Source organism: Podarcis filfolensis (genome assembly GCF_964270895.1).
Source record: "Podarcis filfolensis genome assembly, chromosome: 12".
Taxonomy (NCBI): Eukaryota; Metazoa; Chordata; class Lepidosauria; order Squamata; family Lacertidae; genus Podarcis; species Podarcis filfolensis.
Genome location: NC_139614.1, coordinates 32564823 through 32811663, shown reverse-complemented (window position 1 = coordinate 32811663; position 246841 = coordinate 32564823). Strand labels below are relative to the sequence as shown.

At 39.8% G+C, this 246841-nt stretch overlaps 1 protein-coding gene across 6 annotated transcripts; it reads left to right on the top strand.

Annotated features, from left to right (window-relative positions):
• The first annotated feature begins 13455 nt into the window (after positions 1–13455).
• On the top strand, positions 13456–237387 carry CDK14 (cyclin dependent kinase 14). 6 transcript variants are annotated; one of them, XM_083578781.1, is made up of 15 exons: positions 13456–14616; positions 23476–23507; positions 85216–85461; positions 92424–92518; positions 94897–94976; positions 104241–104335; positions 116730–116792; positions 131776–131899; positions 141424–141544; positions 152415–152508; positions 159948–160011; positions 168975–169023; positions 185127–185266; positions 191248–191394; positions 232971–237387. In XM_083578781.1, exons 1-14 carry the CDS (start codon positions 14517–14519, stop codon positions 191361–191363), a joined length of 1419 nt encoding a protein of 472 aa, XP_083434907.1. In that variant the 5' UTR covers positions 13456–14516; the 3' UTR covers positions 191364–191394; positions 232971–237387. The 6 variants fall into 6 exon arrangements, with proteins under 6 accessions (XP_083434907.1, XP_083434908.1, XP_083434909.1 ...); XM_083578782.1 differs by lacking the exons at positions 13456–14616; positions 23476–23507 and adding an exon at positions 70384–70825; XM_083578783.1 differs by lacking the exons at positions 13456–14616; positions 23476–23507 and adding an exon at positions 71284–71402.
• The last annotated feature ends 9454 nt before the right edge of the window (positions 237388–246841 follow it).

The following is a 246841-nucleotide window of genomic DNA, read 5'->3' as shown; positions in this document are numbered from 1 at the left end:
GTTTTCTGTTTCCTTTTAAGCAGCTACTCTCTCTAGGACTATCAAATTGTGCATGGATACTGTGGGATTTTTTTGTTCAAAATTTACTTTTGTAGATATCTGAAGCTAGATTTTTATGATTTCCCAGGGTGTTTGTTGCAGCAAAAATAATGAGTCTTCAGAATCTTAAAAACCTGCTATGGTCCATGAAAGCTTGTACCATAATAAATTCATTTTTAAGGTGCCACAAGAGTTTGCTGTAGATTTGAACACTACTTGGAGCAATTTATTAGATTGTGACATGCAAATAATTTTGATATAATAAACTATATAGCATATACATTAATAATATACTTCCATGTCACTGTGCAGCAGCCTGTTTAAGCAAAGCAAGACCTCATTGCTCTGGTTTGTCAATGGCTTTTGAATTCAGATATGCTTGACAACCCACAACATAGGCTGGTTTGCAAACCAGCCTTGAACCATTGATTTGGGCCCTTGTGACTCATGCTATGTGAGATCATATAGGTTTGGAATTGAAAACAAATGGATTTGGCTTGTCATCTGAATGCAGACATAAAGGCTGAGTAATGAGTTTTCGTTGGAAATCCCTTGTGAAAGTAGGTTGAATGCAATGGAAAGTTTTCTTGCCCTTTTCCAATGGTGTCTGACATGACGGCTGATCCTCTTAACCATCACAACCATCCTGCAAGGTAAGAGGTTACAAGAGTGCAGTGATCTAGTGACCGAGCAGGGACTTCAGATTAGGTCTCCCTACTTAAAGCTGATGTCCATTATCTCACACTTATTCTATTTTCCCTTGAGACATTCTCTTTCATAATAGAGTGCCTTTTATATTTGCTCCTTTGTAGTTCACACATTTTCCAATTCAGTGTTTATGAAATACGAAGGCTGCAATCCTCAGTATACTTACCTGAAAACAGTGTGAGTGGCTTCTTGGTAAACCAAATGGGGACACTGCACTGAAAGTACTACTGTGATGATTCTCCCTTCCCCCATTCATCTCGTAGCACATAGAAATACAAAATCATGTTGCTCATCCTTCCAACTCGGCATTGTAAAAATATTTACTTTTAGGAAAGATCTTCATGTGAGCAATAAATTTGTTTTTCCAACAGTAACTTCAGAAAAGCCAGCATAGAAGCATTCAAAGTCCTGCTATTAATATTCTGAAAAACAGTTAATATGGTGGAACAAGGGCGCAGGACAATTTTGAATCAGTGTTAATAGTGCCTGCAAGTAGATTGTCCATGAATGGTTCTTTCTGAAAAATAAGCCATATAATGAGGAGCTCATGTGTGTAAGCTGTGGTTGCATAAGCTGTTGTTGCCTGGGGAAAGAGGGGGACTTGGAAAACCCAAAGTCAGACAAAAATAGCATGTGTAATTTTGGATATAGACACAGATTTGCCTCTTAATTTTGTCATCTACTGAGATCTAGCAGCTAGATTTATTCTACATAGATGAATGAAGTGGGAAATATCAAAACATTGGTCATTTTTAAAACTTTCCAAAAAACCCCAAAAACCTTCAAATTTGCAAGCAACTCATTGAACATTAACCATGTAGGGCAGTTTTACAGCCCTGTCATGATCCTAGAGAGATGTCTGCTGTTTGCATCAATGCAAACTGGGCTAAGATCTGATCCTTGCCCAGCATCAACTTTGCATTATTCCTAACAACTTAGAGACAGGTAGAAAGGAGACCAACCACTTTAATACATACCACTGTATCAGTTAAGCTGCCCACTAATCAATTCTAGCTCTCCTAGCAATTGCACAAAGAAAGCAGCAATCTAGAGTTGTCTTTACTGCAGACGAACACAAGCAAATCCAGTTGCATTATTTCCCTTCTGTTGATGCATGCCAGACTATAGGAGGAATTGCAAGGTAAGAGTAAGCTCATGGTTTTGGTGGAGGTAGTAAGTTTTTGCCCAACGTGTCACTGCACGATACTGTTCTATCCCTTAGCCCAGAAGTGGAAAACCTGTGGCCTTCCAGATACTGGATTCCAACTCCCATCAATCCCAGCCAGCATAACAAATGGTCAGGGATAATGAAAGTTATAATCCAGTAATATCTGGAGGGCTGCAAGTTTCCAGGAGGGCAAATACCAATATTTACACTGAACGACTAAATTCATCAGAAACTTACATTATACATGTGTTTTTTGTTATTGTTAGGTAGCAGCTTAAGTCACCAAGTTGGAATGTATTAAAAGGTCTACCTACCATCTAGTCTACCTGCTTGCTGTGACTGCAGACTATTCAGTGGCCTGCAGACCTGCATACCCTTAACTGCAGAGCACAGATCACTCCATATATATTAAGTGAAGCTTCATGTTGCAAGGCAAAGGTTGCTTGCTAGCCTTTCTTTCTAACTTGGAGGAAATAACACTGCTACCCTGAATAATGTACTAAAGTGCTGGAGTGGAAAGAGGCACAATTCTTGACATTTGATAACATCTATTTGTGGCAATCTCAGCAGCTCAAAGGAAGGGGAGAAACATTTTCAAGCTCCTACCAGAGTTTGGGTGGGGGAATACTATGTCCTCCTTGGTCCCAGCGATCCCCAGCTGTGGGGCTAGAATAGAAACTACAATATGTTGTTGAGGAGAAGCCCTTGTGGAGTTTGCCCCCCCCCATCACTGTGAGGGTGGCAGCAGGGTGTTTTGCCTCAAGTGCTGAAACACCTTGGACAGCCCCTGATTTCAAGTTCCTCATTAAAGATATTCTAATTTTTCTAGACTTCTTATTTGGAGCTTGTCGTCTGTCACATTTAGGTCCGAACAAATTTATTTGTACAGTGGTACCTCGGGTTAAGAACTTAATTTGTTCTGGAGGTCTGTTCTTAACCTGAAACTTCTTAACCTGAGGTACCACTTTAGCTAATGGGGCCTCTCGCTGCCACGGCGCCACTGGCATGCGCTTTCTTTTCTCATCCTGAGGTAAAGCTCTTAACCCAAGGTACTATGTCTGGGTTAGCGGAGTCTGTAACCAGAAGCGTCTGTAACCTGAGCTATCACTGTATGCCTTTTGTAGAATAAATCCTTTTTTAAATTCCATGTTTTGCCTGCCCAGAAATTGAGTTATCAGTCTTTATTACTTTTTCATTCTCAGCTTGACTGGGGGGGATGCCTATAAATAGACAAGCAACTGGTCTTCCACGATCACTGATTACAATCCTGATCACAGTGCCTCATCTCCATCTATTGCAGGGCAGGCCCAAGACATTTTGGCACCTGAGGCAAACCAAAAAATGATGCCCCCACCACCAGGGAAGAAGGGGTGAAGATCTCCATCAGAAATAAGGGGGGGGGATAAAGATCTGCATAAGGCTCTCTAGAGGGTCAGTAAAGCTCTCCAGCAGGAACAAGTGGGGGAATCAAATCAACCTCACCCAATGGTTGAAATGGGAATCAAAGGCAATCATGGAGGGGAAAGGGGCCCACTCTGAATCATGTTGGCAGGTGCAGAGCCCAGGAAACCCTAGAGGGCAGCGTCTGTTGTTTCCTCCCTCAGGTGTGGAAAGAGACAAGCAGCACCTATTTACAGAGAGGTGGTTGCCTTACCTTGCCTCGAGTGGGTGAACCCTGATCTGTTGTATACACCTGATGCCTTTTTGTCCCATTTTTAGAACAAATCTAGACATCAGACACGCTTATGGGCACGAAAGTGCAAGTGAGTTCCACTTTCTTTCTCCACACTTGGTTTAAAATATCTGGAGCTAGGCCAGGTCATCTCTCTCTGTAGGGATATGGGCTTGCACTCCACTGTGGAGTTATCAAACCAATATTCCCACAAAGGAAGGGGTGTGGCCTCAATGCTGGACATTCAAAACAAAGGTAGGAATTGCAAGTTCCTCCTACCCCTTGTTTCATACACTTTGGCCCTGCATGGAACATTAATTTTCTAAGCATCGAGTAACCAACAGATTGGTGGTGTATTCATCATGTGAGTTGTTTTTTGTTTGTTTGTTTTAAATGATAATCTTCCCCTAAGATCAGGGCCGGCCCAATACATTATGCTCAGGATGCTGATACCGCTGCTCAGTTCTGCATAACAGAAGCTGATTAGACTGCCAGTTGAACTTTGCTTCAGTGCTAGGGATGTGATTACATCCTCCGTGAACACCTGGGAGAGCATACCTGATTAGAGGGCCCAGGAGGGGCCATATGGCGACAGTGAAGCCTGGCTGGGGGCTCAGGAGGAAGAGCCAGGAGTTGCTACAGCTGCCCAAGGTGGGTGCTGCACTGTCTAATGGTAGGACTGGCCTAGCCTAAGAACAATAACAGTGAACCTCATTGAAAAACGTACCCAAGTGCTCTCGCTCTTTTCCTAGAACAAATAAAACTCTCTGCCGGTGACACAGATGGTCTGTGAGTCGTTTAGGAGGCAAACGTTGGCAGGCTGATAAGATCAGAAAAATGTGCTGCAATCTGGAACAAATTGTAAATTAAAAAAAAAATCTAAGTTAAGGTCAGAGAAACTGCTTTCAAAAATGTTGTGATGGTAGCGTCTTACACCTATCACAACCCACCATATATTTTATCAATGAACTGCGAGAGGTGTTGTAACAATATATCTCACATTATGCAATTGTTTCTGTGGTCTCCTAAGAGGATCCAAAGCTCAGTGAGGAGCCAGAGCTCAGACCACATGTTTGGTATGCAGAAGGTCTCAGGTTCAATTTCCAGCATCCTCCAGGTAGGACTTGAAAGAGGCCTGTCTGAAACCCTGAAGAGCCACTTTCAGCCATTGGTAATGCTGAGCCAGATAGATTTGAGTTGGTATCAGGCATCTTCCGGTATGGTTCCAAGTCTTCCACGAAATTAAGTACCGTTAGCAATAAATCCTGATGTGGTACTTCTGGGTATCATTCTTGATGAGCTCCAGCCAAGCAGCATTTTTTGCATAAATATTTAGCTATGTGAGTCTTTGGCCGGTCAGTGCAGCTTGTTCAGGACTTGTGCAGCCCTGAAAAATAAACCCATGGCTGCTTGGTATTTATAAGCATGGGACTTTGTAACTGTGGGAAATTTGCTCATCAAGTTCAGTTTTCCAAGGGTTGGGCCAGACCGAAAACTTTCTGAGTCAAATGGCACCATTTTGTTTGTTTCCTTTTCAATAAATATCACTTGGTGTTGCAAGTTAATTATACATATTTTTTAATTGATCTGTACTACTGCTCTGTCTTCTGAGATTTGTTTTTCTTTATTGTCTTAAATGAAAAAAGTTAACTGCTTGACATGTAGCTGTATGTATTTTGGAATACATGAAATTTTTCTGTGTCTATTTTATAAGTATGTAAGAAATAAGAATGTAAAATGGAATGCCAAACTAGACTCCCTTCTGCGGCTCTGTGATGTCTTGTTGCCACAGTAATAGAAATGACAGCTTTTAAAAACACAACAAAAAATTCTGACCTAGAGAGCTACAAATAGGTCCACAATTTTTGGATTTCATTTAGTAGTGATGATCATCAGTAAGACTTAAGACCAGACTTACTGTTCTTCAGATTCACAGTCTTGGAAAGCTTCTAGATCCATCACAGTGCAAGCAATTGTAACTATCTTCCGTGGTTGAGCTACCTCCTCACAGACCAAGGGTTATTGACTATTGTTAGTTTCAGGTGGGATTCAATCACATACCAGTGAGTTCAAGCTGTGCAATTGTAGCTGAGTAGGAGGTCTTGCACAGGAAACTCACTTCCCCCAAAGATTGGACTTTTGCGATAAGGAAAGTGACTGACAAATGCAGCAGGAAATGTTGGGTAACACTTGCTTTGATACAGTGTCATCTAACCTCCCTGCAAACAAATCAGGATAACTGCACGATAAACAGGTTGTCTGAAAGCACTCCCAGTTCAGGCAGTGTAAGCCATTATGTATTCCTTACATTTTCATCCTGCCATTCCCCTAAATTGCTCAGTATGGCATAGGTTTCTGCCCCGTCACCACTCTTGTAGCTTCACAAGCACACTGTGAGGTAGGTTGGGCTGAGAGAGTGTGACTGGTCCAAAGTCACCCAGTGAACTTCACACATGAATGGGGATTTCTAGCAGTGTCTCCCTAAGTCATAGCTCAACAGTATAGCCGTCAGGCCCATGAGGCGGGGCGGGGAGGCGGGCAGCTGGGTACACTTGCCCCAGGCCTCAGAGGGCAAAGCCTGCCAGATTTATGTTGTCATGCCAATAACAAGACTCCTGCCCCAGGCTTCAGATGACGTGGTATGTGGGTGTGGGTGTGTGTAGTTACACACATATTGGGCGTGCCTAAAACAGTCACTGCTTGTAGAACATTATATTGTACATGGGTTCCAGCATCCACATTGGTCCTGTTTAAAGGTGCCAAACCTGTCCTTTACAACTCTGCATCTCCATAGCGGTGGACACTTTTCTTGCATGCAGCGACAATCTTTAATAAAAGCTGCTTGTTGCAATCAATTTTACACCACCTGTGCACAAAATATAATAAACACAGCAGGCAGGGAGATAATTATAGCGGCTGCCTGATGCTTGTGGTCCTTGGTTTCCCTTGAGGTACATAAAACTCTGAACCTGATTATTTCCAAAAAGTGCTGTAAGTACTTTTGCAGGGTAGAGGGTGATAGACTGGGATTTAGTGATTAGTGGATTTTTAATTTGTTTTGGTACACCGTGTTATGTTTTGCCTTTACTCATTTTGTTGGGTGTTTTAAAAGTGCTCTGATCGTTCCTCAGCTCTCGGAATAGTCAAGCAAAGGTCATGTTTTCTTTTTATGGCACAAGAATAGTCACTGGCTGCCTGGGATTTTTGCAGAAATACTCATTTTATAGAATTTTTGCTTGTCGGAGACATAGTAGATGATACTGAAATTTAATTTAAGCTTTGATCTGCTGCAAATATATATATACTGTGCTTATTTACTTGGCACTGCCTTTGAGATTACATAGCCTTTGCAGAAAGACGTGATGTGAAAACCTTATAGGAGGGAATTAAAGAGTGTAATCCACATGGAGGATCTCCTGCTCTTAGAAGTTAACAGCCTACATATTGTGCATTACAATGGGGCTTGCAAAAGAGAATGTCCTGGTGGATATGCTCAAAGTAATTGCATTTCTTTTATCTGTTTGATTAAAATGTTTAAACAGGAGTGAGGAACCTCTGGTCCAGGACACATGTGGCTTCCCAGACCTCTCTACATGGCCTAAGGCCATATCCTGAGAACATTTGGCTGTCTCTTAGCACAGACCCAGGTCATTGAACCTGAGCTTCCACAGCCTCCAACCCATGGGTAGGCAAACTAAGGCCCAGGGGCTGGATCTGGCCCAATCGCCTTCTCAATCTGGCCTGCGGACGGTCCAGGAATCAGTGTGTTTTTACATGAGTAGAATGTGTCCTTTTATTTAAAATGGGTTATTTGTGGGGCACAGGAATTCGTTATTTTTTTCTTTTCTTTTTTTCAAAATATAGTCTGGCCCATCATAAGGTCTGAGGGACAGTGGACCGGCCCCCTGCTGAAAAAGTTTGCTGACCCCTGTTTTAATGTGTTGTAAACTGCTTGGAATTTTTAAATTAAAAATATAAAGTGGTATAGAAATGTAAATGATAATGATAATGATAATGATAATTATAATGATGATGATGATAATAATAATAATAATAATAATAATAATAGTAGTAGTAGTAGTAATAATACCTCTCACTTGCTCTGCTCTGCACCCTCCTTGAGAGTTTGCCAGGCTTGAATGAGAACTTGAATTGGAACAACACCTCTTCTTTGCCTCAGTGGACAGATGTGGACATCTGCGGGAGCCTCTGACTTTGTAGCTTCCTGTACAGAGGTAAGAGACAAACTCGCTGCTCCACTCATTTTTGCATCTGGACATGTGGTGCCAGAGGGAAGGCAGCCCCAGTGCTGCCTTAAACTAATACAAAGGCAGTGTACAATAGAACAATTCCAAATGAAATAGCGATTCAGAAAGAATTGAATGTGGATCCAAATGAATGATTTCCAGAGAATGCATTCTGTTTGGTAAATGGGCCTCCGTGTAGCTCATAATATATAATGAGCACACACAATCAATGTCAACTTATACACAATGTCATCCGTGCAATAAACTCCACAACTTGACTCCTGTAAAGTACAGAGTCTTACAACGTGTTATTATTTAATTGGGTGCAACTATAAAACGTAAACATATCTAACAACAACAGCTTCCTGAAAGGTTTGGGGGGTGGAGAATTACCTGAGCATTACCCATGTTTTGTTTTGGCTAAGGTGCTAGTAGGAGCAGGCTCCAATGGACTGATCTGGCTGTCCTCCAATGGAACAGAGCACAGTCACATTGGGATGAGTTTTCCTGAGCACAGGGAAGTAGCATGTCCTGTGTAAGGGTGCTAGAACTCGTCATGAATGCCTCCTTGTTCTCTTATAATGGCAATGGTGCCCACCTGAGAGGTGCTGCCAGAACTGAGTTCCAGCTGAAAAAAAGCCCTGCTCATAAGACAGATCAGCATTAATACTGTATCCCTATATTGCAGATAATGGGTTGAAACTGAGTAGTGGCTGTTTTTAGGGCCACCTGTGAGTGCTTGGCTTATATTTTTAACTGAGTGCTTGTAACTGACTGTCCTTTCATAAAATCACTTTCCAATGACTATACTTCTCTTTGTATAATCAAACAAACATGTTGTATTAAACGGTATAGGGCTTGGTGAGGGTGAGACTGATAGGGACTAGTAACTTAGTTTTACACAAATCAGTCACTGGGACATTCCTGAATATTCACTGCCTCCTGTGCTAGTGAAAGAGCTTCAGCCGCCGTCTAATTCTCAAGCTGAACAGTCTGAACTTTTCAAGGTGAGCAAACTGGCATAAACGTATTTTCCTTGGCTACGGGAGAGATTTATGAAGCGTTTACACTGAGCTGTCAGGTGGAGTCCTGACAAGGTTATGCCTTCCTGATCAGGTGCTATTCTTGGCAACTCTTCCCTTCTACAAAGGATATTTCAGGGAGCCCTCATTGAACAGTCACTCATCCTGAGTACAACTGCATTCCTAATGTAATATCTTCGAGCATTAGACTCAAAGCACTTGAATATGATGAATAAATATTTAATTCTATTTATGCTACTAACTTATGCACAAGAGACGCAGTCTATATATTTGAGCAGAATCAGAATGTAGCTTTAGTACATTGCTTTGAAAATAGCGAGACCTGCATCTTTTTCTTGGCTAAGGAAATAGAATATCTAGTTTCTTGCTTGGAAATGTTTTTCCAAAGAGGCCAGGAGATAGGGTGGCCAATTTTTCTACTTTACAGGGGGCGGGGGCGAATCCTCTGTTTTCAGGAGTCCTCCATTCAAAGGGCTGTCTGATCCAAGACCCAAATAAGAGAGAGCAGAAGCCTTGAAGCGGCCCATCAACAGTTAGCTTCTGGAATGAGCACACAAGCCACTAGTGCAGTCTTCCCCACTATGGTGACATGTGCTTTATTTCTATTTAAGCAATAGTAGTTGTTTCCAAATAAGCACCTGAATGCACACATTAGCATATGCTAATTTTATTCGAATTTGCACTCATTTTGTGGTGATGCGTTTCCTCTCTTGAGCCAATGCCTAAGTGACCATTGTGAGGGCTGCCTTTGAATCTCACCACAACATGGGCAACAGGACAGTATCCCGCACCCTACCAGAGGTCTTGGCACACACTGTTTTGTCTTCCAACTCCTCGTGCTTTTCCCACCCACCAGCATCCGCCACCTGAAACATCCACACCTCACTCTACCAAACAGCAGGGCGGTGTTGCAGTGACAATGCTGCATATATGTTGAGGATTTAACTGTGTTTTTGATTGTTGCATTTTCATTTGTTCTTGTATATTGATATATGCTTGTACATATATTGCAAATCCCTTAGAGAAGATCAGTGCGAGGTGGTTGTTGTTGTTGTTATTATTATTATTATTATTATTATTATTATTATTATTAATCTATTTGCATTTCATTGCCAACAGCTACACTGAATTGTTATGCACCATGTGGTACCAAATAGCTTTTAAAAATCTCCCACCTCTGGGCTGACCTTTTCCTAGATCTAGTCAGGCCTCTCCTAGGAGTCTTAGTGTATTCTGAAGAGGGTCCTGTGTTCTTGCTATGCTTGATAGGCTCTTCATTTTCAGAATGAGTCAGCTTGACACAGTGGCAGGGCCTGACCTCAAGGTTTGCGCCAGGAGAATTCTTCCCCGAAAGTCAGTCAAGGAGATGCTGATGTTAACAGACAGGAGGATTTTTGCAATTCTCCTTTCTCTGTTCCTCAAGTATATACAGTACTTGGAAGTTGCACTGGGCATAGAGCTTGTAGCTAATTGTCTGTCCCTTGCTATAGTATAAAAAAAACCCTTTCCTTGTGAACACATTGCTTTGGGGAATGCATGAATGCTGGTCTCTTTTAGCACAGTTTGAATGTACTGTATAGACACTGACGGATTTCCACATCTCATCAAATCTATAAGCGAGATGGATAAATTTTAAGATGCGTGGGGGGAGGGTTGATTGACATCAACCCTTGTGATGCCAATTTATTGTAATATACAGATAAGACCATAGGATCCAACTCCTAGGGGTTGAGGTCCCTTTGCCCCCCCCCAGTAAAATGTGTGCCCCCCCCAAAGTTGATGGTCATTGCCATTCAAATGGTGTGTGTATGTGCACCTTGACTTGTTTATGTGGGGTGGTGCTTACCTGCCCCCCCCAATATTTTATTCAAGTTCGCACCCCTGGATAAAACATTTAATAAATCTTAGATTGCTTATGAAGTTGCAATGCTGAAATTTTCAGAAAGTAGATAAAATTAAGGCTTCTTGTCAAAGGAGACATTCCAGGTGTGTTGATTACATGACCCTGACAGTCACAAGCCAAAGTTAGTCATGGGATGACAATTGTGCCCCCATGCTGATTCCTGCTAGTCTAACAGCCAAGTAGTAAGTGTCAGAATCAGTGTAGCTGGGGTAGGCAAACCCCCCCCAAACAATTGCTATACAAAATCTGGGCATCCTCTTCCTGGGTATCTCCTACCTACCCCTGCCCACAGCTCAGCACAACATTTCTGGTTTAATGCTAAACCACAACTATGGCAAGAGAAGACTGGTCAGCAAAACCGTGCAAGCACAAAAAGCTAAATCACAATAAACTAGGAAGCTACATTGTCAATCATTTGGGTTCTGCATTCATGCAGCCAACTTATTGCTCTGTAAACTGATTCCCCTAACATTCAGACAGATTTTGGGGTGATTTTGACAGGGCTGATCCAGGATATTTTGCTCATTGGGACAAAGGACAGCTCCTTCCTCCCACACCACCTAATTTGCATATAGAAGCCAAACAAGTTGGTAGTTTATTTCATTTATTTAGACAATCTCTTTACCACTTGCTAACTAAAAATTATTTCTAAGTGGTGTACTGCAAACTAAAACAATTTCACAAAAATACACAATAAAACCATTAATACAAATTACTAATATACATCTATGTTGCTATATCTTCCCCATCCTTCTCCCACAGTAAAGGTAAAAAGTTCATAAAATGATAGCCTTAGTGTCCATACAGCTTTGGGTTTTGTTTTCTCTGCAGGTATTATCATAAAGCAAGATAAGGCTGCTCTGTTTCAGTGGCATTTGGCCATTGTGGGTTATATTAATAGCATACAATTCAATCACTCACTGTGAAACTTTAGAACAGGCTGGAGATATCAGTATATTGAGCATGTACTGTGTGGACTCCTATAAGGCCTTAAAAGTCAGCTGCTTTTCTCAACACTGTCCAACCTTGGGAGAGCTTGTGCTGCAAACCACACTATGAGGCAAAATGCTACAGTGTCCTCTTTTTGACCTGGTGTAGGAATCTTAAGTCTTCATTATGGAGACACTCCTGACATTTACAGCGTCTGTGCCAGCGCTATAGATAACAGAGGCAGTAAACCAGTTCTGTTCCATGTTACTGTTCCAGATGCAGCTTCTGAGTCCCACTGACCTTACCTGGCCAGCGGTGATCCTGCTGTGTCGCCCAAGCCTGAATCTGGGAAAATAGGAAGCTAAGATCATAAAAACATACCCTCCAACATGTATCTGATGAAAATAGGGACATACTAGACAATAATAATAATAATAATAATAATAATAATAATAATAATACCCTGCCCAACTGACTGGGTTGCCTCGGTCTCTCTGTGCAGCTTCCAACATATATAAAAACACAATAAAACATTAAACATTAAAGATTTTAAAAATTCCCTGTACAAAAAAACAAGAAGGTAAATAAGAAGTGGGAATTTCGAAGTTTTTTCTCCAGAGCTGATGTTGGGGGCACATGGAAAGTTGCAGAGAGAAGAGAGGAAGGGAAAATCCTACCCCACAAATCTAATTCTGTGCTGCTCAGGCACAAACACTGTTGGATACAGCCTACAGCAATTTGAAAAACAAACTCATTTTATTGTTACTTTATATTGAAAATTGCTAGATAATATATGTGTGTGTGACCTATTCCACAGGGGGGCGGGGAAAGAGGTGAGGGGAAGGAACCAGATGAAGTACCCTCACTGGAGGAAAGATGGTATAAAAATGTAATTAATGACATCTCAGTCTGCAGGGTGGTCTGAGGTAAGCCACTGTTTATTTAGCATTAGCCCCTCATACAAATATAGATACAAAATGGGAACCGCAACAAAATGTTGCAGTGAGGATTGGCCTGTTCCAGCCTGCCAGCTAGGCTCTCTCCAAATATATTCCATTCCCCTTCACCCAAGTTTTCCATTCCTCTGTCTTTCTCCCTGCTTTTGTACCCTGTGCTAGACAGATAGAGCCAAATGGTTAAAATACAATTTGTACTGCCAGCTAAACACATGCAGCAAAGGCGAACACATTTCCCCTAGTGCAGGATACCCTCTAGATTAATTCACCTTGGCCAACTGATGTGTTAAAATTCAACACTACCTGTGTACACTTTGCCTTTTATAAGTCTTTGTTAAGCTGTTATTGCAGAAACACTTGACCCAGTGTCATGTGGACACCATAAAGCAGAAGAGGAAGTCAACTGCTTGTGCACTCATCTGTTCTGAAAAGCAAGGAGGACTTTTTGCAGTGACATGCCAGTTTCGGCAGAAGTTGCTGGTGCAAAAGGCCAGCCCCCACAAACTGACAGCGCTTGCTGGACCACCTATCTGCTTATATATTTCACCCTACTTTTCACTCCCTGAAAATTAAAGGCCTAATTAAATCTGTTGGGCTCGAGCATCCTTTCCCAACCTTGGGTTCTTAGCTGTTGTTGGACTACAACTCCCATCATCCACAGCCAGCAGTGGTCAGGGACGATTGGAGTTGCAGTACCTCTGGGAACCCCAAGTTGGGAAAGGCTGTCCTAGAGAGCATCCTTTCCCACCCAACTTCCATCAGCCCCAGCTAGCACAGTCAGGGATGGTAGGAGTTGCCGTCGAAAACATCTGGAGGGGAATAAGTCAAAGAAGGCGGTACTGGGGGAGGAGAGTCCTCCTCTCGCCAAATTTGGCGGGGCTTCTCTTGAGAGTAAACTTGCTTAAGGATTGCGCTGCGGGGGGGGGGGGGGGGCGCGTTTTGACTTCAAGAAGCCGCCAAGTTTCCCGCGCGCTGTTTCCTCGGGAGCAAAAGTTCCCGCCTTATATATCAAGTGAGCCTCGCGCAGGGAACGGGGCTGGTTCGGGGCCTGACGACTGAGAGAGAGAGAGAAAGAAAAGAAAAGGAGCCCAATTGCATTGTGAGGGAAAGAAAGAGAATAGAACACTAGCGAGGGAGAGGAAGAAAACTCCCCGACGAGCCGGCGTCCCTCGCTCGGGCCAATGAGCGGCGCGCGGAGCGGGGAGCGGGGAGCGTGGGCGGGGCGCGGGCGGCCTCCGCCTCCAGGGGAGAGAGCGAGGGCGGCCGGGAGGGAGAGAGTTGTTCTTCGGGCCGCGGCTGGAGGAGCAGCTGCTCGGCTGAGGGGCGGCAGCAGCAGCAGCCTCCCTTTTTCTGGCCGCAGTCCCTGACAGGGCTTTGCTCCTCCTCGGCGCATTACTCCTTCCCTCCTCCTCCTGCTTTTCTCTCGTACCCTCCCCATTCCTGGGGTCTCTTTCTTCCCCGCAGATATAACCCCCCCCCCCGCCCTCGCCTCCTTTCTCCACCCCTCATTGTCTCGGGGAGCGCGTCGCCCAATTCCTCGAAGGGGCGGGCGGGAGAAACTTGGCTATGGGTGAGGACGGCGAAGTAGCGGCGGCCCCGGCGCTTGCTGCGTCTCGGGGCGCCTTCGCGTAAAAAGAGCGAGAGGGCGCAGCGCTTCCCCTGCTCAGCCGGACGAAGCGGGGCTTTCCCTGGGGCGCGTTGTGCGCGTGCAGAGCAGCACCGGCAAGCCGCCTCCTTTCGGGCTGAGGTTGCCTCTTCTTGCCCTGCTCCCGGGCGGGCGCTGGGTGACTTTCTCGCCGCCCCCTTCTCCTCCTCCTCCTCCTCTTTCTGCGCTCTCCCAGCGGAGCCAGATGTGCGACCTGCTCGACTCGCAGCCGCCGCCCGCCGAGAAGAAGCTCAGCAGGATGAAAAAGTTGCGGCGAACTTTGTCGGAGAGTTTCGGCCGAATCGGTGGGTGAGAGCGAGCGAGTTAAGCCGGGGGATGTCGGTGGGTTAGGCTCGCTCAGCTGCGCGTAGGGCGTCTATCATCATTATTTTTGCGAGCCTTCCCGGCTGCGAGGGGCGGCATTGCTTACGTCAACGTTTTCCTTTTTTTAAGGGAAATTCTCTTATTCCGAATAGGATTTCTCGCAAGAAAAGGGAAACGTTGACAGCTATGCTTAAGCCTCGCTTGCTCCTCCTTGGGTGCCCTTGCCCCGCGAGGAAGCGCTGGGGGGGGGGGGAGAGCTATTATTCTGGGTCGCTTTATGCGGATGAAGTCCTCTTTTTCTCTCTTGACGCCCCTCCCGCTTTCAGTTTTTTGTGCAACATCTGGTCGAATACGCAAAAGTTGCTGCTAGATCAGATTCATTTCCCCCACCCCACCCCCGGCCCCAAACCCAGATAACTGTCTCAATTAGAAGTGATTCCCAATTCAATGTATTTGGGCTAAGAGCCCTAAAATTTATTTATTTTTTAAAACGTCGAGTGTTAATGCTGGACACGCAACAAAACTTACTCTGTGTTGAGTATATTTTACATCGTAGGTTCGATGTTCGTGTATTGGAGATAATTTAAGATTAGTTATTCCTTTGCAATCCTGAACTAAGTTCTCTTTCGTTTAGTCAAGAGTGGTTAAAAGGTGGCGCCCCTAATTCCTCCCCTTCACAAAAGTGCATTGAAAGTGGAGTAGTGATTTTTAATTCTATGCTAATTACTGACTGTGCTGGACTTGGGAGTAGAAGTTACTCTGTATTAACTGGACCCATGCATTCAAACAGCCTTTAGTTATGGATTTGAGTGTTATGCTTGGGGGGAGGGGAATAAATAGTATCTCGTACGTGTGCCTGATGAACCACTTAATGCACTGCATCAGCTTTTGCCAACCTGGTGCCCTCCAGATGTTTTGGCCTTCGACTCCCATCAGCCCTGGCATGGCAGCTGAGCCTGGTGGGAGTTGTAAATCCAAAACATTTGAAGGACTTCAGGTCTAGTGCAGGTTGCATTACACGTGCCTGAGGTTTGCACTGAAAAAAATGTGAATGAGACAAATGTGTATCATAGTAGCATACATTCATTGCTGCTTTGATTGACTGCAGCTGTCAAGTACATATATCATGGCAAACATGGATTTGATGTATGAGATGACCCAGTTAGAACATGCCCATTATGTTGTAGAAAGAGTCAGAGTAATGTGGGTCCGAATGGTTTATAACTTGAAACTACTCATATTGTGTGTAGCCTGGCTGGACCTTTCAGAGGCACCCTCCTCTCCTAATACGAGAAGGAATGAGTCACAAACGTAAGCTAATCATCCCCCAAAAAAGAAGGTAACAAAGTGTGCAATGAATGAGCAGCAGTATTTGGAAATTATTTTGAGGGGTAACCTCTTTTGTGGCGGGGGGGGCGCCTCCTACATATCCACTGTTAATATTGTTGTAATAGCAAAAGGAACCTCTCTATTTTATTAGGTGCTGTTCTGTAATTAAAAACCAAAGTGGGACATGCAATGCCACTTAATTACATAGTTTCTGCTGGTGGAGTATAAATAAGTGGGAGCTTAGTTTTCCAGATGGCTTAGCTGTAAGGGAGGCCGTTGTTGGGATTGTGAATTAGCCGAATTGTCGGGTTCTGGTCCAACTTACGGATGCAAAGTTATTTCCTTTTCCTTTAAATCTTTGCTTAATACTGTTATGAATCTACAGTGCTGCTGGCTTGCTGACTCACAAAGGACTTGCAGGCTGACACACCATTGTGAGAGCCACACATATTTTAATTTCTGTTCTTGCATCTCCCAGCCAGATTGCCAATTGGAAGTGACATAGGAATAGAAAAACGATGCCCTGTCTTCTAAACTATTCCGTTCGTTTCTGTTATCTTAAATCTTGTGACCACTGTTTTACTTCACTCAGCCCCGCCTGCCACAGAGTTCTTAGTCATTTTTTCGGTATTTCTTGCTTTGTCCTGAATATCCTTTGTAGAGTACAGAGTGTGATAGTGTGTACAAAGGGAGGGGGGGTAAGGCTCTATGCTTGTGCAAGACACTTTACAGCCCTGTCTTGAACAATTCCAAGAACTCTCCCTAAGTGGGTGAAGTCCCATTAATTCTCAAAGTGTGTGCTGTATAGGATCGCAGCACAAACCCTCAAATTCTGAGCACATTTCTCTGAGAAAATTCCCCGGAACTCGGTGGGTGCTTGCTTCCAAGTCAGCTTAGGAGATGGGAGCCTCAGGCCTTAGGGAGCACCCTGTCTACAGCCATACGCTCCTTAGCGGTCCTGCATTGTTCCCTTCTTGAGTGCTTTTGCCAGGGTGCAATGTGAGGCTGATAATGCCTCTTGCTTCCCTGGATGTGGACGACAGAGACGACTGTGTGTGTGTAAAAACCAGCCTGTTAGAATTTTCATTCATTGCCTCTGACCACTACTGCCCCATTGGCTGCCTAGAAAGGAATGCAGCCTGCAGGGCTCCCCACCTCTGTTCAGAACCCGCCGTCCTCATTACTTATGGCTTTACTTTATTGTTAAAAAAACAAGCTGGATAACTTAACAGGGTGATCATCTGAGAAAGTTTGCTCTGAAAGGGAGACACTCCCAATTCAGTGTGCTGTCAGCCTGATAGGGAAGCGTCTGGGATCATTCAGCAGTGTCAGAAATGAAATGTAATAAATGAGGAAGGGCTGTAGGCAGGAGTGGATTTAGGGCTGTGCAAGTGGTGTGCATGCGCTGGGCGCTCAGTCTGTGCACTGGGCTTTGGGGAGGAAGTGTGAGGCTCTGATAGGGTCCCAGAGTCCTCCTGCCTCTTTCCCAGAGCCTATGTAGTGCTTTCCAAGCTTTGAGAAGGAGGTAGGAAGGTTTTAAAGGTAAAGGGACCCCTGACCATTAGGTCCAGTCGTGACCGACTCTGGGGTTGTTTTAGGACCTTCCCAAAATCAGAGAGGTCTAGAGGAAATGGAAACTGGTGCTTTAGTTGTTGTTTTTGATGCACTTTTAAAAAATAAGTTGGGGTAAACAAACAGGAAGGGTGTTTCTCGGTTTCAGGTGAGATGACTACTGATAGCTTTTGAGAAATCCCAGTCTATCATTTTCTACATGCTCCTCCTACTTATATTTATATTAAAGTATTTACTTGCTGCCCACATCCATATTTCTGATGTCACTAAATAGTTCTGGGGCTTGGGGTTTTGTTTTGTTTTTTTGGCCGCCCGCCTTCTTGCCTGAAATGAAATCCTAGTTACAGCTTCTTTATGCATAGGCTAACATTTTCCTGTAAAATTAATTCCACTTTGCCCTATTGGCAAATGCTGAACTTAAAAAAGTATGTCTTGACAGTATAAATGGTTTGCTAGTCATTGCAAGCAGCAGTGACTTAGAAAAGGGGTGTAAAAGGATGTCTGATAGAAATATGCAGTAAGCGTCTGTTGGGATTACTTGGTGTGTATGTAATTCCTTCGAATTAAGGTAAAATATAAGCCAAACTCATATTACCTGACAACTCTGAATGCTTCAAATATTACCTTGTTTGGAATGGCACAAGGACTTGAGACCCCTTTGTTGAAGCTACAAAGTTAGATTAGCCATAGCAAGGAAGGATTTATTATTATTATTTTTTGGTAGAGGGTGAATAATGCAGTTTGAGATAACAAACGTGTAATGTACAAAACTTCATCTGAGGCTTTTTGCAGATCTGGCACAAAACAGATAATTTGGATCCTGTTTTTCTCTGTGTGTTTGGCAAGTTAGCTTTCACACATTCCCAATATCCCTTGCTGTTCTGCGGCTTGCTATCCACACTCTGGGGAGACCTTGAAAAGATTGTGTCTAGGCTGCATTTTTCTGTTCCTCCCCAATCACTTCTCCCTCCTTCAGTGATGTCCATTCAGAATGGCAGGGCAGGAGGGCCAACAGAGCAAAGTCAAGCCCAGTGACAGGCAGAGCTAACTATTTCTGATTTTGCTTCTGTCCTCTTCTCCAAAGGCAACACAGGGGCTAGGGAAGAGGAAGCTGGCAGCCAGTTTAGCCACCTTAACTGGTTGTTAGTAAGAAGGCAGGAAAGGGGGGTGGGATGTTTGAGACTTGTGGGGCAATGCTCTTTTTGCTCTAATGGAACCGGACACCACTGCCTCTGCCGTCCTCTGCCTTTTCCCATTCTGGGCATGTGTTCAAATATTTCTGAACCTGAGTACATATACATATACATACATATACATATACATATACATATACATATACATATACATATATTTTCTGGGAAGAGTGCAGGAGAAAATATTTATCAACCTTATCCAGCTAGTTACTGTGTTTCACAATAGGCAAGAAGGAAAAGCTTGTGGATTTTTGGGGGAGAGTTTAGAGAGCAATATCAATTTTCTTTTTTGTTGTTTTGCTTTTAATGTTGTCTTGTGTAAAGCTGCTGCTGCTGACGACACACACACATATAAAAGCCAAATGTAAGTGCAGTGGTTATAGTCTCCCAGGTAATCCCCCACATTTGCTTCGTGGTGTCCTTGAGCGAATAACTTCTCCAAACTGGGCACGAGGCAGTCAGTGGTATTGCATTTATTTGGTTCAGTGCTACCCAGAAACAAAAAGTTCAGAGTTGTGCTTGGGTGAGGAGAGAGCGGAGATAGGGTTTGGTGACAAGCAACCCACTGAAATGGTAGACTGTTGACCCCACAAAATGTGCTCATGTCTGCAGGATTGACTGGCTATGTACAATGGCTATATTTACTTATCAGATTTTCCACGGTAAGAGGAAATCCCGATTAGGCCCACATGTGGACATGAGCAATGCTAGTTTCAGGATAAACTCCTGCCTAGATCCCAGATATTGTGTTAGAATCCCTGATTTGTAGCAGTTCCTTAATTCTGAAGGGGCGGGCGGATTTGAGGCTATTTCTTGAATGTATTTGGTGCACCTATCCAGATGGATGATTTGGTTACACCTGCCCTTAAATTTGTTTTAGGTGCTTTATTGCGAAGCATTTGAGAACCAGAAACCCTTGTGGATCTACTGCAAATCATCTAGCAATCTGCTAGTAGATTCTGATCTACCTTCTGCTCACCCTTTTATGCAGTTCTTAATCGCTTGATTGCATGAGTGCACTGGAAATAAAAGTAGGCTGTAACTCTTAAGTTGTGACCACTGCATTGTGTTTAGGAGTGAGGTCCATTCATTAATTATAAGAAGTTGAGAAGAGTGCAGACCTTGTAGGCCAGTGCTGTATCTTGTTTCCCACATTGGCCCAGCCAGAGATCCCCAAGAAGCCACAGGCAAGACCTAAAGCCCTCTCAGGCTGTAGCTGGTATTTATTGCCTTTAATCCTGGAAATGCCATTTATCTGTCATGGCTAATAGCCATAGATAGGCCTGTTCTGCCTTTTTAAAGTCAGTGACCGATGGCTATTGCCCTATCTTGTTCCAGTGACTTCCATAAACGAATTGTGCATTGCGCCTGTCTGTCACCTGAATATTATTCCTGATTCAGTTTCGTTGGTGGCTAGCCTACAGTTCCTATATTACTGGATAATGAAAGAAAAAATATATTTAAAAAAGCAACACTATTCCCTCCCTCTCTAGTTATCTTTTTTTCTCAAGTAGAGATAGGCAGCCTGTGGCTTTTGAGGCATAAGTGACCTTGGGGGTAATTTCTTGCATTCCTTTGCTTAGTTTGCAAAGGTGGAAAATACATTGTTAGCAGGGAGGATATAAAAATGGGATTAGGAATGGGAGACAAAGGCAGAAAAATGCAGAGATAACAAAACTCACTTTTGACTCTGGTTCTTACCCTCTACTAGTATGATCCCTCCATATTCTGAGGAAATGCAGCTCATGAAAGGTTGCCCCAGGCACACTATAGACACCAATGCTGCAATCCTAATTCCTGGGAGTAAGGTTAGGATCGCACTGTAAAGGCACCCAACTACATCACTGGTTGTTTTCAGAAGTAACTCTTCTGAAAGCTTGAACATCACTTTCTTGGGCTCCTAACAAAACCCATGGAAGCTGTTTTAAGAGCATTCTGAGTAACTGCCCTACGTAAATTCTAAATTTACCAAATGGAATTAATTGCAGACTTCACATTCTGCTTGCACTGGGAAATTTAAGCATTTTAGGATTTGATCCAACTTTTGTGCCAGTTTGTGTCACAATCTATTTAAATATAAGCCTGTCTTCAAGGAATTCGGAGCAGCTTGTGCATAGTTCTCAGGTACGTAGTTTCCACCCAGCAATTTACAAGGCTAAACCTGCTTGGTTTCGTTAGCAGAATTGCATCACATGTTATTGGACTGGAACACTTTGCTAAGTTTGCATGGAGGTCACATTTTAAGGATGATGATGTTTGGCATGGTCTTGCCTGGGGTTTGAGGGCTGATGTTCAAAATCACCCAGTGATTAAAAATGCCACTTTGCCGGGTGGGTAGTGAACACATGGTAGGTAGTGCGATTGCCCCTTCTGCATGGTTGTGCTAGGATGGAGATGTGCGGTCGTGCTTAGTAGCATTAATGCAGAAGGATAGACAGCTGCTAGAGATAGACAACAGAAGATCTGTTATCCCCTTATGAACTTGCTAATATTTTTTAGATCTTCTTCAGAGGCCCTAGGTGGGTGGCAATCGGGTGCAGGGCCTCTTCTGTGGTAGCTCTGTCTCTCCAGAGGTGTCTGCCTGCGGCTTGCTCCTCTGCATTTTAGGAGCTGGTTGAAACCCATCTAACTGCATTGCTATTGCTGCTGCTTTTTAATGCAGCTTTTTGATTTATGTTTGTTTACTTCTCTTAAGACTGTGAGTTGTCCTGGGTGCATATGTGGAGAGGCAACATGTAAATGTTTTGAATAAATGCACCCTAAAAGCTTAAGTGTGTACATAAAAATATTTGTGTTTAAGGAACTCTTTATCTTTTGTTATGTGTGTGTGTTAAAGATCATGTATTTTGGTAGGAAGCTGGGGTGAGGGGTGAGCCAAGAGTGCAGGAGTTAGTTTAAAACTCAAGAATTTGGCTAGAAGTTCAATCAGCAAGGTGGTAACAGCTATCTTGTAAAAGCTGAGCATTTTTCTTTTGTATGCTAGTAACTTTGTTTGCTACCATCTCATTCAGCTGCTGCAAGTTAGATGTTGAGCTACAGCTGTTCTCATTTTCTCTCCTGTTTCACTCCCGTTGTCTGGGTGTTTAAACATAATGTGATTTTCTCACTCCTTGGTGATAAGAGTCTCTAAGCTGCCTTTCTGTGGAAAAAGCTATAACGTATAGCTTGAACTGCAGAAAAAAAGATGCATTTTGATGATTTTATTGTTAAACTGTGAGCAGAATTGTCCATTTGGTCTAATGTTTTAGCTACCTAGCTGCAAGTGCTAGTTATCATACTACTACTACTACTACTACTACTACTACTACTACTAAAATTTGTCAATGTTAAGTTTGCAAATGGTCATATATGCCTTTTTAGCTATACTTTTGACATTATTTTTTTTTAAATAGAAAATTAAAAGTTAGGGTGGCCCATCCTTTACCTGCTGAGATGGAAGGAGCAAAGCAATGCAATGTGCTCATGCATGCATGACTCCACATTACCCCCCCCCCCGTTGCACCTCGTACCTGGGACCTGGAAATGAATCCTCCATATGTAGTCATCTTCTGTGGAATGTTCCTTCAGCCACAACATAATCTAGGGATCTTCATCTGACAGCAGATGCATCTGGTGGCTTTCCATTTACAGGGCACTACCACAGAAAAGGCCCTGCCTCTGGTCGCCTGAAGTCCAACATTCTATAATGCCTCAAAGTCCTTGTCCCTGATACAAGTTAATGGGTATATTCATATAGATCAGGCATGGCCAAACTTGGCCCTCCAGCTGTTTTGGGACTACAATTCCCATCATCCCTGACCACTGGTCCTGTTAGCTAGGGATGATGGGAGCTGTAGTTCCCAAACAGCTGGAGGGCCAAGTTTGGCCATGTCTGAAGATGAAGGCAGGCTTTCACTTATCCATTAGGCAGCTACCCATTCTTCTTCCCTGTTAATAATTTTGAACCATTTATGAGTGGGCCATAAATATGGGTGTAACTTAGACTTCACCATCTTGGTGTCCTCCATATGTTTTGGGCTTCAGCTCTCATCAGCCCTAGGCCATCTCCTCTGCATTTTAGTTGCCCAACTCCATGTGGATAGAAAGAGATGGAGATAAGTTATGGGGAAGTGTGGCAATACATTAAGCAAGGTATGTTATTGTGTAATTGTTGATTTCGTACAGATGGAATACATTATAAGTAAACAATGGATGGCAAGGTGTCCACAATAGGCTTATTGAACAATCAACTTCTGCCATTTCACTTGCAAGCTCCCGTAGGTGTGCTTAAATGAAAGCAGAAACGTGCAGATTCAAGTCCTGCTGAGCTAGAGGAGACAACTGAATGTTGTATTATAACTTATTAAAGGATTTTTTTTTTCATGCTTGCTATGCAGTTCTACTAACCTATGAACATTTCGATTTTTTGAGTAAAGTGTTATGCAAGTAAATACTCAATATACAACAGGGGCAGGGCAGTCCTTTTTTGTCAAGGGCTCCGTTCCTTTGGAGGTGATCTGTTGTGAGGTGCAAACAGGCAGTGGCAGGGGCTGGAGACAAAAGTGGGCAGAACCTTCTCTTTCTTTCTGTCCTCCTTTCTTCTATTTCCTATTATTCCTTGCTCCCTATATGAAACAGGGCCTGTAGATCAGAGGTTGCCTACTTGTGAAATGCAGATAAATTTCGCCCCGTCCCTGGCTCTTTGCTACTGATTGAAATACAGTGCAGATAACCAGTTTTCTTTTCTTTTCTTTTTTTTTTTTGCAGCCTTGAAGAAAGATGACAACGGCTTTGATGAGGTAGGTGAAATATTTCAGGCTGTTTTATTTTACTACTAAAAGTTGCAGTCGTTTACTTCACTGTCTTTCATTTCCCTTCTCTTCAGATGTAGTTTCTGACAAAAGACACTGAGATGAGTACTGGATTCCAAACAGGAATGTTTATATATTTTGCCTTCAAATGAGAAAAGCCTAGTCCAACCTTTGCCAACCTGCGTGGCCTCCAGGCGTGTTGGATTGCTGCTCACATCAACTGCAGCCAGCTGATGAGAGCTTCAGTCCAAAGCACCTAGGGCTTACCTGTTTGGCCAAGGTTGGCCTAGTGGTTCTTGTTGAAAACTAACATGAGATGTGCATGTATATATATCTCCATCTCCAATTTCTCCATGTTTGTTTATTTACAACATTTTCATGCTTCCTATCAACCAAGTCCTCTGGGTGGTTTACAGAAGTTATGAATTGGTAAAATACAGAACCGCAATCAAATAACATCAGGACAAATGTAATTTATATTCCAAACTTTGCTATTCCGCCTCTAAACTTCCCAAGGAGTTTACCTCACTTGCCAGTACAAGTTTGGATCACCAAAAGATAGTTGCATATGAGTAGAGTGTCCCAAGTATTACCTTTCGATTATGCATTTGTTTGGATCATCTGTTCATATGCATGGTCTTGTATCCTCCTTTTATGAAAATGAGCAGGGATTCTTAATTTACAAATCTATATGTTTTGCTATGAGTTCCATTTATTTTTGTTACATTTATATCCTGCCTTTCCTCTGAGGAGCTGAAGGCAACACACATGGTCCCCCCCCCCTCCATTTTATACTCAAAACAACCCTGTGAGGCAGAGAGGAGAGAGAGAGAGAGGCTGGCACAAGACCAACATGTGACCTTTGTAGCCAAGTAGGGATTTGAACCCACATCTTTCCAGCTATAGCCAAACTCTCTAACCCCACTAAAGAGAGCGAATGCTATTAACGGGGAAAGACTTATGTTGTGAACTGTCCTGAGATTTAGAGCACTATACCAATTTAATGGGGACGTGGGTGATGCTGTGGGTTAAACCACAGAGCCTAGGACTTTCCGATCAGAAGGTTGGCGGTTCGAATCCCTGTGACGGAGTAAGCTCTCGTTGTTCGGTCCCAGCTCCTGTCAACCTAGCAGTTTGAAAGCACGTCAAAGTGCAAGTAGATAAATAGGTACTGTTCCGGCGGGAAGGTAAACAGCGTTTCTGTGCGCTGCTCTGGTTCGCCAGAAGTGGCTTAGTCATGCTGGCCACATGACCCGGAAGCTGTCTGCGGACAAACGCCGGCTCCCTTGGCCAATAAAGCGAGATGAGCGCCGCAACCCCAGAGTCAGTCACGACTGGACCTAATGGTCAGGGGTCCCTTTACCTTTACCGTACCAATTTAATAATTTATTTATTTTTTAAAAACCAACACATACCTCTGGTGCTTAAAAGCTTACATGACTGCCCATGTATGACCTGGCCATGCTCAATATTCATTTACAAGGCCCTTAATAAGATAGGTCCAGGATATATTGAGGACCAAATGATCCCTTATATCACTGCCCAATCACTGAGTTCCTTGGGCCAGTCTTGGATGCATAAATCGTAACAACTAGAAGCCATGCATAAAATGCTGTGAGCCCAAGACTGTGCGACTCCCTCTCAACTGAGATCAGACAGGGGCAGTTCTTGATGAACTTGAGATGCCATGACACAGGCTTTAAAAAAAATATCATTGCAGCAGGCATAGTAAGGTTGCATTCATGTGTGTGTGTGTGTTTTATGATTATTTTGCTGTTTTATACTGTATGGTTTGCTTTATGTACACTGCTTAGAAATGCTAACTAGTAAGTGGTATATGAATGCCCTAATTAATTAAATAGAAAACCAGAAGTCCAGTCCAAAATGAACAGGTTGGCAAGGAGAACTTGCAGTTGACTGGTACTGTGTTGGTTTGGAGAATGCCTCCATTTATCAGTTGATATTTCTTCTCCAGAAGAAAATTCACAGCAAGGCTCAAAAGTGCTGTTGGTGAATCTGATAACTTGACCTCCTCAAAAATCTGGTCCTACAGGGCGTTGAACCCTTTCACTTTTCCTAATATTGTTCCTGATGAAATGGTTGGTGACCAGTGGATAATGGGCCCAAGACTAGGTTTGCAGAACTGCAAGAATCGTTTTAGGCAAGGAAATCTTGACTCTCTGTCTGATTTAGGACTTTAAAATCTGAGCATCTGAGCTTTGAGAGTGATGGAAAGTGAAAGTATGTGGGCATGGCTGATGTGAATGTGAAATACAAAGAAATGGAATATGGAACTCTGGAAATGAAACGTACCCAAAGATTAGGAAGTCAGTGAGTCTCTTGCTCGCTGAGCTTGTGGGTCTGGACATGTAGCTTCCCAGAAAGCACCAGAAATGGTATCTGAGCACAAGCACTATAATTGTTTTGTTAAAAGCCTAGCTCATAAATCCTACAAATAAGCTTGTATCATACTGTTCTTTTTTATTGTATTAAAATACTTGCTCTCTCTCTCTCTCCACTGTGTTCTTTGTTTCCCCTCTTTTGAGGAGACTAGATAATTTCAAACAAAACTGACAGGATGTTAGAATTACTTAAAATTTCACAATACAGGAAGAAAATATTAAAACACTTCATCAACTTCTTGTCTCAGACGGAATCTTATATTTTGAAATAAACAAAAGGTTTCGGAATCTTTTTGTGATTTTTTTTTTAATTTTTAAGAATGCACTTGACACATTTAGTAGATGTTTTCTTAGGCATGCGTTGCCAGAGTCTGTAATGCTAATTGTGTAAATAAGAGCTTCTAAAAGCTCTGTTGCTCCTACAAGTGAAGTGGAAGATAATGAGAGGAAGGAAGCGCTTTAGGTGATATTTAACCTCTGTCCTCTCTCACAAAATCCGCGGTAAAACGAAAGCCTCTTAATTTGTTCATGATTGTATATGGGCAGGGGTGTGGAACCTTGGACTGTGACACCAATTCAGTCTCCCATAGTTCTTTGTTTGGCCCTTGGCATTCTCCCCAGGTCACCCCTGTCACTCACCCTCCTCTGCATCCTCCTCCAAGTTCTTTTGCATGTCTGGAACGTGTTCTTGGACTGTGATTGGGCCTTTCTACTTGCCTGGATGTGGATATATGTGCAGGGGCAGGGATGTAGGTGCCTCTGCGTGGTTGGAATACAGCCTATTGTCCAAGGGTAAGTTGCCCACTATGGGACGTGGGTGGCGCTGTGGGTTAAACCACAGAGCCTAGGACTTGTCAATCAGAAGGTCGGCGGTTCGAATCCCCGCAACGGGGTGAGCTCCCATTGTTGGTCCCAGCTCCTGCCAACCTAGCAGTTCGAAAGCACGTCAAAGTGCAAGTAGATAAATAGGTACCGCTCCAGCGGGAAGGTAAACGGCGTTTCCGTGTGCTGCTCTGTGTTCGCCAGAAGCGGTTTAGTCATGCTGGCCACATGACCCGGAAGCTGTCTGCGGACAAACACCGGCTCCCTCGGCCAATAAAGCAAGATGAGTGCCACAACCCCAGAGTCGGTCACGTCTGGACCTAATGGTCAGGGGTCTCTTTGCCTTTTTAAGTTGCCCACTCACTTCTGCACCTGGACCCACCTACCCTGGCATACTGCCCCTGACAGGTTGTCCACAAGGGAATGCAGCCCTTGGATTGAAAAAGGGTTTCCCATCTCTGACATCTGGTATTTATTTAATGATAGTAGTAATTCGCTCCCCCAAAGTGCTTTTGAGTGTTCAAAGGGCTTCGCATGGATTATTCTAGCAATCCTAGTAAAGTGTGAGGTGGGGGTTGGCCTTGTGCCCATTTTGTGGAATTTTGAGGAAGACCGAGGCTGAAAGAAACAGTCACTTGGTCAAGGTCACCTAGTAAGTTCATTGTTAAGGTGAGATTTGAACTGGCTCTTGCTGCTCCATTCACCTCTTGCACCATTATGGTATTCTGCCAGTGCGTTGGCGTCTGTTTTTGTATTTCAATGGTGTGGGTTCAGGGCATACAGGTTATGTAAGATTGGCAGCCTTGTGCCCTGTGGAAGCTGTGTAGGGTTGCTGGATCGTGCGGCAGATGATTTCAATCTGCATAGCTGTGGGTTGTCTGAGAAACTGCTTAAGATAAGTGCCAACTCTTGATAGATTATTTGGCTAAAATGGAGTGGACTGTGTGTAGAGCATAATTACTTCTCTGGTTTCTTGACATCTTCCTTTCTTGCTAATGGGTTGTATTGGAGTGGAATCTCAAACAGCTGCTTTGAATGGGGCATGCATTACAGGCTAAGGGAGGGCAAATTATGTCCCCGTCTTCCCTGCCGCCCATCAACAATAAAGCAGGCAAGGCACTAAAAGTTTTTATCTGCCAGAAGATTCTGGGAACTGTCTTTTACTTATTCTGTTCCATCTCAGGTTTATTTTGCTTTGTTTTCAAAGTGGGGTCAGGAGAACCAGTCGCAGAGACTGGCTGACCTTTGTGATGGGGGGCGGCAGCGAAATAGCTGATCTCTTAACCTCTTCAGTGGAAGGCAAGATGGGCAGCAATGAACTTTTTTGCTGTTTCTTTGCTTTATATAGTAAGCTATTGATTTTTACACACAAACAATGCTTCATCGGTGAAAAGGAGGTCGTTCTTCTGCCCCTGTGCACCAGGATGCCGATGTAGAGATTGAGTGTGTGGGGAGGGAATCAGTGAAGTGCAAAGGGATCTGATATGAATAGGAAGCACAGATTTTAGTGCAGTGTGTAGGAAATATAAAAAAGAATGATAAATGGGCCTGCGGGGAATGGGGGACAGTGTTAAAAACACAGAGGATAGTTCTGAGCAATTCAGCTGTCTAGGTTCTCTGGAAGTGATATGTTTGGAGTGTATAGAATTTGTCTTCCATGCATGCAAGTTTGCTATCTTGAGGGCAGGAGTGGAGTTAGTACACATGGTCTGCAGGAAGTAGGAAGTGCATAGCTTACAGGTTCCTGCAGGGCTTTAAACTTATTATTATTATTATTTTATTATTTATTAAAAAAAGGATTTCTGAACAGGTAACCGGCTTCTAATGGTAACAGATTATATCACACTTCCTGGAAATAATGTATTGACAGGATGTGTTGGGAGGTGATGTGCACTTTGAAGTAGTTGGTAGAAAGACAAGTTCATAGAAGTAACTTATTTTACAGTCAGTTAAATGACTTGAAGTTACTGCAATGACTTCTCACCTGATTCTGAGAGGCTAGGTAGTATAGAAGCTTGAAAAATAAATGTCCACTTGTGCCATGAAAATACCTGTTTACTTTAATGGATGCTCCGTTTATGAATAGTTTTTAAACAACCAACCAATGGGTGGGGTTTCTATAGACACAGATAAATCAGACCCCACATACTGGGAATGGTATACAGTTGTACCTTGGTTGACAAACGCCTTGCGACTCAAACGTCTTGGCTCCCGAACGCCACAAACCCGGAAGTGAGTGTTCCGATTTGCGAATGTTCTTTGGAACCCGAACGTCTGATGCGGCTTCCGATTGAGTGCAGGAGCTTCCTGCAGCCAGTCAGAAGCTGCGCTATGGTTTTCGAACATTTTGGAGGTCAAATGGACTTCCGGAACAGACTCTGTTCGTCAACCAAGGTATGACTGTATAGTGGTTGACTTTTGTTCTGTCACTGTGGCCACACCCACCACTGGAATGCAGGCCCCTCCGGAAGGTTTCCTAAGAGTAAATGTGCTTCTCAGGCTGAAAAGCGTTCCTGATTTACTTGTATTTACAAATGCTGCTCTCTGGTGTGGTTTGCTGTTCAGCTTAGAACTGTCTTACTAGGCTTCACTATCTCTGATTGTTTCACTATCGCAACTACCTCTGTGGGCAGAAGTAATTGCTGTTGTTCATGTTTTACAGGGTTGGAACGGAGACTGAGAGAGTGATTGCCCAAGACTGCTGAAAGGGATGTGGTGTAGCATTTGAATTTCTGAGCTCAGAAATGTGTGTCTGGCTCTCTTGATGTTGTTATATACTTACTGATCTTCAGTGTATGCCTTGACTGTTCACGTTCGCTGATAAATAATATATTCAGTTACGGAAAACAAAGGTAGGAGGTGGTAGAATACTGCAGTAAATTTAGCAGCTGTGATAGCACTGTTTGCTCTGCAGTTAACAGGTTTTTGCATGACTTGCTGGAATCCAGATTGCATTACAGTATTTGCGTTGTCCTGGGATTGGATTCCAGTAGCTGCAGCATTCCATGGTATGGCAGCTAGGTTCTTGGTGCTGATGTCTGAAGTGCTTAGGATACATATTTGGAAGCAAATCCCACTGGAACGTTTGACAGAACCAGGTTCAAACTGTGCTCTAAAATGCAATCTCATTCAAACCTACTATTGAGTAAATGTTGGACTAAAACTACATTTAAATCAAGCAGCCTTTCTTCATAATAGTGTAAGGATTGTCTTGAAATCTTGCTGTATACTCTTAGTCAGAAGAAATATAATTCTTTTCTAATGAAGATTGAACGTTCTTCAGACAGAGTTGCCAGAGTTGAAGACTGGGAGATAAACTGGGATCCTCCTGACTTACCTTTGGAACGTCTTCCCACAGAGAGCACGGTCTTTGCTAACCTGATGCCCTCTAGATGTTTTGGATTACAACTCCCATCAGTTGTGCTGGTTGGGGCTGATGGAAGTTGTAGGCCAAAATATCTGGGCGATGGGAACACAGAAATAGCAGATATAAAGCCATTGTCTTAGAAGCAACGTCTTATCAATAGCTGCTAGTCATGATGGCTCTAAAACATCTGGCTTTCAGAGGCAGTCTTGTATACCCCTCAGCACTTGTTGTGTTGCTTAGAAACTATGGGAGAGGGCCATAGTCATCATGTCCTGCTGTACTGGGATCTTTCCAACAGGGCAGTTAGTGGTGGGTTGTCCTGTAGAGTGAAAGAGATCTTTGCCTGAGCCGCCCTCTCTCCTCTTATGGTACTGTTGAAACAGTGAAGGGCCACAAAAGCCTGTTGACTCTGTCTCAACATGTTTTGTCATTCTCTTGGAATACAGGCAGACAGAGAAGAGACATCCATGTTTTCCTGGTCTGAGCAGATGGTCAGATAAAGACTGTTCTATTTCTCCTTCCCCAACCTGGTGTGGTACTTTCCAGGAGCAGATAACAGAATGGATGTATTTTCTCCAAAATACTAAGTGCGGTGAAACCTGACTCCCAATTGTTCCCAAGCAGAAGTTTTATCAAAATAACGTGGATCTGTTTAGGCAAAACATCACAAGGTTTTCTTCTGTCTTGTGTAAAGCAAAGGCAAGAACAGAACGAAATGTCAATAGAAACCAACTCCATCATGGGAAAATGCACGGCAGATGTTGAAATGGTTTCTAAAATGTTGTAAAGTTAACAATATAGTGGAAAATCTTAAGGACTGTGGAAATGCTAGCAAGAAATAAGCTGCTTTCCTATTGGGATGAAGCATGGTGACCTTTTCCTTGTTTGATCAGCTGGGTTGTGTGCATATTTCTGCATGGGAAGCTAAAATGGTATCAGAGTTGCAGATGTGTCTCTGTCCCCGCCCAGTGATTTAGTGACCTCTAATAGATTCACTTGAGAAAACTCTTGGGAGTCTTCAATAGGGACCTTTTATACGCTTTTTGAAAATTGAATTTAGTCACATTTCTTCCTGTTGGCTGTGCAGTCAGGGATGCATACCAAAGGGACCACAACTTTGCATAGGATTACTTTTCCCTGCAGTTTCTCTTAAGTCCCAGGACAGGGCTTCTCAAACTCTGGTCTGTCTGCCACCTCTGGTCGGCTAAGCTTCATTCAGATGGTCTGCGGTGCCTGGGGAGAACCAGCGGGAGCCATGCTTCAAATAGTCATATTTGTAATTGTATTTTTATTGCTTCTTTTTGTTCTTATATTGTGTTTTAAGATGGAGATCTGTGGAATTCAGATTGCAATACAATAAAACACAATATAATAAATAAAGTAAGCGATAAAAATACAATTAAAAATGACAGCATCTTGCACAGCATAAGCTAACTCTTCTTTCTGAAGAGGTGAGACTTGTATAAAACAAGTTGTGGGGGGGAAAATATTTTCAGCAGAACTCAATTGGCAGTCACTTTTTTTCAGTGAGGTCACTTGCCTCATGAAGAACAGCTTGGTTCTTGTGTGGTTTCCTGGCATCAACTGTAGGCAGGCAGCAGAGGCCTGTAGAAGCTTCATCTGGTTGGAGGCTTGGAACTTCTTGATCTAACCACTAGGGCAAAATCCTTTAGTGAAAACAGATGTGGATTGATATATTTTATTTTTTAATGGCTGAGTTAACACGTGTTAAACCCTAGTTAATGTTTAACTATGGTTTAATGCAACTAACATCTTGCAGTGCAGACTAGCAGTACGTATGCTAGTGTGCACTGTTTAATAGTCCCTGTTTTGCTTCTCCACTCCAGACTTTGCCAGGAGCAACACAGCCTTGGCTTGTCGTGTCATCTGTACCCAAGCTCATGCTTCCAAACAAACCATGAACAGTAGCCAGTATTTGATCTTGGCTTGCTTCTAATGATTTGTTTTAGGGAACGGCATTACAATCATGTGTACTAGCATGCTGCTCCTTTGCATTAAACTATAGATAAACCATTAACATTAAAGCATGCATTAAAGCGACATTCAAACACATCCACTGGATGCATTTAATATGGCGGTTTGGTACTCTGTATCTGGGTGCATAAAAAGCAAAGACAGCTGTGTTGGCCCATAGGAAATGACCAACCAAAATATAATAAAACAGCAAGGTTTTGAGTTCCTCAGAACTGTTCTTCAGGCTAAACATGCAAAGCAGTGGGTGGTGAGGGCGAAAAACAAAAGAAGCAGAACATCATCGTGGTTGTATGTTGCAGCCATGAGGTCTGTGTTAACACATTATCTCAAGATGGAAATTGCAGATGGAGGCAGTTTGCCTAGAAAACTGTTGGCATAAGAAATGGCTGTCAAAGCTAGGCCTATCTCAATATTTAATTCTAAAGATCCTTGTATTTTGACCTCCACCCCCCAAAATTCCAGAATCAAGCTTTGTACAGTCTGGCTGCCTTAACATTCATTTGGAAAGAATAAATGGCAAAAGCTACAAAACGAGCTTTCTTAGGTCAGTCCAGCTCTTCTCCATGCTCTCCCCCCACCACCTGGCAAATACTCCTTAGGGTCTTTGGGAGGCTGTGTTGCAGTAAGACCTCTGATATTTGCCGATACCATATTTGCTTTCTTATTAAAGCAAATTCCACTGGCTTCAGCCTCATCGCAAATCCTCACAGCTCAAAGTATTAATCAGGATATGATAGCTGAAGGTAGCCAAATATTTTTGGACAGGCTGTGATCTCTTTCTGGCTAGATCATGCACTTTGTTCAAACTGTACCATACTAAATTGTCTCAGCAGCATAGCTGCTAAAACCAGAACAAAACGGATAACAATTGCCATGTGTGGAAAATTATTAAGGATCCTTCCTCAGTTATGGCTGAATACCGGTGAAAATTCATTATGGTCTATAATAGGGATGTATCTGGTAGTTAAATCTCAGACTGACCATATTGGTAAAACCAATTGTAAACTTTTATTTTTTTGTGGTGGTAGTTTTCCCTGAGGCAAACTGATTATTTGTATTAGGAGCTTCACAACAGGCATACAGTTGTACCTTAGAAGTCGAATGGGATCTGTTCCGGAAGTCCGTTCGACTTCCAAAACATTCAGAAACCAAAGCGTGGCTTCTGATTGGCTGCAGGAAGCCAATCGGAAGCAGCAGAAGCCCTGTCGGACATTCAGCTTCCAAAAATAGTTCGCAAACCAGAACACTCACTTCCGGGTTTGCGGCGTTTGGGAGCCAAAACCATCTGATAACTAAGCTGTTCGAAAACTAAGGTATGACTGTCTTGCAATATGGTAACTGTTGGAAATTTTATTAGGGTGCAGCAAAAGTTTCTTCAGAAGTAGTACCATGGCTACCTCTTTCGAGGCAGTTGGAACCACCACTCCTCTTCATGTAACGCACACATAGAACCTCCTATACTCCTTTGGCAGAGTCTAATTAAGGTGTGTGTTAAACAAATGGAGGCTGCACATCTCAAAATCCTCTCTCAATTCCTCAGGCTGTAATACCTGGAATTCTTCTGGAATACATAGGAATACCATGACCAAGTTGTAGCATCCAAGTTAAGCATTTTCGGCATTTGCCATCATATCTCACAATGATTTATTTTTATATGCATTATATTGCTAGCTGTTTCTTTCCTTATAGAAATCACTTTAGGAACTGAGACCACTACTGGGGGGGGGGCGGAGTTGTGCTTCAGTTGTTGTTGTTTAGTCGTTTCCGACTCTTCTTTTTTTTAAAAAAATAATATTTATTAAAGTTTCAAAAGAGTTACAAGAGTTACAAAAATGAAATAATGAAAAAAGAAAAAAGAAAGAAACAAAAAATACAAAATACAGAAAAATAGAAACAATTAAAAACAAATCAGTCTTTCCATGTCTTGTCTTTCATTTACTTATTTCCCTGACCTCCTCACACCTCCCTTTTTTGTATTCTAGTTCAATAGTTGTTTCAGCAAATCCTTACCATTTTTGCTTGTATCTTAATAATTTATCTTAATATATTGTAACTTTACATTCTCACCTGTTAACAATCCATTTTTACATACCCCTTTGTAGCATCACTGCTAAAACCACATAACTTCATTCCAGCATCCTTCTAACATTCCTTAATTTTACAGTGTTTCTGTAAATATTCTTTAAATTTCTTCCAATCTTCTTCTACCGACTCTTCTCCCTGGTCTCGGATTCTGCCAGTCATTTCCGCCAGTTCCATGTATTCCATCAACTTCATCTGCCAGTCGTTTCCGACTCTTCGTGACCCCCTGGACCAGAGCACGCCAGGCACCTCCCGCAGTTTGGTCAGGCTCATGTTTGTAGCTTCGAGAACACTATCCAACCATCTTGTCCTCTGTCGTCCCCTTCTCCTTGTGCCCTCCATCTTTCCCAACATCAGGGTCTTTTCCAGGGAGTCTTCTCTTCTCATGAGGTGGCCAAAGTATTGGAGCCTCAACTTCACGATCTGTCCTTCCAGTGAGCACTCAGGGCTGATTTCCTTAAGAATGGATAGGTTTGATCTTCTTGCAGTGTGCTTCAGTTAGCATACCACCATTCCTTCCACCCCGAAATCCGCATAGTTCAGTTAGTTTCCTTTATGTGCTGCTATGATTTGGTTCAATAAGGAGCACCCCAGGGAAGTTGGTGGTAATCACACAAAGTGTATGACCTTCCTCAAAGCTCTAGAAATACCAAATGTTCCCTTCCTTTGAAATTAAAAATCTGCCTTGTTGGCTGTTGTGTTGATCTTAACGGCTGTGTGCAGTTTTCATGCTAGCTCATGCAAAAAAGGAAAAGTTTCTACTGCCAAACATTGGAGCTGGTGAAATTAGATTTCTGGGGCTCCAGATTTCAGTAATCCCCTTATGGTGGGATGGAAAGAGGCAGTGCTTGCTTATGCTTAGAGAAGGAAATAAACACGGATGCTTTTTCATAAAAGCTATTTAATCAAATCTGCCTTTGTGCTGTGAGTTCATTAAAATGTTTTGGTGCATCTTTAGATAGGAGAACTTCAAAGGCAAAATCCAATTTCTACTGCTTTACCTTTTCAGAATAATAATAATAATAATAATAATAATAATAATAATGCTGCCAGCAGTTTCAATTATGTTTAACCTCTTGCTAGCAACACCAGGGCTGATTGTAGCGGACGCATTTGCAAACAAAGGAAACCGCCTGCGCAGTTGTGACCTTGTTTGGAAATGGATGACCATGTAAAATTGGAGCAGTGTTTTAAAAACAGTTGCAATTAGCAGTTCTTAATGCGATGCTCCCTGACCTGGATTGCAAATGGACTTAAAACTTTGCTGAAAACCATTATCCTAAACAAGGCAGGTATAGTCTACAACTTGCGTGATTCCTCCCATGGCCCCCCTTTCTTCATTCTAATGGACAAGTTGCAAGGCTTCATTTTGCTTTGAGCTGTAGCCGCCTCATATGTACATTATAATGTCCTTAATATGATTGCTGCACTATTACCTAGCTGAGCTCTCATTTTCTTCCTTTAATGAGCTTGGAATATCTCTCTGCAGTAATCTAAATTTTACACAATTGTTGTAAACGTAAGTAGCAAAAGCTTTGCTGTATGGATTCTGGACTGTCAAAATCATAATTTGAACAGTTGAAATATGGGGGGAGGGGAATAAAAGTTCCATAGCCTTAATTTTAATGCAAATTGACAGAACATTGCAGGGTCCTCTGGAGTGTTCATTTTTGCATATACGGTACATTTTATAATAGCATGAGGACATCTAGGCTGACCAGCTGGGAGGCACGGTATGTGTTAACCAGTTTTTCTGCAGAGGAAAATGTATAACCTGAAATGCTACCTATACCTCCCCCCACAACTTTGGTATTTGGGGTGCTGCCATGTATTTTCCTCAAGGGAAATGCAAAACTCTTGCCCTTGACTTTGCATTGAAGTTCACCTTGGTCTCTCAAGTCAGGTTGATAAAATTATCTGTGCTTGATCCTTTCAGATTCACAATTTAATCTGATTTCTGAAGTTAATGTAATCAGGTAGCATATAAAGTAGTGCTTTCAAAAGCTTGCTGGGTCTGGTAGCAGTTAATTCCAGGAGGTAATATTTTAATGTGGTGCTAAATTCACAGCTGCTTTCTTGAGCTTTTATTTTAAACTTTGTTTTTAAGTAAAAAAAAGCAGCTTGCAATGTTGGATGTTGAGGACAGCCCTGTTAATTGTGAACTGCTTTCTGAAAAGAGCTCAAGTTGATAACTGGTGCTAGTCTTTTAACTCACAAACTAGCTACAGAGATGGGCAAAGTTAAGCATTTCATAGTCTAGCTGCTTAGTAAGAGTTAAGCATGTACTTACCTATCTCCCACTGAAATAAAAGGGACTTATAACTGCTTGGCTTCATTGATGGTCTGCCACATAAATTTAGTAGTACACTTTTCATTCAGAATTACAAAGCAGTTAACAATAAAATATCTCTGCTATAAGATATAATGTTCACATTACACTATAGGCATAATGCTTACACCTAACTCTACATTGTTTGGGAATAAGTTAAAAAGCACAGGTCCCTATGTTGTTCCTTGGGAGACTCCACTTTTCCTACAGTACTTCTCTTGATTTGGAGAACTGCCCATTTATTCCTACTCTTTGCTTCCTGCAACCAATTCCTGTTGCATGAGAATACCTTTCCTCTGATTGCTAAACTTTCTCAGGAGTCTTTGGTGAGGTATTTTGTTGAAAGCTTTGTGAAAGTCCAGGTACATTATGTCAGCCAGATCACCTCTAACATGCTTGTCGACAATCTCAAATAAAAAGTTTGTGAGACAGTACTTAATAATAATAATAATAATAATAATAATAATAATAAATTTATTTATATCCCACCCTCCCCAGCCAAAGCCTGGCTCAGAGCGGCTAACAAACAGTAAAAATAACAGTTTACATAAAATCACAATTAATTGAAATACATTCTAAAATCAATTCATTCTAAAATCAATTCATTCTAAAATCAATTCAGAGTCAAATTAATGGCAACCATTGGGCTAGAGTTCTATGAGGATTACAAAAGGAGGGGGGTCAGACTGTGCCTTGGCCAAAGGCCTGGTGAAACAGCTCTGCCTTGCAGGCCCTGCAGAAAGATGTCAAGTCCCACAGGGCCTTCTAGTCTCTTGTGACAGCGTTTCACCAGATCGGGGCACGGCCAAAAAAGCCCTGGCTCTGGTTGAGGCCAGCCTAACCTCCATGTGGCCTGGGATCTCCAAGATGTTTTTATTTGAAGACCGTAAGGTCCTCTGTGGGACATACCAGGAGAGGCGGTCCTGTAGGTATGAGGGTCCTAGGCCGTATAGGGCTTTAAAGGTTAAAACCAGCACCTTAAACCTGATCCTGTACTCCACCGGGAGCCAGTGCAGCTGGTATAGCACCGGGTGAATGTGATCCCACGGCAAGGACCCCGTAAGGAGTCTCGCCACGGCATTCTGCACCCTCTGGAGTTTCTGGGTCAGTCTCAAGGGCAGCCCCACGTAGAGTGAGTTACTGTTGCTGACTCTGCTTCAGTATGGCTTGTTCTTCGGTATGCTTGGTTATTTTATCTTTAACAATACTTTCCACCAGTTTTCTGGGGACAGTTAACTGGCCTGTAATTTCCAGTATCCACCCTGGATCTCTTTTTTTAAAGAATTGGTGTTACATTGGCTACTTTCCAGTCTTCAGGCCTTTGAAGCAGATCTGGGGGAGAAGTTACATATTTTTCTTAGAAGTTGAAACATTTCACATTTGAATTCATTGAGATGCCACACACCCGAATATTTCTTCACATGATTTTTTCTTGGAACATCAATAATGGGATTGCTTCTTCCACCACAACTGAGGCAGCAGGCTATATTAGGGGGCCCAGGACAGGCTGTGTAACAACAGACAACTGGGCGTAGCATCTGCTGAACGATGCATCTGCCTAATTTTTGGACTAGCCCCGTACTTAACTCTATCTGGTGGGTACCTGTCTTTGCTAATCACAAGATTGCCTTGCAACTCCTCCCACTCCTGGAATCAGGAGCCTGAGAATTGGGCACAGCTGTAGGTAACTATATTCTGCTCTCCCCCTTTAATAATTGTGCCAATGGTACGGGGCAAAAGATGGCAACCAATCAAGTCCTTAGTGCCAGCTTCCTTATTGCCATCTTCCACATAAGTCCAAAGGAAGTTCTTGCAACAACTCTAACCCTTTGCTTTGTGGTTTAAATAATAATAATGGGGGTTAGATCAGGTCAATAGTATTCAAGTTGGTTTGATATGCAGATGATATTTCTGTGATATTTACTCAACTGGAACAATGTTTTTCTGAACTGATATCACTTAAGTTGGATATTGTGTTAGACTGAGTTACAGCATAGTACATTAGAGCGGATCATTTTTTAATATCAACAATGATTCTAGGAACCATTTATCTAATATAAGTGGAATTGTGTGGCGTTATATACTAGTTTGGGTATCTGGATCCAACAAGATTTAGAATCTCATTGAACATAACCAAATTGTACTGTATAGTTTGATACAGGTTGACATAGCAGGTTGGTCAAATCTTGATTAGGTAGAGTAGCAGCAGTTAAGGTGAAAATACTGTCTAAAATGTTGTTTGTTCATTAATATGCTACTTTCCATTGAAGCTGTATTTAGTAGCCAATTACAGAAGCGAATTTTGAAAAATGTCTGGATGAGTAAGCTTCCAAGAGTGGCTGTTATATTATAATGCAGTGAAATTAGCTTCGTATGAGTGGTGCTATTCTGATAAGAGGGCAGAACAGGAATATTAATATGTGGGTTTGTCTTAAACTAATTATTACAGTTTCAAAAAAGCTACAAAGAATTGAAGATCCTGTTATATTACCTTTAATGATTTCGTATGGATATAAACGTTATATTCCTCCATTGGTGTCAGTATTTCATTATTAGCAAACATAGTTCTTCGTGAGCAACTTGGATGACCTCACAGTATGGAAACAAACATTGTCAAATTTGATTATTGGCAACATAAAAGGAAAACTTTAAAAAGACAACTTGCCAGTGGCAGTTGGGCTCTACATAGGCTGAGTATCAGTTATTCAAATGTGTCACTCTCCTCATGCTGATTTCTTTCATACCTTTTGTCCCTAAGGATTATCAGATAGGTATTTTAAAATTTCAATTTACAGAATATTGGTTTTCTTTGGATCCCAGAATTATTTTGTTAGGATATTTAAAAGAAGTAGTAGAAAGTAGATTTATAGTTAAAACCTGCAAATGTTTAAAATATATTTACTCCACAAATCTCAGACAGGCTCAGATTGGTTTGGAAAACAGCTATATTAGCAATATCAACATGTGTTTTTTACTAAAGATCACTTCATATTTCAGATGCTGCTATAAGAGGGATATCTTTCTATTAACTTCTAGAACAAGAAATTTCAAAGTAACACACAATGATAATTTACAGCATACACTTTATTTTTATATCTGTAATAAATTTATATTGTTCCCATATCATGTTTATTTATTCAGTGTCTAAATATCCAAAAGTTGACTTTCCTTCTGGTCTTTCATATTACATTTTATATTCTGTTTGAAATCTTGTACTTCTGTATTTTTAAGCCCTCCTTAAAAGGATACATTATTAAAAACAAGAAGCATGTGTCCCAGTCCTGCATGGAGCACTGATCAAATGAGAATTTAACCATGTCCCAAATGCAGTAGCTGGAGGCCTTAAGATGAATCAAGCATTAGTTTTTTTTCTCGTAATGCGTAGTTGTATAGTAATAACGGATCACAGGTACACTATAAATGTGTGTATTATAAATATTCATGTTGAGTATTACCAGTCGAAAAGCTGATATTAGTTTCTGAGCGTCCTATTTCAAGCAGACCTCCACTGTTCTTTAAAAAAAACATTTAGTACAAACAGGTTGCTGGGCATTCTTAATTGTATAAACTCATGTTTAGATGTTAAAATGTGCTGTGCCTAATTTAACAATGAAGACGTTCCTTTGATGTAGCCATTACCACTCCATTTTCCTAAACCTAATATGATCTCAGTGCGAAACACTGCGTTTTTTCATCAAAAGATTAGAGCTTATTACTTCCCATTAGCTTGTTTATCCCAGAATTTGTGGTCCCCCATTCTTTGCTGTGAATGAATATTCTGTAGGTCTTTCAAATCTTTTAGATGAGCCACACCATTTTTGATAATTGCTGGTCAGTCTTCAATATTCCATTCTTGGTCAAGCATGTGATGGCTTCTGAGCTCCAGGATGAGACAGATTACCGGTATATGGATCCATTTCAGTCTGGCTTCCGACCCAGGCATATGATGGAAACAGCTTTGGGTGCCTTGGTGGATGCCGGGAGCTACACAGAGGGGAGTATGTCCCTCTTGATTCTGCTGGAGCTCTCAGCAGCTTTTGATACTATTGACTACGGAATCCTTCTGGGCTGCCTTAATAGGATGGGATTTGGAGTTACTGCTTAAAACTGTCTCTGGTCCTTCTTGGAGGGGCAAGCCAAGAAGGTTGTACTGGGGGAGTGCTGTTTGATTCCCAGACTGTTGACCTGCAGTATCCGTCAGGGAACTGCCCTTTCCCCCATGCTATTTAATTTACATGAGAGATGTTGTCCAGAGATTAGTGTTTGGTGCCACCAGTATGCAGATGACACTTAACTCCACTTTCATATAAATCTATGGAAGCTGTTTTGATGCTAAATCAGTGTCTGGTGCCAGCAATGAACTGGATAAAGGTAAGCAAATAGAAGCTTAATCCAGAGAAGATGGTGCCTCTGTTTGGGGAATGACCAAAGACACTACTGCAGATGATCTCAGTGATTAAACTGGAATATAAGGGTTCAGGCAATCACTGAGATATCCGGGGCCCAAGATCTGCAGCATAGCTTGTGTATCCCTTCTGGTTTAGGCAGTATGGACTTAGCATGTTTGGCTGACTTAAAATCAGGCAAATGGCCTTCCCTGTCTCTGTGGTCCTACCAGACAATCTGTGTGTTAATTAAAGCAAAGCTTAGTCCTTACACTATACAGGAACTTCATGTAGTGTTTTGCTTTGTTTTTGTGTGTGTAGGTGTGTGTGGCTGACTTTGATTTTTGATACTAATCAGAATTCATGGTGAACTTCCACACATTAGCCCTTCGCCTATGTTTTTTTTGTCTACCCACTCTCCTTTCCGACTAGTTAATTCAAGCGTTGCTCTTGATGAAGAAAAACGACCTGTTTTCTTTTAAGGTTGATACAGTTGGGGTGAATGTCTGTTTCTTCCTTGAAACGAACTAGCTTGGAATCCAATGGCAAACACTGAATATTATTCTTAACAAATCTGGTAGGTGAACATCATTCTGCTCTCTGTGTGTTTTTTTTTAAATAAAGAGTAGTAAATAGGGATCCATGAACTGTGTATGATGTATTTCATGCAATATTGAAATCAGGAACAAAGCCTTTGCTGATCTTAATAGAGTTAGATTGCACCTTTAGGGTACAACTCCCCCCCACCTCCTTTTATATAGAATATAATTAAATGTAGCTCACTCTGCCTGGAAGCTGCCCAAAAGCTCTGAAGAGGAGCTTTAAAAATCTGGTAGATGCATCTGTTGAGTAATCTGTGTATATGAGTGTTGTGCAGATAGATGGTGCTAATGTGTATGAGATTAGAACTGTGTGCTGGAAGTACAATGGAGATCTGTCACCCAGTAGCTCAGTGTATTTTAAAATAAATTATTTATGGGTTTAAATGTTCCTCAGCAATCTTGTGCTTAAAAAGCTTTCCAGCTGTAGCTGCCTCTCTCTCTTTGATTAACAAGTCTTTTCTCCCCATAAGCAACCACATTAGTTTGGTGCTAGCAAGGACGGATTATAAAAGTACAGCTCTCTTTTCTTCTTTTCTGCAGTGTTTGTCAAGAGTGTTTGAAAGAGTGATGTAAGTAGGAGCTATACAAATTGCAGAAAGTTTGAAACAGGATATGCTGTTGGCATAAAACAGTGTAATGCTTTGTATTGCTTATTTCCTTTTTAGCTTGCTTTTTTTACTCGACTGTCAAAGCAATGATAGATAAGCATGCCTGAGAAAATATTAATAAATCTGAGACAAGGTGTGTTTTATATATATACACATGAGAAACTTGTGGAATACTAGTAATCCTAAATGGACTTGCTTTGCATTGTGCTTAGTCAAAACTTGACACAGCTTACACATGTGCAAAGGCTTGAGATGCTAGATTGGCGATCCCACGACATGGGTCAGGAATGAAGGAATTGGTGCGTAGTCTGACGATCAGAGGTTTAAGCAGGACTCCTTTCTATCACCTTCAGCAGATGCAATGGTTGTGGTTGTTCCTATAGAAGGGTAACCTGGCCACATACATGTCTGCACTATTCTGATGAGTTGTTTGGAGGTGCCGCCTTTAGGCTGCCCAAAAAAATAGTTCAGAATCTGGCTTTCTCTTAACTTCTGAGCAAAACTTTAAATTTTGGGGGTAAGCTCACTTTGGGAAATGCTGTGTTTCTGGGCATTTCGATAGACCCTTTCTTCAGATGCTCACCTAGTCCAGTGTAAGATTTGTTGGTCAAAGGAACGGGGCTGCCTTGGTGTTGGCACCCTTGTTATGCAATTTCTTCTTTCCCAAGCGGGTTCATTGCAGTATTGGGAGCTCTGCAAAGTTGGCTCTATTCCAGTGAGTTTTGGCTGCCTAAGTTCTTCAGAATTTAACAAGATTTTCATTGGACGTGTTTGCTTCTGTTACGGATTGTTAACTGTTGTGTGATGTCCTGTTCTGATTTTACTACCTAGTGTATTATCGATCTTGCATTGCATGCTACTCCAAGGGTTTGTTTGAGCTGTGCTGGCAGATTGCAGAAATAAAACTTAAATAGTGTGAGGCTACACACTGGATACCGTGTGATCTAACCAGACATGTTGACAGCTATAAAATGCTAGGTTAGGTTTTTATTTACAAAATTGAACCTTCTTGCAGAGAGAGAAATCTCCCCATTCTCAAGCAATCAATTACCTGGAGTTTTGTGTCTTGTAAAAAAACCCAAACAACAGTGGCACAAGTGAGTCCAGGAGGGAGGGAATAAAAAGTTGTCTAAACCTTTTCCATTGGGTTGTGTTGCAGCTCAGATCACCCTTCCCAGACTGGCTCCCCCTGCTCCAACTAAGTGTGAGCACGTGAACTGCAAAAGAGGCAGAGGGGGGAGGCTTAAGCTGCGTTTTGCCACCCTTATTTGCAGTATGCCCATGCTGATTCTGCCAGTGGGGGACAGAGGAATACATGGAACTCTAATGTGCAGCTTCAGCCTATATCTAATCATACCTAGGTGTTTTCCAAGTTAGTTGCTTTATTTTATATTAAAACATTATGCTGTGCATTATAGTGCCTTAATGCCCAACAGAGCATTCATTTTGGGGTGGGATTTCCCACCAACACCATCAAATCAGTTAAACTGAATTGTTCAGATATCATTCCCTGGTCCCATTTGTTTTGGTACTGACTGAAGTATCTCTTGAATGCAAATAGGTAAAGGTAAAGGGACCCCTGACCATTAGGTCCAGTTGTGGCCGACTCTGGGGTTGTGGCACTCATCTTGCTTTATTGGCTGAGGGAGCCGGCGTACAGCTTCCGGGTCATGTGGCCAGCATGACTAAGCTGCTTCTGGCGAACCAGAGCAGCACACGGAAACGGCGTTTACCTTCCCGCTGGAGTGGTACCTATTTATCTACTTGCACTTTGACGTGCTTCCGAACTGCTAGGTTGGCAGGAGCAGGGACCGAGCAACGGGAGCTCACCCCGTTGCGGGGATTCGAACCGTCAACCTTCTGATTGGCAAGTCCTAGGCTCTGTGGTTTAACCCACAGCGCCACCCGCGTCCCTTGAATCCAAATAGGAGAGAGTAAAATGTTTCTCCTCCAATGCACACACCCTTGTGGAACTGCAGCGACTGGGCACACTTTCCCCGAGACTTACTAAAGTGACTGATCCTTCAGTCTTCCCCTTTTAAAGCATTCTGATAGTTCCCATACTTATCCTTATAGTGCTAATGGGAGTGGGTGGTGCTGTGGTCTAAACCACTGAGCCTCTTGGGTTTGCTGATCAGAAGGTCGGCAGTTCGAATCCACACTACGGGATGAGCTTCCATTGCTCTATGCCAGCTTCTGCCAGCCTAGCAGTTTGAAAGCATGCCAGTGCAAGTAGATAAATAGGTACCGCTGTGGTAAGAAGCTAAATGGTGTTTCTTTGTGCTCTGGTTTCTGTCACAGTGTTCCATTGCGCCAGAAGTGATTTAGTGATTCTGGCCACATGAACCGGAAAGTTGTCTGTGGACAAATGCTGGCTCCCTCAGCCTGAAGCGATGTGAGCGTCGCTATTCCATAGTCTTAACTGTCCAGGAGTCCATTACCTACATTTTAGCTTATAGTGCTATACTTTAAGGTCCCTTCCAGATGACCTGTTTGTTGAATGAGCATTTATTCTGCTTTGTTTGTGTAGAGGCTAGGCGACTTAATTATTTCTTTAGTTAACAAAATTTATATGCCACTTGGTTGTAACAAAACCAAAGTGGCTTACAGGAAATATTAAAAAAATATATAAATAACAGTTAAAAACAAGCAGTGACGATGCTGATTGCTTGTTGAGCATTTATTCCAGTTTGCTTGAGGGGAGGTTATACAATGTTGCATTGTTGTACTACAGTTTGATCTGTCACTTTCTTTATGGCAAAAAGTTCAGGGTTTCTTTAGGAGCGGGGAGCACTATACTGTATGCTGACATATATATTTTTAGTGGCATCCATATCATATAGGTTGTAGTTGCAGCAGGGCTTAGGTCAACAAGAGATGTGCATTTACTACATGGAAAGAAAAGTGACTCAGTGTGAAATGTGCCATTGCTCCCTATGGTGGTCCACATGAGATGCTTAGTTTTTCTTACATTGAGACTATTTCTATAAAGTGCTTCTTATTCTATGCAAATATAAATCAACATGTCTAGAGAGAGAAGCTCCTATAATGCAGAAGAACATGTGCCACTTTATTAACATGCTTGAGTGCAGTACAGCTGTGTGGCAACATGTGGCAAGGGACTTGCATAGCTTTTGTGATATAATGTCATTTGGCAGCAGAACTCTAAAGGGAAGAACTTTTCTCGACAGCAAATCCAGGCATTACAAAAATAATCAAACATGCAGGTAGGAAAAAAATGACATTTGTACATTTCTGACAAGTAACACATGTGAAATGTGTAATTTAGTATTAAGGTACTGGAACATTTTATGTGTATTAATATAAGCATTGTTTTACCTTTGAACTTTTACTTTATCTTAGTTGCCAGCTAGCTAGTATTTGTTGGCAAGCAGGGTGGCTGAAAGCAAACACCACTTTCCTTGCATGTTAAGTTCCTCACTTTACAGTCGTAGTAAAGCTGTTGAATAAGATTCAGTCATCTACTTGAAGTGGATAATGCCACACATTGAAAACCTGTAGTTACCACAGCAGGGTTCACTTTTTGGACCCAGGGCACCAGTTGAAAAATGGCTGCCATGGGGGGGGGGAGCATGGCAGAACACAGAGTGCAGTGCAGTTATTGCTGTTCCCTGACCCATACAGTCTTGAACCTTTCATAGGAAATCAGCTATGTCTATTTCTGGTGGTGGAGCAATTGTTATTTCTCCCACTCGCACACAGTAGTACTGCTGCTCTGTAATAACAGGGAGCATTTCCTTGTACTAGGAATATTATTATTATTATTATTATTATTATTATTATTATTATTATTAATTTAAGAATTCCACACCACAGAGACTCTCTTTCACACATTCATACACTTATTGTGCACATTCAGATTGCAGTGGTACCTTAGGTTAAGTACTTAATTCGCTCCGGAGGTCCGTTCTTAACCTGAAACTGTTCTTAACCTGAAGCACCACTTTAGCTAATGGGGCCTCCTGCTGCTGCTGCGCCGCCGGAGCACAATTTCTGTTCTCATCCTGAAGCAAAGTTCTTAACCCGAGGTACTATTTCTGGGTTAGTGGAGTCTGTAACCTGAAGTGTATGTAACCTGAAGCGTATGTATCCCGAGGTACCACTGTACAGGTACACATGCATCTCTCAATCATTCATGTGCACACTTCACATTTACCCTTCTCTCTCACACACAAATCCACAGACCGCATATTCACACACCCCCTCTCTTACTCAGACACCTACATCCACCCACCATGTACAGCTCTCCCTCTCTTCCCATGGCTTGGTGCGGGGAGGGGAGTAAAGCCCTGAAGGGACAGAGTAAGTGGTTTGTTTGTTTTTAAACTATTTTTTTATTGTTTGCTTTAGATGTAGAAAATCGAACATGAGAAAGAAAATCCAAGCCCCCTCCCCCCCTACAATTGTGGTCATCCTGAGAACATCTTATTGTTTATCCCAATAGTGTCTGAATGCTCAGCAGGCAGAAGCCATGTCCCTTTATTGCAACATATGTAATAAAATTTGACCAAATGGCCTAAAAGTTGTCTACAGTGTGTTCATTCCTTTTCCGGAGCGAAGTTTGTGGGTTAGTTCCCCCCCCCCCCAATTAAAGCCAGATTCTATATCTGGGCAGTCCATTCCACCATGAGATTTGTAACTCTGGTTTCTCCAGTGTTTAGCTGTTGTCAGCCTAGCTGCTACCATTAGATAAATGATGAGGTCCTTAGAGAGAGCAAAGTTTCAGTTTCTGAGTTGAAAATAGAAATGAGAGCAAGCTTAGGGTAGGGCAGAAGTTGCTGCTTGGTAATTTGTTCAATTTCTTGAAGTTAAACCTGAGGGCAAGAACACTGAACAAAAAATTGAGAAACTTAAGGGGGCGGGGAAATGAAATCTGAGGGTTATACTGTAGTTCATCCTGGGAGCACCAAATAAAGCCATAGCATCTGTGGGTGTCAGAATGGCAAACCCCATACTCAATAATAATAATAATAATAATAATAATAATAATAATAATAAATTTATTATTTGTACCCCGCCCATCTGGCTGGGTTTCCCCAGCCACTCTGGGTGGCTTCCACAAAGACCAAAAATATACTAATATTGTCATACATTAAAAACTTCCCTGAACAGGGCTGCAATTACTGGTTTAATCATTACAATTTAATTTTACTTACAATTCTTTCTTAATATCTTGTTTCTTTTTTGAACTCAATGAAAGATCAACCACAGAATCAGGAGATAGCCAGTTGTGCTGCTGGGGGTTCCAGGGATCTTTCCCCCAAATGACCTTGCAAATCTCCAGTGGCCTCCAATCCTGGCCAAGGTTATTCACATGCATGGGGACTTTTGTGGCACAGTCATCTCATGACGACTGCACCAGAATGCCTGAAGGCCTTGTTTTTTTCCCTTTGTGTTTTCTTATGGACTAAACCGCTCGTTGCTTTGAGCTCAGGAAATAAGGGCTGTAAGAATTTTAATTAGAAACGTACACACATGTAGCTAGGTTTGTGAGGACTGTGCCGCATGAGGGCCTCAGGGACTGAGCTGGCTGCAGTATATGTAGTGTGAAAAGGTACTTCACTTGTACACCTGTCTCGTAGTGGAGGACGTTCTTTGTTCAGTATCAAAAGAGAGAATCTCTGTCTTTGTCACTTGCCCTTACAAATGACTCTTTGGCAAGCATGCTGCACTAATTCTCATATTGTTGAACTGTGTCTGTTATTTTCCCCCTCTGTATTTTGTGGGTTGTGTGCTTATTGAGACCTTATGCCTGCCAGTATTTTCCTAAATGAGATTATGTGATTTATATGTTGATGGGCATTTTTAACAGGCTGTGATTGTGTAATAAGACTCATCGTCATTGGGGGGGTCTAATGAAAATGAGTTAATCTCTTGTTTGCCCTTTCGTATTCAGACAATCAGACACTTGCTGCTTTTACGGTGTATTTCAATGGTGCTGATTGTGCCATAATAAGTGCCCCATCTATGTCTTAAGCACAATGTGAAATTAGGGCATTTTAAGTAGTCTTGACTCTTCCCCGCCCCCCTATTTGCATGCCATTTGGCACTATAAAAGACAGGGTAGTGGTGTTCCATGTGTTCAGTAAAATATGGGAAAATAGGTGCTAAATTGTGGCAGTTGGACTGATACAATCTCTGTCATTGATGAACAATGTGTGTGAAGAAGGCACCCATGGTGTCTGGCTTCCTTCGTGGCTTATTGGAAGCTGAGGACTGTTCAGAGCTGACATAAATAATTATTCCTCTCCGGGCTTCTCCATGCAAAGGTTTTGGAAGCATCAGCTAGTATAGCTGCAGGAGTTCATAATTACGGGAGTGAAAACAGTTGGTTATTGTGAGTGTGTTGTGCCAGTTTCCAGTGGTGTTCTCCAACTACCAATTTTCTTCTCTGCATGTGTGTGTTTAGCAATGTTAGCTTTAGTGTGTCAAAGCAGAGCTGGACCAAAGCAGGCAATATCATTTAGATAAGTATAAAATGCAAGATGTTGAGAACCAGCCCTTGAGGGAATGTTTTGCTCAAGAACCAATATTATCTTATCTAGCTTGTTTCAAACCTTGCTTGTGAAGCAAGGACATAGATGTACCCATTTGCAACCTGTTTTTTTTTTTTTTTTAGGTTTGCTGTCTTCCCAATTAAGTGGGCTGCACAGTTTCATCAGCAAGATTTATTTTAAAAAATGTTTGTCAGTTACAGCAAGGATGTACCATGCCCCTAATGGTAAACCAATAATCTGGGTTTGACCCTGAAAACGCTAATGGGTTGACAGGTTTACACGAAAGATAATCTTGAGATATTGCTCGCCTTCCTATCCAGTCTTTGATCCTCCATTGGTGATTAGGAATGGATTGTTTGCCTTAGAACTCTTTATTTACTGCTACAACTCAAAAAAGCTTTCAAAATATTTTGTGCGTAAACTTTTTGCAGGGCTGATGTTGACAGAGTGTCTCAGGGTAATGCTCTGGGTGTTTAGTAGGCAGAATTTTTCCCCCTATGTGCCAGCTGTGTGATGGAGAGCAGCTGCTGTGCGAGGGCAAAGACATCTGCAAAACTTGCAAGCTGGCAAGAAATGTAAGGAATCTCCTGCTTTTGAACTTGTTAGGAGCTGCACCTCTGAACCTGGGTTATTGTTTGATTAGGCAATAATGTAGCTACATCAACAGTTGCTGATGAGTACAGCCGTTGCATTTCATAGTATTCATGTTGGTGTGTTAAGTGAATTCGGTAAAGCAGAAAAAAATCATACTACTGATTTCAGCGTTTTCAGTACTGCTTGTCTGCTGGATATATGGCAGAGAGGAATGTTTTCAATTTTGAGAACCCCCCTCAGACAGAATATATTAAGTAGGTCATATAAAATGCTTTGTTGCTAATTTTGTTTACATTTTGTGATCCTTCCGGATGAGAATTTAATGTATTGTTGTTCAGCGTTTGGTAAATTATTGCTAGAAAATCAGTTAAACCAAACTTCCTGTTTCCATTTGTTACATAATTAAAATTGAAATGTACACATATATGAAAATAAGGAGACTTCTAAAGAGAGCACTTGTGACCTTGGCCTGCTTGACTTGACTACTTCCATTTTGCAGCTGTCCAAACTCCATTTTGGGAGCCCAGGATAACAAATGTCAGTCTGGGTGGGTATGTGTTGTTTCCTTCTGGGTAGTCTCGTATGCAATTCCATTGGGGGGTCTGTCACATCTCTTTCTTTGGCCAGGATATTTTGGAAAGTTACATATTCTGAGTGGAGTACATTTCTTTTCTGGGATTCTCAATTTAAATATTAGCAAGTTGATCGCAATGCATGGTATTTCTAATCTGACCAGTTCTAATTGCTTCCATGCCTTAAACCAGATGTGGAAGTTTCCTTTCTTCAAAAACACAGCCACGTAGAATGGTATTTTCCTTCCCCCTGGGGGAAGATCAGTGGGTTTGGCAGGGAAACAGTTGCTGCTTTCCAACACTGTCATGCACTAGGTGTGTGAACAGGTCAATGGGAACAGAACTGCAGCACATCCATTTTACAAATTCATTATATGTTAATGTTTTAAAGATAATGAAATGTTAAATATTACATTGTTAATGGGTCTACATCCTATCAGTGTTTAGCAATCTATGTCAGGCATAGGCAAACTCGGCCCTCCAGATGTTTTGGGCCTACAACTCCCATCATCCCTAGCTAACAGGACCAGTGGTCAGGGATGATGGGAACTGTAGTCCCAAAACATCTGGAGGGCCGAGTTTGCCTGTGCCTTAACTAGGTCTTTAGCAACATTAAATATTCCTAGATGCAAGAGAGCATTTTCAACAGCCATGTTCAGTGCTTTGCCATCAGCAGTTATAGAAGGTCAATTTAATTGGCATTCTTGGACCTTTAGAGTTGTCTTTGTGAAAGTGGCTCAGTTGAAAAGCTAGCCAATGTTCCACTATGCCGTAATTTTTATAGGAGTGCAAGATTCCATTTTATTAGCCCCGTGCTTTTTTTTTTTTACATTTGGTTAACTCCAATGAAAACCATGTCTAAATTTTAATAGTAGTTTTCAATGTAGCCAAGTTCCTCACTACAGCCATCAAAACTAGGTCACAATTCTCAAATGGAAGAACTGAGTCAAAATTTAACTATTTCATTTTAAAAGGCACAGTTTGCATACATGCATATTGTCTTTCCCCTCTAACACCGCAGTATTTGAAGTGTATGGCCTGTATACCACATAAACTGAAACCGATCAATAAGTAGATGCACGTGCTTCGTGGCTAGCAAGCATCACCACTAAATGATTGTTACTGTCCTAGATCAGGTATGGGGAACTCCTGGCCTTCCAGGAGATGATGGGTCGGGGATGATGGGAGTTGTAGTTCAGCAACACTTGGTGGGACAAAGTTGCCTCCTCCCCACCAGCACAAGACTATTCTGTTACCTATATGTTTGCTCTTACTATTAAATTAAATTAAAAGTTTCTCTCCTTCTTTCATAACACTAGTAAGCTTAGAACTCTGGGGCATTCAGTGGAGCTGAATGTTGGAAGGTTCAGGACAGACAAAATAAAATATTTCTTCACCCAGTACAGCTGCAGAAACTGCTCCCCCACTAGAGGCAGCTTTGACTATCAGGTTGTATGGTTTTAAGGAGGATTAGGCAAATTGATGAAGGATAAAGCTTTTAGCAGATACTGAGTAAGATGGTTACATTCTGCCTCCACTGACAGAGTATGCTTCTGTTGTGCTCAGGTCCGGCTTTTTGGCTTCCCACAGACACCTGGTGATATCAGGATTCTGGACTAGATGTGCTTGCCCCACGAGAGGTCTGGAGGGTGGCAACATGAGAATGGGCTTTTTCTTCAGGGGCTCCCTGTTTGTGGAATGCTTTCCCCAAGGAGGTTCAGCTGGCATCTTCATTATACACCTTTAGGTGCCAGCCTTTGAATGATTGACATCCAGTGCCCTTAAAAATGTGTTGGGGAGGGGGGTATTATTGGCTTGTTATTGTTTTTATTATGTATTATGTATTTTTATATTGCGATTTTATGTTGTGAACCGCCCTGAGATCTGTGGGTAAAGGGCAGTATACAAAATTTAATAATAATAATGGGCCATTGGTCTGGTCCACCAGGCTGTTACTCTCATGAACATTTTCAGTACTGAGTGTAGTTTGCAGGAAACAATAGTTACCTGACTAGGATAATGCAGCCATACGCAAATATAGCACAATGCAGATAGGGATGCCCAATAAAGATGATTTAGGATCATGCATATTTAACATTTCAGACACTGTCTATGATTTTTAAGGGGTTTCAAACAATATGTTGTTATAGTAGGAGATATTCTCTTGCCTGTGAGTGTACATAGCATCAGTTTAAAAAATTGTCCAGGTCAGTGCAGATGATCTTGTTCAGGTGTTGGGTTCAGGTGGGAGCAGTAGTCTTTCCTTTTGCTTCTGTGTTGGTCGCTACATTATGTATGTCTAAGAAAACATCTGGAGGTTCAAGGATTCTCCATTGCTGACTCATAGAAGGAACTTAAATGTGGAAATCTGAAACCTTATTGATAATTCTGTATCAAGCTGCGAGAAAATGCATATATTTGTTCCTTTATTTTATCATTTGAATATGTGCTCTGTGTCTTCTTTTATAATACTAGCAGGTTTTTTCCCCATCCGTAATATCTAAAAGGTTATCAAGTTTTGGACTCATGTCTGAAACTGGGGATTTCTTAAAGCTTGTTTACATTCCCCCTCCTTTTTCTTTAGAAAGAGCCTCTTCTGCTATTCTGTATCCAGCATTGCCTATCTCCCTGATAAAATTAGAGGGAGGATTGTCTGCGTAGGATTGAGGTGGTTAATTTCAGCTGTGCACTGTCCTGTTAAGTGGTTCTTACAGAGAGAAAGAATGTCACTGCTTGTCTTTTAGGGAGAAAGTGTTAATGTCCTTGTTGTTTTGTATGCCATCTGGAAGTGAAATTGATTTTCATTTGTCTTGCTGGTTCTGGTGAAGGGAAGAAATAATTGCACTACCTAATTCATCCTGTGTCTGGCAGATGCTTGAAGTGTTCCAAGTACCAGAACTGGGTTTTGCCGCTAGTATCCTTGATAAATTGCACCAAATCCTAATCTAGATTTTGTTGACCCATGTCTTGTTTGTAGTTGATTTTTTAAAGCTAAAGTAGTGGGTTGTGGCCTTTGGTCTAGACTCAGAGAGCAGTAGTTGTAAATCTCTGGTTCTGCCTTGGAAATCTTGTTCCTTCTCCTGTAAGGATATTACAAAACAAGTGCAGCAAACCCATCAAATGCAGCCGGGCACTTGCCATGTTCACGTAAGATGCAGTTTCTCTATCCAATGTGATTCTGTGTTAAAGAGAAGCCCCCTGATGTATTCATCAACATTGTCTTAATGAGCTACTTATACTTTAATATATTTATGATTCATGGTATCAAAAGCTCCTCTGCATTCTTTGCACTTGCCTTTGAAAATTCATTCTGAGTTCAATATAGTAACAAATAAAGTAAGCAGAATATTTTGAGACTTATACAGTGGACCCTTGCGTTACATACCGCTCTGGATACATAATCTTCAGGTTGCGAAAGCGGCAAACCTGAAAGTGTATTCTTCTGGGTTTCACTGCTTGCGCATGTGCAGAAGCGGCGCCTCTGGTTACAGACCGCTGAAACGAATTAAATTCATAACCAGAGGGTCCACTGTACCATCTTTAGAAGATACACTTTCTTGTTCCATAGCCACTGGCTACCCAGATCTGCAGTGCTATTCTGCTGGGCTCTACCATCATAAGCACATCACTATTTGGAGCCTTCCGTGCAGGCAGAATGTTACTGCCTGAGGAATGTCTCATCCTAGTCATCTGATTATGTTCATTGAATCAGTTTATACATGAACTGAGAATTGATTTAATAGTCATTCATGTTATGCTGTGTTCTACTTAGAAAAAAGGTGCCTTTTTCTACATACTCCAATGAGATCAGTATATAAATAAATTTATACATATAAAACATTGAATTTGCCCTGGTGCATTATATTGATCCAAAATGAAGCAATAAGGAAAGGAATAATAATCTCCCATGTTATGAGGTAGCTGAAACCCTGGGGTTATACAACATGGATTTCTGTTTTGCTTTGGCTCAAAAAGATGCTGTAGCATTCTGCAAATCTATATTTGGAGTATTAATCATCTTCTCTAATGCAAGTAGTTCTTTGTGACTGAAGGCAGTTGGTCGAAAGTCCCTTCATGCCACAAAGCCACAGTAACTTAAATTGATCACTACTGAGAACAGTCTCTTTTGTTGATCAAGTATAGCGTAGTATTTTTGGTATTTCCCCTCTGGAAGAAACAAAGGAAGAGATAAAGCAAACACATTTGCCGGTCTCAGAAGAAATACGCTGCCTATTGCTGAACAATATTCTGAGTTGCACAAGGTGTTTAGCAACTAGGCCTTGAAAAGCTAGTAGTGGGCCTTTCGTTTTACATATTGGAGATGGGAATTAAGAGAAGACAAATGAGAATTATTTTTTTGATACAGACGCGGACACTGGGATGCAATCTAGAGTGCTTCTTTAGACACGTCTGAAGGTTTGTATGTGCCCAGTGGGATTTTCTTTTTTAAAAAACCCTTTCCCTCATAAACGGAAAGCTACCATGTTGTGTCACACACTTGCTTTTGAAGCTTCCTTCATTGTCAAAAGTGGCTTGCTGTTTAGCCTGGGGGGCTACTTGAGAAACATGAGCACAAAGGGCCCTAGGAAGTGAAGACCTAGTTTCCTTTATGTCTGTGTTGGAATCCACAGTCCTTTGCCTGCAACCAGTAAGGTCAGTGTAGCACAGGCTATGTTGATTTGCGTATATTCGCTCTTCAGAAGGCTGTGGGAATATATTTACATTCTACTCTTTTGAGACTTTTTATTGGGTAAATACATTAAATCCTACTCCCAAACCTGCCATTCCTTAAAGGTCTGCCATTGCACTTTGTCCTTATGATGTATTTTCCGTTCACCAGGGACCCGTTGGCACTTTTTGAGGTTGCGTTTAATGTTTTCGAAGGCGAGGTAGGAAAAATCTCTCGACTGCCATACCTTGAGCAACTTCACAGTTGATTAACGGAGCAGAAAATGGTGCCGTTTGGAACCTGAAATTCCTTTTACTTGCCACCATGTACATTAATCTATTGATCTTTCTGCCCTATTTAATTTTATCATATAAAATAAGGGACGTAAGAAGAGCCCCATGGAGCAGACCAAAGGCGTACGAGAGCCAGTGTGGTGTAGTGGTTAAGAGCGATAGACTCGTAATCTGGGGAACCGGGTTCGTGTCTCCGCTCCTCCACATGCACCTGCTGGGTGACCTTGGGCTAGTCACACTTCTTTGAAGTCTCTCAGCCCCACTCACCTCACAGAGTGTTTGTTGTGGGGGAGGAAGGGAAAGGAGAATATTAGCCGCTTTGAGACTCCTTCGGGTAGTGATAAAGTGGGATATCAAATCCAAACTCCTCCTCCTCTTCTTCATCCTACCTGGTCATCTTCATTCTCTGGTATTTTTCTTTTCTTTTTTTGCTATTTTCAAAACATGTTACCAAACATAGCATAAATATAAACTACAGTAGTAAAAACGCATCTTCAAATTTACAGCAGATAAACTAGCTTTCAGTTTATCTCCTCCTCCTCCTCCTCCTCCTCCTCCTCCTCCTCCTCCTCCTCTTCTTCTTCTTCTTCTTCTTCTTCTTCTTCTTCTTCTTCTTCTTCTAGCATCTTGTTTCCACAGTGGCCCACTGGATGCTTATGGGAAGTTTACAAAGAGAAAGTGAGCACATAGAACTTTGTGGTCCCAGGCACAGGTGAGCCCAAGGTCACCGGGGTGTGGGAAGCAGCAGTAAATACATGATAACATGTTGGGATAGGAATAGCCACAACTTTATTGATTACAGATGTCAGTAGGCTTTGGCATAAGTGTTGGGTATGTATCCTGAATCAACCATCCTGATTGCTGGTTGATTATTTCTTCAGGAGCAACCCTGGGTTACGGATCACCCTGTGATGCACATCAAAGATGGGCGATCCCTCCAGAGGTTCTCTAGGGCAAGAGACATTCCAAGCTGTAATGTAATCTTCTGCATGCAAATCAGAAGCTACTCTCCCAGTCCTGTAAGGGGCTCAGGAAGGTTGCTCATTCGACTTCTCCCACCCCAGTTTTCCTTGCCCAATTAGCAGCATTCTGTAGTGCCTGGTGACAACTGAGCATGCTCAGTCTTCATTGGACTGTTTCTTTGGGTTATGCTTTCTACTTCCCCAACCCTCAGCAATTTCCCCCATGCATGCTGGCTCCTCTTGTTTTCCAGCGGTCCCATTTTGACTCTTGAGAGTTCATTTTGAGGTGATTTAGCTGTAAGTCATTAATGTGTGGGAAACTATGTTCCTTTTACCCATGTTGTTGTGCTGCAATTTCATTATATATTTCAGTAGCATGAATCATATACGCTGTTACTGGGGGCTTAATGGATTCTGGAATGACTTCATTATAAGGATGCCATACAGAAAAGATGTATATTACCACCTGTCAAATTTCAGTGACTGAGTTATATCTAACAAAACATGATTTTGTATATTAAAGGTGTAAAACAAAAACGTCTTTGAACATTTCCCTCGTCTGTGAATTAATAATTCACTGAAGTCTGCCAGAGTGACACGTTCTGACAAAGAACAGCAATATTGTGCCAAATCCTGAATGACCAACTATGCTTTGAGCAAATATCCTGTTTATATGAAAGTATATTAATCAGGTGAGGATTAAAAAGACGTGCTTCTGTGTGTAACTTACTCCTAGGGCGGGGATAAATGATAAAACTTTCCACCCCAGGGCCCACCTGAGAAGGCTAAAAATTACTCAGGCCTGGCTTCCGGTTCCTGTCCCCACGCCATGGCGACAGCTCTCTCAAAATTGGAGAGACGCACAGGCTGAAAAAAGGGGAAGGGGTTTAACTACCCCCTATAAACCTCTTGGGGTACGGGAGATACAGGCAACCCGCCGTCTCCTCAATGGCTCTGCTCCTCACTGATCAGCACGGGGATGGGCAGAGGCACTGGGTGCTACACATTTCGCCAGATGCAACCCCCCCCCCATCGCCATTGGATGTGGAGGTTCTCCTTATAATTGGGTTTTAATTGGCATTAAGAATAGGCACGTACTGGAGGAGATGGACATTATAACTGCAAACAATCAACTGCATGGAACTGAGGTTTGAAATTGGGAGAAGATTCTATCTTGTGCTGGAGGTGGTTGGAGGAGAGCGGGGGCTCTCTGCTATATTTTATGGAAGTTTCTACATTAATGATTCGGCAACCCTCTCCTAATATAGAATTTTAAGATATACAAGTGAGGATGGTTTGATATATGATGTAACATTGAGATTTAAAAGAAGATGTAAAGCTGTGTGTAGCTTGAAAGGAGTAAAGCGGGGGAGGGGAGCCTGGTTGTTTTGTTTGGGTGTTGCTGGGAGTTAGAGCCTACCCCCCCCCCAAAAGACTGAAAGAGGTCATGGAGATGTTGATATATAACCTATTTTTTTTTTTTTAAATTTAATTAAAAAAAAAAGCAGCGAAAGGAAAGTGGCGTGAGGGCTTTTTGTATGTTGGAAGAGGAATGGCACTGCCTTTTGTCTCCCTTTCTAGCAGGAGGAAGAAAGGGCAAATCTCTGGAACTTGTTGATCGGTTTGGAACTGCTTGAGCATTATGGGATGGAGCTGAGCTGGAGAAAGAATAGGGTTTAACCTTGAAGCTGCAGCTCTGTCCCAACCAGGCTGAAACACAACAACAGTGGGAGTAAGGAGATAGATAGCCCCAAATGCCGCAGGAAAAAGGAAAACGTCAGAGAGACATGTAAGGCCGTGAGACCAACAACTGACGTTTGGATGTCACACAGGATGAAAAGGGAAAAAGCTATAGGTTCCTTACTTGAAGTCTTTTTTTGAAAGTTAAATAATACAATAACACGAATAGAAAGCATTAAGACTGCAGCTGTTAATTACCGTATTGGCCTGAATATAAGCCTCACTTTCCCCCAAAATTCCGTTAAAAAGTTAAAAGTGCAGCTTATATTTGTGACCTTATGGTATGCAGCCAGGAGCGCAGGGCAAACAGCGTCAGGAGTGCGTCAAAGCGGTGTCCGCCCCGTGCGTAGTCCCCCGTCCTCTCCCCCAAGGCTGGGAAGGGACACAGTGCACCACCCCCGCCAAGTATGCAGCCAGTAGCAGCGAGGAATGGAGCGGCTTATATTCGGGCGTTTTTTCTTTTTCCTCCTCCAATTTTAAAGGTGTGGCTTATATTTGGGCCAATACGGTATGTGATAATTTTGAAATTGGCAGCCATTGCAGTCAGGGGCAGGTTCGATGTAATAAGCTCAAGCTATCTTGCCCCAGTGAGCAAGCTGGCCACTAGATTCTGCACCAGCTGAAGTTTCCGAACAGTCTTCAGAGGCAGCCTTCAAATTGCTGTAATTTAACTTAGAAGTTAACAGAGCATAGACAACAGAAGTTAGGCTATTCCTGTCCGGATAGGGACACAGCTGGGCCACAGGGCAAAGCTATGGGAAGGCACTCTGTGCCACCGAGGCCACCTGAGCCTTAAGTGACAGCAAAGGATGCAGAAACACCCCAAAAGGGACAAAGCTTTGTGTTTTCTTTGCACTCAGCTTGGAAACCAAGTGGACTACCACATCAGAAGCTCTCTTATACTGAACTAGACCATGGGTCCATAGGGTTCAGTATTGTTTACACCGATGGACTGTGGCTCCACAGGGTTTCAGGTAAGAGTCTGCCCATGTGGTCTACCAACAGGAATGTGCATCTTTTCAGGAAATGACCTGTCCCCTTCCTGCACAAACCTTTATTTGCAGCCTCCATAAGAAGAGTGCGGTGTTTGAACCTGCTGTTATCACAGCTGCTTTCTTTCGAAACATTCGTTGCTGAGAGTAATTTAGCTGTATCACTTACCTGTGGCGCAGTTCCTGTTGTTGTTTTAATATGTGTTTTATGCTTTGAAGAGCATGTCTCAAGCAAAAGCATTTGCCTTTAAAAAGAATTACATCTCCTTGCTGAAAAGAAGTTGTTCTATATTAAAGTGATGCCGTAGTTTTTAATAGGATGGTACATTCAGTATTTCTGCCCAATGTTGATCACATCAGCTTCCTTGTACACCTTTGTACAATGAAGTATTCAGTAGGTGATCCACCCTTTTCATTGCCTTTTCATATCCTAATTAAATAGAACAACAGTTTCTTTTGAGGGTAGACGTATTTAGTGCTTATGCAACAAATACTTGCAATAAAGTGATATCGCTCATAATGTAGTTTAGTTTCCTTGAGGACTCAAAAGCTTGTTTCACAAAACCCTTAAAAACTTGCGCTTAACTATTTTTCTTCCTACAAACATGGAAGACACAAAGGACAGACTGCATAATGTCAGTCTGTTGTGCTTTACCAAAGTGCCATTGTTGATTCTTGTGTACCTCCTACCAGAAGCACCAGGTTGCCCCCAAGATTGAGGGGACCCGGTGCACGACGTGTGCGTGTGTGTGTATGATGTCACGTGCATTGTGTGCATGTGATGTTGCTTCGTCTGGAGGAGGCTGAGTGCTCTGGATGAACCAGCCAATGAACCTCTGAGGTGTGCTGTTCACTGTTCACTGCCCCCCTCAATATTGAGGGGAGGTTGCCCCCCTTCCAACAAATATTGAGGGTACCGAGGTGTCTTCGGCCCCCTAGAGTTGGCATGCCTGCCTCCTCCAAAAATTAAAGAGAAAAATATATTTTTCTTACTATTTGGGTCAAGCAATAACCAGCTTTCTCCAGAATCTAGATGCTCCTAGACTATTCATCGTTCTCCTGCATTTATTTATTAATTTAAACATATATGGAACTTAGCACAGGTTATACGGAAGTTGTGTTGTATTATATATTACATTGTAAATACTTTATTTATTTACATTCTAAGGTGTATGGGGTGTTAGGTGAGAGGTAGTGCCTCTGGTGGGGACGACAACGCGTGTGCTCCTTCTGGGGTAGTTTATCCACTTTTGGTCCCGATCCTGCGCTCAGTTCTTACCTGTGGCCCCTAGAAGCTGTCAGCATGCGACAGCAGTCACACCCCAGGAATGGCTAAATTAGGTGAGGGTAGCTGATAGCTCTCCAGTCCTTGGTGAGTTAGGGACTGCCTTGCATGCAAAGACAGGCTCTGGCTGCTTGAGTGGTCAAGACCAATGGTGGGTCCAACAGTCAAGAAGGTGGATTCTCTACATGCTGTAGAGGGAAGTGAGGGGCAGATGGGGCTCATCAAACTGGGAAGGTAGCAGAAGGAAAACTCTGATCCTAAGCCTCTGCTGTAATGCGGAACATCTTCAGGAGAAAAGGCTGAGGAGTAAACCCTACACAGATCTGGAGTAGAGTCCCGAAGACGTTTGGATGGCACCTTGTATGCCTCCTTTGGCAATTCCTGTAGCCAAGCTGGTGCCAAATATATTCCTCTGCTTTCCTTTGGGCTACATCAGCGAGGTCGAGAGGGGGGTATTCTCATCTGGGCAGCCTAGGACCTCCATATACACCGCCCAGGCTTGCTCCTTGAGGGAGGTTACTGCAGTGCTACTAATGCAGGAGTTTGACCCTTGTAAGCGCACTCCGTTGTCTCCATTGCCAACAACATTCCAAGGTGGTGTGCATGAGTTTGCCTTTCCATTTTTCCGCTTTGTGCCTCATGTTATACCTTTCTTTTGAGTAGGTAGAGCTTAGAGGTACGTGGGGATTTCAAATATGGTCCCTCCCCAGTTATACTCTAACATTTTAACCACGACGCCATGCAGACTTAGTGTCTTTTGAAAAACCTTAACTCTGCACAAGTGTCTATAACAGAAAGAACATATTTAATAACGCAGTTAGCTGTGGAACTTCCCCTCTGCAGTTCCTAGAGCTCTCTCTGGGGGAATGTTGCAAGTTTTTCAAAGCTTTTAATATTCCTATTCTTTTGTACCAGCTTCCAAAACTTGCATTTTAGTTTCTGCTCAGAGCATTGAACCTTCTGGGCATATGACACCCAAGTGTGTACATACCATCAGGTTCACCTACAGAATGCTTACAGACTGTATGTGTAAGACCTGTCCTTCAGATGACCTGTTTTATGTTCCATATACCAGTGTAAAAACTGCTGCTGAGATTTCTATACCTTTTTTTGTATTACGTTGCCGTTGAACATCTTTATACACCTTTCTTTGGTGCTGTGTGGCTATAAATACAGCCTAGTCTTTGAATTTCTTTGAAAGAATCTGTATGCTGTGTGGGATCTAATCTCAAAGGTGCTAGTGTCTTTGCTTCAAACCTTTTCCTTTCTGCTAGGTTTCTCTGTGTTATATCCTGGGATGTTCAAAATGGCCTTCTGCATTAATTGAATTTGATTGTTTTGGATTCAAAGTTCTTTTCATTATCCACATTCTGAAAAGAAGCAAGTTTTACAGTTTGCGGTAACAGATACTGCTTCTTTTTTGTTTTCTTTGCTGGGTGTTTTTTCGGAACTCTTTTTTCGGAAGTTGGTACCAGGGGCCAAGCCCTCTCCCCACCCTCTATATTTTTGGGGTGGGGGGGATGGAGGTCCCCCAGGGTCCCAAAAGCGCAGAGCTGAAGCTGGGGGACTGAATGCAACATGCATACGCCCCAACATTCTGCTGATTAAAAATTGGGACAGGGGCCTTGCCTCTGTTTCCCTGGAAGCTTCTGCCTGGCTTAGTGAGGGAGGCGTGATACACATGTCAGGACCCCCCTCCCCACAATATTCCTTGCAAGCTGGCGCCTATGGTTGGTACCCTGTCTTGTGCCCCAGAGTTTGGAAGAACTGCAAGTAAGTTTCAGCTGCAGTTGAAAAGGCAAACAATTACCGTATTTTTCCGTGTATAAGACTAGGTCCCCCCCCCTAAAAAATAATGTCAAAAATTTGGGGGCGTCTTATACACGGATACATCTTCCTCCATTTCTTAAATCAGAGCCTCCCAAAATAGGGGGCGTCTTATAGACAGAAAAATACGGCACTTAAAGGTGTTTAGTGCTATGCAGACCCTGAGGCTCTAAAGAAGGGTAAATTATGTGTAAACTACTCTTAAGCAAACAAGCAAGCAAGCAAGCAAACAAACAAACAAACTCTAATGTCACCACCAGATTACAAGACCAGAAAAAGCTGTAAGGACCAAGACTAATTCTGGAATTAATGTAAATTCTGAGCATTCATGTTACGTGTTTTAACTGTGGAGCATAACTTTGAAAAAAAATGATATTTTAAATAAAAAATTTAACAAAGAGAGGAAAAAGAGAGAGAGGGAGAGTAAGGGGGACCACACCCATTAGCTTACATTAAAAATGCAATAGCCAAATCTTAATTTAAACCTGGAAGTACATGAATATCAAGGTGTTTTTTTTTTTTGGTTTTTTTTTTTGCCAATGCAAAGTTGATATAGATAACCTCAGACCAAAAATAAAATATAACGGGGCATGCCTTGGTTGACTCTTTCTAGACTATAGTTCTGTCTTCAGTAACATGTCTAAAATAGTGAGGGTTTGAGGGAATATTTAAAAGAAACGAGGATAGAAAATTAGGTGTGCTGAAATAATCGTTTTAGGAACGACACATTTGGCCTCCCCCCCCCCATCTAGTGACACTTTTTGCATCTGTATTTGCCAGCAGCTTTACTATGAGTGGTCAGAAGCAGCATATAATGTGGTGCAGCAGCGCTAGTAAAGGTAAAGGGACCCCTGACCATTAGGTCCAGTCATGGACGACTCTGGGGTTGTGGCGCTCATCTCGCTTTATTGGCCGAGGGAGCCGGCGTCATGTGGGGAGCATGACTAAGCTGCTTCTGGCAAACCAGAGCAGTGCACGGAAACGCCGTTTACCTTCCCGCCAGAGAGGTACCTATTTATCTACTTGCACTTTGACGTGCTTTCAAATTGCTAGGTTGGCAGGAGCAGGGACCGAGCAACAGGAGCTCACCACGTCGCGGGGATTCGAACCACCGACCTTCTGATCGGCAAGCCCTAGCCTCTGTGGTTTAGCCCATAGTGCCACCCACGTCCCATGGCAGCGCTCCTATTACTTATTACGTTTATGTCCCACCTTCCCTCCAAGGAGCTCGATGTGTGGCATACATAATTCTCTTCCAATTTTATCCTCATAACAACCCTTTGAGGTAGGTTAGGTTGAGAGACCCAAGTCCACCCAGTGAGTTTTATGGCTATGTTGGGATTTGAACCCCTTGTCTCCCAGGTCCTAGTTGAATGCTCTAACCACTACACCACACTGGCTCTTTTGAGAGAGAGTGGCAGTCTTCCTTACAGCACAAGCTTAGGTTTTCCTGTAAAGAGTCTCTTGCACTGCATTGCCCTTAGTTAAGTGGCCTTGCTTTTTAAAACTTGTATTTAAATATCAGTGTGGGCTTTACAAGTGTTTGGTTAATTTTTTCAGCATGTAAATGTACTGCCCAGCTGTAAACAATAATAAAGACCAGCATTTTCTGTGTCACAACTACTACATCAAGATGTTTTCCAATTGCTAAAATGACTAAATAATCAAAATATGACCAACTATGGTGCCACCAATTTAAAAAGCATAGCTGCCTTACAGTAAAGTGCATAAATATAAGAATAATGTACACTACTAGCCTCATTTTTTTTTAAAAAAGGAAACCTTGCATTATTATTCATTATTCCATCTCAAGCTTTAAAATAAGAGCATTTTTCTAGTGTAGAAATTGAATGATCCCACGTTTTGTTAGGACGATTAAAAACTCATATTGGTTTTAACTTATTTTAATTTCCTATTTCTTTATCTCTCCTTTCCAAAAAAGGACAGGGACTTCTGTTCAAATAAATAACATGCGCAAGGATGGTGAACGATGTGAACAGGGTGTTCTAATCTATGTGTACACAAATAACAGGGCGTGTTGAGTGTGAGATAAAGAACTAAAAAATTGTATCTTCTCTTGCGCTGTGTATAAATAAGGTTTTTTTGACAGTAGTCCTGAATCTAAGAAAATTTATGCCTCTCTGTTTTCTTATCAGTGGATTGCTCATTTAGCCAGACACTAAGAAACGAAATGGTTCACTGCCCAGGAATGGAAAGTGGGCATCTGAATTAAGTCTGGAGAATAGAAAGCTGCAAATAGGCTGAACAGTTAAGTGTCAGTATGAAAGGGGGCTTACAGCATGAAACGTGGTTAATGCAGTATTCCACAGGGGATGGCAATTTTGCCTTGATTATTCTTGTCCAGTAATCAAATGAAGGGAGCAGCTTAAAATGAGCCTAATAAAAAACAAGAGGAAAGTTACAGATAATATTAGTTTTTACCTAGACAGGCTGTTCCGTACACCCATCTTTTTCTCTCTTACAAACGCAAACCTCATGAAGATGTCTACATAATTAGGAGCCCTGTGCAGGTGAATAGGGAATGTAAACATGAGTAACTTGTGGGCTTCCCTTTGGCATAAGTGTGGCCACTACGAGAGCAGAATGCTGGAGTCAGTGCACCTTTTGCCTGATTCTGAGAGCCTATGTTGCCTATCAAATAAAAAAGTCATTTTTTATCTTACTTTATTTACATAGAGCTTAGACAATACAATACCTACAATACTTACAATACAAAAAATTACATATATGCAAACCCAACATAAACACCCCGTGCATGTTTGGCTTTGAACTCTTCTCATTGTGTTTTTTTGTAATTTGTTAATTTGTACGCATTTCATTTTTGTTATTTTCTCTGTTATCAAGATTCATTCTACAGTCATACCTCATGTTACATCTGCTTCATGTTACGTTCTCTCAGGCTACTTCCCGTGGCGATCTGGAAGTATCGGAAAGGGTTACTTTCGGGTTTCGCGCATACACTTCCACCACATGTGTACGAAGGTGCCTATCCCATTTTTACACCTCCAACATAGCTTCATAGGATTTCATAGATAACTGCTGGAATTTGTTAGGGGGTTTTTTTAAGGCAACAACTTTTAGAGCAGTGTCTGTGTTGGCCAATGGGTCCTCACTGCAGCGTTCCTAGTCATTAATTTAGACAAGTCTCCATTCCTCAGCTCCACAATCAGGGGCTTTGCATTCCATTTCACCACTTGAGGAAGTGCCGTTTTTCCCTTCTGCTGCTTCTTCTACCATCACCTACCTGCTCCTGTGACCGTTTGCCCTGCCTCATTTGCCAGTAGCAGAGAAGCAGCACTGCCATTGGTGCCAATTTTCAGAAAGACTACACATATTTTGAGTGATATCTCCGAAAGGGGGGCTTCTGCCATCTGAAGCGGTAGCCTCATCCTGCCTAATTGGCTAGGCTGGCTCTGCCTGTAATATAGGGATGTTAGTATTGATTGGTCTTACATGTCAAAATTGTTCGGTTGATGGTCTGGTTCACAGGTCATGCCGAGTCCAATGTATGGCTTAGTGCAAATATGTGGACACCTTGAAAACAGCCCCCTGCTGTTTTGCTTCTCCTGGGCCCTTTCTGTTGCTCATAAAACAGTGACTAAAACAGTATAAAATAATCAAGACTAGCAAAGGCAGTGTGATTAACAATTAGTATTTATTACTGAAACATGAAGCATTATAATCAGCTTAATATGGGTGGTTATGCTTAAATGAAAATGCATTTTTCTTGCAAAGATGGCATCACATGTAGTTCTGACTTCTGTAAGTCTACACCTTTTTGCAATGTGAGAATGGTTGCTCCATGGAATATGTGCCATTTATGAGGAGAAAGAATAATCCTGATTTTAAGGAACTTAAAAGTATGCTGCAAACATGCATAAAGCATTTTGTTTCATTTGATGTGTTTTTTTAAAAGGATAGGAAACAGCTGGTGTGAAAACCAGGGCTTTGATGTACGCTTTTAGTGTGGGGAATTATGAAATTGAGAAACGTCATTAAAAGATGGGTACATTCAATGCAGACGAAGCTTAAGGTGTAAATGAACCTCTCTCTTTTATTGTGTCAAGTTTCTATTCATTTGTGTTTGGTCTTTATTCTTTTCTGCTGTTGAAGTGATGTGACTGCTTTAGAACTTGGAGGCCCTTGAATTTAGTCCCTGCATGAGGCCAGCAGAAAGCTAGATATAATTTGAAGAATAAAAGTCCAGTAAGATGAGCTTTTGTTAGTAGCAAATGTATTGATGCATAGTGAGAGCGGGGTGGGGGTGGGGGAGAGACACTCTTTAGTCTAAAACTGTGTAGGATTGTTATGAGAAGAACACTTTTGAAAGTAAAGATAACGGCAATAAAACAGATGCACGTATTTGTGAAGTTGCTACTAGTAAAAATGTGTATGGCAGATGAAACATAACCTGCAGATTTTGGAATTATTAGTTAACACATTCAGTTTGCAACCTTATGAACAGGGAGACTCGGGGATGGCAATATGCAAAATTCATCATGCGAAAGGCTGGGCTGGATGAATCCCAAGCCGGAATTAAGATTGCCGGAAGAAATATCAACTACCTCAGATATGCAGATGACACAACCTTGATGGCAGAAAGTGAGGAGGAATTAAAGAACCTTTTAATGAGGGTGAAAGAGGAGAGCGCAAAATTTAGTCTGAAGCTCAACATCAAAAAAACGAAGATCATGGCCACTGGGCCCATCACCTCCTGGCAAATAGAAGGGAAAGAAATGGAGGCAGTGAGGAAAGAAATGGAGGCACCTTCTTGGGCTTCATGATCACTGCAGATGGTGACAGCACTCACGAAATTAAAAGACGCCTGCTTCTTGGGAGAAAAGCAATGACAAACCTAGACAGCATCTTAAAAAGCAGAGACATTACCTTGCCAACAAAGGTCCGTATAGTTAAAGCCATGGTTTTCCCAGTAGTGATGTATGGAAGCGAGAGCTGGACCATAAAGAAGGCTGGTCGCCGAAGAATTGATGCTTTTGAATTATGGTGCTGGAGGAGACTCTTGAGAATCCCGTGGACTGCAAGAAGATCAAACCTCTCTATTCTTAAGGAAATCAGCCCTGAGTGCTCACTGGAAGGACAGATCGTGAAGCTGAGGTTCCAATACTTTGGCCACCTCATGGGAAGAGAAGACTCCCTGGAAAAGACCCTGATGTTGGGAAAGATGGAGGGCACAAGGAGAAGGGGACAACAGAGGACAAGATGGTTGGACAGTGTTCTCGAAGCTACCAGCATGAGTTTGACCAAACTGCGGGAGGCAGTGGAAGACAGGAGTGCCTGGTGTTCTCTGGTCCATGGGGTCACAAAGAGTTGGACACGACTAAACGACTAAACAACAACAACAACAACAACAATGCATGGTTGCATCCAGCCAGTTTATACTGTGTTTGTAACTTAAGCTGCCTGATAATTTGCCCCTTTCCCTGCCACATATATATCCAGGCCTGTGTTGAGAGATGGACAGTCTCTACCCACCTTTGTTCTGAAAATCCCCAAGTTCAACTGGTTTCCAGCCTTGGTCTTCCATTAAAGTTCATCAAGGGTTTACTGAGGTGGGGTCTTGACACAGTGAATAATCTAAAATAAATCTTAACTAAAATAATCAGCACTCAAAGGCAGCAACATTAATCTTTTAATATTTGTGTTGAACTAGGGCGACTAAATTCTTCAAAAACAATGTATATATGTATTTCTTATCCTTTTGTGAAAGAGGTTCTCACATGATCAAGAATTTCCATGTGTAATTGATCCAACTCCTCCGCAAATCTAATACAGGTGGATTGGTAAGGATTTGTGTAGCCCTTGTTTTTCTTATAAAGTCAAACCTGGGAACTCAAACGTAATCCATTCTGGAAGACCGATCGACTTCTGAAATGTTTGAGTTCTGAGGCGAGGCTTCCGATTGACTGACAGCTAGGTGTTTGCATAGCGGAAGCTGCGTCGGACGTTCAAGTTCTGAGGAATGTTCTAAAACCAAAACACTTACTTCTGCGTTTTTGGTGTTTGGGAACTGAAACATTCAGCAATGGAGTCATTCGAGTTCCAAGGTTTGACTGTATTCTTTCTATTGAAAGATAAAAAGTAATGTGTATATAATTGTAAGTGCACAGAGTAAAAGAACTGGGGCGGGGGAGATAGCCCTTGTTATGGCCCAGATGCCATTCCCTCACATTTATTTCTTTTAAAGAAAGATTCTGAAAATAGCTCTTTGAAAATAAAGTGAAAATACAAGCTTGACCTAGTCAGTGGAAGTTTCCAACCATCTACTGAATAATAAGTGAGACTTATTACTTTGGTTTTTGACTGGTGGAGTCTTAAGGGCCAATGACTCCTCATGTGTCTGCAAAATCAAAATGCAGCTAAATAAGGATTTGCTTAACTGAAGGACATGAAATTTCTTCATCTATTTCTGCTAATCTATTTCTGAATAAATAACTCTTTCTTAATTCTCCTGGCTCTTAAAGTCAAGTCATAAGCAGTGTTAGAAACTCAGATATATAACCTAGTCACCAAATGGCTCCTTAAACCTGGGTTACGATTGCCACAATGGAATGTCTAGGTGCCTTTTTTGCAATTAAATTCATTATTATTATTATTATTATTATTATACTGCTTTTTATGTTGAAGGAAAAAAATCTGAAAGCAGTTTGCAACACATTAAAACATCAAGTAAAACAATCCAGAAGAAAACAAATTCAAGTTTCAAGAAAAATATTTTAGATCCTGCTCTTAGTGTCATTTTGCTTTCCCCATATTTATTTACCTACTTAATGTATATAGCTGCCCCATAGGAAGCCAGTGTGCTGTAGTGGTTAGGGTGTCAGACTAGGACCTGGGAGATCAGTGTTCAAAATCCCTTTGGATGATGATATTGAGGTGCCGCTCATCAAATTTTAGCAAACGGGGGTGGGGGGGTAGCCAATGCTAGTGAAGACAGAATCAGGAAAACCTTAATAGATTGGAGAACTAGGCCCAAACTAACAAAATGCATTTCAACATTGACAAATTTAAGGTTCTATATTTAGGAAGGCAGGAAGAACCAGATGCACAAAGAAGAAGAAGAAGAGTTTGGATTTGATATCCCGCCTTTCACTCCCTTTAAGGAGTTTCAAAGCGGCTAACATTCTCCTTTCCCTTCCTCCCCCACAACAAACACTCTGTGAGGTGAGTGGGGCTGAGAGACTTCAAAGAAGTGTGACTGGCCCAAGGTCACCCAGCAGCTGCATGTGGAGGAGCGGAGACGCGAACCCGGTTCCCCAGATTAGGAGTCTACCGCTCTTAACCACTACACCACACTGGGGGACATCAGGCTTGCCAGTGGTAGGTGTGAAAGGGAGCTAAGATCACAAGCTTAACATGAGTCAGTAGTGTGATGCAGCAACAAAAAACAGCTAATGCTATTCTAGGCTGCATCAGCAGAAGTATAGTGTCCAGATCAAGGAAAGTAATAGTACCATTCTATTCTGCTTTGGTCAGACCACACCTGGAGTACTGTGTCCAGTTCTGGGCACCTCCATTTAAGAAGCATGTTGACAAGTTGGAATGTGTGCAGAGGAAGGCGACCAAGATGATCAAGGGTCTGGAAACCAAGTCTTATGAGAAACGATTTGAGGGAGCTGGGTATGTTTAGCCTGGGAAAGAGGAAGTAGCCATCGTCGAATATCTAATAGGCTCTCGCAAGCTTGTTTTCTCCTGCTCCAGAGGGCAGGATCCAAACCAGTGGACTCAAGTTACAAGAAAGGAGATTTAGACTAAACTTTCTGAGTGCAAGAGCTGTTCAACAGTTCATCAGACTCCGACTCCTATGAGAGGAGGTGGACTCTCTCCCCCTGGGGGTTTTTAAGAAGAGGTTGGATGGCCATCTGTCTTGAATGCTTTAGTTGAGGTTCCTGAATTGCAGGGGATTGGATTAGATGACTCTAGAAGTCACTTCTAACTCTGCAATTCTGTGATTCTGGTTTATAACCTAATAACTCTGTTTTTCTAGGTAAATTAGTTCATAGTGCACTTCCCTTTGAGCAGTCTCTTTCACTGGATCTTACTAGGCTTTGCAGGATAAATGCTCTTGGATCAAAAGCAGAGCTCTTTTGAGGGCCTCGGCAAATAATCCTTGCAGCTGAGTTGTTAGATTGTTTAGATGTAAGGTGTTGCTGGCATAATGTTGATGGAACTGAATGCACAGTTGTAAACTAGACCAACTTCCCCCAACCTGATGTCCTCCATATGTTTTTTGAACCCCCTTCAGCCCCGGCCGGAATGGCCAATGATCAGGGATTGTGGGAATTGATATCCAAAACATCTGGAGAGCATCTGACTAGGGAAGAGTGAGTTAGACATGTATATTGTTCAGCCTTATTGATGGCAATAATTCAATCACTTAAACATTCTGGTGTCATTGGATTTGTTATGAGGATTAGTGAGGGCATTAATTCCCCATTAATTAAAGCTGTGGGGAAGAGCCTAAATTCTCTCTCTTTAAAATGGCCAGGCTTTAATTAACCTTGTGAAGTAGTTTCATACGACAAAGTTGAGGCACTGTGAACAAATGCCATCATATGCACTTCTTCCTCCTTCTCCCCCTCACACTTGGCAATTTTATTTTATTTTTGATGCTAGGGAATAACTGAATTGACCATAATTCATTGTATCATGTAATTATCCTTCCCCACTGCCAGCTTCTTATAAGTTGTACATACATTGGCCTCAGTTCCTTAATCTACTGAAGCTCTTCCAAGGTGTACTTTTACATGCCTACCCCCCAAAAAATCCATGATGCTGCAAACCACCTAGACTGCATGTGCATAGTTACATTGGCTGCAATACTGCTGCAGAGCCTGAGTAGAGTGCCTTCCCGGGAAACTCCACAGGCAAGTCCATCACATTTTCTTTAAAAAAGCAGCAACCAAAAACCTTCCTTCCCCTATCCGTGTGCTGTTGATGGCATTTAGACGGTGAAATCTCCTTCCTTGATGATCATCAGCACCTTCCACGCAGCAACTCTGCAGAGAATATCCTTCCTTGAGGGATTTCTTTGTTTTTCTGCTTATAATTTCCCCCTTTCTTAGCTGTAGTACAGCCGCACCATTTCAGCTTGCTAGTGCAGAAAGATGTTGTGAATTCAGTTGCTGAGAATGAGGCTGGCCTGCCTGCAAACACTAATTCTCCTAGAGGCATGCTAAAGAGTCGTAGGTGAATCTAACCCGATCCTTTCTACAACAAAACGGTAAGGCTGTGTTTGTTTTTAAATAAGAGATGAATTGAATTCCTGTCGTCTTACTAAACCTGAGCCCCTCGTTTATCGCATGCTTGCAACTTGAGCAGGATTCATTCTGGATGCATGCTGGGCTTCCTATTTTCTTTTAAATCCTTTAAACGCAGACTGGTGGTAAATGTTACAGCTATCTCAGAATCACTCATGAGACTATACGCTCTCCTGAGATGCTTGGGAGGGGGTGGAAATTTTCACCTTTCTCTGTGGAAATAGGTGGGGAAGGTTTTAAGAGCTGTGCTTCTTTCTTGCTACAGCCCTTTCTCTCTCCTAGGCTGTTTTATTAAGAGTATAAAGAAGATGCTATGCACAATTTTACTCGTATATGCTTGGCTGAGTGCCCTCCGGGATGAGTGGATGAAGGACGTGACCAATCACTTTTCCATCACTGCAAACAAGTCTGTGTCATGCTGGACCTAGACGGAATAAATGGCTTCTGTAAATTAGAGGTTTTCCTTAATGTGGAAGGGAAGGAAGGCGTGTACTTTGCTGAAATGAACCTTTACGGAAATACCAAAACAGTGTGACTGAGGTCAGCGGATTTTTTGGGGGGGCACATTACCTGTGTGTTGGCTCTGTATCAATGTTCTAAGATATTTTAAATGGCTGGATGACAGCACTGGCAGCAGTTTTTGATCTGTGGAATAATTTAGCATGTAGGTAAGCTTGAGCAGGAGCATGCTACTACGTTAAAAGAGAAACATTTTAAAACCCAGCAATGATCAGTATAAAACAGTCAGCATGCAAAGCACGCATGAACACGGTAATAGACTAGCAAATGTGTAACAGCATGAGATGAGCCATGAACTTCATTTTATCTGATCTGTGGTGGACCTGCCTCTCATATCGTTCTCCCATATCCATGCTAGAGTTGATTCCATTGAGTAAATTAGAGGAGCTGTGCTGGCATTGAGATATATTAAAGGAACCACAGATTTAAATTCATTATTTTTTCATTGAAATGTCAAACTGAGTTTGGTCTCTTTTGACATGAAGAACACTTTCTAAATATGTGATATATTAGGAGGTGATGGGTACTACTACCTGTAGGAGCAGGGTGATGGATTTAGAGCCATATATAATAATGTAGCAACATATTAATGCTTACTTGTTCCATAGATGTCTAGCAGATATATCTCTTGATTCTCCCTGCACCTTGGCATTAGCTAGTAGAAACTCCTATTGAAATCAGTAATACTTTCTCCCAAGGAATATATAGGATCATAGATAATAAATATATCTGTAGGAGCTTTTCTCATAGAAGAGGAAATTCAGACCTGTGTGAAATGTATTGCAAATGTGTTTTTTCCTTAAATGTGAGTGACAGGGAGCTGCCTTATTTCAACATACTTAAGCCACAAATTTACATTTTGATAGGAATGGAACCTCTGTTTTCACTTTGGACAGGAAGGCTAATCTCATGAATTTGTGGCAGAATAATTACTTCTGCTATATCTGGGTTCTGAGTGATAATTTTATTTGCTTATGGTACAAGATGTCTGTGCATGCATAACATCTACTTCAAGTTTCCTTAAGATTTCAGCCGACACTATCTATTTGCATTTACTTTCATTCATTTAAATGTGGCTTTTGGATGTTTTAACACCTGCCTTTTTATAATCAGTATTTTAAAAACTGAAAGTACTTGTAGAATGGTGGATATTGCATCTTGACAATAGAGATGGTTAGATGAATCTTCAAGGTTTTCTTGGTTTCCTGAATTATCATGGCCGATCTTAATACGCACTTGCAGAGAATAAAAACAGAATTTCATTTGCCTGAAACATTATTGATAAATGACAGTTCTGTGAATAATGATCATGCACGAAGAAAAGGTGAAACTTGATATTGCTATCCCCACCAAAAGTTCCCACACTTACTTAACGGAAATATTCTATTGGAGGGGCTGTCCAGAATGCTCATCACAAGTTTTCTATAGGCTGTCTAGATGTGTTCTCTTATGCAGCTATAAAAGAACTAGTGGGCTCTGATTGCTGCTAGGGTGATTTGCTTTGGTTTGTAAAACCAGGTTCAGATCCCTTTTCAGCCACAAGACTCATGGGTTGGTCATAGGCAAATCAGTGGCATGTTGCAGAAATATACATAAGTTGAGATTTAGGTAATAGGGCATGTGCTGTGTGATCATGCATGCTGTGATTTCAGAGTCTAAGCACTCAAAGGAGATTTAGAAGCATCTGTGTTTAGTTTTGCCCAGGAGAGTCAGGAGGAATTCATGCGCAATGGGAAACAGTGCGTGCAACCTCAAGACCTCATCCCTGTCTCCAAACTGTAGTTTTATCATATGTATGCACCAGTGTGGGGTCCTTCGCCAGCAGCCTAACCTACCTGGTAAGACTAAGATGTCAATTTGAGCTCCTGAAGGCAGAATAGGATACAAATGGAAATTTAAATTCTTCCACGTTGTCAAAAGGTAACACTGAACATAAATTTGGTGTATCTCATCTGGGCCGTAGCAACATTAAAAAACAAAACAACTATTATCTGGCTCTCGGTCAAGCTGCAGTTCTTCAGGTCCCTCTAATCTTTGTTCTGTTGAAATCAAGACCCTCAAGACAACTCTCTTATCCAGCTAGGAGAAGATGGTTAAAGGAAGTGAATGACATTATTCAGTGACATTATTAATTCTTTTAGAAAAGAGATGGTTGACCTGTTATAATTGCACTGAAGACAACATGGGGAATGTGCACCATTGCAGATTCAATAAAGGCTGGAAGTATTCAGTTTGTTAATGAGAACTGGATTTCTTACAACTTCCTGGAGGCTGTGTATATTGGATAAATTTGTAACCTATGCAATACAAGTTCTTTTGACTTGAAAAGCAGTATTTATTTTCACCTTCCTTGACATTTGGAAATGAGACCTATCAACAAAGGGTGTTTGTATATTTATTGTGTAGCTTTCCAAGCATTGGTTTCCACCAATGTTTTCAAGCAGGAATAACCAGTAATTTAATGGGGTTTTTTAAAAATGAAGTGCATAGAATTGTGCTTGAAAGCAGGTTCAGTAGTTCCTTCCATTCCATGAGAAAGTAATGCTTTTCTTAGACCTCCTGTAGTCCAGAAAATTGATAGTGCATTGAAAAGATTTTTTTTATTGTTCTGCAGTACAAATACTCATGCTACTCAACCTGTGTTTGACTGAAGTATAGCAACAGTGATTCATGGCATGTCAGTGGATTCCAACTCTCACAGGTAGCAGATTACCACTTTCAAAGAGAACCTTTTTGCTGAGTGCCAGCTGGCACTGCAGTTTCTGCATGGTGTGTAGCTCTCAACACATTTTGCCCTTTGCTAACCAATTGCGATGTGTGAGTAGTTTCATCATCCTGATTCTAGGTCAACAGAGCATGCACATGTGCGAGCACATACACAACACACACACACACACACTCCTGCTGTTACATATATATGTAACTCCTACAATTAAAGGGAGGGGGGAAGCTCTTACTGAACATGGTGAGCATATATTCATTTTCAGGTCACACTTTTAAAGTGCATATTCTATCATACTGTTAAAAATGAAATGTAAGTATCTTGTTGACAAATTCTTGGATAGTTTTTCTTAACCTACATTACAAAGAAATGAAACTAATTATCTGGTTCTCATTTAACATGTCAAAGTTCCTTCCTTCTATTTCTGTTGCTTTTTAATTGCAATATACCCTCAAAACCAGCTGTTCCAAACATTCATTGCATTAAAATCAGAGTGAAGATTTGCCTGTAGACTTCATATTAGAAATGTACCCTATTGTGATGTGCTACATAACAGAAACCTGAGCTACTGCAGTTCCTTTGAGAAAACATAGCCAGAATCAGTTGACATTGTTCTATGTTCTATGATTGTGCAAGAGTTAAGAAAAATAACAGCCTCCTAAAACTTAGACGCTTGTGCTCAAATATTTAAACATATGGATGATCCAACTGTTGGGCTCTTTCCTAGGAATATGAAGTAGTATTCCAGCTGCTTGCTTCCAATTCCAAAAATTCACAAATTCTGATTCTCCAAGTATTTAGGTGGATCTCCTCTGTCATTATCTCCCCACCCATTTCCCATTAGGAAGCTCTCTTCATAGTTGCTTTTTGCAATATGCTTCTCTCAGGAATGTGTAAGCATTTATACTCCTCTGGCATTGATCATGCCTACAAAATATAAACATAATGCTGACCTGTCTAAAGAAGAATGAGGATTGCCAATAGTACTTCAAATGACACCCTTATATTGAAAGAACTGTGTAAATGATCAATTCTTTAAAGTGTGTTGTGCCAGCATGTTGTACCTGAGAATTTCTAGCTACTTGGCAGCTCATATTTAGGTGAAAGAATTAATAACTTTGCACATTAGGTTTTCAGCACAGCTGTTCTGACTAGTTGTGGTCATTCATCCGCTACCATGGTAGAATATTACAACTCCTAGATAGGATGCAGTTCTACCCAACAATATAAAACCCCAATAGTTTTTGAGCAGCTGGGCAGACAGCTGCCTTTCTTACAGCAGATGCAATACCCAGTTGATGCAAAACCCGGATTCTTGCTGTGGGGAACACACACACACACACACACACACACACACACACACGTTTAACAAATGAATGAGCTTGATATCTTGCAAGATGGTGTATGAGTTGAGCTGTGAACTTGTGCTGGCTGCAACTCAAGATACTCGACCTCTGAAGCAAATTTAGGTGCTGCTGCTGTCATCCTCCTGTTAAATTTCTGCTCGTAATACTGATGTGTCATCACGAAGTGTGAGGTAGCACTGCCACGAAGCCCCATTCCAAGCACTTCCTCTCTTTTTAGATATAGGCACCGACCATTTCCCACAGTTTCCATTCCTAGCCCCCGAATGTGCCAGTGGAGTGTGCATAAACATTCCTCGCCCTGTTCTGCCCTATTCCACCCCCATTTTACCCTGCCCCCATTTTGCCTCCTGTTCTGCCCCTGTTCTTTCCTCTTCTGGGCCCAAAAGGACTTGTGCATTGGTGATTTGAACATGCCTGAAATGGTTGCTGCCTCTATATAAACTGCCTACCCTGGCTGGCAGTGATTCCCTAAGCTCTTTGGCAGTGGTCTTTTCCAATATGGCTACCTTAATTGTTATAATGGAAATGGCAGGGAAGAACTTGGGACCTTCTACATGTAAAGCATTTGCTCTGCATAGAGTGCCATGTGTTGACACAGCGAACTACTTCATGTTGTTTTGCTACTCGATAGATGTTTCCTGTGAAAGGGATTATTGTCTCAGTAAATCAGTCAAGTGTGCCTTGTAGGAAACTTATCCTAAACAACAAGTGAGAAAAAGGCTTTGCTGGGTTGCAGACACAGCAGAACTGCTCCAGATGGGGACAGAACGTGCACTTCTTCTGCTTAGTTCTCCCTTTCTATGATCGGTGCTCATTTCTTGCTATGTATGATGGTGCCTGTCTATAACAGCTGGCTTTGAAAGTCTGTTCAGTGTGACATTGAAGCTGCTGTTGTTGCTGCTGTGCCCTGTGAGCTCTAGGTGTGGTCTCCGTTCTGAGCAGGATAAAAGGCACAAGTTCCTCGCTTTATTTTATTTAAAATAATTTCTTAACAGTTCTTCATCAAAAGTTTCCAGGGCGTATTAATTGTGAGACTTGTGCCACCTGCATTTTGTTCATTTCTGTGCTTGTTTTATAGCCCTAGTATACCAAGAAGCCAGCCAAGCTCTTGCAATGCAGGAGAGGATGCTTGGGGGTGTGGATGATTGTGTCTAAGGCATTTTCTATCTCTCCGTTACAAAGTGAAACCAGAAGCCGGGACCATCAGCCATGTCAGCAGGGAAATCCTCAAGAGCATTCAGGAATCCATTGGTTTCTTTAAGCCTTATGGGGCAGGCTTAATGGGCCCACCATCCCTGTAGAGAGAGAGAGATCTACTTCCAGTCCAAACCTCACCAATAAGAGATCTGATCACAACAACAGGGTTACTGATGAGATTCCCATTTTCAGACCACCAACTTCTCAAGTGGTCAGAAATACAGTGGTACCTCGGGTTAAGTACTTAATTTATTCTGGAGGTCCGTTCTTAACCTGAAACTGTTCTTAACCTGAAGCACCACTTTAGCTAATGGGGCCTCCTGCTGCTGCCGTGCCACCGGAACACAATTTCTTTTCTTATCCTGAAAGCAAAGTTCTTAACCTGAGGTAATATTTCTAGGTTAGCAGAGTCTGTAACCTGAAGTGTATGTAACCTGAAGCGTATGCAACTCGAGGTACCACTGTATTAGCAAATGGTATTTTGATGGCCTCATAGTGGTCATGTGGTGAGGAAGTCCTGACTGCCTCTTTCCAAGTGAATATTGAAGCCCCCAATAACCAACATCCTTGATTGTCCAGCAAACACCACAGCCAGCTCAATTGCCATCTATCTTACCTTACTGGATAATCTCACTTTCAAATCCGGCCACTTATTAAGTGCATGTGAACAGGGGGTGAGTTAGGTTTCCTTCAGTTCTGCTCCATTCTGCAGTTCTCTTCTATTTGTCTTTGGGCAAGAAAAGAGAACTTTGGAATGGTGATAACTGAATTTGTGTACTTTACTCCCTGCGCATTTTCTCACTCATAATTTTTTTTGTGTGTAAAAGCTGCTCATCAGACAGCTAAGGTTCTTCCTTCATTAATTAGCTGTTTTACAAGAGTGCCCCAGAATAAAAATTAAAAATGCTTCGTCTGAGAGGTCATGACTTTCTCCATGACCTCAAAATTCAGCACAATGCAATAATTTCCTATTTACATGAATTCATCACTGTGAATAGCATTAATTCCAACAACTAAAATAGGCTGGATAGACCAATGCCTTGCCAAGCTTAAAATAATTTCCTGTATTCATCACTGCAGCATATCTATTACTAAAAAGCGGTTGGAAGCAAGCAAAAATAAAGTTGTGTATAACAACTGGCCTGTGAGCGGCATATTGTAATAAAGGATATTGGAGATGAGGAAGTCTGCTTTTTGGTACACATTAGTTGAAGGTATGCATTTAATTTGGCTTTGGTTCTTTTAAGTTTTGATGATGACAGTAAAGAACAGGAAACTAAAGAGTGAAGAGCATACAAGTCAAAGTAAAAAAATCATTTCGCTTGGCCTTATACAAGGAATTAAACTACTGTGAATTATATTTTCTGAACATTATATTTGGTTAAATGCAGCACCTACTGCAAAGGCATGCAAGGAATTGAATTACACAAATTTAAAATACTAGCTATTCTAGGCTGCATCAACAGAAGTATAGTGTCCAGTTTAAGGGAAGCAATAGTCCCACTCTATTATGCAGCAGCTCCCTCCCACCAGAAGCCAAGGTTATCTAGAGCACTGGTTCAGAGGATCCTGCCTGCTGCTACAGGTCCTCAACCTGTGGAGTGTTTGGTTCATCCTCTGAGGACTCCACCTCTGTTGCTAGGTCAGGGCTAGGCATGACAGGTGATGATGATAAATACTGGAGTATAAATTCTAAACTTTTTTAAAAGTTACAAAAAAATCAGTCTGGTTTTAAGGTAACTTTGGATATCATATTAACACTGTTTCCAAAGATGACGTTTTTGGTTGGAGTGGCAGCTGAGTGCTAGCATTGGTGGCTTACCATTAAAAGGTTGTATCCAACCAAGTTATACTTGGAGTAGACCCATTGAAATTAATGAACCTAAGTTACTCATGTCCATTAATTTCAGTTTGTGTACTCAGAATATGACTAACATTGGATACAGCACATCAACTCTTTATTTCACAGTTAGAGCTTTCGGACTCCCAATGTATTATAGGATATAATTTTACAAGAAAACAACAAATCTCTAGTGCTAATTATGAAGTGTGTCAGGAGTATGATATTTCTTATGGGCTTGCCTTGTCTATGGACTGTGAAACAGCTAAATTTATTATTAGGATCAATTTTGGTTCACTACCCAGCCATTCATTTTGCTCTTCTTTCTCTCCCTCTCCTGGAAAAAAAATATGTTTGCTGATACCCTTTCTTGAAATGAAATTATGCTTTCTTCGCAACAGCCTTTAGGCAGCAGCTTTTTCATCTTTCTTTTGTGCTACTTCCAGCAGACATTTGAAAGCAGGAAGATTGCATAAAGATGAGTTAAAAGCCAGTGTGTTTAAGCAATCATATTGCTGTCTCCATTGTCCCAAGGCAGCAGGCCAATTCTTGAGTACGTAAAGTAGGAGAAGGATGGCCGGCTTTGAACCTGTCTAGGACCCAAAGAAAAAATTAGACACTGGGGTGGTTGTCTTGAAAGTAGGTCACAACCTTGCAAATACTATAAATCTTCCTACTGCTGGCAGCTACACTAAACTACATATTATTAATGGAAGTTGGATGAAAGCATTAACAGGAGTAGAGGCTTGGGTTTAAACTGCAAAAAAAGCCCGAGAACACTAGGATCTTTTTAAACAACAACAGTCTACCTTTAAAGACCAACGATAATCAGGATTCCTGTCTGTCATGACACTGATATCTCTGCTTTTCTGTCTGCTCCATTTAATTTGTAGCCAGAAGGCCTGCTCCCCAAATACGAGGACAAAACAGTAACACCATATTGTGTGTTGTGTCATCATTACCCACAGGAACTTAAAAACTTTTTTTCTTCTTGATTTAGGGAGCCTCTTATGATAGTTCAATAATTCCTCCATTGCAATTGTTCCTCCATTGCAAGATTTAGATCTTGGATTCTTTTCTATTAGAAAAACCTAACCAAGTTTGGTTAGTTTTCTTTTAATGGCTCAATACTTGCTGAAATGAATCAATAGTATTACACCTTCCTGCCTGAAAATATGTTCAGATAAAGTCTGAGTTTTGAAACACTGCCCTGCCAAAAGAGGGTCTGATAGGTTACTTGAAATTGATGGTTTTGAGAAAGATGGGTGGGGGGAAATGGTCATGCTCTTAATTCATTATTCTTGTAAAATAATGCATATAATCAAACCACCCGTTGCATCACAGGCATTTCCCATTTGTTTAGTCTATCTGTGAATGTGGCTGTGCATTGGCCTCCCGTGCTACATTCAGTATTGATGCAGTGTTACAGAAATCTGCCCAGGCACTCAAGATAATGAAACTGTACAGACACACACACACACACACACACACACACACACACACACACACACAGTGTGTGATGGGGAAGGGTTGTTACCCACTGGTAGAGCATCTGCTCTGCATGTGAAAGGCCATAGGTTCAATCCCTGGCATCTCCAGGTATGGCTAGGTGTGAAAGTTAGTTCGGGTAGATGATACTGAGCTGCATAGACCAGTGATCTGACAGAGTATAAGGCAGCTTCTTATGTTCTTTCAGCTGATTGTGCTTGAGCTTCTGCACCAAGGTAATTTACAGGCAGTGCCTGCAGAAGATAATGGCAAACCAGAGGAGTGTTTGCTTGCAAGAGATCTGCAGTTTATAGTTCAGAAAGTAAAGAAGCGTCTAGGTAGCCTATGCCTCTTATCTTGTGTTCAGGCATAGGCTGCTAAGGAATACATTCACTATCAGTGTTCCTACCATGGTACAGTGGTACCTCATGTTACAGACACTTCAGGTTACAGACTCCGTTAACCCAGAAATAGTACCTTGGGTTAAGAAGTTTGCTTCAGGATGAGAACAGAAATCGCGCGGCGGCGTGGCAGCTCTGAGGCCCCATCAGCTAAAGTGGTACCTCAGGTTAAGAACGGACCTCCAGAACGAATTAAGTTCTTAACCCAAGGTACCACTGTACTTAAATGACACTACACTTTCTGGAAAAGGGTTCGTTCATGTGCTCCATCTCTACTTCAGATATCAGCATATTCCTTTCAGAGTTTTAACTTTTTGACATTTAATTTCTTCGGTAGTTGTTACAGCCGTTGCTCTGCATGGAATTTGAACTGAAGGCAACCTTAATGCAATGTGTGAATGCTGCAGAGAATTGTTTGGTTTCTATGGAGATAATTCTCTCTCCTTAAAATGTAATGGTCTATCAATACATTTGCTGGGAATGCAGAGACATGCTTCAAATGCCAGGAGTACAGTGAATCACCCACTATTTATTAGAGGGCTGAAAGCATCTACTGTAGTTCCATTTGGGTTGAAGCATTGCCAAAACTTGTACAAGATATTACCTGGGAGGCCCTGGGCTCTTGAGACCTGGTTCATATCTGTAGGCATAACGACTTATCAGGGAATACTGAAGTCTGGTCTATATAGCATGGGGTGGTAGAATATTTATTTATTTAGTTTATGTTTATTATTATTAATAGGATGACTATTTTAGACTGTAGTGGAGAATCACATGTTTCATTGTTCCTTTCCCAAGCAAAATTTCCCTGTAATTAGAAAACTGGCACCACTAGGAAATGGTCTGTGATAAAAAACTTGCTCTGGTATCTCTTTTCCTTGAAGAGGCTTCTATATTCATTAAAAATAAAAAAATAAAAATAAAATAAAAGCCCTATGGGATCAAACAAAATGTATGTTTACTCCGGGAAGATTTCTCATTGTTGTTACCCACCAGTTTATATACAGAGGCATATTATAATCTGCCCTGGGAACCTGTTGAATGGTGGGATACAAATCCTTAAGGAAATAATATTGCTTCCAGCTAGAGGTCCCTTGTTTTGTGATGACCAGTGGTTCCCAAGTCTCATGTCTGTCTGTAGCTTTACATACCATCTTGTTGTGCTGCATGGACAGCTGGCAGTTGAATGTCTGAATTTACAGTATTGCATTTGTAATGCATTTAAGAAATGATAATGTGGACATATCACTCACCCACCTTTAATCTTTAGAGCATAGAATTTAGCCCTGAATTGCTTCATCCTAGAAGCCGAATAAGATGTCATATGCACTTTATTAGCTCTACTTCTGAACAACTCACTCAAAGGTTTTGCAAAAGATAACACTTTGCCCTTTGAAAGTAGGCAAGATAATGTCATGTGAAAAGCTCAAAAATGGAATGCGTCATTCCTCAAATATTTTGTTTGTTCCAGACATCAGAAAAAGAATCATCTTTTTATACACGCTAGTCTTGTGACCATTTAATTTATTTGTTTTTCCAGTTCAGTTATAAAATACAGTATTGGGCTAGTTGCCCAATCCATAGTTCTTCATGCAAACACAGTAGTGTTTGCAGAGCTGTATAAATGGTTGTTGCCATACATCTGTCTTGAGAGAGAACGGAAAAATGTGCCATCTTGGGTAAAGCCAAACCATCAGAGAGTTGCAGCACCTGCTATAGCTGTAGAGACCAGTATGAGAGAGACATGTTTTCTTGCAGCTTGGGCAGATGAAGGGTGTCCAGATTCACTATTAAAGATGCACCATGGTGTTTCTTCTCTCTGCCTCTGTTAAATGAATTCTTATACTCTTTCACTCTTCCTGATAGGGTATCATATGTGATTTCCATGAATGCAGCATCAAGACAAGCAGCCTGCCATTGTGAAGCGGAGATCTCTGTATTGAGACTCTCCTTGTACGGATCTTGACGGCAATGAATTTTGCACACCTGCAACAGACTTTTGTGTTTGCTTTCCTGTTCTCAGGTCGGCGCTCTCTTGCCCAAGGGTTGTTGGTTATGGTTTGCCATTTATACAGTTAGGCATTTATTTATTTCAGTGGATATTCTTAAATTATTGAATAACTTCATTCAGATGTTTCTGTAGAGTGGTGGTGAGACTTGGTTTAGACTTTGTCTTAATACAAAATGTTTTTTTTTTAATAAAATAATAGTTGCAATCAATATTGGATCATGGCTGCATTTTGCATGCAAGGAGATAACCTCTTGCCTAGCATATCTCATCTTAAACTGTTGCTTTTGCTGAGCCAGATAAAATCGATGGTAGGAGGTATTTTACAAAGTTATTTTCAATGTGAGGGAAGATGAATTCTCTAGAGTAAATTACAATCAGGATTCAGTGCACGGCTAATCATGGCAACCTTCTGTGTACTGCCTTTATCTGTTTTAAAGTATCTAACAATTAAGTTACATTTGCAACATAAATATTATAGCTCTCCATCTCATTTTGCATATATGCAAAAGGAGTAACAGCATCTGTGAAGCTGGAGGATATTATGCACATAATGTGTATATATAATCTTGCCTTTGTTATCAAATATCAATATTTGATATTTGGGTCATAGTGGCAGGTTATAGTGACAGCAAAAACCTTACCTGTGCAATATAATAATTGATTTAGGTAGTCAGGGCAAGTAATTTTTGACTCTGCTCTTGCATCAACTACCATAACTGATGCAGAGTGATATGCGCCATGAAATTGTAGCATTCAGATTTAATGATTAGATCTTCTAGCCATTCTGGTTGTAGAATTGTGTAAGGGCCTACCACATGCATCTTGGAGTTCATTGGATCATACATATTATTTAATTGTGTCTTTGAATTCAGTTTTTATACTAGAGGCATTGTCTGGAAAGAAGTCCTTTTAGTGTTATTTTCTATCTCTCTTGCTTTTTTGCAGAATTGTATTTCAAAGTAAGCTAGTCTTACTGTTTAAACTATTTTGAATTTGAAATGTTCATTGGTATACAGATCCATTGATTTCCTGTTACACTGCAAAGGAAGCCTTTTTGGTGAGATATAGTCTTACTATTTTGGGGAAGCATTTTATGCTTGTATTATGGATCTATAATAGTCTGCACTTCCTGGGCTTCCTCCAGTGATGAGCACCACAGGTGATGGCAATACCATTTTCAAGGACTTGCTTAACACATTTAGGCTTTAGAAGGTAGCTAATTGCTCTGAATCCATAAGTTAATAAAATACTTAGTTCACAAACAACTGAAAAGTAATAGCTGTTGACTTGGTCGTTCCTTTGAATGTATTGGCTTTGGAGATCATCTCACAAATGTGAAGAACAACCTGGAGATTATTTTTGCAATTCCATTTTTAAAGTATTTCATTTAATGCACAAATAAAAATGCATACTTGTGTGCTTTGGAACCGGCTCCTCATCTTCCTTTTAGGAGCTCCTACCCAGATATACAAGGAGATTACATCAGTTCTCCTTTCTGATAATTGCAAATCTAAGAGTTGCCTCTACTTCTGTGGAGTACTATTTGGAAACTTGAGAGGTTTAGAACAACCACTCTGTGCCTAGCATATTACATTTGAATAAAGTCTGCTGTCTGAGAACAATTGAAATAAATTGGATTTGAAGTAATAAAATCAGGATTTCCATTTTGAGGAATAATGTGCTTTTAGAAAGTGTTTATACCACTAGAAGGCAACACTTGGAAGTGAATTATCCCAAGGCTAGATAGGGATTCTTTTGTGCTTCAACAACAAAAAATGGTGTTGGCCCACCATTTTGTCAATACTCACTTCCCAATGAAAATAATAATTTTGTGAATAAACTACATAGTTCATGGTCTTGGGATTGGATCACAAGACTTAAGGAGGTAACAAAATTCATGCTGACTGCTGGAAAAGTAAAGACCTGAGAAATGTTATGCATTTTTGAACTACGGAATGTTGCCTCCACTGGTTCAGGGCTAGGGTATGGTTTTACCAATTGGATTTTCCAAGTCTTATACTAATTCAGCTATATACACATTGTTCTATGAAACAATTATGTAAGGCATGCTACAGTAAGATAACTTAAATTGACATAATTTATTTAATTTGGCCTCATCTAATTTTAAACAAATGGAAATCAATATTTTGCAGCAGGTATCAGTGACTGGGCAGTAAGACTTAGTGATCTGGCATTTAAGCTGATAAAGTTTACATAAAGCTTTTACCAAGACTTCCAAATCTGTACTTTCCCCTTTAATTATTATTATTAATTTATTTATATTCTTCTGCTGTTTATTTTTATTTAAATACAACAGTGTAATTTGTGCCTTTTCAGAATTAATAAGTATATTCAATGTTTCAGAATAGATGGCACTTGAATACTTATTATTATTTAATTATAAAACACTAAGGAGTCAAAGTAAATGTTACTTGGTGAAACATGATTAAAGGTGGGAAGAGTGTTCAGGAAGGATTTGCAGGTAAGAGGGAGGATGCTTAATTTCTCCTATGCCCACTCATTCTTGCCAGCATACTTCTTCAGTTTGTACCTTAACTGGGTTCTCTTCTATTATTAGAGCGTAGCTGAAAACCTTTCAATAATTTATATGGGAGAATTGGAGGGTTGGAGATGGTTAACCATGACCCATCTGCCTGCTGCTTTTTTTGTACCATATGCATCTCATGTCCATGTACAACTGGAGCTGGAAACACAGTCTACCCCCACCCTCTGGTAATGGTTTGTTTGGTCCTGAGCAATGGTACCTTATCAAGTTATTTAATAGATATTTTTCCTTTCCTCCCTTAGATATGTGTCACAAAGATGTCTACACGGAATTGCCAAGGAATGGATTCTGTGATCAAGCCCTTGGACACAATTCCAGAAGACAAAAAAGTCAGAGTTCAAAGGACACAGAGCACTTTTGATCCATTTGAAAAGCCAAATAATCAAGTGAAGAGGGTCCATTCAGAGAACAATGCCTGTATTAACTTCAAGACTTCATCCACTGGGAAAGAATCTCCTAAAATCAGACGACATTCCAGTCCTAGCTCTGTAAGTCCAGACATGCCATATTTATCTCAACTAAATTCTCCATCCAAGTTCCAAATGTTTTGGTGCTTTTAATAGCAATGTCACTTAAAGCGGTATGCTGAGATTGTGTGTATTTTTAAAAGAGCCATATCGCTCTGTTTTCATTATGTGCAATTTTAGTCTTGGATAAACATGATCCAGATTGGTTCAGTATCATTATATTGTTTTCCATTGAATCAGCTGTGTTCTCAGAAGGTTGTTGTCCTTGTTTTACCATCCTCTGAAACCGTTATGAATTCTATCCGTCTAACATAAAAAGTAAATTGTTTGTTAATACTAGGAAACATCTAGTTTGAGGTGTTTCTTGTTAGTTTAGAAGATTAATAGAGATTTTTTATTAATTACTATATTTACCACATTTCAATTTTGGAGGGTGGCAGGCTAGTTTATTTTAAAACTGTGCGCTACCTTTTCATCAGAAATATTTCAGAACAAAATTAAAATTAAAAACTTAGTATTCTTATCAGAAGCTGGAAATTTTGTTTGGGGAACACTGGATTGGCAACACTGAACCTTTGTCAAACAGTGCATTATGACCGAGCAAACATTTCTCAAATCACAATACTTTGTGAAATCACGAAGCAGACAAAGCTCTCAGAACATGTTATGCTTTCCCCATGTGGTGTATTATCTTTTTAAAGTAGTGATAAATGAAATGTCATCCTTGCTTATGACTGGTGTGCCAGCAGTTGTCCCTGAGGTGTCCTGCCAAATTATTGTGTATGAAAATGACATTTTATTTCCCACTATTGCATAAATCTCTAGTAATGTGACCTTTGAGGTAAAGAATACAAATTCCAGAAAAATTAAAATGGTATCTATTTATTTACAGGTTACTAGTCAGTTAATAATAGAATATTTTCATTTTCTCGCTGAAAGAAAAAAGTGTTTAAGGTTGACTAGTATCACTAGAGACTTTTCAGAGAGTTGTTTCTGAGCCACGTTGGATAAAGGTGCCTTCACTCTCTTGCCTACATAGACTTTCTGTCTAGAAGAGACATCATTTTACAAATGTCCTTAGTGTTTATTCCAGACATCACAATGTTACTGTGATATGCAAGATAGCTTGTATTTTGCACACAGTCAAAGCCAAATAGGTGATCCCATGTACTTAACTCTTCAGTTGACCAGCTGTAAAAAAGCTTGCATGAATAGAACACAAAAGGTTGAATTTATTTGTCCTTTACTTTCAGATTTTCTTTTTATTGCTGTGAAATTAGTTCTCTTGAGGACATAAGATCTTCAGTATTGATACTGAAATTCTTCTACAGAGGCCCTGTGAGCGTGTTTATTGCTCCATGGATAATTTTATATTGAGATTTAATATCCTGTGGACATGTCATATCCCTAGGCACAATTTCAGAACTAGATATTTTAAGCATAACATTAGCATCCTGTTACTTTATGAAAAATGAATATGAATCTAAGAGCATGTGCAAATATAACCAGTAGAAGTATTTTTTTTTCACAACAAAGCATTGTTTTTCCAAACTAGGAGAGGGTAAAACCCATAAGTGGCAACTGCATTTACACAAAGTAAAACTGATGGAATTTTACTGACTTTTTGTACGCCCAAAGTGATGTGATAGTCTTATTTTTTTAATTCATGTTGAATGATGGAGGGTGGATTTTAATTAGTTTGACTGACAATGCAGTACCAGGAAATTGTATTCTGAATTAATATGTGGGAAGGGAAGTTGGCAATGTCTCTGTAGGACTAGGCTCCCCACTCGCTAGTCAGTGTATGTAACCAAGAAATGATCTGTATGTTGCACTAGCTATAGAGATACCAATCCAATCTACCAAAGTTCCAATGCTCTTTTTTAGTGCTGTGACAAAAATTTCTCTTGCATTTTTTTGACCATTCACCATTAGTTAATGAGAAAAAAATATTATTAATGGGAAGAGAAAGTTTCAGCGAAATTATCCAGAAGTTATCTGGGCCTAAGGGAAACCTGTTTCTTCATAGGGAGTCCAGCCCCATCCAGAACGGATACTCCCCAACTCCTGGACATGTCAGTCATTCTTCCAAAGAGTATTTGACAGTTTTCAGATGTGGGGGGTTATTGTGTTGGTTTTACTAGTCGTAATACTTTAAGCGTATCTAATTATGTGTGTGTGTCTGATTGGACAGACTAAAAGTAAATATTTAGGCTTTAAAGGTGGGACTTTGCTGTAAGGGCCTCTGTGCAGGACCAGAAAACCCGTTAACAAGGCTCATATTTTTATTTGTAATTAAAAGAAATAGTAGTTTGTAATTATTTTGTATTACTTGTTACAGCCTTCTTAGCTGGAAAACTTTATGTATTTGTATCTCTAACTTTGGACACTGACATTTATCTGAGAATTTTGCAGGCAAACTAGGTTTCTTCGACCACTGGGGAAACTGACTAATTTCTCATAAGGCTGTATGGAAAATACTTAAGATGTAGACAAAAGATTAATTGAAGAGAAATTAATGGTGCCATTTTTGGAATCTAAGCAGGAATGCCTTCCCCTTGAACTTTGGAGGCTGCTGAAAGATATCCATGTCAGAAGGCAGAGGGATTCAATGTTATTTTCAGTCAGATTCTTTTGTCAAATAAATTTTTATTAGTTTTCCAATATTTTCAGTCACATTCTTGCCTGTGATAGAGAACAGCCTCTGCTTGCATGGCTCCTCCCTCTTTCAAATTTGGAACTGTTTTTAAAATATCTTACTGCTAAACAAACAAGCTTTTCCTACCCCCAACCCACTCATTTTATGATCTCCCTGGCTGTTAAGTTATTTTCTGAAGTGAAAGGTAAAGAGATGGGGCACTTCTTTAAAAGGCTTATTATGTACTCTAATTTTAGAGTAGAAAATAAATTATACTGTTAGTTGTAGAGATGCACGGGCACTTAAATGTTGCCTTTGTTGACAAAATAAATAGGAGCGGAGGCCCAGATCTTTGCAATTGTCCTTTGTGAACTTTACCCAGTGAAGGAAGCCATTTAAAAACATTTATAAATGTTTTTAATGATACGTAAATAAAATTAAATGTGCATTTAAGCTGACGCAAGGCACATGTGGGGTTTGGGGTTTGTTTGTTTTTTAATTCATTGTTTTTAAAAAGGCTTCCTGAGGTGGTGTTATTTTACCCTCTTAAGGTGTTCTAATCTGTTCTTTGAAAAGCTTAAAAACACCCCAGAGGCTGTTTCTGAGGTAAAGTGCATAGGTGTGGGGGGAGGGGAGTTTACACACAAGTGTTGTCTCCTTTGTGATGGGAAACACCCCTCATGAATTCTCAGGACATGAAGCCCCCCCTCAGCCCTTCTGTTTCAGAAGAGGTATGTGATTCAAGGGCAGGGGAATCATCCACCATCTTGAGTTCTGTAGCAGAGGGACCAGATGCCATTTTCAGCGAGGTGTCTGAACCCTCTGTTGGAAAACCTGAGGAATGCAGTAAAGAAATCAGCGTAAGTCTAGAATACATAAATAAGACCCAGGCTTTTCCTGGTCATTTGAAGTAACTGCTGTTCTTTCGTCCTTTAATTCAAATTACAACCACTCATTCAGAAGCCTTGCATATCCTACAAGCATGGATTGAGATATTTGGGGGGGGTGTAATAATTTTTGCACCCTCTACAGCCACCTTTAAAAAATGAGAGTTGATCAAATCTTGCATGTGTCTCCTTCTGGGTTCTTCATAACAGTATACGGTGCTTTGTAGAAGGGCTACGCTTCCGTTGTCTTACCAAGTATATTGGGTGCTGAATAGTGAATTCCACAGGTCCTTAGGCCTGTTTTCCTATTTATATATATGTACCTGTCTGAAAAAGTTGCATCAGGGATTTCTTTTTTTTTTTCTGTATTGAATAATGTGAAGATCAAAACAGGGATTGCTTGATAAATAATCTATACAAATGGTCAAACATATACAAATGGTCATTGGAATTAAGTAGTTAATTAATCAGTTAACAGTTTAAAAAGTTTGAGAAACTTTTGACTAACTGGTTAACATTTTCAGCTGTCAACTTTTTGACGTATACTAGCGAAAAATTACAAGCAAAGTATTTGGTTGAAAATTAAAATCTGGCTTTCACAGAATTTTCCTTTCACGGTCGTTTTCTAGCGCTCTGGAACAACATTGTTATTTTCAAACTCTAATACTTGTTTATGAGAAAGGTAATGATGTTTGTTTTTATGAGATACCATGAGATTCCATGAGATTCAAGCTGGTGTTTCAGGGCAGCCAATAGTAGAGAAAAAAGCAGAACAGGAGTGGGAGCCATTTCTGCTACTAAATTGTTAGCTCCCATAAAATATTTGAGCAAATAAAGCAGACTTAATTTTCAAATGTATAAACCTCTGATTTATGCCAGTGGAATTTCGTGATAAAGATTATTTCAGAATTCTGGACATTTTGGAGTAGTGCTACGTTTCCTGAGATTAGTCATCATTGCAAAGGAAAATACACGCATAGTGGTATTTGTTGAAATAAATGTGTGTTTTAAGAAATGTTTCCTAAAATACCCCTTTGCATGCTATAAAAGTGCTCTTTTTAGAGTTGATCTGCCAGTGAAAATTGATCCTTAAAAAAATGTACTGTGTCCTTCTGGTACAGGCAGCCTAGTCCTCAAAAGCATCTCCTGCCCCTAGTGATTCTGTGCCTTAATGGAAAAGAAACCCACTCACTGCATTTGGAAAAATATAATGTTGTTGGGCAAATTCAACATGCTTCATGCATTACTCGTGAATCAGCTTAACTTTTAGCTAGTTATTCTCTTTTTAGAACTTTCAGCTAGTTGAAAGTAGCAATTCTTAATTTACAGGTTAACTGAAATTAATCTAGGGAGTAACCATTGAGGAACCTTGTTATCTTTGGTTCATATTTAAATCCTGGATTATGAGTACCAGATGAGATGATCATGCTGTAACAAACATTTCTGTTATTAAAACTAAAGGGCTAAATGTCATTAGCCACAAATGACATAGTGACTACCAGGTAACCTTGTGCCTGTTCACAGGGTTGCCACTGGCTCTCAAATCCAGCATTGAGACTCACAGTGTTCAGTAGCTAATTGGCATGTGGAACAGGACCTCAAAGAAAAATATTGAGTACTTTTTCAGTATTCTGTAGCTGTTGCTAACAGTCACTGTATTTCTTAGAACTAGTCTAATATGAGTAATTTCAGTGATAGACAAATAATAAATATTTAGTTGAACAAGCCAGCGTGCTTAGCAATTGGCCAGAGTTATTTGTAAACCAGACTATCTATTTCATATACAGTGCTAAGCCAGGATTATTTGAAATGTATCCCAGGACAGAAAATAATGTAAAATGTACAAAAATGTTATGTTTTTATCTCCTCAAAAGGACATGTAAAGTGAGAGGGATAGTAGGGAGACCCAAAGGCTAATTTTAGATGCATGGGGTGGTGTATTCATCTAGTCAGTTAAGAGGAAAAGACAATCATATCAAAAGTCCAATGTTTCATGATGTTTTTCTTTGACAATCGGGAGTTGCTATATTGGTTAAGATTATGTTTTACTTTAAAAGGGTGAGGCCAAGAGGGAGAAGTATGGTTTGAAGATGAAAGCAAGCAGACTAGGAGTTCACCGGCAACCAGTGCCCAAGCGCCCACAGAAACCGAGATTTGGCCCTGGTTTTTATGCCCACATCTTTCTAGCCTGGCAAGCAAAATGTATTATTGCAGTAGAAGAACACATTACAGTCCTTCAAAAGCACTTCAGGAGAGTGCAGAGCAGGGCTGCTAAACCTTAGGAAGGAAATATGGCCTAGGGCAAAGTAGAGTGGCTTGGACCATAGGTTCCCTTCCCCAACTTGTCGAGAAACATTTGAAATAAATGTTTAGAAATCAATCCATGCTCAAAAACTTGGCTTTGATTCCCCGCCCCGTTAAATGTATCAAAGCTTTTTGCAATGTTCTGGTTGCCTTGAGAACGAAGGACTTCATTGTTATATGCCAAGGACAATGATGTTGAATAAGTTCCATCTAAATATGAGCACTCCAGATTATCAATGCCGATTTTAACAGTATCACTGGAGATATTGGAAAGTGTTAGTTCATACAGTATGAAATTTGGATTTGCTGCCTACTGAGCAAGTTTATAGCATTTACATATACATTGCTAAATGGCTTGTGACCCAACTATCCGATGGAGTGCTTGTCCCTGTACCAGCTAACCCATACATAGAGGTCAGCGGAGTGGGCCCTAGTCAGTGATCTATCAACAGGGATGGGTTTCTGTAGTGGTGCCTGATTGTGGTATTCCCTTCCCCTGGTGGAGTGGTTGGTTTCTTATTTTGTTGGGCTTCTGGCGCCAGATAAAAACACATCTGTCATCAAGACCTTTGGAGGAGCTGATTAGACTACTCAGGGCCTGGAGTACAGGGATTATTGTGTCTGCTGATGTGCTTCTGTTTGTTTCCCTTTTTTCACATTTTGGTTTTACTGTTTGAAATGGTTAATTTATTTGTATTTTATAATTGTAAAGTGGGACACACCTAGATGAACAGTGGTTTAGAAGTTCAATTAATAATAAAAAAATAACCTAACCTACTTTGGTTAGGCTGTCTAGTGAATAAAGCATGCTCAATTGGACATCTTGGTACAGCTGTTCGTTAATCTCATCTTTACAGAAATTCTGCAACAAATCCAAATTTCATTCTTCTGCATGGGCTAAGTCTTTCTGACAACTCCACTGATATAGGAATACTGTTGAAATAGGCAGTGACCATCTGGAGTGCTGAGTGATATTTAAATGGATATCGTTAGACATTGCCCTTGGTACCTGACAATGTCAGGCATTAAATATCCAAAGTATAATCTCATTAGTTTTGGTAATAACAGTTGTTCTTCATAGGGTTGGCTCAACACAGTTAATGGTAGTGTGTGAGTGCTGAAAATTTTATCTCTCCGTTTCTTTTCTTACTTAGCCAACAAGTCCCAAGTTTGGAAAAGCAGACTCTTATGAAAAACTGGAAAAACTGGGAGAAGGCTCATATGCCACAGTATATAAAGGGAAAAGCAAGTAAGTACATTTTTATCATGTACATTTACGTACTTGTGATGCAGACCAGATGCTTCATAAACAATCCCACTATTTTTAAATAAAATATATTGTGAGGTAGGAGTAGCAGGTAACCATTTTGAATTGTTTTTTAGCTTGAACTTTAAATCTAGTGTTTTTAGTATGTAGAGAGAATGAAGAAGAGTATTCGATACAAGCCTCTTCCCATTTCCCATTATTGTTGTGCTAAGTGTAGGATATTACTAAGTGCAGTAATGCCAAATGAACAATATTGGCAGGCCTGTGACCTACAGTTATGTTTTGGAAGAAAATGATTTTAGTTTTTTGAACCATTTATATAACACTTTCAGTTCCAGTTGTGTTGTAGTATTGGTTTCTGGCTGCAGCCCATTATTTTTCATAACTAAGAGGTTATACACAAAGTAAATTTTCAAGAGAAAAGCCAATTATTGGAAAAGTTTTATGTTAACATTATTTTATCATAGTGAGGTGTTAGGTGTACATCTGCCCATGTATGTTATGTATATATATACATATGTGGGCCCATTTCATGCAGCTGTTTGCCCACCCACTGAAAAAGAAGGAAAACTTTGTAAAAAAATGTGTCTGCACATGTCCAACTATCGGCACGTAGGGCATGCCTCAGCCTTACTTGGTGTGTGTTCTCATCTGCTTGCTTGAAATGAGACCACATGCTAAATTGCAACATGCCTTTCCAAAGCCTTTCAGACCCATAAAACATAAAGGGAGGAAGCACTGCTCCAGCATGTTTTTTACATATGGCTTCTCTTGTCAGCCTGAAGTCAATAAAGAAACAGCATGGTTCTTTCCTTTTTAAATAAAAGGTTGCAAGTCAGCGTAAGCCTTTCCTCAGCTGAAGCTGGTGGAGTTGGAGAAGTGAAGGTCCTAGACAAGAATATATGGGGACAGAGACTGGTTGTGGGGAAACAGAGGAGGAAGGCCATGGAAGTTAAGGATGAAGAATATGTGTTTCATTTGACAGGAAGCCAGCATTGGGGCCTTTGGGAAAAGCATTGTCTGGTCTGAATTAATAGGGCGATGAAAGCTTTTTGTATCAGAGTTCTAGATAGAAGTAAGAAGACAAGAACAGACATAAGAGGAAAATATTGTAGTAATCAGGGTGGGTGATGTAACATTTCAACTATACACATCTTTTGTCTTGATTATATTAATTAGTCCAAAAGATTATAAGAACTGTTATTCTTCTCAGGTTCTTTCCACTAAAGTGGCCCTACAAACAATGGCTGTTTAATAATCAAATGCTCAAGAGGTACGCATCAAGTAAACTAGTCTGGATGGTGTCTGCTTATTAAACTTCTGTCCCACCCTCCCGAAGGAGCCGAGGGTGGCAATCAAGGCAACAGAACAAAGCAATTGAAAATCAAGGAATCTAAAACATTTTTTAAAAAATTAAGAACATCCAAAAACATGGAAAAAACTATTGGGAAATACTGATCAGATTACATTCCAAATAAATGTACAAGCAGATTTTAATAGGCTGTGTAGTTCATTTTCAGCATCTCAAATTATCCTTTACTGGCTGTAAGGAAATACTGTGATAGCCACATCTGCACGTTTCACAAGGCATGAGGGGATTTAGAATTGCATCAGTAGAAACAGCTGGAAAAGCAAAATCATACCAATATTGCTTTTAACTGAATCAGTTTTTTTTCAACCACCTGAAAACCTGATTGAATTCACCCCACATCCCCCAAAGGTATTTTAAAAATCTTAACAAAATTATTAGGTCAGCTCTTAATTCATAATGATAGGTCATATAAATAATAACAAAGGTCAGTCCTCAAGTTATCCATGATCAATTGAATCTTGAAGCCTCTCTCAAATTACAGCAAAATTGTTCTATCCAAAAAGCTATGGAGAGGTGAATCATAGAGCAGAGATACTCAGTGTTGTGAAGTAACCCAAAATTATTTAGAACTTATCAATTGCAACTCACATAAACATTGACCACTGGGAGCAAGCATGTCAGCACATTTCACCAAAAAATAACAAAAACTGCTTATAAGGGCACCTGCAAATTTTGCTTCATAAATTTCTTTTTCTGAGGACTAGATAGACCTACAATTTAAAAAATGAAAGCTCAATGTGGGGCGAATGAAGGTCATTAGTTAATTACTCTAACTGTGTAAAGCATTTTATTTTAATGCTATAATTTGGGATAAATACCTGAGATAAAGATTTGATAAGTTGAATATTTCAAAGCTGCTAGTATTTTGCTTTTATGGGTGGCAGAAGTTGGACCAGAGAAATAGGATGTTCTGTACATAGAAAAACCTATTATTGAAATGTGCTAAACCTAATTTTGTTTGTGTAATGTTTTGTTTGCATTACTCCAGGGTAAATGGAAAGTTGGTGGCGCTAAAGGTGATTAGACTTCAAGAGGAGGAAGGCACTCCGTTTACAGCCATCAGGGAAGGTACACTTGTTTCTTTATTTACCGCTCTTGGTTTTCTCTTCCTCCTTTGTAATTGCAACATACATCTTTTCAGCTTCTTGTTGCGGGAGAACCTTGGGTTTCTCAAATTATATGGTTATGTTTCTTGTAGGAGGAGGATTGCTACTTAAAAACCAAAAGCACCCTGTTGTGTGGGAGTTGACATGAAATAAAACAAATCTGTGCTTCTTTATTGCTAGCTTATATAAGAACTGGTATCAGGTGTACATGACAGTATGTATGCATTTGCGGAGGTGCAGAAATGCCAGTGGGAGTTCACATTGTTGGTTAAGAGAACTGCTTGCTGTGAAGTAGCACCCTAACTGAGAATAAATTTCACTTGGCTGCAGTCCATTAATAATAGCTCATATGTTAAGTCACACAAAAGTACTGGAAAATATATAGAAGTGCAAGTTTCAAGAAGCAACCTCTGAAGTAGTGTGTATTGCTAGTTAGAAGATTAAAATGTGTGTTTAGAGGGTTTTACCATACATGTTCAGGACATGTGTCTCTAACCATGTCTATAAGATACATCTCTGTGCTTGGGAAGTAAGTCCTTCTAGAACAGGAACACTTGAGGGAATTTAGCTCAAATGTTGCTTCAGGGTAGGGGTGGGGAACCTTTTTGGTGCCTTTTTGGAGCACTTTGAAGTCCTGACTTTGAGATTGAAAGTACCATGTGTGCCTGAATCAGCAGGCTTCAAGCTTTACCGTCTATCAGCTAAAGCCTACTTTCTACATTCATTGGATGCATGAGGGTTGTGCACCCAATCTGGCAGGCTTTGGTTCTGCTGCTGAACATTTTGGCACAATAAGCAAATATTGTACCTTAAAAATAGATTTATGTGTTGTGTTCTGAATCAGCAACATTCCTTCTAGGGCTCAATTTTCAGTCTGATTTGCATAGTCAGTTTGATAGCTTAATAGAAGTAGTAGTCATTTTTTGAATAGTAGGGTGCTCCACTAGTAAGATTACCGGTATGTCTGTAAATTAAGATATATTAAAAAGGACTTACTGCTTGGTGGCTTCCAGGACAGACATAATGTTCAGGATGTCAACATTGATTTAGTGTTCTTTTTTGACCCAAAGATTTTTTTCAGCTCAATTTCAGCTGAACGCTGTCTTAATTCTGACCAGCATTTTTTTCTGGTGGAATTCTAATTTGCACCCCCACTTTTTTTTTTTAAAAAAAACATACATACTTGTGAATACTCTTGTATAGGATGAGCTGTAAATTGCTTTGAGTTCATGTGGACATACTCCCAAGTAAGTGGATATAAAATATATCCACTTATAAAAATGTATATAAAAATGTAGCCTTAAATGGCTTCAGTAGATATATTTTGTTTTACAACCCTAGAAGTTCAGCCTCTTTAGGGCTTTTGTATACTAAAAGCTACGTATCAGTATTTGTTTCCCACACTTGCTTTACAAGCTTTCTGACTCTTTCTCGTCAAAGTTCAGACAGCAAAAAAGTTGCTGCAGGCTAAATAGCTATAGTTCAAGAAACTTTTCATGTTGTCTGACAAAAAAACCCAACAGCACTTGTAAGCTGAAGCTTTGAGTGGAGAATAAGAAAAACTTATGAAAAATTGCCCACTCAGAATTTCAGTGCCATCATTAGCATGATGATACAAATCTCATGGAAGAGTAGGGATACTAAAATAATCTTTTTCTTTTTCATCAAAATTTTAATCAGCTTCCTCATACTTTTAGGATTCTTTTCCCAACCTATTTGCCATAATCTCTTCAGAGACAAAATGCAGAATTAAAAAATGCAGTACATGACAATTATCTGTGTTCTTGTAAAAATGCTTCTTTCTCAGCCTTAGATAATTCAAAACTGAATTCCACATTTTATAAACTCTGGGTAGAAAACACACCAAGCATAACCTGCAAATTTCCAAAATATCCCTTCTAAGAACATAAATAATTAATCACCAGTCAAAGAGGTTCATACATATTAACATGCTAAAAATCTAAATACATTTCCTGGGATACTATTAGAGTGTTCAATAGATATATTCTGTCACCAATGCGACACAAATGTCAATCACAATGAGGATAAATGATGGGGATGCAGATGAAAATAGTTTGTTGAAATTGTATCTGTTACTTAATAGCAATTATTTGTTTCAAAAGGCAGTCACAGCTTAAAATAAGATGGAGTTGCATAAAATTAAATACAACTTAGCTATTTACCTTTGTTCAAACATAAAACTGGTGGGTGTTGCTTTTGGATGGCTTCATAGTTAGGCTTGGAATTACTGCCTTTTTGCTTTTTCCATTAAAAGTTTGCACCACTATATAACTAGATCCAAACATCTATAGTTTTAACCTTTTTATTCAGATGTATTGTTCATCCCCATGATTGGTGCAATTTATTCTAGATGAACACATCATCATCATCATCATCATCATTATTATTATTATTATTATTATTATTATTATTAAAAACACATTAAAATGTAGCCACCTTGAGGTGGACAGTGGTTAAGAAAGTTCAAACAGTGATCTGGATGAGGGCTCTACCTCAGTAAGGCAGTTAGAACCAGTTGCCACCTCACTAAGTGTCCAGGGAGTGAGGTTCCTATGGTAGCCAAGGAGCTGGCTAGCCAATCAACATAGGTGACCAGATCAAAGGTGGAGGGTGTCAGAAGATTGGACTCGAGTCCCATCTCAAAGGACTTGTCATTGCAAGTGTGAACAGACCCAGCCCCTGCTGTAGGAGCACTTGCTTGCAAGCTCAATCAGAAAGGGCATATCACATATTCGGACAATGTCTTTGCTTAAGCCAATCCATGTATCCTAGATTCTGCCTTTTGAACGTGTCACATGTGTTTTGAGCTGATGCAGAGATTGCATGTTGAATTAGTAAAAAAAAAAAACTTCCAGGATTTCTTGAAAGGAGATTCTGAATCTTTTGTCCAAGGATGTGAGCCAGGACATCTGCTAAGAGTCTTACCCATAGTGTGAGAACGTTGTTGTTTAGTATTTTAAAAAATCACAAACATTGCCTAGAAAAAAATGGTTGCTTTCTGGTTCATTTTTCAAACTTCAGATTTTGTCTTCTGTGTATTCTCCAAGTTTGTTATCTTTAGTGTTGTCTTTTCTTAGGCTTCTATTTTATTTATCAAAGCTTTGGCAGAACTTAAAATTAGTTATCTTTTTTTTCATGGATTTTGAGTTGTGTAGTTGCTTTATTCTGTTGAACTCTTGTATTAAAGAATTTTGTGAGCTGCCTTAGAGGCATTGGTTAAGCAGAAGGGCAGGACAGAATTTTTAATGCCTCCGCAAGCCTCATTTCTGATTTTGGAGTCTAGGTGGGAGGAAATGGGAATTGGTCATAGCGCGTTGGGAAATTGAACAGTCTACTCTCCCTCACCCAGACCCACTGTTGCTCTGAAACACACCTCTTGAGCTTCATATGTAATTGGAAAAGAACAGAGTTAAACAAATAGGTGGTCACATGTAGTATGACAAACCGCCGCCCCCATATACCTCAGTTCTCGAACGGAATCTGTTCTGGAAGTCCGTTCCGAAAATGTTTGAAAACCAAGGCACAACTTCCGATTGGCTGCAGGAGCTTCCTGCACTCAATTGGGATACACGTAAGCTGTGTTGGATGTTTGGCTTCCAAAAAATCTTCACAAACCGGACCACTTCCGGGTTTGTGGAGTTCGGGAGCCAGGGCGTTCGAGTCACAGGGCGTTCGAGAACCAAGGTACAACTGTGTGTGTACACACACACACACACACTGCTTCCTGCCAGCTTTTGAAAGGTGTCTATCCTCCTTTTAAGGGTTAAAGATACCTATTTTACTCTTGCATCTTGCCCCGATTAAGGTAGTGTCACTAAAGCTGAAGCATCCAAAGTGTGTTGCACTTTGACCCCAATTGAATAAATACAAATCCATCTTTTCACAACTTTCACCCTACCCCTTGATGCATGACAGGCTTCTTCCCCCTCCCCCACTCGAAGTGCTTATTTTTGAGGGTTTTAAGGCATTTAAAGGTATTCTCAAATCTTTATTCAGTTATATAAGGCAGTGATTTAGAATGTTTTGAAGCGGGATTTGCCTAGACTTACTCAGACGTTTGGAACTGATGTCAACTAACTCCACCTACTGAGTCCTGCTTTCCCCTTCCACAACAATATTACGTCTATCAATCAATATTTCATTAATCAATTCTTAAGCATTAAATAACAAATATATATATAATTTTTATTGATAATTAAAAATAATTTTTGAACAGAATTAACTATTACATAGAGCCTGATTCTTAAAGGGGGCAACACATTAATGGTGTTTATTATTCGCTTATATAGAGCATTTTTATCCCACTCTTCAACAAAAGGACTCACGAGAGTGATGTATATATAATTATTTACAACAAGACAGCCTCTGTCCAGGATGGGAAGGAAGAGGACAATAGAAAACTTAGTTGCCAGTTTTTGAAGTAAAATACTGTACTTCTTATAATAACCATCTGGAACGGAAAATATTCAGGAACTGGAGCAGCTCTAAGGAGTTGGTCTTTCAGTAGAATTGATGGAATGGTCCTGTTCCCATATATCCCATAACTGCAGCCAAATTGAATGGCAGTCCCCCTCAAATAATAATATGGTTAATGATAATAATGTTGTAGTACTGGAAGGGATGCAAAACAAACATTGCTCAGGAATTGCCTTTGGCTTGCTTTTGGCATATTCAGCCCTTTTGCCTTCTACACTTCACATGTTATTTGGCATTCAATGTTCCTAAAGTGTAGGTAACCTCCAGAATATAGACTTAGCTATAATAGCATAATCCTTATTGAGTGATAATGATTCCTTCAGAAGCACAGAGAAAATTGGTATTCAGCTTAGTTTTACTCAGAGTAGATTTACTCAATTGAAATTAAGAAGAATAAATTAGTTCCATTAATTTTGGTGGGTCTGCTTGGTTGAATACCACCCAATATGTTAGTGTAATACTGTCTTTGGAATGATTGCATGAACCTGGGTAATCCAAACTTGATGCAAGACTAATTTGTTTCCTCTAACCAAGCTCCTAATTCTTGTTACAGTTTTATGTGTAATGTGCTGTGACCTTACTGTCAAACTGCATTCATTAAGATGAAGAAGATAAGCTTTTGAAGTTGTATGAGCTTTGATTTGATGATAAGATGTGCAGTGCAAAAGTGGGAAATGCTTTCTCTAAAAGGACAGCTGGGGTAGAGGGGAAAATTTGGATTTTTGCCAGACTATCTTTCCATAGTTTCATTACTTTTGCAAGTGAATATTGACTTGGCTATTATTGACAATTATAACTGCAACATGTGTTGGGGGGGGGGGAGCAAGGGAGAACATGTGAACCTCCCACTTAGAGTGATGCTTAGTATGGAGAAATTGACTTCTTGCCTTTTGCTGTAACTTCTTTATTCCTCTGTTTCTTCTAGCTATCCTAACATCTAATAGCTGAAATTGTACAATATTGAAATAAACAACAACTTATCATCCTATAGAAACATGCATCTAGATTCTAGACAAACAATAAGGGCATTCATCCCAACGTTAGATTCTTGCATCATATGCTAGAATGCTTGCTCAAAACTCTTTGGGAATTGAATTAAAATGAAGCCATCTGTTTATCTTTACATTTGCTGCAAGAACAAAAACGCCATGTCAGATTAGCATTACATAACAAGTTTGCTAATGGGGTGTACGTGTGTGTGCTGTTTTTAAACTTTGTTAAAAATAATTTATCCAGTAATATTGTATTTTACATAGCGTAGCTGTGCCTATTAAGTTGGTTTCTGTACTGCTTGTGCTTTCTAGTTTATTTCACTCTTGTTTTTTATGTCATGGAAAATATCTACTTCTTCTACCTGTCAGCTGCAGCAGCTACCTCTGACAGAAAACTCTTGCTAAATCAGCTCATTTATGGCTTCAAAACCTAATGGGTTTGTCTCTTGAATGATTTGTGTTGAAGTTTTTCACTTGGTTTCTGAACCAGAATACCATTGGCTTGTTGTTGTTTTTGATGTAGTGAAGTTAAGAAGTAGAGCAGTGGGTCGTCAGCATATTCCTGCCAACATTCTCCAAAACTCTGACCCCACTCAGGAGCTTCATGTAGATATTAAACAGCATAGAGGATTAAATCAAACCCTGAGGAAAGCAGCATTGAAGTCTCCATGGGGCTGAAGTGAACACCCCAAGCATCACTCTCAGGAAACGATAACCCAAGTAGAACCAGAATCACTGCAAAGTAGTTCCAGCCACCCCCAACACTTCAGAAGGGTGAAGTGGAAGTACTGGTAACCATAGGAGAAAGTGATCCTGTTCTCTTGGGGTTCGCTATAGAAGAGATAAGGGGAAGCTGAGTGTAGTCAGACATGCGCTCTAGACTTTAAGAAGGTTGATTTCAAAAAGCTTAAGGAGCTACTGGGTGAGATTACATGGTTAGAAATACTCAAAGAAAAAGGAGTCCGAGTTGGATGGGAATTTCTTAAAGGTGAAATATTTAAGGCACAAATGCAGACAATTCCAACAAGAAAGACCTCTAGTATGAGAGTTCCCTTAGCCTAAGAACTGATATGTCCCTGACTGAAATGTCCTGTCCATGATAGACTCAACTAGGTAGCCCTTGACAAGCCTCTGTCTCATAGCTTCACCCCATCCTCAACCGCAATGTGGATATAATAATACTGACTTGCTTGCCTATATGGAATACAGATTACACAATAATATGCTTAGAATAATTTGAAGCACTATATAAATGCTTCATTTGCATTTGTATTGATGTTGGGTTCTTTTTATAGTTGTAATCTTTTGTGTGTGGCTAGCACTGAGTTTATATGGTGGAGGGCTTCCCTGAACTAATATAGATACCTAAAGTGATGAGGACAGATAATAAAATATCAGGGGAAAGAAAGCCAGTAGACAGGCATCAGAGTGTGGTGTGCTCAGTATGTTTAAGTTTTAATGACCTGTTTGAGGTTTTAGAGAGAAAATAACGATCACCAAGAAGAGGTAAGGGCCTGAGGTGATACTTTAACAGTGAAGAATAGAAAACCCATAAATAGGAAAGGATGCAGTTATGTTAAGCCTGTTGCCTGCTTTCTATTGAACATTTGCTGGATTGATTTTATTGTACATCATTAGACATACAGTTTGAAGTGGGGTGTGCGTGTGTGCATGCGTGTGTGCGTTCTTTCATGTATATGTATGGTTGGCATCCGTCTGTATCAGCAGACAATGGAAGACTGTGCCTTTGGGGGTGAAGTCAAACCGCTGGAGAGTTACAGCTCCTGCTGTGGCTGTAGAGATTGATAAGGGAAAGATATGTTTTGTTGTATCAGAGGCAGATGAAAACATCTGGTTGTGCTGGTGTGTGTGTGTTTCATAAATACACACACACACACACACACACACCTCTCACTTCAAACTATATTATTAATCCATCCCTCAGTGTGAGACCTCGTGGAAATAATATATAGGAACATAGGAAGCTGCCTTAGACCATTGGCCCAGCTAGCTCAGTATCTGCTGCACTGACTGGCATATGAAAGCAGCAATGACCGCTCCCCGCTTAAAACGGGGGGCGCCCTTTGCGTGGACGCGCACAGCCCCTAGATCTGGAGCAGCTCCAACAGCATAGGCTTGGTTTGCCTTCCCTCAGGTGGGATAACTAGAGGTCTCCGCCTACCTCAGTCAGTTGTCCAATCCCACCTGGGGGAAGCGTTGCCAAGGAGACCAGGCCAGGTAGGGGAGGGATTACTTACCCACACAATAGAGGGAGGATCTTACCTGGGAATCCTCACTTGGCTCCAGAGCTTCTCCCACCCTACCCACCCTCAGTTAATGTCTTATTTGCAGGTTAACTTTTCTTCACAGGTATGCGGGCGCTGCTACGTTAAGGTCGCTGTTAAAGGGCCGGAAAGGAATTTCCCTGCATTGGCAGGTTTCGCCTTTCCTGTAGCAAAACGTCACAACTTTGGCGGTATCAGGCCTTAGGCGGAATCCTTTAGTCCATCTTCCTCTTTGCGGCGGCGATACCAGGGTTCCCCGTTAAAGGGGTTTCTGAAGGGAGGCTTTGACCGTACGCCGAAAGGTCGTCATTGCTCTCCCCTGCGGCAGCGGCGTAACAGGGGCGGCTATCTCTGCTTGAACATATGTTCTCCAGAGCCGGCCCATCCCCCCCCCCCACTGGATAACCCTGATGCTCCCTAGGTCCCCGGCTGGGGACTGGGGAGGGAGAACGCCCAATGCCTGAGCCAAGGTCTACCCACATTTGAAATTTAATAAAGTTGTGGCCAATTTAATCCCATAGCACGTTGTCATGAGTCGTTATTCCACATGACAGGGGGGACCGCGTGGGATCTGGGGACTCCGCCTGTCCACGCAAAAGCATTTCCCCCCTTCCCCTTCCCCTTCCCCTTCCCCTTTATATAGATGTTGTTTCTATCTTGGGCTAGGGGACAAAGTATATAAAGGAACAAAAACCAGAAAAGTATTACTTGGATATGACTGTACAGTTGCACATTATTGTCTTTGGATATACATTTATATTATGAGGGATGTTGTTCGTTTTCTGATGTTTGTGTGAGTTGACAAGTTACCACTGGCATTTTGGCTTCTGTAGTGACACATGGCTTGTCATGTCACATTGGTTAAATATACCATATCTTAGGAATATTAAATGTGCACATTAAATATGCATTACAGTGTGAGCATTAAATATAGATTACAGAGAAAAATAAAATATGTGCAAAACCTTTTACAGGTTTAATAGGAAAAGGTTTTTCTGTTACTTTTCCACAGACTTAATATAATTTTCATATGAAGTGACTGATTTGGATAATCCAGTGTTAAAACACTGAATACAGTACTTGCATTCTTAAGGGTTAATGTAGCAAACTGAATCAACTGATGGTATGCAGGGCAGATAATATTACATTAACATGTTAAACTTGTTCTGATAATACACATTAAGTTATTTGAAAAAATTATTCACACAGGAGAAAAAAGCTAGAAAGAACATTTTCCCTTTTTTATACTTTACTCATGGGGTAGGGAGGAAGGTGAAATGCAATGAACTCTATAATTCTGTGTGGGTTCAGGTGAAATAAGTATAGGTTGTATGTGGAGACAGATTATGCATCATTCAGAGCACCTACAAAATATTACTAGTATTGAAGTCATTTTTGGGTGACTTTATTGGTTAACTATATTTTCTTTTAATTGTGCCTTTTTTCTTTCAGCTTCTCTTTTGAAGGGCCTAAAACATTCTAATATTGTGCTGCTTCATGATATTATTCACACAAAGGAGACATTGACACTGGTATTTGAGTTTGTGGTAAGTTAACATTTTTATGTACTGTGATCTAAACCAGGGCCTCAAAAAGCAAAATGGGTGCCATTTAGTTAAAAAATACCCAGATTATTTAAATAATAGTCCCTTGCTGCCCATTGAGAGAGACTAGAATATAATCTAGTGTGTTGAGTGTGGAAATCTGTGAGCCTGTCTAAATCTTGCTCCCAGTCCATCATTAAGTTTGGTTGGCTAGGATGTGGACCAGACCTTTTTAAGATCTAATTTTCAGTTCAGTTGGATAAAACAGACAGAAATATTATAACAGACAAAAATTCAAAAATGAAAAACAAAACTATAAAATTGGCACATAAAATGAGTAGCTGCATATGACTTAAAATAACAAAGTACAAGTTCAGACTTACTAACTTTATCAGATCATCAAGTATAGTTCCAGATTTGCCAGGCTTGTCTTGAAAATGATACTAGCTATTGCTTTTGATTGTTTGCAAACATTGTATACATGAATATCACTTCGGTGTATGTTATGAATTGTGTTAGGGCCCATGAGAAGCCAAAAGGCAAGATGTAAATATTTTAAGTAAACTGTTACAGAAGTATTGACAGTAGCAGACATTATTGTAATACTGATTCTTCAGTAATTTTTGATAAGTGATAGCTTGCCAAATGATTATAGACCATTTTTATTTGAGCTTATTGGGCTCATGGCTATTGTAAGACTTAAAAGGGGATGGGAGGGAAGCAGTATACAGGATTAAATTCTCCCCAAGTGACTTTTGTTTCACCTGGCAGTTTGTATTTTAGTAAGCAGTGTCAGAAAAAGTCTGAGGAATGTAATTTATTCTTCATAGCATATACTCTCTAACTTGCATTTCAGCTATTAATTAAAACTTCCATTTGCACAATGTAATGATCTAATTTTGTGTGGGAAATTGCTTTGTGAAGTCTTGGATCTGAACTCCTAATTAATCATTCTGCGTTTTCCTAAGACAAACATATGGTATTTGTGTAGAACCACTTCAGCATTTAACTGGTGTATTGTAGAATGTACAGTCACAATTAACCCCAAATTTCTACAAATTGAGTTCAGGATATTATAAGAAGCAAATGAATCTCAAATAGGGTTGGTTTTTCGATAGTATGTTATGAAAAGTCCATTTACCTTGCCTATTTACATATAAATGATACATTTTAATAATACGGTTATTTCTCTGTAAAACAACTGGTGCAGAACAGTTGCAAGAATGACACTGGAGACATTGACATAGCTAAATGCTTTTGTCTAATGTATAAATAAATGGGAATTTTACTGTTACTTAATTTCAAACTGAGTAACCAATGACAAGTCATAGCTTTTAATCTTATGTAACAGTAAACACAATTTGCATAACTTTTAAATGAATAAAATGTCTTGCCTTATGTCACTGTATATCTATTGGACAGCCAAAAAGTAATAATAATTGCAGAATTATCCATTGGTGCAATGCAAATGCCTCTTGCTGGCTTCCATCCTTTGCTCATGTTTTGCTGGTAGAACAGTGAGCCTTCATTTTCTCTAGAAAAGTACATACACTAGAAGCCCTGGGTAGGCAGAAGGATGAAGAGGCAACATTTCTCTGAGACAGGAGCATTCAAAAAAGCATTTTCTGTAGCAAAGACACGTTCATGACTACAACATCCCTTTGCATATGGCCTTTCTGCCTGTAATCAAAGGGGGAGACAAGCTGAGCTATACCAGGAAAAATTGATGCCTCTTTTTCTCCCTTACTGATTTCTCTTCCCTGATTTTTGGCCTCCCTGAACTATCCTTTAACTGGAAAACTGTAGTGACAAATAAAAAAGAAATGTAAAATTTCCCTACATGCTGATATAACTTATGCGAGGAAACAAACAAAAAACCCTGACTATATCTCCCCATCCTCTGTAAAGCTTTTTTGAATTATAGTACTTAAAATGTTTTAGCCAGGATCCTGAACAAAAACGATCTACTTAAATTTCACTGAAGACAATGGGCTAGTTTGCATGTTGGCATTATGAGTTACTTTTGGGTTTACATGTTACCCATCCCCCATTCTCTTGTGCTGTCACTGACTTCTGATTTTATGACAAATCACAGTTTGCTGTTGGACCTGGGGAAGACAAATTATAGTTTTTGTAAACTAGCCTTGTAAGAAAGGCCACAAATACTAGGAAAACAATAAAAAAGGATGGAGTAGAAATAAAGGAAATTATTATACAAAGCATTTTGGACCACTCTGGTCCTTTATCAGGGAAAGCTACAATTTAAAAATATATATAATTACAAAATGAATATGATATAAACGCTTCATAAAACAATACGTTAACACCATGAAGCATTCCAAAAACAAGTTTAGAAAAAATACACCTGTCAAATAAAAGTATGAATGTTTAAAAAATTTTAAGTTCTCATGGATTAATATTTTGAAAATGTAATAAATACTTGTATATACAAGTTACGAAGATGGGTTACTTAGTTAGATATATAGAAGTTCAGTATTTTGTGGTACCATCTCCTCTTTCATTGTACTATACCAACAACTGAAATCAGATTTATCTTTCAACCCATCCTGCTTTCAAACAGCTGTGTCTTAGGATTAGTTCTTAGAAGACACACAAAACAGTGTGTTGCTTTGAATCATTTGGAGAGGCAGTCCTTAGATAATTTGGCAAAGAATACAATTGCTACTAAACCGGCAGACAAAGTTGGGCCATCGTGCTGGCATTTTGGATTATGAAAAAGCAGCGATAAGGATACAAATATTACAGTTCACATGATAAGAATCCTGTTCACTATATACAATGAGAAATTAGATTTCTGTTGGAAGAAGGTTTTGCCTCAAGTTATTTAATTCAGAGAGAACACGATTCTCTGTAGAACAAGGACCCCCTACACTGCACCGTTCTATATACTTCTTAATACCTGCTGCACAGGAGACCTGTAGTTTCAGGATGCAATTCAATTTTAGAACCACTTTCTAAGAATGGAAGATTCTTTTTGGCTCCTTTTGTGGTCCAGTTGAAATCCTATACAGTATTAGAGATTTCATGGATTTAATAATAAACTTGGAAAATTTGAAATAATCAACTCAAATTATCTGTTAGGCGAAGGGGATCGAAGGGGATCGAGATACGGATATGCTCGTACCCCTTCCAATCTGCGCCCCATCCCGAGGGACGAAGGTAGGGTGAGCAAGGATTACTCACCTCTGTCACTGGTGTTGTGCAATGCCAGGTCTATAGGCAACAAAACCGCCACCCTGCGAGATTTCTTCATCTCGCAGGGGGTTGACCTGGCTTGTGTGACGGAGACCTGGGTGCGTGAAGGGGAAACTGTTACCTTACGAGAGATGGTGCCCCCAGGTTTCTCCGTCCTCCACCAGTCGCGGACTGTGGGCCGGGGGGGAGGGGTGGCATTATTAATCCGGGAAGATTGTTCTTTCAGGGCTCTACCATCGCCATTGATCCCTGTCATTGAATGTGTTGGCCTAGTGTGGGGCTCCGAGGTGAGCTTGGCTGTCTGGCTGGTGTACCGGCCACCTTGCGCACCAGCAGCCACCCTGTCAGGCCTGCTGGAGGCGGTGGCCGGCTGGGCCTTGGAGTTCCCTAACCTATTGGTATTGGGGGACTTCAACATTCATGCTGATGTCACTCCCTCCTCACAGGCTCTGGACCTGGTGTCTTCCATGGCGACACTAGGGTTCTCCCAGTTTGTTTCGGGCCCCACACATCAAGCAGGCCGCACGCTGGATTTGACCTTTGGCGTCAGTATAGATGTGATCATGTCTCCTTCGATGAAGGTGCCATGGTCTGATCACTACGCTCTGAAAGCCAGGATTGATTTTCTGCCCCCACCCTGCTTAGGTGGCGAGCCAATTTGGGCTCACCCACAGAGGCTGATGGACCCTGATAGATTCCGTCAGGCCTTGCGGGACCTTGCTCCCCCTGGCGACTCATTGACTGAGCTTGTTGAGGGCTGGAATATCCAGCTTCTAGCAGCCATCGATGAGATCGCACCTAGGCGCCCTCTGCGACCCCGCAGAAACCGAGCTCCCTGGTTTACCGAGGAGCTTCGAAAAATGAAGCGGGACCTCAGATGGCTAGAGCGAGTATGGCAGGGTGCCCGTGACGGAGCCTCAAGAACATCTTATAGGGTTTTTATGAAAACCTACGAGATGGCAGTGAAGGCCGCTAAGAAGTCCTACTTCTCGGCCTCCATTGCCTCCGCTAGCTCTCGCCCGGCACAATTATTTAGTATAATTAGGTCTTTAACGTCCCTTGAAGGACAGCCAAATTTAAATAACAATTTGACACACAGCTGTGAGGCATTTGCAAGCTTTTTTGCGGAGAAGGTCCTGTTGTTCCGCCATGACCTCCCTGCCAATTTGGATACAATAAAGGAACTGGAGGCCCCTTGACTGTCCTCGGGTCCAGTATTGGACCACTTTGACTAGATATCCCCAGCCGATGTGGACAGACTACTCCGAGCTGGAAAGCCCACCACCTGTCCTCTCGACCTGTGCCCGTCTTGGCTGATTAGAGCGTGTCCAAATGAGGTGCGGGCCCCCCTGGGTGATATCATCAATTTGTCCCTTGGCACCGGGATATTCCCAGGGGAACTGAAGGAGGCAGTAGTGCGTCCGCTCTTAAAGAAAACATCATTAGATCCCTTAGATCTATCCAATTACCGCCCTGTTTCGAATCTTCCATTCCTGGGTAAGGTGATTGAGAGAGCGGTTGCTGAACAGCTTAGTAGGTTTCTGGATGAAACATCGGCTCTCGATCCATTCCAGTCCGGCTTCCGCGCTGGTCATGGGACCGAGACGGCTCTGGTCGCCCTAACAGATGATCTCCGCAGGCAGCTGGATCGAGGCGGGTCGGGGCTGCTGATTCTTCTAGACCTGTCAGCAGCCTTCGACATGGTCGATCACGAACTCCTGGACCACCGCCTTGCCGACGTGGGGATCCAGGGCACAGTCCTTCAATGGCTGCGCTCGTTTCTCTCTGGTTGGGGACAGAGGGTGGTGCTTGGGGGGGAATTGTCATCGCGCCACTCCTTGGTGTGTGGAGTGCCTCAGGGTGCGATTCTCTCCCCGATGCTTTTTAACATCTTTATGCGCCCCCTCGCCCAGCTTGTTCGGAGTTTTGGGCTGGGTTGCCATCAGTATGCCGATGACACCCAACTCTATCTGTTGATGGATGGCCATCCTGTCTCGGCCCCAGACACACTGACCAGATGTCTGGAAGCTGTGGCTGGATGGTTACGTGGGAGCCGGTTGAAGTTAAATCCTTCGAAGACAGAGGTCCTCTGGCTGGGACGGGGCGATATGGGATTGAGGGGGCAACTCCCATCTCTTGTGGGGGTGCAATTAGTGCCATCATCGTCCATTAAGAGTTTGGGTGTAATCTTCGATACCTCCCTCTCTATGGAGGCGCAGATTACAGCTATAACAAAGGCGGCATCTTTTCATCTCCGCCAAGCTAAGCAGTTGGCTCCTTATCTCTCTCGCCCTGACCTAGCCACTGTGATCCACGCGACGGTCACCTCCAGACTGGATTATTGTAATTCGCTCTACGTGGGGCTGCCCTTGAGACTGACCTAGAAACTCCAGCGGGTGCAGAATGCCGCGGCGAGACTCCTTATGGGGTCTTCGCTGCGAGATCATATTCATCCGGTACTATACCAGCTGCACTGGCTCCCGGTGGAGTACAGGATCAGGTTTAAGGTGCTGGTTTTAACCTTTAAAGCCCTATACGGCCTAGGACCCTCGTACCTACGGGACCGCCTCTCCTGGTATGTCCCACAGAGAAATTTACGGTCTGCAAATAAAAACATCCTGAAGATCCCAGGCCACAGAGAGGTTAGGCTGGCCTCAACTAGAGCCAGGGTTTCTCGGCCGCGGCTCCAATCTGGTGGAACGCTCTGTCACAAGAGACTAGGGCCCTGCGGGACCTGACATCTTTCCGCAGGGCCTGCAAGACAAAGCTGTTCCACCAGGCCTTTGGTCAGGGCGCAGCCTGACCCCCTCCTCTGGCAATCTGCACAGAATTTTGCTTAATGGTTGCCATCAATTTGATTTTAATTAATTTTATAATGAAATGTTTTTAGAATGTTGGATTATTTTGATTGTTGTTGGCCGCCCTGGGCCCAGCTTCGGCTGGGGAGGGCGGGATATAAATAAAATTTATTATTAATTATTATTATTATTATTATTATTATTATTATTTATTATAGTGACTTTGGATGTTGCTGCATTGTAATGAGGATGAGGATGAGGATGATTTTATTGTTTATATGGCACTCACCTGACTGGGTTGCCACAGCCACTATGGGCGGCTTCCAACAAATTATAAAACCACAGTAAAACATCAAATATTAAAAACTTCCCTATATAGGGCTGTCTTCAGATGTCTTCTAAAAGTCAGATAGTTGTTATTTCCTTGACATCTGATGGAAGGGCATTCCACAGGGCGGACGTGACTAATGAGAATGATCTCAGAGCTGGATCTCAGTGTCTGGGCTGAACATTAGGGGTGGAAACGTTCCTTCAGATACACAGTTTTACCAAAAGAGAAAGCAATGTAGAGCAAAATAAATTTACTACCCCATTATATTGTAGCCCTTACAGAATTAGTTCTCTCTAGAAATTGCTTGCCTTCCATCAGAAATATTACTGACAGGAGTCAGGCACATACCCAGTTCGAAAGGTGTACCCAGGGGTGTGTGTGTGTGTGTGTGTGTGTGTGTGTGTGTGTGTGCAAATATCACACCTCTCCACTCTGACCCTGAGTGGCTATTAGCCCATTTGCACATGCCCCAGACCACTCCTTCACACAGTGGAGGTTGAGGCACGCCGGCTCCTCTGGGTTCCTCAGCAGACGAATCCAGTTGCTGGCATGGGCCATGACAGCAGCCTGCAGGGGCCCCTCACCAGTCTGCCAGCGGCACTAATAGAAGTGTGAGTTCACCACCCACCAGCTGGGCTCTGAGGGAAGAAAGACTGAGAGAGTGGGTAAAAGTTGCAAGGGGAGGAAAAAGGATGGAAGGGGAGGAAGAAGGCAGAAGGGAAAGCAGCGAGCGGAGGGAGGAAAGAAGGCAGGCAGGCAGACGGATTGACAGAGGAGAAAGAGGATGAGGGCTTCCAATGGCCGTGATGGAAGTCACTGGCAGAGTGTGAAAGGCAACAAAAAGCAAGTTTCTGGTCTCTCCTGACTTTGGAGGTGCTGATACATCTCCTTGCCAAGGGTGCAAGGAAACCTAGGTACGCCTCTGCAGGGATTAGGCCTAGGGCTGTCCATTGCAGCAGAACTGACTAATATGTAAGTGGGACAATTGAGAAAAATAAGGAAGTGGGCTTAGAGGGGACAGTACAGAAACGAGTTTTTTATATCACCTTTTTCATACCTCAGAAGCATACCTTGTAAAAAGATTTGACAAGTTTTTCAAAATTTGTAGCATAAGGCAATGTAAGCAGGGATGATGTAGTGATATTTTGAGCTTCAATATCGACCCACGGGTGAGGTAGAAAGGCATCAAAGTAAGATGATAAATATGGAATTCCCCACCTTCCCATTTTAGATGATAAGAATGAAGAAGCGATCTGGCACTTTCGGCTTGAAAAACTAGTTTGTTAAAAAGCTGTTACCAGGAGGCAAGCATTTTTCATAGGCTTGAAAGAGGAAGGACCTGAAAGAGAAACAGGAGTCTCATTCTAAATGAGATAAGTAGACTAGTTCTATGTGCAGTGTTACTATAGGACAATCTGAGGATGGAGTTAGCACAACTTATAGTGTGTTAGCTTTGGAATCAACCCAGGGACTTTCAGCAATATGAGCCAATGCAGTTATACAAAGAATAATTTTCGCACCAGTTGTGGCATAGTTGTACTATACATGTATAAGATTCATAGAATTGTAGAGGGTCATCTAGTTCAACCTCCTGCAATGCAGAAATCTCAAGTAAAGCATCCATAACAGATGGCCATCCAACCTCTGCATGGAATCATAGAAATATATGAAGTGGGGGATATGGAAGGAATGGAATGGCAAACTTTGGTGTCACTTTTCTGCATAGAATAGTTCAGACATTTTGGTCAGCACGAAGTCAGACATGCCCTTAATGGCTCTGTCACTTGATTTAATATCCTATTCTAGTGGGACTGAAGCTAACAGGCAACATAGCAAGATGGACTTGCCCCACAATGGATGCTGCTGCAATTCTATGTGCAAATGTTTTATGTGATATTTTGGCTATATATAGTTAAAAGGATCTGGGTAGAAGTATCATAATGCAAACAGATGGCTCAATGTTCATTCATTTATCAGTGTCATTTTTTGATGGATGAGAATGCCATTCTCTTATTGTCCATGTAATGGCAAAGATTCAGATAAGAGAATGATTGTCTCTTCTTGAACTTAATTCTGTTTTGGGGCTATTTGCTGGGAAAGAGGATATCCTTGTGCCCCTGAAACATGAAAATTTGAGACAGAAATCTGTCATCATTATGGGAAACTTTACAGGCCAAGGTCTTTCATTCTCTCTCTGGCTGTCTAACCCATTCCATTATAAAATACAGACTAGAGAACATCAGAGATAAAACATTTTATCTCCCCTTTCCCACCCATTACTCTTGGCTTCCTGAGTTAAAATAACATTTCTGTTCATCTTCTGTATGGAGGGATAGCAAAAATTCTAGGAATTATCCTTCATTTTCAGAGAATTATGTGGTTGGTCATGATTAAGGGCAGCAAGGAAGCTGATAGGACCAACCAAAGCTTCCTAGGATAGAGGTTACATCCCCAAAGAAAGGATGTTCAAAGAGCAGTGTTGACATTCAGTCCTCTAAACCTTGCTGTAACCGTTTCTGAGGACAACCTGCTGTCTTCTCAGTAGTGCTCCACATTCACAAATTGCTAAATTTCTTAGGGTCTTATTGTGGATGACTCTAAAAAAGCAGGACTGGCTATGGTCTGTGCCTGAATGGGAAACTGACTTGAGCTGAGGTGATGAAAGAAAGGTGAAATGCAACTATAACAAATAACTTAGCATTTTGTGTTCCTTGCTTCTGTAATTTAAAGGCAAACTTCATTAGCTAGAATTATTTTAAAAGCTTTAAAATGTTTCATATTTTGCGTTCATATAAATGGTACAAGTAGATAACACTGATATTCTTGTAAAAGAGTGGAAAGGTCAGTACCAAAATGCATGAATATTGACTTCAATCACATGCACATTTTGAGGAGAATAAGCACCCTTGAATTCAGAAAGACTTGACTTGTTAAACAAATTTAGTATAAGTTTCTATAACTATTGTGTCATTCAAATGTGTATATTTCCAAGTACATAAAAGTAATAGATAAAACAGAATAACAAGAAAGCAATCTTTAAAAAGCAAGAAAATGATGGTTATGAATGACAATTTAAAGGGTAAGAATGGAAGGCTTTTTTAAAAAAAAACCTGTGGAATTAACATATTTAGTAGAACAAAGAATGCTAGGGACTTTCACACTGACATACCCTTACTTGTGAACTTTGGACAGGTTTATACATGTTGCTAAATTATAATTTAGCATTACAAGAATGAACTAATTGTATAAATACAATAATATGGATGCTTATTTCTAGTGAATAAAATCTAAAATCTAAGTGTTTACTGAGTGATCATTTTAATACTATGATGAAGCCATATCACATCAGGGCTGAGCCAAAATTGATTTCAATCCATGCAAGGATGATGCTAAAATGTTACTGGTTAATTTAAAACACCATAATTGGTTACTTTAATATTTTATGTTAATTTTAATTATTACTTTAAATTGCAATTTATTTCATAAATGAGAATGACTACAAATAATCCTAAAAATGTTGGATTCTGTCTTGTTATATTTCTACTTAGAGTAACTTCTTTGTAGAGTATGGTTGCATGCAATTGTTGCAAACATGTTACTTCAGCTATATCTTTTATTGTTCTTTGCATTGTATTGTCTGCTTAAGAATTTCTTAGTGACAATAGGGAAACTATTCTTGTCAGAAGAACCTCCGGAGCGTAACTAATGTGTGCAATCTCTTTAGCAGAAAAGAATGGCTTGCAACAGTCTTGCTGCCTCAGTGAAACAATACATTCTGTCTGCTGCATGATGTCATTGCCAGAAGCTAAATAGTACAGTTTTTGTTTTAATGGAAGAGCTCTTTCACATTGCTGGTTTGACATGATGGGAATGTGGTTGGAAATGCTTCCTGTTCATTCACAGGCCCCAGGCTGTCCATGCATTTCAGCTTCAGAAATGACAGCTGAAACCAATTAGGTACAACTATGGGACAGCTAAGTCACATGTAGATTTATCATTGCTGCGAAAGAGAGGAGGAGTGAAGAATATTTCATTGAAAATATAAGTGGCTAATTAATAGTGAATGATTACTGAGTAAGGAGGAGGCTGGGTATGAGCTCCTTTTGTGAGATTTGTCCCTGAAGTAATGAAATCTAGCTATCTATTTATCCAAATATCTCTCCCTCTCCCCTGCCCCTTTTTCTAAAGAGAGACATGTTTGTTTTTTATTGCAACTGTTGAAGCTATACTCAATGATATATTCATTAATTAATTAATTATAAATAAGCATTTTAAGTATAGAGATATAGTGTCATCTAAAGGGAATTTTAGAAAATGGGTTTCAAACTTTACATCCCCATGAACTTTTGGGGGCTGGAACTATACAATGTGGAGAACGTGTGGCTACTGTGAAAAGCAGAGAATCTATATCACCTCTTCATCCATCTCCATTGACAAAACAAAACAAATCCTGCTCCACTTAATTTGCTATAGTTTACAAGGGCAAGACAATAGTTATGCTGCATTATGCTATGTATTTTATTGTCATACTTGGACCATTATCTGGTAAAGTTTGGATTGGTGGCAATAATTATTGACACCCCCCAAGGGCGGAGGACCTGTTTGAATTGCCCACCCTTGGAGACTGGTGGAACCCAATGGCTTCTAAAATGTCCTGGGGCATTTTCCAGTAGAGAAAACTGTTGAAGCCCTAGTCTCACTATGTAATGGTGTGATGAAATGGGCTGTTGACACAATCACACCCAAACATTCTCTCTAGCATTGTAGAGCCCAAGTGGCTCCTTGGTATTCTGGGAAGTATGGGTTATGAAGCAAGCTGATAAAGATAAGCTGTGGGTGATAGGCGAGGGTGTGAGTGAGGTATAAAAGTGTAGGGGAAGGGCAGTTGGCAAAGAGGTGGGTGAGCAGGCAAACAGGGAAGGAGCCTCTAGTCAGTAATATCAGCAAGTAATGATACGAACCAGGAAAATATATTGGGTGGCTTTGTAAAGGAAACAAAACATTCTTTTGACCAATGAAACTGAAACCCAAACATGTCGGGCAGCATGGTGATAGATGTAGAATAATTAACTTGGTTTTTATTGAACGAGCAGATGAAGGTACTAAACTTCCTTTCAGTGTTTAGGCACTATTGCACAACTTACACAGAATCTCTATGAACGACATAGGTTTCTCTAGAATGGCAGTTGTTAAATCATTTCTCTTTGGAAGCAACTTCATTTATATTTAACATTAAGTAGAGCTTCTTATGCTGGCTTTAATAGCACATATATTTTTCTAGTAGAATGTAGGTTTGCAAATTTCATTCTGCATTCCAACTACTATAGGCATATCTTTCCTTTTATGGTTTTAATGTATGAACAATTTCTACTGCAGACAGGAATGTGTGACATACAAGACTACAGAGAATTATGTGGTTTTGACCTCCTGTTTGAACACACATTTCACTGCAGTGCATTTAGAAATGTAAATAAGGAAATAGAGGTTTTTATAACTACAACATTGTTTTAATAGAGACTGCAGTGAATGAAAAAATAATATTACAACAAGATAGTGATGAGTATGTACATAGAATAATATAATGGTAGAGTTGGAAGGGACCACAAGGATCATCTTGTCCGTCCCCCTGCATTGCAGGATCTTTTGCCCCATGTGGGCCTTGAACCATTTGGGATGCTTCTAGTCTGCTGTAACTGTAATTAACTTTCAACACTGGAGCAGACCTATCTAGCCTATCTAGTCCAGCATCCTGTTCACACAGTGGCCACCTGGATGCCTGTGGGAAACCCTCAAGCACAACCTGAGCACAAGACCGCTCTCCCCTCCTGTGGTTTCCAGATAGAAAATGAGCTGCATTTTAGAGTTTTATAAGCAATATTATTAGCTATATAACGAGATGGAACCTGAAGGTCATGTTAGCATAGCATGTATTCCCCTTATTTGCTGCATCTGGTGGAAATAGTGGGTTTTGAGTAGAAAATTTGTTACATTTCTGTAGCAATAGGAGTAATTAATACCTCCTTCTTCCCTTTCTTGGATTTATCTTTTCAAGCACACAGATTTATGTCAGTACATGGACAAACATCCTGGAGGACTTCATCCAGACAATGTGAAGGTAGGATACCACTTTCCAAATAAGCATTATTATATTAGGATTGTTTGTGGTAAGAAATGTTACAGTGATAATGCAAGCAGACTTGTGATTGAAGAAAGTAAACTGGCCCTTTAAAAATATTGCTTTTACTGCTGCTTGTAAGCTGGATGTTAGCAGGCACAGCTGACATTAGTTTTTGTTATTTGGATATGAGCTGGAAACTTGATCTGGCTACCTACTGGGAAATCAGCCAAATTATTTCAGCGTAAAGTAGAATCCAGTTAGTCAATCGTCTTAGAGACCACCCAGGTAATATTTGTTCAGCGGCCTTGCTTTTTGATTATTTTCATCAGTGAAATAATCATAAACACACTGTATCATAGAATATATACTTCAAATTGTTAAATTTAGGATTGTGATTTATTTCTCTATGTTAGGGTCCATGTACGTTTTGTAAGAATGAGAAAAGGCTGTGGTCCTAACAGATTGATTGCATTATATAGATGTATTCAAATTTAAATAAAAAGAAAGTGTGTATGTGTTGTAATGCCCCAGGATTAATTTCTGGTTCTGCAACACAATACTTGTGGGATTTCTGGAGGCAATCAAGTGAGTTCGTGCATGTGGAAACATTAACACTGGAATATAACCCTTGTGAGAACATTCAGCATTATTCTGCAGAAATCTGTGATCCTGCTCCAGCTTATATCCCTGAATGTTACATTTATTTATTTTATTTGAGAAATTTGTACTCTGCCTTTCACTGAAGAGACCCAGGGTGATGAACAGTAACACTACAGTCACAATAAACAATAAAACTTGTAAAACAAAATCAATCATATAATTAAGGATAAATAACACCACAAAAGCAAAAATAGGGTATCATGATGCAATACATTCCTCTCCGAAAGCTTGGACCAAAATGTGCATCTTTGCTTGTCATGAAATGTAAACAGCGTGACACACCTCAAAGGGGAGTTTTCCCCCAGAGCTGCAGGGCCAGTACAGAAGAAAACTCCCTTCTGGGCTCCGGATCACCAAGATGACTTCCTCTGCAAAACCTAACATGGAAGCATTAACATGGATATCTTAAACTGGATAATCAAGTTTTAAAATGTGTACGTGCACTTGAAGGATCACTGTGAGTGTCAGATCCTTACACAAGAGTTTTCAGGTGTCTGGCATCTCTCAATACAACCAAGACATTCTACCAAAAAAAGTTTGCATTGCCTAAGAAATAAGTGTTGATGTGGATGCACAAGATCTTGCCTATTTTACTTTATTTTATTCCTTGTTTGTCATTGTACCACCCAGGGGAGGTAACAATAAATGTTTCAAAATAAACATTGTGCACTCCTTGTTAAAGGCCTCAAGTTGTTGTTTTTCGTAGACCTTCAGAAGAGGCACTAGAAATTTATACTGATACTTTTAGTGTATTCAAGCAACACATTTTCACTTCTAGTTTGGCTACTTTGAAGATTTGTATAACCATGTCTATTTATTTTTGTGTAAAAATAAACAACGTGTTTTTTTCTTTTGGCTTTGTGTAGTAAGAACGCTGAATACACAGAAACATAAACTTCCTTTATTAGTAGCCTTAGTGTCTCGGGGAAACCTCTGTTCTAATTAGGAATCCATTTTTATTTCTCGTTTTCCATCTGAAAGTAATGGATTCCTCTAGGGTATACTTGCAGAAAAATAATTGCAGGTGAAATTTCCTTCTGACATAACTGCCTTTCATCACATGTCTGCTGTAATAACTGAAACGATTCTGAGTTGTTTGCTCTTTGTATATCAATCTAATATATATAGTAATAATAATAAGCATTTAAAAATACTGTAGCTTAAAAAAATTGTGCTAGTTTTCTTGGTGTTCATTTTTAATAACCTCAAAACCATAACATAAATTGTTATGGGACAGATTGGAGTTTGGTTGATGCTTTGTTATACTATGCATTATAATACCATGATGGGACATGGGTGGCGCTGTGGGTAAAAGCCTCAGTGCCTAGGGCTTGCCGATCGAAAGGTCGGCGGTTCGAATCCCCGCGGCGGGGTGCGCTCCCGTTGCTCAGTCCCAGCGCCTGCCAACCTAGCAGTTCGAAAGCACCCCGGGTGCAAGTAGATAAATAGGGACCGCTTACTGGTGGGAAGGTAAACGGCGTTTCCGTGTGCTGCGCTGGCTCGCCAGATGCAGCTTTGTCACGCTGGCCACGTGACCCGGAAGTGTCTCCGGACAGCGCTGGCCCCCGGCCTCTTAAGTGAGATGGGCGCACAACCCTAGAGTCTGTCAAGACTGGCCCGTACGGGCAGGGGTACCTTTACCTTTACCTTTATAATACCATGATACACTGTAAAAACAAACAAAAAAGGGATAATAAATAAATAAATTGCTGGGTTGTACAATATACACATACTCCAATTATTACCATTTAGGTTGTGTCACCGTAGGTGTATAATAATGAAATATCTGGGCCTAGTTGAGACGTAATGGGAAAGCATGTTTCCTGCTATGTGAATAAGCACACCTTTCACACACCTGAGAAGCATCTGCTTCCATTCTTAATCAGTTCTCTTCATGGTCTGCAGTTGGGAAAAGCTTCTAATACCCTTCTGTCCTAAGATTAAAAGAGGTGAGACTGTGGTTTCCTGTTACCTCTAAACTAGGCCAGTGTGTGTATATGTAGATAAGATTTTTACTAGTTTTTTTGAATCATTCTTTGGGCATTTCCTTTCCAAACCAAAAGCACAATTACATCATAAGAAAAGATTAAGACATCTTTGTAGAAGTGTTCCAAATGCTAGTTCCATGTTGGAAGGTAGAATGTGCATTCATGAGTGGCTACAATTAAAGAGTTCAGTTATGGAATTTTTAAATTTTTTTTTGAAAGGTAAGACTTTCAACTTCTTGGTCAAGAAAAGCAGAAGCAGCATTTCAACCAGCACAGAATCCATTTGAGGGAATTTCAGCTTTCCCCTTGACTTAGGAATGGTATCGCTGTGAAACTCTTGAGGGCTGTTGGAACCTTACTTCCTAATGCATATCCATATATCTATATCTATTGAGATAGATATAAATACATAGATATAGATATATTGCTTCCTAATATTGATCTATATATCTGTGCTGCAGCTAAGAATTGGCTAGATAGTTCATGTCAATATTTATTCATAAAACTTTTTCTATTTCTAGGATAATAGGGAAATTGCAATGAAGTTGTGAAATTTTACATAAAAAGCTTTTTTATTTGGTGAATGTTATCAAAATTCTAAAGTCCCACATGTTTCTCTGTCATGAACATTATCCTTTAACTACGTTGCCTAAGTAATATCTGTTCTTGAAAAATGGATAAGTTAATGACCAATTTGGAAATTAACAACCAGAGTGAAAGCCTTAGGGTATTTGCCATCTTATAAATATTTATATTTTTATAGGCATAAGTAATTATGCTTGAAATTACCCAAAAGCAATGAGGGGAAATTACCCAAAAGCAATGAGTGTTCAGAACAAGCGAGTAATTCATTAACATTTATTATACATCATTTTCATTTAAATAAAAAGAAGTATTTTAATATGCCTGTGTAAATACATGTGGAGTATAATCTTTCTGAGCAGCAGTTTTTCAATGTATCCTGCAATTCAAATTAATGCATTAATGGAGGTTTTACTAATATACCTGCTTGTTTTATTGTATCAAGAGTTACTCTCGCCCCCTTTGTTTAGAATGTGTATGTTTTCCTTCCTGAAATCTCCCTAAGGTATATTCATGCATAACACTGCCAAGATGATTGACACATAGCAGCACGATATGTATTGCTCTTCATATTTTCGGAGCCATAGAAGAAAAAAGAAAGTAATTGTCCTGCATAAAAAGGAATTTGGAGAATATTTAATACGCTATATACTGGGTATGCTATATACTGTGTGTGTGTCTTACAGTGCATGTGTAGACAGTAAAATAAACAGATGTTATTCTATACTGGTGTAACACATACAGTTTAACCTGTGTTTATTAATAGACTTTTAAAATCAGATCACTTTGAATGCATGCAGGTGAAATTCTTACATCAGCAGCACACTTTTTCAGACCTACATCAATGAACAGGATTGAGCAGAAATCTAGGATCCATTCTGGAAATATTCATGATTCTATATGATTTCTTTATAATTTTATCCATTTACACACCTTTGAAATGTCTGCTTTTGTCTCAGAAGGTGTGATGTCTGTGGCGCATGGCTGGGTTTTTCCATTAATTACAGTGGATATACTAAACAGGATTATTTGGCATTTAATGTAGTTGATAAGTTGCAGTTTTCCATTACTCTTTAGAGGGTAAGCAGGTGCAGAAAAGGGTAGGATAATGTTATGCTAAATTAAGGCTGTCTCTTTCAGATGGCATTGAGAATCGATTTTTTAAAATAAGCTTTTCTGGTGATCAGTCATCAACTAAATCATCATGATTTTACACTGATTATTTTATCTCTTCCACTTAGACATTAATGAACTATGCATGATCATTAAATAAAAATGCTTCCCCCTAAGTTTTTAAGCATAACTACCTGAATAATCCTTACAGTATATTTCCATAACTGAACCCTCATCCCTCATGATGCATATACTGTATATATGCAAGGTTTTTTAAAAAGAAAGGCGATCAAGAATTGTCTGTGCAAGTTTTTTTCCTTTAACATTTTCATTAAATTTTGAAAGAGCCATTGATTGTGATGATGTGTGAAGGAGCCTTTTAACCTCATTGATCAAGGAGGACAGTTTCTTCCTTCTATTAACATTATGCTAGCAGATCAGGAAGGTGTATTATTTTGCTCAGTTAATTAATCATACTTGTCAGAACATCAGCATTGTGAAGGAAACGGGAAAGATTGATAAGCACAGTAAATAAAGGTATAAATGTGTACTTTTCGAAATATAAATATCTTAGTGGTGTGGTCTTACTGTAGGATGTTTCCATATGGAAAAGTCCTGAAAGGAATTGGTTGGAAGGAAGCCTTTTTTGTGAAAGCAAGTGTGATATATGTCCCTTGTAAGAATGTAGTTATGCTATAGAGTTCAAAATCTGGAAATCATGTCTTTAGCAAATTCTGCCCCTGAAATGTCCACTATCTTAGAAGGCCCAAAATCCTGTTGTTCTGAGGGTTGTTATTAACATATTTCATGTCCTTTCAAAGGCTAATTGGGCTGTAAGAATAGGTTTTCCTTAAGACAAACTAAAATGCACCCTGGTCAAGTAGGGATCTGCACCTAGGTCTCTTCAGGGATGTGGTGGTAAGCTAGCTTTGTCATTGGAGATCACCACCACCACCACCACCAACATTTGACACTTGGGCTAAAAATCAGTTTTTAGAAGTTGTCTATCAGAATTTGTCTTTTTATTTTTCTTTCCTTTTTTGGTGAAATTTGGAAATGCCATCCAGCAGTTATAATTCTAGTCTTACTTCTGTGTTTGAAGGCATGTCATCCTCTTTTGGGGTATTACAGCAGCTCCACTGCTCTCTTGGCATCTGTAGGTCTAGATGTCGCTGCTAGAATGTGAGCCAATGAAGTCAAATGTGACTGTTGGTTTTTCTGGGCAATTGTCCACTTATAAATATATGTTGAATTTGATAGCATGGTGGTCACTGTTCTGAGTCTGTTCAGCAAAACTTTCATCCTGCACTGGGTCCCGGGTACCACTAAAGATTAAGCCCAGGGTCACTCTACTTAGTTCTATGACCATCTGTTTTAGGATATGGTTTTTTTTGGGGGGACGTAAGGGTTTATGTATATAGTGTTTAAGGTGACCACTTAACCAATCACCAAAAAGAGGACAAAATATTATAGATCTGAAAAACAAAACAGACATGCTTGTTTATATGTATAGATGCACATTTAAAATTACTGTGTGCTTGCTCAGTCTTCTGTCTAGGTGCTAACTGTTAAAGGGCAACTTCAAGATCCTCTGCTCTCTCTACTTATCATTCATTATTTTTAAACTTAACTTTAACTTTATAATTTATTTTACTGAAGCTGTTACATAGAGGATTCTTTCAAAGGCAAGCCTGTCCCTAATGGTGTTCCATATTATATTTACAATTTCAGTGCTCAAACTATTTCCAGTGGCACACTTTAAAATATTAACCCACCTCCACATTTCAGTTTTCCATTTTCTGTCACCTTTCTTATGTACGCACTTACTGTGAGTATAATAATTAAGTCTCAAAATTGTTGGAAATCTCTAAAGTCATAAACTGGAGAATTTTGTAGTTTGTAGTCTGAAAGAGTGGAAAGAACCTTAGTTCTTGCTGAGAGAGCTGATACGTCTTTATTGGAGAAATTGTTGGTTTTAATGTGTTTGCCCTTACATTTTAATCATTGCTAACACATTGATATCACACTCCATAAACCTCTAAATTGATTTGACCTTCCAATGGCACCATCGCTCCCAGGCCTCATTATTGGAAAGCAGTACCTCAGTTAAAGTGCGATTGTCAAGGCAAAACAGCAAAAGCATGCTTTTTGCATGGCCATCAAGTGTGGTGTTTCAGTACTTTAGATTGTTTTACAGATTAACTAAACAGTTTGATTGCACTTCAAAATGCATCAAAGCTAACGTTATGTGAATCTGTTTTTTATTTTCCCCATGATATATATCTGTTCAGCTAGACCTTTGGAGGCAATTACTTTCATTAATGTTATAAAGTTTTTAGTTTTTTCCGCAAGCTGTATTTTATTAATGAATGGTTTAAATATGGTATATTGTTGTTCAATGTTGAATGTATATGTTGAAAAGCATTATAAGATCACTATGTGTGTGATATTTGGTAGTCTAGAAATTTTGTCAATAAGACTTCCGGAGGCGGCGCGACCGGTAATGGCTGCCTTCTCCGAGTAAGGAGAAGGGAGCTCCGCTGTAAACGGGTCGTCCGCTACGGCGAAGCGGAGACCCATTCAGGAAAACCACAGGTGGCAGAAGCCTGTGGTCTCGGGACCCGGCGGGCGCCAGAAGCAGCCCCCAAAACGCTGAAGGGACCCCGTAAGGGGCTCCGGATCGCGGAGGGGGTAGCGGCGCTGTGGGTCGTTGCGCAAACAGCGAAGTGAAGCCGCGTTGCTGTTGCCGGTCAGCGCTGTCCTTTCTTCCTGCAACTTTTCTGAACTTTGGAAACTACAACCCGTGAGTAAATTTGGACATTGAAAACTTTCTGAAACTTTTGTCAACTTTCTGAAACTTTTTGAGAACTTTATGAAACTTTTAAAACTTTTTTAAAAAAAAAGTTGAAATCTGGCTGAAAACGGAGTGAGGATAAGCAGGAAGCCCATCTCCCGCTATACTGAACTTTAAGCAAAGAGCAGGAGGAGTGGAGACAAAAAGTTATGCGTTAACCAAATGCTGGCACCCTGTTAAAGCAGTTTTCTGAGTGAAAGACTTTGAGCTATTGACTTTTGCTGGTCATATTCGGGGTGCATTGATATCCTTCTTCTGTGGCACCAGTGGATTATAAAATAAATAAGAATCTCTGGTGCTGGAGCTGCCTGGATGAGCACCAGTTTGCAACTTTGGATACATTGAATTCAGGTTTTGAAACATTCTGAGTTGGAACTGGATACTTTGAAACTGTTGCAGTCAAGGCACTGTAAGAAACACTGTTTTGCTTTAAGTTTTACTCTGCTAAAAATAATACATTGTGGAGGCGATAGACATGGATTTAAATTTATAAGTTTAACTTGGATTTGATCTTTTCCCTGAAGACGTATTAAGCTCCCTCTAGAGGATTTTGGACTTACAGCAGTGACTTTGTTTTACTTTCCCTTTCCCGGCCTCTGTTTGACTATTGTATCTGGGACTCTGCTTTCTCATGGGAACAACTTGGATTGACCTTGGATTACAGATAACTTTGGAATGAGTGGCGCAAGGAGAAGAGGAAGGACTAAACAAACAACTCTAACTTTATCTGCAGCCTCACAGCGTAGATCTTCTGTGCCGGCCTTGCCTTCCACTTTGCCTCCAGACATAGAGGCGGCCTCCCTAATACAGGCAGGGGAGGGTGAGACAGAGGAGCTGCACCTGGGAGATATGGCTTCAGGGACAAGTAGCTCTGTCTTGGAGAAAATTTTGGAGAAACTGGAGGCTCTGGACAAGAAGGCTGATTTGCATACAGCTAAAATTGAACAGAACACAGAAAGCTTGAATAAGCTGACTGGACAAGTTGCACAGAATGCCCAGTCTATTGGAGAATTAAAGGAGGCTGTAGGTGAAAATCGTAAACTGGCTGAAGATACTAGTCAAAGATTGGAAGAACTTGAGAAAGAAGTAAGACCACTCAGCAAACAAGTTGGAGAACATCAGATTTACTTTTTGATGACAGAACTGCGAAACAGGGAGACCAACTTGAGGATACGGTCAATACCAGAGGTGGAAGAAGATAATTTTATTGAATTTCTAACTAAGGAATTTGCCAAGTTTTGGAAGTTAGAGGAAAAAGACTTTAAAATTGTATCTGCTTTCAGGCTTGGCAGAGTCAGAAGGACAGAGAAGCCCAGAGATTGTTTGATAACACTGAGATCAAAGGAGGAAAGGGACAAGATTTTGGGCCTGCACTACGAAAAGTCACTAGACATTTTGGGCAAGAGAATTGAAATCTACAAGGACATTCCTAAGCAGTTGCTGGACCTTAGATCTAACTACACGGAATTGGCAAGACTGTTGAGAAGCAACGTAATTATCTTCAGGTGGGAGTTTCCACAAGGATTATCCTTTACCTACAGAGGGAGAAAGATCAAAATCAAAACAGTGGAAGATAGAGACAAGTTTTTGGGAGCACACGGAGAAGACCTCCACAAAGGACTTGGATTGCCAGCGCCAGAACTTCCAGGGGAGCCCGCCCCCTCGGATCCTCAAGGACCGGAGAACAAGGTACCACCCCAGAAAGAATAACCAGACCTATCCAGGATGTCTCTGCAGCTTTTGAGCTGGAACATAAATGGCTGTAACAGTCCCGAAAAAAGGTCTAAAATTTTTCATATTTTAAAAAAGGAACAATTGGACATTATATGCTTACAAGAAACACATGTGATTAGGCTCCATAGAAAGGTGTTAATAAATAAAAGGCTTGGTCAAGAATTTATATCATCGGATACAGTTAAAAAGAGAGGTGTAGTGATCTATGCAAAAGAGAGCCTTTCACCAAAATTTCTCTTTAAAGATGAAAGTGGAAGAATCCTCGCAATAGAAGTACAGTATCAAGGAGAAAAAATTTTGATATTAGGAATTTATGCTCCAAATGAAGGAAAATCGGATTTTTATAAGAAGTTGCACGAGACCATGCTGGATTATCTGGATTACAACAACGTCATCATGATGGGGGACATGAACGGGGTCGTATCAACAAATATGGATAAGTCACAGAACCAGAACATTACTAAAGAGGGAAGACTACCTAAGACCTTTTTTGAAATGACTGACAATATGGACTGGGTTGACATCTGGAGAGTTAGAAACCCCCTGGGAAGAGAAGGAACATTCTTTTCTGAAGCTCAACTGACTTGGACACGAATCGACCAAATATGGATAACTAGAAGTCTGGCACCTAAGGTGAGGAAGGTGGAAATCTGCCCCAAAACATGCTCCGACCATAACGCCTTGAGAATGGATATGACATTGATCCCAATCGGCTCCTTTAGATGGAAGATGAATGATGGCCTGTTTAGAGACCAAAGAATTGTAAAGAAGGCCCAAAAAACCTTAAAGGACTATTTTGAGATTAATTTGAACACTACGGTGGAAAAAAGAACTATCTGGGATGCAAGTAAAGCTGTGATGAGAGGGTTCTTGATTCAACAGAATTCCTTAAAGAAAAGACTGCAAAATGAAAAGAAAGATAAAATTCTGGAAAGTATCAAAGAGTTGGAGAAGAAGTTAAGATCTAACCCGAAGTCCCAACCGATTCTGAGAGAAATTAAACTTTATCAGGCGCAATATTCCAAGCTGATAAATCAGGAAATAGAATGGAAGATTAAAACAATGAAACAAAAAACTTTTGAATCGGCAAATAAATGTGGGAAACTGCTAGCTTGGCAGTTGAAAAGGAGACAAAGATTAAATACAGTAACAAACTTAGAGGTTGAAGGAAGGAACATTCAGAACCCGGGAGAGATTAGAAAGTGCTTCCAGAGGTATTTTAAAAAGTTATATACTCAAGGGCCACAAGATGAAATAGAGATTACACAATTTTTGGAGAGAAATGGATTAGCAAAGCTGTCAGAAGAAAATAGAACAATTTTAAATGGCAAAATAACACGACAAGAGATTGAACAGGCCATCCTGAGTCTGAAACAGGGCAAATCACCAGGGCCAGATGGACTGACCTCTAACTACTATAAGACATTGAAGGATTATTTGATACAACCTTTGTTGGAGGTCAGTAATGAAATAATGGAGGGGAAGAAGGCGCCTGAATCGTGGAAAGAAGCATTTATCACATTGATTCCAAAGTCAGAAACTGAAAAGACACAACTCAAGAATTACCGTCCCATCTCCCTTTTAAATGTGGATTACAAAATATTTGCAGATGTTTTGGCACGAAGATTTAAGAAAGTTTTAAGTGAGATAATCCATAAAGACCAGGCAGGCTTTCTCCCGGGCAGACATATGTTTACTAACACAAGGAACATCATAGACATATTGGAACTTTTACAAACAAACATAAACACTAAAGCAGTTTTAATTTTTATAGACGCGGAGAAAGCCTTTGACAACATATCTTGGAAATTTATGAAGGGGAATTTAAAAGAAATGGGAGTGGGACGGGGGTTTGAGAACGGGATTGAGGCAATATATTCAGAACAAAAGGCTAAACTGATAGTTAACAATGTGGTTACAGAAGAGTTTAAAATTGAAAAAGGTACACGACAAGGCTGCCCGATTTCCCCATTACTGTTTATTTCGGTTCTGGAAGTGCTCCTGAATATGATTAGGGGGGACCGGTTGGTGGAAGGGATTCAGGTCGGAGCGAAACAATATAAACTTAAAGCTTTTGCAGATGACCTAGTTCTGACATTACAGGAGCCGGAGTCTAGTTTGAAAAGAGTACTACAACTGATTCAAAACTTTGGTCGAGTGGCAGGATTTAAGTTAAATAAGCAAAAAACTAAAGTTTTGGGGAAAAACGTGACAGATATTGAGTTGGAACAGCTTCAGAAAGAGACAGAACTAAATGTGGTTAAAAAAGTTAAATACCTAGGGGTAAACATAACAGCAAAAAATCTGAGTTTATTTAAAGATAATTATGAAAAATGTTGGTCAGAGATTAAGAGAGACTTGGATAGTTGGTCAAGACTAAAACTTTCTTTGTTAGGCCGAATAGCTGCCATCAAGATGAATGTATTGCCAAAAATGTTATTTTTGTTTCAGACACTGCAGATTGTAGACAAGACAGAGTGCTTCCGGAAGTGGCAGAAAGATATTTCTAAATTTGTCTGGCAGGGCAAAAAGCCCAGAATCAAATTTAAAATATTAACAGATGCGAAAGAAAGAGGGGGCTTTGCCCTGCCAGATTTAAAGTTGTATTATGAAGCTGCAGCTTTCTGCTGGTTAAAAGATTGGTTACTTCTTGAAGATACGGATGTCTTGGATTTGGAAGGTTTTAATAATGCGTTTGGATGGCATGCATATTTATGGTATGATAAAGCTAAGATAAATAAGGCCTTCAAGAACCATATTGTCAGAAAATCAGTTTTTAATGTCTGGACAAAATATAAAGACTTACTGGAGAATAAAACTCCGAGGTGGCTGTCACCCCTGGAGGCTAAGGCTCGGAAAAGAGCCAATATGGAGGCCAACTGGCCAAAATATTGGGAGATAATAGAAAAGGATGGTGACAACTGGAAATTGCAGAGTTTAGAAAAGATGAGAGACAAAGTGCGAGACTGGTTACACTATGCTCAGATTAAAGAAGTGTTTAAAAATGACAAAAAGCTAGGATTCCAAGTGGAAAAGTCAAAGTTAGAAACTGAACTGTTAGAACCTAAGACTAAGGTACTTTCAAGAATGTATAACTTGCTGCTGAAATGGAACACACATGACGAAATGGTAAAATCAACAATGATAAAATGGGCGCAGGATATTGGGTATAATATTATGTTTGAAGATTGGGAAAGGTTGTGGACCTCTGGGCTGAACTTCACTGCATGTAATGCGTTGAAGGAAAATGTGATGAAAATGATGTATAGATGGTACATGACCCCTGTTAAACTGGCTAAAATATACCATTCGTCTGATAGCAAATGTTGGAAATGTAAGGAAAATGAAGGAACATTTTTTCACCTCTGGTGGACCTGCCCTAGAGTGAAGGCCTTTTGGGAGAAGATATATAATGAATTAAAAAAGGTGTTTAAATACACCTTTACTAAGAAATCAGAGGCCTTTCTCCTGGGTATTGTCGGCCAGAGTGTGTTAAAAAAGGACAGAACATTCTTTTTGTACGCAACAACAGCAGCAAGAATATTAATTGCCAAGAATTGGAAAACTCAGGAGCTACCCACTGTGGAAGAATGGCAGATGCAACTGATGGACTATATGCAATTAGCCGAGATGACCGGCAGAATTCGAGACCAGGGAGAAGAAAGGATGGAAGAAGACTGGAGGAAATTTAAGATTTATTTACAAAAATATTGTAATTTGGCTGAGTGCTGAATTGGATGCCAGTGCAGACAATTGTCTACCATTAAATTAGATTTAAGGCTGAATTATATGTCAAACCAAATTAAGATTATTAATTAAGATGAGTTAAATGATAATTTGTTTGAAATTAATTTAATGATGATGTAAGTGTATGCGGGAGGTGTGGGGGAGTCCCATGTAACAATTGAGAGATGTTAAATGGACAATGATAAGTGGTGCTTATCTAATATATGCTTTATTTGAAAACTTCAATAAATATATTATAAAAAAAAAATAGAAATTTTGTCAATAAATATAAAAGCAAGTAGGCTTCTATATGTGTAGCATCTCTTCCAATGTTGTCTGAATTGTCTGTGTGTTTCCCTTTTTGGAACTCTTTTGACCATCCTTTCCCTTACCAGTGGGACATCCTGATTATTTTCAGAGTTTCCCATAAAATTGTTTTGGAGGCATCCTAAGCCACTTTGTCATTGCTCTAAATACCAAACTTACTGGCAATTCGAACCTCACTTTGTCCAGGCATACCAGCGGTGCCTTACTTGAGTTCAACTCAACATTTATAAGATTTCTCATTGATGATCACACAGAAACAAGGCCACTTCACTAAATGAAGAACTGGAATTTGGCAACAACATAATATTCTCACAATATTGAAGTTAACATACAAGGTACAAGGTATACAGCGGTGTATTCTAACATAACATTGTACAATATTTGTTCTATATAAATAGTATTCCACCAAACAGGAAGTTTTGTTGATTTGTCTTTACTGTGTGGCTTGCCATTTTTTCAGACTGATGACTTGAAATAAAAAAACCTAGGTGTGACATAATTGAAATTTTACAACTTTGCTTCAGTACTGCAGAGCACTTCACATATGCACTCCTGCGCAGGTGGAGTAGGTTTTTAGTGGATATGGTTAAGCTGCTTTGTGGGGAAAGTTCCTCGAAAAGTGATCTATGTATAAATAAATATGGCCTATTATGTTCTCAGTTAAAATAAACTTTGATGATTCCTAGGATCCCGAGCAACCTCCCTGTACTGGGAGGTGAGAAAGCTATTTTTATAATGTATAATCTAAAATTTAAGATTTATACTAGCCAGCTTCATTTCATTGTTTAAAAATACAATGTGTCAAAAATGCCATCTGAAGCGTTATTTTTTCCTAATTTATTTCTGTACTTGTTACCCTTGTATTTCCTCAGTTTCTTTCAGAAATTAACAATATACTATCATGTGAACAGGCAGAGAGGAAAGGACATTTAATTAAATATTCAGCTTCAGTAACATGACATTTCTGTACTTTCATGTTGCCCTTTGGTTTATTCAGTAATCATATTCCATAAATTCATACAGGTGCTGTGTTGATAGCTAATTAGGAACTACTTCATGCCGGTATATTGATTCTGAGATTTTTTAATGGTATAATATTCCTACACAAACAAGAGGACATCACTGTTTGCAAATAGCTTAACGGCTGGGTGAAGTAAAATGTTTGTGTTATGTCTATGATATATTGCAATTATCTTGTCATGTAATAATAACCTTACGACTGTTTTTACAAAAGATTTGCTACTGAAGAGTAGCCTTAATATCTGGCATGCTGAGGTGAAATCAGTAAAAAGAAACTCACAATTTTGCCAGCATGCAAACCTAGTATTTGATGTAGTCCTCTGACAAGTGACTTTCATATGAGATTTGAAATTATAAGAAAATACAAAGTGCACAGTGAGTTCCTGTATATATTAGCATACTGAGAACATATCTAATCCCACAGTTAGCCTATCTTTAGAAGTATTGTGAATAAGTTAAAATTCCCTCTTTGGTCACATTTTGAGTTTTTGAAAATAAACTCTTGTATCAAATATTTGAGAATAAAAGCCTTTGGGATTTATATATTTTTGATATCCTATTTCCACTACTTTCATATATATTTTTTGTCCCAGCACTGTGTTCTTCTCCTTTCCTCTTCTCCATATGCTGTTGTTTTCTTTAATTAGTGAAGATACACATCTGTCTTCAGGCTACCACCTAATCTCTAAGGCCATATGGGTAAACAGAATATAATTGTGGCTTTATAGGGATTGACTCTACTGTTTGTAGTTATTGTTAAGGATTGTTAAAGCAGGTGAATAGAGTTGGATGCAGGGAAATGGATGTTTCTTACCTCTACATATTAAACATTGCTTAAAAATAAATTCTGGTATTTTAAAATCACACCTGTAGCAAAGCTGCCAAGGAAGTGTTTTACCCTGCTTTTTTTGTGAAGGAAGCCAGTGCTCTGCATGGAAGTATTAATAAAGACAATGTTTTTCCCCCTCTCTTTCAGTTATTTTTATTTCAATTGCTGCGAGGACTTTCGTACATCCACCAGCGTTACATTTTGCACAGGGACCTGAAACCCCAAAATCTTCTGATCAGTGACACTGGGGAGTTGAAGCTGGCAGATTTTGGTAGGAAAGCTATTAATTAAAAGATTGTCTTATAATGATGTGGGAAGTGTTTCAGCTGTCTTACTCTTAGTCACAAGCTGACTCTGGACACAGTGATGATTGATAAAATAAAATTCATAGAAATACTTCATATCCTGCTGAATGACAAGAGTATGGAAAGAAGTAACCTGTCTCAGTACTAGCTAGAAAGTTTGAAATCCTACAGTTTACAGCTGAGTACAGTCTTTCTTATTAGCATGGTATTTAACTTGAAGGAAATTATTTGTTATTGCAAGTAAGTAATATTTTCTCCATACAGTTATGGGTTCAGGAAGACACTGAAGCATTTTATGCATATTTAGGATGTTTCTTGGTCGCTTCTTAATTGAAAGACTAGTCTCCAGCAGCATACTTTCATGCTGTCAATGGAGTGTTGAGTCTTCCCATTATTATTCTACATTGTGTTTAATGAAAATCTGTAGTTAGACTTGGGTAGAAAAGAGAAGATAAATGTTTTTAATTGAAGTTATATTATTTCCTTATACTGTATCACAATATTTTGAAATTGAATACAAGATGAGTTGACTTTTTTAGTGAAAACTATAATAAAAATTTAAACTACCAGATAAAGCTATATAGGGTCATGATCCCACATTGCCATAATGAGAAATAGTAAAGCAAATCTGTCTCTTCAGAAGTATTAATATTACAAAGTTATATGCAAAGTTGCTCTTCCACCAAAGACATCAAATGATTTTGCTGCTCTTGGAATATATTGCTCTCATGTTTCTATTTTCTTAGAAGGTTGTTGCACAAGGATTATTGTGAAGCTATTATCCTTATTATGCACACAAGAAATAGAAATGTAAATGTAGCTGGTTGATTTCAGCAGATAGGATGTCAGTAAAGAACCTGCTTTTCTTCTGGAGAAGGCTTATTTTTTCAGAGTAATAAATACAAAATCACTAAAGACCTTTCAAACCTGAAGAGAAGGCCTTCAGATCTGGTACCACAAGTTTATAAAAGTCAACAGTGCAACTCACAGTTTTAATTCAGTATCCCAGGGACACTTCATCTCCTCTGAGCTAAAAAAAAAATCATACTCAGAGCTTAGACCTTTGGAAAACCATTGTTTTTGTATTAAAAAATTACAAAATTCTCATGTTTGCTGGCATATTGTGTTGTAGCTGATGGATTTGTAAATATAGATAATAATCTCCCACCAAAGAAAAAGTTCAGGGCTGTGTTTACTACCATACAGCAGCACTCTAAAATATCATTTATGAAGGTGAATCTATTTATCAAAGACAATGAAAATACAGATGGGATTTTTAATAAAATTAAAAATTGAAGAAAGCATGAGAAAAATTGAAGGCCACGTTTGGTGTGCTTTTTGGAAATAATTGTTTCACAAAGGAGAGCAGTCGTGTGTGTGTAGAATCCCATCACTGATCTACCACCAAAGTCCTGTGGGATAGGGTGGAAGATTCTGGAAGTGGCCTTTTCCTCTCTCCCTGCCCTCACTGAAGTGTTTTTATTTTCCCTGCTACTACTATGCCATCTTCAATGATGGAGTTGTTCAGAGCCATTTGGGGAGATATGTCTGGAAAACAAAGGGACTTGGGAGCCTGCAACCTGCAGCTTCCTCTGAGGTGTCACCAACATGTCCCATATCTGGGCCCATCACCAGCAGAGCACCTCTGGCTGACCAGTGATTGGTAGACCTTTCCAGCACCTCAGCAAGGAAAGCTCCAGTGGTGAGCCTCCCTGCCCACCCACACAGTGGGATGTTGGCAACTTCCATTGGCCATAGCATGATATACATAGAAATAATGGCTAATGCAATAAAATCTACTCAACACAACTTCCATTGGCCATTCATCTGCCCTTCCCAGAAGATTAGGATTGCTTGGTAAGAAAAGTGGTATTTTTTCCTTTTTATTACAAGGCGCTGTGGGTTAAACCACAGAGCCTAGGACTTGCTGATCAGAAGGTTGGCGGTTTGAATCCCCGTGACGGGGTGAGCTCCCGTTGCTCAGTCCCTGCTCCTGCCAACCTAGCAGTTCGAAAGCACGTCAAAGTGCAAGTAGATAAATAGGTACCGCTCCGGTGGGAAGGTAAACAGCGTTTCCGTGCACTGCTCTGGTTCGCCAGAAGCGGCTTCGTCATGCTGGCCACATGAGCCGGAAGCTGTACGCCAACTCCCTTGGCCAATAAAGCAAGATGAGCACCGCAACCCCAGAGTCGGCCACGACTGGACCTAGTGGTCAGGGGTCCCTTTATCTTTACCTTTAAGTTGAAATTCTAAAGGTTTTTAAAATATGGCACGAGTTCTCCCTGTTACAGTTAAATGAGAAGTAAATTGAGCTGATTTGGGTGTGAATTTGATATACTTTATCTATTTCCCAAAGCAAAGCTAATGTGCTGGCTGTAGCCAGCAAATAAAACTAATATTTTAAGTTAACTAATCGCACAGTGAAACTTGAACTGCAGAGCTAACTGCCTTTGACCTTTCTTCACATTTTTTTACTTGATTGTTTATAGATTTAAAGTCTCCAGTGCTTTTGCATAAGGTTGCTATTTTGGATCGTAGAGCAGATTGAGAATTATAAACTTTTTAGAGATCTTTTGTTGGAATGGGGGCATGATGGAATGTTGCAATAAAGGAAGTGGCTCATTTTTGTTTCAGTACAGTGTATTTAAAATTATGCTGAGTAAGAGGAGAATGTAAAATGCAACATGTATCCATGAAGGTAGTGGTTTTTAAAAAATAGATTACAGCATTCTTGATCCTAACAAGCTACATGACTAGTAACTTTGCAGTAAATATTTATATAAAATATGGTGTTTTCTTATGAAGCAATTTTAACAAGCCACCCTAACTGCTTTTCTAGTAGAAGTATGCATCTAATTCCAGTCACATCTGGCCATAAGTTTCATGTGGTGACAATATTTGTTTATTCATTCATATAAAATCTTCTGTCCTACCCTTTTGGTGCCTTTGTGCCACTCAAGGTGAGCTGCAATAATATAAAATCACAGTGCAATAAAAATATATTAAACTATAAAGAATCAAGCAATAAAAATACATAAAATACACACCAGGTAAAACACACATCAAAGTCAAGTTAAAAGCAGCAGCCGCAGGTAAAAATGACCTTAACTGGTTAAAGCTGGCCAAAATAAAATAATAAATTAATGCACCATTAGCAAACTATTCCCATTCCCCCAAAAACATAAAAAACACTCCTGTTGCAATATGTCAGTGTACTTAAGAATTCCACTGGGCAAGGGTGTAGGAAGAAGGAAGTTGGACTTGGCTGTCCTGGCACAAAATGATTGTTTTATTGATGTGTGTCTATGAGTGTTTGTGGCTGAAGTGAGCCAAAACACGAGGGCGGCTTACATTTTCCATTGTTTATTTAGATTAATAGATTGGCTGGCTGGTATTTCTTGAGCCTGGCAATTCCCAGTTGTTCTTTCTCCTCCAGACATGTCATGTAGAGGAACAGCAACTTGTCATGCTGATAGAATTCTGATGAAAAGAAATACAGATGAGAAGGAAAAAGAGGTTGAAGTTCTGGAAGCCAAACCTGCATTTTGGATTTGTGCAGTTATTGTTGAGCACAGATGCCTGCTGTGTAGGCGCTACTTGTAACTGGTACTTTATTTTATTTTGTAAAAGATGGTTGTACTAGTTATTTTAGGCCTTGGCTGCAATCTCAGTAGCAGTTTGTGGCTGCAAATAATATACAGGCACTTGAAAAACAGGCTCTACAAAGCAGAAGTACATCAGTGAGAAACTGGGACTGTGCCCAAAGAATATTGTTGGCCTCGCTGTAATAGCTAGAAAGGGTAGAGTTTTAACATTGCCACAGATAATTTAAGCTCTGCATTTAAGAGATTTTTCTACAGTCTTCATGCTCTGCTAGTTTTCCTTTAGCCTTTTGAACTGGGATTATTTAGCAGCATCACCTTTAACCCTCAGTCAGACTTCCAGGTATGAATACAACTTGAGAAGATTTCGTAAAGTTCTTCAAACATTTCTACTGAGATGAGGAACTTGGACAGGAAGCTGTGTTAACAAAATGCCTATCTTGTATTAAGGATTGATTGATTGATTGATTGATTGATTGATTGATTGATTGCTGAAGGTGGTAAGCATGGTTCTTCTCTCCATTTCATCCTCACAACAACTCTGTGAGCTAGGTTGGGCTAAGAGATGGTGACTGGCACAAGGTCACCCAGTGAGTTTCATGGCTGAGTGGGGATTCGAACCCTGGTCTCCCAGGTCATAGTCCAGCACTCTAACTGTTACATAATAATTCTTATATTGTATATCGCATGAGCACCTTTTCTACTTCTGTTCTTCAGATAGTAGTAATCAAGGATCAAAACGTACACTGTGCCTTAAAATTGCAAACTAGTTCTGCTTTGAACTCCGCACAGGAAAGACAATGGCCTAACCTTTTTAAAGTCAAATATCACATTCACAGCTTTCCCCTGTAATTTTTCCTTTTTAATGAGAAATATGTTTCCTAAATGTTACAATGTTGATTCTTGTTACCTGATGTATTGCTCATTTTCCATATTAAGACTAAAATGGCCTTGAGTATTTCATTGCATTAGTAAAGGCCCTCTGGGGAACTAATGAACTATTACTTGATTTATTTTAGTCCAATTGTTCCCAGACTTTCACTCCAGTTGGTTATGGTCCTATGTATTTAAATAATTAGCTTCTGGCCCATATGCATTCTCCTTATTTTTTTGCCTATAATTCCTTTTGTTGCATACCCAGTTATGCTGTTACTCAACTATTTGCAATTCAGAGTTGTCTTTAAATTATTTGTTATCACTCTGAAATACTAATCAGAATGTATTAGTGCATCACACTCACATATTTGTTGCGTAATTAGCAGAAGTTATCTTCATAGAGAATATTTACATGGTAACAAAGTTAGGTTCATTAAATGAAAAACTAGAAACAGGAAAGCAAAGTGAAAATCAGCCAGCTGTTAAATTGTATACATATACAATTTCATGATGATTCCAGTTTTACAATAACATTGATAGGATATTAGTATTGCTGAGGAAGAGCGGCTTTTTAGTATTAAACTCTGTACTATAATGTGTGGTTTATATTTGAAGGACAGAATTGTTATTTAGTGGAGTTTTCAAATATGGCCTCCAGAGCAAAATGTTGGCAGAACATATTTAAAGTATAAGAGGTGTTTTATTTTTGTTTTTTAAAAAGTATGGTGCTATTGTGAATAAAATGCATGCATTTTCTTAATAAAAAATCAAAATCACTGATTTTTAGCTTCTAATTAGTAATGGGGAAATAGGCTGAAACACCTTGGGTTGCCCCTGCAAGCAGGAAATCTCTAACCATCGTCTCCATTTAGTCTGAGCAGGAAAAGTAGCAGATTTAGAACAAGCTGGGATCCAAAATCATGGTTTGAAGATTCTAGTGTCTTCCAAAGCTGGTAACCATAGTTCTAGTTTCTGCTAAACTGGCATTAGAGGCTTCCTGGTTTGATTTCTCTTGCTGCAAAGGCGTGTCATGCATGGATTAAGTCCCATTAATATCTTAGTTTATAGAGCTGAGATAAGATTGTCAGAACATTGCCACTGTAAACTTGGGCATGTGGAACATGGGTTTTTTGTCTGAGTTTCTTCTGGCCTTGTGGTCAGTCTAATAAAGGCCACTTTATTTGGCAAGTCTGCATGTTACTCCACTCAAATTATGAATTAGTGAATTTTTGGAATTTTGAAACTCCTGAAAGATTATTCTTCTGACCTGTATCAATATAGCCCCCCTAATCAGCTGTCAATACAGTTATCATATTCAGGCTATGCATGCTTGTATAATATAATAATTTCTTTTCTTACATCAGTGTAACATACTTTTACAGAGAGTATGTTACAGCCTCTTCTGAGTATTTAGGAATATAAGTCATTTGAGAAATACAGATGTGCGGTCTTTTCTAATCCTGTGTCTTCATACAGAATGAGCCATTTGAAACATTTAAGTAATCAGAATTTTAAAACTGCAGTTGTGTACATCATGAGGGTGGAAGGAGATACCACTTGACTTTTGAATCACTAGGAAATCTGGATATTAGAGATGAAATATTTTACTGAGTGTTGTGCCCTTTCCTGTAACATGCATCGATTGCAGCATGAATATTTGAAAATTAGTACACAAAGGTGGATGGCAAGCATTCGTAATTGATTAATTCTGAATAATGAGTATCCCTTGCATTCTGTGCTTACATTCATTAGCACAGAATAGAATCACTATTCAACATGTAAAGTTATGTTGAAGGTGTGGAGAATAGCACACATGCTTTTAACTGCATTATTTATGTTCACAAAGGACTGTTTAAAGTGATTAAGAAGAATTTAATTGGCATTAAATTATCTTGGGTATGCATTGTATGTAGAATTTATTGCATGGCAGAAGTACACAAAGCAAAACATAAACAGCACAGCTGCTTCACCTATAACTTTATCAGTTTTGTGTTGTGTTAATGATAGCCATGGCTATTAGGTGATGTGCCTTGATTTCTGACAACTGGCTCATGGTTGTCTTCTTACTGTAGAGAATTGACATGGGCAGGATGCTGTTTTGGTGACTTTTTTTTAATCTGGCAAAAAGAGCAAGATCTGAAATTCACCTTACTGGATTGTCATGAAACTATCCCTATAGATCTTCAGGCCAAAACAGAATAAGTAATAATATTCAAATATTATATGCTTACCTGGCTATCTTTCCCATTACCTTTTTACTTTATGTTCGCTTCATAAAAGTTATAATGATCGCTAATACAAGCAGCACTGACTTTTGGAAGAGCATGTGGCTTCCTGTAGTGTAACCATGGAAACAGACAAGGAATCCTTAAACAAAGTGATCACACATGCTGTGCTAATTAATCCTGTCCTACAGCTTTTCCTCAGCTGGAGGAAGCAGTTAGATAAATTTTGCATGAGTTAGCATGTTTGGATGTACAAACAATATGAAATATGTTGCCATGTCTAGGTTATCATTCAAAAGATGGGGAAAACCAACAATGCTGTAACTTGTCATTCATTTGTAACTTGTGCTGTGCCCCAGAAGATGTGGGGTTTTAAAAAGATTTCTGAGAGGAATAGTGTATCTAAAAGGCTAAACTGCCAGTGTTTGATGTTCTGCATAACTGCTGAAGGATGCACAATTATTTTAAACATGTAGGCCCAACCTTATTATTATTAAACATGTTGCAAATGAAATAGAAGAAAAGCTTACAGTATTAAAATATAGAATCAATAAAGTAAAGTTAATTGATAGCATGAAACTGATAAAACAAGAAAAAGAAACAAAGCATAATCAGTTCTTTAGAATTCAGAACATCCCAAAGTCACATTGTATCTTTTGAAGAATTTTTTGACATTTGGGGAATCACATTTGCTGCAAAGGTATTTTGTCTTTGTCCTGTTTGTTTTGACCTCAGGAAGGGTGTCAGCTTAGACATTAAGGTGTATCCCCACATTCTATCTATCCATTGATTAATGCTAGCTGTTTCCTGAGACCTTTAGTTATTTGCATGCAATATTCTGGTGGCAGCTGCTAGATAGGAAAATAATTCTATGCAGTTTTTTATTAATTCATCCATATAATTTAATAGGCTCAGCCTTTATAACTGCCGAGAAGTTACGCCTTTCTAGAATATTTCATGCTCAGTTCATCCTACCTGGTCATCTGCATGCTCTGGTATTTTTCTTTTTTCTTTTTGCTATTTTCAAAACATGTTACCAAACATAGCATAAATATAAACTGCAGGAGTAAAAACCCATCTTCAAATTTACAGCAGATAAACTAGCTTTCGTTTTTTTCTAAACAGAATTCATATTCATCAACTGGTTCCATAAGCCTGTGCCTCCTCTCTTACTCTGAGAAAATAACTTTTGAATTTTCATTACGAACCACACAACACACTAAGGAGAGCATGGCAGCAAAAAGGACTGGTGAGGTGCAAAGCTACTGGGATTTCGCCACTGGGATTCTGCATGCACACGCTTTTTGGTTTAGCATGTCATGTGAACAGGCCATTCTCTCTCCATCCCTTAAACTGTGGTGGCTTTTAATTTTTGTCACAATTTTTAACCATATTCTATCAAATTCTAAATCTGTACCAATGCCTTCTTGTAATATAAAAGAGCAGTCACAGAATCCAATCAAATATTGATTCCTGTAATAATTTGTATAATCTTGATCACTCTTTGCCAACTATTAAAGATCCTTTAACTTAAGATGCCAGGTATTGAACCTCGAACCCCTTGCATGCAGGTATTTTAATTATCACAATGCTTTTGAAATTATAGTGGCTGTGCTGCTGTTAAAATACATCTGAGCCTAGTAAATACCTTTTGAAGAGAATCACAATGACCTGGGTTGCACATCATGCTAAACCAAACCACGCTCCTGTGCCACACTGAGCTAAGCCATAATTTTACATAACATGCTGTCCAAACCCAGGCTTGTGGTTTAGCTTTCTCCAGACTAACCACAAACTATAACCAAGGTTTGTTCTGTGGCTGCAGCTTGTGGTTTGTCCAGAAGAGCTAAACCACAACCCTGGGTTCAGATTGCACACTAAGCCAAACTATGACTTATCTCAGTGTGACATAGCAGCAAAACAACCAAGGAAGAATTAAGCACTGGGATCTCTTCTGTGCTATGTCATGATTTGGCTTAGTGTGAAACAGGTCTATGTGAGCTGGGGGGGATTACTTCAGTTTACTTCCAAGCTGATAGTTACTCAGCCACCTCTGTTTACTATTAGAATAAATGATTTTAGAAGGAATGATGTTGCTCTTCTCAGATATGCCTAGAGTGGAATTTTAGCTTCACAAGTCCTATGAGGTAGATTTTGCTGCAGTATAGTGACTTGCTGTTCTGTTTGTTTCACAGTTGAAAAGGAATTTGAATTATTTCATCCAAGACCAGCAGTCTTACTCTTAGCACAGAGCAGTATGTTAAATGTTCAAGGTTAAGGGCAGATGGCATATATTTTTTCTAGCAGTATGCAGATATACAGCATGTGCCTGAAGCTTTAAATGTTACTCAGTGTATAAGCTATTTAGCTCTCTGTTTAATCCACTAGTTGTCTTGAGTTACACAGGTTATGTTCCCTGCTCTAAATGCTAACATTTAAGGATTCATCTCTGAGTTTTTTATTAAATAGTTTTTAAAAATTGTGCCTAATACTTTCTCTTTTTAAACATGAAAAACTAGATCCTAAAAAACAACAACATGACAGCCCTATAATAACTGAAACAATAATGCAGTCACTTCATATTTCATGATCTGTAGCATTGTTTTGTGATGTGTTGAATGATAGAAATGGATATGTTTTTTCTCTGATTAACTTAACACATGGCCAGAAGAAACACAATCTACTTTTTCAAGTAGACTCATATTACACATACCTTTTAAAGATCTAACGTGACCTTTATTTCTTTATATGCTGATTTTCTTTGTTGTGCTTGTACTTGCTCTTTAGGACTTGCAAGAGCCAAATCTGTCCCTAGTCATACGTACTCTAATGAAGTGGTTACCCTGTGGTACAGACCTCCAGATGTCCTCTTAGGCTCAACAGAATATTCCACCTGCCTTGATATGTGGTAAGAATACAGCGCGTTTACAGGATCCATATGTTCTAACTTGCTGTGACTTCGATTTGTTAGACACACAGTGGGCTTGATGAGCAAAGATTGCAATCTTGTTCATGCTGACCAAGGGATAAGTCCCATTGAACTCAGTGGAACTTATTTTGGAGTACATGTGCATAGGAGTTCTCTGTAAGATAAAGCAGTACATTGTTTGTAGACTAAAGTTTCCAGATACTGTTTCTGTAAGAAACCTCTATGCTCTCTCACCAATGGTTAATTATCGTATCTTAGTCTCATACTTCAACCAAAAAAGACTCTCAGATGGACTTACAGTTAAAAACAATAAACAAATTAGATAATCCCTGCCCTCAGGTTTACAATCTAAAAGATGTAGCACAAAAGGAAAAAAAGACTGGGTAAACTCAGGTACCGGTTCTTAGAGTTAGAAACTTCTATACTACTGTCTTGGATGGGAGCAATTTGGGTAGCTTGACTGAGTAACTCCTGCTAGGTGGCAGATGAAGAAGTAGCCAAATACAGCTGCTGTCTTACAGATGGGATAAGCCTGCTCATCTTCGTTTCCTCCACTCCTGCCCAATGGAATGGCTGCTGTCAGGTCAGGTTGCAGTTGAGAAGGAGCCAGTTAGCTGATATCATAGCAGAATGAATGGAATAGCCTTGCTTCCCTTCTCCTTTATTGGTGTATATGTTTATAAGTAGTCACAGATTTCAGACAGGTAATCTGACTGCTTTTAGTTTTCCTTTACATCTTTTTAAAAAACTGATTTTCTGGATAATTTTGCAGCACAACAAATACTTGAAGGGAATTAGACAGAATACATGTAATCGAAGATCCAGTTACATTGGCAGGGCCAGCCCAATACATTTTTCTGCCTGAGGAAAAAGACAAAATGGTGCCTGCCTCATCCCACATATAGAAGCTGACCAGACTGGCAGATTAATCTTATTTCAGCATTGAAGGCAGTAGTCTAGCTCTGTCCTCCAGCGCTTTGCTGCCACTCCTTGTCCCACACCACTGCCACCTGAGACAAGTTTCTCACTCTGCCTAATGACAGGGCCTAAACATTGGTACACAGTTGTGTAAAAACAATGAGCATTAAGAGAAAACAGTGTTACCTGGGACATTGAGCATATCATCAAGCAAAAACAATGCCCATTTCTAATATTTCAACTGTACAGGAATTTTTTTTTAGTAAGTATGTAGTATGGGAATTAGTTGCACTTTGCCTCCACCGGCAGCTTCTCTGTTGGAAGGAAGGAGGATTTTGGTTACACTGCCTAGCACTGGAGTGCTATCTTCTGTTCCTTCCTGATGACAGATGCTGCATCAGCTCTGTTTTCATGTGTGACTAGAGGGAAAAGGCAAAGGTCATGCTTATCTACCCTGTGGCCAGGATCCTCCAGTGGCTTGGTTGTAGAGTAGCAGTGCCTCTCACTTTTTTCTGTAATTCAACAAAGCAAGGCATAATACCCCTTCCACCACTGGCTGAATGAAGCAGTGGCCCTTACCTGTTGAAAGAAAGGCTGAAGCATAAAGGGCAGACTTATTGCAACAGCAGTAGATCTCTCCCCCCCCCCCGCCCATGTATAATGTAAAAGTAGAATTTAACAGCAAAAGGGACTCATGAATGAGGGCTACTGAAGCCTGGTGTGCTACTGAAGCCTACTATAAGTTACCACCTGTGTCCAGGCACTCTTATCAGAGCTGAGCATGCTTCTGGTATTCGAAGCTCATCTGAAAATAAAGGTGACTGGAAAGATAGAGTTCTGTACTCCTAAATGGCACATCTTGGTGTTAAAACTCCCCTCCCCCGTGCTTTCTACATAGATAGAGTCATGGATAGCATTTGCTGCCATCACATCTAGTTTGTCTCTAATTTTTTTGCTGCTAGGAGTAGGGGGCTGTGTGTGATCCCTGGGTTCCTTAGGAGGAAGGTTAAGGATATAAATTTAATAAATAATAATTTTGAAAATTCATATTAATGGATGTGTAAATTCTGATTTTATACTCAGGAAGAAGATGCTCTTTTGGGATGGTGTGGAAGATATTAAGGATTTAATTTGACTGTGTAGCATTATTCAGATAAAAATGATCATCAAATTAAAATTTTATTATATAAATGCAAAGGTCATGGTTCTGACAGGAATGCAGCAGTAATTTTGAAACATTAATAGAGATGCTCTAATTTAGTACAGAATTGATGTCTTTCTAATACCAAATGGAGACTTCCCCTTCAACTGCTATGTATTACTATTGCCAAGGTGAAAACTGGTCCTAGCAGGGGAACACAAAAATAATGTATTTAATAACGGTCATGAAATATTGATGTTCCCTGATGTAGGACCTTTAACACAAGTCAAAAAGATATATAAAGGGTGCTTTTCAATACGAATGCTTTGTTCCAGATGAAAAATGAGGCAGTACCGATTGCATCTATCAAATATATGAATCCAATAAAATGACAAATAATTCATCTTCTGGAAAATACTGAGCAAATCACAAGCTGAGGTTGCAGTGAAGAGCAGACAGATCAAATAGCTGACAGATGAAAAGTCTTCCTTTTCTGAGTGTCTTTGTTGATATGCAGAGTAAAAGTATTATGCTGTGTTCATCTAATGTTAGCACCCAGATCTGAAACACTTCATGGACGTGTTCATTGATTTCAACAGAATCTATTATATTGGATTCTGGAGATTATACTAATGCTACAAGTACTTCATATTTGTTGTCATAAATGTATATTGTTCCACATATAGATTGCCAAGTATACATTGTGTATTGGATGAGTTTCACTTTATGCTTGGAGAATAACTGATATACCTCAGTTGGGAAATTTCTTATTGTGTCAGACTGGCTAGTGGACCTAGGCCCAGGTCATACCTTTCCTGTAGCATGTGACTACCCCCTCTAATTAGAGTTTTCTACTTTGAAAGCTTCAAGATATAGGGCACTGTACGGCTGTAAGATGTTATTTGTGAGGCACCTTCCATTGTGCCAGTGGTCTTAAGTTTTGCAAGACATTAGGTTCATTTCAGCTTTGTGATTATCTGTGTCGTTTGTTACAAAAAAGCCATACAGCCTTACACACTTTATAACTACTGTCTGGTGAACACCACAACTAGGTTGGCTCCTAGCAGAGCTTCAAATTGTGCTTCTCAAATGGCATCATTGTGCAACATGGAAAATTCATTTGGGGAATTGGGTGACTGCTATTCCAAACAAAAGGTCAAAAGTCCCAAGGCCAAGCCCCAAGGCTTTATAAGTAAATTCCTGAATGATTTTAGTTTCTGATTGCTGTTAAACGTTTAATATACCATCTTTATAAGTGTGTGTTTGACTAATAACTTTTAACTAATGGTTACCTAATCATCTAAATTTTCCATCTGAACTATCTGTCTGTGAAGAATGACGCCAGCTTTGGCTAATGCCATAGGAGAGTGATTCCCAACTGGTGGTCTGCAGATCCCAGGGGTTCCATGTAACTCAACCAGGGGGTTCACAGCACCATTCAGACAAAAAAACTACCATAGAGATATCAAAAGTAGGGGGTCTATGGCTTGGCCTTTGTAAAACAGAGGGGCCACAGTACTTTGCTAATTGGGAACAACTGCTGGGCACTTGTACAAACAAAGTATCAGATTAAAGCAAATTTTGCTCCTCACCAATAAGATAGACAATAAAAGACAAAAGCCCCGAGGGAAAGGTATGCTAATGCCTTTGAAACCTCTATAGCTTTGTGTAAGAGCTTTTGGTTGTACAGTGGTACCTTGGGTTACATACGCTTCAGGTTACATACGCTTCAGGTTACAGACTCTGCTAACCCAGAAATAGTACCTCGGGTTAAGAACTTTGCTTCAGGATGAGAACAGAAATCGTGCTGCGGCGGCGCGGCAGCAGTGGGAGGCCCCATTAGCTAAAGTGGTGCTTCAGGTTAAGAACAGTCTCAGGTTAAGAACGGACCTCCGGAACGAATTAAGTTCTTAACCTGAGGTACCACTATACCCATTTCTGGTCATTCTCAGATTAGACCAACTGAAATTAATGGACATGATTAATTTAGGTCCCTTAATTTCAGCGGATCTACTCTGCATAGAACTCAGTTAGATACAACCCTTTGGTTTGAAATTGATTGGAATTCTTACTTTATTTAAAATATTTATAACCCATTCTTCATCAGAATGTGGTATTGGAAAATCAAAAGATTTTAAAATAATTTCCAATCCAACCTGTAACACAGTAAAAGAGCAAATAAAATAACCATAGAGTCAAAAGCAGGAGGAGCATCAAGCTTATGACAGATGATTCAAGTCCCCATAAAGGCCTGTTGAAATAGCCCTTTAACAGACGCTGAAACTCATTAAGAGTTTGTGCCAATCATATATAGAGTGGCAGGATATTCTGCATGTGGTGCCATCACAGAATAGACCCTTTAGCTTATTGCTGCATAATAAATGTCCTTAGGCTGCAGAACAACCAAGTGGGTTTCAGCTGCTGAATATGAAACTTGGCCAAATGTATACAGAAGAAAAGAAGCTCCTCCACGGATCTAGCTTTGTAAGTCTTTACTAACACCCTGAATATGGCTTGGGAGCAGATTGGTAGCCAGTTCTATCAGATTCAGAGTGACATGATTCCAAAGAGCCAACCTAGTCAGCAGTCAAAGCTGCTGCATTTAGCACTGACTGAAGCTTTTGAAACAGCATCAATGACATCCCTACATAGAATACATTACAAAACTCCAGTAAGAATATTAAAATTTGACCGGGGTTGTGTTGGTGTTGTATGTACAGTGGTACCTCTGGTTAAGTACTTAATTCATTCCAGAGATCCGTTCTTAACCTGAAACTGTTCTTAACCTGCCGGAGCACGATTTCTGTTCTCATCCTGAAGCAAAGTTCTTAACCTGAAGCACTATTTCTGGGTTAGCGGAGTCTGTAACCTGAAGCGTATGTAACCTGGAGCGTATGTAACCCGAGGTACCACTGTATGTCCATTTATAAGGGAGGGAAATGGTGAAGGGATCAAATTTACATTGTACATTTTCATATTGCAAACATGCAAATGATAATGTGGGGGAGGAAGTGACAGTACAATGCCTATAGAAAGACAGGGCTATTTTCTGTTGGTGGGAAGAAGTTTAGCTAGTAAGGGAATAAACCAAACTGCAGAAAATTGCACAACATTGCTACCTAGTTCTTGGGTGGCTGGGGTTATGTGAATCGTAATGTGAGTTGCTTGTATAATATGATCACTTGTATGGAAGTTTTGATAGGGAAAGAAAGCATGTCCCCCCCTCACATATTTATGCAGATCTCGGCTGGTTTTGCATAAAAAGAAAAAAAAAGTTGTCAGCTATTAGATTACAGTGACACTGTTGGATTACAGTGAAATGCTTCTAGTTATATGTCTTGATGAGTTGAAAAGGAGGCATAGGGACAAGTATTGAAAAGTAATACAAATATTAACTACTGGGCAGTTTCTGGGAAGCAGGTGGCAGTGGCTGTAAGCTATTTATGCACTTCATTTGTCAATGGAGGGCATTGGGAGAGTAACCAAAAACTAATGATTCATGTACAGTATTAACATTCTCCACTTTTCTCTGCAAATAGCCACTGGCAATTTTGATAATATTAATGAAGACATACATGCATTAGTGGTTGTGGCTAGCAGTAGGAATCAATGGGGAATGTTCTGCAATTTACTACTGTCAGCATGTAGAGTGGTAATATGCTGGATGAATTGTGTGACATAAGACAGCATCAAGCATTGCTGTAGGCACAGTATTCCCCCCCCCCCTTTGTTCAGGCAATTAGTATATTTTATTTAGCATAATCTCAGGTGTAACATTTGAAAACTTGGATGTTTTATGTCAACAAATCCTGATGTTTTAATACTTTGAGGCTAAAAGGCATTGGTGGGAACTAATACTTGATCTCAATCCCCCCCCCTTTTTTTACCTCTACTAGCACTTTCCTTCCTACAATCCTGAGCACATGCCATGTTTCCAAGCTGGCATTTGTGACAAGGGTTGCTCTGTCTGGTTTCTGTCTTGCCTTCTCTGTCCCGTGGTAAGAAGATAGAGTGTGATATGGGAAAGACATGTTTTGTTGCAGCTGGGGCAGATGCACCATGGTGTTTCTCTTCTCTGCGCTCCTCCCAAAAGTCATTCTTCCTTTGGTCATTGGTTTGGATATGGGACTACGCATAAAGATGCACTTATATACACAGCTGCATTCAATTCAATTCCCTGTCATGTTTGTTGGCTCTTGAAAGTGCCAGCACCGCATATCCCCAAAATTAGTTTAACACAGAAATATGTGTTAGTAATAATGGATATTTGCAAAACTTGCAAAAAAAAATTAAGTATTTCTGGTAAACAGTCAGTTAAGGAATTTATACTTGGGAAATTACTTCTTAGTCCAAAAACTAATATTTGAGCTGAGGAGATTTCTCTTTACCTTCAGTACTCACCCTAAAGAATTGCTAATCCATAAGAGGTCAGGATTTTATGATAACTATCAAGCTATTCTTAATTAAACTTCTGGAAAGATGCTGACACTGAACTCTTATCAGCTGTAATCAGCTGAATTAACTTTCAGCAGAATGATCTTCTGAGATTAGGTTGAGGCATTTTATCTCAAGAAGCATCCTTTGTTCCAACATTTTGGATGGACAATTAATCCTGTTTTATTGAAGAACATTTTCTTCAGCCTATGAAGAAACCAGTCTCTGGTTTTTCTTCAGATCGTATAAATCTTTCGCCTTCTACTATGACCTGAGAATATATTAAGGCTTTTTTTAAAAAAAAGTATTTGGAATGTAAGATTGCTTAGAGTTGTATCTTTATCCTGAAGCAAACCTTTAGAGAATTAAAGGTTTCCAAACAAGTGGCTTAATAGCTTTGAGTAGTGACTGTTGGGAGAGAACGCACTGTAGTCCATAGGATTTCCATCTAACTTAGCACAAGACCTGTCTATCTCAGGGCAGAATTGAAGGACCTTACCTTGGACCTTAGAGACACACTGGGGATGCTGCTTGTGAACTGCCAATCAACTTCCTTAACTGAGCTGCCTGAGGTTGTCTTAAGCATGGTGCTTGAGCTTCTCTGGATTTGTAGAACGGTTTTCTGGGAACCTCCTTGCAATGAAATTGTTTGGGAGAAAGTTAGATAGATGATGGAGGAAGACTCACAACAAATTCGGTCAAATACGGGCTAGAGGCCACTTTCAGATCTACTCTCACCTGCAGCTGCTTATTCAGTGCCTTGAATTTCTTTTCAGTTTGTACAACTTGACAGTGTAAACAGGATTCTTAAATCAGTGAAGTTGTCCATATATGTGCACTTTTGGTTGTAGCCAACTAAAGTCTACTCAGTTTAGACCCATTGAAATTAATGAACTAAAGTTACTTATGTCCATTATTTCAGTGAGTGAACTCTGAATATGACTGGCATTGGATACAACTCAATTCATGTTGGCTTAGAAGGCAGTGGGAGGTGGAATGACTGATTTGGTGGAAATTGTCAACTCTTTTTGTTGCAAGAGTTCTCGTCTATTCTGCCAAAAACAGTGGAGTTCAGTAACCCACATCTTTCCAAGCCCTATCTGACAGTTTAATGGTCAGGTTTTATTTTTTAAACTTTCCATTGCTTACTGATCGCTCACCACTCTCCCCAACCCTGATTAACTTCAGGGGCCTTGGAAGGATGATTCAAGGTCCATTTGTCACAGCCAGTGGTTAGGGATGGTGGAAGTTGTGGTCCAATAATGTCTGGAGGGGACAGCGTAACTACTCCTGCTTTAAATCTTTTGTGCCAAAGTTTCCCAACACCCCCTGCTTTAAAAAAAAAACCAACAACCACTGGAGGATTTTAGAGAGTAAAATTTCATAGAAGCTAAAGTCTTTCCTCTTGTTGTTGCATCACATGACATCTTTTCTGAAACAATTTACATAAGCGTTGTTAGTAGAGAGTGCATCCTGTTGTCCAGTAGTTCCACAATCAAAATTCTCATTTAAACACCGTCCATTGTGTTGATGTTAGTTTCAGTTCCATCATTGCTGTGGTAAATGCAAGGCTTCTAGAAAATTAAGAGGAACAGTGGAACCACAGTATTAAGATAGTATGACCATATGTTCCCACCAGCACATGTAATAGGCTTAGTTATGCTTGCTGTCATGAGAGAGCAAGGCACACATTTCTGCATCATATGGTTGTCACTCCAGCTTCAGTTGTTTTGTTGTTTTGTTTTTAAGGCAAGGGTTCTATTACATTCTGCCAAGAAACAGTATTAAGATAGCTGCTTGTGATGTTAGTTTGAGGTTAATTCAACAACAACAACAAAAACATTGGGCAATAGCATGTTTTAAGAGCCTGAGGAGACTGCTTTCTGGCAAGTCAGGAAGATGCAGGCAGCTATAGACAGATTTGGCACACCTCGTTTCAGGTTGCCCAGTTGTAAGGCCTTTTTGCGGGGAGATAAGTATCAAAACTTGGTTCTGGACCACTCTTTGTATGTAGGAGACACCAGTGCTATAATAGGCTATATACCTGTCAATGGAGGTTGTCAGAAGAGGAGAAAAGGTGATCCTCAAGACCACGTTAACAGCATAATGAACAATCCTCCAAAATTAGGAGATTTCCCCCCTTCCACTGTATTACATTGTTGGGCTTTTAGATTTTTATTTACTGCTATTTTTTTGTAAAGCCCCCTTGTGAAACACCAGTGATTTACTTCCAGCCAATATAGACAACACTGAAGTAGATGAGACAATGACAAGGCAACTTTCTATGTAAAGTTATTTGCCCTCTTTTAGTAAATCTTATATTTGATCATTGATCATTTGAACACAGCCTGTAATGTCTGACCAGGCCCTAGGACAGGATTGGAGAACCTATGGCACTCAAGATGGTGTTGGATGTCAGCTCCAGTCAGTGTCACTAATGGTCAAGGGTGATGGGAGTTGTAATCCAGCAACAACTGGAGAACAATAGGTTCTCTACCCCTACTTTAACAACTACTTATCTTTGGCTCATTATTCAAGAAATTTGCAATCTGAATTTACGTTTTCAAGAATTGCCATTTTACGAAGAGTCAGTTTACTAAATGATTCACACACAAAAAACCACCTTTACATTTCTCTATCAATGAAGTTTACCATTTGACATTCATAGATATTTAGAAGTTCCTAGGATCACTCTAATATTTAAAATGAATTAAATGGCCAGTGTTGGGATGCATGAACAGAATTTGAACCACCTGCTTTCAAGATACCTATGCCTGCAAGATGTCTGTCTGTCTGTCTGTCTGTCTGTCTGTCTGTCTGTCTGTCTCTCTCTCTCTCTCTCTCTCATATATGAATACATTATTAAATCACAGTTTTAAATATTGTCTGTGTTTGACAAAGATACATTGGGTTTAATGAAGCATTTACCAAAGTAGGTGACGAATGGCAGCTTCATCAATTCAATTCCTTCCATATGCCCTAGCCAGTTAAGGAGAATAATGTCAATCCCATTTTTTAAGCACAAGGAACGTAACTAGGGATTAGTTGTGTGCTCTTTGTCATACTTTAACAATATGCTTCTTTTCAGTCTCAGATATCTTAAACAATCTTTTTTAAGACTGCAGTTGATGAAACTAGATTGTGCACTAAAATTTAGCTATATATTCTAACTGGGTTAAAAAACAAGTCACCTATATTACTAAATGAGTTTTAATTAAAGGGCTCTTTGCCAAATGTGACTTATAAATATTCAGTTAGGATCTCTTAATTAATGAAAGCAGATTGCATGTTTTAAAGAGATGGTGTTTCACTACTTTGGCACACTTAAAATGTGTTACTTTCCAAGTATATCATTGCCATTTGAAAATACTTTTGAGAATTATTTTCATTCTAGCAATTAGGTCATGAACTATTCAAATGTTGTTGGAGTACTGATATGCATATTTACTTTTGGTTGTAATGATACATATTCAGCCCACATGGAGATGTAGAAAAACTTTTAGCTGAGGCATATGTTATCCAAATGTCGAACCCTATTGTGTAAGAACATCAATGCTTAGGTGAAATCAGGAACAGTACAATAAAACACAACACAATGCTGCTGTTATAGGTAAATAAAGTTGTGGTCAAGGATAAATATGATGGCATACACAGCAGTAATAAACATGCTGCCTCTTTTGTTGCTTTTGCTTTCATTATTTGCAAAGAGGGCGTCAGAAACTATAATACTCAGTGGTAAATATCTTTACTGTTCAGTGGTAAAACAGAACATGCAGAGTGTTCTGTATAGTCAGAAGGAACCATCTGGTTTGTTCAGAACTAAAACTGTGGCTGGTATCTAAAGCAATGTTTTAGACATAGCCAGTGAAATTCTGACTTAGGTGTAAAAAGCAAAAGAAAAACCACTTCATACACAAACAGCTTTGAAACAGTTTGCCATGTGACATGAAAGGCTATTTGAGAAGCACCAGCACAAACCCTTTGGGCACATGTAACTGGTTGAGCAGTTCTTTGAATCATGTCCTAGGCCCTATTAGGGATTTCCTGTTTATATGCTGTGCATGTGCTGCAGGGTGACTGCATTTCATTTTATTTAAGATGTTACAAACCATGGGGTGTTTCTGCCATTGTGCAATCATACAAACCCCCAGAACAGCTTTTAAATTTTGCAATTCACACTCAAACAAACTGTTTTCAAAGAGACAGTTCTGAGTCAGTGTCAGACATTCAATGTAATCTGTCTTGCATCTTTTTGCAGCAAGGAAAAAATCTCTTGAAAACCAATGTACAGGCTGTGTACCAGTTTCTAATATGATATTTCCCCCCAAAAAATATTTTAAACTTTTTTCTTTCCAGGGGAGTTGGTTGTATCTTCGTCGAAATGATTCAAGGTGTTGCTGCTTTTCCAGGAATGAAAGACATTCAAGATCAACTTGAAAGAATATTTCTGGTAAATCTCCTTCCCACTTCCCCTGCATTTGATTATTGCATGCTGACAACTGCCTCCTCTACCCAAATATAAATAGCAGGAACCTTATATAAACCACACTGAAATGAATGGAGTTTCCATGGTGGAAGTGGCTGGAGCATTATGTCAGAATCCCTTGAAATCCAGAGTTTGTTTAAATTAGTCAGCCACTTCAAACAAAAATACTGTCAATAATTATCTAGCTAGATACATTGTGTGCATCATTAGAATTATCCATTTGACAGTTACTGAAAACGGGACTACTCTGCTTAAAAAGGATTACTTCCTTCCCCCATTATTTAGTGAATTGTGTACATGAAGTTGGTTAATCATTTTTGAAATACCTGTAGGTGTTTGGGTGATATCCGAAGAGCCAAATGTTTGCCTCTTTCCTTACTTGTTTGTGTTTTGCTTGTCGGAGGCAGAAGTCATTTTGGGCAGAAATGGAGAGAGAGAGAGAGAGATTAGACAAATCAGAGAGAAGGAAAGATTGGATAAATTAGTTTCCCCTTTGTTTGGCTTTTGCTGATTTGCCACAGCACTTTGGGGCAGAAACCAGGGAGGGAAAGAGCATGGACAAATCACAGATTCTAAATGTTTCCATGGGAAATAATGGAAATCATCAGCTCATTGTGAGAATGCTTGCCTAACAATTCCTGGGTACGCATTGTGTGGAACCTGTGTGTACAAAGGTAGTTGTTTAAGATAACCAATACAAATTAATTCCTTGACAGTGAGACCATACACAGCTGTAGAGGCTGAACCAATAGCTGCATTTCCCCTGAATTCTGAACATTACCAGCAATAATTATTTTTCCAAAAACTTGAGTTCAGACCATTATAATTTTGGTGACACTACTTGCCCCCTAGGGATAGCTCTGTATACTAAAACAGTGGTTCTCAAGCTTTTCCTTTTTTATCTACTGTGGTTCTCAATGAACTACTTTTGATCAACACATCAGAGCATAACTCATATTTTAATAACATTTCTTAAGCATTTGCATGGTTGTCAAAACCAGTACTGTGTTATAAAAACCACAGGCTAAGAAACCCCCTTCAACTGGAAAACTAGTTGACTGTACCAGCGTCATATTTTGAAACTCAGAATATGAGTTTCTGAGGGATCTAAGGGATCTGAGCCAGACCCTTGTTAGAATGGTCAGTAATCAGACTGTGATCAAAATGGTCTCCATTTCCATTATCAGAAGAAGAAAAATCAAATACGGAGCCAAAGTAAAGATATTCTCAACTGTTCCATAGCCTTTCCATAGGCCACCTGCATAGAGTTCATGGACCAAATGTCTGTACAGTGGTACCCCGGGTTACATATGATTCAGGTTACAGACGCTTCAGGTTACAGACTCCGCTAACCCATAAATAGTACCTCGGGTTAAGAACTTTGTTTCAGGATAAGAACAGAAATCGTGCTCCGGTGGCGTGGCGGCAGTGGGAGGCCCCATTAGCTAAAGTGGTGCTTCAGGTTAAGAACAGTTTCAGGTTAAGACTGGACCTCCGGTACGAATTAAGTAACACTCTCTCCCCTTAGTGTCGTGAATCTGGTGGAGGAAAACCTCAGTGAGGATGTAGTCTCTAGGATAAAATTTTAGAACCATAGACATAGCCAGTAGAGAAGGACTAAACGAAATAGAACTGTTCATAAATAACTTGGGAGTATGTATAAAATGTAAAAATAAAATAAGACCTAAGATGTATACGTATGCAGCATTTACGCTATGGTAATTGGCTGCAGTCTATTTGATCTTAGCATGATACAAAGCATTATGCTAAGTGTTACTCATATCTTCATTTCCTTTATTGCGCCACCAACTGTTCTTTTTTCTCTTGTTACCTGGAACAAGTGACTATCTCTATTAAAACTGTACATGCTAGTAAAGAGTTTTACGAATAAATGTTACATTATTTGCTTAACTTCAACAGAGCTATAGCAACTTAGCTATTACTGCAGGTTTTCAAAATCTTGAAGGCAAGAAAGCTTACCTTAATACATGTTTATTTGGAGAGAACAAATGAAAATTACTCAATAGATTCCCAGTGCTCACTGCAAATCAGTATATTTTTCTTATGAGTTGTCAGTTTAGAAATATTCTTATGAATACAATAAATTCAAAAAACCATGACTAATCATGGAAGAATTAAAAAGGTCACCTACTAGTCTTCCCGAGAGTGTTAATGATTTATGATTATATCCAAGCAATCATTTCAGAGAAAAATATATATTACATTGTTCCTAATGCTGAATAGGAATATGGCAAGACTTTGTTCATTTTGTCAGCGGTAAGTAGTGATGGGCATTTTAAACCCAATTTGATGTGTTGTTTGTTCATTTTGATATTTTCAAGGTGAGTATTCAATAAAAGCACAGGTATCTTTCAGGAGTTCTCTCCCAAGTTTTTAATCTTGGCATATCTCTTCACTTGTTGGCATCTGTCTGTCTTGGAAGACAATGGAAGAGTGTGCCTTTGTAGGTAAAGTCAAACTGCTAGAGAGTTATAGCACCTGCTGTGACTGTAGAGACAGATGCAGGAGAGGCATCCTTTATTGCAGGTGGGGCACATGAAGGCATCTGGTTTTGCTGCAACATACATATTTAGTTTCTTCAATTTCTGTACTGCTTTTCTTTCAAGAAGCTAAACTCCAGATTTCATGGTTCCTTCCCATTTTATCCTCACTGAAACCCTGTGAGATAGATTAGTCTGATTGAAGGTTAATGGCCCAAGGTTTCCAGTGACTTCCATGACTAAGATGGGAAGTGACCAGGCTCTTCCCAGCCCTATCCAATAGTCCCTCTGGCATCACTGCACAGCATAGGTGTTTCATGTATGAACATTATCACATTGCTGTCCTAGGTTTGGTTGCTATAGCACATATAATGAATGTGATTAATTGATTCAGTCATGTAGCACAATATTGGGTATAAATTAAATGTAGATTTTTTGCAGCTGACGTGCATTTCAGTGATTAAAGGCTTAATAGTGACTGTCTTCTGTTTTGTCTTTTTTGTAGTTAGTTTACAACTAACTTCATTTATTAAATGTACTCCACAGATCCTCAATGAGTTAACATTACCTGCAGTTCTGCGTAATTTTCCCTTCTATGCAGAACAAAATGTACTCTTAATACATTTTCTAGAAGGCACTACTACATTGCTAGAAGTATGCCTTTCTGTGTTTTATAGTCCTGAAACTGTGCTTAAAACCTTACCAGTTTTCATGTGGTTCAGTGGTTCACTTTATGAAAAAATTAACAACTGGGCATATTACCAAAGTGCATATTTTATAGACCATGGCATTGGAAATGGAGCCTACTGGATTTTCTGTTCCCTTGTTATCTTGTATTAGACAAATGAATGTTTAATTATGAAGATAGAATTCCATATTAATAGAAATCTGAAATAAAAATGACCCACCATCAAGCCTGCTTATACGCAACCATTAACAGGCAGGGCTTGAAAGACTTTAAGTATCTTATTACAGCCCATCATTCTTACTGTTCTATTTCTCTCACACATATGAAAATAAGAGACAATTTTGATGACTGAAAATAAAAAGCGTACATTATAGTAATATTTGCAGTAATAGAATTTCATCCATAGAAATAATACCTGCCCTAGACAAAATGCAGACACGAACATTGTAAAGACTTACTAACATACCGTAATTAATCAGATGGGCAGAAATGTCATGATTTTTGCTGCTGTTTTATATACCCTATTCATTAGTTCTACAGATGTATACAAATAATGCAGATTAGTTATCATGGATCCTTATGAAGTCATTTTTATAATTGATAGATTCTTTGTGGTGTCTCAGTTGGGTGCATTTGTTTTTGTTAGTGTGTGTGTATTGCCAAATACCCAAGTGGGACCTTTGTAGATGTGCATTCTCTGGAATGCTATGCTGTAATTGTCTAGTCTGCCTGCCCCATAATCGCAACATACTAGAATATATTTCTTGGCCTTAAATTCATTTTCTCTTCCTTCATGAATGTAAAGAATATCAAAGAGCCTGATTTATTATCTCTTATGGAAACTAATGCTTATAGTGGCAGAAATGTTCATGCATTTTCTCTCGAATATTGAGCTTGACAATAAGCTATCATATTGTGCCTTGCAAAGAGGGTTGATGAGGCATAGACAGAATTGTCACTCAAAATACTGAGTCAACATACATAATATATGCTGCTAGTAGTTACATCTGTCTCTTTTGCCTTTTTAAGCTTTTCATATAAGCCAAGAATTAATCTGAAGAATGCAGTTTCTTCGTGATCTTTACTGTCACTTAAGTATCTAGTTTATGGCCTCTGTTATGCCATTGGTAAATAGAAAACAGAGTGATGATTTGCTGTAATTATTGCAACAATACTCATATGTTCTGTGTATAAATTTTCTAAAACAACACCTTAAAAATCACAATAAAAAATACATTGACAATAAATAACTTTCAAATCTCAACCAATTAGCACTAAAGTAACCCAGTACAGTGGTACCTCAGGTTATATATGCTTCAGGTTACATACGCTTCAGGTTACAGACTCCGCTAACCCAGAAATAGTACCTTGGGTTAAGAACTTTGCTTCAGGATGAGAACAGAAATCGTGCTCCGGTGGCGTGGTGGCAGCGTGAGGCCCCATTAGCTAAAGTGGTGCTTCAGGTTAAGAACAGTTTCAGGATTAAGAACGGACCTCCGGAACGAATTAAGTACTTAACCCGAGGTACCACTGTAAATGTCTGAGGAAACAGGTTTTTAATTGACAGCAAAAGGCATAGAGCAAAGGGATTACAGTAAACTTTCTGGGAGAACTTTCAAACATTGGAGAAAGCTTCTTCCAGACGTAGAAGACATTAGTAATGGAAGCAGCATGGGGCACACTGCTGTTTCTTATAAGGTTTATTTATTTTCTTGTGGTCCTGTTCAGAACTATCTTTTGAGGAGAAAAAAACCTATTGGTCAGTTTCTTAAAGAACCTCTACAAGCACTAAATTACAGTTTTTCTTTTCACATTGTTCTCTCATTACTGCTATTCCCAACCATGTTCAAGACATTACTGCCTTTCTCGCTGGGTCTAAAGTAGTGTGAAATATTGCAGAAATTGGGGGACTACTTTTACCCAAAGAAACTGCTGTATATTTGGAGTAGTGTCATGTAAACAATTAATTGCCACAGGATTGAATTGAAGATACTCTGTGAATCCACATATGGCTGTCTGAACTTGGCTCGCTTATTGAAGGTTGCAGCTGCACATTTATTTTAAATAAATAATCTAAATTTCCATGCCCGCTTTAAACTATCTTGCCTTGCTCTCTTCTCCTAATTGAAGAAAATTGTGGGAAGATTACTATCTGAGAGAGTTGCTGATAGTCTGCAGTTTTGAAACTGAACGAATAGGTTCTTATAGAACCATAGAATTGTAGAGTTGGAAGGGACCCCAAGGGCATCTAGTCCAGCTGCCTACAATGCAGGAATTTCAGCTAAAGCATGCATGACATGATCATCCAACCTCTGCTTCAAAACCTCCTGTGGGAGTCCATTCCACTGTCGAACAGCTCTTACTGTCCTGATGTTTAGTCAGAATCTACTTGATTCATTTGGTTCAATTCCCAGCCTCCAGAGCAGGAGATAACAAGCTTTCTCCATCTTCCATGTGACAGCCCTTTAGATATTTGAAGATGGCTATCACATCTTCTTTCAGTCTCCTCTTTACCAGGCTAAACATACCCTACTCCTTCAACTGTTCCTCATAAGGCTTGGTTTCCAAACCCTTGATCATCTTGGTTGATGCAGCCTAGAATAGCATTAGCTTCTTTTGCTGCTACATCATGTATCTCCACGCAGAGGACCTACTGCTTGCTTGTTCTTCCTCTTGCCTTGAACATAGCTGAAGAAAACTTTTAAATTATTTTTTGCCTCTCTTGGTAGCCTGAACTCATTCTGACCTTTGACTCTCCTGATCTTCCTCCTGCAACTGTTGGCAAGTTGTGTATACCCTTCCTTCTTGATTTTCCCATTCTTCCATTTCTTAAACATGCCCTTCTTAAATCTCAGTTCATCTGTAAGTATATGCAGCCACACTGATTTCTTTAGATGCCTCCCATTTTTCTTTGAATTTTCTACATTTGTGCTTTCAATATTTCACCTTTAAGAAATTCTCATCCGTCTTGGACTCCTTTCTCTTTCAGTATTTATGACAATGTGATCTCACCCAGTATGTTGAAACCAACCTTCCTTATGAAAAGCTCTTGCAATAATATGCCTTTTAAACTTTTGATAGTGCTGCACTATCCTGTGTGCCGTGCTCCCCTTCCCTCCCCCCGTTATTTTTAGTGGTTTCCAATGTGGTGCTGTCTGATGGCATGCTACTTTAAGAATAATGTGCCTTTCTAATTTCAATTCTCTGCCTCCCTCTCCTGGTCAAAGTGAAATATTGCATGGTTGCTGCTATATACTGCAGAGTGTGTATACGGCGGCGGGGGGGGGGGGATGCATACAACATATTTGCAATTCTTCTGTACTTAGACTTTCATGTGAGGTAGCTTTGGCTAATGTAGAGCTACTGCTGAGCAGAAATTTGGAAATTGCATTCAAACCCTAGTCTTTGCACACTGATCACTAGCCATATCTTCCACAAACACTATTTTAATAATTATCAGACTCTTCAGGCTACTTTCTATTATTATACCCAATCTGTCTTTAATGTGAAAGGTGATGATTAAGGAGTCAAAGTCGTGGTGTTGCTGATACATTAATATGTTTTAAAATGCAAACGTTAATTAGGGCTTCTTTTTCAAATTAAGTAAGAAAAATTCAGGGTAGCCATCTATTCTGTATACAAAACACAGTTCTCTGTCTGAAGGAGTTGTTTGTTTTAAGGGCTATCCTCTCCAAGTGCAGTTTAAAGATTAAAGAACTGTAAGAAGGAAGAACAGGACCATTGAAGGGACCCAATCTTTGGCAAAAAAGAAAAGAAAAAAATGCAAACAGAAAATAAGGCATAATAAAAAAAAAAGAATTTGTGGAACGTATTGCTTCAAACATACAGACACATTGTGGCTTAGATGCTGAAGTCTCCCATTGCAGTGTTCCCCATGGTTATTGGTGCTGATTTTGATTTCTTTAATAAGGTAGTTTTCAGCAGTGAATTAATTAACAGTAAGCCTCTTTGTATCAGGTAGTACATAAACAATGACTTGGTATTCTGGTTATAAATGACCTGATGAACATGGATGTCCATAAAATTTAAATGATTAGTTCTTGTTATTTTGTAGTAAATCCTGAAATAGTAAATCTTTTAAAACCTTGAGCAAATCAATACATTATTCTTAAGTTAAATCAATCATAAAATATTTTACGTGAAGTGGCCATCTGTATTTTAAACTAAATGTATTTGGCTCTGTTTACTTGTAGGTGCTTGGAACCCCAAATGAAGATTCATGGCCTGGAGTTCATTCTCTGCCCCATTTCAAGCCAGGTAGGTTTCAAGACCTTGCCATCAGATTTCATATTTAAATACCATTTCTATTGCGAAAAGATTCTGGCATTATAAACAAAGGTGCCCTTTCAGATTTCAGCTGATGAGTATGCTGCAACCTGCTTCTAGCTATATGGGAAGCTGGTCTTGGTTTGTCTGGTTCAGTATTGTCCGCATTGATGAGCAATGATTCTCCTGGGTTTCATACAGGAATTTTTCCCAGCCTGGAGATGCCAGGGATTGACCTTGGCACCTTCTGCATGCCCAGTAGTTGCTCTGTCACTGAGCTCTGACCCTTTCCAAGTTACTGCGCAGTCACTGTGCTTTATCTTGGCCATTCTTTCCCCAAGCTTCAACCAGAGAAGTGAGGCTGTTTACATTACCTTCTTTCCATTCTCTCTATAGGCCTTGCTCAGGTTAGTGGTGCTATTCCCTACAGGATCTCAGGAAAGTCATCCTCACCCTGTTGGTTTATAAATCCTAGTGGCAAACATCACAATTATATGCCCCTCTGAGATACCTTACTTCTGCAGAAATACCCTGGCACCGTCAGGGTGACATAGCACTAACTTAGCCATTGGCCAGTTGGCATCTCAACTGCATACTGAAAATTTATCTTAATAAAATTGACTTGCATTTTTTAGTTTCACCTATTCTTTGTATAAATGACGTAATGTAATGTAATGTCTGATGTCCAATTTACTCTCCAGAATTTCACTGGGTTTAGTTTAATGTCATCTTAGTCATTTGTTTTTATCTGAATGCCGATAACTTCCTGAAGAGGAGCCCCTGTTTGGCTGAAGACTGCCCAAACTCCCTTTATTACTAGGTACATGTGGTCATGGTTTCAACTAAGCACACAGAAAGTAGAAGTTGGTATAGAATCCCACTTCCTAAGAATCTCAACCTTCTAAGTTAAAATGTTTGATAAGTTGTTATCCCCACTCTTGTCCCTGAATATCATCTTGGAAATGTGTTTGTTGTAAGCCATAATACATTTTCATTTCCCCTGTTTTTTTAAAAAAAATCCACTCTCTTACCTACTCTCTCCCAATTTTGCTATAAAATTGACAGTCTTCTACACTTTATAAACATAAATTTAAAGTATTTGGTCTTCCAACCCCCTGGAAATACAAACTAGCTAACATTTCAGAAAATATGATTTAAAAATAAATGTATAAATTTAAGAATACAAGCTAGGTTACTTTGAAAGGCACTCATTTTAGTACATTGCCAAGGCTGCTACTGTTGTTTAATTCTGTAAAAATGTGGTGGTGTTTTTCCAGTGCAGAATTTGAGTTTAGAATAGTTTACTTCAGAGGTAGTTGACTACGGCTCCCATAATTCCTTATCATTAACCATTCTGGTTGAGGCTGATGGAGTCCAGCAGCATCTGAAAAGCATCACAGTGGCTAGCATACTTGAAAAATTGGGGTTTTTTTGCCAGTAGGTGGCAGTCAAGAAACCTTTCTGAGCTGGTTAATTCTGTTTGATTTGATTTTGATTTGTGTATATGTGTCGTGTGTTTGTAATTTTTCTTAATAGAGCGGATTCAGGGAAATAAACTGAAAAGGGAATGTTATATGGGCTATATTTTAAGATGGCCATTGTGTTAGATTTATGTTTCTCTGGTTAAATGCTATATGCTTTGCCAGTTGTGATTTAAAACACTAGCTTTAAAACACTGTACTTGGAAAGGTACAGATGATTGTCAGTTGGAAAAAGCCAGCTGAATGTTATCACTCTTTTTCTGTGAGTAATAATTTTTTAGATCCTTGTTCTTTCAAACTTGATCTAATTTTATACAAATTTGTAATCCAAAATATTATTCTTTACTAGCAACTATTATTTGTAGGCTTCATGACTTCTCAGAAGTGCCAAGTGCTCTGAATTCCCTCTGAAATTAGATGTGGTTGCAATAGATCAATACAGATGTAAACATGCATGTAAACATTCTTAACAGCAAAAAGAATAGGTGGATGAGTCTGGGAGAAGTCAAACAGTCTTCACCCACAGTCCAACAGTCTCTCCACACCTGGTGATTTTCTCCTCAACTGGGCTTCAATACTAGAAGTGCATGAGGAAAGAGAGAGTGGGAAAACCTCTTTCCCAGATTTCCATGTGATTTGGTCAGATTTGTATTTTAAATACATGGATTTGCTGCCATTATATTTGGCTGCTAGATAAGCATCTTATTGATGCTCTTAGTTTAACACTTTGGTATTAATGTGGGAGGAAAGTTGTTTGGTTCTTTTTATAAGGTAAAAAAAATGTTTCTGCGTTTGCTTTATAATGGAATCTTAAGAACCTAAGGCTGATTTAAACTGCATGGCTCCCACACAGAAGCTGCAAAAATCCTTTTCACACACACTGACAGGTGTGATGCAAAAGAACTCACAAATGTGCTGCTTCTTCACTCGTACAGTATTTCTCTCCACATGAAATACTGCATTCATCTGATGATAATAGTGCCTGCATATAACTGGTAAAATGCATACTGACAAAAGCTATCAAATTGTGTGCTCACTGCACTGTAATCATGCATTTCTGCCTAGTGTGTTTATCTATGTTTTTGTTCCAATTCTAATTGACTTAGGAAAAAAGTATGCAGAAAACACTGATGAAGAGAAAGTTAGCATCTGCTAAAAGGCTTTGATGTCTAAGCTTAGCTAGGTTTTCAGCAGAAAACAAGAGCTTTTGAGCAGAAGGAAGAAAGTCATTAACAGCTACTAAGTTTAAAATGGCTGGTGACAATTAAATATCTACAACTTTTTACATTTCATTGATTATTTAATTTCTATACTGCTTAATATATTAAAAATAACTCTTAAGCAATGTTTAAAAACAAACTTGAGAGTTCAAAATCCATGTCATCTTAAACTATTATTAGCACCCGAATTTAAGAAACTCTCCCTGCCTTTCCAAGGTGTGATTTGGTATAACATAATGTTGAGACAATATTCCTTCCTGGGATGATTGCATAATAATCTATTCTGGGCAGAAACTGTGGCAGTACTGGCCCAAGATACAGACTGAACTGGTATCAAAGGATGTACATAGTACCGTATTTTTCCATGTGTAAGACGAGCTTTTTTGACCCAAAAATGAGGTTAGAAATTTAGGTTCGTCTTATACATGGGTAGTGCTGGGGGGGGGGGCGTGCACGCGAATGGTTTTTTGGCACGAGCCCGTATTGTAAGCGGCAATTGGCCGCTTGATTGGTCGGGGGAGATCCCGAAAATTGCTCACCCGCCGGAATGAAGTGCAAGCCCAAGATTGTAAGCGGCAATTGTAAGTGACGCGAGCGTTTGTGTGCTGCGTTCTGGCAGATGAGTGATTTTATGCATTCCCACCAAATAATCCTCCCCGAAAGCTCAATCCCCCCCATTTTCTAAATTTTGAGGCCCCCAAAATAAGGAGCATCTTATAGACGAGGGCATCTTAGAGACAGAAAAATATGGTATATTATTGCTGTGTCATGTTTTGCGCTCTCATACAAGTGTTTAACAAAAAGAATTTTAAGATATTTCAGAGAAGTATTCCATGCTCAAGTTCTCCTCTGAGCCAAAAGCAAAACACCACAAAACCTCCCATTTTATTCAGCTTCTTGCAACCTTCCAGGCAAGATAATTAGCACTTACTCATTATTGCAGAACACAGTGCTCTTCTTTCTAGGACAAAACTATGATCAGTACTTTCCTCTCTCACACTCCTTGTTGTGTTGCCTTAGGAGTCAAGCACACAAAATCAAATGGATAAAAAGCACACTTCTGTTTCCTTCTCTGTGATATATGAGGACCAGTAGAGGGATGCTGGGATCCAGGCCCCTAAAGCAGTATGTGGGATTAATTAGTAACTTTATTAAGGAGCTGCTCTGAACAGTAAAATATCCCTGTTAGACATTTCTGGTGCAAACTGAAGTAGGAACTCAAATCAATGAGAGAGTAGGAGATATCAGGTGAACATGGGGGAAAATAGTAGGCAAATATGCACACTTAATCAGATAAAATGTAATAAAACAAATAAATGCATGCACTGCCTCTTTTCTGCCCTGCTTTGAGCTTGTACTTTTCCTTTCTGCCCAGAGTGGCTGGGGAAACTCAGCCGGATGGGTGGGGTATAAATAAATAAATTATTATTATTATTATTATTATTATTATTATTATTATTATTATTATTATTATTATTATTTCCTTAGGGTGCCTCTCCCACATTTCTTTCCCTCGGAGTCAAGGCAGTTTAGCTGTTTAGTTCAGCAATGCTATTAGGCATGAGCATACTAGATAATAAATAAATGTGCTTCCGGAAACAGCTCCAAAGTGTTAGTAAAAAGTCAAAATTAATGTAATATGTGTGTGTACCAAAAACAACACAGTTTAATAGGCTTTTATGCTGTAGAGCAGGGGTCCTCAAACTTTTTAAACAAGGGGCCAGTTCACTGTCCCTCAAACACTGTTGGGGGCCGGACTATAGCTTGAAAAAAATATGAACGAATTCCTATGCACACTGCACATATTTTATTTGTAGTGCACAAAAAACAGGAAAAAACAATACAATATTTAAAATGAACAATTTTAATCAACATAAACTTATAAGTATTTCAGTGGGAAGTATGGGCCTGCTTTTGGCTAAAGAGATGGTCAATATCCGGTTCCATATTTGTCACTGCTAGTCACAGCACTGTCAGGACAGTCATATACTTTTGCCAACAGTGCAGTCATTTCCCATTTATTACAAAGGTCCTTCCTCCTTAATGGGAGGGCAGAGAGAGCTTTAGAATAACTTGCTTTCCAGAAATAATTTCCAATGCCACCCCTGAGGTCCAAGCTCGGTGCGGATCCTTCCCCATTCCAACTCTAGAACACTTACATGACTCGCAGGGAATTCTGTGAAGATCAATGGCCACCTCCAGCGCTCAGCGCAGCAGGAAGGATAGCAAGTCGGCTCTCTTTCTCTCTCCCTCCCGCTCTTCCTCAGGCAGCATCCCGCTCAAGTTGGCTGTGGCGATCAAAGATATCTCTCCCCTCATCCCATGCAACCCACCCTACAACTGCAGCGCTGCTCACGAGTAGCCAGGCGCAGACTCCTTGCAGCACAAACAGACCAGCAACCTCACCCCCAGCTCTGGCACTCATGTTGATCCTGGAGTATGAGGAACTCCCTGGCAACGCCGCTTGATCTCCCAGCTGGACTCTCCCTGCTGTTACCACCGCTGAGACCAAAGGCAGCGGGAAAGAGCAGCCCGCCACGTGACTCTTGCTGGTGAGGAAGAGCGGCGGCGGCAACAGCGGGCAAGCGCCAAGCTGGAGGTAGAAGCGGTGTGGCTGCTGCCTTTTCCCTTGGCCAGGGGTGCGAGGAGCACTTTTTATAGGACACTTGCCAAGACAAGCATCACAAACTCTTTGCTTAAGACAGGAGGGCGGGGTAGGGAAGGGTGGAGGCGGCGGCGGGTGGGCCAGGTTTAGGACCCTTGCGGGCCGGAGGCGGCCCGCGGAATATACTTTGAGCACCCCTGATGTAGAGAATGGCAAGTCAGAGAAGGTGTTTTGTTTTTAAAGAAAATACATCAAACTTTTAAAATTTACTCCTGAACACTGGGTATTGGATGTATACCTGAACCTTAAATTAAGTTCTCAGGATTAGGTAAATCCAAGTTTTACATGATTTTGTTGTCACAATGTAGACTTCTTTATTAAAGTTAGGTATTAATATTCTGAATATTATCGGGAAATCAAAATTTCATCCTGTGTTTTGGGTAACCAAATTGGAAGACTACATTTGACTCTCATAAATGCCAAATGCTGTATTTTGAATGAAAGGTTGTCATGGATTTTTTTTGCCTTAATATAAAAGTTACCAGTGATAAGTCAAAACACCGTACAGGTATATTTATTTTAAAAAAAATAAAAATAAAAATAAAGTAGGCCAGCAGTTGTTATCCAATAGCTTTATTTGCCTAGAGAGTTTATGAAGTGATTTATAGACGTCTTGGAGAGCAAGATGAGTAAATAAGGTACTCAGGAGATTTGGGGCAATAATTAGGCAACCAGAGACCATAATTGTGCTGCAAGTGATGTAGTTTGAAATTCAGGAGCTATAAAATTCTATTTTTCCTCTAAAAGGATTATTTTCTCCCCTGAGATTTGTAAATGTGGTGCTAACTGAATTGCTTTAAGAAAGGTTTAGAGCAGAGCATAAGGCTTTTAAGAATTTTGAACAGAAAAAATGCAAATAAGAGGTATGTAGTCTCACAGTTCCCAACCCATTTTGGTCCAGAATAAGTTTGAAATAACATTTGGGCAGCAAAATAATTTAGATTCATAAAACGGTCCATAAATTGCCCCACTTCCCACAAAGTCCTTACATGCTGCTAACTATATGTTCCAAACAATGACTGCTGTGATCCTTTTATACTGTAACAGTGGTGAAGTTGTATTCTAGCCTCCTTACATTCTAGCCTCCCTACAGCTCTCTAGCTTACTTTTCACACACACACACACGCAATTTTATATGGTGAAGGGTGGATAAGAAATATTATAAAATTGCACCAGCCATGTGTAGTATGTGTAGTAATAGTAGTAGTAGTAGTAGTAATAGTCCACCAGCCCCTTCTCTCAGCCAATTTCCCTTGAAACTCTTCTTACCAATCCTGGGTAATTTGCAAGCTAAGTTTGTATTCAGAATGTTCGTGGTAGGTGTGAAAGCAACTTGAAAGGGAAAGTTGCAGAGGGAAAGAGTTTTCTGTAAGTCATCTTGGAAGAAGTTGCATCCTGAAAAATGTGGGAAATAGATAATGGTAGTAAATAATAATTAAATAAATGTTAGTCCTATGCAATGTTTTCAAAAGACATTTCATTTTCTTGCAACATGCCCATAGATCTCTCTGTCCTTTTATATCCTGAATCACAAGGGGATGGTATTTCTAATCTATATTCCCTTTACTGGGGATTCCCCTTTTTAGTCTATTGCAGGAAAAACAACACAGCATTCTGTGGTACCTTAAAAGACTTAGCACATTTTATTGTGGTATGAGCTTTTATGAACTAGTGTGCTTTTTATTAGATGCAAAATTACAGCTGATAAGGTTATGCCTCAATAAAAAATGTTCGTCTTTTTGTTTTCATTTTAGTTTGAGTTGGAACCTGACAATACCTCTTAGTAAACCCAAAATCAGCTAGTATGGCCTTCTGTTGGTATCTAGGGACAGTCCAAAATAAAACCATACAACACACAGTTCCAGTTGGCAAGTTGGAAAGGGCAAGGAAGCAAGATTTGGCAAGAATTTCAGATGTTTTCCGTTCATACTCTACACTGCATGTTTGAGAATGAAGTTAATTTTAGAGATTTTGTTTCTTGTCCAGATTTGCTCCCACTGGCACTTTAAAAAATGTTAGGGGCTTTGAGTCTTTGTTTACATTATTTTGTAAATTCTGTTTTATTTTTTCACATTTAACAAGTGAAACATTTTAGTGCTGCCACTTCCATCTGTTTTGTTACACTAAACTAAGCATATTGATTGTCACTTATGCTTCAGTATCTTTGTCAGGCTATATCGTTGATTGGTCTGTCGCTTCATCTCTTCTCTCAAACCTGCTGCTCTGTCACTGAATGTTTTTTTTCAAGCTCAGTGTACAGTAGATATAGCCAATGTGGTGCCCTCCAGATGCTGTTGGTCTAAAACTCCCATCATCCCTGACCATGTTTGCTGGAACTTACGGGAGTCCAACAACATCTCGAAGGCACCATGTGGGTTATTTTCTCTCTTGTTTTTGTATCCGGCCCAGGACCCAGACATGAAGGAGGGAGAAGCTAGGCATGCTTTACTGCAGGAATAGGGAAACTCAGGCTAATAATCATGGAATAATTCCATCCCTTACTCCTGCAAAACAGGAAGAAAGTAAAATTAGTACTTCTTTCCCTTCACTGATGGTTGAGGAATTGTGAACAATAAAGAACTTTTGTTTCTTGAGCTACTATTATGGGCAAAGGAACAAGTAATTACTGTAATTGTGGGGCTGTGGTTATTCTTATCCAAGTAGAGGTTTATATGAGCTGCATACCTCCCAGCTTGTCTCTACACAAGAGCCTGTGTTTCAGTTCATTTTTCTTCCTGTTGCTGTTATAGATTACTTCATCAGGGATATGGAGCCATGAAACAAATGCTCAAGTGGATGTGTTTGTGTACAAGAAATCTAATCTGACTGTATAAAGTTTCCTGTTGTACTGTTCTTCAACCCTGTGCCCCCAGATATTGTTGAGTTAGAACTCTTTATGCCTGGATGGTAGCCCAATGGATTCATGGGAGTTGTAGTCCAACAATATCTGTGAACACAAGGTTGAAGAACACGGTCCTGGTTCATAATGTTATTAAGCCGGATTATTGACTGGTATTTGAATTTAAGACCTCACCAGTATTAAAAAATCAGTGGTCTCCATGCACAATTCAGGGTGCTGGTTTTTTCCTATAAAGCTCTGGAAGGCTTGCAGCCAAATATCTGAAGGACCAGAGGCTCTCCTAGGAACCTGTTTGGTTTTTAAAAATTCTTAAGTAGAAGTCCTGCTCTAGGGTGTCACCACAGTCAGCAGTTAATGGCAATCAGAGACAAGGCCTTTTCAGTGGTGGTTTCCAGTTGTGGAATAGTATCTCCCAGAGGCATTCAGCTGGTGCCTACATGAATAAATATTAGGCATCATGTGAATTTAATTCTATTTTCTTGAGCTTCTTTTTTTGTTACTCCTTTTACTGTTGATGTTGCAGTTTGTTCTCAGCTTTTGGGGTAGGTGGGTGTTAAATTTAGCTTGGAAACTTGTGTTGAATAGCAGTATTTTAAAAATAGTTTGAATTTTTTTTTAATGCGACTGAGCCGCACAATAAGTTTTATTTGTTGTATTTATTAGACTATTTTAAGTATGTTTCCTATATAGGTTCATACAAAACAGGAGATCTTTATTTTTTGTTACAGATCGGTTTACACAGTACAGTGCAAAAAACCTTAGGCAAGCCTGGAATAAGTAAGTCTTTTATTACCATGTTCTATCAATGTTGCTGATTTCTTGCCGATTGTCCTTCCTAATTAAGAATATATATCCCTTCACATTTTGGAATATTGTGTGTATTTCATATATCAGAAGCTACTCAGATTACTTTTTGCCTCAAATGTTGGAAGTATATTTTTGTGCTTGAGGATATACTGTAGGAAATTAACAATGCACAAAGGAAAGTTTTACTGGTTATGAACCTGTAGGTTAGTTGTAGATGGGTAAGTGAATTAAGAACAGAATAACTGGAAATACTCATTTGCCTAAAGGTGATTCTGCTACTTCTAGGCTCTATTCTGGCTGACAGTACAGTCCATAGGCTACATAAACTGATATACTGGGATGTATTTAGTCCCACTGTGTTCTTATTCATATCATGGGGCAAATAAAGTCAATAATAGCATTGGATTAAAAAGTATAATTTGCATAAGGTATACATTTCTGGTAAGCTCTTACTGAAAATTATTCTGATTAAACTTAGTACCTTTTATTTTCCAATGTCCTGATATGATCACAATAAAAGCCAAAAGAATATCCTTATTAAAAATTATCTTAACATATTCCGAGCTCTTTGTGTGCCTTTGCAAAAGGATTTTTCTTCAGTTTAAATGATGTGATGAATAAATGCATGAAAGTTATCACAATAGTACAGTAGTTCAAAATGGAAAAGATTTAGTTTGCCAATTTTACATAAACATTCATGAAATATGGAAGGGATTTCCACCTTTTCTGATGCAAACATTTCAGTGTTGTATTACTGATTATGAATATCTCTGTGGATAATGATGTTTATATTAACATTTTAATTGAAAACATCCTGTTGTTGTTTTGAAGTTGACTTGGTTTCAAACATTTGTCAACTGTTTGTTTAATGCATTTGTTTAAGTTCAAATAAACAGTATGAGGGCTTGGTTGCATTTAGATATAGCAAGTGGGACTAGAAAAATGTTGCAGTGGGGAGTACTTCAGTTTAGTATTTCAGCTGGCCAGCCATTTCTTCTTTTACAATGTTCCATTCTATTCCTCTTCCCCCTGGTTTTCTGTCCTCCCCTCCCTACAGCCAAACAGATCTTCTGCAGTGTGTGGCCACTGTATGTCATTTGGGGTGTGGGGGTGTGTGTGTCCCTGCCCCCCCAATTTTCCCTGGTAACCTAGGGATTCTCTATAATATCTCTCTCCCCTGCGCATGGGTGGTGCCATTTTGGCTACGTGAAGATAGACACTCAGAAAAAGAGGTTGCTATTAATATTTGTATGACTAGTCCTATGAGAAGTTCCAGTTTTATGCCTGTGAAATGTGAATTGACTCTGAAAGGTGGTAACTTCTGAAAACTGGAGAGTATACAAGGGTGAGCCTTGTTGGCAGACTTCTGGGATTTGTTTGATGAAGATGTTTGCCAAGCCATGTGTCTAGCTGTACTTGGTGAAAAGGGATGCACATTTTCAAATTTGAGTTGAATTACATAAAAAAATTTACATCCCCTTAGACCTATCAAGTTGTGCCAAACTTTCCATTTAACTGTTGAAGTTCTAAGGGAAAATATAATAGTAACTAAGATAATGTGATTGGGAGTTGGTTTTAAAATCTTTGATTTGCAGAGTTGGGGAACAAACCACAACCATGGACATTAAAGGGCAGGATGTACACAGTTATACAACACAACATTATTTTAATCTCTTCCTGAAATTTAAAAGGAGATTGAAACCTTTTCAGAATAAGACAAAATCAAAACTTTGCATTTGAATCTGTAGAGGAAACACTTTAATCTCCTTAAAACACTATGACTTTTTGCCATGTGTTGATTTCAGCTGTGTTTTAATCAGTGTTTATCTACGGGTTTAGTTCTTAAATATAGAGTCTGTATCAGTTTTTCCTCCAGGAGAAAAGGCAATACTCATATCTGTTCACCATAATCCTAGTTTAAAGTATGAATGTTCACATATGTGGATAAAAGCTATCTCTTCCTATCCAGAACCAACACTGAAGAAGCCTTGAACACCATGGGCAAAAGTCTATGTTTGCTTTGGCTTTTCATAATGAAAAGCTATTGGGGCTGATAATACAAGTGACCCATATTTTACTTGGCAGCATAAAATTGTATCCAGAGTATTAAGCTGTTAAATATATTTTATATACTTTATATATAAAACATAAAGTTGGTAGCACAACATGCAGATGTATTTAGACCTCTAACTTGTTAGGTACTGAATAATTATCTCCTAGGCAGTATATAACTTGAGGTAACTGTGTCTTTCAAACTAAATTCTGGTACCTGGGATTATGAGCTCTATTATCAGGCAATACAACAGGAATTTTCTTTTTTGCAACTGTGTCAAAATTAAAGGAACACTTTGGACACTTGGGGGAGCACTTGGGTTAGTTCAGTAGGCAACACTTTGAAAATTGCAAACAGTGAAGAATCCTATTTGCCATCATTTAATGTCACTATTTTTATTTCAGTAATAAAGAATAGCCTTTCCAGCCACCCGTAATCAGTTTTGTTTAATAAATACCATATAATAAGTACTTTTTAAAAATAAAATCATGATTACTTGAGATAATCATCACTTCAGAGATTATCTGTGACTTTTCTGTTGCTTGAACTCCAACTCTCAGCCTCAGCCAGCATGGGCAGTGGTCATGGATGATGGGAGTTGTAGTCTAACAACATCTAGAGAGCCATAAGTTGGCAACTCCTGTTTTAGAGCAAGTACCCCAACACTTGAGAAAAGGTAGATGTGCTTACTTAAAATCTCTTTTGAACAATTCTGCATATAAAGTGATCCAGACAGATGTAAATGAAAATCATAGTCTCACATATATACAGAGAAATATATGGGTGTATATGGTACAATCATTGATATTACTTAAATATATTTTATTTTTGCTCTTTAGTGTTTACTGAGTATGTATTGTAGTCTGGATAAACCATTGTATTGAATAAACTGCAGAATAGGGACCCAGCCAAAGTCAGGACCCTCCTGTGAACTATAGAAGAGGCCGATGTCAGGAGATAGAATATCTGAGCAAGCTTCTGGGTGGAAGAGAAGGTGTGGCTTATGAAAATAGGACCAAACAATACTTTTTAAATTTGTTCTTAGTTATTCAGCACTTTAAAGTATACTGACCGCTGTGAATCAGCATATAGGACTAAGGATGTAAGAAGACATCGTTTTACCTTCCAGCTGTTTCTGTTCTGCTGCAGTTTGTCTTCTACCCAATCTGACATTAATCATCTTGGTGTCCACTGTGGTAAAATTACATAACTTAATTCATGTAAATTTTGTTGTCATTACGTTATTCCATTCCATTTCTTTCAGTGCAAATTGGGGGAATGTAATGAATCACATACCATTTTCAGATTGAAAGCAGCAGCAAATAGCAATATTTTTTGCTGGATTTCTTTCTATTCTGGACATGGGGCAAATATCCAAACACAGGCAATTTCCCCTTCCGTTTCCATCAGAATTCTCTGACATCCCTGCAAAGGACAGCCATTTCATCAAAGTCTGGAGGGCTGAAGTTTCCCCATTTCTGTTTTATGTGATTTGACTAGCTGTCATTCAGTGAACCTTGAATTTGGGAGATTCAGAGTGGGCAAAAGGAAATACTTCACACAACACATAGTTAAACCAAGGAATTTGCTAGCACAATATGAAGTCATGGCCACCAACCTGCTTTTAAAAGGAGATTCAGTAAAACTAAAGGACAATAAAGCCTCCAGCATAAGAGGAAGCATGTCCCTGAATAAAAATTGCTGGGATCACAAGCAGGAGTGCGACTGTCTTCATGTCCTCCTTGGGATTTTCCATAACATCTGGTTGGCTGCTGTGAGAACAGAATGCTGGACTGGATGGGCCTTTGATCTGATCCAGCTGGGTGGTTCTTACGCTTTTAAGCTGAATATGCTTATCTCCTATATCACTTTATCACCGTCATCACCAACAGTCTATATGTATTTTTAGCTGTCTCATCACGGCTGACGACCATCCATGCCACTTTTTCTCTTTGTTCATGATGTGCTGTTGAAGTTTCTTTTCCAGATCTCCTTTTTCTATGATTGAATGTTGTAAATAACTATTTCTTGATATCTTCCATTGAAATATCTGTTTTGATAGTTCTGAATTTTCTCTATACTGAATCTAATTTCCCCTCTTCCTTGCTATTTTCTATAGGCCTATTTGTTATATCCTTAGTGAGGTTCTGCAGTGCCTTCTACTTTAGGGTAACCATTGCTGTGAGTTCATGTACTGTTTAGATTTTTGCCAGGTTATTAATAAAGATGTTAAATAAAACTGGATAACACTAATCCCTGTAACACACAGCTGGATATTTCCCCTCTGAATCAAGAGATTCTCTTTATCTTTACCCTTCATTTATGGTTGTCAGCCAGTTTCCCGCCTGTGTGACATATCCAAGTTAATTTGAGTTATTTTGGAAAAGCAAGATTATTTAAGCAACATTCTAAACATAAAATTACTGGGGGAAATTGCATGAGATTTGCCACTTTTTGCATGATTTTAGCCTTGAGTTTAGATTCCCACCTCCCCCTGCTTGTATTCTATTATTTATGTGGGGAGACCTGGCTCCTCAAAGTGGCAAAAACTACTCTTTTCAGAACTGCAAATTAGAACAGAACCCATTGTTTGCATGACTGCAGCTAAATAATAGTCTATGAAAATCAATCCCCCAACCATGGACAATATATTTAGAACCTAAGAAAATAATACTTCTGCTCTGTCCAATGTTATTATTAATTACCACCCCCTTTTCATCCTAAGGTGCCAGGGTGGCTTACAACAATTAAAACACTTTAAAAACAGTTGACAGCTTACAGCTCCAGAAATACAGTGGGTCTGAAAACCACACATCTCAAAAGCATTACCGAGAAGCTGTATAATTAAGGTATTCCCTCCATCTGAGGGGAGGGAATCCCACAGTTTAGGGGCTGTCCCAGAGAATGCCCTCTATAGGTCTGCTACCACCCTGAACTTCTAAGAAAGGTGGAACAACTTTCTGCTGATCTTAATACCCAAAGGGGTCTGTTGCGACCTTTCTGGCATGGGCCTGGAAATGAACTGGTGACCAGTGCAGCTGTTTCAAAACAGTGGTTATGTGAGCTCTAAACAGAACCACAGCCAGTAATCTGGACACTTTATTTTGGGCTCTTTGAAGTTTTCTAGTATTTTGAAGAGCAGGCCCATGTGGAGTACATTGAAATAATCTAATCTGGAAGTTACCAGAACATGGAGTACAGTGGCCAAGTCATCTCTGTCCAAATGGAGTAATTGCTGGTGAACCAGTTGGAGCTGGAAAATGGCAATCCTAAACACTGAACTCACATGACAGTGTTGAATCCAGGCGCACCCCCAAACTGCACACCTGCTCCTTCCAGAGGAGTGGGATTCCAACCAGGACATCTATCTCCCCACCTCCTGTACATGAGAGTTTAAGACACACAATACACCTGTCTTTTCAGGATTCCGCTTCAGTTTATTGGCCCACAGCCAGCCAATCACAGCATAGACACTGGTCTATGGAATGAGAGCAGAATAATCATCAATATTCCGTTTCCTATATTGATTACAATAATTTTTGTCACATATGGACCCTATTTGGAGTGCCAGTACAATCCATGGCCTGTGTAAAGCGATATGCTGGGACTTGTTTAGTCTCATCAAGTTCTCATCCATATCACAGAATAAATATCCATATAATACGCAGAAGGTATACATTTTTGTTACACTCCCTTACCAAAAAGGGTTCTTAAACATCTTAATAAAATATGCTGTACAATGACTTGTAGAAAATGCAAGGTTTTGTGTTTGTTTGAGCAACACTTCTAGTCAAGATCCATATGCCATCATAGTTTTCAGATCTTCTATGTACTCCTACCTTTTGGTATGATTTTTTTTTTATACTGTTCACTGGTGTCCCTGTTTTTTTTCCAAAAAAACAATTGGGCATGTTGTTTCTGTTACTCTGTTGCAGCCTGTAGGCAATTTTGCCATTGGTTTTTAAATGTTTTTAGGTGTTCATTATCCATTTAGGTGCTGTTTACTGTTTAAAATGTTTTACATGTGTTTTTATTTTGAATGCATTGTTTATACCTAGTTGCTTGTCACCTTGGGCTCATTTGGGAAGAAGAGTAGGCTAGAAATGGATAAAGAACAGGAGTACCATTTTTAAAATGTATAATTACTTTTAATAATCAGGATGTCCACTGGAGCTGCTTGATGAAATGCAAGGTTGTATTTTTACCACTGCATTGTCCATTTAGTTGTGTCCATTTACCACTGTTGTCCATTTAGTTGTGTACTATGAATAAATAAATTTACAATAGTATTGGTGCACCTGTCATTGCTGGAGGGCAGATAAGCGAGTGATTCCAAAGGGAGCTGACCTTTTTCTTTTAGGCACTGAGTCACTTTCATATCCTAAGGCACAAATTCTATGTGAAAGCTGTTATATTCCTCACTGTATTGTGCTTTAAAGTGTCTCGTTCTGTGGCCATAACATGAACCCCATAAAAATACTTAAAATCATTAAGCCTTTGTAGATAGTAACCTAATTTTTAAGATAGTTATGTAAGGTCAGTTATGCTGTGATTACATTCAGATTTAGTTTAAAGCCAAGCCTGTGGTGCAATTTTCTGATAGGTTAGTTGCCAGGTCCAAGTACGGCTGTCTAAACAGCAAAGTCACCTGGCTGCACACTGTTTTTTTAATCTAATCTTTCAAATCAGGGATGGAGAATCATCATGACTATCAATTATAATCAGGTAGTTGACAATCACTGCAAAATGCAATGTTTTATCTTTAAAATACTTGCTTCTCAAACTATTGATTCTACAGCATTTCCACATTGCAGAAATGCTCAGTCATAAATTCAGTGAAACCAACCACATTTTTTTGTTTGTGAATCTAAATCCTTCAATGCATAAACCAAGATAAGATGTCAGCCATATGCCTTCTTATGCCTTTTTATTTCCCTTTAATGAGGAATCTTCAAGCCTAGAAGCAACTTACTTCAGAGTAATCTCACCAAATGTAGTACATTTGTTTATAGCCCTCAGCAGCTTTTTTTGTCCTCAGGCTGAGTTATAAAATAAATGTTGACTGCTTCCTAATTACTCTCATATCTGAAATATTTATTATCAGATTCCTTGTTGATGGCATAAGATTTTGTCAAGATGAATATTATGTTGTCTGTTCTCAGTGAAATTACACTCCCCCTTAAGAACTAGGTTTGTAGTTTGAGCATACTCCTGAACCTGGATTCACTGCTTTAATCAGGTGGCAATGGGGGCCTGGAGTGCTTTTTTAATTGCCTATGTTGATTTGGTAGCTGTATCCTTTTCTGGATACCTGGCTATTGTGGATTGGTTAGTTACCTTCAAACTGGATTACTGCAGATAGGGACGCGGGTGGCACTGTGGTCTAAACCACTGAGCCTCTTGGGCTTGCCAATCGGAAGGTTGGTGGTTCGAATCCCTGCAACGGAGTGAGCTCCCATTACTCTGTCCCAGCTCCTGCCAACCTAGCAGTTAGAAAGCATGCCAGTGCAAGTAGATAAATAGGTACTGCTGTGGCAGGAAGGTAAATGGTGTTTCCATGCGCTCTTTCTGTCACAGTGTTCCATTGCGCCAGAAGCAGTTAAGTCTTGCTGGCCACACGACTCAGAAAGCTGTCTGTGGACAAACACCAGCTCCCTCGGACTGAAAGCGAGATGAGCAGCGCAACCCCATAGTCGCCTTTGACTGGACTTAACCGTCCAGGGGTCCTTTACCTTTATCTTTTACTGCAATGGCTTTTGGCGACTGTGAGAGACCGCAGTGGAGATGTGGGGTACTACAACCCGCACTATGGAAGCACACTGAACTGTCCTGGTAGTGAGCACAAGCTACTGACACAATGCATTGGCACTCCACCACTGCTTCCCAGCACTTAAAGATAATAACGTGAAGTTCTCTCCTCCTCTGCTGCCACACTGTGACAGTCAGCACCAACTGGTTGCCACCACTGGTGTCTAATGACATTGCCAATTGTCCTTGAGATTTTTGAAGAGTATTTTGTTGTAGCATGTTAATGCTTGGCTTTTTTTCTGGTATACTCTATTGCCAGATGTCACAGGGCCTTGCTAGCTAGTGAACAGCCTGCAAATCTTAAATAAAATTGTATAAATAGCCTCGTCTCAACCCAATATACCGTACTTCTCACTATACTATGTTCCATTACAACTCCTAAAATTACTGCATCCTATTGAGTTTGCCCATCTATGCAAAGTAGGCTGCAAGGCATGCTTCTTACTGGAGCTGAAATAAGAATGCCTTCTGGACACAGCAGAGTAGCTGTTTTTTGTGACCACAGATATGATGATAAGACTTTCATGTTGCTAACAGCTTTGAAACTTTGGGATAGATGATACAAATCAAATGAAACGCCATGCATGTTAAATAAAGAATATGAAGTAATAAGGAATACTCCTATTTTTCTATATCATTAAACTTTCCTCATTAGCCTGACTTGATAGTAAATAAAAGAAATAAAAAAGATTAATGTGGCAGGGACAAGAACCGCCTTCCAAGTGTGACAGACCTAAATCCCCTGCTGGAAAGATTTGTAGCTAACAATGATGAATGCTCACTGGCTGCAGTGACTGCAGAGGTTCACCCTTTTAGGGCAGAAGCTCTTGCTGGAGTTGCTGAACACACACACCAGTTCTTATTTACATTATAATGAAATTAAGAGTTTTCAAGTTCTGTATGTTAAGAAAGGAGACAGCGAATGAGATTTATGAGTTCTAATGTTTCTTTAGTAAGAGCAGAGCTGATTTTAAAGATGAAAACCTGGACAGCTCGTAACGGCAGCCACACTTTCATTTAGAGTGATTTAATAGGATAACTTTGCTAGAGACATAGCGTTTTCACCAGTAAGAAATTTAAAATCCAATGTTCTCCTTTAGTTTCTTTTGAAGACCAACAATTGAAGTTACTGAAGAGCAAATGTGTGTGCATTGGAAGGGAGGGGGGATCTGCAGTGAATGATGTGCTAAGACTATTTCAGATATTCCTGTGGAGTTTTTATTTCCCCCTTTTTTGCTCCTCCTTGGCTCATGTCCAGTCACTGAGGAAATAAATATGTGAAGAAAGTGCACTATGGAATGGTAACTGCAGTGTTATTTCCCCCCCTTTTATCATGCCCAAGATTCAGTGAAGTTGATATAAATTCACCATGCCTTCTTTAAAAAGCATAACAAAAAGGCATTCTTCCTTTAAGAGTCAGACTGTAAAAGGTGATTTTCTTTTACTCAGTTTAGTTTAAGCCTGTAAAAAGCATTAACTGAAAAATCTGATATATTTGTTAGGGCATTTATTGCATTAGTAACATATATTTTAAATTCTCAGTGAAAGGTTTATAGAGAACATAAACCTTGAAGAGTTTTTGCTCAGGATTAAAGATTCATTCTCTCTTTACTGGAGAAATAATAGCCTATAAAATGATGTTTTTAGTAATTATTTTAGCTCTGTTTGTTTTTTAAAGCTGTTCTATTCAGTTTGCTGTGATGGACAAAGGAGAACTTTAAAGCCCTCTCCAGGTTAGAAGATATGTACCCTTTAATGCCTATTTATTTATTTATTTATTTATTTGAAAAGAGCAGCTTCTAATTAAGAGAAACCACAGTTGTAGTGTTCTATTTAAATTATGTTTATAGCTAGCCTGCAACCTTCAAACACACTGCAAATCTTGCACATTTTCAAAAAAAATCCGTAATGGTGTAAGTAATCTTTCCCCCCTCATATGCTATAATGAATAATATTAGAAGAACTGGATTGCTGAAAGAATTAAGATAACTGACTGACTGGTGTGCAAATTGAAAGGAAGTCATTGTTGAAATCTTTCTAGATCCCAAAGTGGTGAGGGGCTGGAGGATGCTATAATTAAAGTATCTTGAAAAACACATTTTTCTCTCAGATATATTTTTTTTAATGTAAAATTTTAAATGGCATTGTTCTCACAGTCCAAATCCTTAAATGTGAACTATGTCCCTTCTTTAAGCTTTGACAAATACCACCATATTTTGTGCTTCACAGTTCCAGTTTACACAATAAAGGCTATTCAGAAAGCATCAGGAGGAAGAGCAGCAAAATTGTGACAAATATTGACAAGAGACAAGAGAGGATATTAGTTCCCCAGCACTTTCATTTAATACATGGTTGCTTGATGTCAGAGGCTTATTTCCATATGATAGACTTTTGATTTATAGGCAGCAAGAATTGTAAATTTTCCTATGGTGTTCATTATTATTTAATCACTTGCATTGTACTCAAAATAGTCCATGGTCAGTGGCCAACATGATGAAACAAGCTCCTTAAGATCATGTACCAGGAAAGGTACAACAACTATCAAGAACATCATTGAATGTTACTTTTTAAAGTGTTGTGGACTTTACACACACACACACACACACACACACACACACACACACACAAAATTATACATTACAAATACTTAAAACATGTGCTGAGAATCTTCCATAAGAACAAAAGAAAAGCTTTGCTGAATCTTACCAAAGTCCGGTGTCCTCTCCACAGTGGCCAGTCAGAAGCCACTCCCAGTTGCTTAGAGCATGGGGCTGATAACGCCATGATGGCAGTTTGATTCCCATATGGGCCAGCTACATATTCCTGCATTGCAAGGGATTGAACTCAATGATTCTTGGGATCCCTTCCAACTCTACAATTCTATGATTCTATTAAGCCCTAAAGGAAGCCCACAAGGAAGAAATGGGGGCAACATCTCATTCTCCATTTTATTCCTGAGCAACTGTTATTCAGAGGCATGCTGCTGATGATCCTGGAAGTAGTATGTATATAACCTTATCCTCCATGTCTAATCCTCTTTTACAGGCATCTAAGATACTGACCATCACCACATTTTATAGTAGCAAAGTCCTAACTACATGCTATGTGAAGTAGTATGTCCTTCTGTATGTTCTGAATCTCACAATGGTCATTAGTTTATCCCATGCTCTAGTATAATGAGAGAAGGAGAATAGCACATCTCTAGTCACTTTCTCCCACTGATAATTTTATAAATCTCCTTCATATCCCCTTTTCCTTGTGGGGCCACAATACAAAATTGGATAAGTCTTTAAGTTGTAAGTAAATTCTTTAAAAATGTGAAATACTTATTAAATAACTCCATACCAGTAACGTTTACTGTTTACACTAACATAGTTAAAATACTGTGGGCTCAGAGCATCTAATAGATCAACAGAGCATGATAGTTTTATTTACTATATCTTAAACCGCTTCACAACAGTATCTCAAGGGCATTCTATACTGATTTTATAATAAAAATAAACTATGGTACTAATACTGGCCCAATACATTTTGGCACCTGAGGCAAACCACAAAATTGTGCCCCTTCCCAGGAAGAAGGGGTGAGTGAATACATCAGAAACGAGGGGGAATAAAAATTTACAGGAGACCAGCAGCTCCTATTTTCCAAGAGGCCATTATAGAGGTGGCATGAGGAGATTTGACCACCTGTGGTAGCAGCAGTAGTGGGTGATGCATTCCTTGGAGGCTGGCTCTGCTGCCCCTGTGAATCCTCACCTTGCCTCATGGGTATTCCCTGTATGGTACAATAGTTTAAGAGCTGTACCACATGGTTTCTGTTTCTGCTTGAGTAAGATACTCAAAATCTTAATGGCAAAGTAGACTCTTCTTCCTAAGTGCTAGAAGCAACAGATTTTCTGAACAGGACATTGGTTGTTGTGGTAAGATGGAGATGGCTACCCTGTGGCCTTTCATCTTCCCTTGTCATTGGCCCTCCTGGCTGGGACTCATTAGTGTCGAACAATAATTGGAGTATCATAGGGTAGTATCACCTCTGGTAAGAGAACCTTTTGTTCCTAGAAACTTCTGCCATTGCTTTCTAGTTTGGACTAGTCATTTTATTTCAGTGGAGCTATGCATAGTGTACTCTTTCTGGTGGCATAATTTTACAGATTTTAGATCTTTACCTTGATGCATTCAAATTGTGCTGATACTCTAAACAGAAAACTGCTGAAGACTAAAATTCTTGGAATTGAGTATATTAGCTGGTTGCCATTCAAGTCTTCCCATTGGTATAGCTACTTTTTTGTCTCAAGCAGGGATAATGCCAAAGTAAGGAAATTTTGAAGTCAGACATAGTGATATTTTGTAATTGAACAACCAGTATTTCAGAGTGTTCTGAATATGTTGCTCTGAGTTTCACCAGCAAAGGAGTGGGTTGTAGTACTTGTTGAATCAGAAAATGCTGGCATGTTGTGGGTAACCTTCAGAAGTGCTCTCCTGATTTGCTGTCAAAAATATATACAGGATTAATCTTTGTTTTTTAATCAGGCCTTGATTTTGAAAGTGAACTTGACCTCTGTCCCTCATTTAATTTAACCAGCAAAGCACCATAAGTTCAGAGGTTCAGTGCACGTGCCCAAATCTTTTTTTCCCTTTGAGGGCTTCAGTAATCCTAGTCATGTTCAGCTTGACCAAGAATTGACCCTCTTTGCAAGAGGAAGAAACCCAGTGTGCTCTTTATGAAATTAAATCAAATGCTTGTGATCAAGAGTTTTGTAAGTGGGGGGGGGGGGGAGTAATGCAATAATAAGCCAACAGCTTATGTGATTTGCAAATTGTGTTAAGGAACAGTTGCAGTTAACTTCCAATTCAGCCAAACATGCTCTTAAGACATTTTAAATTGTATTGGTCATTTTTCAGATACCTGCAGATTAAGTTGTTCTAAAGATCATTCCAGTAGTGCTAATTACATTATTGAATGGTCACAACTGTAGCAAGTACTTGATTGTACTCATCTGTAAAAGCACTCCATTGCAATTATGCTATCATGGCCAACCACTATCGCTTTCTAATTAGTGCTGAAGCAAGTGAAGCATCAGCATTGAAGCTTATTGTATCACACATACCAGTATAGACTGCTGAGAAATGAAACATGCTGCAGTGCCTTAGACACACAATTATATTCTATTAAATTCTACTCTGACACCAAGTAGAGCAAGGTGCATGTTAGATTCAGTAGTTTCTTTGGTGGTTTGTCAGTTTATGTATAGAGACTAAGATTAAATATTGTTTGTCTTTGATAAAGGACTGCTGCCTGACTTCTAGCAGGTAAATTGTTGGGTACATCTTAAAGATATTTGAGACAAACTATGGATGCATATAATGCAGGCTGATGATTGTTTTATCAGAAGAAAATACAAGCTGTCAAATATGAGTTGAGAAGTCTTAGGTGGGAAAAGGTGTTTAACCCTTTCTGGACATTTACCTAGTTCCTCTCCCCCCCAAAAATTGGTTCTTACAGAGTTTCAGATGCATTCTGAAACACTGGTGCTTGCATTTAGAACACTGGTGTGGGCAGCAGATGGAATAGCTTGAAGGTGAGAAGCGTTTGGAGCTAAAATATAGTCACCTTGGAAAGGGTTAAGTATTTTTTTAGATTAGATCTTTTTACTGTTTTTAATGTTTGTTGTACTGGATATCATTCTCTGGTGCTGGTTTTATTCTGTGTTAGATTTTAGTTTCTTTCTGTATTTTATATTTTTGTGAACCACCCGGATGACTTTTACCATTGGGTGGTATATAAATATTAGAAAGAAAGAAATAGCAACAAGTATGCCTTATTGCTGCATCTCTGCAGGATGGGTGACATTGGGCTTGACAGAAATACATGTGAAAAGGCTATAGGAATATTAATAGATTACAAGTTAAATATGAGTTAGCAGTGTGATGGATTACAGCCCTCATCATCCCTGACTATGGTTGGAGTTGATGGTAGTTGTAGTTCAACAACATCTGGAGGGCATCACATTGATTACACTGACATGTATATATCAGAGTCAATTTTTTGCTGTTGCTCTACAGCAGCCTTTCTCAACCTTGGGAGATATTGTTGGACTGCAACTCCCATCATTCCAGGTCATTTGTCAGGTAGGATGGAAATTGTAGTTCAAGAACATCTGAGGACACAAAGTTGAGAAAGGCAGCTCTAGAGGGTAGGACCCAAACCAACAGGTTCAAAATACAATAAATGCATTTTTGAATAATGCTGTTGTTGTTGCATAAACATTAAGAACCTTCTGACAGTGTGAGCTGTTCATCAGTGGAATTGACGCCTTTGAAATTTGTATACCCTCCTTTATTAGAGACTTCTAAGCACAAGCTGAATGCTGCTTGTTCAGGGTGCTATAGCAGTGGTTTCCCTGCATTGGCAGGGGTTGGACTACTAGAGGAACTTAGAAGTCCCTTCCAGTTCTATGATGCGATGAATCAATTTTTTCCCTGATTCCACTCCCCGTGGTTGACTTTCCTTTAGTATGCATAAAAGATCTGCTCATTTGAAATACTTTGTACACATTTTATCCTTTCTATATCCATTCTGCGAAGCATTACTGGTGGGAAGAAATTTGAAGACTAATCTTTTAATAAAAATGTAATTGTTTTATTTCAGCAATGAACACCTAATAGCTCTTGTTGAAAATCAGATAACTTCTGCATATAGCTTTACTAACTTATATTTGGAAATATACTTTGGTGCTTTAAAGCCATGCAGTTGAATTTGAGATGGGTGTTTGGCTTAATCCTACAAGGATACTGTGCTAAGTTACTTAGATTTATATTATAATTATTTTATGAGCCCATATACGTGGACATTTGAATATGCTTTTCTCTACCTTTGTCTGCCAACTGTGTCTTTGTGAGCAATCTATGTACTGACATTTACTAGTGCCCTTCACTCTGAAGTGTTTTCTTGTAAATGTCAAGAATAGCTGAATGGAACCATTCCCACCATTTGAATACAAATTCTTGCAAAACTGGAGCCTAGTTGGTAGGTGACACTGTGGCCTGTGTTTGTATTTCAAACTGAAAATTCAGAAAAGAATAGCAGTTGATTTTGAAAAACTGTATATGTCCTCTACAACAATTCAGTTAAACTCAGTGGCACTTAATTTGCGAGTAAATATTTACAGGACCAACCTATAAATAAATTGCATTGAGATCCCATTGAAATCGACATGAAAGCTGATTATTATCCCATTTATTTTGGTGGGAACTAAGTACAATAACGTAGTCAGATTCCAATATACAGATACAGAAACTCATGGCTTGACTGTAGCCTACATAGAAATACCACCAGATTCAAAAGCAGGCTAACAAAATGTCAGGCTGTGTCGTAAAAACAAAAACAAAAGCCTATCTTGGTCTAAAACCAATCTCATAAGAAAACTAAAATTATTTCTTGCCACATCAAGTGCAAATAGACTTACTTGAAAAGGTACTCCACAGTTTTTCAGAATTAATGTTTATTTCACAATTTGAGGGATCGAGAGGTATGAATCTATTGTATCTGTTTCAGAGCACTGCGTTCCATAGGGTGAGCTCCCATCACTTCATTGGTGGCCATAAATCAGTAGGCATCCCTCGCTTCAGGTGAAATCTGGAGCAAACAGAATGAACAGTTGGCAGGGTTTTGATGTGTTATGCTTTGGGAAAACATGATGATAGAAGAATTGGAGGGGGGGGTCTGTAAAGGTTAGGGCATTTATATGCTTTCCCCTCCATTCACCAGAAAGCACAGATGATGAGATGCCCTTCCTTTTGCAGTCAGGGTCTTCCACAAAGATTTCTGCTTAGAAATGTGAGATGTTGAGTGGGGAATGTTGAGAGGACACTGAATTTCTACAGTAACTGTAGCAGAGAGGTGAAGGTCCTTGGCTTTGTAGCACCTTGAAAGGCAAGGAGCCACTGTCTCTGCACTCTGCTTACTTCAAAAATGTCTGCTAACAACTAAAAGGACAGTAACTAAAGTGAAACGATAAATTTTAATGTTTATAACCACTGCCAATGGCTGTGAGTAAGCCATGTAAGTTACAGCGGTGGAATTTGGCTAGGTACATGGACCTGGCTCTATATTTCTGCTTTCCTTGATATCGTTATATATGGCATAACCAGTGAGAGTAGTTTCTCTTTTTTTATTTGTTGTCTCACTAATTTTTCTCTGGTTATGTTTAAGGCTAAGCTACGTGAATCATGCAGAGGATCTGGCCTCCAAATTACTCCAGTGTTTCCCAAAGAACAGATTGTCAGCACAGGCAGCTCTCAGCCATGAGTATTTCAGTGACCTGCCCCCACGGCTATGGGAACTAACTGACAGTGAGTATAACAAAACATCCACATAGAATAAAGGCAAGGAAATGTGTGTGTGTGTGTGTGTGATTCTGCAGTTCAAATTCCATACTTTGCTTGACACAGGAAAAATGGACTCTCCCTTGCTATCTCTACTGTGCAGTATGTAGCTATCTATCTTTGTATTTGATTATATGTGCAGTAAAGAGAATTATTTGAAATGCCATAAAGGAAGGAGGGGAGAGGGAAATATAATTTACATATTTAGTGCTTTTTACTTCATAATATGCACTACTTTTTAACATGCTGCAGTGCACGGGACAATACTCCAGTGATATTCTCAAACATTATATATGCCAAAATAATAACAATTTTAAAAAGATTTTTGTATTTAAAAGATTGAAGAACACAAAGCACACAATTGATTAATGTGCAGGATTTAAACATATGAAAGATAAACTTGAGTTCATTTTCTTATAGCTTGAGGATGCTTTCAACATTCAAACACTATCCTTTGTTTTTTCATTTTAAACAAAATGTATTAACGTTATTATAAGTAATATGATCCCAACAAGATGCTGCCAATTTTCTTTTTAACTAGCAAGGATTTTTTATTGACTTTAGTGTTCTTAAAAAGTCATTGCAGCACATTCAGGCAAAGCCATATTTACATTGGATGAGGTGGCAGGGATAATTTTACCAATATAAAATTGGTGTAAATCAATTTTACTTTCAGGTGAAACTCATTTCTGCCAGCACAATGAACAAAACTGCTCTTGAGGACACACCTTTTTAACTGGTCACGTTTGCGTAGTGAGTTACGTTTCTCTTTCAAGCCCATTGCACTATACTATCTGGATTTCTCAGGCCCATTTGGAGAAATAACGAGGCTTGTTCAGACCTGTTGCGGTTAGATATGTGAAGGCCTGAGTGGGGGAATGGGGCACATTTCCCCCCAGAAGCCTCTTTGTTCCCCCCCCCAAAAAAGGGAAAAATGTTGGACTATGAAAAGTGAAAGGGTAGATAAGCTTGTTTCAGTCTGGGTAAAACTTCGGTTTTTAGAAGTACATGATAAATATGATGACAAATATGAAAAAGTAGAAACTGATAGTCATAGCTCAGGAAATCAGACTGATTAAATTTTATGTAGTACTCACTGAGTCTTGGTCCCAACCCCCAATTTTCCAACTCTGTTAATGGAAATGAGTGCTTAACATTGTGGAGGACTGAAAGAAACATGGGTGGTATTCAGTCCTAGTCCTACTCATAGTAGACCTACTGAAGCTAGTAGACTTTACCAGCTTAGGTTCACTAATTTCAATGAGTAGGACTTAGTTGAATAGAATACATACTAACTTTCTCCTTTTTTTACTGTAATGCTGATGGTTTTTCCTGCTTTTATTGCTTTTGCCTGCTCATAAACTGACAGAATGCTAGCTTCCAATAATAATAATAATAATAATAATAATAATAATAATAATAATAATAATTATTATTATTATTATTTATTATTTATACCCCGTCCATCTGGCTGAGCTTCCCCAGCCACTCTGGGCAGCTCCCAATCGAGTGTTAAAAACAATACAGCATTAAATATTAAAAACTTCCCTAAACAGGGCTGCCTTCAGATGTCTTTTAAAAATAGGATAGCTGCTTATTTCCTTCACATCTGAAGGGAGGGTGTTCCACAGGGTGGGTGCCACTACCAAGAAGGCCCTCTGTCTGGTTCCTGTAACCTCACTTCTCGCAATGAGGGAACTGCCAGTAGGCCCTCGGCGCTGGATCTCAATGTCCAGGTTGAATGATGGGGGTAGATACGCTCCTTCAGGTATACTGGACCGAGGCCGTTTAAGGTTTTAAAGGTCAGCACCAACACTTTGAATTCTAAAGCAACAAAGTGACATTAGATCTGCTAAAAAAAAAAAGAATTGCATATTTTGGGGTGGGGCTGGGGAACAGGAAACAAAACAGGTTCCCTCCACCATGACTTCAGTTTTTTCAGAAATTCTACATCTCTAGTTGCAAAGCTTTTTAGGCATTTACAGATCTAATGTGTGCGCTAAACAGCAAATAACTTGGTTTACAGAAAGTTCTGTGATCATGGACGCATGACAATTGCTGTGAAAAAGCTAACTACCCAGTTCTTGTATTAACATTTATATGCATAAGTGTGTACTTGAGAAGAGCCAGCGCAACTTGTTGACATGATATGTGTATGAAATCAGCCCTTGGGCACTGTGGAATGTGGTGCTTATGGGACCCAATTGCTCCAATAGGGAAGGGCCATGGCTTAATGGTAGATCATGTGCCTTACATACAAATGTGGGAATGTTAAGGATAGTAGGAAAGGATATATTGAATAAGTATTATCCTTCCTTCACTCATGCTAGTAAGTGATGTAGCAGAGCAAATTCCCCTCAATATAGCTGGAAGCTAGTTTGCAGATTCGTTTGAATCTCTTAGGTAAGTTTATTTCCTGGTGTCCCCTTTGATCCCTCTTAAAAAAATAAAGACACAAGAGTCTTTCTGAGTAAAGTGACAAAAAGTTTACTCACATTTCAGATCACGATTTTGATCCCTGAAAGGCAGACTTTATTTGGTAGTTACACAAAGAAACTGTGAGTTTATTTCATATGGAGATGGAACTCATGGGCTGCTGGCTAAGAGCCAGCAGACAGCAAAATTACATTAAGACAAAAAAAATGGCTGCAAGAGAGCAGCATGGCAGCAAAAGAACAGCAAGACAATAGAAAGACAAAAAGTTCACCTGAGAAAATGGCTGCATGACTCGGCTCTTTTATGGAGTGAGCCAGAGGCACACACATCTCCCAGGTCACATGCAGGGGGAAGAAGCTCCAGACCAGTGGAACAGGAAGTTACACTGAATGGATGTCCCCCTGCCTGTGCCCACTCTAGGGAAATAAGGAATGTTGCATTTGACTGCACCAGTGGATTACATCCCACAACAAAAGCTCCCAGGTTCAGTTCTGGCATCTCCAGGCGCATCTAAGAAACACTCCTGTCTGAAAGCCCAGAGAGCCACTGTCAGTCAAGTGAACTAGTTAAACCAGTACTCTTGACTCAGTAAGCATGACAGCTTCCTATGTTCCCCTAACCCTGCAGCTAATCAGCTGTCATTTAATTACTTAAACACTGTCTTTAAACTGTGTGTTCCTATGCCTCAGCCTATCTCACAGGTTTTCTATGATGGCAGTGATACACACACACACACACACAAACACACTTCATTTATGTTGCCCCTGGATACCAAAAGAGATTTTCTGGAAAATAAAGTCAGAGAAGGATCTCAGAAGTGGATGGGCTTTAGGGACTCTCAATCCCTGGCATCTCCAGGTTGGGATAGGCCTGTGTCTGAAATTTTGGAGATATGCTAGATGAACTAATAGTATGTATAAGGCGGCTTCCAATGTTCCTATGTTCCCAAAGTGTCCTCTTAGAGATGCAGCTAAGAACTATAAAGGATCTCATTAAGATTTAGTTTTTCTAATTCACATAAACATACTATTCTTCCCCTCCCTCCTCCAAAAACCACGCACATCTACTCTAGTAGAAGCTCATATTTTCAGGAACTGAAAAATTTTCATCCAGTAATTAGACTTGCATTTTGCCTTATTTCAGACAAATGCTGCATTCTTCAACCCGCCCTAGTTTGAGGGACTAAGTACACCCTCTTCTTGACTCATAGGGTCTTTTGCCTATTGCATGATTTAATCAGAATTTTCCAAAGTACCCAGGTGCAATTTAATGATGCTAGTTGAAAAGTCTGCTATCTTGTTGGAAGTTTAATATGAAGTGATTTGTTAGTTCATGAGTACTTAAGACAACAAAAATACCAATGTTTTTTTTTTTATTAGTCAGTTTAAAAGACGATAACTTAATATCGCTCTACATTGGTGACATCTCAATCCTTTCTGACTGTACATTTTAGTCTAGCCAGGATTTTGATAGTCTATGAATTCTGAATTCTGTAGTAATACTTTTCAGTTAATATGGACTTATTACCCACTTGCCACTTAGTTTATCAGCTGGTGGTTAAATCCGGTTCTATCTGTGAAGTAAATGCCTACACATTATCACTGTGCAGCAGGCTGCCAACAGAGACAGTCTTGTCCTAGTCATTAACAAGCACAATGTATGCAGAACACCAGAGGGGAATTAAAACCACAAAAAATACCTCAGGGTGGTATTTTTAATATGAGAATTTAATTTGTAATTTCACAGATTAAGAATTTTGGCAGCATTAATCCTTTTATCAGCTCACAGCAGGTTATTTGCAGAAGCATAACCATAAGGCGATATTCATTGGCAGAAACACGTCTTTGCATAACGTTAAACATCAGGAGCAGTGAAACCTTTTGAAGGAGGAGAATAAAGATGAAAAATCATTATATTTTAAGGCAAGGTTTTGCTAAATGCCTCCAGTAAAATTTTTGAGTTACAGAAACACTATTTCTGTGTCTAGCAGATAATCATTATGGAGCATAAATAAAGATGCAAGAAGGGACAATCCCTGTATCAAATACTATAATTGTTTTCATTTGGTATGCATGGATAGAAATTGCAATCATATTTTTAAAAAACAATGAAGTTGTATATTTTGGCAAAAAAAAGGGTTACACTGTGAATTGATGGGATTTTGGTGGCTAGCACCTAGGTGATTTTGGTAACTAGTTGTGATGCTTTCTCTATGTATGCAGCTGAAAATATTTCCCACTTAAATGTTGCATTAATTTTAATTGTGGGTACAGTATATCCAGTATAATACTAGTAGGGAACCACACACATTTTTCAATGTTAAAGGTAAAGATGATGACCTTTCATCATGGAATTCATCTACACATACACTCGGTTCCTTCTAACCCAGAGACCTTGTGAAGAACTCCGCAAGTGGGCAATCCTTCTTTTTTATAGTTGGAGATATCCAGTATGTAAATCCTGTAATGAATTTGCAAACACATTTTAGAACTGATTATTTAATGTGAACTTGAGCTAAGGCCATAGTCACTGGAGCCAGTGTAAACATTATGGCATTTACAACCACATTGCTAAAAAGAATCCCATCCTTGTGGTGACACTCCATAAATCAGCAGTAATGTTTACTGTGGCTACTCTTATTAATTTAATCCATGGCCTGAGGGCTGGATTTTAATGTCCAAGTACCATGTTCCAAAGGTGGAAGTGGGTGGGGCCAGAGACTGAAGTGGGCAGAGCCAAAGAGAAAACCAAACAATAAATAAAACGGGTCAATGCATGCCCATGCAAGCAGACAGAGAGCCCCACCCCAGTACTGAGTTGAGTGGAAATGCTGACTTTTGCTCCTAAGATCAGGCAGCATTTATTTTCTCTGCAATCTTAAGGCTGTGGCACCTCAGCAGGAAGATTGTATATGTGCACCCCTGCCTGTTGCCTTTTGCTATCAAAGGTGGTTCTACCACCTTATTAAGAACCCTGCCATTTGGGGCTTAGATTTTTTTTATTTTTAGAAAGAGATTAAAAATGAAGAAACAAATAACACAGCTAGGTCCTACTCCAAGAGAATCTAAGTTAGGCAAGCACTGTTAGTACGTCCTGAATGGCAGTAGCCAATAAAACAGAAATAGTATATTCTCTCTTATTATTGGCAGTGTAATCAGGAGCTGGTTGCATAATGTGTCCTGAATTCTCCTCTTCTGCCTTTTCCTTATGCCACACAGGTCTTTAAGTAGCTCCTGAAAAGCAGGGGGAGGGGCTGTCCCAACAGTTCTTTCAAGCTATTAGTAAGTGTCTTTAGGGGCTGATTGCAAGAACTCCCTGGCCTGGGATGAAAGAATAGCACGGGAACTTGTCTTGATTTCATAAGAATGTTGGATCACAATTTTCCATTTAAAAATAAGTTGCTGGCTTTTTCTTGCTTGCTTTTAAGTTTGTGGGGGGAGTGAATATTTTAGTGCCTTGAAACTTTAAAAACTTTAAAAGTTAAATGCCTGAATTCTATCTTTTCCCTGCAGTGTCTTCTATTTTTTCCGTACCTAATGTAAGATTACAAGCAGAGGGTGGAGAAAGCATGAAAGTCTTTGGAAAAAACAATATTTATGGCAAAGGTCTATCAAACATGAAGCACTGAGGAACATGTTGATTTCCCACAAATAATTCAGGTAAGAGTCAAAAAGTGGTTGTTGTTTTTAAGTAAAGTTTTCTCCCCCCCCCCACCTTGTACAGTATGAAACCCCCTTTTTTAATGGAATCATTTATTCATCTAACTGTGGATTTTGTATGGCAGATCTGTTTTGTGGAAAAAATATGATACAACACCCTGTGGCATTTTGAGGTCCTATAGCTAGCTCTAAGCAGGATTAGATTTATCCTCCCTCCCCATCCATGTCAGTGCACCTCACACATGGGAAAAGAGAGTTCCATGCTTTCCCATTACAGTGATCCTTATGACAAAATAGATCAACAGCGATTGCGCAGTGTTTTTACATAGTAAAACAGCGGTAGCAGGAGAGGCAGCACCCATAGGTTCTTATGATGGTAGGCTGCTGATAGCATAATGAGATATAATGTTGTGTGGGGAAAGGATATAAAGGCAATGTGAGGTTTATAGGAGCAGAGGACATAGTATGAAATGTTAAGGTTGGTTAAGGACTTGGTGTAACTGAATGGGCTAGGTCTCCAATAAAAAATAGTTTGAGAGGTCCTAAAGTAGGCCCATAAGAAAACTTGCAAACAGGAAACTCTCTAGAGGCTTTATGAAAATATGATCATTAAATACAGAAATCTTTGCTTGTTATGAGTTAAAATACGAGAGATAGCACGTGGGTTTGCTTGGCAAGACTTGAGTGAGAAGTGTTGGGATAATTGCTTGCAATTGTGGAGGCTGAACATTGCAATTTTTCACCTTGACAAAAGAAGTTGATGTTGGGACACCAGCTTGTTTTGGTGCTATTGCATTCTATCAAAGGTAGTTGTTCCTCATTACATAGTATCTAAACATCTGCTGTCAGGATACGCTTCGATTTCAGGGATATTGCATCCAGCACAAAAAAACCCAGGGTATGTATTCTCCAGCCAGCTGATCCATTGCGGTTTCAAAGTGCTATGTGGAATGTGCCTGAATGTCAATTATTGCAATAAGACGCCTGGAATAAGGATCTGGGGTACTCAGTTCTCAGATACTCATTTTCCATCTTCAGTTGTTGAAGAATTAAGGATGCCCTAAAATATACCCATGTTTCTCTAACCCAGTGTATCTAACAGGTCTTTAAACTTCTTGTGTTATGTGAATTCAAACCTTTTTTTGGTTGGTGTTAGATGAGTACTGTTGTATTCCTTCTCAAAGGTACCCAAAGTTGTCATGTTGCCACTTCCTTATGACAATTGTCATTGTTCATAAGGGGAACGAGTTGTTGGTTTGTTCTTGTTTTTGTTGTGCATTTGGGTTTTCATTTTGTATTACTGTGCTGTAAGTCACACCCCTGTAGACCACCCCTGTGATCATGGGATGAAGGGTGATATACAAATTTAATAATAATGTAATAATAATAATAATAATAATAATAATAATAATAATACCACCTCAACACTTTGGAACAAGCATTCCTGCTATCGTATCTTTTCTTACAAAAAAATACTTTTGTAAACTGCTTTATACTGATAACATAGAATAACCTAGTTAAGTACATCTAATTGAAAGAGTACTTAATTCTGCTATACTCAGTTAAAAAGAAACAATTAATTGCATCATAATAATTTCTATTGGATATACTTATTTATGAAAGTATAAATAAATCTTGCCAGCTAGTTGCAGCTCCATGAACTGTATCTGAAACTGATACCAGCACTGGGTTGTTTTCAAAGTGGTAGTGATGTAAAAGCAGTCTACAAAATAATGACAATAGCTTTCTGGAAGAATATCAGCTAGTGTAAACTGCCCCAATTATGTCTCATGTTTCTCTACAGCGAAAGGTTTAAGATTTTACCGTATCAGAAATCAGGCTGCCTGGCTTGTTTACAAGTTTGTTGCCTAGTTAATTTTTACTTTTCCTTCACGTGGCATCCCTACAGGCATTTCTTCAACTTTACCTGTTCTAATATGAAAGATCAACCCTTGCAAGTACATTTTAAATGTGGGTGTTTGAAAGGTTTGCAAATACAACACAAAATGGTCAAAATGTATATAGGATTTTGATGACCAAAACACCTATTTTTCTGTGATACAGAAAAGAACATTTGGAACCTGGTGTCACTAAATTACTTATATTTTCAAAATAAAAAAGCCATACAGCAACTACTGCACCCAGATAGAATAAAATGCTGCTGATGGAGTTCCACACTTGAGTATGAAACCCAATAGATTTCCAAACATCAAGCCATGGTTTTTTTAAAGTTCCTAATTTGAGGTGGAGGGAATTTGATCTTAGGAACAAAGGCATTGACAAAGGAAAACTGTTGCCAAATATATGTCTATGTGATTTTTCACATATGACAGCATGCATGTTTTGTACCTGTTTTTCCTACATCCCATAGCGGGGTAGTGTTGTGTTTGAACAGGAAGCACCCCTAATTTCTACAGATGGCAAGATTATCTCCTGGTAGCAGCAGCATGAATCCCTAAATAACCTTTACCCTACTTTCTGGGTCATTAAAATGACATCCTCAATGAGTATACCTAATAAAGGACAGGTTATAACTACTGAAAGGAGCAACTGCATGCATCTTAAAAACAATGGATAAAGTAAACACAAAGGGAATCTTGTCACTTTGTAGACTAATTGATTTATTGTGATGTAAGCTTTTATGGATTAGAGCCAAAAGCATGAAAGTTTATTTTTAGTTGGCAGATAAATATATATCCACAGACATAGAGAAAAAAATAATAAAGAGTAGGACTAACAGAAAAGCAAGCACACAAATAAAATAAAATAAAATAAAATAGAGTGGGACTAAAAGATAATCCTGCAATCTTTGATCTCCTAGCTTCCATAGGTATGTTAGAAACCTAGGTTAAAACTGTCAGATACAAGCCAAAGATTGTACAGCACCCTTTATATGAAAACCCTATATAAAGTAGTGTTTAATTTGTAAATAGAGAGGGGGTGAGGGGGCTTAAGCCCATTGGAAAGCTAGACTCCTGAACTTGAAATCCTAGATGTATATAGGCAGGCAGCAATTACTCAGATGTGAGAAAAAGTCACTCTTTGAAACATGTTCAGAGGGACTCTGTTCAACCCAAGAGCTGGAGCTTTCTCCTAGCAGAATTCCACTCAAGTGATGTACTGTTGCAGGCATATTTTTGCTACTCCACACTCTTTCCCCTGCAACCCCCAGTGCCATTTCCCACACTGTTCCAGAGGGTTGGTGGAGGTTGTACGAAGAGGGGAAATCAACAAAGTCACCTCACCCAACAGTGGGAACCCTCCACTGAATCAAAAGCCTTTGACTCTGGATCCAAACGACTAATTATTAAGTCACAGATTCCAGGGTTTCTATTATTACTTTATGAATAATTATTTTTATATAGTATAGCCTTATTATGATCTCATTATAGAAACTGCATTTCTGAGCAAAGCTGTGTCTTTCAGCTTCACTGTGGAGTTTTGTATTTTACCTCTCCCACAGGCACTTGCATTCAAGCAATCTAGAAATTTACTTTCAGAATTCTGCCATTCTTCCTCACAAAGTGACATAAGTGTGGGCAGAGAGATTTTGTGGTTCTGCGGTATAAACTCAGTTTTCTATTATTGCTTACATTTAGTGAGCAGTATGATTATCACTATGACAGCAAAAGCACTAAAGAAGTAGCATGGTGATATCCAAACACTGGGAATGTCCCGTTAAAAGAATTTTCTTAACTGACCACTTTGCATATGTGATTGGTTGTGTTTTCACAAGCTGAATTCATAAGCTGAATTCTCCCCCCCCCCCGCCGCCCCCATTCCCTCAGTAGCATTTACTAGCATGCCTGTTCACCTCTGGCTTTTGCAAACTGTGTAAGGCACTCTTCCCAGCAGTCTTGTGTAGCTACATTATTTTTGCAGGATTTCCTTTAGTCAAGCTGTGGGGGTGCCATAGTCCAGCAGTGTCTGTGTCAGAGAGTATTGAGAAGTCATTCTAATTCCTCACCTCCTTGTTTCTTTCTAACCTCTGTGCCTCATCACTGCTGAATCGCCAGGAACAGCTTAAACATTGTGTAATTTGTTCCCAATTTGACCAACACTGGGTCATAGCACTTCAATCATTATAGTGAAGTCAGCCTGCATGAACATGTTTTATTAGACTGACCCTTGGTACCAGTGACCTGCACTTCTATACTGTGTTTTTAATATAATTAAACATTGTAGTCAGGCTATAGTATTTTCTCTTCTTCAGGTTCCCAAGGTTAGTGTAAAAGTAAGCATTTAGACATAGGGGGAAATAGCAATTATATACTGCAAAATGTAGTGTGTGTGTGTGTGTGTGTGTGTGTGTGTGTGTGTGTAAATTAGAGTGAGGCAAACACCACTGTATGTGTGTGCGTACACACACACACACACACACACACACACACACTGTAATTAAGAAGATGGGGTGTCTTAGTATTGAACATGTATTGTACCAATCCTAATTTCTCATGCATCTTCTTTCCAAATAATGTCTACTCATGAATGTTTAATTATTTCACTAATACTGCATCTGCATTAATTGGAGCTAGTGAAAAGGCTTATGTGATATAGTTGTGGTGGGCAGCTGAAAGCAATCTGAGTCTTAGAATCCAATGACAGCAATGTTAAATGTAGCTGAAATTGTTGCATTCATTTTGTAAAATGTTAAATTAGAGAGGCGGACATAAAGCGGACTGTGAGATCCTAGATTATTTTGGCTGCTATTAGCATTTTTAGAGCCCTAATTTCAAACTGTCAGCAACATAATGCTTTCAGGGATGTTTTACTACTGTCTTTTTTGTTAGCATCAAAGGCACTAAATTGGTAGAAAATATCCTAATTACTATGCATATCAAATACAGCAATACCCTCATCTTGAATTGCAAGATTTATATTAGTTGCTGTGGTTAAATGTAATGGAAGCAAGAGGTGAAATTTCACTTTGTGTCAACCCACACAGATGTGATACCATTATTGGGACCAATATCCTTATGTCACATGAAATTTATGCACAGTTTGCAGACCATTGCAAGGGTTTCTGCTGGCATAACCCTATGCCTTGGAATAAATTGGTGCAATTGCTGGATTGGGGAGTGCTTTTTTAACACCTTCACTCCCATAGCCCTTACCCACATGGTATTTTAGTCCCAACTGAATATTGCATATAGTTCAGTGTTCAAGCATAGCCCCAGGTTCAACCATCAGTTATAGAATTGTTCTGGTACTGGAGTTAGCAAAGACTTCAACCTGATACCTTAGAGAATTATTGTCAGAGAAAATAGTACTGAATGTTGAAATACAGAATGCACGTGTCTGCACATGAGAAATTCATTCTCAAGCCTCTATGCTATGAAGGTTAATAAAAGGACCCCTGGATGGCTAAGTCCAGTCAAAGGTGACTATGAGGTTGTGTCGCTCTTCTAGCTTCAGGCTGAGGGAGCAGGCATTTGTCCGCAGACAGCTTTCTAGGTCATGTGGCCAGTATGACTAAACTGCTTCTGACACAACAGGACACCATGACGAGTGCTAGAGTGCACAGAAACACTGTTTTACCTTCCCTCCTCAGCGGCACCAGTTTATCTACTTGCGCTGGTATGCTTTCAGACTGCTAGGTTGGCAGAAGCAGGGACAGAGCAATGGGAGTTCACCCTTTTGCAGGCATTCATACTGCCAACCTGATTGGCAAGCCCAAGAGGCTCAGTGGTTTTAGACCACAGTGCCACCCGCTTCCATGAAGGTTAGTGGGTGACTTGGGCAAGTCACTCTCTGGTCCAAACTGCATATGACCTTAACTGTACTATTGCCCTTGAGTGGGATTCTTTTCCACAGATTGCCAGCACAGAGATACAAATCCAGATCAGAACTCTAGCATGGGGGTTAAGGGGCTTTATCTCTTTGCCCTCCATTGTGGTTCTGATCCAGATGCATCTCCCGGCTCCTGCAATTTGCATTGCAAAAAAAGAGGTCACATTCATTTCTGTGGAAACATTTTTTCCAAAGCAACTTGCAAGTATGGGCCCTCTGATCCAGGTCAGGAACGCAGTAGGGGGCAAAGTGTTAAAGCACCCCTGTTCCCAACACTGGGGACATCATCATCACCATCATTAGAATTTATATACCCGGAAGTCTTGGGGTGGTTCACAGAAGAAAATCACATTTTAAAAGGGCATAGGATGTCAATCAAATCACTCAAAGGCAAGGTTATAAAGGAATGTTTTTGCCTGGCATCTAAAGGTGGATAATAAAGGCGCCATGCGTACTTTGCTGGGGAGAGCATTCCACAGATGGGGAGCCATTGCAGGGAAGGCCCGTTCTCGTGTTTCCACCCTCTGGACCACTCGAGGAGGAGGCACACAAAGAAGGGCCTCAGAGGATGATCTCGGGGTCCAGGGAGGTTCACATGGAAAGAGGAGATCCTTGAGTTATGTGGCCCTGAGACATTTAAGGCTTTATAGGTCAAAACCAGCACAACAGAACTGGAACTGGCTGAGGGTTGTTGCCCTCTGAACTCCCATTGAGGTATGGGCTACTGCTAAGAGAACAAAGTGGTGAGGATGTCAGAAATTACCCAGCAGCCAGTCTTGCAAGGGCCTTTACTCCAAGTGCTTGAAAGGTAGGAACAAGTAAACAGTTCTTTTGTCACTCCTATTGTAAATTCATGAGTCACAATCTTAAAGAAGATCCAAGAGAGCTGGGAGCAGGCCAAAAACATGTCTCTTGGTAGAGAAAAGCTAGATGTCAAAGAGGCTTTCCCTTCAAAACTTGACAAGCTTTTTGACATCCTCAATTGCAAGTGTATATTTTTTTTTTCTGCCCTGAATTTGGCTGTCCGGCAGATGATGGTTGCAAAAAGGAAGTTCACATTAACTGTACATGCCCTAAGGAGATGAAGATCCCTATGAAGCAACTTGCTTTTATTAAAGGACAGAGGAGAGAAGACTGGTTCTGTTGGACCACACCAGATTGGCTTGCTCAATCTGCCAGAGCATAACAGACAAGTCAAAAAGTGGAAGCGGCAAAAAGACTAAAGAAGGCTTGCGGAATATAAGCAGAGAAGTAAGCAGGAGGCTTCATTACCATCAAATCAAATTATTTTCACTGCTGATGAAAATGAAGAACAAATAGCTAATGGCCTTGATGGAAATGATGAATTTACATTAGGAAAACCAAGTATGCATTCCACTTCTAATGAAAAGGCAGAATACAACACATTACCTGACATTTTCAGAAGGTGAAATAAAAATCGGAGAGCAGTTTATGTGCTTTTTAATCAAATGTCGATTTACGAAACTAAATGTTGTCCAAGCGCAAGACCCCTCATTGAAGAAATTTGCAAAAATTAAGTTTCACCCCCTAAAATGACACACCCTACTGCTCCAGGCAACAGGTGGTGAGGGGTTGTTGACAATAGATGGGGAGGACTTTTTGTGACAGGAATTCAAATGAGATTTTCCTTATGTTTGCTTTATGAAATGTGCAGTTAAGGTTTGCTAATCTAACCATGTGGAGCTGACTAAAAGCAAAATATCCTCAATTTTGTGGATGATTGTTTTAATGAATAATACTTTGATTTAAATATATATCTTAATACAGGCTACTAGATTCTGATAGTATTAAGATTCTTATCAGGCACAATTTGTGGAGTTTTTTTGTTTCGTGTATGCTCCTGAATTTGTGTTGCAGAAGATAGAACTTTCCTTGCTCTGTGCTCACTGTATGATTAGGATAAGCAGCAGATTTCCACTGAACAATCTTTTTGGTCTGCCAGTGGTCTGCCTGGACATAAAAGGCTGTTTGAGTTGAAGTGGGCTGATGGTTTGGAATGACATTTGAATACATGGAGGACAATGTCTTAATGACAATGACTAAAAGGAGAAGCAAAAGAAATTCTAAACCATCCCGTTTATCCCATAGACCGTTACCTCTTTTTTAGGATTATTGTGTCACGTGACCCATTGGCTAGGCTTTGTCTAGGGCAGGGGGAAGAGGTGGGACCACTGAAGGGGAGAAACTGAGGTTTCCAGACAAAGCTTTAGTTGTGACACATGGCCTGTAACCTACAGAGACAGCAAAACCAACGAAAGGCATTGTCTCGAAGGCATAATCTACAGCATTTGAAAATTCAGAAATCATTTTTACTTTTTGTGGAATTCTGAAATAAAATACATTGTTAATTATAAGTCCTCCAAAACTATATGCAGGGATTGTTTCTATGAACAAGAGCTTCTAAAAGAATTACAGCTAAAATATTGATACTGAGTGTAAAGAGACTGAAGCAGTCCGAGAAACAAAGAAAGCTAAATACCCTAAAGACTGACTCAGTTCAGCTGTCCAATACCAACACCCACTGAGGTTAATGGGGAATTAAACATTCCTAGTTTCAGAGGGAATCCTGCCTATTAGTGCAGAGATTTTTAAGCATGATTTTGATCAAATTGTATGACTTTGTTGTACCAGTCTATAATAGGCTTCTTCTATCTTCATATAGAAATAGAATAGTGTTAATGGTCTAATGAAGGGTAGTAGAGAGGGAGAGATTTGAAATTCAGAATCATTAATTAAAACATATTTGCACAACAAAATGTGTTTATGCATTCTTCCTCTTCAGTATCCTGTGATCCTGAAACAGGCATTTGCAAAGTTTGAACAAAATTTGAGATATGTACAGAGCTTTTAAATAAACATAGGCATATGACTGGATAACCATTGTTGTTAAAAAAAACAGTTTTGCCTATATTAAAGCTTTCTAAACCAAAAATATGTAACATACAAATAATGCACAAATTCTGTGCAAAAACATATTTCTGGTTGAATACAGTGTTACAGGGTAAAAATGGTGTTCTTAGGATATACTTACAGCCCTACTGCCACCAAATCCACATAATCAATTTTAGCTGCAAACATTCATTTTAACAAGCTTATAGCTCTTAATTAATTTTGAAAGAATTCTATTTGATAAAGTAGCCTTGTGAGAATTACATATTGATGGTGGCAGAGGAAAGAAATTATTTTCATAGCTCTATGGTGAAATTTACTTGCCTAGGTTTTAAAAAACAAAGCTCAGAGGTGCTGCTCTTGACATGATCTCAAGATGGAGAGAAATCAGTAATTACAGGGCCAGGCATTCAGTTCTATCCTAATTTTCCCACCAGTTTTTCAATGTTTCTGCTGCCTCTGAGACTTAAAATATTCTCATTAGGTAGCTGCAGAGGCAGCTTGCTTGCCTACTCCCTCATTCTCTCGCTGGCTTTTCCTTTCTTTCTGTTTCTTTCTTTTTTTTCCTCCTGCCTTGGGAGTGACTGTGAAGATCATTTGCTGGAATGATTGGCAGGTTAGAGGATTCAATGAGATGAGTTCCTCTTAGCGCAGGTCAAAAAGGCTAGTTAGCAGGAGCTGCTGAAAAATGCCAGCAGCATTCGAAATGGGAAATGTCATGACTTCGAGGCAGGGGGTGCCACCTGGAACAGAGAGCCCCCAGCTCATTAGCAAGTTACAGGATGCACGCTTAACTGGAGGGAGCAGAGGAGGAAAGATAATGCCCAATAGGGAGAATTATTGTGAAGTGGAATTGATTTCATGTATAATTTGTTTATCACTAGAGGGGACAAATGCTGCCCATCTGACATGTGCGGAGGAGTGTGGACTGTGAATGAAGCAACTTAGCATAATCTCTAGGTTGAGCTCTGGATTTAAAGAATGCAAACTTCTTTCTTCCTAACTGTGCAAATGATCAGGTCATGTTGTATTAATTAAACCTGACATACTCTCAAATGGTTTATCTCTGCAATTGTAGCAATTCAGCAGAAGCTTGTATATATGAGTTGCATTCATTATAAAGCGGGGCGGGATTTCTGGATGTGATTTTCTCTCTACACACACCCCATTTAGCTTCTGCTGGAAGGCGAAAAAACCCCGTCTCCAACACAGACTGAATTATAAAGCAGCTCATGTTTATTTTCTGTGGGTAGGCAGACTGCATGAGATCAGAACACCATTCCTAGTTTGCAATGCAATGTTATTTGAATGACTTCAAACTACCATTCCCCCCCCCCAAATTTAGGGTTTGGAACAGACAATTCAATTTAACCTTCCCCCATCTTGTAATACAAGCAGCTCATAAGTTATTCTTACTCATACACAAGCACAGTGGTCTCTAAGATTTCCTGAGAATATTTTATATTGCAAAGAACCTTCTGGGAGCCACATAGCAATGTTGAACATGGCCATAGGCAGACCAATAGATGTGATTCTTACCATTGTACAGTAGACACCATTCAACCATGCAAAATTATAGGTTTATACGAACACATCTCTCCATTCAGGCAAGCAAAAGATGACATCACACTTTAAGGACACATTCTAGTCAGGCAAAACACTCGAGGAGGGGATGGAGCAGGTCTGGGGAAGAGGTGGTATGTGCCTCAGGTGTGTCCCTGGAGCCAAACAGAGAGCATTTGGACTAGACCTCAGGTTCCCTACTGAGTTAAACCTACTTTAGTTGAACTCTAAAATAAATTCTACTTATTCCCTGATAGGTACATAATTGGTGTGGGAAAAAATATTTGTGCATAATACTGAGTAACAGGAAGATAATATATAGTACATGCAATGTAGGTTTGAGGCCCTCTTATTCCAGACAACACAGTATTGTCACTGACTAGCTATAGTTTATGATATTCACCCAATCCTAATCCTAATTTAAAGTTTATATACAAAATAGGAGACAAGCAAACTTGCAAGTTGGCTTATCACTTGAGCTGACTAAAAGTGAAGTATTGTGATGATACTGCCACAGAGGAGGAGTCATGGTTTGGCCTCCATCCCTGGTCACCCTTTCCTGCGCTCTGTTCCTCACCCCTAGCACAGTGAAGGAGCTGATAGAACAGACTGGAGTGGGGACTGATTCACGTAGTCTACCCCCTCAATTCTAACAAAACAGATGGTCTGTGAGAGATGAGTACTACCTCCATTTTAGGCACATATGAAGTTTATACGCCTTAGATCAGTACTTAGTCCAGTATTTCTACTCAGGCTGGCAGCAGCTTTTTGGAGTCTGAGGGAGAGGAAAGTCTTTCTCAGCCTTGCTGTCCGAATTGCTTTTAACTGGAGGTTGAATTGGACCTGGGACTTCCAGCATGAAAGCATGTGCTGTACCAGTGAGCTGTATCACCTTGCAGAATTTCTGATCTAGAACTTTCTTAATAGCAACCTTGTACATATTAAGTGCAGTCCTGGATGCCATAGGTAGAAACAAATTGAACACAGACAATTAGTTTCATTTGGTGAGCTGAATTGCAGAAGAGGATGAGAGTATTCCATGTCTACTCAGTAGCCGGCATAAAGAACAAGTGGCAGTCCCCAGCAGACTAGCAAAAAAATTGCAGGCTATTAACTTATGTGGACTTATTTACAAGACTGCTTTATAGGGCATTAACAACTGTGAGTGAGAACTTGGCAGCAAATTAATTTATGATGGTTCAGGACTTCATTAGTGTTTGGAGACACTGATCAATAGACACAGCTTTCTCTTGAACATACTGTGGTGTTTGACAATAAGTGATGCCAAATGTAGGAAGATGCAAAAGAAAATGACACCACACACTACAGAGAACAGCAGAGTTCATTTTACCTCTTAAGGTAATTTGATTTCTACAGACGTATTTCCCTTATGGTGCCACGCTGCTATAGTCAGCATGTAGCTGCAAGTAAAGATGACATGGTGTAGATATAATACGTTGCTGACATCCATCTGCCTCGGGAAACAATGAAGGAGTGCGCCTTTGGGGGTGAAGTTAAACTGTCAAAAGGTTGTAGCACCTGCTGTGGCTGTAGAGACCAATATGGGAGAGACGTGCTTTGTTGCAGCTGGGGCAGATGAAGGCATCCAGTTGTGCTGCTGCAGATGCACCTTGGTGTTTCTTCTCTCTGCATTTCTCCCACTGGTCATTCGTCAGCTGGTCACTGCTACAGATGCATGACCTGACTATGTCTCCAGGTACTGCAGTCATCTGCAAAGTGTTCCCACAAGGCAGGGTTGATTTTGCCAACCTTCATATCACCTTTGCAGACACCTTTGTAATGCAGCGTCGGTCTGGCAATGGGCCTGGTGCTCCCCACATCCTTGGGGATCCTGCCATCTTCCAATCTGTGGACATGACCAAGCCAGCGTAGATGTTGCTGAGACAGGAGTGCAAACATGCTGGGAATGTGGGCATGTCTTTGTTTGAGACTCTGTCCTCCCATGTGATACCCAAAATCTTCATGACACAGCACATGTGGAAGGCGTTGAGATGTGTTAGGGGAGGGGAACTATCTCTGGTGAGGGACACATTGTGTTCCTTCTGTGTAGGATTTGGGCAAGACCCCACAGGCAACCTCTGCCAACCTTGGCAGTAACTTTCAAACTGAAACTTCTTTAGGACTTGGTGACTGATGCACTTTTCTCTGTACAATCACTGCCCTCAGGCTTGATTCCTCAAAGCTTGGAGGCCACACCTTTCTTTGTGAAAGCTGTACTTTTATTCTTCCTCAGTTTAGAAATAGATTAGTTTGCCATATAGGATTTGGGCATAATGTTTCTATTTTTTGTTCCAGGTCTTTGTCCAGCATCTTGTTGAGCTTTCTTATGTGATCCTGTACCCTCCTAAATAGCACATACACTGTATATAAAATTCCATTGTGAGTAGACATGGGTTTTGTTCCAGGATGTAAATTAGAATTGTGAGTGTTTAGCCTATGAATATATTTAATGATGGTTGAAAATTAAATTGTACAGTTAGAATATATCAAAGCAAAACATTCTAGCCAGTTAGAAATACCAAGGCTTAAGTGAGTGTTTAGAGAACCATCAGACTTCTTCAAAAGCTTACAAGGCAGGTAGAGACTAGTGCAACCCAAGGTGCCAAGGTGGCAGTGTAGGAAGTAATTACTTTATTTTATTAAAATGGTCTAGCCCCACCAAAAGTGCTTACCTTGACATCTTCAATTTTATCATTTTTAGGGTCGTCGTCCCCTTTTTTACTTCAGTATAGAATCTGTGATTCATCCTTCTGACCTTTAAGAAAGGGAAGGCGGGGAGGAAATCTAAACAGTGCTGATACTTACTGTTAATAATAAGCAACCTTGATTGTGTTGGGAAATGGCTTTAATTATTTCTAAGCCAATTTGCATTCAACCACTCCTGTGCAGTTTGTTTCTGCAGTTTACTGGTCTGCATCAGGAGAAGGAAAGAGGCTCACCCTGAAGACTCATGGGGTGAGGGCAGCAAGCGGTAATCCAAAAACTCATAGGGAGGAACAAACAGCAACTCACTGCTGAAGACACTTTGGAAAAAGTACCATTGGTGATGGGTTGCTGTTTGGAATCAGGAGACATTTTCAAGGTTGCAGTATCATTCTGTCTACCAAGGAAATAAAATTGTTCTACTAGATTGCAGAAACAAGATGCACAGGAGAGGGCTAAGTAAAGTTTGCTGCAGGAATAAGCAGTGCCATTCTGCAATTTTGATATGACAACTAGATTTCATAGGGTATCTGTGTGGAACTTGCAGCCCTCCAGATGTTATTGGATTCCAACTCCCATCAGCCCCAGCCTGTATGATCAATGGCCAGGAGTGATAGGAGTTATAGTCCAACAACACCTGGAAGCTGCAGGTTATTCATCCCTATGATAATGGAACAAAAATACAGTGGTACCTCTGTTTAAGAACTGCCCTGTTTATGAACAATTTGGTTTACGAACTCCACAAAACCGAAAGTAGTGCCCCGGTCTAAGAACAGAATCCGGTAGAAGGGCACCGGCGGCAGGAGGCCTCATTAGGGAAAGCGCGCCTCGGTTTAAGAATGGTTTCAGTTTAAGAACGGACTTCCAGAACGGATTAAGTTTGTAAACTGAAGTACCATTGTAGATGTGATGTTTTAATTATAATTTATAGATTTTAAACAAGCCAGAACATTCTGAATTTCAACTACAGGCTGTGTGTGCCATAGAAATCCGGAAAAATATGAAAATATGTATGCCTTAAAAATTACTATATTTAGCACCGAAACTGTTTATAGGGCTACTTGGTATATAGTCAGCTTAACAGTTTGCACACTAGACCTTTGGCTGCAGTCCTATAAATAAAAACAACTATAAATAATTAGTTGTGCACTAATAGTTTTATTATTTATTTATTTATTTGTTTGTTTGTTTCCTGCCCTTCAACGTCTCCCAGGCCTCCACCCCCTGAGCCTCTGAGGGCAGAGGATTTGCCAAGAGGGTCCCTCTGCCAATCTCAGCACTCAGTAGGGTCTGTAGAGAAGGAGATGGTCTTTCAGATATTTTGGACCTGAGTCATTTAGGGCTTTAAACACTAACATAAGCAACTTGAATTGGGCCCAGAAATGAACTGGCAACCAGTGCAGCTGTTTTGAAACATGGGTTATGTGAGATCTAAGTTGGAACCTCAGCCAGTAATCTAGCTGCTACATTCAGGACCAACTGAAGTTTCTGGGTCATCTTCAATGACAGCCCTCCATATAGCACATTGAATTATTGCGGTCTGAAAGTTACTAGAGCATGGAGTAAAAAGGGGTCATAGTTAGCAAACCAGCTGGAACTGAAGGAAGGCATTCCTAGTCACTGAAGTCAACTGATGAGCCTCCAGTAACAGTGTTGAATCTGGGAGCACTCCCAAACAGCAAAGCTGCTCCTGTCAGGAAAGTACAACCTCATTCAGGGAAGGCTGCTTGCCCACTTCCGCAACATGAGAACCTGAGACATGTAACACCTCTGTCTTTTAAGCATTCATCTTCAGTTTATTGGCCCACATCCGTCCCATCACTGCCTCCAAGCACTGATCTCACACCTCAACTGTCTCTCCAGAGTCAGATGGAACAGAATGATAGAGGTGGGTGTCATCTGCATATTGATGACATTTGACTCCAAATCTCCTGGTGACAGCTTCCAGAGACTTCATATGAATGTTAAATAGCATGGGTGACAAGATCATCCTGTGGGGATACCACAAGATAATTTCCATGTTGCTGAACTGAAACAGAAACCCCTCATGACTACTTTATGGAAGTGGCCCTGGAAGTATAGGAGCGGAACCACTGAAGCAGTGCTTGAAAAAAATCTAAAATGCATTTTTCAAGCCTAAATGCTTTGGGAAGGTATTTGTCTCTGTAGCTATATGGGGTGACCACACCCACTTTTGCCTTGGCCACACCCATCACTGGCATGTGGTGCCCAGAAGGTTGACAAAGACAAAACGTCGCCATCAGGCCAGAACAATTTCCCAATCCTTGGACTTAGGGAAATATACACTTGCTTTTTCTGCCATGATTTTCAAACCTTTGGTTTTAGCATTGAAGGGGTCAATCAACAGCACACAAAGCTGTCATATGAATGAGTGTTTCTTCTAATGATGATATTTCATTCAGCTTTGACTGTTACAAATGCTACACTCTTTTACCATCTATTTTTCTTCTTAATGGAATCTAGATGGTGAGCTTCTAATGCTGTGGTATGCCATTTACTATTACATTGAAAATGACTAGTGCATTTGGGAGGAAATGAAAATGTAGTAGCAGAATAGGTAGAGAGGAAATTCCCTTTTTTTGGCAGCTCCTAGACATCCAAGAATTGAATTTTTCAGGAGAAAATGCTTCTAACATTCTCCACTTTATACTCCAGCTTGCAACATCACTGAAGATTTTATTCCCTCTTTAGAACCAATCTTTAATTATATGTTTGTGAGGATTAAAAATAAATAAATCTGAGGGGTTTTTTGTATCTGCACAATAAAAGAAAAATAAATAAACACCCCTGCACTCTGTGGGTATGTTGATCTGTTCAAACACAAGTGTTTGAAATGGCCTTGCCTGAACTCATATAATTTCCAACTAATTTCAGATTTGGGCAGTAAGAGCAGATGGGTAAGAACGAATGCATTTATGATATAAATATGTAGTAAGTTAGATACAACTTATTCCCCAACTATGCAGACTGGTTGGCTTGCCAATCCTTTGAATATTAATACCAGTTGTATCCTGTTCATATTCTCCACTCTGTGATACAAAACAATTATATAATGGGTAAAATTTGGCAAGCTCTGCTTTTTTTAAAGCAACCTTTCCCTTCCCCCCTTCCCCCTCCTCTACGTACCTCTTTCTGTCTAGTTTCTCTGAAGGTTACCAAGGAGGAGGCCAATAATAAGAAAAAGGGGAAAGGAGCTTAAAAAAAAATGCTGTGGAAAAGAAAATTAAAAGAAAACTGGAATGAATGCTTCACTTGTTGGCTATTACCACAATTACCATACCTTAGAAAATATGCAAGGAATAGTTAATTATGACTAAATGAGCTCTTTTTAAAGTCCATGGCAGGCCCCAGGATCCAACTGTCAGTACTGTGAAACATATTGAATTGGAAGGCTGGTCTCCCTGTCAGCCAGTAGGATGGTCTGCCTGAATAAAACAGACAGTGAAAAGATATCTGGTTTAGAGTAGCCTCAGACAAGGGAAACACGTACAGCATTTGCATACTTTTCCTGCAAAGGGGTTTAATCCTAAGAAAGAAGGAGATTTCTGTATTGTCAGCCAGGGCTTTGTTCGGAATGAAGAGTAGAAGGAAATCTGATGAAGGGGTCTTTCTGAAAGCTTTGCTCTCAGCCTTGAGGTTGTCCTAGCAAAGTTATATATTTGCAGATTGTTTACATACTATTGTCTGCTTTAAGGTCTCCTATATTCAAAAGGCTCAAAGTATTCCCTTCTGCTTGCACAAAAACAGGGGTTTTGTATGGTAAAAATGACTTGCACTCCAAAGCTGAAACAAGTTCTTTTTTACTATGTATGCAAAACACCCTCATTCTCATCAGTCAAACTCAAACAACCCAAAATATTTGAAAGACTGGAAAAAGAAAGCAGAAACTACATCCTGTATCATATATCTGCTATAGAAGTCTGTACTTAATATGTTTTATAGTTTGTAGCTTTTGGCAAAAATCAGCAAACTAAAATTAATCTCTCTGTGTGAGAAATGCATGTGAGAAAAACATATTTTTTAAAGTTTAACTGCATTGCAACTAGAGTGCCTGGCTCCAAAATTTTAGCTGTGGAGACGTTGTTCAGTTGCTTGCTGTGATTCTTAAATTAATGATACACTTTCAATATTTTGGATACCAGATTGGACAAATAACCCTTATTCTTCATATTATAATGAAATATAACTCAGATTCTTTCCCCACAAAAACAGAGAATAGTCTTAATGGTCTAATTTTTTATAGTCTGTGGCCCTCTCCATCAGATACTTTGTATTATCCTTGAATGAAGGCAATATTGCAAACTGTAAGACAAAAAAGGCTTGAAATGCAAAAGTGTATGTATGTAGAGATACCTGTAAGCAAAGACTGTACTCCTTGCATATCATAAAGTCATAGAATTTTAGAGTTGGAAGGGACCCCAAAGTCCATCTAGTCCAACCCCCTGCAATGCTTGAAGCTCAACTAAAGCATCCATTATAAGTGACCATTCAACCTCTGCTTAAAAACCTCCAATAAAGGAAAGTCACCACCTTCCAAGGGAGGTCATTCCACAGTTCTTAGTGTCAGAAAGTTATTCCTGATGCTTAGTCAGAATCTCCTTTCTTGAATCCATTGGGTGTGGATTCTACCCTCCGGAGCAGGAAAAAACAAGCTTGCTCATGTGACAGCCATTTAGATATTTGAAGATTGCTATCATATGCTTGGTTTCCAGACCCTTTATCATCTTGGTCACCCTCTCTGCCCAGGTTCCAGCTTGTCAGTATCCTTCTTAAATTGAACTGGACACAGTACTCTAGTTGTGGTCTGACCAAGGCAGAATAGAGCAGGGCTATTACTTCCCTTGAACTGGACACAAAGCACTCCCTCTCCCCATAAACTATACTGTAACTAAGATTTTAAAACTTGTTTGTTTAGTACTAGCATTAAACACATTATTAAGCTGTTATCTAGTATTTATGTGGATTTATAATAAACATTTAAATTTATGTAATAATGCTTAATACATAAGTCAGTGTAATAACAAATACAGCATACATTTGGGGAGATGTTAAACATCTGTGTTTGTTTCCAGCAGCTAGTAAGTACATTTAATATAGATTGGTTTTTTGCAGAGAGTAGTTAAAAAATATGGCTACAAACTGGTTGCTCCATTACATGGATAAAATATATTGATTCAGTAGCGATCTTGTGTCAGGAAATAGGTTTCATAAATCTAATGAGAATGTCAATAAAAACCCAAATAATGTTTGATCTGTATTGCCTGAATTTTCAGAGGGGGTTCTACAAAATTGTTTTCTATACACCCCAGCAATAAAGAGAATGCCCTCTTGTAAATCAGCACATGCCTCTAAAGCTAGTATTCAGAAGACGGATACAAAATAGTTGGTTCTCAAGGGGGATGGGATGACATGCCAAAATGACCCAACTTGAAACATTTGTTTTATTGGTTTGGAGAAAGCTTGTGGATGAATTGTATTAAATGTTCGAAAAAGTAGTTAGACTCTAGCATCTATGGTTTGAATAATCCTTAAAAACAGTTGAGGTTTTCTTCATTAATTTTTTTGTGCAGGGAGGAGACTTTTAGGCTAGAAACCTAGAATAAGTTCCCTAGAATTCAGTGGGACTACCTTCTGAGTAGGCCTGTATAGGGTGGTAGTGTTAATCACTGTTTAGAAATTATCCCTTGCTAGATGAGATGAACTTTCCCCTCATCCCTAAGCACATTTTTACTGTGAGAAGCATGTCAGAATATGGGGGGACTAAATATACTTCTTTTGTTGCTGAGCTTGTCAAGCACACCACTGTGTTCTCTTTCCCACCAGGAAGGTCAAACCGCTGGGGGCCATTCTATTTTCTGACATGATCCCTACTGTCTGTCCATGCTGTCTGACAGATTGAAACAGTTGTCTGTGTCACTGTGCTTTCAATGCTTTCTAAATGCTTCATTTTCTATGAAAGAAGTAAAATATGTAAGCGACAAGAGGAGAAAATGGCAGAGGAGCCACAGCCTCTACTATATTTCCCCATTTTTGTACTTAACCAGTCAAAACCTTACTTTTTCAGTGTCCAAGATGATGATAAATAGTTCACGTGTATTAGGTTGAGTCTTTTGAAAGATATGGTAATAAAACGATTAAATATGCAGTGTTTCAATAGTTAAAGTGAAATAGGGGGCTTCTTTTGTTCACTTACATTTCAGTTTTATATATTTTGATTTGAGGTATGTATAAAGCCTGAAGAAATTAGTGCTGTGCTGAGCCTTGAATACTCTCTAGATAATTGAACTAATTAAATCTTTACCAACATTAACACAACTCCAGCATTCCTCGGACAGTGGTTAATTATTGCAGGAACATGGCAAGCTTCAGCTAAACAGATGAAAATAGAGTCCTGTGGAATGGTTATTGAGTTTATTCTTTATTCATCTTTTGATAAGGTTTAATTAAAACTGCCTCTATCCATTGTGGTAAGAATGAATGTGCTTGTTTTCTTAGTGAAAGCCGAATTATTCCCTTCAACCATGGTTCAGCAATCAAAGCTGCTTCAAAGTTTTGGGTTATACTGTAGCTGTGGAGATATAATTGCTGAAACTCTCTATGAAGGCTTTATTCTTTCTTGTGTTTCTTTATTTTTATTTTTATTTAATTTACTTTCAAGAATTACAACATCCTTTTCCAGCTGCAGTTAAATTTTCCAAATGTTGATTATATATACATGGTGAAAGCTCAGAATGGAGTAATTAAAAAACAAACATACAAAATATTTATTCAAGCTCTCCCCTGACAAAATAGTAAGAGGTCATTATTTTAAAATTGTAGTTGCAACTGGTATTTTTTTTAACTTGGCATCATTTAAGCAAAAATCCTACACTTGTTCAGAAGCTAGACTTTAAGATGAAAAAAAATAATGACTGTGTTTTTAGTGGCAATGAAGGACAGGAATAGTGACTCTTTACATAGGCATACCAGGCAATGATTCATTTTAAAGCAAAAGTGCTAAAAGTATTGATGCCTTGCCAGTTTATTAAAAAAGCAAAACTCACTACCTCTCCAGATATGCAGTTCCATTTGCTACCCACAGATACACAACTTCATTTCTGAAAACTTATTTTATTGTGTGTTTTTTTGAAAAACAGTACAATAAAGCTATTATTAAGAAACTTACTATTCATGTCCTATTATGTCAAGATGAGGTTTGATACCATGGGGGGGGGGAACCATATTTCTACCTTAAAAGTCAACAACAGAATGTGTAGATGTGCCCAACACCTGTAAGTGTGCAAGTAGTTGGTTATATGAACAGTTTGTGAATCACTGTCGATGCTAGGCTGTGGGAATCAGGCTAGAGTGAGTTAGGAGCCCAGAGCTGAGAGTTAGGGCTGAAGAACAATTTGAAAAGATGGCAACCCAGAAGGCAGAACTGGTAGAATATGCCAGGAGTTGGCATCAAGAAGCAATCCGGATTGGGAGGCAAACCAAAAGGCAGGGCCAGTGGACAAGCCCAGAGTCATAAAGAACAAGGCAAGAAACAGAAGTCACACTAGAGCTTAGATAGGACTTGTTGCTTGACTAAATCACCACTGAGTCAGGAAATCCTCTTATATTCTGTCTTGCCCATTAGTAGCCAATGACCAGCCTGGGAAAGATCAGTCTGGAAAATTTGTCCCTGAGACGCTAGAGTGACACTGCTTTTCAGGAGCAGTTCCTGACAATCATACAGGTATCCATTCCTTTGTGTGCTAACACTTCACCGGATCCTCCAAGCTGGAAGGCAAGAAGATGGGAAGTAATGCTTCTTCCTGACCCAATACTACCCTTCATGCCAGTGAGCATTCTGATAACCTGGTGTAGTGAATGCATCACCTATGATGGTTCTTGCCCTTGGAAGTAGTTCTTCAGTATTCTGGCCCACACAAGCTCAAGTGATAGGACTATAGCATTATGTAAACTTCTAGGCACAGGATATTGGAGCTGTAATTTTGGTGCAGCAAATCTATATTCCTCTAGTGACTGACTGACTGACTATTCCTCTAGGCCTCCAAGCAGTGCGTAATGGCATTTGATTGCAGCCTTGGTCTAGTTATGAAAATTTAAATATCTGCTTCTAAACGTGTCAGGCAGCCTGATTGGAAGGTTGTCCCATCTCCAAGTCTTGTTTGTGATGTCTGAGCTTCAATGACCTATTTAGGTATGTGTGGTGTTACTGGTCCTGTGTAACCTTTTTAAGGTACACATAGGTTTTCCTAAAGGGGAAGATCATGTCTCTCACAGACTTGCATCAGGAGAAGGATGCAAGAGGGAGATAGGTTGAACACCCTCATGCTGCAGTTCTGATCTGGATCGGAGTCCTCACAACTTTCCTATAGTGCTATATTAGTTGATAATGAGCAGGTATCATGAGAAGCTTGTTACATTTCTATATTATGTGAAGCAAAATCACTGGAAAGAGAAAAGCCAAGTACAGTAAATAGAAATGTTCAGCTGGGGTAGAGGGGTTGATACTCTAATCAGTATTAGATACCCAGAGGCTTTTTTCTAATGTAATTTTCTATTTTTGTAAAAATTGTTTTTCCCCCTGGATACCAAAAAAGACAAGCCCTTTGCTGTAATTATATTGAACACTTAAACAGGGAGAAAAGAGCAGATGTAGCATTTTTTTCTTGGTAAGTACTGCAGTAACCTTGCATCTTAAAGAAACCCTATTTTCTTTTAGGGGGGCAGGGAGGCTCTGTAGATGTATAGCTATCATAAAGAAGAAATATCCTTCCACCAGTTTTTATCCTTCTAATAGTACTGACACTAGCTCAGTTTGCGCATAATGCTAAGCCAGACCTTGACTTAGTGTAAGCATGTGGGTTCTGGAGAGGAAACCACAACTGCTTTGCTTCTTGTCTGGTCCTGATGCTGCTATGCTGCAGTGAGTTAAACCATGGTTTGGCTTGGCCCTGTCATCTGAAACAAGTTTGACAAATCATGAACTGTAAGTCATGGTTTGGTTTGGCTTAGCATTGCATGCGAACAGGGTCACTGGTTTCATTTGTAGTTTGTGTTGATTAAATACCTGCTTGACTGATACTATGCCATCCTTGAGCAAAAACACTGCTGGATTGAAATTAAGAGGGAGAACTGCTGAACCATACAAGTATGTAGCTAATTCAATCAGAGAAGCATGAGAGAGGGCCTGGGTTTCTGATGCCATCTCTCTGGATTTGGCAACATTTGGCTTTAACCCAAAAGAGAAAATGGAGTGTATACGTTTCCAGCAGGGTCCTGTTGCTCTTGCACAGAATGGTTAACAGTGACATTAGTAGACAGAATGACCATTCCCCTAGTCTTCCTTTAAGCAGATCCTTTTAATTGTATTATTGGGTGGATGGTCCATTACTTTGGGATGCTAACTACCTCCCCCTCCTTCATAGTTATACGTGCACTACATTGTTTTCACTGGAATTTCATTTCATCCCATTCTTTATTTTGTACTTATGTCCTGAATTAATTGTGTTGACCTTACCTAAAAGTGGAATGGCAGTTACAGCCCTGCATATCCACGCCGCCATCACCTAGCCTCTCCTTGCCAGGCTCTAACAGCCAACGGAAGACATAACAACCTCTCCCATTGGCTGTGGGAATTCAAATTGGCCCGTCTGCAAAATTGGCCAATTATAGGCAGGTGTGGAAGCAGGGATTCAGAAGGCTGGAGCTGATAGGGACTCCCAAAGGAGTCTTCACTGAAGGAGTCTTCACTGAGGTCCCCTCCCCTGGCTTAAAACAGACCCACCTCCTCACCCTGCACCGCAGTTGCCTTTTCGATCTCCCTCTGTTCCTTAACTCATGGTTGCATCATTTCATTTGTGTGTGATATCTTGTTTGCTATGGATTGCTTCGGTATCAGTAGTTAGTATATCAGCCTCTGTTGGAAACAGCATAATACCAGGTAGATGTTTTCTGAAACTGAACCATATATATGTTTGTGTGGTGATTTTTAAATACTAAAAAGGGTCCAAGCAAGTAAATTTAGAGTATATTTCAACATTGAATCCCCCCATCAAATTTACTTCACAATTCAAGCTTATTAGGGCCCTAAGAAATAATATTGTTGCATAGTTGCTACAAAAAGAATGTGAAATTGGGACATGGAGCATGTGGTGTTCTTGATCATGTTAGGGCCTGTCTGCTTCATTTGCAAGCACAGCAGTTTAAAATATGTCTGTCGTAAAGCTCAGTTCTTCTCTGAAATGTAGCTTTGCATGCATCTAAGGGTTCTCCCTGCCCCCCATGCAGTCCTTGCATGAATGTAGGTTAAGTCTGACCACCTATGCTGGATGTATTACTGTGAACATGGTTGCTATAGGCACTTGCTCCTTGAAACTCGGGACAGGCTGCATATTGCTCATGCAAGTAGCCAATAGCTATGAATAAAATTAATCTATCCCACTTCACGACATATTTTTTCTTTTGAACTCCCAAACCTGGAATGCTCTGCTGCACACCGAGCAATAGAATATGCCTTTCAGATATTGTCTGTGAATTATCCCACCTCGAACTTTAGTGTTACTTCTCTGCAGAATTTGAATGTTGATCCATCTTTATAGAGGTGTTTGTGTTAAGAAGCAAGAACCTCAAGGTCTATGGCTGAGTCTTGCTCTGTGAGCTGCCTGTGTCTGTTTCTCTTGCACAGCCTTGTACATACACAGAAAGGAATGAGATTTGTAACATTAGTCCCTGCAATTGGCAGGCAGCATGGACCACCTGGATTGCCCAGAGCTGATATAAATGCAGGTAAGGGATTTCTGCCCTCACCTATTTAACAGACCAGTACCCTCTGCCTGCTGTACTTCAGACTCATGCACAAATTCCTTGCACCTGCATCAAACCTTGGGACCCTAGAGCTGGAGAACATAACTATCAATAGGTTTGCATTCGGGTGTGGCTTCCCATGATCCTGGGATGGCCCGATTCTTTGGACTTTTAAAAACATATATTAATTTACAAAAGCACTGTTAGCTTGCCCTTTCTGACAAGCTAGTTACATTCTCTTTAGTTGGTGTTTCAGATACTAATACAAAAAGCCATCCACTGGGGGCTACCAATTGCATCTAGAGCGTTGAGGGAGAGGAGGGATGTTATCCCATTTTTTCCTGCCCATATCCCCTCTTGCCACTCTTTGCAGTGGCTATTGATCTATTTTACTTCTAAAACACACTTCATCAGTAGAGATCCCAAAGTAGTCACAAGCTTAAAAAAACAAAACAGTAAAATAGTGTTTCAAACAGCAGCAATTCACAATAAGCCTGAGATCTTAGCAAATTTTAGTCCAGTAGTGGCCATCCATCTTTACTGGGGAAGGAAGATGGCATCAGAGGCAACCTTCAGTGGGAAATCAGTGCAGAGTTGGGTGGGGAGGTAGCTAATTGCAAGCATGTGCTTAAAAGAACATGTTTAATATAACATGTAGTTTGACCTTCTGAAGTTTACCCAGTAATACATGTGTTCATAATAACATATTCAAATTTTAGGATGCTGAACACACTAGTAATTTATACGTAATTCTTGACTGATTCTACAAGAATTAGAATGCTTCAAATACAGTGTTGAACAATAAGCCTTTTTACATCTTTAACCGCTTTCAAATGTATTTTTAATCCATTAACAAACTTCCTAATACAGCATTAAATCTACATCTTCAAATAGATTTTCCTGCCTTTCACAATCTTTTGTATTCACTTTATTCCGTACCTTCCATTTTTGGTTCCTTTCCTTGACCTTAGCATACAAATGTGTAATGGGAGAAAAAAATGATTGACTCACAGAACAGGGGTCTGCAGTGTAGTGATTTCATGCTCAGTTGTTGGCTAACAAGCTGCCATAGTTTCATTTAGTGAAGCCCAGTTGCAAAAGATGAAGGATTGTGTAAGGCCCAGCTGCCAAGGTTACAGAACAGACTGCTTAAAGGACTTCAAGGTTCCAAGTGTGAGGGGAATTGTCTCTGCCCAGCAGGTATGGAATAGATTTAGACAGAGTCTGTTGTGCACAAGATGCTGACTGGCCTAAGCAATTCATAAATCCCCACCAAAATTACAACATTCTCCTCCCATTTTGCTGTGTACATACTTAACCCTTGCACAGCTGTTCTGGAATAGCTTGTCTTTCAAAATAGGCATGAAATATAAAAAAGCTGTTTCTACATACTTTGTGGTAATAGGTTGAGGTATTGATCCATGATAGAACCTGGAGTAACCAAATGCATGCATGCATGCACTCTACTGATACAGCTTTATATTTGAAAAGAAAAAGGCAGTCCTTTAATTACCCAAATAGCTTGATAGTCAAGGGCCTCTCAAACTTTCTAAGCCCCAGGCTTGCTTGACAGGGCTAAACATTTCTGAGGCCCATGAATCATAATATGGTGGTGGAGGGGTAGAGCCAGTAATATATATAGGAGGAAATTGGTGTAATCAGTTGCTAATTACTGATATCCTTTTATATTGACAGTTAATAATTCTTGGGAAATTGTTAGATTCATTGCTAAATTTCATTGTGGCAGGGAATTCCATAGTTCAGCTTTTCTCAGGCTGAATACAGACATGCTCTCTGGAGGTATTGTGACTCAGCCTTCCCATTTTAGGCAAAATTTGCTGATTCGGAACATATCTCTCAGCCTCAGACCTGCTACCAGGTTTCAAATTTCCAGTGTTTCCAGCCTTTCTTTGTATTCTTTAGTCTTCTTTCCTCTACCACCACCTCTTTAAAAGCACATGGTGTTTTCAGCTGAAAAATCCATATCTGGGAAGATTTCAGTTAGTTATCTGCTTTTGTCATTTAAATCCAAGAGAAATATTGTTTATTTGCAATGTTTGAAAGGATTTCACAAACTTAAATCATCCATCCTTCCAATTCCTGAATTATATACTGTAATATAACTGGATGATGCAACTGGCATCTACTATTAAATTAAACATAGAGGATAGTTGAAGTAATAGGCTATTTCTATCTGTGTCAAAAAAGGTGTCATAGTGGTTAATTAAGTTGTTTTGCAGTTTTTAGCTCCAAGGTTTCTATGCATTTCATTAGCACTTATTATTCAAACACTTCATATACAGATCTGTCTTTAAGTAATATAGACTAAATTGTACAGTCTTTTCATATACCGTATTGGCCTGAATACAGTGGTACCTCGGGTTAAGAACTTAATATGGTCCGTTCTTAACCTGAGGTACCACTTTAGCTAATGGGGCCTCCTGCCACCGCTGCGCAATTTCTGTTTTCATCCTGAAGCAAAGTTCTTAACCCAAGGTACTATTTCTGGGTTAGCGGAGTCTGTAACCTGAAGTGTCTGTAACCCGAGGTACCACTGTATAGGCCTCATTTTTTTCCCCAAATTCCGACTGTGAAAAGCGACCTTACAATATTGGCTTTTACAATATCTCTGCTGAAACAGACATATGATAAAACGGAACAGGTGTGAGTGCCTGTGGAATTTTTAGAGAGCGGCTTATATTAAGGTATTGTCTTTTTTTCTTTCCCCCACTTGAATTCTAAAGATGTGGCTTATATTTGGGCCAATACAGTAATCTTTCTCCTGCTGTGCATTAAATTCATCATAGCTGATACATTTTCCTTAATTTTGTAGAACTAGGTAACATTTTTGCTTTTATTCTGTTGTTGCCTTATAATTCCTATTCATAAGGAATTCCTGTTGTCTTCTCACTTCCCACTTCAAAATTTACTTTAGAATCATATCACTGCATTTACTAAAAAGGAAGACAGCAATATGAGGTAATAGTAATCAATGCATTCTTTCCCACAAAAATGTACTCCTTAAGGAATTATATGGTGCTTTTTATTTACTTCTTAAATTTTTCTTTCATGCTTTACATTTGTATAAGTTTACTGCATCCTAGATACTTGAGAAGTCAGCCTGCTGCTCTGTTCCTTTACTGATTGCCCTGCCCCTTTTATAAGCTGCTGTGGCAACATTTCTTATCAAAGGACCTTGATGCTTGAATGTATGAAATCCCAGCTGTAGAGTTTGATACACTGAAGTAACTTCCACTTGACCAAATTCATCCTATATTTAACTCTATGGGTACAAACCTTTCTACAGGGCATAAGTTGATTCAAGACCACAATGAGAGATAGCTGCTGATCACATTCTTCCAAATCTCAAATTTCAATCAATACTTAGAAATATTTAAAATGGGATAGTTCCTTCTCCTGGTCGTTAGACGAACAATTTGCAAATGACCCCCAGGGAAGTGATGTTCCACAATTTCCATATCATCCCTGTAGCAGAAGACAAAACATTGAGAGAACTGCTAAGCAAGCCCTGTGACATTAGAAGAAAACCCCAACAAAACACTCAAGCAACTTCTGTCCCCCAGCCAGGTTCCTCTGTCTTAACATAAGAGGGCACTGAGTTACCTAACTTGGGAAGACTCTTTTCCCTTTAGTTTTACCTGAGAGATACATTCCCCTAGCATAAGGTTTGTACCTCAATTCTGATGATAAAACCTTGTTCTGTACTCTAAAAAAGTAGTGAGCTAATTCCATTTTCAATGGGAGTTGACTTACAAGTGAGAAATGTGTTTGAAACCAAGGTATGAACGGGAAGTTCTAGAAAGCACCTTTCCTTACTGTCCATATACAAGTTGTCACTTGTCCATATGCAAGAGGTTCCAATAATCAAAGCTGTTCCTTCCTGATAGTATTAAAAACAGGAAAACTCAAATTTCTCTTTGCCTACCCCTGAACTAAAGCATTGAAAGCTTAAACTATGCTTATTATATAATATATTTATCAATAGATTGCAAAGCAAGTCTGCACTGAGAGTATATTGTGAATTGTTTTGAGATAATTATCGCAGGCCCCAACATTTCTCTCTAACTTATCACACTGTTTTATCTCAAGTAATTCAGATCCTTGGAGACTCCTTTCTTCAAAGCTTTGGAGACAACTTTAGTGGGGTTAGATTGGTGAAAATGGACAGGTTTCAAAACTAAACTACATACCTCTGCTGTTACAGTTTTCTGTAATCCTTTTGGACACCAGCAGCTATAAAGCATGGGCCATGGGTGTTTCATTCTTTAGAAAGCCACGTGTCTCCCAATTCAGTCACTAAATTAAACTTTTCTGCTGACTTGTGTTTATTTAAACAGCTTTGATTAAGTAATTATACTAGTTTGGCTGTCATGGTTTCATTGGTCTCCTATAGCCCCTGGAGGGGGAAGGCAGAAAAAGACTATTTATGGTCAGTTGGTGGTCTTGTCCAGAGCTGCTTGTACCTGCCTAACGTCAAGTACTATATTTATTAATTGAACTCTAACCTTTTCTTACCCTGAACTTTCATTATGAGCCCTTTCTTGATATTTCTGAATGTTTTTGCCTGTTTGCTTTAAAATATTTGTTTGTTTAAATATTTGCTATTCTCTTTACCCAAGTATTCAAAGGTGGCTTGAAGCTGCAGATTTAGAAAACGTCAGCAAACAATAAAATATATAATAGAAAGCATTAAAATAAAGGCAACAAACAAAAAACAGAACGGCAGGAATTAAAACAGAACTATAATATCCACTAAGTATGTCTGATAAACACATAATTGACCCATAAATCCTTCAGTTTTACACATGTGAAGGTTCTGTAAACCAAAACTGATTCTGAGATATTGCTACTGCACTATCTCAATGCACAATATGTCAAATCTTTTGGATTTAAGCTGGTCTAGTCAGTACTTCTATATGGGTGATCATGTGGGAACCCTATGTATGCTGTCTTTGAGTTTCGTTGTAGAAGGAAGGTGTGGTATTAATTAAATACGAATGCATTGCTTTGTGTAGATTTTCAAAAACATTATTAAATATGACTTAAGAAGATAAAGGCCAAATCTCTTCCATTTGTCTTCATTACTTTTGCAGGTTGAATACAAACCTGCAAATAGAAGGAATCTTTGGATACAAAATCTGTATATAGATGGCATCTCCCACTTAACAGCAAATCTGTTAATGTTTTCCCTTAGATCATGGGTGGATAACAGTTTTCAGCATGGGGCTGTACTCCTTTTTGGCCAAACTTTCAAGGACCACATGCCAGCTTTGTGTGAGGTCAGAGGTCAAAGTGAACCAGCCAATTATATATTTTTGCTTTTGTACAGTAGGCAAGCTTTCACACACACTAACAAACCCCTCTGTAGCCTCCATCCTGATGAGCAAGAGGCATTATCAGAATTCAAGGCAAAGATACTCAGGGATGGGATGTAGCCTAGGGAGAATTCCAAGAGTCATATAGAGAGACCTGGAGGGCTGCATCTGGTCCCCAGGTTTGATGCCCCCCCCACCCCTTCCCTAGAGCATTCCTCAAAAGTAAGCTTTCCCACTTGTGCAAAAGCCTGTTGTACAAGCAGAAATATGAGAACCGTGATAGAGGACCTATAGTAGCACTGCATAACCTCTTGCAGAAGTTACTGACACAATCATTTATTAAACAATGCAAGCAACCCCCCCCAAAAAAACCTTACCATACTTATGGCTCAGTGCATCTTTTTAAAAGGCATTCACTACACTAAACACCCAGAAGTCCTACACTTCTCAGTAGAATTTGTGAGACTCAAGGAATATGAAACCATAGTTTGTTTACCTGAAGCTAGCTAATGATCCTCTTTTGATATTTCTAAATTACTTACATTTGGGGCACAGTCTTTATGGAAGACAAACAGAATGGGGCCAATGAACACAAATTCTTAGATACCTAAAGGAGTCAAGTCTTTAAAAAAAAGAAAAGGGGGGGGGGAGACGGAACTTTTCTAGTCTCAAAACCACCTAGTGATCCGAGGTTGGTGGTCTCAAAACAAAACAAAACATTTGTGAGGAAACAGATACCAACCTGCCATAGATATACATAGAGTGAAGATGTTTTAGTTTAAAAGAACAGCAGCTGAGAAACAGTTATTTGATCCCTGCTGTTTGAGGGACAAAAGAAGAGCGTTTTTGCGATCACTCATCAGTGATCCCTGTGCAGCTTGATTCCAACAGCCGCAACAAAACCACAGATGTTATAACAACATTGCAGTAGGTGGTATTATGTTGCAAATCTTATGCATAGTAGTATCAGACAGATGTATTGTTCTGTTGCTTCCAGAACTATTGCCCAAGTTTGCTGCAACAGTTCAGCTAGTCTGTACATAATTTGTAAATTATGTGCCTGAGTCACCTACTCTATTTATCTGAAGTAGTGCCATAACTTGCAAGTTGTGTGTGTGCTTCACACAAATAGAAGTATGAAAACTTCCATAGGGCCCTTCTGTCGGAACTATTATAGAAGGTTGCATTATAGTGATTGTGTGTTTGTGAGAGACAGACAAAGACAGAGGACAGGATTCTACTACCTGTGTTTTGTTCAGATGTTGTGTGCACAAAATAAAAATAAGTACTCATGTCTAATGTGCAGACCAGTTACATACACACATTAACAGACCTTTTAGGGTCGTCATCCCCAGAAAAATCAACTTTGAAATATTATGATTTGGAGTTAGGAAGAAGCACTTAACCCTTCCCTGCCTTCTGCTTCTCTGTTCCCAATTGCCCTATCCTCAAACCACCTTTTTTTAACCTGTGGGTTTCAAATGCATGTTAACAGTTCTTTTTGGAAAAATTAATAACAACACACTAAGCACTGCTTTGAAGCAAATCCATAGAACACAAATCATGTATGTATTGATTTATAGGTTTGCTGCATACAAAGCACCTGGTTTTTCTGTGACATTTTTCTCTTTCTTCCTCATAATCGAATTACGAAGAATTATTTGATGTTGTTAGCACTTAACTTAGACTTTTTTATGAAATCGGTTGCTCAGTCAGCATGCCTGCCACCTATGTCCACACAGCCAACATATCTTTACAATATCTAGGTCCTTCTATCTGAAGGATTGTATGAAATTTTATGTTAAACGGTGGTCTGCTATCCACACATCCATTTTATTTTCTTTGAACATGGACCACAGTTAAGTGTATTGTACAACTAGGCAGTTTGATATCACTTTGATAGACACAAAGTGACCTTATATGTGCACTCCTGTGTACTCTAATCTGTGGTCTCCCATCTCCCACTCGACAGGAATTCTGAGATGTTGATGGAACCCTCCGTTTCAACAGAGCAGCTGTGCTGACCTTTAACCCTTCACACTGGTTCTGACAGCTGCCTGCCATGTGTAGAGGAAACCTCACAGACGAACATTTCTGTCCTGAAGTAAAGATTTTTAGATAAACATGCAAGCACTACTATGGATACTACTTTTAAAAATAAATAAGCTACTGAATATATAACAGCAGGATACGTTGTAGACTCTTAAAAAATATATACACACTATTGCTAGCTCATTTTCCTGAAGAACTTTTAAATAACGAAAATTATCATAAACTTAAAACTGCACACCAAATGTAACCAATCTGAAATTTATAAATTTTATTAAATGAAGTTAATTGGGTGCCGCAAATATAGGCTTATGGCATTACTGGCATATATGTAGGTGAGGTGATTCAGACACTTCTAAAGCAACTGAACTTGTGTGCAGTTTTTAAATTTTAATCCAAATAATACAACCTTTTTCCAGTTGTTTTTTTTTGGGGGGGGGATTAAAACACAACTTTAACCAAAAAGAAAACTGCTTTAAAAACCTTTGTTATGTGTTAAAACATGGTGACTTGAATGTCAGGTTCATCTTGCTCTTATTGAGAGTCCAGTGTTATGTGCTAATGTTTTCCTGCTGAGCTACTATTGCCTTTTTGCGCAGCTGTCGTGGTATTAATATAATATACCTTCCCCATTTGTGTAGAGGTCACTATTCTGTTGCCCACTCACATTACGTCTGCTCAGATATTAACTGCTTGAGGTTTTTTATCTCAATAAATATTCAGTAGTACCTCAACAACATGAGGTACTGTTTTTTCTAAAATGAATGAATGAATGAATAAAAATACAGTAGAAGACTTTTTTTATTCATTTGTTTCTTAGCAGGAGAAGAAAGTCTCCTGGTTAAAATCATATTCTATTCAAATTCTTACCTTACCTTACAAAATAGTTGCCTCTTTTTTCTATTGGACAGTTTGACAGACTGTAATTTAGTGCTGTTAATTTTTTTGTCCATGTGTTTCCAAAAATAAAATAAAAAATGGGTGGGGGGGGGGACCTCTCTCTCTGTGTAGGGTGTTAAGTGTTCATGTCCTTAATTAAGGCAAATGGATAATATATTTTCTACCTCTGTCCAGCTGGCAATTCTGTTAAATTGGCACATGAGTGCCTCTTTAGTTGAGTAGTGAAAACGTTTCCACCATTATAAGCCTTAAAATTCTATACTTTATAATAATGGCATCTCATGAGCTATCAACATGAAACCTGACATTACACGATCGACCTGATGAGGTCTACAAAATTTCAAACTGATCCAATGAAAATTATTGGATTTACAGTAAGTTTAAAAGTGCTGAAATCTATACTTTTATTGGTTTAAAATTTTGGTTTGATGAAGTTCTGAGCAGCAATTCAAAGGTTATTAAGGTTTACCTGCCCCATTAAAGTCAAAGGTAGCAATTACTGGTAAAATAACTGTCAAAATACTATGGCACATGTGCATTTTACATTTTGGAGCAGAAATTTGCCTGGACTTCAGTGTCTGCACAGTGAGCCACCTAATGAATGCTATGTGCAGTTTGGCACAGTGGTTGGACAAACTTCTTGGGCTCAATAGCATGTACAATTTGTGATGTTGCATAGCATCTTTACTGATCACAGGATACATTTCTTAAGGCATCTAGGGAGATTAAATTTGGAACTATTTAAAATGCAAGCATTAATGTTTTTCAATACCTGGTTAGACATTCAAGTCATTTAAGATGATACTGTGAAATACGCCACAGGGCCCACTTTCCAATACAGTGTCAAGAGACTGCATTTTCTATGTTTGTTCGATTTTAATAGTAGATGGGGTAATGATTTCATCAAGTTAGATAGTAGTGCAAGTTATACAGGAGGCTTGTTGACAAGGCTCTTGGGGTTATATCCCCTGTTGCAAACATATACTTTGCCTTCTAGAGCCTTCTTACGTTGCTAGCAGCCTAACATTACACATATAGAAACTGTTTCTAAAAATGCTTCCCTTAGTACTGAAATAGGGTGTCATTTTTAAGCTTAAACTGTTACACAATTTCAAAGCAGACTTAAAGAAAAAATAATTACAATACACTGCAGAAATGTCCAGTTTGTTGTATATCAGAATGAACTACGTTCCCATGCCTGTCACAGATATAACTGCTGGATGTCATTCTAACAGCACGGCTCCATTCCGCCCCCCACTCCACCCCCAGCAGATTTCCATGTAGCCTTTTAATCTGTCTCTTGTCTTTGGGTGTTTACACTTGATGCATTTAACCCAATGTTGTAGATATTCTACATATAAGGGCTTTAGGACTTGCTCAAGGGATTAACTAGCATTCTAGTGTCCTTCCTTTATCCACTTCAGTTCCTACATTCTTTTGCATCTGATACATGTTTTGACCAGATCATATTTCTCAAAATATTTAAGCCCACAGAAAGCAATTGACATAATGAACTAAATTCTTCCATATACTTTTCTAGGCTTATTGGTTTACATTATACATTGGATTTCACAATTGAAATTTAATGTATGATTCAAAACAAATCATAATCCTTTCCGTACCAGGCAGCTCACACTGGTCAATTCTTCCTCACCTTGGCTGGTTCTCATCTTGTTAGCCAACCATGTGTCTTATTGGAGACTTCTGACCCTCTTGTGTTTTTCCAACACTTTGAAATTTCTTGATACTATCTTGTTTTGACTAAATGTTGTTTTTGCTATGTTGTTACTAAAGACACTTCTTCATCCTAAACATGTTTACTATTTCTTACTTTCAGCTGTTCACAAATGGTTATGCTTCCGCTATCTTAACTCATACCAACTGTGTCATCATCTATGTTTATATAATTTCATGTTCTTAGTTTACCTCATTAGCTTACCCAAAGGCCTCACACTAACCCTTTCCCATAGCTAGTATTTTTTCAAGTATCATTTCTATGGAGTTCCTATCAAAGTAGGTTTCTGAAATTCTTTCTTCAAGTTTCCCCCCAATAACATGCATATGATGTATCACAAGTTAACAGCATTAGGTTGCATAGCAAGGATCTGTCATGTTGTTCTTGTTTCCCCTCAGCTCCTGGGAAAAGAAGTATGGGTTTTACAGAGCGATAGCTATCTTTAGCAAGTAGTTTAATGCAGCTCTCACAAAACAAAAATTGTGGTTTGCTGTCCAAAGTTGGTAGCTGCTCGTGGCATGGGAGCAAGGAGCTATGTGTACATCTCTGAAAGTGAGGTTGACTAAGGATTGGGAAGCCACATCCTCCACTTGAAAGGCTTTGCAATAAGAATTTCCTGATCTCTTTCGTTTTCTCTAGCATTTGTGTAGGTGGGCAAAGATTTTCTAGCTCCATGTAGTATATGGATAATTGTGAATTATATACCTATTATATAAGCTTATGTTTTGGTTCCATTGACAGTGAATATCTCTAAAGTTAAGCGTGAGAGGTTTTCATTCCATTTAATAGTGTGTGTATAGTTAGTGGCTCCAGTACTTTAAGGAATTTGATTTACCGTAATTATTTTAATTGCAATGAGCTATCCTATAAAACAATACAGTAACAAGTGAACATAAAAAGTGGGTCATAAAAGTAATCTCTTCCCCCCACCCACCCACAAGAAGTATTTTGTGCTGTAGGAACCGACATATTGCATTCCTTTATGTTTTTTTTTAAATAAAATCTTCTCCCAACTCAGTATTACAGTCTTATTGAAAATGTATTGCTGGTCTTAAAAGAATTCTTTCTTTTGGATAGAAAATAGAAGAAAATGATTACTTTTGGCTCCTATTTGGTATTACCTTTTTCAATCCAAAAATATTTCAGTAAAGTGCAAAAAAGGCTACCTGGGCTGTGGACAAACATTGATAATAAACAACAATTAGGGTTTCCTTGTTTGAAAATAACTCTTGATTATGACATTCCCAGCTACGCTGGTTCTCTTAGATTTTCCTTCAACTTATCCTTAAGTCCTGTACTGTGTTCATTTGCCATGTTAAAAGTTGGAAAAGCCTGTCTGTAAACAATTCCATGAAGCCCTCCAGTCACTCTAATAGCTAATATCCAGAGTTATATACAGTATTAGTTTCCATTGATCATTTGCAGCAAAGTATAGTTGTACATATAATTTAAGGACTTTTCAGTGCCAGTGTAAGTGCTGTCATATGGTGGCCATCCTGGGACTGCACCACTTAATAATTCAGTTTTTTAGCTTGCAGTGCTAAAATCTTCCCTGTCCATGTAGCATTCCAGACCTAGCCTGCTTCTTGATGTTCTGTTTGTGTTTAGGGCGGCCTCTTTTTATGGGAGAGCAAGCATTCAAACTTGCAGTTCACTCATCTGCATTCTGAAGGTGTAAAATGCCAGGAGGGCTGTCTCATATGCTTTTTGTAGATCAAGTCTTTGGATAGAAGAACACTTTTTTAAGGGCCTTTCTGCACCTGTATTTTAAAGAACTACCCAAGTTTTTTCATCGTCGTATATTTGCCATTCATAATATAGTACTTTTGAGAAAACATGGGTTTTCAGAATGATCCATCTGAATTGTGCTCAATGACCTATCTTCCTCCTGCCTGGAGCTATGGGGTTGTGATGTGGATGGTACAGGTGCAAAAGGCGTTTGTACCCACTTCACCCAACTGAGCAGTCACTTTTTTCCTCTTTTCACTCACAGTTGCACAAAAAAGTTCATAGCTATGATAAATAGCCCTAAAAATGCAGTTAGGATGCAGATCCCCAACCGTAACCTCTGTGAGAAGCATGAAGAATCTAGGTACTAATCATGGAGGAGTAATTAAGAAAATGTAGGCATAGACCAAATTTGAAAAAATGCCACATACTATTGAAGAAATACTGTATTAATGCCCTGTTGATAATTACCATTTTTATTATTGAGGCAAGTGCAGGCAGGAGTAAATAACTAGGATTAATAGATTTTATTTCTTTAAGCTTCCGTGCATGTAATTCACTTGGGTATTTTAATAATAGAACAACAGGTAAAGCATACACTGAAATGCATTACATTCAGCACTAAGGTGGAAAATAATTGATTATGCAAAGTAGGCCTAGGTCCATGTAAAAGTTTAGGGATTTTACTTATCAAATGCATGCTGGTGTCTCAATCTTTTGGCACTTTTTAGTAACTAGAGCATGTCAAAATGTAATAATTGTTTGCTTTTTATTTTAGTACTTTCCCCCTACTTCTAAAATATATTACCTCTGCAACTTTTGAGCTATTTCTCCAAACTAAATATCCCGTGTAATTTCAAAACTAGAGTTCCTCATTTTTTTCTAGGAAAAGGTCTGCAATGCCCTGGCCGTTTAAAAAAATCTTAGTGGAACACAAAACCCAAAAACCACTTTAATTGCCATTTATATAAGGCTGCATATGAAAATATCCAGGAAGGAATCTATTATACCTTTTCATTTCTCCTCTGTTAATGAAATGTGCCTTGATTCAGAACATGCTCTGAAGCTAAGCAGCTTTCCTAGCAGAGGTGTAAGTGGGGGGCAGTGGGGCCATGGCCTCAGGCACACATTTTTGAGGGGGCACAATCAGGCGCCCCAATGACAGGCATGAAGCCCTGGCAGCTGAGGTGTGGCAGCAAGCGCTTTTTAGTGGGCAGGTGGATGGACGCAGTGGCTGAGGAGCCTGTTGGAGGCAGGTTCCATTCACCCTCCATGCGGACTTCACGTGTGCTTCCATCCCAGCTGCCCAGTCCACCAGGGGGGCACAACATTTGCCCCAACCCACGCTATACTGCTATTTCCTTGGAAATAATGGGTTTTCATTAGGAAAATATTATATCACAGTGATAGAGCACATGTTCTGCATTAAGTAGGTTCCAGGTTCAATCACTACTGTCTCCTGGGGCTGGACAAATCTGTCTGAAACAGAGCCACAATCAGTCAGTGTAGAGCTAGATTTGTCTGTTAGAGAGCAGTGTAACTGTCTATCTGAGATCCTTGGAAGGAAAGGTTAGTATATAAATGTAATAAATAGCTAAATAGTTAATACAACCTCAATTTGGGAATTGACATAGCTGTTCCTTCTTCCTTATAGGCCCCCCTCTTTTTTGCCTCTGCTGCTGGGGGAATATTCTTTGCAACGGTTCTCCCAGCTCCTCCCTCTAACAGAGAAAGGGAGGGAGGGAGGGAGGGAGGGAGAGAGAGAGAGTTCCCCAGGAAATAAGCTTACCGCAGTGTGCTACTTCTAACTACTAACTGGAAAGTCAAGAGATCACAATTTTTCCCAAACGTGCCCATGCAAAATAAGAAAAAGAAAAGCTATAATTCACTTCCTTCAATTATTACGCACTGGAACTCTATCATAATCAGTCTTAGTAACTTTCTCCCCAGTATATATTTTTTATACAAAACTGAGCCTTACAAATTATCTCTATTTTAGTTTACGAATAGGAAGAATGGGAAAAAAGTAAGCCCGAACCCGTTTGCTTAAAATTAAACTCCAATTGAAATGTGTCCATAGTAGCTTTCTATTAATTCCTAATAAACAATGGAGCTCAATAAAATGCACGCATGGTTTAGCACAGGAACAGATTCCTTATAGCTATAAATCAAGCTAGAATGGGTATTACCATCGCTAATACATCCATTAATTCAACCTCACTGTTAACGTTACTACAGCTACGAAGAAAAACTTGGCTAATAGGCAGCTGCCTGCAATGATCCTGGCCTGAGGAAAAATTGCAAAGTTGAGCTAACACTCCTTGTCTTACTGAGCACAATAGCATTTACTTTTAAATCCAGAAACAAGAAAAATGTGAGAAACCAAGGCAATATGTTTATAGTGCATTCATTTGCAGTCTGCTGTGTATCAAAGCATATATGTACACAAATGTACAAACAGGAATAATCTAGGTGTAGGTATAATTCATGTTGCATATGCATAAGCAGGAGGGGGAGGGGAATTTATGAGAGGCTGGCCAGGTTTAATTTGTGTCTGCTTGTATTTAGCACTTAAAGTTTCTTACATTCAGTTTGCTCAGAAGCGTGATGAAGTGCTTCTTGCTTCTGCCTCAAATCAGAAATGCATGAAGTGCAGCTGCAGAGATAATACATTCTCCCCAAAGGCTTTGGCTGAGCAAATTAGGTGTCAATGGGGTGCCTGCGCAGGCAGTACTCTCTCTAATTAGTCTCTTGAGCCTGGTTGGTGGCGAGAATAAGATGATCTAATCAATTGGTCTGTGTCTGATGGTACGTGTAAAAATCCTACCAGGCAGAGCTGTCTCCCACAGGTCACTCACCTGCACAGCAGGATTGCTCATTTTCATTTTTCATCTCTTCCATCACATGATGCTGACAGTTGGTTTTAAGAAAATTGAATTTAAAAAAAGAAAGAAAGAAAGAAATCTGGTTCATAGGGCATGTGGGTCAGAATTAAGTTGCATTATGGGTATTGGTGATCCAGTTCATTAACATGGGTAGCAGAATACTAGCATGAATTTGTTTGCCATATACATGGTTTTGTCAATAACATAAAATCTTTTTATTCTTGATTCACAAAAGATGATTTCAGTAAAAATGTAAGCAAGGTAAGAGTGCTTGTTCAATGCATTCGAGGGGGTGTTATCTATTGCCTAATATTATCAATGGAATTTACCAGTAATTGGGAACGGCACTTTGCATGCAGAGAAACAGGGCATCCTCTTCGCTATCGCTTCGCTTTTAAAAAAACAACCCATGTGATTGGAGGAACCAGTATTCTAAAGTGGTATCAAGCCAGCTGTGTGCATTGAGCCGTGAGTGTGTTCAGCATGCTAAGACACTGTGGGAGCCCTGCCCCATCCTTTTTCTCAGAATGTACCTCCAAATGGACTGCCCTTAAAAGTCATGGTGTGTATGCAAAAAGAAGCTAGCATGCCCTAAGTATTTTTTTTAATTGGGACAAATATTCTGGAAATAGTGATATCTTACCCCATGCCTTGAACTATAATTAATATTTTAAATCAAAGCTTTGTCTCACTTCTGTTCTCCTCAGACTAGCAGCAACAGTATTTTAAAGTTATTATTTGGCTTCTTTGTTCAAGTCAGAAATGGTTCTCTGATTTATGAGAGAAGCAGCTCTATATGGCACAGGATTTGTGGACAAGATGAAAACATGATTGTACTGATTCTTAAGCCCTTAAGTTGTATCCTAATCATGCTCATTTTTTTCTGTAAATACACTGTGAAGAAATCAAACCTACCCACACAATCTTTTGCGTTTCAAAATTAAAAGTGCATTTTTGTGGCAGTATGTTGTTCTACGTCAAAGGGATTTTTGAGGATCTCTGAAAGCAAGCCTTCCTTTGCTCTTGGGAAATCAGAGGTAGCAAATACTGGATTTTGCAGCAGTTGCTGTTATAAGCAAAGATGTGACCGGAGGCCATATCACCATCTGCAAAGATTCTAAGAGAAACTTTGATTTTTCCTGATCTGAAGAAAAAATAAAAATTAACTGGATTCTTTTCTAAAATAGCTTTAAAAATACTGCCATGAAACCAAGGACTGGTCTATAATGTAAGAACAGACATTGTGTCTATAACACTTATGCACTGAGTAAAACCCATTGTCTTGTCCCCTAGACTTTGTATTGGTTTATTCTCTCCCTCAGGCAAGTGGTTTCTCACTCTTCTGGCAAAGCAAAATGTTGGATTTTTTTTTAATGACACCATAAGAATAAAGTACCGTATTTACTCAAGTATAATGCACCATCAAATCTAATGTGCATCTTAATTTTCACAATGTAATTTGGCCAAAAAAGGTGAGCATTAGATTTGAGCAAATATGGCAATCAGTCTCCAGCTCTATTTTCTGCTAGTTCTGCACACTAGCATCAACAAATGCTTGTTTGAAAGGATGAAGTTTACCCACAGTGATTAAGAAACAGCACTTCCCCACTTCCAATTTCAATTCTATGTACTTCATAAGGCATAAATTAATTCTACTGAAGGTGGCATCAACAGCACCCACTAAAAAATTTGTTAAGAGGAGTCAGTCAAACAGTTGAGATAATCAGTCAGAAGGTATTAGGAAGGTATAGGCCAGTAAAGAAACTAAAGTTAAGATACTGACAGGAATATTATCTGAGAAACCATAAACTTGTTAATGCTTGTAAAATAAACTTGTTTTTTTGGTTCACTTTTAAAAACTGACTGGACTCAGTGTTTTACCAGAGATAACTGGTTGGTGGCAGCGGGGAAGCGAGCACAGTGGTGGCACAGGGATCAATAGACCATTAAATGTCCGGGGACCCTGTGTGATCGCCACAGTGGCGTCACCCAGAATCTCTGTCAGAAGCTGTTATTAGTCACTAGAACCCATTAATAAGGTGCCCTGCATTTTCTGTGCATGGAAATAGTACTCTAAAGCAAGAGTGGAGAACCTTTTCCAACCCAAGGACTTCATTGCCTTCCGGGCAAACTTCCAGGAGCTATGTGCCAGTGGTGGCAAAACTGGGTGAACCATTAGCCTAGGACACATTCTAGCCAGCCAAAATTATTAGAATGCAAACCAAGGCAAGTGGGAGGTGTGGCTGAAAAGGTGGTGTGGCCAGATAGAGAGGTCTGAAAGACCTATTCAAGCCCCATACCTGAGTTCCCTACTGCTTGCCTAAAGCATGTACAATCTAAACTCCATTACTAAGTCATCACAGACACATACCCACATACACAAATTGGGGTCTGGGATTCAGGGCAATTTCACTTCAGAGCAAATTTTGAAGGCCCAGCATACCTTTTTACATATTAGGTGCAAGCTTAATTAATTTTTTAAATTATTATTTAAATTCCTCATTCTTGTAGAGCTTCTATAACGTCCATCTTATTTCATTATCCAACCATTCCTAGAGTTACATGATATTATCTCTTTTATTCTAACAAGCCATCCTATGTAGGTTAGGTTTAAGACTAAATTGTAGGTTAGGTTAGGTTAAGGTTTAAGACTAAATTGTCTGCCCAAGATTATAGAGTGAGTTTCAAGACTGTTCATGGAACTCTGTTCTCCTCCCCCACATCTCACTCTAATGTGGACCCACGTACCTGGCTCCATATCTAGAGCTGATTAAGGGAAGCTCACAGGCCAGGGAGGTGGATGTGTCTTTGTAATTTCAGAAGAGTCAGCCAACTGGCGATCAACACAGCCAGTTTCTGTTGCACAACCAGTTGCTCCTGAGTTCCGTTGTTTTAGGAAGAAGGGGTGGCTGTGGATCTGCTCAAGCTATGTATTTTAGTACACACCATTCAAGGAAAACATTTAAGAGTGCCTACAGTTCAAGCCTTTCCTTCAGAATAGCTTAATATTTGAAAAAAAGGAACCCTATTACCTTAAACCAAAATCAGTTTGCTGATACTTAAGCATTATAACAAGTTACTTTGTACTGTTATGTTCTTGGCCATGATCCTTATTGTACTTTCTGTTGGTTTTTATAGGAACTAAGATCACCAGACTGGAGGAGAACCAAAACCTAAAAAGAGAGCCAACACTATGAAGACACCATGGCCCTGCTTCCTTTCTCTCTCAGTGGTGGATTTCAGTCACAAGAAAAACAATGCTGGCAAGATCTTGTTCCCCTTCCCTCTCAGTTTATTTAAAACCTTGCACGCATTTTGATACCTTGTGATTTCAGAGACCTCTGTGAAGATTAAGCTTTTTTGCTTACTGATACATGGCATGTTCTTTCCCCCCCAGCCTTTTGTGTTGAGTTTATCTGGTTTTTCCACAGCAGCACAAAACCCTTGTGAAGATATTTATGCTTTCACCAGCAATGTCTTATTAAGACAACACATTTGGTGTTCACACTTCTTCAGTAATGTCTGTAGATAAAAGCCAGTCATGGCATGCCACAGTGTGTGTGTTCATCGAAATGTTCCACATATCTTGCAAATTGTCAGAAGGATACTTTAAGCTAAAGCAGAGCTTTCCAAGTTGGTTGTAACACAATCAGTATCTTACAACTATGCCCATTTATTACTGCTAGAGGACATCACGTTCCTTTCTTTAACCATGGCAATAAGTGCATCTTAGTCACCCTGAGTTTGGTTACTCTGCCTATGTTGCATAATTTGGCAGATATTAAAACAGACTTCCACTATATATATAGTACCGAGTACTTCAAATATTTGAGACCCATTTAGAATAAAGGGGTTTTGGGGTTCCACATTTACTTTTTCCTGTAGCTTAGTTCATAATATATTCTAAAAAGGAAAATAAAGAAGATGAAGGGGGGGGGGGAAATGAGTTTACATTAGGATAAGCACTATGGTATAGAATCTGTAGTTGCTGAATGAGCCATTAAAAAGCCTAGTTTTTAATAGTCATCCGAACTCCAAATATTTGTTCTTCCAAACCAAAGCATCTTTCCAGTTATTTTTATAAGATGTTCAGATACGATTGGAAAATGCCTCTGTTACTGCATCTTCAAATGGGATTTTTCCCAATAATCGTTCAAATTTCTAAAGATTAAAGTAATTGGGAATTGAAGGGATTTCTATTCTTGTTTTGAGGGAGGATGGATGATGGAGCCTATGGGAATCTTGCGGGCTGTAGCGGTTTCTGCCTACCATTCACCATCCCTAACATGATTAATAACACTTGTATTCTAGGAGATGGGGAGTGGGCAATCCAAAAAAATAAATTTGACATGCTTACAGTGAGGATTTCTCATCCATTTATTCCAACAAAGAAAGCTTATTTGCCTTTCTAGTAAATCAGCTGCCTAAAAACACGTCTATTTTTGTAACACATCGATTGTAGCATCTAATGCTATGTTAGAAAAAAAAGGAGAAAACAGGGATATAGGACCCATTCTGTACTTTCATTTTGTAAACTGATGTCTTGATATTGTTTGGAGTTGGCAAATTATTGATTTTGCAGAGGAGTTGTTTTTAGCAAAAGGCAACAGTGGTAAATATTATTCTGTGATATTGATTCCAGTAGTTATACAATAATTAAAATATGCACCTCCTAAATACTGCTACTAAAACTCAAACCCTAAATATCTCAAACTTTGTTTCTGTATCTGTGGAAACAAATAATCACAAAATATAATAGAACACTTTGAACGTAACACAGATGCCTTAACTATGACTTGCTTTGAGTTTCATATTCAACCTTTTGTACGTAATCTTCTTTTCCAAGTTAGGTCATATTTAGTTGGATGTTTCAAGATGAGGGTTTCTTTAAAAAAAAAGTATCTGTGCTTGCAAAAATGTGAGGAATCTTTGAGAATGTAACAAAGGTTCAATTAGGAAAATGAGGGTAGATCTTTAGATGTAAATCTCTTGCTTTGGCAGCTTAAGGAGTGAGGGAGGCAATTACACTCCTTGTTGAGGCATCTGATGGTTTGATGTAGAGAGGAATTCTACTGAAGAGCTCTCATCTGTGGTTTAAATGCCTAGCACCTTACTGTCCTCAATTAATCAAAAGCTCAGAACTTCTGCTTAGGTTTTGTGAATGTGCGTATGTATGCTTTCAGTGCTTCCGCTATTTAAAATAGCTATTAATGCAACTGAACATATAGGCCTATAATATTTAGTTATCAGCTATCAAAGTCTGAGAGTCAGCCCCACTCCACGCATATCACTTCAATTACATGTTTTTGGAGTGATTTCCCAGGGAGGATTACATACATAAAAACACTGTGTGAAAACTGAATATCTACACACTCCCCAAGAAGGATTTGTGGTCAGAATACTACGTCATTCCTAGATATTCCTGTTATAATCTGGCTTTTCAATTCCAGTGTTATTTTCCACTGATATCCCTTCATACAAATCATTCCAAAAGCATGCATGAGAACAATAGTTTTGGCAGAGTCCCTATATTTAGCTTCTTAAAGAAGTTACTTTTTTGTTCAAGGTGCTGAGATTCCAACAGAATTCCATGTACTTCAAGCAACTAAATTTTAAACCAGCTTGAACTTTATAGTTGTATTGGGGTGGGGAGGTAATTGTCACTGCAGTGTAAGAGGAATACACATAAGGGTGGTGTGATGGGCTGAAATTGTGCAGTATGATCTGCTGTATCCACATCATCAGGCTGGCCAAGAGAAAAATCCAGTGCAGTATAGTTAACTCATGCAAGTCCTCAACAAAGAGAGTAGTAATTATAAAACCATGCCCTCCCCTTTTTAGAGCATACGCCAACCCCAAAATATATTCCAATGTTCTATTTGTTTCTGCCAAGTCCCAAGGCTAGATAATTTTGTTCATAACTCCCTCTGCACCATTTTATCCCTCTAATGATTCTCTTAAGGGTCACTCAGGCAAAACCGCTAATTTCCAGAGCTCTATTCTGGAGGTGTAAAGGCAATCCTGGAGAGCTCTGAATACTACATAACACAGGTTTTTAAATGTTACATCTACCTCCACCATCAGCTGCACAAGCTTTCTCTGCATCTGAACATTGTGCCCTTGACTGCAGCAGGAGATGGGAATCTTGCGCTCTGGGCACTCCAAAGTCCCTTGCACTGTTTCCCCTGTGTTATGAAGCCACTCTGAGCTTTGCAAGATTGCAACGAAAGCCAAAACTTGATACAGTTCCAGTCCTCCTTTCAGCTACTTGAAAAGAAACAATTCTTATTCTCATTTCCCCATGTATATAACAATTGTGGGCTGATTCATATGTTGCTGAAATGGAGGTTGTTGCTTTCCCATAATTGAATCCCGTACTTTTCCAGTAACAGTTGAATGAGCTTTATCACATGGGTAGATGTAAAGTCTACCTACAGGATCCAACTATTCCGCATGATTCTGTGCTTCAAATGCATAGCCAGAGAACTAGCAATAGAGGACCAGAGGTGGGTAGAGCCACAACCGTGCTGTTTTGATAACAGATTGGGCCTATGTGATTGGTATTAGAAATGTGACAGCTTTCCTTTTCCTTACAGTACTCCTGAATTGCACCCCTTCTTGTTTTAGTGGGCTTACCAATGAGGAGAGGAGACTCACAGTTCTGAAGCTGTGAAGAGCTTCAGCTTGCAGTCAACAATAAGAGTTTGCTGTAATGTTGATTTTTCTTCTCAGAGGAACCCTACCAAACATGCAGAACACCTAAACAGTGGAGTAGTATAGGCATTACTTGACTATACAGTACCTTTGGGGTTCTCTTAAGAATAAAGTGGTTAAGTAGCAGTGGAAATTTTAATGCACAATGGCTAGAAAACTTTGGGGTTCAAGTCTTCCTTTCAACATTTGGAAGAGCTTTACATAGACATTTCCTATTTATTCTGGTTTGGAAAAACCCTCACCTCTCTCAGTGGTGAGGGCAACAGACCCTAAGTGTGATCTTTAATGTGTGTGCACAATGGACTACGAACTGTGTGCTCCATACAAAACATTATTGTTTTTATAACCTAATAGGATAAATGGCATTTAGACTGTACAGACTGGCACCGAATATAGATGCCATATAAATAGATGTTCTGTTATTGGCCATAACTAAACCTTCTCTCTTGACATAAAGGTGAGGAGGTAATTATATTTGTTGTTGCCTTGCAATATTCTCAAAAGCAAAAACAAAGGATGCACTAAGAAATTCCCTAATCCCAGAAAACTGCCCTTCTGCAGTGCTATATTCAAACTCTTCCCTTGCTGGGGCTCTTTATATAAGGCACAAAAGTGCTCTTTTTAACAGGGGTTTGGTACTCAAACAATGTTAATATTAAATATGTATACATACATATAGCCACACAATTTAGAATGACAGCTTAGTAAGCAGTATGGTTAAGTAAATGTTACATTGTTTGTTTTCAATGTGTAAATTTGTCTGTATTATGAAAGATGTAATGGTTTGTCAGGTGTTGACTGTTTTCATGTAATATTATATTGAATAAAGTATCAAAGGATTTCTATGCTTCTTGGTAGTTTTATGTACAATTAGTACCACAATTCAAAAAATTTAAAAACGTATGGAGAACATATGAGAATGGGAAAGGAGAGCTTTTTGTTCAAGGGGTTTGAATTACTTCCATTGGCTTTATTGATAAATTTACTTTTTGAGAACAAATTGCAGCACAATATTGTCATTTGTTCATTCCCTCTGGGTTTAAACCGATGGTGGCAATGAGATCTTGAATTAACAAGAAATGTCCTGTTTGTTCATTCCCCTGTGGTTATATTTCGTTCAAGATACAGGACAAAAATACAAATTCAGAGGCTGTGCTTAAGGCAACCTTCTTTCTACACAGGATCAAAGTACCACCACTGGGGGGTGGGGAACCACTAACACTCTTCAAAACAATATAATTTGGTTATGTGGATATAGCTCATATTTCAAGTTGCTTCTTAGCTGTACCTCTTGCCAAGTTCAGCCTGGCTGTTACCACCAAGAAAGCTTTTGCTGTAATAGCTACTGCTCCCCAGAGGAAAGTAAAACCAGAGGGAAGGTGTTTGAGCAACCCTGTGCCACTAGGTTAATGCACAGCTTTTCAGAATAATGGCCGCCATTGTAAATCATAGCAGTGTGAACCCTACAGCAGCAAAACAGCCTGCTGCTACCAGTGGGGGGTGGTGTTATGGGCATTAGCTTTGAGAAGCTTATACTGCACAAGAGCGAGGAGGATAAAGGATACAAATCAGGAAACAACTGACAAGACTTTTTATTATTAAAAAAAAAATCCAGGGCCTAGTATTTACTGTTCATTCCCCTTGTGAATAGTCGTATATATTGTCTGCAGTGAATCATGCTGAGAGTGTCAAGCACAATAGCTAAGAGCACACTAACAGTTCCACGGTTGTTCCTTCCAGTGGTGCTTGCTGAACAAGTAGAGCACACAATTGCTAAGCTCTGTTCTATTTCCAGAGAGTTAGAGAGAGATGAATTTCTGATTAATTCACAGTGCTAATATTCCTGTCTCTACAGACGGTGGGAACAGCAGCATATTTCAGAATGAAAAGCTTTCTCCTCAGCCAGTAGCCAGGGCCACAAAACACTGACAGGAAAGAGACCTTTCTCCGCATTGTCCAAACTTTGCTCCTGCTAGGTAAAATAAAGCTCTGCTTGTGCTGGACACTATCTTCTTAACCACTGATGGCCAGACCTAACACATCAAGCTTAGGAAATTTCTCCTTTTTCTCCCTGTCCCAGTGACAGATATTACCATGAAGAGAAACAGCTTAGTAGTGGATTACCTTATTCCCTACTTTCAAGACCTTGTGGAGTGAGAGCAATTAGCAGGTGAAGGATGCTCAAAACTGGCTATCTCTTTGCCCATCCACCCGATGGTCACAGAATGAATGGAAGAACTGTGTCTATAGGTGGCCATTTTAATGGCAGCAAATGCTTATGCAGTGGTTGTAAAGATAATTCAACCGCTAGCCAACCAAAGCACATTTCATGATCAGAGATGTCACTTCCTCAAGACTGGAATGGGTCAATTTTCTCTTGTTATCAGTGAAAGCATTATTACACCCTGAGCTTGCTGGGTGGCTTCTAAGGAGGGGTAAAGCTGGAGGCAAAATAGTAAGTAATGTCACATAGGGTTGCCATTTATTGAAATTAATTTTTTTGTTACCTTTGTGGGGTTTGAGGCTAGAGCAGAGAACTCTGAGCACCTGTCATGGATTGTCTGGATGCAGAAGGGTGGTGGGAATCTCCAAGGGAAGGAGGCTCAGAGGCAGGGGATTAGTGGTGGGATGATAATGAGTGGTCAGAGGGAGAAGATGGAGAAGACTGGGAGAAGTTGTTGGAAGCTGAAGAGGTAACGGGGTTTAGTGAGCAGGAAGAGCCTGTGGCAGAGAGCAGTCCAGAACCAGAGGCAGAAGAGGAGGCTGGAGAGGAATGGTGGCCAAGAAACAGCGATGTGTTAGGCTGGTGAGGAAGCCAAACTGTCTCCCCCTCTTGCTGTGACCAGCTCCTCTCCCCTGTGGTCTTCCAGAACCCGAAGAGCTATGATGAGTACAGAGCAAAAGCAGGCAAGATGATGAAGCCTCAGATTGCTTGAGAAGGAACTGGGGGAGGATGGGGCTTTGAAAGTGGTGGAAAGGCAGGTACCTTCAGTCCTCACAAGTGTCTCATAGGGGCAAGTTCTACTGGGAAGAGTTGCTTGTGCTCACTAGGTCTGGCCTCCTGAGCTGTCTTGTTTCTTTGAATAAAGAGTTAACTTCACTGAAGCCATGTGAGTTACTGCTGACCTGTTCCTGACAGCACCTTTTGAGAAGACCAAGACTGGAGCCCAGTTCAAAAGCTGTCTTGTTTGCCTAAGGCAGGGTTGGAGAACATGCAGTCCTCCAGATGTTGGGACTCCCATCTCCATCAGCTCCAGACAGCATGATCAATGGTCAGGGGTGGTGGGAGCTGGAGACCAAATCTATGGAGGATTATTATTATCTATTAGGTTTCTATACTATTCTTCCTGGGACGCGAGTGGTGCTGTGGGTTAAACCACAGAGCCTAGGGCTTGCCGATCAGAAGGTTGGCAGTTCAAATCCCCGTGATGTGGTGAGCTCCCGTCCCTCGGTCCCAGCTCCTGCCAACCTAGCAGTCTGAAAGCACGTCAAAGTGCAAGTAGATAAATAGGAACCGCTCCGGCGGGAAGGTAAACGGCATTTCCGTGCGCTGCTCTGGTTCTCCAGAAGCAGCTTTGTCATGCTGGCCACATGACCCGGAAGCTGTATGCTGGCTCCCTCGGCCAATAAAGCAAGATGAGCGCCGCAACCCCAGAGTCGGTCACGACTGGACCTAATGGTCAGGGGTCCCTTTACCTTTACCTTTATACCATTCTTCATCTGAGGATCACAGGACAGTTTACCAAGAAAAGCACAAAAATACATGCCATAATAACAAACAATATGCACTTTCTATATTTCTTTGCCACTTTGTCTTTTCCAGTTAACACAACTTCCTAGTTCTTGTGACATTTTATCCTACTTCATTGCTGAGGTAACTGGCACACATTCAAACCATAAATAATAGCTTTGGGGATGCATTGCAACAGAACTGATTTGATTGGGGAGGGGGCAGGACTGAAATTTTGTTCTTTTTTTAGCAACACCTAGTTTTGTACTTTTTATTTTCTGGAATTTCTGCAGAGAGAAGGTGCTACATCGCTATCAGTATTTTGATAGTATCTTGGAACAAACCATTCTGGCTTGGAGGCCTAAAGGCAGCAATTCTTAGAATGTTTTTCCACAACCAAGACTGTGCTTCCAAGCTGGGAATTATCTCACGAAACACACACTACTTCAGAATCTAGACTGTCTTGCATCAATAGTGTGCGAACAAGCTGTGCATTCTAACAGCACCAAGAGAGACAACTGCTGATGCCCAGTCGGACATTTGGGAGCTGCCTGCTGTCTTGCATTTCCTGCTGAGAACCCTTGGGAAATATAAGGGCAGGGGAGAAAGATTTGATGTCTGAAAGAGAAAGAGAGAGAGAGAGGAATAGGAATGATGGCAGCTCAGAGAGACAGCAGTAAGTTGAAGGAAAGGAAGGGTAGGAGGAAATTCATCTTTGAGAAAGAAACACAAAGTTTGCAGCTGAGGAAAGTAAGAAATGTTAAAGGGTACAAGATTAATTAGCATGGAGATACTGGGACAAAAAAATTATTATAATGCACTAGTTGAGTTATCCAAGTCTATAGTTACTCAACTGCTTGATTATCCAATACTATGGAAACAAAAATGCAGAACTGTTGTGGTTGGGACGGATATATAGTGTGTGTGTGTGTGTGTGTGTGCGCGCGCACACACACACCCCCCCACTTCCCCCAAACGGTGAGAAGTTCCAGGAGCAATAATATAGAACATAAGAGGAGTTCTGATGGATCAGTTCAGTCCTATCCAACTATACCCAGTATACAACTATGTTTCTACTCACAGCAGACCTATTGAAAATCAATTGAATTAATCTAGTCTTTTCAGTAGGTCTACACGGAGTACAACTACCACTGGATACAACCCAGAAGGAATCAGGCCCACTCCCAGTGTGTTCCTCATTCTTTCTTTCAATCCTCTGGTAGAATTCAGTGCTTTTTTAATGTAGCACCATGCAAGGGCACACATAGGGTTGGACCAAATTGGCTCCTGACAAGGCCTGGGTGGGTGGGTGTGCAAAAATTGTCACTCCTGCCCTGGCTCAGAGTGTCTAGGAGCCAGCCAGCCCGCCCATCTGGGGCTGCCCCTCCGCTACCTGGGTGGCCAGGCGAGGTGCACAGATTTCTCTGGGTGCCTCAGTGAAGGAATCCAGTCATTGGTGTGGGCTGTCGCAGCAGCCCTGTGGGGCCCCCTCCCTAGAAGGCCACCAGCCCTATCAGAAGAGTGAGCCCAGTGTCAGCAGAGCTCAGAGGGAAGGAAGTGTCTAGGTACACTTCTGGTGGAGTGCAAAAGGCAACGAAAAGCCAAGTTTCTGGTCCATGGTCTCTCTCAGATTCAGAGGCACCCATACAGCTGCTTGCCAAGGGAGCCTAAGTACGTCTCTGGAGCCATGCAGCAACAGAAGAAGCCACCACATTAAAACAAGAACACTGATTTACAGCTGGGAAGGAGAAATCAAGAGCTTTCTCCCAAGCACACACTTTTCATTCTCAGTCTTATGAAAACGTAAGAGCCCTGTTGGGTAAGACCCAAGGCCCCTCTAGCCTGACATCCTATGCCCGACAAGCCAAACAGGTGCCAGTGGGACCTGGCACAAGCACAACCCAAGTGGAACAACACTCTCCACTCTTGTGATTTTGAGCAACTGATATTCAGAGGCATACTGCCTCCTACACCAGACATAGTTTATAGCCGTCACAACAAGGAACCATTGATACCTTACACTCCATCAAGCTCACCCTCAATATTTTGCTCAAAAGGGCGGAATAGATCCACAGTACTAAATCACTATTAAAAAGCAAATGTACCAGGTTTGTTTTATTGTGTGCAATGGCAGTCCAGGGTTACCAGTCTTTAGTACAAGGGGTGGGTGTGGGTGGGTGTGTACATACATGTGTATTTGGCTTTGGTAAGTCTGATAATTTACAAAACGGCCTTTTTAGCTATTTTTTAAAAGGCTTTTATATTGTGCTGACCCACGGTGATTATGATCTTTGGATAGTTATCATATAATGTTTGTTTCTCCTCATTTTGCACTGCAAATTTAATATATTTATTGAAAAGTGGTAGTGTTGACTGACATTGATATTTACAGATGCCTGAGAAGACGCCGTATTTTAATATGTCACTTAGTTTGAGGTTCACACTTTTTTTTGCTTTGTTGCTCACCAAAGTAAGGTAGGGTATAATATAAACTCCGAATTCAAAATAACATCCTAAGTTATCTTTTAAAAGCTTCCCCACAGACCAATAATGTATCTACTTGAGAAAATTTACTTCTAGATGCTAATATCTACAATCCTGAGAGGCCGATTGTTTTAGTTTGGAGGGATGCAAAGTCTGTTGACTTGCATCCCTTGAGAAGTTGTTCATATATTGAAGTGTTTCTTTTGACAGCAGCAAGCATTTCCCAGGGTTAGCCTGATGTACATATAAAATAGTATGCTCTGACCCAGACAAGGACAGCAGCAGAGAACATGACAATTCAGATTATAAATATGAATGAAATTATTCATATTTGCATTGTTTTGTTGGTCAATACAGAGTTGTGAAGCATGGGTGATACCCAACTTTAATGATACTCAAAACAGACCATTGAAAGCTGTAGAATTAAGGTACATTGATTTTGATGGGTGCTATTCAACACTGCACTCTTCCAATCATTCTGTCTGCACAAGCTTTTCAATTTGCCGAACCAAATGATTCCTCCCCTTTGCATTCTTCTGGGGGTTCTCCTGAATCCCCTAGAGCCTATTTTTGGGGAAGCATGTGTGTGCACAAGAGGAAGTAGGGGAGCTCCGCTGGCAAAAGCAAAAAGTCTGTGTGGGTCTTCTGCCAACAAGGCTGGCCCAATGGGTCTACTCTATAAGTGTGACTAACATTGAATATCACCCTGTGTTATCTTTTACTTTACTGGATATATTTAATTTTTTAGAAATTGTACATGGCTTGGAAACTGGTTATATTAAGCAGTTTGTGATTTATTTATTTTTGTAAAATGAACTATTGCTGTTGACTCTACTATTACATGTAAATGCTTCTAATCTAAAAACGTAGCTTGGGTTTGGATCCAGAAGTGCATAACTTGAAAGCCAAAATGGAAACTTGGGACTAGATCCAGGCTCAGTTTTAGATGATGTTTATGGGGAAGAGCCATAGCTCAGTGGTAGAGCATGTGCTTTGTCTACAGAAGGTCCTAAATTCAATCCCTGGCATCTCTAGGTAAGGCTGGGTGAGAGCACAGTCTGAAATCCTGGACAGCTGCTGCCAAACAGTGCAGACAATACTGAGCTAGATAGACAAATCGTCTAATTCAGTATAAGGCAGCTTGCCAATGTTCCTTCCTGTGCTCCTAGTTAGTTTAACTTAGTTCTCACTGTTATCATTCAGGCTTCACTTAGCCCTGATTTGCTTGTTAACTTGAAACCCAACTGATACAGGGGGAACTAATTTAATCTAACTTATTGTCCAGATGCATCCCTGTGTTTCATTGTGGAGGGGATTCTGTTTTCCCAGGAGACTGTCCACCTGGGATGGAAGAAAGGAACAGGGGGATCTATAAACATGCCAGTATCATTCCACACTAGAAAACTGAAACAGTTGTCTCTTAAGCTCTTTCATATATTTCAGGGGTGAGGTACCTTTGGCTCTCCTGATGCTGATAACCTACATTTCCCATCTGTCCTAGCTAGCAAGGCCAATAGCCAGGGATGATGGAAGTCGTAGTTCATAAATATCCGAAGGGTCAAATATCCCCCACATTTTATTTGTTTATTTGTAGCATGGCAATGACACTTCCTTGTTTGGCTGTATGTTTGGCTTGCACATGCATATTTGAACCAGCTGCCAACAAATGTGTTTCTGCCAATATTTACTCGCCAACGGGTTGTTCAGTTTGGCCATATGTGCTTACAGTAAACCTTAAGAGCCACGATTTACACCAATGGTTGCACAGGTCAAATTTCAATTACCCTGGCCTCTAACCCCAATGTCCCACTGTTCATTCTTCTTAGCAACAGACATGACATTTTTCCTGTAGAAATTGTGGATGCTACCTATTGTCAAGAAAGTTCCTCTTATAGTGCACCTAGGTATCTTTTCTGGTGGAAATGTGAATTCATTTGAGGGGGTGAAGTGGAGTGACATCTGCTTCTCTCACTTGCTATAAGACGGCATGTCTCAAAGCGCAGGCAAAGCAGGTGGCTTGGCCCTTGCTCTCTTTAGACAATTGCAGCTTAAGGGGGGGGAGCCGCAGGTGGTGCTTCCTGGAGCTCCTGCTCACTCTGCGCATCTGTATGCCACTCTTCCTGAAGATACGGTTTTGCTGCAGTTGAAGTTCATTAAAATTCGTAGGCACCTATTTCTAAAAAAGACTCAAGGCATCTTGCAGTAGATTAAATTACACAAAAAAACCATACAAGACAACAATATAAAATGATGCCATAGTCACAACATGCTACTGGATAAGAAGTAAAAAAGTAAAAGGATAATTAACTAAGGCAGGCAGAAAGCAACTTCCATTTCTCATCAGGTGCTCGGGAGGAGAGGAATGTCGTTACCAAGTGCTGAAAAGCTTTTCACATATAGGGGGCCACTACTGAAAAGGCCCTTTGTCACCACTCTCTGAACCACCCTTGGAAAGGCAGCTGGAAGTGGGCTTCAGGGGTTGACCTAAGGTTGTAAGCAGGGTCATGGTGGCAGAAGTGTTCTGTCAAGTACTGGGGTCTCAAAATGTATAGGCAGCCAGGCCAGGATAGGTGCTACATGATCTGGTTTCTGCTTTCAGCCATCAATCTGGCCACTTGCCCTTCTGCATTAGATACAGTTTCCAAACTGCCTTCAAATGCAACCCCATTTAAAGCTCATTACAGTAATCAAACCTGGAGCTTATATACCGCACATTCTTCCTTCCCACACCAAATTGTGAAAAATTATGGCGTTAAAGGCATAAGGGAAGGAGACTTCTTCACTGCTCTGCCTTACACAGTCTTCAAGTTTATTAAATATAATTAAGCTCGCTTTATGAAAGGGCAACGTTTCAGCTCTTGAAAGTGGGGCTGACACATGTATGGGAATACATAGGCCATATGGATCTGCCTCTCCCTTTGTGCCACTCTCTTTGCATTGTTGCCTGAGACTGGAGCGGGGGGGGGGGGAGAGAAGTCAGCCGGAGCCGCTGAACACAAGACGGTGAAGGAAGTCGTTTCCCTAGTAACAATAACCATGTAGCAGATCTCAGAACTTCTTGCCCTTTCTTATGGGATTTTGTTTTGTTGTTTGTTTGTTTTTCCTGGGTCAGACAGAGTAGAGGCAAAGGAAAAAGGAGGGGGAGAAGGAGGAGAAAAAGCCAGCTAAAAAGCATCTCTTATCAGCTTGCTTGTGAGGAAGAAAAAGTCTAGAGACTCAAACATGTCAGCTGTGTTTGCTGAAGGTGCCGTGGCTGACTTTGTTATCCTTCTTTCAAAACAAAGCAAAGCAAAAACTAATGCTACAGACCCAGCCATCAGGTGCACCAAGGATGGGTCCAGCTCAGCAGCTTCTGGCTCACTCTTGCCTTTCCCAACCGCTAATTTATGACTGCCTTCTCCAGCAGCCCTGCTGTGTCTGGTAGCCTTGCCTCCAGTTGGACAACCTGTGGCTTGGGGCTCAAGTGTCACTCTTGCCACAAACAGCAGTGCCACAAGGCAAGATGGCCGTGGTGCGGAGCTCCTTCAGGATTTGTAGCCAAGACAAGCAGCCAGGCCCAGCACCCGGCACCCTAAGGCAACTGCCAGGTCTCCAGAGCTGGCCGTTTCAGTCCCTAGCAGTGGGTTCACCTGATGCATTGTAATTTATGCATGTACCCAATACCGATGAATTGTAAGGTGAATTGTAAGGGGCACCTATTCCCCATCCCTGCCACACAGAACCCTTTGCTGCCACCCCTAATGCCATGTGAATTTATCAGCTATTTATGTGGGCCACGGGTGGGTCACGGCCTAACATTCTGTTGCCCGGCCATCCATCCTTCAACAAGCTGTTGGTTGTAGAGAAAGATGTTAAAAGAGAAGAAGAAAGAAGAAAGGAGGAGGCATCAGAAACACAGAGAGAGGAGTCCCCACCCATAACTGGCTTCAGCCCTGCCCACAATTGGCATTTGATCCTTGACAGGAAAAAAAGGGTGCTCCGCCAGACTACCAGTACTGTATGGAACTACCTTGAGATGGGATGTAGTTGAGCTAGAAAGGGTATCTGTCCAAGGTGCTGAGTTGTATGTAGCATGGCTGCT

What these genes read in the sequence shown, in the direction of transcription:
- CDK14 (XM_083578781.1), top strand. Translation starts at nt 14,517, where the DNA reads ATGTGCGACCTGCTCGACTCGCAGCCGCCGCCCGCCGAGAAGAAGCTC. An exon ending in GTATATAAAGGGAAAAGCAA is followed by an intron (nt 92,519 to 94,896) that starts GTAAGTACATTT and finishes GCATTACTCCAG; the next exon opens with GGTAAATGGAAAGTTGGTGG. An exon ending in GTTTACAGCCATCAGGGAAG is followed by an intron (nt 94,977 to 104,240) that starts GTACACTTGTTT and finishes TTTTTCTTTCAG; the next exon opens with CTTCTCTTTTGAAGGGCCTA.